Source organism: Schistocerca piceifrons, chromosome 5 (genome assembly GCF_021461385.2).
Source record: "Schistocerca piceifrons isolate TAMUIC-IGC-003096 chromosome 5, iqSchPice1.1, whole genome shotgun sequence".
Lineage (NCBI taxonomy): Eukaryota > Metazoa > Arthropoda > Insecta > Orthoptera > Acrididae > Schistocerca > Schistocerca piceifrons.
Window position 1 is genome coordinate 290,177,690 of NC_060142.1, and position 288,358 is coordinate 290,466,047.

The 288,358-nt window shown below is 43.7% G+C and overlaps 2 protein-coding genes and 1 pseudogene across 2 annotated transcripts; all 3 read right to left on the reverse strand.

The window, feature by feature from the left end:
* Nucleotides 1–1,047: 1,047 nt before the first annotated feature.
* Nucleotides 1,048–50,124, reverse strand: LOC124798948 (paired box pox-neuro protein-like). Its single transcript, XM_047262482.1, has 3 exons — nt 49,881–50,124; nt 1,492–1,604; nt 1,048–1,290 (listed from the first exon to the last, which is right to left on the reverse strand). Exons 1-3 carry the CDS (start codon nt 50,122–50,124, stop codon nt 1,048–1,050), a joined length of 600 nt encoding a protein of 199 aa, XP_047118438.1.
* Nucleotides 50,125–77,409: 27,285 nt separating this feature from the next.
* Nucleotides 77,410–219,467, reverse strand: LOC124798950 (paired box pox-neuro protein-like). The gene is made up of 3 exons (XM_047262483.1): nt 219,458–219,467; nt 216,456–216,676; nt 77,410–77,706 (listed from the first exon to the last, which is right to left on the reverse strand). Exons 1-3 carry the CDS (start codon nt 219,465–219,467, stop codon nt 77,410–77,412), a joined length of 528 nt encoding a protein of 175 aa, XP_047118439.1.
* Nucleotides 115,458–115,575, reverse strand: LOC124799442 (annotated as a pseudogene).
* Nucleotides 219,468–288,358: the final 68,891 nt, after the last annotated feature.

Here is a 288,358-nt window from a genome sequence, read left to right on the forward strand (position 1 = left end):
TTGTGCAGTAGTCTAAAGCTGTTGACAGTGCTGCCCATGCATTGAAAACTTGTTCCGCTCAGTCGTTTTGGTTTCCAACGCAGAGAGGGTTCTGTAGTTCTGCCTGTAAATAGCTTTCAATTTTTAGTTAACTACGCTTTTGTTCGCAGAGGCCGTTAGAACGGTTCGTCTTGCAAGTGACATTCTTCCAACTTTAGAGTCGATTGCACTACGATAACAGGTTTGTAGAGGGTGGTCTAAAGATTCATTCTTTGCACTCCTAGGATTCAAGACTTATCTGCTTAATCAGACTGGTAGCCGCTCAACGGCACTTCTTGCATTTCTGCTGCAAGGGGAGGGATTACCGTGGCCTAGAGAGAACGGTTCTTCACTGAGATGACCAGAACGAACAACATGATGCGAAGTCTACAGCTCCTGATAGTCATATTGCCATCCTGTGTACAGAAACTCTGTCGGAGAAAGGATCTTCGTATATATACACCGATCAGGATTTCTCTCAGGAGCCCATTCTTGAAGTCTTTGGAAGCAGCGTGCTGTAGAGTCCGTCCCACAGCCGAGGTGCTTGTGATGTAGCATTGTTGTCGAACTTCAGATGCGAAGCCAAATTCAGTAAGACAATGACAGCAGAGAAGGTACTTTCACGCACTACTCATTGAGAATGCTGTCTGTGCAGATTGGCAGTCACTTCACACTATAACTGCATTTCTGCTACAATATCACTTTGATGTAGAGGGAAACCACGATAGCAACTGAGATCATCAGAACGAACAAGATGATGCACTATTCTAAACTTTCCGACAGAATGGTCTATTGGCTGAAAAGCCACTGCATTGAGTCACATTGACATGTTCACAGTTCTGCCTGCGAAGGGTATCCGTAGAAAGGAAAAAGAGAGCATGTTTCTCATAGAATTCATTCTTGAAGTCTTAAGAAGGAACACGGTGAAGAGTCCGCCGTAGATGCAACGTCTGTGTGACGCGGCACTTTTGACGAACTTGGGAGTGAGTCAAATGGGGCAGGGGTCGGAAGCGATGCTGTCGTGACTGGCTACGAGTGGCAGCTGGGGGTGGCATTGACGAGGAGACGACAGCTGCACGGCCTGTCCAACAGAAGCCCGCACGGGGGCGGCAAGACGAGGGGAGGTGCCGGGGGCAGGCGGTCCGGCTTCTTGAGCAGCTCCTCGATGGAGTAGGGGTTGCGCTTCCTCTGCTGTGGTTGCTGCTGCTGCGGTGGGTGCTGTGGCTGTGGCTGCGGGGGTGGCGTCGCCTGCTGCTGCTGCTGCTGTTGCTGTTCCTGCTGCTGGTGCTGATGGTGGTGGTGGTGGTGGTGGTGGTGTTGGTGGAGCCGCAGGCGCGGCTGGCTGGACGAGTCGTCCTCGTCGCCGCTGCTGTTGCCGCCGCTGGCGCTGCTGCTGCTGCTTCCGGGACCGGCCCCGCCGCCGGCTGAGAATGCGTGGCCGAGGCTGCTGTGTGCGTGGGAGGAAGCGTGGGCGTGAGGCGCCGGCGCCACCGCCGCAGAAGCGTCCAGCCGGCTGCAAGCGCCGCCGTAGGTGAACGCGCTGCTGGGGGCGGCTGCGTGTGGCGGGAACACGCTCAGCACCGGCTCTGCAACACACACGTTCAGCGGTTAAGCGTTTCTCCCCGCTCAACGTCTAACTCTACACTGCTTGACAGTTGTTAAGGAGCAGAGTCATTGATGGACACCAATAATCACAGGTACTGATGGACGACATGAAACACGGTAAATATACAGGGTGGTATATTTTTAACGAAAAATTGTACAGGCTTCATCGCATGGGGCAGCAGGATACCAGAAACAAATTACCTGGTATATATAACTTTTCTTTAATACGTAAGCTGCGATGGATTATTATGAGGGTAATCCCAAAAGTAAGGTCTCTTATTTTTTATAAGAACCGGGTGATCAAAAAGTCAGTATAAATTTGCAAAACTTAATAAACCACGGAATAATGTAGATAGAGAGGTAAAAATTGACACACATGCTTGGAATGACATGGGGTTTTATTAACTTAAGATGTATGAGCACTTGCTCATCTTCGATGCTTTTAACAGAAATTTTCTACTGTCAAGTCTTTCCTTTCCGTAGCTTGGGAGGGGGAAGTTTTATGAAAACAAGAAAAAACGTCAAGTAAACATGGGTTCTAAAACGCACATTTTAAGGATTATGAGCACTTGTTTATCTTCGCTAGTGTGAAAGACGTGTCATCGACAGAATAAGTGCTCATAGCTCCTAAGGTATGCATTTTAGAGCCCATGTTTACTAAACCTTTTTTCTTGTTTTGGTCCATACTACCTACTTCCAAGAGCTTCTAGTAGAAGTGATTGTCTCATAGTATCGAAAATGAACAAGTGCTCACATCTCTTAAGATAGGGGTGGCACCGAGCGAGGTGGCGCAGTGGTTAGCACACTGGACTCGCATTCGGGAGGACGACGGTTCAATCACGCGTCCGGCCATCCTGATTTAGGTTTTCCGTGAGTTCCCTAAATCGCTCCAGGCAAATGCCGGGATGGTTCCATTGAAAGGGCACGGCCGACTTCCTTTCCCGTCCTTCCGTAATCCGATGAGAGCGATGACCTCGCTGTCTGGCCTCCTCCCCCCAAAAACAACCCAACAACAGGGGTGGCGAAGATAACGGCTCGCGCGCCATGCCCGGGCGCGAGTGCCAAAGCCCTCATCGTCGCCTCACATTTCCGCCCCCGCCACGCCACGCTGTCTGAGCGCGATGAGGGGGAAGAGGGGAAAACAGCGAATGCGCCGCATTTAAATGGCAGTACAGCCGTAATGCATACGACTTTGTCTTATATTTCACATTTCTCAACAACGTAGATCACAAACAAAATAAGTTTTCAGTATTAATTATTTTTGGCGCGCCGAAGACTGTTGGCATGAGGAAAAACGCTGCCGGCCGTTGTGACCGAGCGGTTCTAGGCCCTTCAGTCGGGAACCGCGTGACCGCTACGGTCGCAGGTTCGAATCCTGCCTCGGGGATGGACGTGTCTGATGTCCTTAGGTTAGCTAGGTTTAAGTAGTTCTAAGTTCTAAGGGACTGATGACCACAGATGTTAAGTCCCATAGTGCTCAGAGCCATTTGAACCATTTTGACAAACGGTGACAATTTCACACAGTTTCAAACCCAAGTTGCCACGTAATCGTGACTTATTTAGTATTACACTCGAAAAAAGGTCTTTCACACGAATATGTCGATCGAAATACTGTAGCATTTTTGTAATCTCGTTATGGAGACTTGGAAAATCTACCAGATAAAAGCAATATAGGCGTCCTGAACAGTTTTAAAGTGAAAAAATATTTTTAATTAAAAGTCGACTTACCTTACAGGTCAGTCAGTTACATCTGCACACGCACAGGAGCTCTAAAACGAAAAACGATCGCAGGTTCGAATCGTTAGTTAGGTTTAAGTAGTACTAAGTCTACAGGACTGATGACCTCGGATATTAAGTCCCATAGTGCTTAGAGCTATTTGAACCATTTGAAAAACGGCCTGGAAAAAAGCTTGAAAACAGATGTAAGATTGACAGTGTTCTCAAAACATTTATAAAACTATCGTTGTAATTCTTGCAAGGCCACAATGAATTCTTCAAACCTCACGCTTTCTTTGATACCAGTCAGCTTAGGTAACTGGATTGTCTTTCTCAGATTTTCTTTTTAAATGCGTCTCCATCGAATCAGAAAGAAGTTACCTCGCAGTGTCTTACTGTGGGCAGTGTGCAGTCAAGTCTACTCAAAATACGAAGTCTGCAGTCCATGCCGGATGTTCTAATTTTCGTTCCTGCACTCATTTTCTTTCATAAATTCAACAACAGCGAGATTTAAATCGAGAATTTTTTCGAGGCTTCCTCTTTGATGTAACCAACACACTCTTCATTCATTTACACTGTGAAATGTTGCAATTGAAAATTGAATACTAGGTGCGAATTCAGGAATATTGCTATTCGTACCAGCAGGCTCTTCACATACTCCACGCCTGAAATTTAGCACTAAGTGCGCTTTGACGTACAAAGAATGAATCTCATCGGTCGATCCTTATAACCTTTTGCTCTCTTATTGTCATCTAAAGGTTTGAATTCTTTGTGCATGGTACTATAATGTCGTTTTGTAGCAATTAATCAGTACCGACACTTCTGCGAATTGAGAATTCTCATCCCTCTCTTCCGTCATTCCCATTCATTTTAAAGGATTGTGATGACAGATCGCTAATCTGGTCCCGGCGGAGGTTCGAGTCCTCCCTTGGGAATGGGTGTGTGCGTTTGTCCTTAGGATAATGTAGGTTAAGTAGTGTGTAAGCTTAGGGACTGATGACCTTAGCAGTTCAGTCCCATAAGATTTCACACACATTTGAACAGATCGCTAGACTGCCTCTTTTTGTGCAAACGGTCACTGGACCTATGAACGTCCTTTACACCACCAATAAATAGCGAAAGGTAAACAGCACTGACACCACTATTCTGCCGAACTCTGAGAGCTGTGCCGACCGGAAAATGCCGCACCTCAATGTTAAATTTAATATCGTGATGTTCCAGGAACGTACTAGAAGAACCGACCAAAGCCGAGTGACAGGCCGGGCTTTGGCCGGCTGCGGTCCGCACACCCTACACCCGTGAAGTTTGGCTCGCCGTGGCTGGGCCTGTCTTAAGGTACGCGATTTTGAGTCCTTGTTTATTAGACTTTTTTTTCTTGTATTGGCGTAAGGAATTTTTCCCTAAAGTTTGTCTATGCTTTCCATAGGACATCCTTTATATTTTAATACACTGGGTAATTTTGCTAAATGGGCACAAACTGCAGAAAACATTTCCCGAGAGGATAAGGAGCAGGAAAAGGTCATATGAACATGTGGTCGATCTGAGGCAGATACAGCCACCCGAACGTGGAAATAAAAGGTATTTCACACTGTAGATTTCAGTAATCGAAAGTGTACATAACAACACTTCAAATAAGTGGGAATGTACTGTCTGCGCTAGTGTTTTAGGTCGACAGTCAAGTGGGTAGCGAGATGGAGTACCATCATTTAGTAGCCTTCTTACCATCAAAGGCACGTCCTCCAGTAGGAGACGCAGATCACCCGCAGGAAGTGAAGATATGCCTCGCTTGTGAGTTGTTGTGGAAACACAACTGGTCTCACAAGAGGACCAATAATCCCCGCCCACACTTTGGGGCCGAACTGGTGCTCCCACTTCACTGCTGGCACAACCACGGATGGTTCTCGTGACGGTTGACAATACAGCCCCTCGTCAAGGTAGCCTCATCTGTGAATGTCACGGATGACAGAAATCTCAGCACGGTGACGGGCTGTGCTACGAACCAGCTACAGAAACGTCGCCACGGAGGCAAGTCTGTAGCCGATAAGACCTTCACGCGTTGTAAGTGATACGGACAGCTCAGTTCTCGCTCGTATGGTTTAGCCCTAAGCTGGCACGCCACTTGCCTGGTGCTGTCAGTGCTAAAGATATTTCATCTCCACCTCTCTCGGAATGCATTTCTCGCCTTATAGCCGAAAGACCTTCTTATCCTTCCAGAGTTCCTGTAGTTTGTTCCCATTTACCAAAATTCCCTGTATAATAATTTTACATCAGTTCTTTGTAGATCGCTTTAGCATAACTAAAAAAAATCACTTCAGAGACAGTGTTTGAAAATGATTCATCCAAAAATTTGAGAGGTATATGTATTACGCAATTGATTTAAGAACTACAGTAAAGAGCCAAAGTTCTGGCGCTGCAGTCCGGAACCGCGGGGCTGCTACGGTCGCAGGTTCGAATCCTGCCTCGGGCATGGATGTGTGTGATGTCCTTAGGTTAGTTAGGTTTAAGTAGTTCTAAGTTCTAGGGGACTTGTGACCTAAGATGTTGAGTCCCATAGTGCTCAGAGCCATTTGAACCAAACCAAAGAGCCAAAGCCGGCCGCTGCGGACGAATAGTTCTAGGCGCTTCAGTACGGAACCGCACTGCTGCTACGGTCGCAGTTTAGAATCCTGCCTCTGGCATGGCGGGGTGTGATGATTTTAGGTTAGTTAGGTTTAAGTAGTTCTAAGTCTAGGGGACGTCAGATGTTAAGTCCCATACTGCTTAGAGCCATTTAAACATTTTTTGAAAGAGCCAAAGAAACCGGTACACCTGCCTAATATCGTGTAGGGCCCCGAGAGCACGCAGAAGTGCCGCAACACGACGTGGCATGGACTCGACTAACGTCTCAAGTAGTGCAGGAGGGGGCTGACTCCATGAATCCTGCAGGGCTGTCCATAATCCGTAAGAGTACGACGGTATGGACCTCTCTTCTGAACAGCACGTTGCAATGCATCCCAGATATGCTCATTGACTTTCATGTCTGGAGAGTAGGCCAAAGGAAGTGTTTAAACTAAGAAGAGTGTTCCTGGAGCCACTCTGTAGCAATTCTTGACGTGTGGGGTATCGCACTGCACTGGTGGAATTGCCCAAGTCCGTCGGAATGCAGGTGATCAGACAGGATGCATACGTACGTGTCACCTGGCAGAGTCGTGTCTAGACGTATCCCTGTCCCATATCACTCCAACTGCACGCGCCCGACACAATTACAGAGGATCCACCGGGTTGAACAGCCCCCTGGTGATATGCAGGGTCCACGGATTCATGCGGTTGTCTCCATATCCGTACACGTCCATCCGCTCGGAACAATTTGAAACGAGACTCATCCGACCAGGCAACATGTTTCCAGACATCATCATCCCAATGTCGGTGTTGACGGGCCGAGTCGAGGCGTGAAGCTTTATTTTGTTGAATCGTTCGCACGCTGACACTTGCTGATGGAGCAGCACTGAAATCTCTAGCAATTGGTGGAAGTATTGCACTTCTGTCTCGTGGGAGGATTCTCTTCAGTCGTCGTTGGCCCTGTTCTTGCAGAGTCTTTGTCCGGCCGCAGCGATGTCGGGGATTTGATGTTTTACCGGATTCCTGATTTCATGGTACACTCGTGAAATAGTCGTACGGGAAAATCCCCACTTCATCGCTACCTCGGAGATGCTATGGCCCATCGCTCGTACGCCGACTATAACACCACGTTCAAACACACTTAAATCTTGGTAACCGGCCATTGTAGCAGCAGTAACCGATCTAACAACTGCGCTGGACACTTGCTGTCTTATATAGGCGTTGCCGACCGCTGTGCCGTATTCTGCCAGTTTATATACCTCTGTGTTTGAGTACGCATGCGTATACCAGTTTCTTTGGCGCTTCAGAGTATAACAGCAACAAAATCTCACAACTTCGACATCATACAATTTTAGACGGTAAGAAATGCATTCACTATTGCTAGTATAAGGGCCAATCACTTTAAAAACGGACAACCACCACAAAGGATCTATGGAATGGTTCCATTCCAAAGTAATCACCTCACACATTAAGACATTTATCGTAGTCGGAGAGCAGACCATCAGTTCCTGTTTCGGCCAGCGTACGAAAATCCACAACTGCATCCATTCTTGCACGTCCTCGCTCGGCTGACGCAGTTGTCCATGCATGTCTTTCTTCAGGTCACCAAAGCTGTGAAAATCGCAAGGTGAAAGATCCGGGTTGTACGGACGACGCTACAGTGTTTCCCAACCAAATGCAAAAACGTAGTCATTGGCACTGTGGGGGCAGTGATAATCGTGCAACAAAGTGATTCCGCACGACAACATTCCTGGGTGTTCTGACTTTATGTTTTTTTTTTTTTCTTTTGCAAATTTGTGATAAGTTCCTATGGGACCAAACTGCCAAGGTCATCGGTCCCTAGGCTTACACACTACTTAACCTAACTTAAACTAACTTGCACCAACGGCAACACACACACACACCTATGCCCCAGGGAGGACTTGAACCCCCTTGACTGGGGTAGCCGCGCGAACCGTGGCAAGGCGCCTCAAACCGCACGGCTATCCCGTGCGGCACTTCATGGCGCGTAGCAGGCGTAGCAGTTCCTGCAAAGTGTTTTAGTTGCGCTGCACATCGATTGTGGTGCCATGCTTGATGAACTCGACGTTAAGAGGGCCCTGCAGTCGAAGGAGGAGGTCGGTATGACCTTACAGGAACTTGTGTGAACAGCTTTTGGTTACTTTCGTGGGGGAGATGTAGGATGTTTCCACTCATGGCTTTGACGTTTACCCTCCAGCTGTCGGAATGCTGTCGGAGGGAATCATCCTGTTGCACGTTAGCGCCCGCCCCACACTGCGTATCGGACGGAGGTTACGTATCAGCGATTTGATTGGGAAACACTGGAACATCCTCCCTACGTCTCGGGTCTTTCACCGTGTGATTTTCACATCTTTTGCGACTTGAAGAAAGACAAGTGTGGACTACGGTTTCAGTCGGACGAGAAAGTGCAGCCGCGCGGGATTAGCCGAGCGGTCTAGGGGCCCTCTACAATTAAAAAAAAACTGAATTAATCGATCAACAACGAACTTAAACGGGTGCCTTTCGACCTCCACCCTGATCAGATGCAACGAACGAAAGCGAACAAAATGAGAGTAAAAAAAAAACGCGCTGCAATCATGGACTGTGCGGCTGGTCCCGGCGGAGGTTCGAGACCACCCTCGGGCATGGGTGGGTGTGTTTGCCGTTAGGAGAATTTAGGTTAAGTAGTGTGTAAGCTTAGGGACTAATGACCTTAGAAGTTAAGTCCCATCAGATTTCACACACATTTGAACATTTTTTGAGAAATGTGCAAGAGTGGGTGCGGCTGTGGATCCGCCAGCGGCCGATAGCGTTCTACGAAACGGGAATTGATCGTCTCGCCTCCCGTTGGGGTAGACGCCTTAACGTGCGTGCGTGCGTGTGTGTGTGTGTGTGTGTGTGTGTGTGTGTGTGTGTGTGGCGCGTATTCGGCCTTCATCTGACTGCCCCTCATACTTCACCTAGCGCTACGAATGTCAACACAGGACTGCAGGCTACAGCTACACAGGCGTGTGAATCAGGGGAATACTATTTCTTTCGGTCTTTTCCACCTACTTTCGAGGAAGTCAGTTATTCTGTTATTTTTGTCTTAGCGGGGGCCTTTCCCTTTCTGTGTTGCTTTGTTTAAAGTTCTGTGACTGCCAGGTCCACCTGTAGACTCAAAGCGGTGTCGCGCTTGTTGTTTACCGGCAGTTATGGCCAGGCCGGGAATATGCACTTGTTCCTGGCCCCTCAGGCTAGCCTTTACAGAACCAACGCACAAGAAGTATCTTGTGCTGAACATAACCCATAATTTTCTACTGAACTGCTTGGCATTTTCGACTCTCTTTGTCTTTATGTTACTTAATCCGCCGAAACTTAGCTCAGAAATTTAGAAATTGATATATAAACGCTTCTGTTTTTAAAAAAAATTCTGGGGGGGGGGGGGGGGAGTTGCGGGAATACAACCCTGCGAATTACAAAGAAATGAAAAATAGCATTATGTCCCCTATGAAAAAAGTTGCTATTGCGACCCCCATACCTGCTCTGGCTTTGACGCTGATACAGCTCATCAAAATGGAAATGCTTCAAGATGCAAAGGCCGTCTGTGACCACTGAAATGACTTATTTTTCTTTGATGGAGAGAGGGAACAACAGAAGGCATAGTTCAGACGTGTAAAGCGTACGGGAAGAAAAGCATAACCGCGGAGCTCTTTGGAGTCCTTGTAATTAAGCCGTAATTACGAATAGAACGAAGAAGACTAAGCACGAGGAGTTAATGAGTGGGGCTTGCTCTCGCCTTTAGGGCGTAATATTCGTGCTGGGAAGGTCAGTGGAAGCTTTAACAAACGACTGCGAGACGTCGTAACTGGAAAGGCTACTGTTCAACGGGCGGATCTCTATCTGTCCGCCAGCGCTGATTACTTCTCCGCACCCAGGTGGGTGGAGAATCGTATCATTGCCACTCGTGTCCGTACGTTTCACTCTGTCCTCCACTAGCTGAAAATAACCTGGAAAATTCCACTCGTGATAATACAGTGCCTACGCAGGATGCTAATAGCAGCTTATCTGCTCTCTCCAATGTAACAACTCCCCTCTCCTTCTTGTTGGGTTTAATGACTCCAGTAATCATCGTGCCTAAGGTAACATCGTGATACTTATTCTTGTGTCTATACTGACACTGTAGACAATGTAAAACCTGGTTGTAGGTACGAGGTCTAAAATCGTTACGTGTAGGTTGCTGCAATAGTTGTTCAAGAAAATTTTCGGAGGAATCGCTCAGAACTTTTTCGCAAGCATGCCTGTCTGTCCCACATGCAATGAACCCAAAGATGTCTCAGTCTATATTCCATAGGTTAAATGCCCTCAAGTAATATTGGGCAATCACGGTATTTCTGCGCTTCTGAGAGCAGAGGAGACGAATAGTCGACTTGGGTTTATTATAATTCTAGGAAAGTGTAGCTCAAATATGAAGGACAGCGCAAACTGAAGATTTATACAATTCGTTCTTACATATTGCTTGAATATTTAAGGTCATTACCAGATGAGCTGAAAGAAAGGAATCGAAACAATTCATAGGCGAACTGTTTTATTTGTTACAGGTAGGTTCGATCAACACGTGACTATTACGGAAACGCTACGGAAAAAATTCTTACCTCTAAACACTGTTGAGAAGGAACATTTTTGCTTACGACTTCCAACAGCGTTAGTGTATCTTAAAAATGCATGACACAGAGCTGAACTAATAATTTTTTGTTATTATTACGGTTCAGGTAATATACCATCTTCTCGGTATCTTTATCAATCAAAACTAAGCGAAGCCAGGTACAGGAAAATATAAACTTGTTTTCCTTCTAGTAGCAGTTTATGTAGTTCGTTGGAGCAGCGAAAGGTACCTACCGAACGGAAAAAAGCTGAGGTCATTCCTATTTTCAACGGCCGCAGGACAGATACACACAATTGTAGACCTAGATCACTGACGTGTCTGTTGAGGAATTCAGAAAGCTGTTTTATGCTCAAGAATTATGGCGATTTTGGCGAACGAAAATCTCCTCTATAAAAATCAACAAGAATTCCGCAGAGATCTTGCGAATCTCAGCTCGTTGTGTTCCCCCACGACATCTATAGCTCAGACAATGGCGCTCAGCTTGATGCCGTGTTCCTTGACTTCAGGAAGGCATACGACGCCTTCCCCCATTGCCGTTTAGTCAAAAGATATGAGCTTATCGAATGTCAGACCAAATTTGCGACTGGCTTCAAGACTTCTTGCTGACAGAACTCAACACATCGCTCTTAGCGGAGCAAACTTGACAAATGCAAATGCCATTTCCGGAGTAACCCAAGGAAGTGCGATAGGATCGTTAGTGTTTACAGTATATATGAATGGCCTAATTGAAATCGTCGGACGCTCTTTAAGACAGTCCGCAGATGATGTGGTTGCCTGTAAGAAAATAGGTATGCCAGAAGAGAGTATCGATTTGCACAATGATCTACAGAGGATTGATGAACGGTGCAGAATCTAATAAATCTAATCTAATAAATCTAATATATATTGTGCATACGTGGGAAAAGAGATCCTCTGCTGTACAATTACACTATTGATGATATATCGCTGGGAACAGCATCTACCATAAAATTTGTGGGACCAAACTGCTGAGGTAATCGGTCCCTAGGCTTACACACTACTTAATCTACTAGGTCTAAAACTTTGCTTAGGCCGTTTTTTCTCGAAATTCGAGACTTCATGGCGAAAAACTTACAAAAAATTTACTATTAAAGTGTTGGCCGTCGCTGACTACTGCTTTCTCCTAGCTTTAGGGCAGGATGCGAATCCCGCAATGTATAAACTAGGCATCTTTTGAGAGGAGCAATGAATCGATCCAATTTTGAACTTGTTCATATGACTGCAAGTGCTAGTCAGCTAGGTCGTGTGCCAGAGAGCGAGAAAGGTGGCAGTCAGAGGGAGAAATATCCGGAGAATACGGCAAGTGGGGTAGAACTTCTCATTTCAATGTTTCCAAGTATGGTTTGACGCGATTTTCGACTTGGGGTCGTGCCCTGTCTTGCTGCAAAGTCATCTTTTAATGTCCACCACTGTACTGTGGCCGTTCGTCTTTCAGTGATCGGCTTGAACACATCAACTGCTTTCGATAACGATCTCATGTGATTGTTCCCGTCAGTTACAATAGCATCGAAAGCTTTCTCTCTTTCACAACCATGCCAGTCTTCAACGTCAAAATCACCGTTCTTGAAACATGGAAACCATTTTCTGTAAAGTTCTATCACTAGCAGGCATCTCATCATAGGCCTTACCCATCTTTTTATGAGCCTCAGCCGCAGATTTCTTCATATCATGGCAGGAAATTAAAACCTCCCGCACATGACGAGAATTGGGCTTCTAAGTTGACATATTCAGCCGAGAATAACTTTGAGATGCAATCAAAAATCGATTAATATTTTGATGGCGTTGTTTTTGTGGTCTTCAGTCCTGAGACTGGTTTGATGCAGCTCTCCATGAAAATCTATCCTGTGCAAGCTCCTTCAACTCCCAGTACCTACTGCAACCTACATCCTTCTGAATCTGCTTAGTATATTCATCTCTTGGTCTCCCTCTACGATTTTTACCCTCCACACTGCCCTCCAATGCCAAATTGGTGATCCCTTGATGCCTCAGGACATGTCCTACCAACCGATCCCTTCTTCTAGTCAACTTGTGCCACAAAATTCTCTTATCCCCAATCCTATTCAATACCTCCTCATTAGTTACGTGATCTATCCACCCAATCTTCAACATTCTTCTGTACCACCACATTTCAAAAGCTTCTATTCTCTTCTTGTCCAGACTATTTATTGTCCATGTTTCACTTCCATACATGGCTACACTCCATACAAATACTTTCAGAAACGACTTCCTGGCACTTAAATCTATACTCGATGTTAACAAATTTCTCTTCTTCAGAAACGCTTTCCTTACCATTGCCAGTCTACATTTTATATCTCCTCTACTTCGACCATCATCAGTTATTTTGCTCCCCAAATAGCAAAACTCCTTTATTACTTTAAGTGTATCATTTCCTAATCTAATTCCCTCAGCATCACCTGACTTAATTCGACTACATTCCATTATCCTTGTTTTGCTTTTGTTGATGTTCATCTTATATCCTCCTTTCAAGACACTGTCCATTTCGTTCAACTGCTCTTCCAAGTCCTTTGCTGTCTCTGACAGAATTACAGTGTCATCGGCGAACCTCAAAGTTTTTATTTCTTTTCCCTGGATTTTAATTCCTACTCCGAATTTTTCTTTTGTTTCCCTTACTGCTTGCTCGATATACAGATTGAATAACATCGGGGAGAGGCTACAACCTTGTCTCACTCCCTTCCCAACCACTGCTTCCCTTTCATGCCCCTCGACTATTATAACTGCCATTTGGTTTCTGTAAAAATTGTAAATAGCCTTTCGCTCCCTGCATTTTACCCTTGCCACCTTTAGAATTTGAAAGAGAGTATTCCAGTCAACATTGTCAAAAGCTTTCTCTAAGTCTACAAATGCTAGAAACGTAGGTTTGCCTTTCCTTAATCTTCCTTCGAAGATAAGTCGTAAGGTCAGTATTGCCTCATGTGTTCCAACATTTCTTCGGAATCCAAACTGATCTTCCCCTACGTCGGCTTCTACCAGTTTTTCCATTCGCCTGTAAAGAATTCGCGTTAGTGTTTTGTAGCTGTGGCTTATTAAACTGATAGTTCGGTAGTTTTCACATCTGTCAACACCTGCTTTCAAATGGTTCAAATGGCTCTGAGCACTATGGGACTCAACTGCTGAGGTCATTAGTCCCCTAGAACTTAGAACTAGTTAAACCTAACTAACCTAAGGACATCACAAACATCCATGCCCGAGGCAGGATTCGAGCCTGCGACCGTAGCGGTGACCATTGTTGATGATTTTTATTCAAAACTTAAGCATTCGCTGGGCTCGAACCCGGGACCCAGGTCGTTTTGAATACCACTCAAAGATACTACTCTCCTTTTTTTAAAAGAAGTTCTATTTAACATTTAACACTTTCACATCGACAATTACATAGCAGCAAACAAACCCAGTTATGTATCCTTCAACACATCATCCATATTTCAGTCTTCGATATGGAAACTCCTAGATCATGAGGTATATAAAAGCTATATACAAATTACTGAAATATTGTTCCAAATGTTCAACACTTAATCAGCATAATTACAGTGAACTTACTGCAAATAGGTCATATCGTAAAGGAAACAAATGCAAGCACAAAAAAGACTTACACAAAAAATATTGCTACCAAGTAAACGAATCAGTGGTCTCTATATCCAGCAATCAAATAACTCATACCTAAAAGTCACAAACCAAAAGGCAATGGCCGGCCGCTGTGACCGAGTGGTTCTAGACGCTACAGTCTGGAGCCGCGCGACCGCTACGGTCGCAGGTTCGAATGCTGCCTCGCGCATGGATGTGTGTGATGTCCTTAGGTTAGTTAGGTTTAAGTAAACACTACTTAATTTAACTTAGACTAACTTACGCTAAGGACAACACACACACACCCAAGCCCAAGGAAGGACTCGAACCTCCGACGGGGGGAGCAGCGCGAACCGTGGTAAGGCGCCTAAGACCAGGCGGCTGCATTATTTCCTTCCCCATTTCTTTGCTTTTCCTAGTTGACGACCTTCTAGGTACAGTGGGGACAACTCTTCAGACGTTGTTAAAATGTAATCTTTAATGAAGTTGACTTTGAAAAGTGGTTTTAAATTCACTGGTGCATAAGTTTCCTAACGAGAAAAGAGGGAGGATGTAATGTCTTATCCCTGTAACGAAATACGAGGTCGTACTGACAAGTACTTTAAGTCACATCTCTGTTTAGTTGACTGCTTCTTTCACTCATCTTTGGTACCTCAGTTATGCATGTGCTTACTACTTCACGATCAGTTACCACTTGCCGTTCTAATGGGTGATCCCTTTCCTACGTTAAATCATTTATTGTCTTCCTACATATGCCTGATTGTGAAGAGTGTATATGTAAAATGTGTTTTTCCATGTCAGAAATTGCCGTGTGGGGTAGCCGTGCAGTCTGAGGCGTCTTGTCACGGTTCGCGCGGCTCCCCTCGTCGGAGGTTCAGGTCCTCCCTCGGGCATGGGTGTGTGTGTTGTCCTTAGGATAAGTTAGTTTAACTTAGATTAATCAGTGCGTAAGCCTAGGGACCGATGACCTAAGCAGTTTGGTCCCATACTGCTTACCACAAATTTCCACTTCCCATGTCGGAAATTGTTTATTTATTTTATTTAGCGTGTGATACATAACAATCACAATAACACATAAAATACAGTACCGCAGACACATTAAAATACAGTTTAGATCTTTATATCCAGGCCACTGATCCAATCCACTACTTCGGAAGTAACCAGGTTCGAATCCACTAGATTTCCAGGGAAGGCACGGAGGGGGCAGTCCACTGCTATACTCGTATGTCACGATAAAAGGATGGCAGCCAAAAACAGTTGCAGGATAAAATTTTTTTTATTAAAATTCTTGACCAAGGTTTCGGTACATATAAATATACCTTCATCAGAAGTAAAACTTCTAAAATTACATCATTCAATGGAGAATAATAAAACAATTATGCCAAAGGCGTCGTCAGTAATTAAGATATCATCTCCATTTGTATAACATGTGTAATGGGCACAGGGTCAAAGCGAACAGTTTAGCACCATTACTTCGCGAAGTAATGGTCAAGAATTTTAATAAAAAAAATTTTATCCTGCAACTGTTTTTGGCTGCCATCCTTTTATCGTGAAGAATTTTAACAGTTGCTGCTACAGCCATGTTTAAAATCTTGAAATACTCGTATGTTTCATTGTTTGTGGAACGTCAGCACAGTCACAGTATGGGGTGTCCACCCAACCCCATTTATGAAGAATCGAAGCACTTCTTCCCACACATATGAAACGGTTAAGCCCGCTCCAAGTGTATCTTGGCAAGCTGAAACCATTGTGATGAGATGTAAGTAATATTGATCTTTTTTATAAGAATTAAATTGTGTACAGTCATTAACCTAACGATGTATGACCATCTACATCTACAATATACTCCGCAAGCTACCTAACGGTGTGTGACGGAGGGCGCTTCTAGTACCACTAACTGGTCACCCCTTCCCTGTTCCACTCGCGAATATCGCGTGGGAAGAATGACTGTCGGTAAGCCTCCATATTAGCTCTAATTTCCTAAATTTCCTCGTCGTGGTCTTTCCGCGAGATGTATGTGGGACGAAGTAGTATGTTGTCCGACTCTTCCCGGAAAGTGCTCACTCGAAATTTCAAAAGTAAATATCTTCGTGGTGCTCAGCGCCTCTCTTCTAATGTCTGCCGTTGAATTTTGTTGAGCACCTCGGTAACGCTCTCTCGCTGACTAAACGATCCCGTAATGAAAAGCGCCACTCTTGTTGGATCTTCTCTATGTTTTTATCAGTCCTATCTGGTAGGGAATGCTTAAGTTTTGAATAAAAATCATCAACAATGGTCACCGAAGAATTGCTTTATAAGGCGTCGCCCTAGTAATACCAAAAACCTTTTCAAAACAGGGGAAAATTAACCATGCAAAATCAGCTCATAACCACGCCGACGCTGCGCCGTTGCGAGACAAAGGCACAAAAAAAGAAGAATTGTTAAAATTTGTGTTGAATCCTTCAGCTGTCCCTTATTTTGCATAATTCGCTACTAGTTTCGGTCAATGACATTATCAAGCTTAGCTGACCGAACTTAGTAGGGAATTTGCAAAATAAAGGACAGCTGATCGTTTCATCATGAATTTTAACAGTTATCTGGAGGCGGAATATCCTCTCTGCAAACGTACATAAAGAAAAATTGGATCTGAAGATCGTCATTATGGATCGAAATCGATAGTCTGACGTCAGTTTTTTGTGATCATAGACCAGAATTAGAGAAACAAATCCCGCATGTTAACAACAGCATGCGACGGCATTCGACAGAATGTGATTTACGTTCCATGGGAAGATCCATGCTTACGTGGAACAGAGTACAGTAGGACCGAGTGCGCATGCGCCTCAGGCGGCGGGAGGCCGGCACGCGCCCGTGGCCGCGTGTGACGGGTCAATCTGGCCCCCGTGTGGGCAGCGCTCCTAGCTCTGCATAATGCATGAGCCGGCGGCCCACCTGCTGCCGCTGCCGGTGCTGCTATCTGATGGCCGCCGCTGCACTCAGCCCCCAGGGTCGCTGGGCATGCGGCCAATCACGAGCTGTCTTCTCGCTTCTGAAATTTGTTGCTCTCTGCGGGAACGCCGTAGCAGCGCTGTAGCTTGTGTGAGATAGCTACTGTTCCACAGTTCACCCGATAGCAGCTGAGTCAGAAGCTGTGCGCAAGTTCGAATGAGCGTTATGGAGGATGGGATTCAAACGTGCGCCCAGTTACCCTGATTTAAGTTTTCCGTGGTTTTCCAAAAATCACTGCACATAAACCGGGGTGGTCCTCCGAACAAATCACAGTCAGTGCGTTCCCCTAATCAAGTCCCCATTGTTAGTACACTCTTCATGTTTCTGAAGTCCGCCCACGGTAGCTGAGTGGTCAGTGCGACAGATTGTCAATTCAAATGGCCCGGGTTCAATTCCCGCCAGAGTCGGCGATTTTCTCCGCTCAGGGACTGGGTGTTGTGTTGTCCAGGTGTTGTGTTGTCCTAATCATCATTACATCCCCATCGACGCGCAAGTCGCCGAAGTGGCGTCAAATCGAAAGACTTGCACCCGGCGAACGGTCTACCTGACGGGAGGCCCTAGTCATATGACATTTACTTTTCTCAACAATGCTGGGGGTTCAAACTTTCTTTTCTTGTAATATTCCTGTCGTTTCGTGATTACACACCCGTCTTGGATGATCGTACCTGGAGTGTATAATAATAGTTTCGTGTGGCCCAGTGACCTGATGCAAGTATTCTATTGGACGCCACTTCGCCGACATGCGTGTCTCTAGTCTGCTCGAAAATGCTGCTGGGGCAAGGAAACCTGCAGTTCCGAAGCATATGTCGTTCTTGACGAATCTACATATCACCGGGACGAGAAGGCAGACTGAAAAATTTCTTCGGTGCGATCCCATGACTTTCTGTTTCCCAGGTATGCTTTTATACCACTAAAACACAGTCACGACACCTCGAGCGTGAATCTCCGTCCTACACGTCAACGCTCCCCTGACAATGATGATCGATTATAAGCCTTTACATACGTTGTTATGTACCTAATCTGCAATCGTATGGAGACGTTTGTAATGACTTAGTTTGGTAAAACCGTTTTTGTGCAGTTCCAACATTGTGGTGGCATAAACGACCAGTAACTCACTTCATTTATGTATGTTCCTATGTCCCAGTTACATATAATCTTCAACGGTGAAATTTTTGCAATACCCAACTGGAATTATTTTTCTGTCAAACATTACAGATCCAGACAATGGTTGAAAATGAACGCAATCATTTGAAACTAGTCACCATTAAAGATTAAAGCAACTATGAAAGAAAACTGAATAACTAATAAAATAATTATTGTTTCCTGATACAGTAATGTTTGCATAATTTTCTTCATCTCGTTGAAGATGCGGTGTAGCTGGGTGCGCAACTGTTGAGCCGTGGCGCCATTAAGTTAGGAGACTGTTTTGTCTGGCGCCACTAGCTCAAGCGTGGTATCGACTATCCCTCTTGCAGCCCTGTTGCGAGGAAGAGTTGATATCTGTGGGTTGTTTCCTCAGAAGGCCTTTGCTTGCCGATATACGACGGTTGTCCAGAAAGTAAGTTCCGATAGGTCGCGAAATGGAAACCACAATGAAAACCAGAAACGTATTATTTGCAACAGTCAGGTAAACCTTCCACCTACTTCTATACATAGTCACCGCTCCAACTTCGAGTGTTGTCGTAGTGTTGTATGAGCTTTCCAATATCCTCTTCATAGAAAGCAGCCGCTTGTGCTTTCGGCCAGTTATCTACACTGGTCTGCAGCTCGTTGTCTGTGGAAAAATTTTGTCTTCATAGCCAGCGGCAATTGTGAAGAGAGGTGATACTCAGGGGGAGCCACTTACGGACTATATTGAGGGTGATCAAACACTTCTCATCGGAAACGCTGCAGGAGCGTCTTCATTGCCCCTGCAGTGTGCGGCCGTGAATTGGCATGACACAGGCGAAATCTCTAACCAGACCCTCGTACTTGGCGGGAGACGCTACTCCCTACGCATCTTTACATGCTCACTGTTGACTCAAAACTGAAAAGAGCGACGCAACACGATCTGCGGGCATGCTAGAGACACTGCCCAACACTTCTATGAAAAGATTAACCGGATTTTTCCCACTGGTTTCCATTTCGCGACCGATCGGAACTTACTTTCTGGACAACCCTCGTATTTCATATTGATCAACTACATACACCAAAACAAAGCTTTTTCAGTATTATTGAATTATTTTTGGGGAGCTGAAGACATAATTTTTATCTGGTATCACGTGTAGGCATACGGACAGACGAGAACTATTTTATAGATTTTCGCAGTCAGGTTGCTACGTAATTGTGACTTATTTTATTCCATAAATGGAAAAGCTCCTTTCACGTATATTGGCCTAAGTATTGAAGCACTTTTGCAATCTAGTTATGGAGATGTGGAAATTACCTGAGGAAAGCAACGTAGACGTCCTGGACTGTTTTAAAGTTAGGGGGATTTGTCTTTAAAACGAGAATAGCCTTGCAGTCAATCAGTTACATCTGCTCGTGCATAGGGGAGCTTTCAACTGAAACGAAAAACGATCTCGGAAATAGCTCGAAAACAGATGTGATTGGTTCTGTCCTCAAAATGGTTAGGAAAATATTTTTGTAATTCTTCCAAGGCCGCAGTGAATGCTTAAAACATCCTGTTATCCTTAATATTAGTGAGCTCGGGGAAGTGGACTGTGTTTGTCTGACTGTCTCTCTTCTACAACTGGATTTTCTATTAAAATGCATCCCATCGAATCAGAAAGAAGTTGTTATCTTGCATTGTCTTCCTCTGGACAGTGTGCTGTAACGCCTGTAATCCATTCCAGATGTTCTAATATTCGTTTTTGCACTCCTTTTTCCTTCATAAATTCAGCAGTAATGACTTTCAAACTGAAAATTCGTTCCTAGCATGCCCCTTGACTTAACCAAAGTACTTTGTAGTAAATTATAAGGTTTCCATATTCGTCGTTCAGTTCCATCGAAAACTGTTGCAACTGACATCATGCGCGTGACTTCAGAAATTTTACTGTTCGTACCTCAAATTTCTTCATGTGTTCCATGCCTGCGAATGCAGAAACTGCTTTTTATGTACACAACAATGACTCTCGTCTGTCGATAGTTATAATTTTTTTCTCTTTCGTTGGCAACGAAATCTTTAAATCCCTTCTGTTTGGTACTGTAACGTCATTTCATAGCAAATCTGGAGTACCCATCGCTTATGCGACTGCATGATGTAAATCGAGATTTCTCATCCCTCTTTTCCAATGGTTTGTGACGATAGGTTGCTAGAATGCCTCTATCTTGTGCAGACACCATCTGGACGTGTGGACGTCCCTCATACCACGAAAAAACAGGAAGGGTAAACAGCACTGACGCCACTATTCTGTCCGTCGCGATAAATTCCTTAACTTCCCGGCACGGCAGCTCAGCGTGTTCGGTCAGATCAACTTGAACGGATGTCTTGTGACGTCCGCCCAGACTATACGGAACGAACTATATCGAACAAAATGAAAGAAAGAAAAGAAAAGAAAAGAAAAGTAGAGTCCAGTGACTCTACTTTTCTTTTCTTTCCTTTCTTTCATTTTGTTCGATATAGTTCGTTCCGTATAGTCTGGGCGGACGTCACAAGACATCCGTTCAAGTTGATCTGACCGAACACGCTGAGCTGCCGTGCCGGGAAGTGACTCTACTTTTCTTTTCTTTCCTTTCTTTCATTTTGTTCGATATAGTTCGTTCCGTACAGTCTGTGAAGAGTTCTATAAAAAAAATAAAAAAAAGAGATAGCTGAGTGGTCAGCGTGACGGATTGCCGTCCTACGGGCTCGGGTTCGATTCCCGGCTGGGTCGGAGATTTTCTCCGCTCAGGGTCTGGGTGTTGTTTTGTCTTCATCATCATTTCATCCCCATCCGGCGCGCAGGTTACCCAATGTGAGTCGAATGTAATAAGACCTGCAACAAGGCGGCCTGACCTAACCCGTAAGGGGCCTCCCGGCCAATGGCGCCAAACGCTCGTTCCCATTATCAGTATTCTGTCGAACTGAAAGAGCTGTCTACGGTCGCAGGTTCGAATCCTGCCTCGGGCATGGATGTGTGTGATGTCCTTAGGTTAGTTAGGTTTAAGTAGTTCTAAGTTCTAGGGGACTGATGACCACAGAAGTTAAGTCCCATAGTGCTCAGAGCCATTTGAACCATTTTTTGAAAGAGCTGCGCCAACCGAAAAATGTCACGCATCAATGCTAAATGAAACGTCGCTCTGTAGCGAGTACTTCCGGGCAGGAACAAACAAAGCCGAGATAATTAGAGCCCGCGGCCTGCACACCCAGCTCTAGTGAATTTTGGTACACCGTGGCCGGTCTTGGTTTAAATCAACATATTCGTTGAGACTAGTCAAATATTCTTGTAAAATATTTTGATGGATAAACGAGTTTCGAATTAATCAGTGATCTCCAGTAGCCTGTGAAAGATGCTTGACCTAAGGCTACGTGAAAATACGGGGAGTTCAAAAAACTTCTGACGACGCAGTCCGGAACACTGAGGTTATTGAAAGAGCCCACGTGCTTTCATTCGCCAGCTGAGTCGTAAGTTGAACATTCCATGATCTGCTCTCTGCTGTACGCTTCATTTTTCGCTGAAGACGGCGGCGTGTACTATCCAGGTAATGCATCACCTGGAGGAGGAAGATAATGCCGCCAATATGGAAATGTATGCTGGTCTTCTGGAGATGTGAAAAGTGAACACTTGTTAGATAAAAACGTGTGGTTTTGTGAATCGCCATAACTACCGGATATGGGCTGACAAGACGTCTCATGAGGTGCAAGAATGGGAGAGCGTATGGCTAGGGACGAAGAGCACTAAAGTTTATGAACCACTACCAGTTACCTTGACATGCTTGATGTTTTCCCAGAAACAGAATTAGAATCTGATGGATTTCTGAATTTCGTTGTGTGCCAGCAGGAAGGGGCTCCTACCCGTTTTGACCTCATTGGTCGGAATTACCTCAGCCACATGTTTGCTGGACGGTGGATCGGTAGAAGTTCACCGGGTATGTGGGCTCCGAGGTCATCCTATCTTACCACCCGCTCCCCCCCCCCCCCCCACCCCCCCAACGACTTGTTTGTGTGGAGTTACAAGAAGTTCCTTGTCTACAGAGTTAAAATCAGAACCCTGCGTTCCCTGCAAGGTCAGTTTGTGGAGGCGGTTAACAGTATCAAACGTGATCGACTACAGAACGTGTTTTCGGCTATGGGGGGATGATGGGCTCTTTGTGTCGACATGTGGGGTGGCCACACTGAACTTTCACGATTTCTAGTGCCCCTTACGTACTCTTGTTCTACATAAATATTTTTGTGTTAAACGTCGGTTTCATGAAAATGAAATTGTTCATTTTGGGATATACTGTATGTCGATGGTCACCAAGCTGCTACCAGGAGAATATTTGAAATGCTTCCACTTTCTTTACCTATGAATTTACAGTAGGTCACACTTCACTTTAATACACCGCTGTGGCTCACACTTACATTATTGTTTCGACAAACTTGTGTATACTTTTCTGTTTCGTGCCTTACACAGCCTAGTACTGTGTTAGCCCCAGATTTGGTGTAAAACGAGTGGTTATTCTACTTCCTGCTACTCTACATCTACATGGATACTCTGCAAATCACTGTTAAACGAGTGTTATTCTACTTCCTGCTACTCTACATCTACATCTACATGGATACTGTAGATCCTCTGCCTGGCAGAGAGTTCATCGATCCACCTTCACAATTCTCTATTATTCCAGTCTCGTATAGCGCGCGGAAACAACGAACACATATATCTTTCCGTACGAGCTCTGATTTACCTTATTTTATCATGGTGATCGTTTCTCTCTACGTAGATCGGCGTCAGTAAAATATTTTCGCATTCGGAGGAGAAAGTTGGTGATTGGAATTTCATGAGAAGATTCCGCCGCAACGAGAAACGACGACGGACAAGCGTAGTGTAGGCAGTCTCCTTAGTAGGTCTGTTACATTTTCTAAGTGTCCTGCAAATACAAAGGCAGTCTTTGGTTAGCCTTCCCCACAACATTTTCTATATGTTCCTTGCAATTTAAGTTGTTCGTAATTGTAATTCCTAGGTATTTAGTTGGATTTGCAGCCCTTAGATTTGACTGATTTATCGCGTAACCGAAGTTTGGCGGATTCTTCTTAGCATTCATATGGGTGATCTCACACTTTTCGTTATTTAGGGTCAATTACCAATGTTCGCACCATACAGGTATCTTTTCTAAATAGTTTGCATAAATAAGGAACAGCAAAGGTCCTATAACACTACCTAGGGGAACATCATCTTCGACTTTGCTTCGTTTATTCTTAAACCAGAACCTGTGCTAAGTATGATGTCCATTTCTTTCACCAATTCTAACAACTTCCTGGCATCCGATTAGGAGAGCTAAGTCGCTTCTGAACCTCTGAATTGGTATCTTTTCCCTTCTGAACTTCAATTTCTCTTCCAAAATTTTCTTTCACATCTTTCATGCCTTTTCCGTTGTACGAGTGGAGTACATTATCGTATATCATTCTTAACAGGATCTTGCTTTTCATGACCTTTCACTTTAATTACTGATATTTGGATTTATTATATGTTGTTGATTATTTGTGTGTCTGTAGTTTAAGGAGCGTCAAATATCATTACACTGTACGTTGCACGAATTGCTTGTTTGGAACTTTATCTTCCTGAAAGCTCACTAACTTTGTCCAGAGCGCCTTCAGTTTTATATCATTCTACATAATGTTCTGGTGAGCAGTTTACAATCATGAATTATCAGACTGATCGTGTGCATGCATGCACAATAATTCCAGTCCACTGTTGTGCATGGTAATAGTTGGCTACGAATCCCGTAGTGACACAACCGTCAAGCTCAGCAATTTTTCGTGATTTCGTCCTACCTTGCGCTGCCCCGTGATTAAAGACATGTTGTGTCCTACGGAGAGTTGTAAAATTACCGTATACCACTACAAGCAAGCGTAGACTACTGCAGTTTTTCTAGTAGCTTTGGTCAATTAAGGTCGTACCCTTGTTATCCGTACGTTAAGTGTGTTGCATACCTGTCGGGCGTTACCTCATACCAATCGATTTCTTTACGTATGCGATCAATGTCTTAACAGATTCCCCTTGAAACCTAAAGCGGAGAACCGTGCACAAACTGAGTGAAGATAAATGGGCCGTGTAACCTACAGAACATTTTTGTTCTACATAGTTACTCGCCTGTTCGTTACGTAAAAACACGGTATTTGTAGCAAAACTGACAATGTTTAATTTGGGTTTTATTCGAAAACCGTTGATTCGTAACTTGAAACGAAGGGATATTGTAATAAAAACAAAGAAAACGATACATACTGAACATATAGCGCAAGAAGATGCAATTTCATCAAAAACAGTGGTAAAAAAACGTAAAACCAAAATACATGAAATATTTCTCCAATACTTCGCCAAGAACACGTTTCTGTTATTCAAAAACAACTTTCGCATTTACAGGTAATAAAAGGAAACTCCTGCCTTTGAGCATGATGAAAAACGTTCTATTGAGTGCAAAATAACAAAAATAATTATATATATTCTTTATGCTTGTGCATATAAATTATGCTTGCGTCAAAAGTAATCGCTTTGGTTGCATAAGAGCACAGAAGTTACCTGATCAACTAATTTTTGTTACTTATAAAATGCAGTACACAGTGGACTAACACTGAATCACGTGAAAAAGAAGACAAGTGTTCGGCTCCCAGTTGCTCTCTGACTCATTCATTTATGCTTCTTTCCCTACCAATGCTACCAGATCTATCTGTAATCTTACCATTTACTACATCATTTATGTACTGTACCAAAATTTCGGAGCGTTAGTTTTGGTAGAGCTCTAGTCCTTGCTACTACCGTTGCCAGGTAGGCCTCCCCTCCATCGTATCTGCGCTCGGAGTAGCATAGACCACGGTGCGGCCATGAGCAGCGTGAGCTTCAGCGGTTGTTCACAGAGGCTGCCCGCAAAGGCCGGACTACTTTGCACGCTCATCATAGGCGCCATCCAGACGTAAAATGGTTCAAATGGCTCTGAGCACTATGGGACTTAACTGCTGAGGTCATCAGTCCCCTAGAACTTAGAACTACTTAAACCTAACTAACCTAAGAACGTCACACACATGAAAGCCCGACGCATGATTCGAACCTACGACCGTAGCGGTCGCGCGGTTCCAGACTGTAGCGCCTAGAACCGCTCGGCCACCCCGGCCGGCCATCCAGACGCAACAGTGACGTCATTGCGCTTGTTGAACCAACAGGGGACCAGAGTATATCTCCAGCACCAGCAGCCAATTGTGAGGATTCGGTGCAGCAATCCGAGTGTCAGTCTGCAGGACAGTCTGGAGTTAGCAACAGCCGTACCGGAATACTCCATACCGTAAACAGCCCACACGGATTCGAACCGCCACAGTCTATACTGCAGTAACGTGACTACGGATTTCGTGTCGGGGCATACGTTTACTGCTGTAACTGACAATTAGTTACGGAACTCAGGTCTCAGTCTGCACGTATTAAATGTGTAGCCAGAATTGGGTGTTAAGATATCAATGACTCACAATAAACAATTATTCTTGTACCTTGACTAAGTCATGTTGTTTTACAATTAAAGAGCTCTTATACTGGTGCAGTCGTTGGAATCAACGACATCCGTGGCACGATCTGTAGTATGACCTTCTCAACGAGACCAAAGAGATCAATAATCAGAGTCTAATGTTTGGAGCTACGAGATTACTTTATGGAGGTTACAGTGCGCAGACGAGTTGCGGAGCAAGGTATTTCTCGCAACGTTGACTCTGCATATGTGTACAGAGTCATCAAATGAAAGCAAATAGCAACACGCATCAAAAACGTCAAATACCTCAATGTCAGCTCGAGAAACTCAAGAAGTTTTTTTATCATTCGTATTCATAGGTGTTAATACGCCTCTCTTGAGATGCGTGGTATATGTCAGTGCGGTATTCTAATTGTTCACACACTGTAGCGAGCATGTCTTGAGTTACAGCTTCCACAGTTGCTGTTGAAACGACTCTGTGGAGTCGTTTCATAGACGCTTGTCTCACTGGATTCTGTGCATCCTATTCTGTCCACCACCTGATTGCGGTTTAATTTACGAGGGCAGTTCAATAAGTAATGCAACACATTTTTTTTCTGAAACAGGGGTTGTTTTATTCAGCATTGCAATACACCAGGTTATTCCCCAATCTTTTAGCTACACAACACTATTTTTCAACGTAATCTCCATTCAATGCTACGGCCTTACGCCACCTTGAAATGAGGGCCTGTATGCCTGCACGGTACCATTCCACTGGTCGATGTCGGAGCCAACGTCGTACTGCATCAATAACTTCTTCATCATCCGCGTAGTGCCTCCCACGGATTGCGCCCTTCATTGGGCCAAACATAGGGAAATCCGACAGTGCGAGATCGGGCCTGTAGGGTGCATGAGGAAGAAAAGTCCACTGAAGTTTTGTGAGCTCCTCTCGGGTGCGAAGACTTGTGTGAGGTCTTGCGTTGTCATGAAGAAGGAGAAGTTCGTTCAGATTTTTGTGCCTACGAACACGCTGAAGTCGTTTCTTCAATTTCTGAAAAGTAGCACAATACACTTCAGAGTTGATCGTTTGACCATGGGGAAGGACATCGAACAGAATAACCCCTTCACCGTCCCAGAAGACTGTAACCATGACTTTACCGGCTGAGGGTATGGCTTTAAACTTTTTCTTGGTAGGGGAGTGGGTGTGGCGCCACTCCATTGATTGCCGTTTTGTTTCAGGTTCGAAGTGATGAACCCATGTTTCATCGCCTGTAACAATCTTTGACAAGAAATTGTCACCCTCAGCCACATGACGAGCAAGCAATTCCTTTGCTCTTTATGGTGTTCGGTTAGACAACGAGGGACCCAGCGGGAACAAACCTTTGAATATCCCAACTGGTGAACAATTGTGACAGCACTACCAACAGAGATGTCAAGTTGAGCACTGAGTTGTTTGATGGTGATCCGTCGATCATCTCGAACGAGTGTGTTCGCACGCTCCGCCATTGCAGGAGTCACAGCTGTGCACGGCCGGCCCGCACGCGGGAGATCAGACAGTCTTGCTTGACCTTGCGGCGATGATGACACACGCTTTGCCCAACGACTCACCGTGCTTTTGTCCACTGCCAGATCACCGTAGACATTCTGCAAGCGCCTATGAATATCTGAGATGCCCTGGTTTTCCGCCAAAAGAAACTTGATCACTGCCCGTTGTTTGCAACGCACATCCGTTACAGACGCCATTTTAACAGCTCCGTACAGCGCTGCCACCTGTCGGAAGTCAATGAAACTATACGAGACGAAGCGGGAATGTTTGAAAATATTCCACAAGAAATTTCCGGTTTTTTCAACCAAAATTGGCTGAGAAAAAAAATGTGTTGCATTACTTATTGAACTGCCCTCGTATTAACTCACCCAGAAAGACTGAGCAATCAAACTAAGGCTTATTAAATGATATTATGTTTGATTTTTTGTGTTCCATAGGAAATATTGACCTGTATTTATTACGTTTTTCCCTTCAACCTACCCTATGCGGGCGTAAATGTGAGTGAGTGTTTTTACGAGTGGCTTCGGGTTTCTTTTGTGGGGGACGCTGACTTGGTTGTCGTTTGCTAGGAGCAGGTGATGTTTGCTTCTCGCTTGGAGGGTAGCACAGGATGACCAACTTAGGATCCCAGTACCTGGACAGAGAGGTTTACCCCTTTTAGTCTGAGGTTAGTTTGTCTGTCAGGTTGGTGGCGGAAGCCTACCCCTCTGGTAGCTTCCGTTGCATCGGTAGTTAGTCGAAGCTCGGTGGAGAAAGGACACTCTGCAGCTAGCGGTTGGTGAGTACAGTTAGTAGCTCTTAGAGAGGGTTTCTACTGATAGGAAGTAGGTCGATTAGAACTTCCATACGTTAAATTCATGGCATATTTAAGTACTTCAGCTTAACTGAAGCGTGTGTAGTTATGTATTTTCGGAATGAGGCTTAATTATTTTGTTAAAAATCGGCGATGATGGTGGCTGAAGTTAAAAGTGTGGACAGTCGTGGGTATGTAGATGGAATGATTGAATTATTGTGTTCCACTTCCCTTTTGTGTGTTTTTCCATTTTAATTGCGCGATTCTACAATTTTTTGGGAATTATTTAGTTACATTTTTTTATTCAGGTACCAGTCATGTGTATTCATAGGATGTGCATCAAATTCAGTAATGAAATAAATGTGCTGCGTAAAAGATAAACTCTGAGTCCTCTATCTTTCTCATTGATGCCAGTTTTCAAATTAATTTTCTATTCCCTGATTTTTTTAATGTTAATCTGCTTGCTTGTGATGAACAAAAATGGGAGGAAAAATCAAAGTGAACGGTGTACTGTCTCAAGATTAATTAAATGTGATAATTTTTTAAACAAGCTCATTGATAGACGACATACAATGCTGTTCATCTTGTTAGCTTCTTTAAAAGAAATTACATTATTATAATTAAATTCTTAACTTAATTAAACTGATAATTTCCAGTTCGGTCTTTTCTTAATTGTTAGGAAGGGCTTGGGCTGGTGGTGACCCTGTAATTTTTAAATTTATAATTGTTCTTGTGAGGTGGCTTAACCAGAAATTGCGCACAAGGGTTACATCTCCATTATTCCTTGGTACGTAACGTATGTCGATCTTTGGCTAGGATCCGTTTACAGTTCTACATACATGCTTTACACTGTTATGCGATATCCCAGTTCATTCATTGTTGATGGTAATGGAGGCACTTAAACAGAGTCTTTTACAAACCCCACAAGAAATAATAACATACAGTCAGTCCGGTGACCTTGGAGGCCAGTAAAGTAAGGCTGAATCATTTGGTCCAGTGCGACCACTCCGTCGTTCAGTAATCCCTTGGCTTAAAAATTCCCGCACTTCCAGATGCCAGTGTGGCGGTGCCCCATCCTGTTGGTAAATGAAGTCGTTCGAATCTGTCTCCAACTGTGGGAAAAGAAAGTTGTCAGGATATCGAGATATGTGCTTCCTATAACAGTGTTCTCGACAAAGAAAAATAGACCATACACCTATTCCCCGTGAAACTGCACTCTGCTGCTACCCAGGGGGAACCATGTAAAATTCGAGTGTTTGCTCTTTCCAACAGTACATGCACACGTCTCAAATAACATAATATTTATGATTTTTAAAAAATCTGATTATTCTTTTTGATACACCGTGTATTTCTTTTCGTAACATGTAGCTACTATATCTGCCTATCTCTATTTTTCTGCACTGTCACTACGAGTATTTTACTTTCCTTCGTAAAACAGTGTAATTTTGAAATACACTGATATGTTTAAAAAATGATTTAATGTGTAACATGTGGTCTGTTTTAGAATCTAAATGAACAACGTAGCAGTAAATAGTAAATAAATAGATAAATATGCCACTGTGTTGGCTTCCACTGCCCAGAAGCAACAGAGGCTTCGGACTGCAGTCAACACACGAAGGCGACATCTGGCGTCACGAGTTCCAACTGTAGGGTTTATGGAGGAGGTACGCTTTCATTTCTGGTACAGGTGCGTACCACAGCTGTAATTGTGATCCGGCAGTCTTTTTTTTAATTGGATTCGACATGCAGTCTCAACCCCTACGTATTAAAGGCCACTGAAGAGCACTCGCTGCGTCACGAAGATTTTAGAGCCTAAAGCCATTAATCAGTTCCACATGATGTTTTCCAGCAGTAAAATGTCCTTTCTAAAATAACGTCTTTGGTAATGCGGAAGAATTACAGCATCTAACGAACAGAATGAAACGTTTACTGAGTAAACCAAAGAAAGATGAAAGTATTGCGGAGTAACAGAAATGAGGTTAGCACCAAACGTAACATCAAAATTGTGAGCCATGTAGTAGACGAGATGAAGGAATTCTCCGACGTGTGACGCACGTGGAGAAAGGATCATCATAATAAAATAAGGGAAATCATAGCTCGCACGGAAAGATATAGGTGTTCGTGTTTTCCGCGCGCTGTTAGAGATTGTAATAACAGAGAATTATTGTGGAGATGGTTCGATGAACCCTCTGTCAGGCACTTTAGTGTGATTTGCAGAGTATCCATGTAGATGTAGTAAACCTCACTGATTCTCTTCCTGCACGTCCCGCAGGGTCTGCACTGCGAAAGGTGATTATTCAGGCTTTTGACAGGTGGTCACATTAATTTTACAGGGCAGAGTAGAGTAAAACATTGACGGTAAGTTGCGAAAGAGTTTTATGAGAATGTTGATTTGGAACACAGTATTGTATGGAAGTAAAATATGAACTGTATGGAATCTGGGTAAGAATAGAAGGGAAGTGTTTGAGATGTAGCACACTGAAAATTATGTGGACTGCATGAAGTTCTCCGCAGCATCGCCGAGGAAAGATTTGTGGAAAGCACTCTAAGTACTATGGGACTTCACATCTGAGGTCATCAGTCCCCTACACTTACAACTACTTAAACTTAACTAACCCAAGGACATCACACACATCCATGCCCGAGGCAGGATTCGAACCTGCGACCGTAGCAGCAGCGCGGTTCCAGACTGAAACGCCTAGAACCGCTCGGCCACAGCAGCGGGCAAGATGATAGAGCATTAGTTACATGTCAGGGAATAATTTCCACGGTAGTGGAGGGAGCTGTAGAGGGCATAACTTGCGGAGATAGAGATAGAGGTTGAAATGTATACAACAACTCGGGGACGCTTCCGAGACGTTCTACTCTGAGATGAAGGGACTGGCAAAGGGTAGGAAATAAAACAGTATAGCATCAAACCAGTCTGTGAACCCTGGCGAAATAAAAAAGAATGCATTTTCTCCAGTCGTTTAGTTCATCGAAATGATTCATCGAGATGCTACAGTAGTTACCCATAATGCTGTGTCGACTGGCACACAAGCCTATGGGGTTAGATTGTTAAGGAGAGCACTCAGGTTCTTTCGTTTCCCTGTCATTTCATTGGGAGATTGTGGATTCCTTTAAATGGAATCCTTTCAGTTAAAGCTTAACCGTGGCTTTTATCGATGTCAATTTAAATAAACAAATTAATGTTGCCGTTCGCTTTTACTGACCTTCCCACTGTGCATTTCGGAGGCTTATACATCCATCATGAGATGGGTTTATTTAAATTAACAAATCAAAGGTTATTTGTACTTACTATTATTCTGAAAATCTGAGAGGTGCAGAGGGAAGTGAGCATCGCAATAAAATAATAGGAATCTCGCAGGAGTAGGCAAACAACTATTTCAGTATATCAGGCCAAGCTACGTGGGGGCTTTGTATGCATAGGTAAGTCGTAATGTAAATGTATATACCTTTTTGTGGGGACATGATTTGTCGAATTATGTTTACAGTAGATACACCTTTTATAAATTGAAGAAAGCAAAAATAGTGTGTTAGATGCTATCGAGTTCACTGAAAAAAAAATGGAATCCGATGTTATGTTGCCAATTGTACCGAATTCTGCACACTCGTATTTTAACCACTTTCAATAGTAATTTTTTTAGTCCGTACGTTTATAATGCTTGCAAAAAGGGTGCCTGCACGTGTTATTGGATCTACACCTAAGTCGGCGTGGTTACTCTGCAGTTCACACTTAAATATATGGGAGACTGTTTATACAATCAGTTTCATACTATTTGTCTACCGAACAGTATGTGAGAAAGATTATTACCTAGCCCTAAATCTTTCCGTGCGAAGTCTGATTCTGTTATTTTATTACGATGCTCATTTCTCACTACGTAGATGGGAATCAAAACATTTTGGTGTTCTACTTTGTACGTAATTGTAACCCATAGCTATTTAATGGAATCGACGTTCTTTAAATTTATGTGATTATTCATGTGACCGAAATTGAACGAAATTTTTAGTGCACATGTGGAGCACCTTAACTTTTATTGTTTATTAACTGACCAACGCAAGATTGCCCGGGTCTTAATTTTGCCAATATTCTATTACAAATGAAAACAAGATATGTACTGTGTATGTATCGAATTATCGAAAAAATTAGTTTTCCATGTATTCCTGAAAACATTTTAAAGTTACGAAACGTCGTACAAAGAAATGTGCGTAATGTACACATGTATAAGTACAGTATCCAGATTGAGAAACATGATCGATATCAATTTAAATAAATTGATGTAGTCGTTCCCTTTTACTGACATTCCCACTATGCGTTTCGGAGGATTATGCATTCATCATGATACGGATTTATTTAAATTAACAAATCAGTTCCCATACGGCGAGTGCAGCTCGTTCGCGTGTCTACAAAAAAGCGATTTTGTAAACATCTCTATGACAAAACCGCTTCATAGCTGTGCAGACAGCTACTGTTTCCCCCACAGCCGTTTGTGCCTCACAGCTGAAAGCAGCCAAAAATGCCATGTGTCAGGGATTTCTTTGATTCGACTGTAGGAGCGTCTTTATCTTAAAGAATAAATGTAGTAACTCCATGTGTGATGTGGGATTTTTCATGTATTTCAGTATTTATGAACTCATATCTCTTGGACTATGTGTCGTACAATGATATATTTGTATAGGTATATTCAGCAGCATCTGTGGATACTGTCAGCGTAATATGTTGCGAATACAGCTAGTAGCAAAGAAGAAACGTACACGTCACGCACGATGCAGCAGTTTGTTGACGAATCTCAGTATTTATGACCTCATATCTCCTGAACTATGTGTGGTACAATGATATGCTTTTGTAGTTGTATTTAGCGGCGTATGTGGATACGATGTGCGAAATTTATTCCGAACACAGTTAGTAGTACAGCAGTATTATATTTAAACATCATGCATGATGCAGCACTTTTTGACGCATCTCATTATTTATGGCGTCATACCTCCTGAACAACGTTCGGTAGGGGTTCTTATACCCACAGCAGTTGTTGCCTGGCGGTAAGGAATGTGTTTACCAAGTTTGATTGAAATAGCTCCAGTGGTTTAGGAGGAGATGTGGAACACACACACACACACACACACACACACACACACACACACACACAATAAATAAATAAATAAATAAATAAATATATATATATATATATATATATATATATATAATCAGCCAATTCAATCATTAAATGATGTGGCCTCTTCGACTCGTGGATTATATACATAACATGATGCCATTTCTCGTGCCATGCAGATATCTTGTCTCAATCATTTTGCAGTTCGTTTTGACCCCATGATTACTAGTTGGTAAATGACAGCATCATCTGCAATCAATCAAGAGGGCTGCTATCATTTTCTCTTAGATGCTCTTCTTATAGACCACGTATAGTTTCGTGAATGGAAACGGTGATTAGAGTTCAACTTCCCGTCAACTACGAGGAAGAACGAGTTCTCAATAACGAAGGACAGAGATGTAAATCTTCCATACCTTTTCAAAGGAACCATCTAGACTTTCGCCTTAGGCGACGTATTATTATGCTGCCTGTGTGCTGTTGACGAAGGCTATCCAGTCACAGAAATTTTTGGACAATATGGTTGTGGACATGAAGCAGCGATTAGTATGATTAATCAATAGTTCAAAAACAGTGTTAATCGCATTTATTATTGTTATACCGCCAACCAGTTTCAACCTGACGTAGGGGTCATCTTCTGGGCGTTTACACCATTGGTCGGGTTGAAACCGGTTGGCGGTATAATAGTAATAAATGCGATTATGACTGTTTTTGAACTATTGACAGTCACAGAAATATTTAGGTGAACTTAACCGTTATTGTCAACTAAATTTCTATAAGACATCCCAATCAACGCTGTTGGATGTCAATTGCCATGCCGTATTGCTACCAAGTTAAACGTTAGAGATACTAGAATAAATGTTGCACCTTGCGTTTATAATCAAAGAATTTAACGACGCGTTAAAAATATAAATCATTTTATTTATACAGGACACTTGGTTATTAGTAGGAGCCATTTTTTCTTGATTTATTATCTTCTTCCGTTATACTGTATGTAAAAACCGACATCTTTTTTGTTGTGGAAGGTCGCATACTGAGTATTTCCTGGTACCGTAACCGTTTATTACCGCATTATTCAATTCGTATCTACCAGTACGACGACATTCCTCCCAAAATTACTCGTATAATCGTTCAAATTGCTCGCCTGCCCATCACGAGGCGTTTCTGTTGGCGGACGGCGTATCGCGGGGCACCGAGAAGGTAGGGGGGGGGGAGGGGGGGAGAGGGGCAGTAAGTCAAGCGATAATCTCACCGTGTATCTTAAGCTGGCGGCGGCAGATAAGGGCCGTTTTGACAACGGCGAGTTAATGAAGGGGCCCGATTATGAACTATAAATAAATTAAAAGGGGGGCTCCCGGCCTGCGGAAGTTTATTCAACGAAGATTGATCTGCGGCGCGGAATAATAAATTCCGGCGGGCCGAACGCGTTATGAATTTGAGAGGAGCACGGAATTCCGTGTTGGGCGGCGGCTGATGCCGCGATAATGGCGGCTGGTGGCGGTCGTTACGGCAGCAGCCGGCAGCCGGCGAGCGGCGCGCCGCATTAACGAGGAGAGCTGGCGCGCCCGGCGAGCACGGGCCGGCGGCGGGCGGCAAGCGAAAGCGGCCGCTGGAGGTGCAGGGAAGCTGAGGTAGGGGCATGTGGTGCGCGTACTGCAAGACCTTCGGTACACACACCATCAGATTATTTGACTTGTCGCTCTAACGAAGTAGGCGAGTGTCAGCAATATGTCTCGCGGTCTTATCGTAGCGAGTTTATCTTCTGCCGTTAGGTCAGACGATAGAAATGCCACTTGCACGCTTAGAGTAGCAGACTGACGGTGACCAACTTTAAACAGAACTTGATTAATTTTCACACACATTTATTAAAATAATAAAAATCATAGATATTACGTAACTTGATTCTGGATGCTGTTTACAATTGACAATCTGAAGTTCCTGTGGTCTTGGTACGTTAATCTTATTCTCACATATCTCTGATACTTGACAAAGTGTCTATACATTTCTCTTCATGGCTATGTACAGGAATATGATAATCTTATTAGGCACAGACTGAAACTTGACTGCAGTCTGATGCAGACTGACTAATCGGAGGTCTGTACACTCGTTATAATACCTCGAGCGTTCAGGTATCACTGCGCGAGTGTGATCCGCGAGGAGAAAAGGTTGTACGTTAGCAGCAATGTCATTGGCTGCGTGACATATTAATACGCGGATCGGTGCAAGCATAATTAGGTCCGTCTCTAAGACAGCGCCATCTCGTAGTGCGGAGAAGGATGAGCGCTGCGCCTGCGCTGTTGTGCTTAGCGGGGCGCGCCCTAGTGGGAAAGTTGTGTACGCGCTGACTACGCGGAACTATGTACACAACAGGGCACCAGGGAGGCAACTCCGACATCGCCGCTGATAGTGGAAGCAAGACTCGAGGGCAAATCAAGACATCTTGAACGGATCAGTCGACGCGGAACAGACGTTCGGGAACGTGAAACGTTGCGAGATGTTTGAAACTCTTCTGAACAGCACATTGCCAGCCATCCCAAATACGCACGATGTTCATGTCTAGGGAATTTGCTGGCCAGCGGATGTATCTACACTACTGGCCATTAAAATTGCTACACCAAGAAGAAATACAGATGATAAACGGCTATTCATTGGACAAATATATTATACTAGAACTCACATGTGATTACATTTTCACGCAATTTGGGTGCATAGATCCTGTGAAATCAGTACCCAGAACAACCACCTCTGGTCGTAATAACGGCCTTGATACGCCTGGGCATTGAGTCACACATAGCTTGGATGGCGTGTACAGGTAGAGCTTCAACACGATACCACAGTTCATCAAGAGTAGTGACTGGCGTATTGTGACGAGCCAGTTGCTCGGCCACCATTGACCAGACGTTTTCAATTGGTGATAGATCTGGAGAATGTGCTGTTGCTCCCTTGGCGATGGACTGTTGCTATCGCAATCAGTAAGCGTGAAAGGAAGCTACCGTACAAACAGAGGGATCTATATTTATACTTGGCGGAACTAATTACACACTGACGTAATCGTCGGGATTGCTTTCGTTTCCCAAAAGTTATAAATATTTCGACTTCGGTAAAGAAGCTCTGTATTTCGCCAAGATGACGAAGAAGAAGGTCCCTTACGTACTGGTTGTATCGAGTAAGATGTGGAGACGGCGGTTTGAAAGCGGACAGAAGAAGTACGAGGAAGGGTGTCCCTTACCTGAGGGATCGCTACTCAAGCTACACTACTGGCCATTAAAATTGCTACACCAAGAAGAAATGCAGATGATAAACGGGTATTCATTGGACAAATATATTATACTAGAACTGACATTTTCACGCAATTTGGGTGCAAAGATCCTGAGAAATCAGTACGCAGAACAACCACCTCTGGCCTTAGTAACGGCCTTGATACGCCAGGGCATTGAGTCAAACAGAGCTTGGATGATGTGTACAGGTACAGCTGCCCATGCAGCTTCAACATGATACCACAGTTCATCAAGAGTAGTGACTGGCGTATTGTGACGAGCCAGTTGCTCGTCCACCATTGACCAGACGTTTTCAATTGGTGATAGATCTGGAGAATGTGCTGGCCAGCGCAGCAGTCGAACATTTTCTGTATCCAGAAAGGCCCGTACAGGTCCTTCAACATGCAGGGATCGAATGAAGGGTAGAGCCGCGGGTCGTAGCACATCTGAAAAGTAACGTCCACTGTTCAAAGTGCCGTCAATGCGAACAAGAGGTGACCGAGACGTGTAACCAATGGCACCCCATACCATCACGCCGGGTGATACGCCAGTATGGCGATGACGAATACACGCTTCCAATGTGCGTTCACCGCGACGGCGCCACACATGGATGCGACCATCATGATACTGTAAACAGAAGCTGGGTTCATCCGAAAAAATGACGTTTTGCCACTCGTGCACCCAGGTTCGACGTTGAGTACACCATCGCAGGCGCTCCTATCTGTGATGCAGCGTCAAGGGTAACCGCAGCCATGGTCTCCGAGCTGATGGTCCATGCTGCTTCAAACGTTGTCGAACTGTTCGTGCAGATGGTTGTTGTCTTGGAAACGTCCCCATCTGTTGACTCAGGGATCGAGACGTGGCTGCACGATCCGTTACAGCCATGCGGATAAAATGCCTGTCATCTCGACTGCTAGTGATAAGAGGCCGTTGAGATCCAGCACGCCGTTCGATATTACCCTCCTGAACCCACTGCCGGCCGGTGTGGCCGAGCGGTTCTAGGCGCTACAGTCTGGACCCGCGCGACCGCTGCGGTCGCAGGTTCGAGTCCTGCCTCGGGCATGGATGTGTGTGATGTCCTTAGGTTAGTTAGGTTTAAGTAGTTCTACGTTCTACGGGACTGATGACCTTAGAAGTTAAGTCCCATAGTGCTTAGAGCCATTTTTGAACCCACTGATTCCATATTCTGCTAACAGTCATTGGATTTCGACCAACGAGAGCAGCAATGTCGCGATACGATAAACCGCAATCGCGATAGGCTAAAATCCGACTTTTATAAAAGTCCGAAACGTGATGGTACGCATTTCTCCTCCTTACACGAGGCTTCACAACACCGTTTCACCAGCATCGCCGGTCAACTGCTGTTCGTGTATGAGAAATCGGTTAGAAACTTTCCTCATGTCAGCACGTTGTAGGTGTCGTCACCGGCGCTAATCATTTGCATATCACAACATCTTCTTCCTGTCGGTTAAATTTCGCGTCTGCAGCACGTCATCTTCGTGGTGTAGCAATTTTAATGAGCAGTAGTGTAAATTCAGAGGTGTGTTCCTGGATCAACTCTCTAGTAATTCTGGACGTATGTGGTGTCGCATTGTCCTGCTGGAATTGCCCAAGTGCACAATGGACATCAATGGATGTAGGTGATCAGACAGGATGCTTACATACGTGTCAACTGTCAGAGTCGTATCTAGACGTATGAGGGGGCCCGTACCAATTGCAGACGCCCCACACAGTTACAGAGCTTCCACCACCTTGAACAGTCCGCTGCTGACATGCAGCGTCCGTGAATTCATGAGGTTGTCTCCATACCCGTACACGTCCATTTGAAACCAGACTCGTCAGACCAGGCAACATGTTTCCAGTTACCGACAGTCCAATGTCGGTGTTGACGGGCCCAGGCGTGGCGTAAAGCTTTGTGTGGTGCAGTCATCAAGGGTACACGAAAGGGCCTTCGCCTCCGAAAGACCATACCAATGATGTTTCGTTGAATGGTTCGCGCGCCGACACTTGCTGATGGCTGTAATGGGACACTCTCCTCTAACATTACCATTTTCGTTTATAGAAATATCTGATACCATTTATACTATCGATTCTTGTATAGGTGAACATTATCTCAGCTGTTTAACTAAATGAATTTCATATGATTCTGTATTCGATGCAATATATTTCGGGATAAAATGTGTAACAAGAAATTAATGTGTTACAATCGATATGTACTGACAGTGATAATTACTCTTCTTTTAGAAATATTTGAAATTACGAAATATCTAGCATACTTAAAATTCGTGTTATTAATTGCACAATTATTTCTGGATTCATTTATAAAATAATGTTATATCTTGGTGAAGCTTCTTCTTTTGTCAAGAAATTTTGTAAACTCTTTTGGTTTGTGAATTTGGAATATTGTGAGTATCGCAAAAAAGCACATAGTAGTGGGCATGCTCTCAGATGAGAAGGGACGTATTTTTGTGATTAACATTAACTATATAGTTTGTGGTGTTACAGAAATGGAAGTTGTAAAGTCGGTATGATACTGAAAAATGTGACAAAAAATAAAATTCAAACCAGGCACATCTTCAAACATTATTCAGGTCAACAGGAACCTAGAAAATCAAAATTTCAGCCTCAAGAATGTGCCCCTAGACGCGAGAACTGCAGCCAACAACAAGAGAAAATGAAGATAAGTAAAAAGTTTTCCTTTTGTATATCTTACGCCTCTCGATGCTTATGAAACTAATGAAGACATTAAGAAAAATTTAATAGTGAAGTGTTGGAGGGTAAGATTACGTGGCCCAGCATTGAAATCTGGAGCAGTCAGCGGAAGGGTTGCACTTCTGTCACGTTGAACGATTCTCTTCAGTCGTCGTTGGTCCGATTCTTGCAGGAAGTTTTTTCGGCCGCATTCCGGACTCCTGATATTCATAGTACACTCGTGAAATGGTCGTACGGGAAAATCCCCACTTCTTCGCTACCTCGGAGGCGCTGTGTTCCATCGCTCGTGCGCCGACAGTATCACCATGTTAAAAAGGCATTTAAATCTTGATAATCTGCGATTGTAGCAGCAGTAACCGATCTAACAACTACGCCAGATACTTGTCGTCTTATATAGGCGTTGCCGATTGCAGCGCCGTATTCTGGCCGTTTACATATTTCTGTATTTGAATACACTTGCCTATACGAGTTTCTTTGGCGCTTCAGTATATTGTCTAGCAAAAAAAGACCTCCCGTAACTGGAGAGGTCGCTGCGTGTATTGTGTGTGTGGGGGGGGGGGGGGGGGTTGGGGGGGAGGAGAGGAAGGAGATATTGACGTGAAGGGGCTATCGATCGATAGTGGTATACCTGTTATTTCATCAGGCGCAATGGCTGGGCTAGGTGAGCATCGTGGTTTTTTTGTGGAGGAGTGTATTCGTAATAGTAGTTCTACGATTAATACTCCGGGAACATTTCGTATTGGTTTCGAACTTGGTCAATATGAAGATAGAAAAACTACTCGAGCTTGCGTATACGACTTTAGAGCATCAGGTTCTGCAGTGAAAAGAAAATTCACTGCCCCACGTTGGACTGTAACAACTCGAGAAAATGTGGTGCATTTGACAGCGCCTGTTTAGTAGTCTCCAAAGCTTTCAAAACTTACACGCGCATTTGCCCCAGGACTGTCTGACAGGAGTGCAAGAAGAATTCTGCACGGAGATCTTCTCATGCACCCATACTAATTGCTGACTACTCAAGAGTTAAGCGAGAGACATTCTGAAACTCGCAGACCTGTGTGTGGGGATGTTCTTTAGAACATTCCCCGTGCCGCTGTTCGAACTCTTCAGATGAGGCCCACTTAGACTTGTCAGGTACTGTAGATAAACGACTGTCCAGCAGAAAACCCTCAGCAACTTCACCAGCGACCACTTTTCAACAATTGTGCTACAATTGCATGCGCCTTACTGAATTTTGTCTTGGAATCCGTATTTTTTCGAAGAAGGTGGTGCAACGATAAAGGTTAATTCAAGTCACTACTGTCACTTCATACAGACCTTCTTCCTTCGATCCAAGTTAAACCGGTTTGTTGGGGACCATAAAGGAGAAGTCTGGTTCTAACAAGACGGAGCTACAGCTCACACTGATCGGCGTTTTATAGAAATTTTGAGAGTTGCTTCTAGACGTTTCTCTTTTCGCTAGGACTTTTTTGCCCCTCCTAGGAGTCGTCAGGAGCATTTTGTCTGATGTTTCCGGAGATATTTGCAATTTCGCCTTTGCGATGTGTAGCTGGAGTCATCCCAAACAAATACTCCTCATTGGGACTGTTGATATTTTTTAAAAATATCGGGAAATAGATATATCAATATTCCAAAAGATGTGTCATACCGGCTCCCTATATATTGCAAAAGATTATCGATATATCGACGGAAAAGATATCGACGCACCGGCCTACAAAGATATCGGCTGCACATTGTAGATAAGGTGCCGGTTTTAAAGATGTATATTTAATTACATATTTACTATTAGATATTCTGTACATCAACAAACTAGCAGCCTCGCTGTTCCCCTATGGCGAGAATTGAAAGGGAAGCGACACACAGTGACGCTAGGCGATATCAAGTTTGGTATCTTTGGTAACTGCATGTAAGTGGCACAATAAAAGGTGTCCGATGGGTCCATCTTTCGGTTTCGTCACATACCGGATTCTTCCAGAACACTTCATGTCGATTTCCCCCCCCCCTTTTTTTTTTCTTCATGTTTGCCACCGCCAGCGACCTAGCAGCTGTAGTGTCAAAATTGCGTGGTGAAGCTAAACGTTGCAGTTTCTGTTGGTAGCGCCGATCGCCTATTACGTCAGCATTTCCCCTCACAAGTCTCCGTCCACTGCAAGACCAATCTTCTCATTTAGATTTTTGTTCATTATTTTCAGCAACTGCTTTTGAAGAATGCCGATGTGAAGGAATGGCACACTAGTTGCTTAAAAACTGGTTTTTAACGCAGTTGGTGTGCTACATCAAAAGTTACGTTATTCCATTCACACCACCATTCTTTTGTGCCACCTATACTTGCTTCACATAGTTAGACAGAAAGACTGGAAGTGACGAAAACTCAAAAAGTAGTAAGACTCCTTCACACAGTGAAGGTACAATTGTGTTCTATTACAATTTCGAAAGGAAAACTTCAAATACTTAGCGAAAATTGTGAAAAAATATAATATATAATAAAAATATTGGCACTCGATATTGACATTTCGATGTCGATATACAGTGTAGAAAATATCGATATCTTATCAACAGACCTGAACCTCATCAGGTGTTTCATGTGAAGCCCTGTGTCGACTGCAAGCGTCCTCTTGTTTCCCGTTAAGAGCAAACCGATTTTTAAAGCGGAATTTTACCCGTCCAATCGATAGTGCGGTCCCACATTAGTCTAGTGCGATATTCTTTTTATCGATATGCATTAACAGGGACAATTAAAGGCGACAGCACCGCCCTGGCATGCGCTAACTGCTACCGCCACACAGCAGCAGCGCTGCTCAACTACTGCTGGAGTACTGGTTATTCTTCGCCTTTAGCTGTCCCTGTTGACGCATATCGATAAAAATAATATCGCACTAGACTAATTTGGGACCGCTCTATTGAACTGGCACATAAAATTCCGCTTTGAAAATCAGCTTGCTCCTACTGGGAAACAAACGGACGCTTTCGGTCGGCACTAGGTGTCGCATGAAAGACTTGATGAGCAGCATTCGTTTGAGCTCACTCCTGCTGGATATTGCAAGAAAGAAACTGCAAGTGTCTGCCGAAACACCAGAGAACATGCGTCTAACTCTTTGAAGAGAGATCCTGTATATCCCACAAGACTCGAGAAGGAACAATAACAATGGACAAGGAAAAAGTGCTCGGATTAAAAAGGGCGTAAGACTGAGAAGATGCAATAACGGAAGCAAAAAAATGGTTTGGAGTAGGATTAAAATTCAGGGTCAAAGGAACCAGTGATAATTTTAGCTGTTGACATTGCTATCCTAAGTGAAAGTGAGGAAGAATTACAGGACCTGTGTAATGGAATGAACGATCAAATGAAAGCACGTTATAAATTGAGAGTAAAGAGAAGAAAGACAAAAATAATGAGAATTAACAGAAAAGAGATCAGCAATCAACGTAACATCAAAACTGGAGACCGCGAAGAAGACGAAGGAATGCTGCTATCTTGGAAGCAAAATAACCCACGACGCATGAGGTAAGGAAGACATAAATAGCAGCAGACTTGCTCAGGAAAAAAGGTCATTCCTGGTCAGGAAAAGTCTAATGGGCAAGAAATTTCTGAGAATGTACGTCTGGAACGCAGTGTTGTATCGTAGTGTATTACGGGCTATGGGAACACTGGGAAAGAAGAGAATCTAATCGTTTCAGATGTGGTGCTATAGAAGGATGTTGAATATTAGATAGACCGACAAGAAATGAGATTTTTTACATGACCGGTGAGGAGAGAAAAATATGGAAAACATGGACATGCTCTGACATGTGTAAAGACATCAAGGAATAACTTCCATGGTGTACTTTGGGAGATGCAGAAGATAAAAACAGTAGGGAAATACAGAGATTAGAATATATCGAACAAATAAGTGACGACTTTGGATGCAAGTGTTTACTGTGAGTTGAAGTACTTGATACAGGGGTGGAATTCCTGCAGGGTCGTATCAAACCAGTCAAAGCACCTTGGAAACGTTAAGGCACCAGAGTGGTGGTCCTCATATTGCACTTGATTATAGAAGCAAGACAATTTTTCTTAAGGCATCTCCAGTGGACTACGAGTTACGCAACATAAAATGGTGCAAGATGTTTGAAGATGTTTGAAGTTCTCAGAAAAATAGATATAACTTGTATGGAAAGTCTAGTAGGAACAAGAACCAGAAAGAGTGCTCAGAAAAAAAAAATTGATGAAAGACTGGGACGCAGTCTCTCTCTTCTACTGTTAAACCCGTATATCGGAAAACGATGGAAATAGAAGAAAGCTTCAGGTATGGGATTAAAATCAGATGAGATGCGTCCTGCATTGATACTGTATCTTTGGAAACACTGAATCTTTCTCCGTATCCCTCTCCTTTACAGCCATACGACTGTGGGGCCAATTACTCCCTAACCTGCGTTTTGTCCAAAACCACTACTTCTAGAGGAGATTATAATTTTATCTGTTATCATTGGCTTAGCTTTCCTCTCAGCACATCCCAGCTGTTTGTGCTCTGGCCAACAGTGAAACAGTATCTGTGCTGCTTCGTAAAGGAGTCATGCTTTTCTCGTTCCTTTATTGTCTGCAGCATTCCATCTCGTCTATTTATCTTATACCATTATTTTTCGCCCTATCACAGACTAGTTAACTTTTTTCCCACATTGGTTCCTTCTATACTGCTGCCATACATTCGACAAGAAACTAATGATAAATTTTCTCAATATAATGGTAATAAAGCTGACATTTCCTATCATCATTATACACTGAAGCAGCAAAGAAACTGGTATAGGCATGCGTATTCAAATGCAGAGACATATAAACTGGCAGAATACGGTGCTGCGGTCGGCAATTCCTGTATGTTTGGCGCAATTGTTAGATCGGGTACTGCTGCTACAATGGTAAGTTATCAAGATTTAAGTGATTCTGAACGTGGCGTTATAGTCAGCGCGGGAGCGATTGGACTCAGCATCTCCGAGGTAGCGGCGAAGTTGGGAATTTCCCGCACGGCCATTTCACAAGTGTACCGTGAAAACAAGGAATCCGGTTAAACGTCAAATCTCCGACATTGCTGCCGCCGCAAAAACATCGTGCAAGAACGGGATCAACAACGACTGAAGAGAATCGTTCAACGTGACAAAAACGCAACCCTTCCGCAAATTGCTGCAGATTTCAATGCTGGGCCATCAACAAGTGTCAGCGTGTGAACCATTCAAAAACATCGTCAGTATGGGCTTTCGGAGCCGAAGGGCCTCTCGCGTACCCTTGATGACTGCACGACACAAAGCTTTAAGCCTCGCCTGGGTCCGTCAACACCAACATTGGAATGTTGATGACTGGAAACATGATGCCTAGTCGAACGAGTCTCGTTTCAAATTGTATCCAGCGAAAGGACGTGTACGGGTATGGATACAACCTCATGAGTCCATGGACCCTGCATGTCAGCAGGGGACTGTTAAAGCTGGTGGAGGCTCTGTAATGGTGTGGGGTGTGTGCATTTCGAGTGATATGGGACCCCTGATACGTCTAGATACGACTCTAACATGTGACATGTACGTAAACATCCTGTCTGATCACTTGCATCCGTTCATGTCCTCTGTACATTCCGACGAAATTGGGAAATTAGAGCAGCACAGTGCGACACTTCGCACGTCCAGAATTGCTACAGAGTGGCTCCAGGAACACTTTTCTGCGTTTAAACACTTCCGCTGGTTACCAAACTCCCAAGACATGGACATTATTGGGCATATCTGGGATGCTTGCATCGTGCTGTTTAGAAGAGATTTCCACTCCTTTGTACTTACTCTAACGGATTCATGGAGTCAGTTCCCTCCAGCACTACTTCAGACATTAGTCGAGTCCCTGTCTCACTCCTTTCTCAACCACTGCTATCTTTTCATACCCACCGACTCTTACAACTGGCATCTGGGTTCTGTACAAATTGTAAATAGCCTTTCGCTTCCTGTATTTTTACCCCTGCCACCTTTAGAATTTGAAAGAGGATATTGTCAAAAGCTTTCACTGAGTCTACAAATTCTATAAGCGTAGGTTTGCCTTTCCTTAACCTATCTTCTGTGCCTCACGTGTTTTTATATTTCTCCGGAATCCAAATTGATCTTCCCTGAGGTTGGCTTCTACCAGTGTAAAGGATTGGTGTTAGCATTTTGCAGCCGTGACTTATTAAACTGATAGTTCTGAATTTTTCACGCCTGTCTGCACCTACATTCTTTGGAATTGGGATTATTAAATTCTTCTTGAAGTCTGAGGGTATTTCTCCTGTCTCATACTTCCTGCTCACCAGATGGAAGAGTTTTGTCATGGCTTGCCCTCTCAAGGATATCGGTAGCTCTAGCTGAGAGTTGTCTACTCCCTGGGCTTGTTTCGACTTGGCTTTCAATGCTTTCTCAAATTTTTCACGCAATATCATATCTCCTGATGTTCCTCTACGTCATTTTCCATTTCCATAAATTGCCCTCAAGTACGTCTCCCTTGTATATACCTTCTATATACTTCTTCCACCTTTCTGCTTCCCCTTCTTTGCTTGGAACTGGTTTTCCGTCTGACCTGTTGATCTTCATACAGGTGGTTCTCTTTTCTCCGAAGGTCTCTTTAATTTTCCTGTAGGCAGTATCTATCTCAGCCCTAGTGATATACGCTTCTACATTCTTACATTTGTCATGTAGCCATCCCTGCTTAGCCATTTTGTACTTCACGTCGATCTCATTTGTTACACGTTTCTATTCCTTTATAAAATTTTATAATACAATATTAATTTTTTAATTACCACAAAATATACAAAATATTTTAATTTAGCAATAACTACGAGGTGCGTCAATAAAGTAATGAGACTGATTTTCTTTGCAAGGTGTGGCGACACTGCACGCTTGCGTAGGCACAATACCTTTGACCTTGGTCTATAAGCTGCTTCTAGTCCAAGCGGTACATAAAAAAAAAAAAAATTGTTCAAATGGCTCTGAGCACTATGGGACTCAACTTCTGAGGACATTAGTCCCCTAGAACTTAGAACTAGTTAAACCTAACTAACCTAAGGACAGCACAAACATCCATGCCCGAGGCAGGATTCGAACCTGCGACCGTAGCAGTCTTGCGGTTCCAGACTGCAGCGCCTTTAACCGCACGGCCACTTCGGCCGGCAAGCGGTACATCGATGCAACTGCTCAGTCGTGAGTTGTGCTGTAATAAGTTAACACGTGTTTGTGTCATTCGTAACGGAAGTGGAACCGCATAACATTGCGCAACGTTATGCCATTTCTTTTTGCCTTAAATTAGGTGAAAACGCGACGACAACTTACGGTAAGCTTCAGAAGGCTTTTGGAGAGGACGTTATGTCAAGAGCTCAAGTTTTTCGTTGCCATAAAATGTTTAGTGAAGGCAGAATGAATGCTGAAGATGAAGACCACAGTGGACGGCCATCAACCTCACGGACGGACATCAACTTGGCCGAGGTGCGTGAACTCGTACGATCTGATCGAAGATTAACCGTGAAAATGATCGCAGAAAAACTGAACATCAATCGAGAAACGGTTCGTCTAATAATAACTGAAGATCTTGGTACGAGAAAGATTTGTGCAACAATGGTCTCAAAAACGCTCACATCACAACAGCGAGAAACACGGAAAAATGTGGCAGCCGATCTGTTAGAGTAAACGGAAATCAATCCAGAATTTTTGAGACGTGTTATCACCGGTGATGAAAGTTGGTTTCTTCAGTACGATCGAGAGACAAAACAACAAAGTTCGCAATGGTACTCAAAGGGATCACCCAGACCAAAAAAAAAGTGAAATGCATGCTTGGGCGCTTCTTTGATTCCAAGGGAATTGTTCATAAAGAGTGGGTCTCTTCTGGACAAACAGTTAACCAATACATTACGTCATGCTTACAGACTGCACTCAGAGTGGCTGAGCCTTGGTTGGAGAAATGGCGTGTTAGAGTAAACGCCGACAAGTGCGAAGCCGTTCTGTTCACTAGAAGACCGAAGCAACTGCGCAAACACCTATACTGCAGACCAATAACTCTACATGCACGCCCAATACGTTTCCGTGAGAAAGTCAAATGCCTCGGTGTCTGGCTGGACCGGAAATTACTCTGGGGGGGGGGGGGGGGGGAGACCACATACAACACATGACCAACCGAGCTAGCGCGAGGCTCAAACAGCTCTACCCTATGCTCAACAGATGTAGGACACTGAACAGAAGGGTGCCGAGGTCCATGTACATGACATTTATTCGACCCCTGATGACGTAGGCAGCTCCTGTCTGGGGATACACTGCGCCTACACTCCTGCGCCGTCTGCAGCTCATACAAAACAAGGTACTCAAAATCATAAGCAATGCTCCACGATACACACGCATCGTGGACCTTCACCGGGAATGCCGACTTGAGACTCTCACGGAGGTAATCCACAAACTCACCAGAAGACTAAACAGAAACTCCAGACATTCGCAAAACCCGCTTGTTCTGAATCTGGGGAACTAAGACCACAACCATAGATGGAAACATAAAAGACCAAAAGACATACTTGTAAGGACCTAACATCTATGGCCAAGCATACGCAAACACAACGGTACAGGTGAGCCCCTGTCAATCAGACGCCATTACTGGATATCCAGCTGGAACACACTGCCGAATAACTGGCACCACGCAGGGAAGCCGTACCGTACACTGCATGCAGACAAGCTCCACACACCCCCCACACAGTGAGATGATCTATGGCCGATCTCCCAATACTATATAACGACCTTGATTGTTCCAGGAATGTAGCGGCTGCAGCAACTGCAATACACCGCCATCGCTTGCCACGGTAATGATGCATGATACCCATACTAACAAATCCAACCTTGCATGAACTATCGCAGCTAGTAAGCCACTACTGCTCTTACTACCCATCCCACTGTCGCAGAGGTTTTTTTCCCGCGGCACGAGCCTTGGCACTTTTTTCCCTCTGCTCTTCAAATCGCTACCCTCACTCGCGTTTCGTCCACTATCGATCACCTGATGGACCGTGTTAATGCGTAGTCTTACCCAGACGTACGGACAACGTCACAGCCCAGCATCCTGCGATCCACCTATTAGATACCTAACATGTTGACGAAGGTGACAGTAGAACTTTTGGTCTGGTCACCACGTTGGCGCGGGCGTGGAGGGGCTTCATCTCTCTATAATCAATACTTCTACAAAGAAATTTTAGAAAGACTTCGTAAAAGAGTTCTTCGTGCCCGTGCCAGCATTGCTGATAATTGGATTCTGCATCACGATAATGCGCCATCCCATGCTGTTCTGTCATTACAGCAATTTTTAACCTCAAAACAAATTTCAGTTCTACCACAGCCACCTTATTCACCAGATATCGCTCCGTGCGACTTTTCTCTATTTCCAAGAGTCAAAACGGCTGTCAAGGGACACCATTTTCAAACAACACAAGATGTCCAAAAAGCTGTGACGAGGGTCTTGGAGGATATTACAGAAGATGAGTTCCAGAAATAATACCATCAAGCGCTGTAAAAAGTGTGTGCGGTCAGAAGGGAACTTCTTTGAAGGAGACAACACTAAACTTCTTAAGTAATAGAACCCAGCACGTTGAGCTCGATGGTGAGTGTTCATCGGAGGTGAGGGTATCATCTGGAGTGCCCCAGGGAAGTGTGATAGGTCCGCTGTTGTTTTCTATCTACATAAATGATCTTTTGGATAGGGCGGATAGCAATGTGCGGCTGTTTGCTGATGATACTGTGGTGTACGGGAAGGTGTCGTCGTTGAGTGACTGTAGGAGGACACAAGATGACTTGGACAGGATTTGTGATTGGTGTAAAGAATGGCAGCCAACTCTAAATACAGATAAATGTAAATTAATGCAGATGAATAGGAAAAAGAATCCCGTAATGTTTGAATACTCCATTAGTAGTGTAGTGCTTGACAGAGTCACGTCGATTAGATATTTGGGGGTAACATTGCAGAGCGATATGAAGTGGGACAAGCATGTAATGGCAGTTGTATGGAAGGCGGATAGTCGTCTCCGGTTCATTAGTAGAATTTTGGGAAGATGTGGTTCATCTGTATAGGAGACCGCTTATAAAACATTAATACGACCTATTCTTCAGTACTGCTCGAGCGTTTGGGATCCCTATCAGGTCGGATTGGGGGAGGACATAGAAGCAATTCAGAGGCGGGCTGCTACATTTGTTACTGGTAGGTTTGATCATCACGCGAGTGTTACGGAAATGCTTCAGGAACTCGGGTGGGAGTCTCTAGAGGAAAGGAGGCGTTCTTTTCGTGAATCGCTACTGAGGAAATTTAGAGAACCAGCATTTGAGGCTGCCTGCAGTACAGTTTTACTGCCGCCAACTTACATTTCGCGGAAGGACCACAAGGATAAGATAAGAGAGATTAGGGCTCGTGCAGAGGCATATAGGCAGTCATTTTTCCCTCGTTCTGTTTTGGAGTGGAACAGGGAGAGAAGATGCTAGTTGTGGTACGAGGTACCCTCCGCCACGCACCGTATGGTGGATTGCGGAGTAAACTTGACTAAAACGGTAAGCAACTTTTTTTTCACATCAGTCTCATTACTTTATTGTCGCACCTCGTGTTCGTTTACAACAGTGAATAGTAAACTGGTAAGACGACAGGGTCCGCTCGTCCAATTAATATGCATAAAATGAAATCGAACACTCTACAGCACGTCATTATAGAGAGACAAAGGGGGTGATTTACCTGCGTGGTGCGCGGGCTCTGCCCAGGCGCCGCTGTTGCGCAGGATGCGGTTGACAGAGCTGACGCTGGGGATGGCCTGCGGGTCGCAGACGCGCTGCGCCAGCAGCTGGTCGCGGATCTCCCACGCGAACATGCCCGGGTTCTCCTGCTTGAAGCGCAGGATCTTCTTCACCACCGTCGGGGTCGCCACCTGCTGTGGGCACAACAGTCTGCGCTGTACTACCACGCTCCTTGCCCCTCTCATACCGGGGGCACTTTCAAAAAGCCAAGTCATGCAATTAATTTTGTCATTCTGTTGCAGGCACGTGACACCAGCATCGTAACACATTGAAATTCCCGCGCTACAGCAATTCAGGACGCTGTCAGATGAGCCAAAACAAAACAGAGCAGCTCACTGAAAAAGTGGAAGTGGGCTGCATATTGTACGCGGAGATTCTTTTATCAGGATTGCAGACATATAAGTACAAAAAATTTAAAGAAATTATTACGGAACTTTGTGATTGCTGACAAGAATAATGTACCGAAGAATGGAAAAGAAAATTGGGGATGTATTAGACGGCTATCAGTTTAGCTTTAGGAAGAAGCAGACACGCTATCCTGACGTTGCGGTTGATAATGGAAGCAAGACTAAATAAAAATCAAGACACGTTCACAGAATTTGTCGATCTAGAAAAAGCGTTGAATAAAGTCAAATGGAGCAATATATTGGAAATTATGGGAAAAATAGATGTAATCTGTAGGGAAAGACGGATAATGAACAATATGCCAAGAGCCAAAGAGGAACACTAAGAGAGAAAGACCAAGAACGAAGTGCTCGGATTAATAGGGCCGTAAGGCAGGGATGTAGTCTCTCTCCTCTGCTATTCAATCCATACCTCAAAGAAGCATTGACGGAAACAAATGAAGGGTTCTAGAGTAGAATTAAGATTCAACGTGAAAGGATGTCAATGATACGATTCGCTGATGACCTTGCTATCCAGAGTGAAAGTCAAGAAGAATAGCATGATCTGCTGAACGGAATGAACAGTCCAGTACAAAGTATGGACTGAGAGCAAATCGAAGAAAGACGAAGGTAATGAAAAGTAGTAGAAATGAGAACAGCGAGAAACTTTACATCAGAACTGGTGATCACGAAGTAGATGAAGTTAAGGAATTATGCTACCTAGGCGGCAGAATAACCAATGACAGACGGAGCAATGAGGAGATAAACAAAAAAATGTCGTGTGACTAGGGCCACCCGTCGGGTAGACCGTTCGCCGGGTCTTTCGATTTGACGCCATTCGGCGACTTTTGCATCGATGGGGACGAAATGATGATTATTAGGACAACACAACACCCAGTACCTGAGAGGAGAAAAATATCCGACCCAACCGGGAATCAAACCCGGGCCCTTAAGATTGACATTCCGTCGCGATGACCACTCAGCTACGGGGGCGGACAATGAGGAGATCGAAAGCAGACTTTAGCCAAGGAACGTCTACTAGTATCAAACATAGACCTTAATTTGAGGAAGAAATTTGTAAGAATGAACGTTCGGGACACAGCATTGTATGGTAGCGGAAAATGGACTGTGAGAAAACAGGAAGAGAAGAGAATAGAAGCATTTGAGATGTGATGTTGCAGAAGAATGTTGAAAATTAGGCGGACTGATAAGGCAAGGAATGAGGAGGTCCCGCGCAGAATCGGAGAGGAAAGGAATATATGGAAAACACAGACAAAAAGAACGGACAGTATGATGGAACCTCTGTTAAGATATCATGCAATGACTTCCATGGTGCTTGAGGGAGCTGTAGAGGATAAAAACTGTAGAGGAAGACAGAGTGGTATACATCCAGCACATAACTGATAACGTAGGTTGCAAGTGCTACTCTGAGATGAATAGGTTGGCTCAAGAGAGGAATTCCCGGAAACCAATACCTTTTGAGATATGGGCAATTGGAGACCAACAGTTCTAACCCTGTTTTTATTTTCGGGTGAGACAGGATTCACAAGAGACGAATAATAAGTCACCACAGAACGCAAATCCTCGAGCAATCATGGAGGTGAGGTATCAGGACCACTACAGTATCGGTGTATGGGTAGGAATTTTCTGTGACAGACTCATGGAGCCATAAGGTTTACCAAACACATCGACGGATGCTACGTATCACTGATTTCTGCCAGATGAATTATCAGCGAAATTGCAGAACGTTATCCTTGCAGAAAGACAACGAATTGGGTTATCCACTACGGAGCAGTACTATTTTCCACACATCGTCCGACAGCACACAACGTTTCATGTGCGCTGTATTGGTCGCGGAGGTTCGTTAGCATGCATCCCTTGGATTTGTGATTGTGGAGACCTTTAAGGACATTGCTATATGTCTAACTCATCGAAAATGTACAGATGTTACAGAAGCGCGTGAACAGTGCATGGGACGCAATCCAAATGGAGCCAGGTGTATTGGAGAAAGTGCATGATTCACTGTGAATAATGGCTGAAGTTGTCTTAGGATACTGCCTAAAGCGTTTAGTTACGTGTAGCAGACAGGAAAGGAGAAGACAGACTGTCACACATTTCAAGAGGCATTGGTTTCCGGACATATTATAGGATCATTAGTTCTAGTTTTGACCAAAGCTGTGTAGTCGCAACCAGTTCTCCGTAGAGTCGGTAAAGAAAGGAATATATGGTTAAGTACTGACTATAAAAAGCGCAGGAGAATAAAAAACGTGTTAAGACATCAAGCAATAACTTCCACAGTATTATTAGGATCCAAAGAGAGAGAAAAATTACGGTATCGGGAGAATGATATATATATATATATATATATTATATATATATATATATATATATTGATCGTCAGCCTGCTGACTGGTTTGACGCGGCCCGCCACGAATTCCTTTCCTGTGCTAACCTCTTCATCTAAGAGTAGCACTTGCAACCTACGTCCTCAATTATTTGCTTGACGTATTCCAATCCCTTCCTCTACAGTTTTTGCCCTCTACAGCTCCCTCTAGTACCATGGAAGTCATTCCCTCATGTCTTAGCAGATGTCCTATCATCCTGTCCCTTCTCCTTATCAGTGTTTTCCACGTATTCCTTTCCTCTCCGATACTGCGTAGAACCTCCTCATTCCTTACCTTATCAGTCCACCTAATTTTCAACATTCATCTATAGCACCACATCTCAAATGCTTCGATTCTCTTCTGTTCCGGTTTTCCCACAGTCCATGTTTCACTACCATACAATGCTGTACTCCAGACGTACATCCTCAGAAATTTCTTCCTCAAATTAAGGCCGGTATTTGATATTAGTAGACTTCTCTTGGCCAGGAATGCCTTTTTTGCCATAGCGAGTCTGCTTTTGATGTCCTCCTTGCTCCGTCCGTCATTGGTTATTTTGCTGCCTAGGTAGCAGAATTCCTTAACTTCATTGACTTCGTGACCATCAATCCTGATGTTAAGTTTCTCGCTGTTCTCATTTCTACTACTTCTCATTACCTTCGTCTTTCTTCGATTTACTCTCAAACCATACTGTGTACTCATTAAACTGTTCATTCCGTTCATTCACTTTCACTCAGTATAGCAATGTCATCAGCGAATCGTATCATTGATATCCTATGACCTTGTATTTTAATTCCACTCCTGAACCTTTCTTTTATTTCCATCATTGCTTCCTCGATGTACAGATTGAAGAGTATGGGCGAAAGGCTACAGCCTTGTCTTACACCATTCTTAATACGAGCACTTCGTTCTTGATCGTCCACTCTTATTATTCCCTCTTGGTTGTTGTACATATTGTATATGACCCGTCTCTCCCTATAGCGTACCCCTACTTTTTTCAGAATCTCGAACAGCTTGCACCATTTTATATTGTCGAACGCTTTTTCCAGGTCGACAAATCCTATGAAAGTGTCTTGATTTTTCTTTAGCCTTGCTTCCATTATTAGCCGTAACGTCAGAATTGCCTCTCTCGTCCCTTTACTTTTCCTAAAGCCAAACTGATCGTCACCTAGCGCATTCTCAATTTTCTTTTCCATTCTTCTGTATATTATTCTTGCAAGCAGCTTCGATGCATGAGCTGTTCAGCTGATTGTGCGATAATTCTCGCACTTGTCAGCTCTTGCCGTCTTCGGAATTGTGTGGATGATGCTTTTCCGAAAGTCAGATGGTATATCGCCAGACTCATATATTCTACACACCAACGTGAGTAGTCGTTTTGTTGCCGCTTCCCCCAATGATTTTAGAAATTCTGATGGAATGTTACCTATCCCTTCTGCCTTATTTGACCGTAAGTCCTCCAAAGCTCTTTTAAATTCCGATTCTAATACCGGATCCCCTATCTCTTCTAAATCGACTCCTGTTTCTTCTTCTATCACATCAGACAAATCTTCACCCTCATAGAGGCTTTCAATGTATTCTTTCCACCTATCTGCTCTCTCCTCCGCATTTAACAGTGGAATTCCCGTTGATCTCTTAATGTTACCACCGTTGCTTTTCATGTCACCAAAGGTTGTTTTGACTTTCCTGTATGCTGAGTCTGTCCTTCCGACAATCATACATTTTTCGATGACTTCACATTTTTCCTGCAGCCATTCGTCTTAGCTTTCCTGCACTTCCTATTTATTTCATTCCTCAGCGACTTGTATTTCTGTATTCATGATTTTCCCGGAACATATTTGTACTTCCTCTTTTCATCAATCAACTGAAGTATTTCTTCTGTTACCCATGGTTTCTTCGCAGCTACCTTCTTTGTACCTATGTTTTCCTTCCCAACTTCTGTGATGGCCCTTTTTAGAGATGTCCATTCCTCTTCAACTGTACTGCCTACTGCGCTATTCCTTATTGCTGTATCTATAGCGTTAGAGAACTTCAAACGTATCTCGTCATTCCTTAGTACTTCCGTATCCCACTTCTTTGCGTATTGATTCTTCCTGACTAATGTCTTGAACTTCAGCCTACTCTTCATCACTACTATATTGTGATCTGAGTCTATATCTGCTCCTGGGTACGCCTTACAATCCAGTATCTGATTTCGGAATCTCTGTCTGACCATGATGTAATCTAATTGAAATCTTCCCGTATCTCCCGGCCTTTTCCAAGTATACCTCCTCCTCTTGTGATTCTTGAACAGGGTATTCGCTATTACTAGCTGAAACTTGTTACAGAACTCAATTAGTCCTTCTCCCCTTTCATTCCTTGTCCCAAGCCCATATTCTCCTGTAACCTTTTCTTCTACTCCTTCCCCTACAACTGCATTCCAGTCGCGCATGACTATTAGATTTGCGTCCCCCTTTACATACTGCATTACCCTTTCAATATCCTCATACACTTTCTCTATTTGTTCATCTTCAGCTTGCGACGTCGGCATGTATACCTGAACTATCGTTGTCGGTGTTGGTCTGCTGTCGATTCTGATTAGAAGAACCCGTTCACTGAACTGTTCACAGTAACACACCCTCTGCCCTACCTTCCTATTCATAACGAATCCTACACCTGTTATACCATTTTCTGCTGCTGTTGATATTACCCGATACTCATCTGACCAGAAATCCTTGTCTTCCTTCCACTTCACTTCACTGACCCCTACTATATCTAGATTGAGCCTTTGCATTTCCCTTTTCAGATTTTCTAGTTTCCCTACCACGTTCAAGCTTCTGACACTCCACGCCCCGACTCGTAGAACGTTATTCTTTCGTTGATTATTCAATCTTTTTCTCATGGTAACCTCCCCCTTGGCAGTCCCCTCCCGGAGATCCGAATGGGGGCTATTCCGGAATCTTTTGCCAATGGAGAGATCATCATGACACTTCTTCAATTACAGGCCACATGTCCTGTGGATACACGTTACGTGTCTTTAATGCAGTGGTTTCCATTGCCTTCTGCATCCTCATGTCGTTGATCATTGCTTATTCTTCCGCCTTTAGGGGCAATTTCCCACCCCTAGGACAAGAGAGTGCCCTGAACCTCTATCCGCTCCTCCGCCCTCTTTGACAAGGCCGTTGGCAGAATGAGGCTGACTTCTTACGCCGGAAGTCTTCGGCCGCCAATGCTGATTATTTATCAAAATTTAGGCAGTGGCGGGGATCTAAACCGGGACCGAAGACGTTTATGATTATGAATAGAAAACGCTACCCCTAGACCACGGGTGATATATATCCTAGAAATAATTGAGAATATTGGCGTGAGTGACGTGAAATGAAGAGGTTGCGGCTGGCTGCCGCGAGTAGCAAAAACGTATCTCAAATATAGTTGCCTGTTTCGACCAGTCAGCGATCATCAGAGAGTTTATACCAATAAAAGAGAATTCAACCGGAACGATTACAGAATCTAACAAATCTGCCAAGTAACTAAGTTTGTTAACTGTATCTCCCGTCGGTTCTTGGTAGAACAACATAATAAATAAAAAGCCTTAATTTGCTTTTGTTGTACAGTATTAATTTATTGTATTAACCGGTTTTCGGCTTAAAAGGCCACCATCAGACATTTACTGACTATTGTCGCCAAAGAAATTACAATGTTTGTAAACGACAATGGAAAAGAAGCTATACATCTAGACTGAAGCCACATTCACAGTAAATGATATTTTTCACAGAGTCGTTTCAATGTAAAACGTAAATAGTTGAACAATAAATAAACATAAAGGGAGTAAACAGGAAATAAGTTTAACACAAAACTGGAAAAGCACGCCCGCACAACACGTATATATTCGTAACAAAACCTATAAAATAAAATAAGTACTTTAGAAGTCTACTTTAAGAGGTATAAAAAACATGGTGAGTGGTACAAAAACCAATTAAAAGAAAGAATTATCAATTGTAACTACAGAATATATGAATAACTTAAGCAATAAGGTAAACAGAAATGAATAATTGCAAGGAAATGGAGCAGGGTGAGGGAATATACAGTAAATGCCATCTTTGTGAGTGTGGTGGTACTGCATTTTAAAAAGTAAAAGATTGAGCAATATACAAATATAAAGGGATCAAACAGGAAAACATTAACACTAAACTCAAAAAGTGTGCCTATATAACATTTTGCATTAAATAAAGAACCAATTAAAATAAGAAAATACTTCAACATATCTCTTCGAGAGATATTAAACATGAAAAGTCATACAAGTGCCAATTAAGACTTAACAATTGTAATTAGACTGTTTGCATTACATAGGCAATGTCAAGAAATAACTCAATGAGTATAGGATAATGGCAGAATATGAAGGAATAACAGTGCGGGAAGTAATGAAAAACTGGGGGGGGGGGGGGGGAGCATTATGTGAAGTTTAGAAGAGGGGAAGTGTTATGAGTGTTATGCTATGTCCAGTTATTTAAGACTAGATCTGACTGTGACGTTTGTTAATTTTCAGTTTTTGATCTTTGTTTGCTAAGGGAAGAACTTGGAACTCTGGCTGGTAGTTGTGGTCCTCACTGCAGCAAAATCTCAGTAAATGTGCAGTCAGGATTCTGCAACCTCCAGTTGTGTTCATGTTCAGGCAGCCTGTTGCTACGTCTCATGCCTTACTGACTAATGCAAAACTTGTCACAGTCAGAACAGGTAATTTTGTATACCCCACTATTGGCTAATAACTGAGTCTTATCTTTGCTATTGAAAAGTTTTGTATTGAAGTTTTTTCCTGTTTACTTCTTTTATATTTATTTACTATTCAGCTCTTTACTTCTTACATTGCATTATCATCACAGTCTCACAGATGTCATATTCTGTACGGTTTTGCTTCAATATAGATATGTAACTTCTTTTCGAATTTCGTTTACAAACATTGCAGCTTCTTTGGCGACAATAATTAGTAAATGTCTGATAATGGCCTTGTAAGCAGATAACTGGTTAACACAACAAATTAATACTGTGGAACAAAAGCAGACTAGCGCTTTTCATTTATTAACTATTTATATACTTATAAAACAAGAATAAAATTATATCTAAAGGCACACGCTGCAAGCTTCGACCTAAGTTTTTCGTTTTGAGCATAAATGTTATCGTTAACAGGTAGAGGTCAAGGTTTTGTAGCTGGGTTACGATCCTCTCTCTAACTGTTCATACTGGGTGGTTATAATTCAAGTGCAGCTACTCAGAGATGCAGTGTGGGCTGTGATCATCGTATGTAGACGTTCTAATGCGTTAATGTGGAACCAATCTATGCTGAAAAAAAGAGGTTCTAATGTCGGTCACCTGGTGCAAATCTGGCGCTTTGAACCCAAGAACAACATACAAAATATTTTTCCGTAAGTGCGAGGGTCGTTCAATAAGCCCCACATTTTTCTCTCAGAACATATTTATTGTTAAGAGTCAGAATTTGGTGATAATATACATCAACATGTCTTGCACATGTCCTATTTCTCTACGTAGTCTCCATCGCGTTCTATGGCCGTACGGCAACGTTGTTAAAGAGCACGTGTCCCCTGCTGCTGAAAGCTCTTGTCCTGTAGACGTAGCCTTGCTTTCACTGCATGACTGACACACTCATCATTTTCAAAGTGACAGAAAGGCCTCTCCGTCGGTCTCAAAACGCTCCAACAATTCAGATGAAATGGCCTTTCTTTGAATCTTGTGGATAGCTGTGAGCATTCGTGGAACCCATCATGAGTACCTCTTTGGATATTCGAGAGTCTCGATCATTGCAGACGCACTTCCAGTGCTGACCGACAACTTCAGAGCCAATTGTCTAGTTGTGATGCACCGGTAGAAACCAAAACGGCATCCGCACGATTCAGCATGTCTAGAGCAGTGGCTGTGACAGGAAGTCCCGAGCGTGGCTGATCATGGAGCTCTGTTTCTGCATTTCCAGCCGGCCGCGGTGGCCGAGCGGTTCTAGGCGCTTCAGTACGGAACCGTTAGACTGCTGCAGTCGCAGGTTCGAATTCTGCCTTGGGCATGGATGTGTGTGATGTCCTTAGGTTATTTAGGTTTAAGTAGTTCTAAGTTCTAGGGGACTGATGACCTCAGATGTTTAGTCCCATAGTGCTCAGAGCCATTTAACCATTTTTTTTCTGGATTTCCTGAGGCTGTAACTTTCTTAACCCGTCGCCCAACTGTACTCCTATCAACTGTTGCACCGACATACACTGCACGTAAACGTTTATGAATGTTCACCACGGTTTCTTTTTCTGCACATAAGAATTCAATAACAGCACGCTGCTTGTAAAGTGAGTCGCATGTAGACGGCATTATGACGCTGTACTAAGGCTCTGCTATCAGCCAGAACGGTTCGAAACTTCACCGGCGTACAGAACAAATATCAAATGGGAAGCATCAACAAGGTGTTTATCTATGTATATTAATGGCTTTTTTTTTTTTTAGAAAGAAGAGGGGCATTACTCATTGGTAATGGATTAGGAACGAGACATAGGTAGAAAAGGTAAAGCATCTGAGAAAGGCATAATGTCGATTTTATTATTAACTGCTGCTTACACAATCTTTTCAATATGAGCACGTCGACGAGATGCTGAATAGCGCCAGATTTGCACCTGGTAGCCAAAACTGGAACTATTCTTTTTTTTTTAGTGCAAATCGGTTGCGCATTATAGCATTCCCTGCAATACCATAATAACAGCCCACACAGGTCCACCCTGAGTAGCTGCTCTTTTATTATAACATCGAGGCACATAACAGCGGAGAAACCTACGGGAGATACAGTTAACAAACATAGTTACTTGGCAAATTTGATAGATTCTGTAATCGTTCCTGTTGAATTCTCTTTTTTTGGGTATAAATTCTCTGATGATCGCTGACTGGTCGAAAAAGGCAACTATATTTGAGATACGTTTTTGGTACTCGAAAGGACAAAAAAAAAAGATAGTTCCAATGTACATGATCGAGCCTGTATTATTACACTACTGACCATTAAAATTGCTACACCACGAAGATGTTACAAACGCGAAATGCTGGGATACGCAAATGATTAGCTTTTCAGAGCATTCACACAAGGTTGGCGCCGGTGGCGACACCTACAACGTGCTGACATGAGGAAAGTTTCCAACTGATTTCTCATACACAAACAGCAGTTGACTGGCGTTGCCTGGAGAAACGTTGTTGTGATGCCTCGTGCAAGGAGGAGAAATGTGTACCATCAGGTTTCCGACTTTGATATAGGTCGGATTGTGGCCTATCGCGATTGCGGTTTATCGTATCGCGACATTGCTGCTCTCGTTGGTCGAGATCCAATCACTGTTAGCCGAATATGGAATCGGTGGGTACAGGAGGGTAATACGGAACCCCGTGCTGGATCTCAATGGCCTCGTATCACTAGCAGCCGAGATGACAGGCATCTTATACGCATGGCTGTAACCGATCGTGCAGCCACGTCTCGATCCCTAGTCAACAGATTGGGACGTTTGCAAGACAACAACCATCTGCACGAACAGTTCGACGACGTTCGCAGCAACATGGACTATCAGCTCGGTGACCATGGCTGCGGTTACCCTTGACGCTGCATCACAGACAGGAGCGCCTGCGATGGTGCACTCGACGACGAACCTGTGTGCACGAATGGCAAAACCTAATTTTTTCGGATGGATCCAGGTTCTGTTTACAGCATCGTGATGGTCGCTTCCGTGTTTGGCGACATCGTGGTGAACGCACATTGGAAGCACGTATTCGTCATCGCCATACTGGCGTATCACCCGGCGTGATGCTATGGGGTGCCATTGTTTACACGTCTCGGTCACCTTTGTTCGCATTGACGGCACTTTGAACAGTGGACGTTACATTTCAGATGTGTTACGACCCGTGGCTCTACCCTTCATTCGATCCCTGCGAAACCCTACATTTCAGCAGGATAATGCACGACCACATGTTGCAGGTCCTGTACGGGCCTTTCTGGATACAGAAAATGTTCGACTGCTGCCCTGACTAGCACATTCTCCAGATCTCTCACCAACTGAAAACGTCCGGTCAATGGTGGCCGAGCAACTGGCTCGTCACAATACGCCAGTAACTACTCTTGATGTACTGTGGTATCGTGTTGAAGCTGCATGAGCAGCTGTACCTGTACACGCCATCCAAGCTCTGTTTGACTCAAAGCCCAGGCATATCAAGGCCGTTATTACGGCCAGAGGTGGTTATTCTGGGTAATGATTTCTCAGGATCTATGCACCCAAATTGCGTGAAAATGTAATCACATGTCAGTTCTAGTATAATATATTTGTCCAATGAATACCCTTTCGCCATCTGCATTTCTCCTTGGTGTAGCAATTTTAATGGCCAGTGTTGTATATTGTTCAGTTTCTTCCTGTCTTATTCATGGATGCTGTTCTGCATTAAATTGGAAACCTCTTGGCAGTGTCTCATTGTGCGGGAAATGTCACGCTGTTGTTACTGCTCCGTCTGATGGTGTCATCATGTCTCAGCGGTCCATTTGGTAGTATTCGAGCAGGCTATGTACCGGGGTCACGGTCCATCCTCCTCGCCGAGAGATGTAACGCAATGGTTAGCACACTGGATTCGCATTCGGGAGGACGACTGTTTAAACTCCCGCGCGGCCATCCTTATTTAGGTTTTCCGTGACTTCCTTCAGTCGCTTAAGGCAAATGCAGGGATGGTTCCTCTGAAAGGGCATGGCCGATTTCCTTTCTCACCCTTCCGTAATTCGAGCTTGTGCTTCGTCTCTAATGATGTTGTTGCTGACGAGATGTTAAAGAGTAACCTGCTCATCCTCTATCTATCTTTCATCGTGGTCAACGATACAAAGTCGACGTTAAAATTACACTTGCAGGTACCACACGCACCTACACTCAACATATAAACTTAAATAAAGCTCTCACATTTCGCAACGTAGGAACCGAGAAGATACGAAACCTGAACAGTGTTTCCACTGTCAATACCATCGCTGTTTAGGATGCTATTCTCTCATTCCACGAGACATTGCGAATGTGTGTGGCTTACGACAGAAAACATCTGTGTGCCTTATAATCAAACCGAGCGAGGTGGCGCAGTGGTTAGACACTGGACTCGCATTCGGAAGGACGATGGTTCAGTCACGCGTCCGGCCATCCTGATTTAGGTTTTCCGTGATTTCCCTAAATCGCTCCAGGCAAATGCCGGGATGGTTCCTTTGAAAGGGCACGGCCGACTTCCTTCCCTAATCCGATGAGACCGATGACCTCGCTGTCTAGTCTCCTTCCCCAAAGAACCCAACCCTTATAATCAAAATTGGTATAACAGTGCCGCCAGCAAAAATTTTGCGAAGAAAATTTCCGTCACCATTACGACTCAAGCTGCTTCCCTTAGGTTGAGCTCTTCCGAGCTATCTGTTTAGAAACGTCTTCCACAGTAGGGGCTAGAAATATTCTATTATTACAATAGCTGTGGGAAGCTCGGCAGTTACTTACAATACCAAGAAGTAGTCGATTAAATCGCATCTTCCTTCGTGGCGCTACACCCCGTATCTCGCCGCAGCATCTCCAACAGACCCAATCATTAATAATTTCTTCTCGACAACCAACAATTCCGCGTCCAATGCGACAGCCACCTCAGTGGGAACAAGCCAGCGCCGTCGTATTAATGAATAGCCACGTCTGTCGCGTCTCGCTTAACTCGGAGGCGCCCCAGAGTGCAACCGTGACCTCAATTTGTGAGACACGCGGCCGATTTCGAAATAATTGCCGCGGCGAAGCAATCACAGCGGAGCGGTCTGCGCGGGATCTCCCAGAATAATGGGTTAAAAATGTGTCGACCGTGGGGCACAGTGAAAGTTCTCGGGGAGGAACTTTTGAGCTTCACCTGCCTACCCGACGCTTCCTCCGGGATCGCTTTAATTCCCGGGGGTAAAAAGCTGGCAGGTGTGTGTGTGGGGGGGGGGGGGTGGGAGGGGGGGGGGCATGGGGTACGGGGCAGAGAGAGTTCTGTTGACTGAGACTTGTTAAACGTAGGCTGACGCGCGCTTTTTAACAAGTCGTCGGGCCCGGAGATTTGATGAATCGGATACGGCCTGGGGGCTCCGTCGGAGCCGTAATGACTGACTGCGGCTCTGCTGCGATAGCGGCGAGAGAACCGGTGACGGACGCGCCGAGCCGACGGCGGAATCCGCCTTCCCACCGCTTATCACCGACATCTGGCGGCCAACTGATTCCCCCGGCCGCTGCGGACGTGATCTGCTTTCGCCGAAGACCGCCGCATTTCGTTACCGACCGCGGCTGACGCTATTCCGTGCACGAGGGCACGGCCGATTTGAATTTTATACCTGGGATGTTTCGGAAGCGGGTAATTGAAATTAGTACGGGACATGGGACGAATAACGTCCGTCAAACCGGACGGCGGCGCCGTTGATAGATCGCGGCAGGCGCTACGAGGTCAATGAATCCCAGTGGTTGTCGGCTGTGCCTCCCTCTCCCCCCTCCCCCCCCCCCCCCTCTCCCGCTTCAACCGTCACTATTATCGAATTACTAAGGCGCTGGTGACAAGTGATTATTACCATACGTCATTGTTATATAAGTATATACTGGGTGATCCCTACTCCAACGGCGAATTTCCAGAATTTGTTCGGGAATACCTTGTAAGAGGTCAGTGACTAAGGAATTTGTTGCTAGCGCACTCGAGCAGATGTAATTTCGATGGATTGCTCACGCGCTGCCTGCGATATGTTGGCTATAAGAGAACCTCAGACCAGAGATCAGTGTTTTATACAGTAGGAACTGTGTGGCAGTAGGAGTAGGAAGTAGCGAGCGGTCTGGTGTATCGAGTTAGCTGGGCTGGTCGTGGGGAGCGATATGTACTATTGTTATATCAAGTCCCATGTAAATGTTTTTAAAAAAAATCTCTTACTAATAATCTTTCTTATAAAATTTAACTTTTGACAATTTTTCATCTCAATTTAAAGAATTTACAAATTTCTCCAATCCATGGTTATCCCGATTATTGTAAAGAAAATCAGTTGTTTCTTTTTATATATGACAAATCCATCGGCCAGTATTGCACTGGGCTGTGCCAGAAAAATTTCATATAGGAACAGATATATATATGCGTTATCCGGCGACCTTATTGAGGTAAGAATTTTCAATTTATTCAGTATGATCTTTCAGGGCCATGACGCAGCATTGCTGACGTCCAAATTTACCAATTTAGATTCACAGACAGTTAATTATTGAAAGGTTATAAGTAAGCCACAATTTTATTGAGAGATGAGTCACGTTATTATTCTGAGGTTACGGAATAATAAACTGTTACGGTAAATGTGAATGTTATACCTATTATTTCTGTTTGCTAGGTTACACTGAATGTGAATGCTATACATAATTAATTATATTTTATTACTGTTGGTAGGTTACAACCTTCCGAGTATTTTGGTATGAGGGACCCACGACCACTTGGAGCTCATTACAGAGTTTTTGCATGTAGTTTCACAACAACGCATTTATCGCTATAGTCCGGTTCCATTGGCATCTCGGTCACCAGGCATCAAACCAATGGACTTCTTCTTCTGGGAGCTTGTGAAGAGCATAGCTTACGAGACTCCTGTGAATGCCCGCATGGGCCTGGTTGCCCGGATTAATGCAGCAGTGGAGGTAGTGCACCAAACCCAAACTCCTGGGATTCTTTAGCGTGTAAGACAGTCGACGCTGTACACTCTACTGTGGTCATGATGGTCGACATAGCTGTGAAAGAACTGTTCTGCATTTTCTGCGTACTGTACGCTGACTGAACAACTGAACGCAATGTGATTAAAAATGTACGCATTTATTCTAAGGGATTCGCTGCCGTGAAGGTATTATCACAGAAACATGGGTGATTCTGGTAACAAAACGAATAAATCATAATTCCGTTACTACTCTGCAACGAGCTGTCCTTGACTAATCTCTGAAAGTTTGTCGGTGGTGTTCTGGTTCACCCCGTATATAGCACTGCCACGCGGGTTTCTCTCTCGGATCTGATTAGCTTTCCTCTACTTCTTATTGCTATTTACTAAATTCAGCTTGTTACAATTTGTTAAGTTCAACCAGCGGTATTTTTCCTGCCTGGTGGCCGCTAACGCCCCAGTTACCTGCCCTGGGGGTTGGTGTATGTAACGGCAGTGTACGTTTCCTCGCCTTGCCGCTGCTGTCCGGTAAGGCGTGTAGTTTTCACAGCTTTCTTGAGTGTAGGCCGGTTGTGATTCTTCTACTCTGGTGGTAGTGATTCCGTTCTCGTTCCGGGCCCTCTAAGAACATTACTCTAGGGGCATAGTGTAGTCCGCTGGTTTCGGCCTTGGCGTGTAGTTCCACTCTTGCATTTGGTTTATTGGACGTCAGGTAGCTTCAGAAAGATTATCAATATTCATTCGGTAGACTGCCACCAGTCTGAGTTACCATCCTGTGAAGTGAATGCAACTCTTGGCTGCCTACCTCATCGCTCGCGAAAGTGGTTGTTGCCGGCCCTTGTCAGAGCTCGATTCCTGGAGCACCGTCTGTAATTGGTACTTGTGTTCTATTATTGTATTATTTATTATCATACCTTGTAATGTGTACATTAAATGTTATGTATGTCTAGTTAATAGTTCCAGTCGCCTTCTGGAATGAATCTTGCAGTGTAAGGATTGTGTTACAAGGTTACCATCATCTTATTTCACCCTTTTGGTGGTCAGTTGCTTGTTTCTTTTAATTAACCTTTACTTGTATTTGCTGTTTTACGGCAGGTCTCTATATAATTGCCGTTCTTGACATGTAAGGCCTTCAGCCGTGATTTTGGTCATTTGCTTTGAAAAAATAATTCGATATTTGTATTGTAGCAGTAAGCCTTAAAACCTTATTTACTGCCATTTCTGGCGTCTGATACCTTCTGCTGTGTTTGTGGCCACTTAATTTTTAATATTTCAGTACCTGTAAGTTGTAATTACAGTGAATTCTTAAACATTCCTAATTATTGCCATTCTTGGCGTATAAGGCCTTCAGCCGTGATCACAGTGGCTTTTTTTTTTTTTTTTGAAAAAACATTATCTGTATTTTATGGTGATTTGCTAAATTGTAACGCACTGAAAACACTATTATTTACACAGTTGTTTATTCCTTCATTAATAACGTGAGGTATTTTTTTATTTATTGTTGAGTCTCGAATTACTGTTTTAAAAACAAATGTGTGTAACTGTAAAAGGCAACCAATAGTGACTGATTACGGCCCCGTCCACAATCGTAACCGAATCCTGCCTTCCCTTGACTATAAGGTTTCAACAGTGAATATACAAACATTTCTGGTTGGCTAATCAGTTTCGAAACGTGTCCACTTACTTCCACGTGTGGTGGCAGTCTAAAAGCTATCCGTTACCTCCCTCTCTCTTTGCCACTGTAATTTGCGCTGTGTTTAACGAACTGGCCGTGTATTATAGAGTGTGAAGTCTCCAGTCTCCATCCGACCATCTCGGTTATCGCTTTCCGCGGTTTTTGTAAATTTCTTCAGGCAAATGCCGTGATGATTCCTACTTCAACGTGACGGGCCACTAATTTTCGCATCCTTGTATATGTCTGTGTATATAAATTACGTTTTTTGTTCTTAAGCTGTAAGACCACGGCATGTTCATTATCCTTGCAAAAATGAGCCAAAGATGAATAAATCTAGTACTGCTACTGCTACTGCTACTACTACTACTACTACTACTACAGTAAATCTATGGTGATGATAGCTGCTGCCATTGCAGAGGTTCCTACCAGCTGCCGACAAACACATTATCACTAAGAAATCTCTCGAGCAAGGGCCTGCGTATTTTGCCAAATGACATAACGCTTAATATTTTCCATCAAAGGAAGTGATTTTTCCTAAGGTACGATGAGATAAATTGCTTAAGTGGTTATCTGAGCAAAGCACAGAACTCTCCCGTACTTTTCGAGCTCCATTATTGCCCCCACTGTAAAAACCTTGATTTCGTTAGCATTTTATCTTCGGTTTAGAATAGATTATTCGGTTGCGTGTTCTGTTAGAAATTACCGACATAAGTTCCGAAGCAGAACGAAAAGAAAAAAAAGTGTATTTACTTAAATAAATGTTCGACATTTACATTTGAAACCGACCGCTTATTTCTATTCTAGAATTTCATTACGACATAGATGGAGACGACAAGGAGAAACCACCATTTTAACCTGCATTTTGTAACACTATCGCTGCTTGAGTTCATTGCCAAATTGTACCTATTACTTACTCTCTGCGTGGAAGTTCAATTCTGTCGAAGCGTATTGAAACCATTTTCCCTTTCGTAGTTTATCTGTGAATATTTATATTACTTGCAAACTCAAATTGATTGTTGTCTTAGTTTCTCTCTACGTCAGTGGTTTCCAACATGGGGATAATTATCCCCTGAGGGGTAAGGTGTAATTTTCTGAGGGGTAAAAACAAAAGGGATCAGTTATGTTTCGACCATTTTTAAAAATTCATTAATATGATCACTATTTCGTAAATTCTGGTTACATAAGTCAGCAGTAATTACTAGGATTTACGTGTGACACAAAATGATATAGGTTCCAGCTTGTGAAACGAATGTATCAACAACATCCACATCACATAATCCACCGCTACACACATAATTTAGCCGGCCGCTGTGGAAGTGATTAATGGCTTTAGGCTCTAAAATTTTCGCTGGCCGCTGTGGTCGAGCGGTTCTAGGCGCTTCAGTCCGGAACCGCGCTTCTGCTACGGTCGCAGGTTCGAATCCTGCCTCTAGCAAGGATGTGTGTGATGTCCTTAGATTAGTTAGGTTTAAGTAGTTGTAAGTCTTTCGATTGTTTCATAATGTTGAGGTTGTTGTATCAATAAAGTTTTTTTTTTTTTATTTATTTAAATCTAGGGGACCGATGACCTCAGATATTAAGTCCCATAGTGCTAAGCGCCATTTGAAACATTTTACGCACATGCTTTGTGCGACATAGGTATGACAGTAAAATTGAGAAGTATACATCATATCACTTCACGCCTTGACGTTGTAGATAGTTCCCAGAATAGAAATTACTTCATTATTCGCTTCGCAGCAATAAACTAGCTAATTGACAGGGTAACGTAATAGTAACATTGGAGTTATGGAGTGTGCACTACACTGCAGTAGGGCCCACGCTATATTATTATTATTATTATTAGTGGCAGTGATCATACACAATGCACTGACAGCCTGAAGTCTTCAAGTCTCTGCCATTTCGAAAGTGAGGTGTCCAACAATAAACTGATTTATAAATAGCAGACCAAAGTATAATGCATATATTTTAATTTGGTTGATTTTAAATGAGGGTGCAGGGTGTGGATGATGCAGAGAAAGCATGTTTTGTATCGAGTATCTACGCACAATATGGATAGTTAGCTTTCGTTTCTGAGACGGAGTTGGACATAGGATTCACGATGCACTGAGAATTGGTATAGTATTTCATAAAAAAGTTAGAAATAAGCAGCACCAGTTGTTATTGACTCATTAGCTCATGGGCTAACAAAACACCTACGAAAACTAATTATAATGTACAATGCTTTTTATTTCAGTCTCTGATCACAATATGAATTCTTTAGATGATGACCGGTTTCAGTCTGTAATGACCATCCTCAGATCTTTTTTACACCATGTCCTAAAGTGATACGGCCATAATGGCATCGTCAAACATATAAATATATTCAGCACAGCATCGTCACATAGGTCTAAAATATGGTGTGGAATAGGCCACATCGTCTACATAGTGATTATTGCCAACTAGCTTGCTCAATTGCTAGTTGGCAATAATCAGGTAACAAAATGCAAAGTGTCATTTGGTAACAGTTGGTAGACACAATATAAGGAGCATTACTAGCAGGTTCAGTACATATCAGATATATCTGAAAGACGTGCCGTCGTCGAAATATTATGACAGCACAATATGTAAAAATGTGTCCGCTGTGCGTAATGTTAGCTCTTATTCCTATCTTTAATTCGCAGTCAGATCTTATGATGAGACTACTGGTATACATGTCCACATACGTTTGTAAAGTTTCGACAGCGACATGTCATTGAGACGTGTCTGATACTTTTCAAGCAATGTTCTTTAAACTATATTTATCGAATGTTACCACATGATGTCTTACACTTCGTTATCTATGTGTTTTATCGGTTTTAGTTTTCATCTTGTACTTAAAAACGACTCTACAGCCTAAATCGCGATGGTCGAATAAATAAATAGTAAAGGTTTACAATCAAATTGCAGCAATGGCTTAATCGAAAAACAAGAACTTATATTCGATATTAACAAAATTTCTCATTTCCAGAAATGCTTTTTTCAACTGTAATCTAAACTTTATATCAACTCTTTATCGAATATCATAATTTATTTTGCTGCTGAAGTAGCAAAATTCAACTATTGCTTTGGTGTCTAATTTCTTGATCTAATTCCCTTATACTCTCCACTTCGGCGATCATATTTTGCTGCCCAAATAACAAACTCATCTACTACTTTTTGTGTCTCATCTTGTAATCTAATTTCGTCATCGTTGCCTGATTTAATTCGACTACATTCCATTACTCTTGTTTTACAAAATATTCAAATGTGTGTGAAATCTTATAGGACTTAACTGCTAAGGTCATCAGTCCCTAAGCTTACACACTACTTAACCTAAATTATCCTAAGGACAAACACACACACCCATGCCCGAGGGAGGACTCGAACCTCCGCCGGGACCCTTGTTTTACTTCAGTTGGTATTCATCTTATATCTTTAAGACACTGTCTACACTCCTGGAAATGGAAAAAATAACACATTGACACCGGTGTGTCAGACCCACCATACTTGCTCCGGACACTGCGAGAGGGCTGTACAAGCAATGATCACACGCACGGCACAGAGGACACACCAGGAACCGCGGTGTTGGCCGTCGAATGGCGCTAGCTGCGCAGCATTTGTGCACCGCCGCCGTCAGTGTCAGCCAGTTTGCCGTGGCATACGGAGCTCCATCAGAGTCTTTAACACTGGTAGCATGCCGCAACAGCGTGGACGTGAACCGTATGTGCAGTTGACGGACTTTGAGCGAGGGCGTATAGTGGGCATGCGGAAGGCCGGGTGGACGTACCGCCGAATTGCTCAACACGTGGGGCGTGAGGTCTCCACAGTACATCGATGTTGTCGCCAGTGGTCGGCGGAAGGTGCACGTGCCCGTCGACCTGGGACCGGACCGCAGTGACGCACGGATGCACGCCAAGACCGTAGGATCCTACGCAGTGCCGTAGGGGACCGCACCGCCACTTCCCAGCAAATTAGGGACACTGTTGCTCCTGGGGTATCGGCGAGGACCATTCGCAACCGTCTCCATGAAGCGGGGCTACGGTCCCGCACACCGTTAGGCCGTCTTCCGCTCACGCCCCAACATCGTGCAGCCCGCCTCCAGTGGTGTCGCGACAGGCGTGAATGGAGGGACGAATGGAGACGAGTCGTCTTCAGCGACGAGAGTCGCTTCTGCCTTGGTGCCAATGATGGTCGTATGCGTGTTTGGCGTCATGCAGGTGAGCGCCACAATCAGGACTGCATACGACCGAGGCACACAGGGCCAACACCCGGCATCATGGTGTGGGAAGCGATCTCCTACACTGGCCGTACACCACTGGTGATCGTCGAGGGTACATCCAAACCGTCATCGAACCCATCGTTCTACCATTCCTAGACCGGCAAGGGAACTTGCTGTTCCAACAGGACAATGCACGTCCGCATGTATCCCGTGCCACCCAACGTGCTCTAGAAGGTGTAAGTCAACTACCCTGGCCAGCAAGATCTCCGGATCTGTCCCCCATTGAGCATGTTTGGGACTGGATGAAGCGTCGTCTCACGCGGTCTGCACGTCCAGCACGAACGCTGGTCCAACTGAGGCGCCAGGTGGAAATGGCATGGGAAGCCGTTCCACAGGACTACATCCAACATCTCTACGATCGTCTCCATGGGAGAATAGCAGCCTGCATTGCTGCGAAAGGTGGATATACACTGTACTAGTGCCGACATTGTGCATGCTCTGTTGCCTGTGTCTATGTGCCTGTGGTTCTTTCAGTGTGATCATGTGATGTATCTGACCCCAGGAATGTGTCAATAAAGTTTCCCCTTCCTGGGACAATGAATTCACGGTGTTCTTATTTCAATTTCCAGGAGTGTATTCCGTTCAACTGAATGACTAAGTCCTTTGCCGTCTCCGAAAGAATTACGGCGTCTTCTTCCTTAACTTTAATTCCCTTTCCAAATTTCTCCTTAGTTTTCTTTAGTGCATGTTCAGTGCACAAATTGAATAACGTCGAGGACGCGCTACAATCGTTACTCATTCCCTACTCAACTCTTCTTCGACTCGTATATTCAGTTTGGTTTCTGTGTAAGTTGCAGATAATATTACACTCCCCGTGTTTTATCCCTGCTACCGTCACCATTTCAGTTTGTCAGTGTACCACATGTCTTATACGCGGAACAAACTACATGCCCTTTTCTATTTGTTGTAAAACCAATAACAAGTTTCACGAAACCTTACTCCGTTGGACCTCATTGACTAGTGTATTTGCATCACTGCGGTCTTGCCACAGTGGTAACACCGGTTGCCGTCAAATTACCCATGCTAAGCGCTGTCGGGTTGGGATGGCACTAGGATGGGTGACCATTCGGTCTGCAGAGTGCTGTTGCAAGCTGGATGCACTCAGCTCTTATTAGGCAAACTGAGGCGCTACTTGATTGAGAAGCACCGGCTCCGGCCTCGTAAACTGAAAAATGGCCGGGAGAGCGGTGGGTGACCACATGCCCCACCGTACCCGCATCCAGTGACGCCTATGGCCTGTGGATGACACGGCGGCCGGTCGGTACCGTTGGGCCTTCATGGCCTATTCGGGCGGAGTTTAGTTTTTTAGTTTTACAGAAGAAATAATGCAGGGTCTGAATTGAAATCGGAGATCACTTACATCCAGTAAAAACACTGAGTTACTATGGGAATCTGCCATCGTAATCTGAACCATTTCTCTTCCCCCTCTTTTGTGACAACGGACCGTGTACCGAAAACGCAGCTGCAGTTTTGAATCTGAGGAAATATGAGGCATTGCCAAGAAATATCTCAATCCCAGATTTGAAAAAGAACCTCAGTAAGAACTCCGTCAGTTTTTGACATTCTGAACATGACTAACATCGTTCTCAGTCCCAATCCAATCTCCAGGGAAAACCTGCTCTCATATCTATCAATTTTTTACTATCGCACTAAGTGCCTACAAGCACTAGACACTCCGCTAACCGGACAGCTGAACTGTTTTTGTCGGCTCAAATGAAGACATGAGTCGATCATATGAAGACATCGTGCTATTGATGGAGCAGCTAAAGCGATTGTCTGAGCACAGTAACAAAAGGCGGCATAGACGTTCACGTCACGTATCGCCGTTATGACGATGACAGATTCACGCGAAGGTATCGAGCTGCAAAACATAACTTGGAAGCGTGCGGCGAGGCGAGTGTATGAAGAACGGCGAGCGGTCGGCGATTATTGAAATGTACCGCGACGTATCTCGTGGCGGGCGGCGGCCTGCCCGTAAAAGGTCTCCGTGGGAGGCATTGAGAGATGGAGCGCCAGCCTGCCGCGGCTGCGTGCGTACGTCACCGCTACTCATGCGGCGCAGTTTTTCCAGCATTTTTGCGGAAAGCGGTGCAGTATGCTGTCAGCCGCAGCACACGTCACGGCGCGGCGGTCGGGACGCCATTAGCGAACGAGACGTAATTTGAGGTAAACCGCGCAGCGCGCATGAATAATGAATGAGCGGCACGCGTGCATTATTTAAACGAAGCGCCCGCGCATGCTGGCGGAATAGTAAGCCTCCCTGCACCATGCGGCGCTCGTGAGAAAGGATGGCCCGCTCAGTTCCCGGTCGCTTCCACTTGTGCTGTCCCTCTCTCGTCTTGTGCTGGGAGAGTCCATCTCAGGGGAATCTGTGACTTGTCCTTCGGAAATGTTAAACACCGCACAGTAGAGACAACCTTTGATGACGCTAAGAAAGTACCACACAATTCTCTTGGAAGCCACAGTGTGCCTTCCAGCAAGCGCATGGGCGCACCGCCCGTGTCTACTGGTCACTGAAACGCAGTGACGCGAGGACAGAGGAACATACCGGGTGATCGAAAAGTCAGTATAAAATTGAAAACTGAATAAATCACGGAATAATGTAGATAGAGAGGCACAAATTGACACACATGCTTGGAATGACATGGGGTTTTATTAAAAAACAAAAAAATACAAAAGTTCTAAAAATGTCCGACAGATGGCGCTTCATCTGATCAGAATAGCAATAATAAGCATAACAAAGTAAGACAAAGCAAAGATGATGTTCTTTACAGGAAATGCTCAATTTGCCCACCATCATTCCTCAACAATAGCTGTAGTCGAGGAATAATGTTGTGAACTGTAAAGCATGTCCGGAGTTACGGTGAGGCATTGGCGTTGGATGTTGTCTTTCACCAACCCTAGAGATGTCGGTCGATCGCCGAATGCGGTGGTCTAGCGGTTCTAGGCGCTCAGTCCGGAACCGCGCGACTGCTACGGTCGCAGGTTCGAATCCTGCCTCGGGCATGGATGTGTGTGATGTCCTTAGGTTAGTTAGGTTTAAGTAATTCTAAGTTCTAGGGGACTGATGACCACAGATGTTAAGTCCCATAGTGCTCAGAGCCATTTGAACCATTTTATCGGTCGATCACGATACACTTGCGACTTCAGGTAACCCCAAAGCCAATAATCGCACGGACTGAGGTCTGGGCACCTGGAAAGCCAAGCATGACGAAAGTGGCGGCTGAGCACGCGATCATCACCAAACGACGCGCGCAAGAGATCTTTCACGCGTCTAGCAATATGGGGTGGAGCGCCATCCTGCATAAACATCGTACGTTCGAACAGGTATCAGCCAGGCTGGGGATGATGCGATTCTGTAACATATCGGCGTACCTCTCACCCGTCACGGTAGCAGTTACAAAACCAGAATTACGCATTTCGTCGAAGAAAAAAGGCCCGATAACGGTAGATGTGGTAAATCCAACCCATACCGTGACTTTCTCGTCGTGCAATGGAGTTCCCACGACAGTTCTAGGATTTTCGGTAGCCCAAATTCTGTAGTTGTGGGCGTTGACAGACCCCCGGAGCTTGAAATGAGCTTCGTTGGTCCACAACACGTTACTCAACCAGTCGTCATCTTCCGCCATCTTTTGAAACGCCCACACCGCAAATGACCTCCGCTTCACTAAATCGCCAGGTAACAACAGTTCATGATGCCGATGGATTTTGTACGGATAGCATCGGTGGGTACGCCTAAGTGCCAACCAAACGGTAGTGTATGGAATGCCGGTGCGACGTGCGACTGCACGAGCGCTGACTTCCCCGTGCATAGACGAACCTGCTACAGTCTCCATTTCTTCCTGAACCGTGTCAGCAGCATTACGCCTTGTGCTCGGTCGGCCACTACGGGATCTATCGTCTAAACAATCCGTGGCTTCGAACTTCGAAATCATTCTCGCTATAGCTGCATTTGTAAACGGACCTTTACCCGTTCGAATCCCGTTCCTAAGGTGATAGGATCGTAACGCTGAACTAGCACATTCCCCATTCTGATAATACTGGAAGGCAGCTCAAAAGTTGAGTCGATGTGGCAATGCAAACCTGAGCTCGGCTTTCTCGCACTCAGGTTGGCGACCCTGTGGTGGCGCCAGTTCTCCAAACATAGCAGGGGCGTGGGGAAGGGGGGGGGAGAAGGACCGTTCCTACGTGTCGGCATTGCTGTGGCTTGGATTTGAACAGCCCCGGAACGTCTGTCGGTTTTCGCTATTTTATGTATTGTCTGACTTAAATGATTCGTGATCAAGAACGTTGCTCTGCCTCCACCATTAGATTTTCCTCTATTCAGGCAAGTTATCGGTGGTTCCAGTTCTTGAGGGAAAATAGATTTTAGTGCGTAAATTAGCAAATTAATTTCATAGACTTTTAGTTTATCGATTTATAGGCCCTTCCCTATTACTGTTGACTCCTGATTACTTAACCAATACGAAACTGTGATTGGAAAAATGATTATAATGTGATTTAGTGGAAATTGTTTGAATTAAAATGAAGAGTCTACAGGATAGTGCTTTGAAAAGACGTTCTAAAATAAACATCAACAAAAGTAAAGTAATGGGAATGGTATGTAGACGATATACATCAGGCAATTCGATAATGAAACGAATCGCAAAAAAATATTGTGTCTGGTTTGCTGCTGGCCAGCGACATTTCGATGACTGAAGTAGAGAGGATAAAAAAATGCGCGCTAAGAAAATCAAGAAAAGTACTTCTCAAATGGAGATATTTGTTAACATTTAATATAAATTTAATATTAAGTAGTCTTTTCTGAAGATATTCGTCTGGAATGTAGCGTTGTATGCAAGTGAAACAAGGTCGACAGCGAATTCAGACAAGAAGAAGATAGAAGTTTTTGAAATACGGTGCTATAGAAGAATTTTGAAGAAATGAGGAGCTACTGAATCAAACTGGGGAAAAAAGAAAATTATGACTTAACTTGCCTGAAAGAAGGAGGTAGCTGACAGAACACATCCTGACGCAAGACCTGTCAGTTTGATAGAGGGAGTAACAGGAGGAGACCAAGGCTATAGTAAGCAAGTTCACACAGAAGTATGTTTCAGTAGTTATACAGAGATTAACAGAGATCAACAGGACAGATTACCATGGGCAGGACAGAGCAGCGTGGACAGACGACCACAGCAGCAACAACAACAACTACTATAATGACATATTGGTTGGAGAGTTTAGACGCGATCAATTGTCAGTAAACGTCTTTCATGCTTTCTTAATCTTACCCGCCCGTTATTAAACCGCATACATTTTTACATAAATTTGGTGGAATTTTTATTGCTCTGTAATTGAAATTTCAGGTAGGTAAACAATTTTATACATACCATTACACGAGTGATTCTGATTAAATCGAGCCACCTTCTAGTCTGCTTCTACCTGATGGATCTACGACCACGTCTGCTCTACCTGAATCAATTTCCGGCTGTGTAATGAAGTATAATCTCGGAAACTTATGAATAAATTACCTTCTATGCATGTAATTAGCACTCCGCTAAAAGAAGCACTTCTCAATATAAAAAAACAACAACATGGAATCATATGAAAAAAGAAATCTATATAGCGACAGTTTAAGAAGTTAACTGCAATCATCAAAATAAAATGCTTCAAACTACTTATTCCTGCTAACAAGAAGCAGCCGTCGAAGTTCCACTTGAACTTTGAAATGTCAGAATTTCAGATTCCATTGTTGTCCAATACGTTGATATAGATAACGATACAGTTCTTGAAAACTTTGGTAGTGCTGAAAAACTTGTAGGTGGGGCAACCACGGCTACGAGTAGTGCTCTTGGATAGTAGTAACCGCTTCAGCTGTATTTAGTCCTTTATTAATGGATCACTATCGGTTTCGTGGCACTAAAAGCCACATCTTCAGGAGAACATATAACTAAAACATTAGAGCGGAAAAGCTCGAAATCCATTTACCCAACATTCGTTGTGGCTTTTAGAGCGACGAAACGGGTAGTGATCCAATAATACATACTAAATACAGCTAAAGAGGTTATTGATATCCAATGTGACTTTGGTAATGTTAAAACTCCGGTACTTAGCCGAACAATGGAAAAAATTATGGTTACAGTGTTTTATGTGCAAGCAATGGGAGCTTGCTGCATCTACACGACTGGGATGAAATTCAAGACAAACGCTTTTCATGGAAGTGCGATTATTGTAACTGATTTGGTAAGTGAATGAAAATTTTTTTTTGAGTTGTCATGGTTTTATAAAACAATCGCTGGAGTTAAGAAACGGTACCTGGTGGTACAATGTTGTTTTTGAATAACCAAATGTTTATTTTTTCTACATTAACATGAAAAATTAATAATATTTGTTGCAGACGTAGGTCATCCTACTGGGTCCAGTTAGTCAGCTTACCGGTACGTTGGGTTGAGATGCCTTTCTTCTGACAAATTCAATATTTTTGTGCTGAACTTAGGATTTTTTAAAAGTATGACTTTAAACATTGTCAGTTCCTTGAGGATTCTTCTAAGTGTCAAGCCCCTAGTAATAAATAACAGGAGCTCATTTTAACCATCGTATCCCTCTTTCACGTACTAAAGTAAGATCGTAAACTTTTACTATGACTCACACTTGTGGAAAGTGGAAAAGGAACTCCTCAAGCAATAGTCTCATATGTTTGATTTGTTATTCTCGTATGTTTTCCTCCTTTTGATTTATTCACTAAGTTTTCAACTAGGCTGATGTTATCCTTATATTTTGCGATCTTAAGCTAACCGTTTCACCTCTACGTAACACTACTCTCCCAACACGCCTTGCATTTTCTATTTTTATCTGCTCCTTTTACTTTTTCCTCTGCTGCTCCCTCCAACTAATTATACAAACTTCACAACAGACTATCTGGTTTCACGGTGCATGGATGAGTGCAAGACGCTGGAGGCGCCACGATCTGACTCTGCATTTGCTATCGAAGGTGGGAAGTAATAAATTATTTCTGAGATTCTTCCCACTACTGTGGCCGCTCGAAGTCGGTGCCTTTTCTCATCAAACAGTCTCCGCCATTTTTAACTATACGTTACTGCTGCTGCTGCTGCATTGGCCACACAAACCGCAGTCGGTCTTTGGCCTCACCAATCAGCTTCCTCCAGCGTCCTCGGTCCATGTATTCTTCTTCAGACAGCCACAGCGCACTCATGTCCTCTCTGACCTGATCAGTACGTCGGAGTCGAGGTCTTCCCCGTGGGCTTTTGCCTCTAATATCTTCCTCCACTACCTGCCTGGTGATCTGGCGTTCTCGACGCATTACGTGTCCATACCACTTCAGTCTTCTTTCTTTTATCACTGCCAGGATGTCCATCGACTTGTATAGCCCCTGCAATTCACAGTTCTTTTTTTTTCCTCCACTAATCTCCATCTTACACTGGCCCATAAATCTGCCTGAGGATGGCATTCCCAAATGTCAGTAGTTTTCTTTCCATCTTTTGGGTGATGGTCTTCGTCCCTGCTCCATATAAGACTACAGGTTGTATTATTGTCTTGTAGATCTTGGTCTTTGAGGATTTCGATAGAAGCCGGGACTTTAACAGCTTTCCCACAGCAAATCTTGACCTGTTTCCTGCTTGTATTCATGTGGTAATTTCCTGGTCTGTCTCGTTACATCCATTGAGTATAGCCACGATATTTAAAGTCTTTTACCCTTTCAAAGACTTTACGTGCGATAAGTCCTTTTTATCTACTCCCGCATTAGCGATTTATTTTCTGATGTTATCCTACCATGTTCGTCTTGGTATTCCTCTCGGTTTTGTCACATACATGTTTCCTATTAAAACATACCCTCCGATTTCTCAGCTCTTATTTTTACACGTCCATACGAAGTTAACCGCATTTGTTTACCTAGACCTGTTATGTCTGATATTCACTTATTTCCTGCAGCTCTCTGTTTTTCCTTAGTTTCCACGTATTGCGGGTCACAGCCGGAATTACCTGTTTTTTTCCCCCATATCAAGAGAAATAATTGCTAAATGACAGTGTATAGAACGTTTAAGTGAAACAATATTTATTTTTAGTGATTAAAACATGTCTGAAACGCAGCAATATATGAAACCTGTAACAAGTACTGAGATTTCAGTGAGGATAACATTATTAGAATATTATAAAAGGATGTGTGAAAAGCCTTCTTATTCTTTAAGTCTCACTTGCGCTCTTATCCTGTTACGATTAGGTCTTGTTGGAAATTAGGCCTTTCTTGATTGCTGTCCTTGATCGGTGTTATTAAATGTGAGTTATATTCACGTGCGTGGATTGAACATTCTCTCAGGCGTAAAAAGTAAATTTCATATTACAACTATCTTATATGAAGATCCTCTCTGATTTTAGATAGAAAGAAAAAACAATAGATTTCTTTAATAAAAATTGAGGAAATTAAGTACGGAAGATTTTCGTTTGGTTCTCGATTATTTTAAAAAAGATTTTGTGTGTAATTACTATCAGCATATTTCATTCATTATAATCTGCAGTTATTTATTTTTTCTCGAAGTCCGATTCTCTATAAGTGCAGTTGTTACGAAAGTAAACTTCATTTCGTTTCACGTTCAGTAAAATACCAAACGCATTGTTGCCGTAGCTATTCTGCAGTTTTATAGTAAAGATAACAGAGTTATTGTGATTCTCGATTTTTACTAAGGAAGGTAGATTAAAGCAAAGGTAAAAGTGGGCCCCAGGTTTTTTTTTATGAAGTTACCTCCAAAGGTAGATTTCCAATAAATAATTTCGCGAAACATTTAACGTTCTTAATTATTAGTTTCAAAATATAAAGTAAATTTCACGTAATTACAGGCGGTAATGTTACAGTCTCTTCCTCTCTTAGTGCAAATATCTGTCTGAGGACAGAGTTGTCGAATATTGAGAGCTCCCTTCCATCTTTCGAGTTAATATTCACGTCTCAACTGGGTATAAAACCACAGACCGGATTATTATTTTATTCATTTGATCTTAGCTGCCCTGGAAAGAAGCTTACAGCTCATAATTTACACTGTTCTAAACCTTCCCTGTTACCTGGGCAGCAGGTCATTAAGCTCTTCTGATTCTGAACCAAGAGAAGCGAAAAAAAAAAAAAAATCCCTGCTACTGTTGCATCTCATCGCTAGCATTTCTGTCTCTTGTTCTTCTCACCCTTAAGGGGGCTACATAGATTACATTTTTGTAACTATTATTTTAACTGATACTTGACACAATTTAAAGTTAGTATTGGCACTAGTGCTCTTTATCCTTCCGATTCGTTTTGCTTTGTAAATATCGATCGCAGATCAATTAAGAAGTCAAATTTGGGCTCTTCCCGTTGTTATCATTGTAGTAATGTCCTTCGTATTTATCTAGATACCCTTGATTAGCTTCAGTTAATCACTGCTTGGTTTACACCTGGAAGTAGAATCGAGTCCAACGCTTCCCAGTCGCACAGTGTAGCATCAGCTTTAGTGGGTTTGATTCGTTAGCGGAAGGGAAGAGCAGGCGAGGTGTAACACCACAATAGCAAACTAATGTAAGCTTTCTATAAAATTTATCCGTAAATGAAAATAGTGACCGTTCTTCTTTTCAAAGACTTTCACTTCGTGTATAGCGTGCATAAGGTATCGTATTCAACTTCTGAGTAATACTACTGTTCAAAAATGGCTCTGAGCACTATGCGACTTAACTTCTGAGGTCATCAGTCGCCTACAACCTAGTAGGAAGGTCAGCCTTTGCTGTACGCCTACTCTACACAACAGTATTTAAAAGGACTAAACTACTGTGCTAAATGTACCCGTACATAAGTAAACAGTATTGCATTTACTGTTCTGCTAACTTACATTCCCCATAGATTAGCAAAAAATAGTTCAAATGGCTCTGGGCACTATGGGACTTAACATCCATGGTCATCAGTCCCCTAGAACTTAGAACTACTTAAACCTAACTAACCTAAGGACAGCACACAACACCCAGTCATCACGAGGCAGAGAAAATCCCTGACCCCGCCGGGAATCGAACCCGGGAACCGGGCGTGGGAAGCGAGAACGCTACCGCACGACCACGAGCTGCGGACATAGATTAGCATTTCTACCTTCTCTACGTTGGTGTACATTCTACTCACACAATTGTTCAATTGACAAGGTTGACGGAATGACGAGTGTGCATTCTAGTTATGTTTACATTTGTCCTCTGTCAACGTCAGTACGTGGGAGCGTTCCATTAAGTCGAGTACCTGTACTAAGCGCTGGAAGCGTCAACGTCAGTGTTGTGTTATGTAATTAATAACGTTGTGTTTCAGTGAATGGTACACCGTGATACATTTTTGAATAGGTCTTTTGGAGAGAAAATGAATTACCGAATAAAAATAACAAGGTACCATTTAAGAAAGTAATACCGCTGTTCATATCTTTGTAAAAAACAAAGCTACAACGAAGGCAATCATGCTGACTGACGTCCCCCTAACGGCTAAAGAAAATTTGCTTGAAACATTTTGTAATTTGCATGTGGACAAACAGTTATTTAGGGTGGTCAAGGTAAATGGGATATCCTGTTCATGTCTCTTAGGCAGTCCTAGTGTTTGACAGTACTTAATTGTTAACGCTAGCTACCGCTTTTACATCCTTGGCAGCAATATGCTTTCCCTCCCAGAAGTTATTACAGGTTCCGAAAGAACCGATCTCATTAGTAATTGGTCTTGGGCGGGCCAGAGACTGTAACATTACGCCGTAACACCTCTAAACGCTAGGCTAGGTAATACACATTCAGTTCAGTGTCGAAGATTACTTACAACGGAGGGCCGACTGTGGTTCTTGTGGCTAGCGACGAGACAAAAAGTCTTCCACCTCGCTGCGTACAAGGGCGCGATTACTGTTATAACAAACATAGGGTCACTCACTTCTCGTTGGCCTCTCGTCCTCTCTTAAATTACTGTTTTAGCGCATAGCGGCGCTTTTTTCCCGAATTTAAATGGAGCTGTTCTCGGCCGTAATGCAGGCCGTCTGAATGGGCTGTGAAATCCACCCTTAGCTCATTGTCTCCAGGCCCCGTCTTTGGGCGGCAACCCGGTGTTTTGGAATTATGCACGGCACGCAGCGTTTGCTTTGGGGCAGCCCCTTCCAGATTGCCACCTGCTGGAGATCTGTGGTAATTAAAATTCTCCCAGAGTTATTGCTCTCGCGTCCTGCACCTGGTTCCAAATTGCTGCTTCCTTAGTTACGGGCAGACTACGGAAGGCGTTTTACACAAACAGGCTGAGAACCGGATTCCGACCGACTGGTGGGGAGCCTGTCTCTATACGGCGGACGCGACAGGGGGCTGAAAAAAAGATACATAAAACGAGTTATGACGTGAATGTAGAGGCAGGGCAGGTGTTCGAAACATCGGATACGCGAAATGCAAAATCGCACGCGTGCGTGAATCTCTGCCGGAAATGTCATTATGCAAATTTTCGTTCACTACTTGATGACGCAGTGCTTGAGGCATAAGAACTGCATTCCGAAGGAGTGAAGCCAAATGCCACCTGGCTTCCATGTATAAAATTTTCGCGCTGTGTAAAATACGTCGTTTCCGCTAAGGGAAACATACACTGAACGACTCACCGATTTTGCTCGTATTTTTTACGGTTCTAGTATATACTTAGACGTAACAGATGCTGTTTCAATACAATGCCCTTTTCTGGCGCTTTTAAGCAGTCGAAGTTTCACAAGCCTTTAAGATACCATTCAAGAGTGCCCGCCGCATAGTGTCAGAAGTAGCGCAATCCGCCTGAGTCAGCCAAGTACAAGTTTTCCCTTATTGTGGTCGAGCCACGTCACTGTTCCTTCTCTTCTTCCTCCGAAACTTGTTCACTAAGGAACAAAAACAGTAATGATGTTCATTATGCTACATTCGAAGCGAGTTATAAACAAGACGCGCTTTCTGATCGAAAGTATCCGGACATCCCTGTGTAATGGTACTCGACAACCAGAGGTTACGAGAGGAGGTATATAGAAGAAGTTCTACATCTACTGCTACATTTATACTCCGCAAGCCACCCAATGGTGTGTGGCGGAGGGCACTTTACGTGCTACTGTCATTACCTCCCTTTCCTGTTCCAGTCGCGTATGGTTCGCGGGAAGAATGACTGCCGGAAAGCCTCCGTGCGCGCTCGAATCTCTCTAATTTTACATTCGTGATCCCCTCGGGAGGTATAAGTAGGGGGAAGCAATATACTCGATACCTCATCCAGAAACGCACCCTCCCGAAACCTGGACAGCAAGCTACATCGCGATGCAGAGCGCCTCTCTTGCGGAGTCTGCCACTTGAGTTTGCTAAACATCTCCGTAACGCTATCACGCTTACCAAATAACCCTGTGACGAAACGCGCCGCTTTTCTTTGGATCTTCTCTATCTCCTCTGTCAACCCGACCTGGTACGGATCCCACACTGATGAGCAATACTCAAGTATAGGTCGAACAAGTGTTTTGTAAGCCACCTCCTTTGTTGATGGACTACATTTTCTAAGGACTCTCCCAATGAATTTCAACCTGGCACCCGCCTTACCAACAATTAATTTTATATGATCATTCCACTTCAAATCGTTTCGTACGCATACTCCCAGATATTTTACAGAAGTAACTGCTACCAGTGTTTGTTCCGCTATCATATAATCATACAATAAAGGATCCTTCTGTCTATGTATTCGCAATACATTACATTTGTCTATGTTAAGGGTCAGTTGCCACTCCCTGTACCAAGTGCCTATCCGCTGCATTTCGCTGTAATTTTCTAATGCTGCAACTTCTCTCTATACTACAGCATCATCCACGAAAAGCCGCATGCAACTTCCGACACTATCTACTAGGTCATTTACATATATTGTGAAAAGCAATGGTCCCACAACACTCCCCTGTGGCACGACAGAGGTTACTTTAACGTCTGTAGACGTCTCTCCATTAAGAACAACATGCTGTGTTCTGTTTGCTAAAAACTCTTCAATCCAGCCACACGGCTGGTCTGATATTCCGTAGGCTCTTACTTTGTTTATCAGGTGACAGTGTGGAACAGTATCAAACGCCTTTCGGAAGCAAAGGAAAATGGCATCTACCTAGGAGCCTGTATCTAATATTTTCTGGGTCTCATGAACAAATAAAGCGAATTGGGTCTCACATGATCGCTGTTTCCGGAATCCATGTTGATTCCTACAGAGTAGATTCTGGGTTTCCAGAAATAACACGATACGCGAGCAAAAAACATGTTCTAAAATTCTACAACGGATCGATGTCTGAGATATATCTCTTTTCCAATCATTTGAAACCTTCCGTTCCTTTAGAGACTAGCGGTACATGGCTGTTAGAAGGGGGGCTAGTTCTTTCGCGTACTCTGTGTAGAATCGAATTGGTATCCCGTCAGGTCGAGTGGACTTTCCTCTGTTGAGTGATTTCAGTTGCTTTTCTATTCCTTGGACACTTATTTCGATGTCAGCAAGGGGTACTGTATTGTCAGTAGAGAAGCAGCAACAACAGAAAGGTCCGGTCAATAGGACTCAGTGATTTCAAACGTGCACTAGTCATTACATGTCATCTAGCCAATCCCGCAGGTCTCTTGCAGACGCTTGCCAATCACGGTTTAGTTAGGTCCCGTTAACTGCTCCTAAGGCGGGGATGTTAATGTACTAGCTAAGTCCGTATTTGGTATCAACATTGTTCAGCTGAAAGCTAAACGTAACTGCTTTGCCAAATAAGGCTTGCAACATTGTTGTTATACGCCATTTAGCCCCGCCCCTCGGGCTCCCCGGAATAGGCACTGCTAGGTCGACAGTTTTTTTGGCGTTTTAGTTCTCTTTCTGACCCTTGTGAGCCTACTGACTTTGCTGTTCTCAGGGCTGGTATAAAGCTGGCTTTATACGCTAGTACGTGCCTGTTGGTTACAAAGTTCTACGGTGGCAACCTACCACAGCGTCTAGACGACATATGAAATTACATGTTAATTCTTTGAAGAGTAACTAGCGCTCTGGGACCGCGTCTGGGGGCGTCTGCATTTTCTCAGGGCTCTACCCTTACGGTGTGCTTCATGTAACAATATCTCTCCTAGTTTCGTCTACCCTCGGCATCGTCTCTGCTCCCGAGCCTTGGAGCGCCTGTCCTCCTTTCTCGCAGCTTCAAGATAACACTACAGCAGCAGCAACGAATAATCAATATATTACAAATGTCTTGTGGAGAGTAACATTCCTGAAATAGACTGACATGGCCAGAAGCTCGCCCTGAACTCAATGGGACACCTTTGGGATGAGTTAGAACTTTCACTTCGCTCCAGACCACAGCCTTCAGTAACAGTACCTTCTCTGGTTTCTTTTGGGGACGAACTGACTTCCATTCCTCCATACACATTCAGACACCTCACTGGAAGTATCGCCCATAAAGGCGAAGTGTGAAACAATCCCAAATTAATATCCATTAATAGGTGTCGAGATACTTTTGACCAAATTGTACGTGCCTAGAATCTGTGAAGTCAGTTACAACTACACCTGTATAGTCTATTAATAGCGTTCGTGTCAGAGGGATCTTATCGTTTTCTGTACTCATTACTGTTTCTTCTCCATATTTTGATCAATAGTGACCTGACAGCTTCGTTCGTAGAATGCGTGCCGGGAATAAGAATAATCTTCAAAAAGACTGTAAGACTCATAATACGAGAGCATAAAATGAGTTTCAGCCGGCCGGTGTGGCTGAGCGGTTCTAGGCGCTTCAGTCTGGAACCGCGCGACCGCTATGGTCGCAGTTTCGAATCCTGCCTCGGGTATGGATGTGTGTGCTGTCCTTAGGTTAGTTAGGTTTAAGTAGTTCTACGTTCTAGGGGACTGATGACCTCAGATGTTAAGTCCCAAGTGCTCAGATCCATTTTTGAGTTTCAGAATTCAAAAATGGTTCAAATGGCTCTGAGCACTATGCGACTTAACTTCTGAGGTCATCAGTCGCCTAGAACTTAGAACTAATTAAACCTAACTAACCTAAGGATATCACACACATCCATGCCCGAGGCAGGATTCGAACCTGCGACCGTAGCGGACGCTCGGTTCCAGACTGTAGCGCCCAGAACCACACGGCCACTCTGGCCGGCTTTCAGAATTCTTCAGCCGGTTATCGACAACGAAATGTTATGCTTCTCTGTCCTACTTGTAAACAGAAATGATCCTCAATAGCATGGAACGCATCCGTCCTCTATTTGCACCTCTCATTAAATCTACTTGTCTCGCAAAACGATGTAATACAAATTAAGTGTAATATCGGTTTCGGTATTTCTCCTGCAGAGTGGTCGGAAGTGATAAACATATTCAATTCTCACATTTACTGCGTTGTAAACTAAGAGGGACGACCACCGAAGCGCCGAGTCACAAGTCGATTAAATTCTCCTTAGGTTGTTGAGTGACGCCGCTTCGCTCCTCTTTACTCCCATCCGATCTCATTATTGGAGATTTGTGTTACGCCTGCCACCTAACTGCCTGAAGCTGCACTTTTTGTCAGCCCCGAAGCCCGCGCTAGCTGAGTGGCAGGAACGACTGTGCACAATACCTGTCGCGGATAGCGCTCCAGCTGTCTTCTGGGGTGGTGGTACAATCGGTGCGTCTTTCTGGAGGGTCTACAATGGGTGGCGGAACTGGCGGGAGGTCGCTGTGCATTCATGGGGTGTCGATCCGAGACTGACAGCTACGGGCATCCAGCCGCCCAACTCACGGGCGGAACGAACGGGGGCCTTCCGGCTGTGCGGCGTGCATAATCACTGCAGCGCCTCTGGCGGCGGCAGCCGTAACCAGTGGTCCGCCAGCTCGCGTCACAGCCTCCTCCGGCACGTGAGCGTTTTTGCAGCGAGCGCACCGCGGGAGGTAAACACGGCTCTCCGGTCCGCTCAGAGTCGACTCCTGGGGTTTTCCGGACAGTGGAATTCAGTGTCAGCGCCGCGCCTCTACCCTTTTGTGCATCGTTGCCCCGATTTGTCACAGGGTGCTCTCTTTCTGCTTCTCTGTCCAGTCACTTCGTACTCTTACGACCTGACAACCGTAGCACCTACCGCGTCTTACTTATGTGACGTTCTGGTATAGGTCGACACACCTCCGTTTGTAATGTTAGTGACGTATTCTTCTTCGGTGGCAATCGACCTGAAGAGAACATGTTCGTTGGTGGATGAAACGCCCGTAACGGCGGAAAAATGGTTTCGTACACCTCCTGATCACCAGATTGTGCGCCGATATCCTGGTACTGCGCTGTTTATTTTAGTTTTTATTATTTATTTATGGCTGATATGCATACATATAGGCTTAGTCTTGCTGGGGATTAGAACAGACCGTAAATTTCAATAGTTTTATTGTGAATTAGCTGGCTGCGCCCGTATATCTTTTTTTTTTTTTTTTTTTTTTTTTTTTTATGAGTGATGGTGAGTATGTAAACTGTTGTACGCGCAATAATATCTGCTGCCCCCGCGAGTCTAACTGTTCCGGTAAGCGTAGCTAATGTTTTGGGCATACACGAAGTGTAGAACTTACCGAAGGTCGATCACCGAACCTTTAGAATAACAGTCTGAGACGGTAACCAGCGACAACTCTTCCCCCGGGTCCCACAGCCGCACTGTCTGTTTTTCGGAAGAACTCTAAATAATAATACTATTTAGAACTATGTGCGCATGCGTTTGCACCATGTTTTGAGGGTGTAAATAACAGATCATTAAGATGTGTGTAATTTTGAAAGTTTGGAGAGTACATTCGATGCAATTCTGTTTCCTTAATCACGTCGTACGTATTACCAATTGGTAGAACTGTTACCATGAAGAACGATTACAGACATCTACAACTCTACTGTCCGTTCCTAAAAGGCACAAAATAACCTACACTGCCCTTGGGTGGCGACTGTGAAAAGACGTTTGTACTCTTCATCAACACCAGTCATGTAAATAAACAATTGTCCACCTGAAGAGGATGGTGTGACCCATCGAAACGCCTAGTGGCAAAATAAACAAGTGACTGACGCAAGAACTGTTTTATTTGTATTGATTAACAATCGTAGCCCTCATAATGCCGTCCGTTATGGACAAAATATTGTTTTTCATTACACTCTTAACGAAGCTCACCATTTGTTGATATACTCCGCACCAAATAACACAGCCCGCTCAGTGAAACAGTCAAACAAGCAAAGTATTTCCAAAACGGGACAGCTGTTTGTTAGAATTAAAGTTAATGATAAGCTAACACTGTGTCGTTTCGACGACCCTTTTTATGTTCTTTCCAGTCACAGTATATCTTTACATTGTGGTTGTCTGTTGTGTCTTAACGTATTTCTATAAACTATGTATAAAGCTTAAATTCTTGCTCATTCTCACCCCAGCCCCCACCCCCTACCTCTCCCTTTTCCCGAATGTTGCAGCGTTAGGGTGCTACAACCCAGGTCAGGTCTTCCTAAGCGGTAAGTCGAGACATGTTACTGCGTGGGACAGAAATATGAAGCGTGTAGCGAACTTTTGTCCTGTGCAGAGATCTAAACTTAAAATTACGTTTGACTTGTTAACGTGGGGTGTAATCATCTTTAATCGAGTATCGGCAACTGTGATTGACGTTGATTCTTGCTTGCCGGTCATTTGAGAGATGGTAAATACTCCAGATGGTGATTACCTGACTCTTTCAACGTATGAAAGAACAATTACATGGGCACCTCGTCACGTGGTCAGTTCCATTGTATACATGGCCTATGCAGGTAGTGGTTCAAAACTTCTACTTCAGTTTCATAATGCAATGACTGTAATATCGAGTAACGTTGGTTATGTTGCTGAGATAACAATTCCTAAATCAAGGTGAGTAGATCTGCTAGTGCCTAAATAAAATTTTACTACAAGTTAGCTTCACATATACGAGTGTTATTCGGAAAGTAAGGTCCAATTTCTTTCAAATCTCAAACCATCACAGATTTTTTCAAAAAAATGTTTTCTTTAGTTCCTTATGTATTTCTCTACATTTTTCATTAAACATCTTTCATAAGTTCTACAAGGTTTTGTATAGCTAAGCGACAGACGTCAACCTCCTGTGAGGATAACCAGTCTTTACTTCCTTCTTTCTCCTGGTCATCTGCAGCGAAGCGTTTGCGTTTAGGTATATGAACAAGAGAGCCGGCCGGGGTGGCCGAGCGGTTCTAGGCGCTACAGTCTGGAACCGCGCGACCGCTACGGTCGCAGGTTCGAATCCTGCCTCGGGCCTGAATGTGTGTGATGTCCTTAGGTTAGTCAGGTTAAGTAGTTCTAAGTTCTAGGGGACTGCTGACCTCAGATTATGGGTGTGAAGGGCAGAATGGTTCCTGGCAGTGTCATGTAGCAAAAAAACACCTTCGTCAGAAGACGACGTCGCTTGTTCTGTATTGCACGTCGAAGTTTAGTCATGATATCGCAGTACGCGGCTGAGTTTGGTGTTCTACTTGCTGCATAAACTCTACTAACAAGACTCCAAGTCTGTCCCAGAACACGGTTGCCATAATCCTGCCTGTTGAGGTTGTCTGCTTGTTCTTGATTTTGGCTGACGATGTCGTGTGACGCCATTGCATTGACTGTTGTTTAGATTTTGGGGTCATCTGGGAAACTCATGTCTGGTCCCCTGTGACAATGTTCTCTAGTAAGTGTTCACCTTCGTGACGGCGTCGGTCCAAAAAATCAAGAGCACAAGTCATTCTTTCTGTTTTATATTTGCCAATAAGGAACCCAGGAACCCAAGGTGCGCACAACTTACGTCAGCGACAATGTTGTGCAAGTCGTTCTATCCACATTCGGATATTGCAGTGCTGAGTTTGAAATTGTTAATAGCTTGACTTCACAAATATTTTAGTCTATTGCTTTGGCCAAATCTTCTGAGGTCACTGATGTTCCGCCTGATCGCGGTTCATTACGGACATTTTTCTATCCATTCCTGATTTCTCTCATCCACTTCCGAACTCATCGCTTTGGGGCCTTACACCTCACTTATTTCTGATGAATTTCCGCCGCTGAAAGGATCCTTGCTGTCAAAAATCGAGTTGTTTCAGAGTAGTCGGGCTGATTGATTATTTTAAACTGACACTGTCAACTGCAAACTGCAACAATACCAAAGCAGATGTCGTCGTCTGATGGGCAAGGCATGCTGGGAGTCGCTGCGCATGCGAGTTTCAATGTTAGTGCGGCATTCGATTACATACGACGATTCGGACCTTACTTTCCGAATAACCCTCCTCAAACCTTTAGAGAAACATGGCCCTCCTTGGTACACAAAACGGGTTAGAACACTGTTGCGGAAACAACGAAACAAACATGCCAAATTTAAACAGACGTAAAAGCCCCAAGATTAGCGGTCTTTTACAGAAGCTCGAAATTTAGCGCGGACTTCAACGCGAGATGCTTATAACAGTTTCCACAACGAAACGTTGTCTCGAAACATGACAGAAAATTCAAAGCGATTCTGGTCGTATGTGAGGTATATTAGCGGCAAGAAACAATCAATGCCTTCTCTGCAGGAAAGCAATGGAGATACCATCGAAGACAGTGGTGCCAAAGCAGAGTTACTAAACACAGCCTACCGAAGTTCCTTCACAGAAGAAGACGAAGTAAACCTTCCAGAATTCTAATCGAGAATAGCTGCCAACATGAGTAACGTAGAAGTAAATATTCTCAGAGTATGCTGATGCATTAGCTCCATACTTAACAACCATATACTACCGTTCGCTCGACGAAAGATCCGTACCCAAAGACTTGAAAGTTGCGCAGGTCACACCAATATTCAAGAAAGGTAGTAGTAGTAATCCACTAAATTACAGGCCCATATCGTTAACGTCGATATGCAGCAGGATTTTAGAACATCTATTGTGTTCGAACATTATGAATTACCTCGAAGAAAACGTCTACTGACACACAGTCAAGATGGGTTTAGAATACATCGTTCCTGTGAAACACAACTACCTCTTTATTCACATGAACTGCTGAGTGCTAATGACAAGGGATTTCAGATCGATTCCGTATTTCTGGATTTCCAGAAGGCTTTTGACACTGTACCACACAAGCGGCTCGTAGTGAAATTGCATGCTTACGGAATATCGTCTCAGTTATGTGACTGGATCTGTAATTTCCTGTCAGAGTAGTAATTGACGGAAAGTCATCGAATAAAACAGAAGTGATTTCAGGCGTTCCCCAAGGTAGTATTATAGGCCCTTTGCTGTTCCTTATCTATATATACGATTCTGGAGACAATTTGAGCAACCGTCTTCGGTTGTTTTCAGATGACGCTGTCGTTTATCGACTAATAAAGTCATCAGAAGATCAAAACAAACTGCAAAACGATTTAAAAGAAATATCGGAATGGTGCTAAAAGTGGCAGTTGACCTTAAGAAACGAAAAGTGTGAGGTCATCCACATGAATGCTAAAAGGAACGCGTTAAACTTTGGTTACACGATAAATCAGTCTAATCCAAAGGCCGTAAATTCAACTAAATACCTAGGTATTACAATTACGAACAATTTAAATTGGAAGGAACACACAGAAAATGTTGTGGGGAAGGCTAACGAAAGATTGCATTTTATAGACAGGACACTTAGAAAATGTAACAGACCTACTAAGGAGACTGCCTACACTACGCTTGTCCGTCCACTTTTAGAATACTGTTGCGCGGTGTGGGATCCGTACCAGATAGGACTGACTAAGTTCAAAGAAAGGCAGCACGTTTTGTATTATCGCGAAGTATAGGACAGAGTGCACAGAAATGATACAGGATTCGGGGTGGACATCATTAAAACAAAGTCGTTTTTCGTTGCGACGGAATCTTCTCACGAAATTTCAATCACCAACTTTCTCCTCCGAATGTAAAAATATTTTGTTGACGCCGATCTACATAGGGAGGAACTATCACCACGATAAAATAAGGGAAATCAGAGCTCGTACAGAAAGATATAGGTGTTCATTCTTTCCGCGCGCTATACGAGATTGGAATAATAGAGAATTGTGAAGGTGGTTCGATGAACCCTCTGCCAGGCACTTAAATGTGATTTGCAGAGTATCCATGTAGATGTAGGCGTAGATACATATTGCTGAATAGGGTCTCCGCGGCTCGTCAGTGGTATGGGTTCCGAGTAACCTTAAACCGGCTCTGGATATAGGGCAGATGGGACAGAACGTACAAGACAGCGCGCCATGGACGCTCGACATACGGAAAGCGGAGTCGATCGAGCGACGCGCGCCGCAGCAACCCACGCGACGCTCTGCGGCGCCTCCTCCGCCCCCTCGACGCTGCCGCACAGATGACAAAATGGCGACCTTCAGAATGGCGTCGCCACGCTGACGCACGTAATCATTGCCGGATGTTCTAGGTCTTGCGAAGGGACCCCACGAACTGGCTATCTTCGATTTTGTTGTACTTTGTAGTATTTGAGGCCTAGGGCTCCAACATCAGTATTATATAACAGTACGATGCACTTCGCAAAAATGCTCGAAAAAATAGAGTTTGATGGTATTCGAATGCCGTTAATTACAAAAAATTTCGAGTATTCTGGCAGAATCGTCCGTAACTCCGTGTGTAGCGTACCAATCTTGACGAGACGACATCACAAAGTGACACTTTCTTTTGGCAGACTAAATAACTTTTATTGAACGGTGCACTAATAAATTACACGGATACATGACACTGTTTTTCAGCATACGCACAAAGTATCCAGTAAACAACGGTCGATATGTTCTACTAAGACTTCAATTCATCGACGATGGAAATCCGCTCCTTGGTCACGGAGCCATTCGAGGACTGCTGTGTGAACTTCTTATCATTGGAAAATCTATTTCGCATCCAGATGTTGTTCCTCGAGTGCCTGGACATTTGTAACTAGACTATTTAGGTTTTTATGTTGGTAATGCCAAGTAGCGCTTTGTATGAAAATCACTGACTGTGCTGTGTGCAGTCTGTGGCGGATTGGACGCATTGTTGGATTATTCGCTTGTGTAGTGTTGGTCATTTGGATGTGAACAGCGCGTACCGTTGCGCAGTTGGAAGTGAGCCGCCAGCAGTGGTGGATGTGGGAAGAGAGATGCCAGAGTTTTGAAAGCGGACGATCTGGACGTGTGTCCGTCAGAAAGAGGAAATTTGTAAGACTGGATCTCAGGAACTGATATATATATCATGACTTCTGAACACTATTAAGGTAAATACATTGCTTGTTTTCTATCAAAATCTTTTATTTGCTAACTTTACCTGTCAGTAGTTAGTGCCTTCAGTAGTTAGAATCTTTTATTTAGCTGGCTGTATTGGCGCTCGCTGTATTGCAATAGTTCGAGTGACGAAGATTTTTGTGAGGTGAGTGATTCATGAAAGGTATAGGTTATTGTTAGTCAGGGCCATTCTTTTGTAGGGATTATTGAAAGTCAGATTGCGTTGCGCTAAAAATATTGTGTGTCAGTTTGTTGATGATCAGAATAAGTAAAGAGAGAAATGTCTGAGTACGTTCAGCTTTACTCAGCTGTCTCTGTATCAAATAACGTAGAAGTTCACCAGCTACGGGTATTCATAATTTTTCTAAGGGAACGTTTCACATTGTTACCTGTGGTAGACGTAGATGGCTTTTTTTCTCGAAGAGTATCACCTACCTATGTAACACATTGTGTCTACTGTTGGTACCATTTAACTTTGGGTAGACGCTACACTGCATTTGTTGCGTTCTTCGCCATAATTTCACTGCGAACATCTATGAAATTTAGGCTTTTTTCCCACAAGATTCATCCTTCAATTTTGGAGCACGTTTCCATCTGCCGTACCATTTCAGTGGCACACTCTGACGCAACTGTTATCCGTACCACGACAGAAATGAGTCTGTAGGAAAGCCGGAACATGAGCTCTTTTGACAATGCACCACTTTTGTTGCACAATGGGACGACTTGTATAGCTTACGTACTAAAGTCTGTATGTAATTATGAGGTTGCTGGCTCGGTACTCGCCAGCTATAACATTTTTGTACTTTTATTCGAATTCAGTACTTATTATCATATACACTCCTGGAAATTGAAATAAGAACACCGTGAATTCATTGTCCCAGGAAGGGGAAACTTTATTGACACATTCCTGGGGTCAGATACATCACATGATCACACTGACAGAACCACAGGCACATAGACACAGGCAACAGAGCATGCACAATGTCGGCACTAGTACAGTGTGTATCCACCATTCGCAGCAATGCAGGCTGCTATTCTCCCATGGAGACGATCGTAGAGATGCTGGATGTAGTCCTGTGGAACGGCTTGCCATGCCATTTCCACCTGGCGCCTCAGTTGGACCAGCGTTCGTGCTGGACGTGCAGACCGCGTGAGACGACGCTTCATCCAGTCCCAAACATGCTCAATGGGGGACAGATCCGGAGATCTTGCTGGCCAGGGTAGTTGACTTACACCTTCTAGAGCACGTTGGGTGGCACGGGATACATGCGGACGTGCATTGTCCTGCTGGAACAGCAAGTTCCCTTGCCGCTCTAGGAATGGTAGAACGATGGGTTCGATGACGGTTTGGATGTACCGTGCACTATTCGGTGTCCCCTCGACGATCACCAGTGGTGTACGGCCAGTGTAGGAGATCGCTCCCCACACCATGATGCCGGGTGTTGGCCCTATGTGCCTCGGTCGTATGCAGTCCTGATTGTGGCGCTCACCTGCACGGCGCCAAACACGCATACGACCATCATTGGTACCAAGGCAGAAGCGACTCTCATCGCTGAAGACGACACGTCTCCATTCGTCCCTCCATTCACGCCTGTCGCGACACCACTGGAGGCGGGCTGCACGATGTTGGGGCGTGAGCGGAAGACGGCCTAACGGTGTGCGGGACCGTAGCCCAGCTTCATGGAGACGGTTGCGAATGGTCCTCGCCGATACCCCAGGAGCAACAGTGCCCCTAATTTGCTGGGAAGTGGCGGTGCGGTCCCCTGCGGCACTGCGTAGGATCCTACGGTCTTGGCGTGCATCCGTGCGTCGCTGCGGTCCGGTCCCAGGTCGACGGGCACGTGCACCTTCCGCCGACCACTGGCGACAACATCGATGTACTGTGGAGACCTCACGCCCCACGTGTTGAGCAATTCGGCGGTACGTCCACCCGGCCTCCCGCATGCCCACTATACGCCCTCGCTCAAAGTCCGTCAACTGCACATACGGTTCACGTCCACGCTGTCGCGGCATGCTACCAGTGTTAAAGACTGCGATGGAGCTCCGTATGCCACGGCAAACTGGCTGACACTGACGGCGGCGGTGCACAAATGCTGCGCAGCTAGCGCCATTCGACGGCCAACACCGCGGTTCCTGGTGTGTCCGCTGTGCCGTGCGTGTGATCATTGCTTGTACAGCCCTCTCGCAGTGTCCGGAGCAAGTATGGTGGGTCTGACACACCGGTGTCAATGTGTTCTTTTTTCCATTTCCAGGAGTGTATAAATGTTAATTAACAAATACTTCATCATAACTCTTAATAAAAAAATAGCCTTTTTATTTTTAATTAACAATCGCTTGAATATGTGAGTTTTCATGATAAATTACAATTTGGTAGAATAATCCAAAATATGAAAGTAAAATAGTTTTTCATTTTAAAAGGATACAAATAAATAAAAGCATAATATTAAAAATATTGCTACTGGTAAATATAAGTTTTTCATTTAACCATGTGATATATCAACTTTCCATATAATTACTATTCACGATCGAAATGTTATTTTTTCTTGAAAATTATATTTTGTTATTTATTAATTAACATATTCGGTAATAAATACTGATTCAAATACAAAAAAATGCATCTATCGAATATTGAACCAGTAACCTCTCAGTCACTATGCACGGAGGTACAGACGGCTCTTTCTAAACAATCCATACGCTTTTTATTCAAAGGCGCTCGGAATTCTACATTTCGAATTTCTTTTAGTATTTTTGAGTGCTCTGGGAACATTGGAGGCCGGACATCAACTTTCAATTTTATTTATGAGTGAATAAAACACAAAAGGATCACTGTTACCCTTGGGTTGCTCCTCTGATGCTGGATAACGAGTAATTCAGCTGTAAATTATTTTGGTGTGAAACGCACAGCATGCTTTCATGCTCATTTTTGCACTCATCTATCTTTCTTGTTTACTATATTTGCGGTCGATTTAGTTGCAGTCCGTTTTTTGTAGTTTTTTTACATTTCTGATAAGTGAAGTTCATAACTCATATATCAATCTTTTGAACTAGCTCGAAGCAATTCCCAAAAATTCTAGAGAAAATCTACTGTGAAGTTTTAGCAGCGTCGAGTTTTCGATCTGTGAAATGGCGCTGTGGTAAAATGTTTGACTGCCGTGTGAGGGTACTTAGTTTGATTCCTGGGTGACACAAATTTTTAAACGAAGCTTCTATGAATATTTATGTGAATCGAAATTATATAAACATGAAAAAATAGCTAATTTGTAATGCTTTTTTTAAAATTTAAACAGTCGTTATTAACAACTGTTCACAAAAGACGGTGATTGAGAATTCATATTTGAAATTAGATATAAGAGGACAAGCAGTTTTTAAAAAAATGGCAATTAGATACTTGTTAGTGAATTTTGTATTTAAATGACGTAGGTATTTTGACTGAACGAAAATACGTAAAAAAATTATGCGCAAAATGAGACTCAAACTATCGGTTACCAGTCCAGAACGTTACAGAGTTTTCCTATCTTTATGTATTTTACGCTTCATTGAAATGCTCGTAGAACATACATCTTTATTTAAAAATTTGCATCGAACCTTAAGCCTTCCACGTCGCAGACGAGCATCCTTCCGCGGGACCAGACTGCCTGTTTAAAAAAATTGTCGATCTAAATTTGTGGAAATAAAGCCGCTCGGAAAATTTCAAAATCGATTTTCTTGAGAATTTTTAAGAGTTGCATCGACCTACTTGGGGTGACTGAAATTTGAGATCTGAACTTCACATGCCATAAATACGAAAAATTACAAATACCTGACTGTCGCATGGTTTCCTTGATAGACAACATTTCTGTTTGGTGTAATGAATGGCATCTGCTTTAAATGTAAAGAAATGTATGTTAATGCAGAGGAGTAGGAAAAAACAATCATGTAATGTTCGAATATAATATTAGTGGTGCGTTGCTTTACTTAGTCACGTCAGTTAAACATCTTGACACGACACTGCAAAGCGATATGAAATAGAGCATGCACATAAGGTCGGTAGTGAAGGCGGATGGTCGTCTTTCGAAGAATTCTGCGAAAGTGAGGCTCATCTACAAAGAAGACTAGTGCAACCCATTCTTGAATACTGCTCGAGTGTTTGGGATCTCCTCCAGACCGAAATAAAGGAAGATATCAAAGAAACTCGGAGGCATTGCTGCTAGATTTGTTACCGGTAGGTACTGTCAATACGGGAGTATTATGGAAATGCTCCGTGAACTCAAATGCAAAGCCCTAGAGAGAAGAAGATGATATTCCCGCGGAATACTATTGAGAAAATTTACGAAATCACCATTTGCAGCATGTTGCTATACGATTCTACTGCCGCCGACGCACAGTGCACGAGAGGACCGCGAAGACGAGACAAATTTCAGCTCCTACGGAGGCATATAAACAGTTATTTTTCCCTTGCTATATTTGCGAGTGGAACAGGAAAAGAAATGACTAGTGAGGGTACCAGATACCCTCCGCCATGCACCATAAGGTGGCTTGCGGTGTATATGTTCATACGTAGATCTATGTCTACATGGATACTTTGCAAATTACACTTAAGTGCCTGGCAGAGGGTTCACCGAACCACCTTCACACTAATTCCAATCTTGAAGAGCGCGCGGAAAAAACGAACGCCTTTGTCTTTCTGTCGAGGTCTGATTTCACTTATTCTCTTACGATGATAATTTCTCCCTATGTAGGTCGGCGCCAACAAAATATTTTCGCATTCGATGGAGAAAATTGTTGATTGATTTTTCTTGAGAAGATTCTGCCGCAATGAAAAAGCGCCTTTCTTTTAATGATGTCCACCCCAAATCCTGTATCGTGTCAGCGGCACTTTCTCCCCTATTTCTCGATAATACAAAACGTGCTGCTCTTTTTTGAACTTTCTCGATTTCCTCCGTTAACCCCACATGGTAAGGATCCTAGACCGCGTACCAGTACTTCATTAGAGGAAGGGCAAGTGTAGTATAGGAATGTTCCATTTTCTAAAAGTGCTGTCAATAAAGTAGAGTCTTTGGTTTGCCTTTTTTCCAGTTTAAGTTTTTATTAATTGTAATTCCTAGGTAGTTAGTTGAATTTACGACCTTTAGATTTGACTGATTTATCGTGCAACCGAACTTTAGAGAATTCCTTTTAGATTTCATATGGTTGACCTCACACTATTCATTGTTTAGGGTCAACTGTTTTTTTAGCACCATTCAGATGTCTTTTCTAGATCGTTTCGGATTTGGTTTTGATCCTCTGATGACTTTACTAGACGATAAACGACAGCATCATTCACAAAGAACCTAAGACGGATGCTTAGATTGTCTCCTAAATCATTTAAGTAGGTAAGGAAGAGTAGAGGACCTGTAACACTGCTCTGGGGAACGCCAGATATCACTCGATGGCTTTCCGTCAATCACTACGAACTGTAACCTCTCTGACAGGAAATCACGAATCCAATAGCTTAATTGAGATCATATTCCATAATCAAGGAATTTCACTACAAGCCGCGTGTGTGGTACAGTGTCAAAAGCCTTCTGGAAACCTAGAGCCGGCCGGTGTGGCCGAGCGGTTCTAGGCGCTTCAGTCTGGAATCGCGCGACCGCTACGGTCACAGGTTCGAATCCTCCTTCGGGCATGAATGTGTGCGATGTCCTTAGGTTAGTTAGGTTTAAGTAGTATTAAGTTCTAGGGGACTGATGACCTCAGCTGTTAAGTACCATAGTGCTCAGAGCCATTTGAACCATTTTTTTGAAACCTAGAAATACGGAATCAATTAGAAATACCTTGTAAATATCACTCAACACTTCGTGTGAGTAAAGAACTAGTTTTGTTTCACAAGAACGATGTTCAGAGAATGCCTTTACCACAATTTCGGATAATAGTGTGGTATGCGTACTTCCAGATTTAAACATGTATTTTCGCCAACATATGGAGCATAAATTGAAGTCACGACCAACCATAGCTGTATGAGTCGGGTACGTGTTTGAAATTAAACTCATGTTTTCTTTGAACCTTTTAGCAGTTGTATCTTCTGAATTGGGAGGTCGGTAAAAGGATCCAATTATTATTTCATTGCGGTTGCCAAGAATGACCTCTGCCCATACTAACTGACAGGAATTATCTACTTCAATTTCGCTACAAGATAAACTGCTTCTAACACCAAAAAATACGCCACTGCCAACTGTGTTTCGCCTACCCTATCTGAACACCGTTAGGTCCTTCGCAAAACTTTTAGCTGAATTTATTTCCTGCTTTAGCCACCTTTCAGTGCTGTCTATTAGCTCCTGGATCTCTGGTACTTCCCCAACACAGCTATGACAATTTTCAGCTGTTATATCTATCGTTCCTGGATTTACGTTCTTCCTGTGTTCGACACAAATCATGTACGGTAGATGTATTGACGTAGAGATGAAAACAATAGCACAGGATAGAAAAAAGACGCGGAACAGCATCAACCAGTCAAAAGACTGATCCCTTAAAAAGATTGAAGTCTGCCACCTAACAGAAACTGTATTAACGCTGTAGCTGCGATGAACAGATAATGTGTTTGACAGCATAATGATGCTGGCGTAAGCTACAATGCCTGGGGCGTAGCACGGTGTCGTTAATTATCACTCACGAACGGTACTTCGTGTTACGCGGTCAGAGTTACATCAGTTCATCTGTCACCATAACTGTCAAGACGTGTGAGCATTTAGATAACGCAGCCCACGTGTTTTTTCCGATCCTAACGACGAGGAACACAAAAAACAGGGGAAGGACGAACTGTTGCAAGTACATGGATGGGTCACCCATCGATTGCTGGGTCGTAGTTACGAAGTCTGGCACGCAACCAAGTAAACGCAAGCCTACCATAAGAAAACCTAACGTCAGTTCACGTCGTCTGGCATACACTCTGCAGTAATCACACGTCAATGAACATGCCTAGTTTCTACTTTTTGTCACTTTTAATGTTAGTTGGAAGCCCAACCGCTGTCAGTTATATGATACAAATACTTCTTTGAAATCTCTTAATCAATAAAAAGTCACCAATCATCCGTTTTTGATGTTTATCAACATCTTCAGACATGAAACTGATAATGAAACTATAGCAGTGAAGTGTCAGTTCGTTCTGTACAACAAGGCAAAATCTACTCAGTATCAACGCTACTGTCACAGGTAATGGTAATTCAGTCTGAAAAAACACGTACAGAGAGTGGAAAACAGAAGTGGCCCGGAGAACAGCGCTCCAGTGTGCAAAGAAATACAGCACAGTATATGAAATACAGTGCTAACCTGACTATAGCAGATGTTGAAAGTGATTGCCATTCTTCTCTTGGCAATTATGGGCCCTGGTCAGCAAACTGCTGAAGGCGGATCGAAACTGGACTCCTGGAATTGTCGGAGGTTCATCCGAAATGTTCTACGGCAGTTCTTGAAGACTATGAGGATTGTTGCGATACACCTTAGACTTGGCTCCCCACTCAAAGTAATCGCACTCTGACAGATCAGGTGACCTGGGTGGCCAGATAGGGCAGCGACCAGACTGACTTCTGCCAACATCTCTGTCAGGCTTGAAGATAGCGTAAATGAAGGGATTATTTCAATAGTGGTACAAGTCAATTTTTGTTCATTCTGAGATACAGAGTCCTAAAGTTAATTGAGCGCTTAAAAATCTGCAGTTGAGATACCTGAAATATTCAAGCATATGGCTTCTTGCTAGAGATGAACCTTTCTTTCTGTTTGTTTGGATCATTAATTTCAGAAGCATCATAGGCAGAACCACTATCGAAGTAAGCCCTTCAAATGTACTCCAAGATTTGGCCGGATGTCTGGGCAGTTGCTCCATCCTGTTGGAAGTAACGGGGTGTGGTTATATGCATACACTGACGTCCAATAGTATCCACTCGTCCCGTCCACTTTGATTTGCCCCTCCCTGTATTTCTGCAAAATTGACTACAGTCTGCTCTTAAAATGATCCACTAACTGTTTCTCTCTTGTCAAAACTTTTTATTTTCTGAGCCTTTCCTGCCAACTTTTCCACCTCAGAGTAGTATCTGAACCCAACATCTTCAATTTTTTGTTGGATGTATTCCAGTCTCTGTCTTCCCCTATGCCTTTCACACTCTACAGCTCCCTCAAGTTCCATGGAGGTCATTCCTTCTGTCTTAACACATCCTTGTCATGTGCCCTTTCTCCTTGTCAATGTTCACGTTCCTCTCCCCATCGTTACTATGGAGAACCTCACCATTTCTTATCAGTCCACTTAGTTTTAAACATACTTCTACAGCAACCCTTCTCAAACGCTTCTGTCAGCTTCTCCAGTTTTCCTATAGCCCATGACCCAATTCCATACAATGTTATGCTGCAAAAGTACTTTTTCGGAAATGTCCTCGTCAAATTAAGGCTTTTGTTTGATACTAGTAGACTTATTTAGGAATTGCAATCTCGTTAGCAAATCGTATCATTTACATTCTATCATCCTGAATTTTATTCTCGTTCGTGAACCTTTTTTAATTCCGACTTCGTTTCTTCGATGTATAGATTGAGCAGCAGGGGCGAAAGGCTACACCCATGTCATGCGCTTTCTAGTCCCAGTTTTTCCTTCTAGCTTTTCCATTCCCAATTCCATCTACTGGTTCTTGTAGGTATTGTATATGGCCCTTCTTTCCTTACAGCGTACACCTATTTTTCTGAGAATTTCGAGCATCTTTCATTATTTTACATTTATGAACGCTATTTCTAGGTCGACAAATCCTACGAAGGTGTCTTGATTTTGCGTAAGTATTGCTTCCATTATCAGTCACAACCTCAGAACTCTCTCTCTTGTGCCTTTACCTTTCCTGAAGCCAAACTAATCCTCATCTAATAGATTATCAATTTTATTTTCCATTCTTCTTTATATTTTTCTTGTCAGCAACTTTGATGCACGATCTATTAATCTGATCGTGCGATAGTTCTCACACTTACCTGCCTTTGCTGTCTTAGATATTGTGCGTATGATATTTTTTTCCGAAAGTCTCACGGTATGTCTCCAGACTCAGATTCTACAAGCCAACTTGAATAATCCTTTGGCTGCCATTTGCCCCCGTGATTTTAGAACTTCTGAAGGAATGTTATTTATTCCGACCGTCTGATTTGATTGCAAGCCTTCCAAAGTTCTGTAAAACTGACTCTAATTTTCCATCTTTTATGTCTTCCATATCGACTCCAATTTCTTCCTCTATCAAGTAGTCTGACAGCTTTCTGACACGTAGAGGCCTTCAATGTTCTCTTTGCACCCACACTCTCTTCTCTGTGTTTAACACTGGAATTCCAGTTACATTTTTAATGTTAACGGCTTTGATTTTGAAAGATCCTGACAGATTAAAACTGTGTGCCAGAATGAGACTCGAAATGGGGGCCTTTGCTTTTCGCGGAAAAATGCTCTGTCAGCTGAACTACCCAAGCACGACTCACCACCTGTCCTCACAGCTTCACAGGAGAGCTCTTGTGAAGTTTGGAAGTTATGAGACGATGTATTGGAAGAAGTATAGCTGTGAGGAGAGGTCGTGAGTCGTGCTTACGTAGCTCAGTTGGTAGAGCACTTGCCAGCGAAAGGCAAAGCTCCCGCCTTCGAGTCTGTGTCTACAAGGAAGTTTCATATAAACACACAATCCGTTACAAAGAGAAAATTTCATTCTGGACTTTGCTTTTGATTTCACAGAAGGATACTTTGGCTTTCTATATGCTGAATCAGTCTTCCCGACGACCACTTATGTTTCGATTTCTTCGCATTTTTTATGCAGCCATTTCGGCTTGATTTCCCGAAACATACTCTTTATTTTATTTCTAAGTTATTTTCGGGCATTTCTCTCTTTTCCTAGACATTTTTGTACTTCCTTGTTTCGTCGATCAGTTGAATTTTTTCCTCTGTTACCTAAGGTTTCTTCGTAGTTACCTCCCATGCACCTATACTTTTCCGTGCAAGTTCCGTGATGGCCATTTTTAGAGACGTCCATTCGTGTTTAACTGAACTTCTTGTTGTAATATTCGTCATCTCAGTATCTATATTACAGTTTTAGAAAACTTCAAATGCATCTCATTATTCCCGAGTACTTCAGTACAAAATTTCTTTTCAGATGGTTTCTTCCGAATGATTCTCTTAAAATGTAGTCTACTATTCATTACTATCATCTGAGTCTATATCTGCTCCTGAGTACGCCTTACAGCCCGGTACCTGATATTATAATCTTTTTTACCATGATATAATTCAGCTGGAATCTTTCCGTATCTCCAGTCCTTTTACAAGTATACCTCCTCTTCTTGTGATCTTTGAACATTCTATTCGCAATTACTAGTTGAAATTTATTACACAACTAAATTAGTTTTTCTCCTTTCTCTTCCCTGTTACCGATCCCATATTATCCCGAAACTCTGTCTTTTATTTCTTATCCTAATGCATGTTCCAGTCAGCCATGGTTATTAGATTTTCATCTCCTTTTACACGCTTAATTACAAGTTCTATATCCTCGTACACTATCTCCATAGCTTTAGCTTCTGCTCGAGTGGGTGGAGATACAGCCTTAAAACGAAATTTTGTTTTTGGGGAGCGGATGTCTTAGAAAAAGGACTGCATTCAGAGTTAATGTTTATGAATGGGAATCGGAAGAGAGGACGCTTGGTGTAGATAAGTTCTATTACCTCGTGTAGAGGTGGGCAGAAACACCGATCGAACCGGTATTGTGGTGTGCGATTCGAGTCGGTCTCGTTGTGCAAAGGTACCGGGTTAGATTCCGACTCACTACCCACGTGTTTACTGATATACTTGGCCATTGTCGCGGTGTGCCATTGTCGAGAGGCCAAATGAGCCGTTTCGTGAAGAAATAAGCAATGAAACTTACGCCCATGGGTCGAAGTGACGTTAAGTCCAATGGCTGAGATTCACTATGTAATTATCTATTTCATGTAAATAAAGATTGTCGCATCCTGTCAATGCAATAAAATCTTCTCGCTCTTGCCGATATATTCGTCCAGAGAGATTCTGGGACAACGTTGCTATTGTGAACTTATCATTTCTTTTGCCGTCTCAGTTAAACATTTATTTTTATGATGCGTTTGGTTTTGATCAAATTGGTTCATCTTCAAACTTATGTAACTGTGTAAGCAACCCGCCTTATCTATGTGGATCTACAGTATGCTGGAATGCTGTTCCACGTGGATTCGACGCGTTGATTATGCAACAACGCAGATCTGAAATTGATCAAATTTGATCGGAACTAGTCGTAGCGTAAAAGTAAATGCGAAACCGAAACGACAACTGAAACGAAAATTGTAAAAATTATCTCCGGTTCATCTACATCTACATGGTTACTCTGCAATTAACACTTGAGTGCCTGGCAGAGAGTTCATCGAACCATTTTCATACAACTTCTCTGCTATTCCACTCTCGAATGGAGCGTGGGAAAAAGGAACACCTAAATCTTTCCGTTCGAGCTCTGATTTATCTTATTTTACTATGATGATTATTTCTTCCTGCGTACGTGGGTGTCAACAAAATATTTTCGCATTCGGAAGGGAAAGTTGGTGATTGAAATTTCGTAAATAGATCTCGCCGGAAAAAAAGCCACGTTTGTTTCAGTGACTGCCACCCCAACTCGTGTATCATATCAGTGACACTCTCACCCATATTGCGCGATAACACGAAACGAGCTGCCCTTCTTTGCGCTTTTTCGATGTCCTCCGTCGATCCTACCTGGCAAGGATCACACACCGCGCAGGAATATTCCAGCAGAGGAGGGCCAAGTGTAATGTAGGTTGTCTCTTTATTGGGTTTGTTGCATCTTCTAAGCATTCTTGCTGCTTCAGTCCACGGTGCGTCCGCGATGTTTCGGAAGGCACGTTGTCTCCTTAAACTTTCTGGCGAAGACACACTGCGCCTTGACGCAGCAAGAAATCCGAGAACATCTCATTGCATTTATTTACTTTTTAGCAGGATGGATTTGGCAGTGTGGCTACGGAAGGATGCGCAGGTGCAGAGTTTGGAGAGTGTCCTGTTTAAGGCATGACGGAATAACAGATTTGGAGAGTAAGGGAGGAACGAAAGAGAGGTCGGTATTAAATTTAGGGGGCATATGGACCTTGTTTGGATCTTAGATATGGTTGACAAGAAAGGAAATTTTAATAAACTGCTAAAGGATTCATTGTGGGTAGGGAGGTCTTCAAGCCGGGTGATATGTTCTTGTTGTAATGGACGACGCAGTGTAACTTCAAGAGCGGCGCTGATTATTTCCGCGGAAGAGGGCGGATGCTGTGGAAACGGCGGGGCGAGATAAGGCTGCGCCGTGATGGGGCGCTTTAGCCTTAATTCCGCTTTGCGGGGGCGTGACGCGTGTAATTAACGCCTCCAGGTTACCGTGACAGCGGCCGTCGCAACGGGGGTTAGCTGGCAGCGCCGGCGTGGGTCCGGCGCGATAGCCGAGCCCCTGCCTTCTGCAGGGCGGGCTGCGCCGCGGCCAGCCAGCAGCTCTGCGCCCCTGCTACCGAAGGCGTGGACTGGCGTATCTCCCGCTGCCCGATTTCTTACGCAGTTGCCGTAACAATCAGCTTCCGATATGAAGACAGTGAGGTTAGCGACGCCGCCTTTCCATGATGCTTACCATATTCTCCCAAACGCTCTCATACAAGTCTCCTGATGAAACTTAAATCAACTCCTACTGTTGCAGAAGATATTTACTCTTCGGATGTCGCAGACAGTTCCCTTTCCCACACAAATAGCCTAGGTTCATGGGTATCCGGTCAGTACCACACTGAATAAACCAGACCACGAAGACCATACAACACTGGTATATCGAGCAAATATATATACTGACGAGCCAAAACATTATGACTCGCTACCATCGCAAGATCGAATGTCGCCTGGTGGTACTGCGGCATGTGACGCTGAAAGGACACTACTCTCATGCTCATAAATTAAGGATAATTGCAGAATGTGGTGCCACACAACGTGGCTCTACATAAAACTGGCGCTAATAGCATTGGCACGTAGGGAACACACTCGACACAGATCTGTAAGTCCATGGTGATAAGTTGAGAAAACCCTCCCGTAACATACGTGTTACAAAATGCCACTGTTTCCTACGAGTGTCCCGCGACATCAATATGGGATATGATCACCATGCACACGTACACAAGCCGGCCAACGGGTTGGCATGCTCTGGATCAGCTGCTGGGGTAGAGCCTCCCATTCTTGCACCAGTGCATGTCGGAGCTCCTGAAGTGTCCTTGGGGGTTTGAAGACGTGCGTCGACCGAGAGCATCCCAGACGTGCTCGATGGGGTTTAGGTCTGGAAAAAGGCAGGCCACTCCATTCGCCTGATATGTTTCAATGTACTCCTCCACGATGGCAGCTCGGTGGGGTCGTGCGTTATCATCCATCAGGAGGAAGGTGGGACCCACTGCATCCCTGAAAAGGCGGACATACTGGTGCAAAATGATGTCCCGATACACCTGACCAGTTACAGTTCCTCTGTCAAAGACATGCAGGGCTGTACGTGCACCAATCATAATCTCACCCCACACCGTCACACCACGACCTCCATACAGGTCCCTATCAAGGACATTAAGGGGTTAGTATCTGGTTCCTGGCTCACGCCAGATGAAAACCCGGCGAGATGCCTGTTCAGACTATACCTGGACTCGTCCGTAAACGTAACATGGGACCACTGTTCCAATGACCATGTACTGTGTTCTTGACACCAAGCTTTACGGGCTCTCCTGTGATCAGGGACAGTGGAATGCACTTTGCAGGTCTCCGGGCGAATAAACCATGTCTGTTCAGTCGTCTGTAGACTGTGTGTCTGGCGACAGCTGTTCCATTGACTGCGGCAAGGTCCCGATAAAGGCTACCTGCAGTACTCCGTGGCCGTCTGCGGGCACTGATGGTGAGATATCGGTCTTCTTGTTATGTTGTACACTGTGGACGTCTCGTATTGTAGCGCCTGGACACGTTTCCTGTCTGCTGTTATCATTGCCATAATCGTGAGATCACACTTTCTGGCACACGGAGGGCCCGTGCTACGACCTGCTGTGTTTGAACAGCCTCCAGTCGCTCTAGTATTCTACCTCTCATAACGTCATCAATATGTGTTCTTTGAGCCATTTTCAACACAGTCACCATTAGCCGGCCTGAAAACGTCTGCACACTTACTCGCTGCACCGTACTCTGACATGCACCAACACACCTCTGCGTATGTGGACTGCTGCCAGCGCCACCGTGCGACGACCGCAGGTCAATTGCACCGCATGGTCATACCCCGAGGTGATTTAAACCCTGAAACCGCCCACCAGAGCGTTGTTTCACCATGTATCAGCATTATCCTTAATTTATGAGCATGAGTGTAAATAAGCGGAGCAGAGCGAGTGTGGAGTCATGTTATAGGGGCCACAAATAGGGAAATCCACTGACCTAAGCGACTTTGACACAGGGCATATCGTTGTGGCCCGGTGCCTGATAACGAGGATCTAGGAAATGACGAAGCTGGTCGACTGTTAGCGTACTACAGGCGATAACATATGTGGAAAGTGGTTGTAGGATAGCGAAATCACGAGTAGACTAGAAATCGTTGGACGTCCTTGCCTCATGACAGCGCGTCGATCTCGGAAGCTTCGCTACTCTGTAAAGCAGGATGGGGTGCGATCTGCTTCGGATCTGACTATAGAGACAAAGGCGGTGCAGGCACCAGTGTTTCAGAGCACACCGTCCAGCGCGCCTTGTTGATCATGTGATTCCTCAGAAGACGACCTCTACATGTTTCCATGCTGACTCGACGACGTCATCAATTGCATTTGAGTGATCACAAGATCGTTGAACCTGGACCACAGATCAATTGAAACGCGTCGCCTCGTTGGAAATCAAATTTGTTGTTACAACCCATCGACTGTTATTCCAGAGTGCACCGTCATCTAAACGAACGAGTGCTTGAAACATGCACCATGCCACAGACGCAGGCCGGTGCAAGAGCTGATGGCACCTTCCAATAAGATACCTGTCCATGTCACGAAACCATTATCGTGCTACAGTGATTTGAGGGGCACTCATGTTTATGTTTTGGTCACCAAATTCGCCTGACCCGAACACGATAGATTACGTCTGGGACACTATCTGGCGCCAGTTCCGTGCCAACAAGGTACTGCCACATGAATTATTGGTCACTGATGACCGTGCAGCTGAGCGCTCCACAAAGCAAACATCATCATCATAAATTATGGGAAATGCGGGACCTGCAAGTAGGCATTTTGAGCGATCTATTTCCGGATATATAATAAGGACGATCGAAAGCATGCCACGCAGAATCACTGCAATATTGCCTCCAAGTGTGTTTGTCTTTTTTTTGTGGGTGGCAGTCGTACTTCTCTGGAACTTCCGCAGTAATTTTTAAACAAATTCAACCAGGCTTGACACAGATAAGACTCAGTATCGGGAGACAATTACAGTGCGGTATGATATTCCCGCGAAAAAGTTTGTTTTTGTGAATTTGGAAAATGGAATCTAGTGACACGAAAGCATAATTGTGGAATGACTGGAGCAATTTCAACTAATATTGCTACATGTATAAGGTGAACCATTTGCAACTTGCAACCGTTTTATTTTATGAACAGTTCAAGATATCGAAACAGAGTTTTTGGCGAATCATAATAAGTAGACAGGAAGGAAATTTTGACGTGTGGCTAAAACGGTTAAGTCTGCCACCGTAGCTGAGTAGTCAGCGCGGTTGACTGCCTTGCGGAGGACCCGGGTTCAGTTCCCAGTAGTGCGAAGGACTTTTCCCTTGGTGAGAGGACTGGAACAGTGGGCACTCAGTCTCAGGAGACCATCTGAGGAGCTACTTGATTGAATGTTAGTGGTTCCAAGGTCAAGAAACTTGACAACGACCGCGAGAGCGATGTGCTGTCCCCACGCCCTTCCATAACAAACCCAACGATTAAAAAAAAAAAAAACTTTATTTAGTATCTTGGATGGCACAAGAGTTGGGAATATCACCCATGCAACAAGATTTCGTGTCCTCTAGCTATTGTCATTTGCTAAAAACCTTGTAATCTCTACGAATGCATATCGGTACTGTTAATACATCTACCTGTTTGTATACAGCTATTACATTCATTTGTGCAATCTGAATTCTTAATTTACGCAAATGTGAACCCCATCACCATACGCAATGTGATAACTTCGAATTATTTGTGCAATCTGTATGTATATTCATCTATACTATGCCAACAGGTAACGCAATCTAAATTCAGTGAACAGTTATTTGAAACGTGTCAATTGTTGCTAACCATGAAACTCAGAATAGAGTAGCATGGAGAGTTGCATCAAACCAGTCTCAGGACTGAGGACCACAACAACAACAACAACAACATGAAACTCGTGTAACTATTGCAGTAGATTTAATCAGGTCCTCGTTTCAAGATCTGTATAACCATCTTCCTAAATTACTAGGGCACCAATATATTCCCATTCTCACAAACGAAACAGGGTAATATTTATATGAGTCATACAGAAGCTCAATCCACTGATTGAAGTTGTAAATTTATTTATTTGAAATACTTTAATAAGATGTTCATCGCTCATTAAAAGTAATGTTCCTCGTTCCTAGGTCCTCTCTGTATTGCCAAACTTTTTCAATCAGGTTAACAGTGCTACAAGTTAGGAATATGAGTTAATAAATCCTCGAGCAGACAAAACGTAACATGAACACGCGGTATCTGAAATGGCCTATTCCAGCTACTACAAAGTCATTTAACTGAAGGACCAATTCATAAAAGCATCACGATAACGCGAAAAAAATAAGTGAGAAACAGCTATAAATAACGTGGGTAACTACAAAGCGAGGACTGGTGTTCTCTGTTCATAGGACATGCGGTACCTCAATTCTTCAAACCCACAACACAACGCCAAATCAAATTCAGTAAACCGAACTCCCGTAGCCACGACATTCCATAGAAGTTGAACGCAACATTTCTGCAAACGAAGCCACCAGTTTTCGGAGTCATGCAGCCCTGTGACACATTTAAGCAGCGATCACCGATGTTCAAGTCTTGTCACCTCTGCGGCAGCAGGAAGAGTGAGTTTGCAGGTTATACTTCGAAAATTGGACCGATCTCCCCATTCTTTCTAACTGCACCGTGTACTCGTCATAAGGACGGAGCAGTGCATAAAAACCCACGAAAATTTTGACACAAACCCTGGCACGCTGGGAGCGGTAATTAAGGAAATGGTTATATTGCTGGACAAAAATCACCAGACGTGGAAGGGAATGGTTATATCACTGACCACAGCCCCCTGGAGATGCGACAGTTCCAACTTCGCGAAGTTTTGCAAGCTGGAATGTGTGATTGTAATATTGAACAGTTAGGGCAAACAAATCTCAAGGTGTTCCAACATATGATGACACGTCCCCGGTGGACATACCTCCACATCCTTGCGATATATTGCACCGTTTACGAAATAAAAGGAATGCAGTTTTTATGTGTCTCGCCTTCAAAATCTTGTCTGAAAAATTATGCTGTTCAGGTAAGATGCCCCTAGCATCCCTAGGGAGTGTAGTGGTGTGAAGTGGGAGAGATCTAGAAATAATCGAAAGCCAAATGTATTAGCGCCGATGCAATTGTTTCCACGATTGCTACAGAGATTGTTAATAGTACGAATGGCACTTAACCGTTTTGGTTGACTGGCTGTAGGAAGAGGTGACATCTAAAACATAACATTTGAAGCAATTTCATCCAAACTTGGTACTCTTATGTCTGAAGATTTGGAAAGAAAATACTATTGCATTGGGACACACCCAGCACCAGCAGGGAAACCATAACTCTGGAACGTGTGGTGAAATATAGACCTAAAAGTAGACCTATGGCTAATTACGTAGGAAAATTATTGTGGTGGTAAGTAATTCTAAACATTTCTAGCTTTGGGATTCATGGTGATACGAGACGATAGGCAGGGATTAACTCTGCAACCATAACTCTGGAACGCGTTGTGAAATATAAACCTAACTTATTAGACCTATGGCTAATTACGTAGGAAAAATTTTTGTGGTGGTAAGTTATTCTAAACATTTCTAGCTTTGGGTTTCGTGGTGATACGAGGCGATATGCAGGGATTAACTCTGCAACACTTGGACCAGTTTCAGTCAGACTTGGTGCTTGTATGACTTACTAATGTGAATAAAAAATTACTGTGGAACTAGGACACAGTAGCAGTCCTACGGATGGGGATGCGAGTGGGGGTATGGGAGGGAACGCTTGGTCAAGTTTCAATCAAATCACGTAGTCTATTAAGTCATGCGAGATGGATTGGCGGTAGCGTATGTTGCTGTTGGACAACTTTACGAAACTTGCACAAGAATTTATTTATTCTTGGGCTTGGAGCGAAAACTAAAAATGTTGTAGATAGTCAAGTTTGGTGTTAATATTCAATTGACTTATAAACTATTTCACTTCAAAATTTTCGTAATGTGTTTATAGACTTAATAATGTGTCAGTAAACTACGTATGGTTTTACACTACGAAGAGATTTAATTGCTTTTCCTATCTGATATAAGAGCGGGGTAAATGAGTATAACGTGGGTTTGAACCGTCATCCTCCCGAATGTGAGTCCAGTGTGCTAACCATTGCGCCACCTCGTCGGTAAGACGTTAGCAATAAACAAGAGAGGAAGTTGCAAAATCTGGAATTGTGATGAGCAGAACTCGTAGAATAACGCAATTGAAACATTTGCCAAATACAGTTATAAAAGAAATAATGCTGACTGGAGATATTACGGAAGGGATAGAATGAAATACGCTGGCGTGGTGGTAATACCTGAGAAAGATTGGGGCCCATAAATTTAAACCGGATGCCTTCTGACAGACGAAGAAGAAGATATCCGAGGACAATATGGGGTAAGGGCTGGAGGGAACCATGGTCACAGGCAGCTGAGGGACGTCAATGTAGTATTATATACATACTTTCAGGTTATTGGATGCAGCAAACGGCGAATACCGTAAACCACTTGCAGATGATAATATTAACACCCTCCATCCGGTATCTGTACTTCACTATCCTAACCCATCGTTCACGTATGACAGCAACAGCGGAAAAAATGCGTCTTCAGGAGCACAAAAAATGCAAATATGTTCCTGTGCATTTGAAAGACTCTGACTAAAAAGTGGGGTAACAGCAACCTCATTCTATCTTCCTCAGCACCTTTAAAAATTTTCCCAAAACCTCTGACATGCCAACATATTCGCACTGTTTAAACATGAAACTCACCACAGACTGACACACGATCCACTAATTTTATCTCACTCACACCTCATAGTCCATCGCTGTAAGTCGCTCATACCCACATGCCCTTTCTCACTCACTCATTCAGCTCAACTCATTTTCATTATCTCTTTTGTGTCTCTCTGTCCTCGTGTCCTGCGTTACAGCCACAGTCCCCTTCATTGTGTCCTACTACTACAGACTCTTCTCACTGTCACTGTCTCTCTCTTGCTTTCTCTTACTACTAATTATCTCATTCCATCCTTCCCAATGTTGCTATCACTATCTCTCTCTTCCTCGTTGTCATTATCACTGGCTCCCACCAACTTCCTCTCTCTCTTTTTTATTCCTTCCCGCCAGCTGGTGTAGCCGTGCGGTTCTAGGCGCTTCAGTCTGGAACCGCGTGACCGCTACGATCGCAGGTTCGAATCCTGCCTCGGGCATGGATGTGTGTGATGTCCTTAGGGTAGTTAGGTTTAAGTAGTTCTAAGTTCTAGGGGACTGATGACCACAGATGTTAAGTCCCATAGTGCTCAGAGCTATTTGAACCATTTTTATTCCTTCCCGCCCTGTCACTGCTCCTTTACTCTTTGCCTAGCACTGTAGTCACTGTCAACTATGTTCCATTGCCATTGTGTCCCTCTCTTTCTCTCACATGCCTTTGTCTCCTTGGTACACCCACTGTCTACTATCTTCTAGTATTTATTACTTTTCCGCTCTGTGCCACTGCTATTCTCTTATTCTCTCTCAGTACAAAAAAGCGCAACTTTTTTCGCATTCCAAAATTTTTGGGAAAATTATTGAAGATGTTGAGGATGGTAGAATGAGGCAGCTGGTACTCCACTTTTCAGTCAGAGTCCTTTAAATAAACAGGAACGCATTCCAATCTTTTGTGCTCCGAAAGGAGTATTTTCCGCTGGTTCCTTTCTTTTCCCTGATGCAATAGGGCACATAACTCAGATTAAAATAAATGTATTGGTAAGTAAAATTTAGATAGTTTACTTACGTGAGACTGAAATAATGGAAAACCAATTTTACGCTCCGGCCGGATTTTACGCGATGAAAATAAAGGCATGTGCTTCAACACTACAACAAGGAGGAAAAAGGGGCATGTGCTTCAAAACTAAAACATGGAGTTCGCAGATGATAAGTGAGATACTCTACGGCATATTTCTCCGTGATACTTCACTTCATGAACTACGTTTCCGCCTCACACCGGAGTTTACGTGTACAAGTAGCATGACTTCGTATCTTTATCCGTTTGCGAGATACAGAGATTCAAAGAGAACTGTCAAGCTTGTTCCAGATCGGGCTCTTCGGAATATATCGTAAAAATTGCAATCATTTGCCGTGCATAGACGCCCTGGAACCTGCGGCTGGAATTGGCACGAAAAAAAAAAACAAAAAAAAAATTTTGCGTGTTTCTCGACATCCGATAAAGATTTCTGAAAACTGGGAGATGGCCCTTCTAGATAAATGCCTAGAGAATACACAGAATCTGAGCATTTTTCTGCTGTTATTTATTATTTAGATTTCGCCTCATACCGGATTTTACGTGTTGAAGTAAGTTAACTTTGACACTCTGTATCTTGGAAACAGATAAAGACACCAAGAAATTTTTCAAGGCTGTTCGAGATATGAATCTTAGGAATATATCGTACAAACTTCAGCTCATTGCTGCGTATAGCTGTCTTGGAATCCTCGGCTGGATTTAGGTCCGCTGGTGACGGCGAAAATATAGTAAAAACCCCTTTTTTGTGGTGTTTCGCGAGAAACCGCCCAAGAAGTGATTGTACCTCCGTAAGTCCCATCAAGCCCACCGTAAACCACATCAAATGCAAGAAGATCAATCTGTTTGCCCCATTTGCCTAAGCAGTAGGAAGTGTGTGATATTCCTAATTTGACCCTGTACTATAGGATAATGAAGCTAAGACGATCCTTACGCTGGGTGTAAAAATGGTCCCCAGCCGAAGGGCTATCGAAAACACCTACCTTTTTGTCACCAACAAAACAGAAGATATGAGCATGAGAAAATTCCGTTCTTATACGCGGCGTTTTCGAACATGCTGTCGCATGTATACCGATGAATGTCAATAGGGATCACTCACTTTTCGATTTTGGAGATTCCATTAACCATTCTTTTGAGGTATGTTTCTGTAATATGATTGTGATGTACGGTGTATTTAAGCACGAATCGGGTGTACTGTAGTGATTCTTGAAGGAAGTATCGTTCATAATATTAACGACTGAAGCGTGTACTGGAGGTCTGATTTGCATTTACTGTTGCATTTATGATTATAATTCTTTTAAGTCACTTTACAGGCACAGATAGCATTATTCATATAGAGGCCTTAGTAATATTTTTTTATATTTTCGTAGATAACATAATCACGTTAAAAAACAATATTGAATTTCGGCAGCTGTAACATATGCTTGCCACCTCCATCGTGAGTATAAATTATGTTTGTAAAGTTTTTAACAAAATGTCAAAGTATTAATTCAGCGATTGACCTCGCCCCGAGAGAGTGATAAGGTACAAACATAGCACGTACAGCTCTGCCTCTTCCTTTTTACGTTTCTCCTTTCTGCAGTGGAAGACGAAAAGTATCAATTAGCAGTCTTAATCGGAAGTCTGTAGAGAGCTACTGTGTAACGAGAGTACTGTTCCGCCTTTAAGTAAAAGAATACGCAAATAATCGAAGGTCGGCAATGTAGTAATTTATTGAAGAAGTAATCCTAATTGACCTAAATGTCAATGAATTTGTGTTATGAAAGCGTTACACGCCATGTATTCTAATATTTTGTGCAAGGCTACAAAAGGAAAATGAAACTCAAGGTATATTTAATATTTTGTTATTATTGCATAAATCCCACTAATCGTATTTGAAGTTGTATGCACAGGTCCTGTGGCAACTCCGTCGTCTAAATAATTTTTATAAGATCTGCACCATATATATTCACCTTTGCAATGTGGCGCGCGGTTAACAATTTAATATTATTGGGGTGGATCCTTTACAATGTAACACATTCAGTACTTCTGTGAGTGAAGCGACGTAATACAGTTGGAGGCTAACTGGAAAAGAGCAAGTACGCGAGGAAAAAAACTCGCTATGCCTACACTTAGACCTACGTATTTCGGTAGATTCTCTCATAGTATGAATAAATACATTACATACTCACTGAGACATACATAGTTATAAAAGGGTGTTATATAAAAAGCTACTTCTACATGATCTTTGAAGGTAATGTCTAGCCTGTGTTTTATATCCGTCCAGATCTGCAGCTGCATGGTACCGTAAGCTTCCACAGTCTGGGCGCATTGCTCCTGAAGACATCTGCAGTCCCCGGGAAGCCTGAAAAGAGGACGGTGTTAGATTTCCCCAGCAGTGCTTAGCTGACATATTGTGCTCATTCAACGGAGACACATTTCCCACCTCCACCATACTTTTTGAAGATAATAAAACTAAAACTAAACTCGTCCCGAACAGGCCATGAAGGCCCAACGGTACCGACCGGACGCCGTGTCATCCTCAGCCCATAGGCGTCACTGGATGCGGATATGGAGGGACGTGTGGTCAGCACACCGTTCTCCCGGCCGTATGTCAGTTTACAGGACCGGAGCCGCTACTTCTCAGTCAAGGAGCTCCTCAGTTTGCCTCACAAGGGCTGAGTGCACCCCGCTGGCCAACAGCGCTCGACAGACCGGATGGTCACCCATCCAAGTGCTAGCCAAGCCCGACAGCGCTTAACTTCGGTGATCTGACGGGAACCGGTGTTACCACTGCGGCAAGGCCGTTGCCTTTTTTTGAAGTTAATGGTATTGACAATAGTTGAGTTTGGCAGATTTTACGCTTTCGCGTTAATTTGTGCCTTCTAATACAGATAATAAAAACCGGTATATTGAGAATACTTGGAAACCTAAACAATCGCTGAACGGAAATTTGTGTTGTTCAGTTACCTGAACTGAACAGTAGGAAAACGACTATTAAATCTTCAAGTTGATCATGCCGCCCCCCATCAAAAACTCATATTGAGAAGGCCACGTAAAAGCATGCGCATTCCCCTAATGTAATATCGTTCTATTATAAACTGGTAGCAGCGCTCTTGTGGTAGCAGAGAAGGTTATGGAAAACCCTTGTGGAAATTTGATGTTCCTTATAACCACAGAGTAAAATTTACATATCAGAGTATTCGCTGCAGGTTTCACTGTTTTCTGATGTTGTAGTTAGCTTGTCAGTTAGATTGTTTCTTATCATGAGGAACCTGGCAATGAATTTTATTACCCCATCATCCGTCAGTTCACTTAACCGTGTGTCCCTCCTATCTTATTTTCAGTTCAAGACATTCTCAACTCTTGTCTTTGTCTTCCAGTTTATTCACCTTCTTGTCAATTCGTGTTATTCCAAGAAGCTTTTTTCCATTTTCCATTAATCAGATGTCATTATATGAATCGTTTGCGTTTTTCGTTATACTGTCGTAGGTCAGAAATGACTGGGCTCACTGATCGTCACTCCAACTTGCCAAGTACAGCAAAGTAATTGATGGAATAAAGCTGTTGTTAATGGTCATGGCCTTCCTTTCATCATATTAACCCTTTACCATTTGAGTCTTACAGTATCAGTTATCTGTTCCTAATTTCATACTTGCTCTGTACTGTACTGAGTCCATCAATTCTTTGTTGAAATTCCTCTTTATTTAACTACATTGACAATATCAAGGATAAGTCAGAAGATGATGATACAAAAGGAAATTGATGCATACACTTCATTAATGTTCAGTGTCACAAATGTTCGTCAGAGGTTCAAACGTCAGTTTTCCTATCTCCTTTATCTATTCTGAATTCTTTTGCACTGATGTATCGTAATGCAGTAGGAGTTGTAGTCTTATCTCGACTAAGTTTGCTCATGTAAATTCGATTCCAATTTTGTCACGATGTATCATCGCAAAGTTAGCCAAACCGGTCAATTTTTTTCTCGAACTGCCATTAAAGACATTAATTTACGCTCGTTGCTTCTTTCCACAACTTCGTTTCCAGCTTGTAGGAGGTTCATTTTGCTACGCTAAGTTCTGCTTGTTCCCTGTTATATTTGTTCTAGTTCAATTGAGATAGAGCAATTAATCAGAAAAGTTATCATGGCCACTCTGGACATTCGTTTGCTACACAAAATAATAGTGCGCGAATCAGATTAAAAATTATAAGTTAGACTATAATGAACTGTAAAATTTAAATAATCTTTTCACACAAATATATTCAAAGTTAATAAGCAGATCACGCTCGTTACCAGGGCGGAGGTCAACTCATAATCGTCGAACAAGATATTGTTTGATGTTTAGTATCGACATGATAAAAGCTTACGGTGTAGCGACGGTACAGGAGAAACACCAATGGCAACAACGTTTAAAAGTACTACATGTAGTAAATTTAAAATGAAAAGTACTTGCAAAAAGATGAAAAAGTGGTATTACTAGCTTGTCCTGTTACTTTACAGTATTATCGTAATGAGCATACCGTCTGTTGCGCAATAATGTTGTGCTTTATGTTTCTTGGAGACCTAAATAAAACTGAAAATATGGTCACTTTCAATTGGATTATATGAACCAAGAACATATGATACTGAATGCCTCAAATCTTTACGATAGTCCATATACTGTACAAATATATTTTCCTGGCTGAAGAAGCCTTGTTTGTGTAGGCCATATACTCGTAGGGGTACGCTACTGTCGGCTTGTCATGTTTTTGACATTATACATAGTTATTTCCTATGATAATGTCCACTTGGATAGTGATGCTTATTAATTATTTGACATGCCCAGAAAATGGCTGTTGGAAGGGGCTTTGAAAACGATTTTTTTCAGTTCTTAGGCGCTGAGCTGATTGAGCATTGGAACTGCGTTGATTTGAATAATGAAGTAACCACCTAACCACGACAACGTCGTTAACAACTTCGACTGTCATTATTGCAGCTGACGATGTTTACTTTTAGAAACTGTGTGGTAAACAATTGCAAGTGAAGCATTAATGAATTAATTTACTCTGTTGAAGCAACAAATAGTGTGATTATAACTGATGAGAAGTATTCATTGAACCTACTAGATGCTGTTGTGCAATTGCTGTTATTATTATTATTATTATTATTATTATCACTTGCCACCCTTGCGATGCTATTAAGAAACATCTTGTAGTAACGAGGTTGGAGTTAACGTTGAAGATTATGATTGTGATCCGCACTTTACTTCCGTCGATGGGTGTGCATATTGTAACGTTACAGTGCTCCCATTCCGCTATAAAAATTCAATTAAAGACGTGTATTCTGAGCATTTTGTTTTATGTATGCTGAGCAGGGCGCGTTCCATGAGGGAGCGGTACCGCCTGCAGACGAAAACACCGCACGTTTTTGAAAGTAGCCCCGCCTGCCCCCCCCCCCCCCCTCCCCCCCTAAGAGTACAAAACGTTGGCGCTGATTTGCTTCTGCTAGCAGCAAGGACACGGAATGCTCCCTGGGGTACCTAGTTGAGACTGCGTGCAAAATTAGAAATTGGAGGATAGTCACACACCAACAGTTAAAAAAGCTTCTAAGAAATTTAACAGAAGCAAACACTGAAAAATAATGTAAAAAATAGGCAGCGGGAGGGAATGAGCTCCCTGTAATTGGCTGGAGATTTTTTGTGAAGTGTGCCATCTGCCAGTGATTTGCGGTCACTCCTAGTGGGTGCTTGGTACTACTCACTTCTGGCGGCGGTCACTTCTTTAGAGACAGGTGGCTTTCACTCCGACTGGAAATTTGGTGGACTGTACATTGTTTAAATAGGCGGAATGCTGGGCCATACTGGCAACTGGTAGTGGTGATGGAACTCATTTCTACACACAAAGCGTAAACCCCACTTTTATTTGAGCTACAGTTGTGAGATGTTTGTGCTTCAAGTTACTATGAAAAATCTGTGTTGTTGCCATCAATATGTTAAGCTTGCTTAAGATTGTAATGTGATAATTTTCTGCTAAAAGCGCAAGTAAAGTTTGTTTGATTGGAGTGTTAACACTTCTGACGGCCCAGTCATAAAATATGAATGTTAATGTAGTTGTGTTTCAGACACCTTCCTCTCGTTGCGTGTTGGCTGTTGTATATTGGCGGGGGGGGGGGGGGGGGGGGGCAACCCACATATAAATAAACTTTTATACTCAGGACGCAACAGACTGTTACCAACACAGCCACGAACCTGTTTGTAACGTAGACCTGAACTTAAATAGGGTATCACATATTACCGGTCGTTGAATCTACTCTCACACTCGTACTGCCCGAGAATCTTGTGGAACGAGCAATCCCACATATGATAGGCATACGCTGAATACGAATGTTACATTACAAATCGCAGCGTGGCATTTAGACCGAATATGACCAATGTCTGACCGAAACTGGTTATGGCATTGTGCAATGTACGTGTGGTTGTGACATAAGAAAAATAAAAGGGCTGTTATATCACTTGTTTAAGAAATAGATTATGTTTGTGTTATTTGAGGTGAGACTTTACTGTAAAATTATCAAATAATTATATAATTCATAAACGTACCAGGAGAAACAAAACTTCTCTGCTACAGGTCAGCTGTGGAATGTAAGATTCCTCAGTTTGGTAAGTGGGTTACAGATTTTAAAAAGGGAATGTGACAGGTTTAAATTGTACTAGTAATTAGTAAAGCGCAGTGGCAGGAAGAACAGGACTTCTGATAAGGTTGGTACAAGGTTACCGACATAAAATTAAATAGCAATAGCGCAGAACTAGAACTAGTAATGAATGAGTAAACAGGAATGCATGTAAGTTACTATGAACACCATAGCAAACACATTATAGCAGCCAAGACACGTACAAAGCCAACATGAACCACAGTAATATAATTTTATATGCTTACTAGCTCCGCAATTGATGAAGAGATTGAAAGAACTTATGATGAGGTGAAAAACATTGTTTAAACAAGCAGTTCAGACATGAAGCGAGTATAAACTATTGAAAGGTGGTGCTACAGAAGGATGCTGAGAATTGTATAAATAGATCGAATAACTGATGAGGAAGTACTGAATCAAACTACTGAAAAAAAAAATTGCAGCACGAGTTTACTAATAGAACGTATTGCTTGATAGGACATATTTTTAGGCATCAGGGAACTGTCAGTTTAATACTGTAGGGAGGTTGGGAACTGAAAGTAGTGGGAGGAGACAAAGCCTTGATTGCAGTACAGGCTGTAATAGTTACGCAGAGATGAAAAGATGTCCACTGGACAAGCTGGTGTGTAGGACTGCATTATGCCAGTTTTCGGAGTAAATACCACAGCACCAATAATAAAATTAAATGAATACGTGCACGGTTATTCATAAGAACAGTACCACTGGAGCTTCAGAAGACGACTGCATGAAAACTACAACACAGAGAGACATGACACAACTCACTGTATAGAACATCTATAAAAGCGTTTAGCTCACATTACTGGTGCTCAGTGTGGGCACCGTTTGAACGTGGAAAATGTCAATAAGTGCATGCAGTTCACTGATGTCTCTGCTGCTGGGGCAACAGCAACAGCCCGCTTTGGGAGTCTGTTAACTGTGTCATCTATGTGTGGACGCGAACTAATTCGATGCGACAGTACGCAGTGGATAATTTGTTTACATACAGCATATCCGGGCTAGAGATATATAAAACATCTATTTATATTTCATTACGTATCAAGGTTTATATTTGTTTTCAGTAGTTCAAACATTTTTGGCATGTTGGTATGTTCAATGTGATCACCGTTTATACGAGTAGCTCAACAGATACAGAAAAGGTACTCCACCTCTCGCCACATGTTCATAAGCTTGGTAGTTGTTATGGCCTCTACTGCTGTGTAGACCTATTGTCTCAAATCCTCAAATCTACGAGATCTCGAACCTTTGTTCTGTAAACAATGTCCTTCATAAAGCCCCAATCCCCAGTCAGTCGTATCGGGAAACTCAGGGCGCGGGGTAATGGGTCACTTCTTCCAGTCCAACGCAAACGAAACGGCTGTTGGAGAGATGTGGTAACATACGCATAATATCACTGTGGAGAATGTATATATATAAGAGAGAGAGAGAGAGAGAGATTAATTTTAGGTGTCTGTTTAAGACTCAGCCACTTCTTCTTGTCTCACTTCCCATATTCATCGCCCGACACTTACGTCGGCTAACTTTTCACAGACACCGACAGATTCATCACTGCACTGAGGTAGTCGTTGTTTACGTCTGTACAACGCAATATTTCAACAGCAAAATCACATCATCTGCTGTGATCCTCATGCTTAATGTGATGCAAAAGTTGGAGTTTGCAAGCACGCAACTGGAGACGTTTGTGCTCAATGTAATGCACCTTTGGACGGGTGCCTACCAGCTTGTCTAATGTATTTACGTGGGCTCTAGCGAATGGTTTCCCCGCTCACCCACAGACTGTTCATTCACATGCGCTTTAAGACGTTTCCCAGCATTTGAACTCAAACTTCTCGTTTCTCGGATACTGCAGTCCCAACGATAAATCGATTTACGTGTGTAAGGACTCCATTATTTTCTTGCAGGCTGCTGAACACGTGTTGCAGATTTTAAATTCGCTAAACATAGCACACGCTGCACCTTTCATTATGGCGCCCTCATGTTGACTGTGGGAATACGTATACCTACTGCACAGTAAACATTTGTAAGCATACGCCATACAACTCAGCGCTGCTCGTGAAATGGTGAGGATCACATCTTTGACAGAGTCTCTACCTATTGCGTATTTATGCAACAACATAAAATGTCGCGTTCTTTCGTTATGATCATTTGTTTGTGTATACTTCTCTCTAGGACACCTGGCCCGATCGCTCTCTACTGTGCACTACATCTACATCTACATCATACCCCACAAGCCACCTAATGGTGTGTGGCGGAGGGTACTTCCGGTACCACTATCTGATCCCTCCAACCCTGTTCCACTCGCGAAGTGCGTGGGAAGAATGATTGTTGGTAAGCCTCTATATTGGCTCTAATTTCTCGAATTTTCTCCTCGTGGTCAATACGCGAGATGTATGTGTGTGTGTGGGGGGGGGGGGGGGGGGGAAGTAATATGTTGTCCGACTGTCCCGAAATTTTAATAGTAAATCTCCCCATGATGCACAACGTCTTTTGTAATGTCTGCCAGTGGAATTTTTTTTAGCATCTTCGTACCGCCTCCTCGCCAGCTAAACGACCCCGCGACGTAACGTGCCGCTCTTCGTTGCATCTTCTCTATTAGTCCTACCTGATAGGGATCCCAGACAGATGAACAATACTCAAGAATCGGGCGAACAAGCACCTTATAAGCCACTTCTTTCGTGGATGTGTTACATTTCCTTAAGATTCTTCCGACGAATCTGAGTCTGGAGTCTGCTTTTCCCACTATCTGTTTTTTATGGTCATTCCACTTAAGGTCGCTCTGGATAGGTACGTCTGGATATTTTGCAGCAGACGCTGTCTCCAGCTGTTTGTCATCAATAGTGTAGCTGTACAGTAGTGGATTTATTTTCCCATATATGCGCAATATGTTACCTTTATTTACGTTCAGGGTCAACTGCCAGAGTCTGCACCATTCATCAGTTCTTTGCAGGTCGTTCGGCAAATTTTTAATATCTTCTGGCGTTGCTGCTTTGGTATAAACAACTGTATCATTTGCGAATAGCCTCAAAGAGCATCCGACGCTTTCTACTAGATAATTTATATATCTGTTGTAAACAGCAACGGTCCTACCACACTTCGCTGTGGTACTCCGGATATTAGCTTTACATCTGTCGATTTAGTTCCGTTAAGAGCGAGGTGTTGAGTTCAATCTGCAAGAAAGTCTTGAATACAATCGCAGGTCTGCTCCGACACTCCGTAAGCTCCTATTTTTTTCATTAAACGGTAATGCGGAATGGTGTCAAATGCCTTAATGAAATCAAGGAACACGGCATCAATCTGAGCGCCGGTGACCACTGCACTGTGGATCTCATGGAGGAACAGAGCGAGCTGAGTTCCGCAGGATCTCTGTTTGCGGAATCCATGTTGATTCTTATAGAGGAGCTCTTCAATTATTTCACGGTGTGTGTTACGAATGGAAAGTTGGAGAGACGCTGTGTTCACTGATGTGTGTCTTTTCTGTATGTGTTGTAGATTTCGCGCAGTCGTGTTCTGAAACCCCAGAGGGACTTACGAATAACCGTGTATTTGACTAAATAGCAGTGAATCCATCTACAACTACATCTACATGGATACTCTGCAAATGACATTCAAGTGCCTGGCAGAGGGTTCATCGAACCACCTTCACAATTCTCTATTATTCCAATCTCGTATAGCGCGCGGAAAGAATGAACACCTATATCTTTCCTTACGTGCTCTGATTTCCCTTATTTTATCGTGGGATCGTTCCTCCCTTTGTAGGTCGGTGTCAACAAAATATTTTCGCATTCGGAGGACAAAGTTGGTGATTGGAATTTCGTGAGAAGATTCCGTCGCAACGAAAAACGCCTTGCTTTTAATGATTTCCAGCCCAAGTCCTGTATCTTTTCTGTGACACACTCTCCCATATTTCGCGATAATACAAAACATGCGCCTTTCTTTGAACTTTTCGATGTACTCCGTCAGTCCTACCTGGTAAGGATCCCACTGCGCGCAGCAGTATTCTAAAAGAAGACGGACAAGCGTAGTGTATGCAGTCTCCTTAGTAGGTCTGTTACATATTTTAAGTCGCAGCCTTTGGTTAGCCTTCCCCACAACATTTTCTATGTGTTCTTTCCAATTTAAGTTGTTCGTAATTGTAATACCTAGGTATTTAGTTGAATTTGCGGCTTTTAGATTAGACTGATTTATCGTGTAACCGAAGTTTAACGAGTTCCTTTTAGCACTCATGTGGATGAGGTCACATTTTTCGTTATTTAGGGTCAACTACCACTTTTCGCACCATTCAAGTAATTTTTTCTAAATTGTTTTGCAGTTTGTTTTGATCTTTTGATGACTTTATTAGTCAATAAACGAGAGCGTCATCTGCAAACAACCGAAGACGGCTGCTCAGATTGTCTCCCAAATCGTTTATATAGATAAGGAACAGCAAAGGGCCTATAACACTACCAGATGCCAAATAAGTAGAATTAACGTGAAAAGAAAGCTGAGCCCCGCCATCATAGCCTGCCCCGCCACGTCGTGAGAAGCGTCGCGCTGTCGCCTCGCCCTGCTCCCCCCCCCCCCCCCCCCACTCTCGCCACCCTTCACACACTCCCTCCAGCCGCTTATCCAGCAGGCGTGGACACGGGGAGGAAGCGCGCGCTATCTGCGCGACCATCTCGCATCTGTCGGCGTGCTTGGCGCTGCGCGCTCAGACCAGTTCGCATGACGCCTCACCGGAAACCGCGATAACGCATCGGGCCGCCCCGGGCGCGCTCTGGGGACGGACAAGTGGCCGTAATTACAACCACTGTCGCCGTAATGGCGGGCCGCCGCCGTCCTGCGGGCTAACTGATGGCCGCACTGCGGCGACAGCCGACAGCGGCGGAAGGACGGGCAAACCGACCGCTGGCCAGCACTCCCCACACGGCTACACTTGACACCTGCGTGCGCAGGACGTCATCCGCACAATCACGCAGAATATGTAAACTGATGGTGGAGGGGGGGGGGAGGGGGGGGAGAACAGAAAGGGCAGGAACTACTGATGTCAATTGCATCGGGATTTTACGTGGAATCAGCAGCGATGAGTGAAAATGTGTGCCGGACAGGGTTTCGAACCCGGAGATCTCCTGCTTACTAAGCAGATGCGTTGACCACTGCGCCATCCAGACCACGCTGTTTATGGCAACTGAGCGGACTATCTCGGCACACCACCCGGCCGACCCACATTCCCTCCTAGCGCCAGCTGTCCGTAATCCCCGCCCATGTCCTCCACGCTCGCTACTTTGAGATTCCCGCAGAAGGTGAAAGGTGGCTACACTGAGTCACAGCGCCAGAGATTGCGCCAAAGATTATTATTCCGCCGCCTCCACTGGGCGCAGTAATAGTTCAGGGGATGTCGGGAGCAGTCGTTGTTCTGTTGGACGAGAGTAGACGATCTGAGTGTTGACTGAAATGTTGTACTGTTCGGTTCGTGTAATGTGTAGATGGTAGAAGATGCAATTGTCAGAATATATTTGAGAAAGGAGATGGGCTTTTGATTTATGATGCTGGTGTAATGGAATGTTTTCGTCAATATATAATGAGGTGAAAAGGTATTACAGTTTTCTTTAATAACAGTCCCTCTTGCTCACAGGTACAGTCAACAAAGCATCTGGCTCGTGTTCATTTATTTGACTTGTAATTCTGGTTTATATGTGCAATTATAGTATTTCTGGTTTTTCAGCTAGTTCACTGTAAATGGTGTTTAAATATTTTGGCGTATTGAGAAAGAACCGAGCCAGATACATGTACGTTGAGTCACACTACCACACACAGAACAGTTACACCTTGCTCTGTTGATTCGTAGCTTTTATAGCTACACGGGACTTAATTAATCAATTTTGTTAATGGAAATTCCTTGTCATTCTTTGTTTTTATTTTATGCAGTCAGACTGCGTGCTAATAATAGTCAGGGCCAACCGGTTACGAGACTTCGTAACCGGTCAAACAGCTAGTAAAATTATTGCATTTATTCATTAATATTAGTCATTTCTTTTAAATTAAGCCCCCTTGCAAAGGTCGAGCGTAGGTGTGCATCCACACCGAAGGAGGTGGATTCATTGTGTCTGTTCTTTCGAACACCACACATTCATATAATCACGTAGATGGCAAAGGCAGTAAACAGCGAGAACTACCGCACAGTCAGCTTACATCTGCGTCTGTTCTCTGCTAGTTACTTTGTAGTCTGTGGCCCAACTACTTACTGTACTACTGTTAACTAGTTACATGTTCCATAGATCATTTGAACCATTATTTTACCGAAATGATGTGGAACAAGTCAGTTTACACGATATGTAGACGTGATTAGTGTCAACATTAATGAACGCATTATTTTATCGTCCCACTAATATATTCTTGTGGCTACCAGTTTTTAAATAAAAATTCGTCTATGGAATAGGAGTTGTTCAGGACAATTGATTTTAGGTTAGATTTAAAGTTCATATTTTCCATAGTCTTGTAGGTACGGACATGACTGTTCTTCACAAATTGTCATGGATTATTTTTGACGAACTTCATTAGCGAATAAATGTATTGTGATAGTGCAGTTAAAATGTTTCACTCCTTGAGAGGTATCTACATGAAGACCGACGGTGAACACCACATATTACTCTTACTGCTCCTTTTTGTGCAGTCAATCCTTGTCTTTAGAAGTGGAAATATATAAAATATATTAAGAGGTTGTTTCGTTTGTTTCCAAGATTGGCAATTATATGAAGAGCAAAAGCAGCTGTACTTGATTGCTTGAGAAGCTCAGTAGTATGCTATTTCCTGTTCAAGTTTTCTTTGATGTGGACACCTAAAAATTTGGAGCAGTTTGTCCTATTTACTGACTGCTGTTCACGTGCTACATCAACTGTTGGTATGACTTTTTTTTGTACAGAATTGAATACAATGTGTTTTCTCAAAATTTAGAGAGAGTCCACTTCAATCACTTCATAATTCTTTGAAAAAGTCTCTAACAATTTCTTACTTGCTCTCTCTCTCTCTCTCTCTCTCTCTCTCTCTCTCTCGTGGGATTTATTACTATCGCGTTCCAGTTGCAGATGTTAGGCTCCGTGGAAAGCACGATTGTTGGTAACTCCCTGTGTGATCTCGAACCTCTTACCTTCATAGTCTTTCCTCGAGATAAAAATCCGCAGCTTGCGGTCTCGAGGTCGCATTTTCGCTTTCCGAGTACGGGATCCCGGATTCGATTCCCGGCGAGGTCAGGGATTTTCACCTGCCTCGAGATGACTGGGTGTTTGTGTCGTCCTCATCGTTTCATCATCATTTATAAAAGTAGCGTGACTGGACTGAGTAAAAGTTGGGAATTTGTGCGGGCGCTGATAACCGCGCAGTTGAGCACCCCACAATCCGAAACATCATCAGCATCGAGATACAATGATGAACCAAAACGGTTGTGATCCCTGTACACTGCCTGACTGAATGCTGCTTACTGGCGTTGCGGACACGTGACGCGGTAGGAATGTGTACGAGCGGACCACAGAGGAATGGGGAAACATTCTAGCGATGATGCGGGCTGCATATAGAGACACGCACTGACGTAAGCGACTTTGACGTGGGGCAGGTTCTCATGGCTTAGCAGCTGGAGTCCAGCATCTTGGAAACTTCAAACTTTCTCGCCTGTTCTTGTGTTACAGTCGTGAACTATGGAAAGTGCCTGAAGAACGGTGGAACAACGAGTAGGCGAAAAGCGGTCGGAAGTCCACGCCTCCTCACAGAAAGTGGATTTCGGAGACACGCCCTCTCTGTACAAAGGATAAGCGATTATCTGCCACGTATCTGTAGGAATAATACAGTGTTAGTGCAGACACAAGCTTTTCATAGTATTCTATTGAACAGGCGTTGTGGATTCTTAAATGTAAATGCATTTGCTGGCCAAGACCATAGGTTGCGTTTGGCCACTACGGCACCTGTGCAATGCCCTGAGTACATGTCAGTCGTGGTCAGAGCAGTGTTATTTGTAGTTCAAAAATGGTTCAAATGGCTCTGAGTACTATGGGACTTAACATCTGAGGTCATCAGTCCCCTAGAACTTAGAACTAGCCTAAGGAGATCACACACATCCATCACATCCATGCCCGAGGCAAGAATCGAACCTGCGACCGTAGAAGCAGCGCGGTTCCGGACTGAAGCGCCTAGAACCGCTCGGTCACAACGGCTGGCGACTAATGAAAAATCTGATTTCTTTTTTTGTAAATAACTCTTCTTAACAACTTTCTAAATAAATTTTATAAATAACTTAAGCTCGTAGTTTCGATGTGCCGAACAGAACTTTAGAGTATAGTGGTACCAGTGTACGAATTTCTTTCATAATATGAAAAAATATTTACCTGATGTTTTGTGAACAAAATCGTCTGCGAGATAGCTGAATGCACTTCTTTATTCGTTACACCTTTTCGGCTGCTGCCATCATCACATCAAAACTTAGAAACTAGCAAAAGAGGCGTTGAGTGTCAGTATCAAAAACTACGCTTAATCGGATCGTCAACTCAACCTTGTTTAGCAAGTCCTAAGTTTTCATCTGATGATGGCAGGAGCCGAAATGGCTCAACATATAAAGAAACATATTAAGAGATCCAGTCGATTTTATTCGCAAAATATTCATAACGATCGCAGGCTTATGCTGGAACTTTATTTCCTTAATTAGTAACTTATCTGATAATTGAAAATTTAGTCCTTTTTGTGTAACAATTTTTAGAGCCTTCTACCAGCGATTTCTGGGGCTATGCACCTAAATCGGTATGCACGGAACACTTATAGGATTACTTTGTTGTCTGTCTGTCTCTCAAGACCCATTTTTCTCAGGAATGGGTTGATGTATCAAGTCTAAATTTATTTCACGTACAAAGGTCTACAGTCTCTTGGCGGCGTAAAAAAATTAAGCTTGTAAGTCAAGGCTGTGAAAAGATACTGCCATTTATCTCACAAATTTTGATGATCGCAAACTCACTCATCAAAGTCAATAAAATTTTTCCGGGTTTGTGACCACCTTGTCAACGTGTAAAACTAACGACGTTTGTCACTGTTGCAAGCAACCTTCTTCAGGGTGTTTTTTGTATACTGCTGAATGAGAAAACTTTGTTTCTTATATACCTGCAGGCGTGGCTGTTATCTGATTCTGGTAGGCTGTTTAAGAATGAAGGGGAAGGATGTCAGAAGTTCTTTATTGGTGAAACTTCCTGGCAGATTAAAACTGTGTGTCGGACCGAGACTCGAACTCGGGACCTTTGCCTTTCGCGAGCAAGTGCTCTACCAACTTTTTTTATTTTTTTTAATCTAATTTTGTTCATTTTTGTTAGTTGTATCTGCTCGGGGCGGACGTCGCAAGACACCCGTTTCAGTTCGTTGTTGATTCATTAACTAAGTTTTTTTTTATTACAGAGGGCAACTAAACTGAATATTCTGAGTTACCGTGCCGGCTACCAACTGAGCTACCCAAGCACGACTCATGTCCCGTCCTCACAGCTTTACTTCTGCCAGTATCTCGTCTCCTACCTTCCAAACTGTACAGAAGCTCTCCTGCGAACCTTGCAGAACTGGCACTCCTGAAAGAAAGGATATTGCGGAGACATGGCTTAGCCACAGCCTGGGGGATGTTTACAGAATGAGATTTTCACTCTGCAGCGCAGTGTGCGCTGATATGGTGGAAACCCGACTTTTTGATTAGTGTTTGCATGACTGCTTATGATTGGTGGAAATCGGCGAAAGGAAAACCAAGCGGCAGTTGTGACGTGGCGTTGTTTTCCTGCTTTCTAGCGCTGGCTGAGGCGCGCCATTACTCTACGAGTATGTTCCTGCGGCCGCTGCGGTCTCCCGCGCGCTTGTGCGTGTGTTGCTTCACGTGAGCTATCGTCCCGTAGCGCTGTTATTGCTGGCAGCCAAGACGTCGGAAGTCGGTACCCGTCTTCTCTGTTCATGTCGGTGGGTTGCTTGACTATTTCTACTGCCTCTCTAATCTTCTTTCTGAATGTAAGAGGCTGTTAAGCCAGTACAGGAGCTTTATCAAAATCAATGTGTTTGTCGCACTCATTCTGGTGTTTTGCCACCACTAACTTAGTCTGATACAGCTTTCGCGTTCAGATATCCGTGTGCTGATGGGTCGCTCCGTCTCGCCTACATACACTAATCCACATTCGCACCTGATTTCGTAAACTCCAGCAGCATGTGGTTTGGCAACTGCATCTTTCGTTGTGCGAAGATCATCTTTTATTCTGTTGCTGCTTCGGAAAATCGTCTTGATGCCTGCTCGGCGGAGAACTTCTAACGTCCCTCTCCTCCATCCTTAACAGCACGTCAGAATGAGATAAAGTCACGTCTGCAGGTATATCAGAAACAACATTCACTCATTCGGCAGTAAACAAAAGCACCCTGATGGAGGTCACTTGCAACAGAGACCGAAACGTCGGTAGTTTTACATATTGACAATGTCGTCACAAACCCAGAAAGAATTTTATAGACTGTGAAAATGGCTGCAGAAGGCTTCGCTTATTTTCACTCATCAAAATCTACAGAGTACTTCCCGTTGACAGAGAATCAAAAAATTTGGCAAGAAGGAAGATTTCGCAGTAAAGTAAAGGGGAAAAAATCCGAAAATTGTTAAAATATAATTATACTACATAAAAATATATTTTTTCCATTAGAACTTACATTGAACCGACCATCCGTCAAACGTATGACAAAAAGATATTACTGCATGCAAACACAAAATGTAGGATGTAGTCATATTTTAGTAAGTAAATAAGAACTATTTATTAAAGCTTCCCGCGCGGGATAGCTGCGTGGTCTAGGGCGCCTTGCCACGGTTTGCGCGGCTACGCCCGTCGGAGGTTCGAGTCCTCCCTCGGGCATTAGTGTTCAAATGGCACTAAGCACTATGGGACTTAACATCTTAGGTCATCAGTCCCCTAGAACTTAGAACTACTTAAACCTAACTAACCTAAGGACATCACACACATCCATGCCCGAGGCAGGATTCGAACCTGCGACCGTAGCAGTCCCGCGGTTCCGGACTGCAGCGCCTAGAACCGCACGGCCACCGCGGCCGGTAGGTCCCATAAGAACTTACCACAAAGTTTCAAATTTATTAAAGCTTCTCTGTCTACTTGTCTAGACTGAAATCCCTTGTTCGAAATGAAGTCCCCTGGTCACTCATATTTTCAAAGGGAAATGAAGTGCCTGGTCTAAGTTTCGAAATTCCTTGCAGTTTTAAGTATCAAATGTCGTGAACTGTTACTCAATTTCTGTCATAATATCGTTGAGATTCTCGATACGCGGGGTGCCTGAACCATCTATGCAGGGTGTTACAAAAAGGTACGGCCATACTTTCAGCAAACATTCCTCACACACAAATAAAGAAAAGATGTTATGCGGACATGTGTCCGGAAACGCTTAATTTCCATGTTAGAGCTCATTTTACTTTCGTCAGTATGTACTGTACTTCCTCGATTCACCGCCAGGTGGCCCAATTCAAGGAAGGTAATGTTGACTTCGGTGCTTGTGTTGACATGCGACTCATTGCTCTATAGTTCCAGCATCAAGCATATCAGTACGTAGCATCAACAGGTTAGTGTTCATCACGAACGTGGTTTTGCAGTCAGTGCAATGTTTGCAAATGCAGAATTGGCAGAAGCCCATTTGATGTATGGATTAGCACGGGGCAATAGCCGTGGCGCGGTACGTTTGTATCGAGACAGATTTCCAGAACGAAGGTGTCCCGACAGGAAGACGTTGGAAGCAATTGATCGGCGTTTTAGGGAGCACGGAACATTCCAGCCTATGACTCGCGACTGGGGAAGACTTAGAACGACGAGGACACCTGCAATGGACGAGGCAATTCTTCGTGCAGTTGACGACAACCCTAATGTCAGTGTCAGAGAAGTTGCTGCTATACAAGGTAACGTTGACCACGTCACTTTATGGAGACTGCTACGGGAGAACCAGTTGTTTCCGTACCATGTACAGCGTGTGCAGGCACTGTCAGCAGCTTACCTACCTCCACGGGTACACTTCTGGGAATGGTTCATCCAACAATGTATCAATCCTCATTTCAGTGCAAATGTTCTCTTTACGGATGAGGCTTCATTCCAACGTGATCAAATTGTAAATTGTCACAATCAACACGTGTGGGCTGACGAGAATCCGCACGCAATTGTGCAACCACGTCATCAACACAGATTTTCTGTGAACGTTTGGGCAGGCATTGTTGGTGATGTCTTGACTGGGCTCCATGTTCTTCCACCTATGCTTAATGGAGCACGTTATCGTGATTTCATACGGGATACTCTACCTGTGCTGCTAGAACATGTGTCTTTACAAGTACGACATAACATGTGGTTCATGCACGATGGAGCTCCTGCACATTTCAGTCGAAGTGTTCGTACGCTTCTCAACAACAGATTCGGTGACCGATGGATTAGTAGAGGCGGACCAATTCCGTGGCCTCCACGCTCTCCTGACCTCAACCCTCTTGACTTTCATTTATGGGGGCATTTGAAAGCTCTTGTCTACGCAACCCCGGTACCAAATGTAGAGACTCTTCGTGCTCGTATTGTGGACGGCTATGATACAATACGCCATTCTCCAGGGCTGCATCAGCGCATCAGGGATTCCATGCGACGGAGGGTGGATGCATGTATCCTCGCTAACGGAGGACATTTTGAACATTTGCTGTAACAAAGTGTTTGAAGTCATGATGGTACTTTCGGTTGCTGTGTGTTTCCATTCCATGATTAATGTGATTTGAAAAGAAGTATTAAAAAGAGCTCTAACATGGAAATTAAGCGTTTCCGGACACATGCCCACATAACGTATTTTCTTTCTTTGTGTGTGAGGAATGTTTCCTGAAAGTTTGACCATACCTTTTTGTAACACCCTGTATAAGTAATTAAGCTCGTGCGGAACCCTCAGAGGGCGAATCCTACCCGCACTTGGTCAATTTTTTAAAACACCAGTTCTTAAATCCCGATTTTCTACAAGTCGGATCTTGCAACACTACCTTGTAACCACTTGCGCTACAGTGGTACAAGAAGGGTTGCTGGCAGACTATCGCGGATATTTCAGTGTACTCTTAACGTTTTGTTTCGAAAACTCATACTTCGGGAACTTTTGGATGTTGTTGTTGCTGTGGTCTTCAGTCGTGAGAATGGTTTGATGCAGCTCTTCATGCTGCTCTATCCTGTGTAAGCTTCTTTATCTCCCAGTACCTACAGCAACCTACATCCTTCTGAATCTGTTTAGTGTATTCATCTCTTGGTCTCCCTCTGCGATTTTTATCCTACACGCTGCCCTCCAATACTAAGTTGGTGATCCCTTGATGCCTCAGAATAAGCCCTTCCAACCGATCCCTTCTTCTAGTCAAGTTGTGCCACAAATTTCTCTTCTTTCCAATTCTATTCTATACCTCCCCATTAGTTATGTGATCTACCCATCTAATCCTCAGCATTCTTCTGTAGCGCCACATCTCGAAAGCTACTATTCTCTTCTTGTGCAAACCATCTATCGTACACGTTTCACTTCCATATATGGCTACACTCCATTCAAATACTTTCAGAAACGACTTCCTGACACTTAAATCTATACTCGATGTTAACAAATTTCTCTTCTTCAGAAACGCTTTCCTTGTCATTGCCAGTCTACATTTTATAACCTCTCTACTTCGACCATCATCTGCTTTCTTGCTCCCCAAATGGCAAAACTCATTTACTACTTCAAGTGTCTCATTTCCTAATCTAATTCCCGCAGCATCACCCGATTTAAGCCAGCCGGGGTGGCCGAACGGTTCTAGGCGCTACAGTCTGGAACCGCGCGACCGCTACGATCGCAGGTTCGAATCCTGCCTTGGGCATGGATGTGTATGATGTCCTTAGGTTAGTTAGGTTTAACTAGTTCTAAGTTCTAGGAGACTGATGACCTCAGAAGTTAAGTCCCATAGTGCTCAGAGCCATTTCAATCATTTTTGAACCCGATTTAATTCGTCTACATTCCATTATCGTCGTTTTTCTTTTGTTGATGTTCATCTAATATCCTCCTTTCAAGACACTGTCCATTCCGTTCAGGTGCTCTTCCAGGTCCTTTGTTATCTCTGACCGAATTACAATGTCATCGACGAACCTCAAAGTATTTATTTCTTCTCCATTGATTTTAATTCCTACTCCTAGTTTTTCTTTTGTTTCCTTTACTGCTTGCTCAATATGCATATTGAATAACATCGGGGATAAGCTACACCCCTGTCTCACTCCCTTCCTAACCACTGCTTCCCTTTCATGTCCCTCGACTCTTATAACTGCCATCTGGTTTCTGTACAAATTGTAAATAGCCTTTTGCTTCATGTATTTTAGCCCTGCCACCTTCAGGATTTGAAAGAGAGTATTCCAGTCAACATTGTGAAATGCTTTTGGATAGCACGACGCAAATGGCGAGAGTGTTTCAGCGTCTTGCTGGCGGTAGCGCCAGTATGGAGGCGCGGTGAGCGGCATTTGTCTTGGGGACGACGACGACAGGTGTGTGTATGTGTGGCGCCATGTTGTTGGATACGCCGGGCCACGGCGCCGAGCTGCGCTACGCGACGACACGGCACGCACGTCGCACGCGGCGATGGCCTCGCCGATAGCGCCGCCCCCGCCACTCCCGCCACGCCACGCCACGCCGCTCTCAATCAATCACCCGCCGGGGTCGATCCTCGGCCAGCACTTGCCGCCGCTTGACCGGCGCCTTTGTCCTCCTCACGCTTTCCCTCTCAACACTCGCATTTGTCACGTACGCTACCCTTCTCTCCAGCAAGTGAGGGAATTGGTCACTCGCGAACTTTTCTGCGTCTTCGCGGATGGATAACTTAGGACCACGCGTAATCAACATTTGTTGACCTTCCTTTGCGCCCAGTGTTCCTTCATAAACAACGAATGGGCTAGCTTTCGTTGCGTAGACCACGTATGTCGGTTAGTTTTTCTCTCTTCTTCCTCAAAACCCCGTGTGTTTGTGACTTTTCTGATTTCATTTCTATCCCGTAGATTTGGAGACCCTAATTCTCTCAGGTCTTATTTTTGTGGACAGGGACGGGGGCGGGAGGAAACTGCGTCGTACTATTTTAGGAAACTGACGTTTGAACTAGCGATGTGTATCACGTGAATGAGCTAGTTCAAAATATGAAATAGTCCCGGAAAGGAACTGTTTGTACCAGTACGGTCTTCTAGTTTTGTTCTTTAAAAATGTATGGATTTTGTGCGTTAACCTGTTAGAGTCCATTCTTTCTACGTAAATGCCCCATGAATTGGATTCTTCTCATGCGCATTGTGTCTGTTATTTTGGAGATATTTTTATATATTTCTGCACTGGGTTTAGGATAATGCACACCATCTTTAGTTCTTGGTCCTAGGATTTTCCTCATTATTTTACATTCTTTCACTTCTAATTCCTCTTTTAGTGTTCTGTGTTGAAGGTTTAGTGTCTCAAATGCGTAGAGAGTTTCGGATTTAATTACTGTTGTGTAGTGTCGTATTTTGCAGTTCCACGACAGACTATTTTTGTTGTAAATGTTTTTTGCTAATTGAAACGCCGTCTCCATTTTCTGGACTCTTGATCTGACAGATTTCTTTTCATTACAATTTTCTGCAATCCATTCACCTAAATATTTAAATTCTTATACTCGAGAGATGCAGTTATTACCAATTTTGAGATCAGAAGGTGCATCTTTGATGTCAGTCATAAATTTTGTTTTTTCAAATGAAATTTGTAATCCTATTCTTGCTGCCTGCTCTTGTAATAATTCTAGCTGTTTCTGTGCATCGGTAATGTCTTGTGCGATCAGTGCCATGTCATCAGCAAATGCTAAACAGTCTAATTCTACGCCCTTACGTCTTGGTCCCATTCTGTGTGCTGGTGCACCTGCTTTTGTCCTTTCTCTAACAACTTTTTCAAGAGCACAATTGGAGAGCACTGGGAACAGTACATCCCCTTGTCGTACTCCTGTGTCTATTTCAAATTCTGTGCTCAATTCTCCCATAAATTTTACTTTGGATTTGGTCTCCGTGAGTGTTTCTTTTATGATGTTTGTTGTCTTTTGATGTAGTCCAAATTCTGCTAATACTTCAAAAATGAATTCTCGGTCTATACTGTCATATGCTTTTTCAAAGTCGACAAACGTGATGACATAATTTTTATTTGAAGTACTATGCAAATATTTCATTGAGTTTTTCAAGTTAAGGATTTGGTCTACGCATGATCGACCTTTTATGAATCCACCTTGGTATTCGCCTAGTTTTGAATCCAGTTGAGGTTTTATTTTATAGTATACAACACGATACGTACATTAAATTCCTACAGGTACTACAGCAGGCGTCACGAAAATAGGCACCTCAAGGTCATCTACTGTCCTACAGTTTTCCAAAGTTACTTATAATCCGCCTTGATTGCAAAATGTTTATTCATATGACCGGTTTCGGTTCCTCTAAAACCATCTTCAGATCTGATATTTCGCTTACAGGAGTAACCCGTCCACACACAGCAACCTTCACATGCTGCGTCACTATGTGACGCACATCAACAGGCATAAACAGATGGAAGTTTCGGAGTGCTTTTCTCTCTCTCTCTCTCTCTCTCTCTCTCTCTCTCTCTCTGTGTGTGTGTGTGTGTGCGCGCTTGCTTGCTTCCGCGTAGATAGAAGGGTGAAAAAGGAAGAACGTGCGAAGTTATAACTGGTCATGTGCTAAAGTGTTTTTATACGTTAATAGTAAATACCAATTTAGAAATCAGCTGACTGTCAATACAATATACCTACAAAAATTCTTCTGCTTTCGGGGAAACAGCGGGTTGTTCAATTATTCACTGAGTCATTAGCTGGTGGACGTAACATTTACCATGGGCAGTGATGAAAAATGTTTTATCTAAATAAAAAAAATAACGCCCAGTTTGTTTCAACAGGTATACACTGACCAGTCTCATGAAAGTGACCGCCTGTCGAATGCCTGAAGAACCATCTTTTTCGGCGTGGAGCGCTGTGGGACGTGCGGGAAGAGAGACAATGCGGTTCCGGAAGGTACCGGCAGCCTCTATCGAGGTGGTCGCAGATTCTCTATTGGCTTTAAATCCAGCGCGTATCGTGGTCAGAAATGCACCGCAAACTCATCATGGTGAACTTCGAAATCCGCACTTACAGTACGAGCTGTGTGTCACGTTGTATTGTCCTGCTGGTAGATGCCACTGTGCCAAGGAACAATAACTGCATGTAGGTGTGGATATGCTTCCCAAGGATAGGTGCAAATTTGCGTTGATCCAGTGTGCCTTATAGAATGACGAGATTTCTCAGGGAATGCTACGGAAACATTCCTCAGACCGACTATTGGTGCAACGTGTTTGCTTTCAGACGTTTCACGCCGTACAAGCCAACGGCTATCTCGTCGATGGAACATAAAAGGTGATTCATATCAAAAGACCACCCGTCAGCATTCATTGGACGTCGAGTTTCGGTGAAGGCAAACGATGGCAACACTGGCACAGGAGCATGGGGGGACGAGGAAAACATTGTAGCAGTTGTAGTGTGGAGACAGAGCATTTATCTGACGTCCAAACGGTCTTCATCATTGTATTCCGGCCGAAGGATTGAACTATTTTCGAAACGGCTGTTAGTCAAGTGTTTGCGAGACGCCATGGTCAAAGTATAACCTGCATCGCAAAATGGCCCTATCCAAAACCGGCACCGAGGCAACTGTCGTGCATCCCAAGCCATAGATAATAGGTATGAACGACCGCTGTGGAGATTTGTACGAGCAAACAGACTTGCAATTGTTGTGCAACTGACCATCCAGATAAGCAAAACTGCCACAAACTATGTCTCTTCAACGAGCGTTCAGCGAACGTTGCTGCTTATGGGCCCACACAGCAGGCGCCTGTTTGTGTACCTATGCTGACTGCTTTTCATCGGCGACGAGGGCTGGATCTTGCACGCCAGAACCGCAACTGGGCATCCGCTGAGAGGCCTTTTCAGAATAATCACGTTTTATGCTCCATCGGACAGATGACCGTTGCCGTGTACGCTGTGAAACGTCTGAAAGCAAACGTACTGCATGCGTTGTGGTCTGGAAGGCACACTGGATGAATTCAAGTATACGTCTATCCGTAGCGACGATATCCACCCCTACATGACCGAGCCAGGTGCCGCAGTGGTTAGCACACTGGACTCACATTCGGGAGGACGACGGTTCAATTCCGCGTCCGGCCTTCCTGATTTAGGTTTTTCGTGATTTCCCTAAATCGCTTCAGGCAAATTCTGCGATGGTTCCTTTGAAAGGGCACGGCCGACTTCCTTCTTCATCCCTGCCTAACCCGATGGGACTGATGATCTCGATGTTTGGTCCCCATACCCAAACCAACCAACCAACCAGTCCACCCCTACATGCTGTTGTTTCTCCTCGGCATGATGGCATCTGCCAGCAGGACAATGCAGCGCCTCACGCAGCTCGCGGTATATGTACGTGGTCCGAAGAGCAACAGGATGAATTTATCGTACTCCCCAGGCCAGCTGACTCCCTGATGGTGATGGTATATTCCAGGAGTATAATTGTCCTGATCTGAACCCGATGGACTACATCTGGGACATTACAGGGCGCCAGCTCTGGGCTCACGAAGTCCGTAATTGACGGGATTTATATGACCTGTCCATATGCATCTGGTGCCAGATACCTCTTATAACCTACCAAGAAACTGCCGAATCCATACTACGTTGTATCGCGTTCCAAAGGATTGACCAACATGTTATTTAGCGGGGGGTGTAAATGTTATGTCTCATCATAGTATTTCAAGCAGGACTCTGACAGAATGAGATTTTCACTCTGCAGCGGAGTGTGCGCTGATATGAAACTTCCTGACAGATTAAAACAGTATGCAGGACCGAGATTCGAACTCGGGACCTTTGCCTTCCGCGGGCAAGTGCTTTACCATCTGAGCTACCCATGCACGACTCACGGCCCGTCCTCACAGCTTTACCTCCGCCAGTACATCGTCTCTTACTTTCCAAACTTCGTCGTGCTTGGGTAGCTCAGATGGTAAAGCACTTGCCCGCGAAATCAAAGGCCGCGAGATCGAGTCTCGGTCCGGCACACAGTTTTAATCTGCCAGGAAGTTTCAGGACTATGACAGACATACCCAGTCACGTTTGATAATGTACAGCACGACAACGTGTCTCATTTGAGTCTTGTATACATTTATCTTTCGTTTTATAATTGTGATATTATTATCCACCCGATAAAATTCGAAATTATTCCGCTCTATAACCCGTTTCGGTTATCGCAGCAAAGTATCTACTCATCACATTATTGCGATGAAAACAGTTTTGTCAGACCAAAAAACATTTCTAAAAACCTTCGCAAATCAGAATAGAGACTAAGACAACAGCTGAACAGTAAGCATCTGTTGTCAGAAAGATTACATTTTTCGAGTCATCAGTCTCCTCACTGATGTGATGCTGCCGGTCACAAATCTTGTCTTGTGACAACCCCTTCATCTGCACCCTATGTCCTCAGTTATGTGTTGGCTATATGCCAGGCTCTGTCTTCCCCCACAGCGTATAACCTGTACAGCTTGCTCTAGTACAATGGAAGTTATGCTCTGATATCTTAACACAAGACCTATCATTCTGTTCCTGTTTATTGCGTTTGCCACATGTTGCTCTCGTCGTCGATTTTGCAAAGAACCTCCTCATTCATTATTTCATCATTCCACCTTGTTTTTAGATTCCTCCTATAGTGCCACATCTTAAATACTCATAGCAAGTCCTCTCATAAATGTAGGCCACCAATTTCTCCTGTCAAAAAACCCGTGATCAAAGGTTTGCAGTTTCATAATAGGGCAAATTTATTTTACTCAGGGTGTTCCTAAAGATCCGATGTCATTTAAAAAATTATAACTTAGGAGCAGAGAGAGAGAGAATCGCCGTTTGTTGTAAAACGTTTAGCAGCTATTACAGTTTTTTTTCCTTTGTCCGTTGTTGCAGATTTGACGTGAACTGCATCAAAATGGCGACAGACAGCAAAAGGCGGAATCTTTCATTTGGTATGCAGAATCCAAATCTGTGATAATGGTACTGCAGTCTTATCGACGGCAATATGGAGAGATAGGTGAATAGAATCCGTTTTGTTGACTACCAGTTAATAGGGGGGAACGATCTTCGTGATAAAATAAGAGAAATCAGAGCTCACACAGAATGATTTAAGTGTTCGTTTTACCAGTGGGCTATTCGGGAGTGGAACGCTGGAGAAACTGTCTGAAGCAGAGGCGGCCGGTGATCACACGCCAATGTACCACAGCACACTGTGAATATCGCACTAAAATTACGTCATTTCTCTTCGAATGTGTGCCGGAAATTGCACAAAATTGCCGGCTGGAGTGGCCGAGCGGTTGTAGGCACTACAGTCTGGAACCGCGAGACCGCTACGGTCGCAGATTCGAATCCTGCCTCGGCCATGGATGTGTGTGATGTTCTTAGATTAGTTAGGTTTAAGTAGTTCTAAGTTCTCGGGGACTGATGACCTCTGAGGTTGAGTCCCATAGTGCTCAGAGCCATTTGAACCTTTTTTGGCACTAAACTGCGCCATTTCTCTTTTAAAGCAGGCAGGTATGCAAATAAAATGGACGCAAACATGTTTTGTTGCACTCTCTGTGCCATAGCTAGGAACCATTGTAGAGTACTTAAATGATAATCAGCCGCGCTATTATTAACTCAGAGAAGGGACGCAGCTGTCTATTTTCGATTGCACGTGCTTTTGTGTGATGTCATCCCTGCTGGCACTATGGGTGCTGTTTTGCTCACAGCAATTAGTTTTTTCTTTGAAAGCACATGCGAAATACTCTGCAAGCAACGTGGCGAATTCTGTAAATGATCTGCTAAAAGACCCTTTTCCAGTAGATCTTTAGATCTAGAGTTGGGTGGATATCTTGCAAATTTAAGTATAGCAATGCGAGGGCGTGGGATACGGCTAATCGATTTGGCTCGAACTATGTGAGTAGACGCATGCAGATGTCCCTTTAAAATTCCTGGAATACTTCGACTGAATGGGCCGTAGCAAAAGGTAAAATACTCCCTAAAAATTTATGAGCAGAGCATGAGGGATCTTTATTTCATGTACCGGTGCCATGAGATAGTCGTCAAGGACACTGAGTAACAGCCCGTTGGCCTGGATTCTATTCTCGCTGTTACAATTTTCATTTTTTTTAAATTTTATTGTTCTCAATGTAAAACTATTAGCAGAAAATTTAAATGTATTTAAACAGTTCTATTTGCATGTGTAAAATTAACGCAGTCTTAATTTTAAATGAAAACATTGAAATATCTCGAAAACTACACATCGGAATAAAACAAGTTATAATCCCAATTTCTTTGTCTCAAAGGGGGACATCCAATGATAACACACTCGACCAGCAACCCCACTCCGAGCAAGTATGGTGGGGAGGGGACCGGGGGGGGGGGGCGGCAACTATGAAATCTTAAATAGGAATTTCCGTTTTTTATTGCAAATTACGATTCTACGTCACCATCTACATACGTTTTGTCTGGAGAATTTTCTTCATTTCGCAATAGATGCCGCTGTACTCGGAGGAATGGAAATGGTTACACAATCATAATTTGCGACATGCTACTCACAGGCCTTGACTATCCAGTGACACGTGGGGCCCCAACTCCATGCTACTAGGATAGGCTGGGTCAGTATTTCTTAACTTCTAATTGGAAACCTTATTCGCAACGTTGTATTCCTCCGACGTATCGAATAGGGGACTACTTGACGCGCCACTGTGGTCATGGTTCGAGACGAACGCTGCTCTACTTTACCAATTTGAGCAAGTGTTTAAACGTAGCACCGCCAGCTTCAATACACTTAGTGATCCGCTTTTCAAATAACAGTATATAGGGCGGGAACGTATCTGTGGGAATGTCAGCACAGGCATTTCTGATGCGGTCGTCCATATCTTCTCGGTCTGCTGGCACTTGCTGGTACACCTTATCTTTTCAATATCCCAACAGCAAGAAATCCGGTGACCTAGCGAGCAAATTAATAGGGTCACCTTTGACGATCCATCGTCCAGTGTAAACAAGGTGTAGTACCTCCCGTTATTCAGTACGTAATGTCTAACGTCCAGGCAACATCCTGCAGTAGTACCGTTAGTTCCTGTTCCAAAAACGTTCGAAATGTGTGTCCGTTCAACGTTTCGTCAATAAAATATGGACAATGAGCTTGTTCCTCGTAATGCCAAACCATACGTTAACCGACCAAGGACGTTGATGGTCAACTTTCCGTCACCTGTGGGGACAGTCTACGCTCCAGTAATGCATTTTATGCCGTTTAACGCTATAATGGTTTGTGAATGTAGACTCATCGGAAGGTAGTACCTGGGCAAAGAAAGTGGGGATCGGTTGCAGTTGTTGACGTGCCCATTCGCAAATCACTACCGGTTATGGAAATCGGTGCCATGAAGTTCTTGAGGCGGTTACACGTGGTACGCGTGATAATTATGACCATGCAGTATTGTGGAAATGCTATCTACGATGGTACCGAAATAGCGGTGTAATTGCCGGGTTCTTATCCGTGGGTTACATTAGTAACTCTTGTAACACGTTTCCTTTGCCGGTCTGTACGCTGCCATCAGATTTAAAGGCGTTTACAACCTCGTAAAATAACGTACGAGTGCTAGCCTTCTCTGGAAAACGCTCGGCAAACAAGGCAACAGCAACCTCAATATTTCTCCTACATTCGATGTAAATCAGGGTCATTTCAGTTTTTTCTTCTGTTGTTGCAACATTCATCGTACACTTGCATGTCTGTTCTCAAATGATAGGTAGGTGTACAGGCAATTGTAATGTTTAAAGCCGCTATCTGTTCCACGTCTGCGCGATACGTGAGATCCGGTCGCAATGTACTGCCTGCTATGATGCTTCGTAGTTCACTACACGGCCACGGTGGGGCGGCGAGCAGTCCCCTGTTCGATATGTCGGAGGAATAGAAAATTACGAATGAGTTTTTCAATTAGAACCCATTTCTGTTCCTCCGATTACAGCGCCATTTATGGCGAAACGAAGAAAATACTTAAGAAAAAATACGTATGTAGATTTTGGCGTAGAATAGTAAACTGCAATAAAAAAAGACAGGGGTTCTCATTGAAGATTTCAAAATTACTCCTCCACCGCACGTGCAGGTGGGGGGGGGGGGGGGGAGGGGTGGCGGATCGAGTGTGGATCGTCGGATGTCCTCCTCCGACACAAAAAAATTGAAATTACACTACTGGCCATTAAAATTGCTACACCGAGAAGAAATACAGATGATAAACGGGTACTCATTGGACAAATATACTATACTAGAACTGACATGTGATTACATATTCACGCAATTTGGGTGCATAGATCCTGAGAAATCAGTACCCAGAACAACCACCTCTGGCCGTAATAACGGCCTCGATACGCCTGGCCATTGAGTCAAACAGAGATTGGATGGCGTGTACAGGTACAGCTGCTCATGCAGCTTCAACGCGATACCACAGTTCATCAAGAGTAGTGACTGGCGTAATGTGACGAACCAGTTGCTCGGCCACCATTGACCAGACGTTTTCAGTTGGTGAGAGATCTGGAGAATGTGCTGGCCAGGGCAGCAGTCGAACATTTTCTGTATCCAGAAAGGCCCGTACAGGACCTGCAACATGCGGTCGTGCATTATCCTGCTGAAATGTAGGGTTTCGCAGGGATCGAATAAAGGGTAGAGCCACTGGGCGTAACACATCTGAAATGTAACGTCCACTGTTCAAAGAGCCGTCAGTGCCAACAAGAGGTGACCGAGACGTGTAACCAATGGCACCCCATACCATCACACCGGGTGATACGCCAGTACGGCGACGACGAATACACGCATCCAGTGTGCGTTCAGTGTGATGACGCCAAACACGGATGCGTCCATCATGATGCTGTAAACAGAACCTGGATTCATCCGAAAAAATAACGTTCGCCATTCGTGCACCCAGGTTCGTCGATGAGTACGCCATCGCAGGCGCTCCTGTCTGTGATGCAGCGTCAAGGGTAACCGCAGCCATGGTCTCCGAGCTGATAGTCCATGCTGCTGCAAACGCCGTCGAACTGTTGGTGCAGATGGTTGTTGTCTTGCAAACGTCCCCATCTGTTGACTCAGGGTTCGGGACGTGGCTGCACGATCCGCTACAGCCAGGCGGATAAGATGCCTGTCATCTCGATTGCTAGTGATACGAGGCCGTTGGGACCCAGTACGGCGTTCCATATTACCCTCCAGAACCCACCGATTCCATATTCTGCTAACAGTTATTGGATCTCGACCAACGCGAGCAACAATGTCGCGATACGATAAACTGCAATCGCTATAGGCTACAATCCGACCTTTATCAAAGTCGGATGGTACGCATTTCTCCTTCTTACACGAGGCATCACAACAACGTTTCACCAGGCAGCGCCGGTCAACTGCTGTTTGTGTATGAGAAATCGGTTGGAAACTTTCCTCATGTCAGCACGTTGTAGGTGTCGCCACCGGCGCCAACCTTGTGTGAATGTTCTGAAAAGCTGAACATTTGCATATCACAGCATTTTATTTCTGTCGCTTAAATTTCGCGTCTGTAGCACGTCATCTTCGTGGTGTAGCAATTTTAATGGCTAGTAGTGTATAATTTTTCTAGATACGGGGTGTAGTTTTCGAGAAATTTCAGTGTCTTCAGTAATAATGAACGCCGTGGCTATTCAACTTAGTTATACTTACTATACGTGTGCCGGTCGTTGTGGCCAAGCGGTTCTAGGCGCTTCAGCCCGGAACCGCGGGACTGCTATGGTCGCAGGTTCGAATCCTGCCTCGGGCATGGACGTGTGTGATGTCCTTAGGTTGGTTTGGTTTAACTAGTTCTAAGTTCTAGGGGACTAATGACCTCAGATGTTAAGTCCTATAGTGCTCAGAGCAATTTGAACCATTTACTACACATGTAAGTCGAAAGGATGGAGGAGATACTAAAAAGAAGCCAGTTTATTTGGGAATTTAGTATGAAAGTGAATGAAAAGAGAGATCTACGGCTGTTTGTATCGCAAGTATTTGCTTTCCATGTTCGTTACTCGGGAACAATGATCCGTGGGGGCAGTGAAAGATCGATGACATATTAATGCATTAATAAAAACAATTGGCCAGGTGAAAGTAAGTCAGTTCATCCATTCCAGGAATCGACAGTCTTGACAATTTTTGCCTGTTATCAACATCTGATTCTGGCAAGACATCAGTCCCGTGACTTACGATGTTTTAATTCTAATTTTGAAATAGGACAAGAAATTTTTTACGGGTGACGTAATTACACCTTAACAGTTTTCTGGTTCTTTCTTTTACTTGCACTGTGAAACCTGGCTTCTTGCCAAGTTTCAAGAGTCTAGGTTCACGGAAAGTACCCTATAGGTTTTGATGAGTGAGTTTACCAGTATCAAAATATGTGTCACCGGTGGCCGTATCTGTTGACTGCTTTGACCTGGAATGCTTCAATTTTTTACGCCGTCAAGGACAGTCGATCTTAGTATGTGATAAATTTCAACTTGATACATCCTCCCATTCTTGAGAAAATTGTTTTTTTACAGTTGGACCGAAAGACAAAGCGATCCTATACAGATTCCGTTTCTTTCATATTGAGGTACGACCCACAAAAAAAAAAAAAAAAAAAACATTGCGGAAAATGCAAATATGTAAACAACATAGTATTTCTTTGTGGTTAGGTAATGGCAGAATAGGAACAGTGTTAAGTCGTGACGACATAGCGAAAGGCAATCTTTTTATTCTTGTAACAATGAAGAAAATTGGTATAATTTTTGCACGAGCTGCCACTGGTTTGAAAGTGGTTCGATTAAACCTCCGCCAAGCAATTCGACGTGAATTGCAGGGTAACCGTGCAAATGTTGGTGAATGTGATAGTTATCTACTTAACTATCAGTATAAATTTTTAGGCATTTGTCTCACGTGTGGCTATATTCGGCGTGGTCCATTGATAGTGACCAGGCCAAATATCTCACGAAATAAGCATCAAACGAAAAAACTATAAAGAACGAAACTCGTCAAGCTTGAAGGGGGAAACCAAATGTCGCTATGGTTGGCTCGCTAGATGGCGCTGCCATAGGTCAAACGGATATCAACTGCGTTTTTTAAAAATAGGAATCCTCATGTTTATTGCATATTCGTGTAGTACGTAAACAAAAATGAATGTTTTAGTTGGACCACTTTTTTCGCTTTGCGATAGATAGCGCTGTAATTGTCACAAACGTATAAGTACGTGGTATCAAGTAACATTTCGCCAGTGCGGACGGTATGTGCTTCGTGATACATTACCCGTGTTGAAATGGACCGTTTACCAATTGCGGAAAAGGTCGATATCGTATTGATGTATGGCTATTGTGATCAAAACGCCCAACGGGCGTGTGCTATGTATGCTGCTCGGTATCCAAATGTCCGGACCGATCGCCGGATAGTTACGTTATTTAAGGAAACAGGAAGTGTTCAGCCACGTGTGAAATGTCAACCACTACCTGCAACAAATGATGATGCCCAAGTAGGTGTTTTAGTTCCTGTCGCGGCTAATCCGCACGTCAGTAACAGACAAAGTGTGCGAGAATCGGGAATCTCAAAAACGTCGGTGTTGAGAATGCTTCATCAACATCGATTGCATCCGTAACATATTTCTGTGCACCAGGAATTGCATGGCGACGACTTTGAACGTCGTGTACAGTTCTGACACTGGGCACAAGAGAAATTATGGGAGATGGCAGATTTTTTGCACGCGTTCTATTCAGCGACGAAGCGGTAACGTAAACCGGCATAATATGCACTGTCGGGCAACGGAAAATCCACGATGGCTGCGACAAGTGGAACATCAGCAACCTTGGCGGGTTAATGTATGGTGCGGCATTATTGGAGGTAGGATAATTGACCCCCATTTTATCAATGCCAGTCTAAATGGTGCAATGTATGCTGATTTCCTACGTAATATTCTACCGACGTTACTACAAGATGTTTCACTGCATGACAGAATGGCGATGTACTTCCAACATGATGAATGTCCGGCACATAGCTCGCGTGCAGTCAATGAGGTATTGTATAGCATATTTCATGACAGGTGTATTGGTCGTCGAAGCACCGTACCATAGCCCGCACGTTCACCGGATCTGACGTCTCCGAATTTCTTTCTGTGGGGAGAGTTGAAGGATATTTGCTATCGTGATCCACCGACAATGCTTGACAACATGCGTCAGCGCATTGATAATGGATGTGCGAACATTACGGAATGCGAACCACCCGCTGTAGAGAGGAATGTCGTTACACGTATTGCCAAATGCATTGAGGTTGCGGACATCATTTTGAGCATTTATTGCATTAATGTGGTATTTACAGGTAATCACGCGGTAACAGCATGCGTTCTCAGAAATGATAAGTTCACAAAGGTACCTGTATCTCATTGGAACAACCGAAATAAAATATTCAAAGGTACCTACCTTCTGTATTTTAATTTAAAAAACCTACCTGTTACTAACTGTCTAAAATTGTGAGCCTTATGTTTGTGACTATTACAGCGCCATCCATCACAAAGCGAAAAAAGTGATCCAACTAAAACATTCATATTTCTTTCCATACTACACTAATATGTAATATAAAATGGGGGTTCCCATTTAAAAAAACGCAGCTGATATCCGTTTGACATATGGCAGCGCCATCTAGCGGGCCAACCATAACGCCATCTGGTTTCCCCCTTCAAGCTTGATGAGTTTCGTTCTTTGTAGTTTATTCGTTTGATGCTTATTTCGTGAGATATTTGGCCCGGTCACGATCACTCTGTATATAAACTAACAAACACTACTGAAATAATATCTATAAACTTACTAAAATCACAGTGATGAGCCATTCGATAAGCTTGCTGGGAAGTTTGAGCCTTCACAGTCTTGGAAGGAATTACAGGACAGAACGGAGATTAATACCGTCGCTAGTCTCTCTAATACCGGATCCAATAGCTTTCCGAGAAAAAATCAACTATGGAGCGCAAACGGGGAGAAAAAGCTACTCAATAGCAGGAAACCGAACCTTTCTCTTTTATGGCTTGATAAATGTGTAGCTAAGTTGACGGCAACACCGGCGTTATTGGAGTTCGGTCTGACTTAATCCAGCTCCTTGGGAAAGAGAATTAGTGGTCGGGATAAAATAAAAGACTGTGGAGTTCACCGTGAAATAGCCACGCGGGAAGGTATACAGTGGCCATTAAGGCGGCAAACGCTGGCTGTTTGTTACAGGGGGAGACGGCTAACTGCCGCGGTGGACAAGCGGGGAGCTAGAGTTAGCTCCAGATTCCACCGCGGGGGGAGCTAGCACGCATTCGCAGCGTTGAGAGCCATTTACATCACAAACGGCAATGAAACAGATGCCCGGCTTTACAGCTCTCGTTCCGTTGCCGAAACGGCGAGGCTTTTCGCTCGTATCTTCCGACAAGTAGCCACTACTGTGACATTTTAATTTTGCGCAGAGAACGTTTCGTCTCACGATTATTTCGTTTCACCTGCTGCCTTTAAAGCGGTTAGAAGTCTTTTTCCAGAGCAAGCATTTATTTTATTCCGAAAGGCTGCAGAATGTCCAGCATTGCTCGTATATTCCGCTAATAGTCTTTCCTCCTTTCCCTCAATTAAGATTCCATGTAACAAGGTTAATTCATTTTTTTCCCTTACGAGAATATCAGAGCCACTTCGGAGGAGTTTATTAATTTTAAAATTTTCGCTAAATGCGTTTTAGATAGGGCTTCAATACAGGATCTTTCCAGCTGTTGTTTACTTTATTCTTGAGTTACACAGTTTATTTTTGCGTTCATTTCATATACGAAGCATTTAGATACTACATACTCTCATCACGAGAGTTGTTGTTATCTTCAATCAAACTACTGGTTTGATGGAGCTCCGCATGTTAGTCTATCCATTGCAAGCCTTATCGTTTCTACGTAACTACCGAAACCTGCTGCTTCATTGCGCAGTATCCTTTATCACTGACGTCAATCTGCTGTAGAATTTTGGAGCCTATTATATGGTGCAAATGGCTCTGAGCACTATGGGACTTAACTGCTGTGGTCATCAGTCCCCTAGGACTTAGAACTTGTAAGGAGTATGCTTCGCCGGCGATGGGCGAGGCATGACAGAATCTCTGACCAGAGAGTAGTTTATCGTTAGTTGTTGCTTGTCGCGAGTCTGCGCTAGTCTGCGCTAGTCTGCGCGAGTCTGCAGTAGTAGTCAGTGGGATACGGTAGTAGGGAGTCGGCATGCGTCGGCTGTGTGCTCTGGTCGCGACTCTGGTCAGGACTCTGGAGGATGAGTATTGTTGTAGAAGGTAAAGAAGCAGCATTGCGCATATTTAATAATGTATGTTAATTGTAATTTAATTTGTTCAGAAAAATGCCCCAATAATAATTTTTTTATAAAGTAACTCTTTTAAAGAAAAGTAATCATTTCAATTTAAAGAATTTTTCCACTCTTTTGAAGAAAAAGCATTCATTTCAATTTAAAGAATTTTTCCTATGCATTCCTTCCAAGAATCAAAAAATATATACGCCAGCATTGCACGAAGCTGTGTCGATAAATAAGAGCAGATATAGTTGCAGGTAAGAATTTTGCTTTTGTTATTCAGAATACAGGGCCGAAGGTCAGCGCTGCTGTCCTTATAAAATTTACCAGATATTATTATTTCTGCTGAGAGGTTCCATTTGGTTCATGGTTCATTATTTAATCAATATTATTGTGTGGTTTTTGGTCAATTTTCATTTATCAATTTTGTGGGGAGTTTACGCTTGACTCCATTTTGCATTATTATTAAACATTATTTTTGTTGGGAGGTTACACTTGGCTCCATTTCAGATTAACATTTATTAAAAATATTGCGGGGAAGTTACAAAATACTTAAACCTACTTAACCTAAGGACATCACACACATCCATGCCCGAGGCAGGATTCGAACCTGCGACCGCAGCGGCCGCGCTGTTCCAGACTGTAACGCCTAGAACCACTCGGCCACACCGGCCGGCGGAGCCTATTTTATACTCGGTAATTATGACACTGATGGGAAACGAAAATCTCCTTTGAAGAAAGCAACATAGATTCAATAAGGAACTATTGTGTGAAATTGAGCTCGCTGTGTTCCTCCACGAGACTCAATGGTAATGGGTTTCTTGACTTACAGCTCTTTTGGGTGTTACATTTCCGCACTGCTGCTTAATGAACGAAATACGAGTGCTCGGAATATCAGACCAGCTGTGTGATTGGGCTGAAGAGTTCCTAGCAAACACAACATAGCATGTCATTCTTAAAGTCCGCCTCGATAGCTGAGTGGTCGGCCTTAGGCTGTGGAGCGGTGCGGTACGTCCCGGCCGCTCCTTGTCTCGTTTCCGGGTGTGTAGTTGTTTATCGCGCCACCGCGCTAGTACTAAGTGTTACAGTAACGTTCCTGACATCCGATGGCTCTTTCGTATCGGAAATCCATGATCAAGCTGCAGTTCGACACTATGTGCTCTAGACCCAAGGCCCACGAAGTAGAGAGACTTTTACGCTACGCGATACATGTTGACCCGAACGAGCTGCTAGGTATCCACTTATCCAGCGTTGTATATCTTCAGTTCACTGACGATGAGGCCTGTGACAAACTTCTCAGACGCTCGACGGAAGGTTATTGGTTCTGCCACTCTCGCGGACACGTGGGTGTGGTAACGCTTGAACGTGCTGGATAGAAAATACAGAATATGTGCGTGTTTGAGCTACCATTTGAAGTTCCAGCGAATTTGGTCACTCTTGCTCTTCGACCCTATGGCACAGTCCTCGACCATACGGCCAAAAACTGGAAGATCTTCGATACTTACCCTGTCCTCAGCGGGGTGCGACAGGTCCGTATTGAATTGCACCGCCATACATCTCCGTATCAAACGATCGCTGGTTGCAAGGCGATAATTATTTACGACGGTCAGCCGAGGAGTATGGTACGGCTCTGAGCACTTACAACTACTTAAACCTAACTAACCAAAGGACATCACAAACATCCATGCTCGGGGCAGGATTCGAAACTGCGACCGTAGCGGTCGCGCGGTTCCAGACTGTAGCTCCTAGAACCGCCCGGCCACCCCGGCCGGCGTCAGCCGAGGACCTGCTCTGGATGTGGACAGGTAGAACACATGCGTACCGAATGCCTGCAACGCCATCTCGTGCAGACGCCCACAGCCGATCAGATTAAACTGTCGATAGCGACCTCTATGCCGATTACGTATGTTGCGGCGGCGTGACGGGAGATTCGAGCTGTCTATGACGACCCTTCTGTATTGGTGAAAGCCTTGGAGGCCCCTGCAATAGTTCCTCAGGAGCCCCAGCGTCTTCCAGCGCTGATGCCTCTGTTGCCCTCTCTTCGAGCCCAGGCGCACCGCTACGACGACAAGCCGATGGTGCGGTGGAAGTTCAAGAACAGAATGCCGCGTCCTCCCCCTGCCCTACGCCGGAAACAGAGGTGAGACAGCGTAAACAGAAATCGCCAAAGAGCCATAAGAAACGGCGCATAACAACCGACGCGGTAGAACAGCCAGAGACGGCAACGGTGGATGATGAGATGCGTCAGCCGATAAACCTATCCGACACGGGCGATACTAACGTACCACACGGTTCGACGTCTTCTTCCGCTACCGCTGGGTCTGCGCACTGTGTGGATGCGGGAGATTACCGAAGCCTCACCCCCGGGGATGCACCCACGACTACATCTGCCTCTCGAGATCCAGTGGTATCGCCGTCCCTGGGAGACTGGGCGCAGGAGATGGAGGAGATGCAAGATGCGTTTCAGGGTTCTAACGATACACCTTTGGTGTTGGCAGCGTCTATGTTGCCGGCGACAAACGCCTGGTCCGGCATGATCCGTCGCTTTCTATCTCTACGCCCTAACGGCGCTTCACACCACGACCACTGCCTACATGTAAAACCAAGGACACCCACCGCGACTTGATAGAATAGCCATACCGCCTCCCCACGATCAATTTCAACAGCGGTATCCCTGCTGTCAAAACTCCTATGCCCCAAGATACGTTACGCGCTGCAGATCTGTTTTCCATCAAGAAATCCGATCAGGACTCTGTATCGATGCCTACGGATATGTCGCCTACACTATGTCTTCAGATGTGGGCGGCGGAGGTACGGAAATTCTGCTGAGGGAAGGGATTATGGTAACTGATGTATCCCAATTACCGTATACCCGGGGGCTCGCACTCACGGTTCGTACTGTTCGTCTGGTGAACCTGTCTGCTCTTTCTGACATAGACAGAAGAACGCCGCAACTTTTTTGCCGAAGACATAGCTCTGCTCTTCCAGGGCAATGCCGACCACATGGGCGTAGGCGGAGATTCAGTTGTGTGCTCCGACCATCCGACCAGGGGCGGCACTATACCACCTGCCCAGCACTTCAGGCACTTGTAGAGGACTTGGCTTTGTTGTACACTTGGGTCATACAACACGGCGACCGAAAGGCATACATCTACTTTACTACTCACTCCGCGAGCCGTTTGGATCGAGTCTACGTCACACGCGTCCTGCAGTCGGCAGTTGTCGACACTGAGATGTGGCCGGCAGCATTAACGGATCACCTAGCAAATGTGTGTACTCTCACCATCCCCCGCCGTCGCGTTCAACGAAGTAGAGGTCCGTGGCGCCTCAGTGTGGCTCTTCTTGATGAGGTAAATTGCAGATGCGATGCTGAGTCCACATGGAGCAAATGATACCGGAAATTACCCGCCTGCGGTTCCGTACTTCAGTGGTGGTTACGGTGTGTGAAGCCAGCCTTGTGCCGAACATTAGCCAGCTATGGACGAGATAGAGCGCGCTGGTATACTGTGACCACTGATTTCTACTACACTGCGCTCCGCGAACTGGCTGTGCAACCGTCGTTGCGGGGCCGACAATCGGCAGAACACTACGTCAAGGCACAGTTGCTACGTATTAGCGCCGTACGTCCTGCGGGTGTGCGGGTGCGAGCTAGGACAACTGATGGTATTAGTGGAGAACGCCCTTTCCTCCATCATATCATTCAAGACAGGAGAAGACGCAAGAGGCAGCACATTACGGAGGTCGAGGCGGAGGATGGATGAAGAGGTGAAACGCAAATGGACATCGTCCGAGAGTTCACTTCTCTACGAACGAGAGTCCAACATGGATGTAGGAGTCAGGGAAGTCCTATCTGACCTACACGTCTCTCAGAACTCACAAGATGATGCTACGCTCCTGTCGGAGGTGACTTTAGAAGAACTAAGAGAGACGATGCTGCGTGGTGCTCCCAACAAAACGCCAGGCCCTGACGGAGCCCTGCCTTCGCGTGACCGTACATTCTCGTGACACTCATGTACAGTGGCTACATTCCTGCTAAGTCATTTTGCAGTACCGCAGAAGGAATACCCAGCTTCTCGCAGCCCTATTACGCGACACTGAGGTGTTGATAATGGCGTCGTTGCATTTTTTAATAACATCCACTTGCAGCGTGCAATCGCAAAGGTAACTATCGCTCATGACCGCTGCGAACGTTTATTTAAAGCAAACCTAATTTGTATCTTCATATTGGCGCCGCTAGGGCCGGTCTTATGCGACGGGCGGGAAATTTTAATGGATTGCATCTTTCAGATGTAGTTTACCGAGCGTCGTAGGTAGTGGTTAGCACACTGGACTTGCATTCAAGAGGACGACGGTTCAAACCCCCGTTCGACCATCTTGATTTATACTTATATGGATATGGAGTCTGTTGATTCTGACATGCCTGAAAGAACATACACCACTGATGACCTGCAGCCGTCTAGAACGAAATTAGAATTATAATACCTTCAGCTGCTGACGGGAGTTGATATATATCAACGGGGACAGGTGAAAATGTGTGCCCTGATCGGGACTCCAACCAGGGATCTCCGGCCATGACCCTCTTCTTCTGTGCGGATGAACACATATTACCCGAACTCTTACTGGACTTGGTAAGAATATCTTCCACGAGTAATGAGTGTGTTGGGTAGTGACACTACGAATGTAGTGTGTGGACATATAACGTGAGATGCGCGTCTCGTGTGAGGCGTGCGCGAGATAGTCGCTGCAGTCACACTGTCCTCTGTGCCCTCGGTGGCTCAGATGGATAGTGCGTCTTCCATGTAAGCAGAAGATCCCAGGTTCGAGGCCCGGTCGGGGCACACATTTTCAACTGTTCCCGTTGATATATATCAACGGCCGTCAGCAGCTGAAGGTATTAATATTTAATTCTAATTTCGTCCTGATTTATGTTTTCCGTGATTTCCCCAAATCGGTTCAGGGGAGTGTCGGAATGGTTCCTTTCAAAGGGCACGGCAGACTTCCTTTCCCATCCTTCCCTACCCGAAGGGACCGATAAGCTCGCTGTTTACTCCCTTACCACATATCAACCAACCAATCTGTTGTTGTTGTGGTCTTCAGTCCTGAGACTGATTTGATGCAGCTCTCCATGCTACTCTATCCTGTGCAAGCTTCTTCATCTCCCAGTACCTACTGCAGCCTACATCCTTCTGTATCTGCTTAGTGTATTCATCTCTTGGTCTCCCTCTACGATTTTTACCCTCCACGCTGCCCTCCAGTACTAAATTGATGCCTCAGAACATGTCCTACCAACCGCTCCTTTCTTCTAGTCAAGTTGTGCCACAAACTCCTCTTCTCCCCAATTCTATTCAATACCTCCTCATTAGTTATGTGATCTACCCATCTAATCAATCTATCAGATGTAAAAACACGCCCACCAGTTTCCGTTTATGTCGCACAGTTCCTGCTTGGTTTTGTGATTTTTTTCCCGTCAGTGTATATCCATAGAAGTTAAGCATTTGAGAATATAGTTTATTAGTGAGACTTGTGTTAAATCCACTTTAAATAAACTATAGGAAGATCTCAGGACTACAAGGAGGGTCGGTTGATAGGACACTTACTGAGACAACAAGGAGTAGTGAATTTATTAATGGAAGATATTTTAGGGGGGAGGGGGGACGGATTAAAGACTGTGCAGGAAGTCCAAGTTGATGTAGGTCGCAGTAGTTATTTAGGCTTGAAGAGGCTAGCAAAGGACAGACTAGCGTGCGTAACTGCATCTAACCAGCCTTCGGACTGAAGACCACAACAACGACATAAAATTCCCCCGGAACTTGAGCAGCTGTGAAGAAGGGTCATTGTTCTCGAAGAGATTTTAATACGACTGGCGATGAAGGGGTTGGAGTCGGCGAGCGCGTCTTTGAGAGAGGCCGCCGGGCCGGCAGCTGTGTGCCCCCTGTTAGCAATTAGTAGGGACAGCGCGGCATCCATCACGGGCTCGCGGCGTGAATGGGGAGAGTGTCGCCGTGGCAGGTGGCCGCGGAGATCGATGCTCGCGCCGGCTCGTTAGGTGCGCTGAGAAATTGCCCCTGCGCCACCCAAATTATTGTCCGGCCGGCCGGGCGGGGCGTAAAAAGCGCGGACCTGGTCGCCGGGAGATTTATGCGGACCGCGCACCGCTTCTGATCCGCGTTCCGCCTGGCGGAGCAGCGATTCTGGCATCGCCGCTGCCGCATAATAGGCGGCGGAGTCTCAAGAGCCGGGATTAACATGTACTGTAAAACTGGCGGAACGCCGGCCCCGCTGCTGAAAAACCGCCGCCGCTTTTGCTAAGCTGCAATATAACGATGATGGAGCACGCCGCGGAGCAGCAGATGCGCGGCTAAGCGCGTCTCTTCCAGAAAATTGTAGCGGAAATTTCGTTCCTCGCAGTCCGCTGTTGACATTGGTGGCTACTTAGGTCTCGCAATTTGTAATAAGTAATCCCCCGGTTTGTGCATTAATGAATATCTGAGACCGGTTGTGTGGGGTATTTTATCATATTCTCAGTATGCTGACGACATTTTGATCTTATGCAGTGGTTCCCGGGAAGGAAATGAGAATTTGTTTGCAATTTTTAATAGCCTTCATGAAAAATCAGTTTCACTTGTGAATTAGAAAATAACGATTGTCAGCTTTATTACTTGGACCTTAGTATAGCTATTGGCAACGATAGACTTTCCTTCGGTATTTTTCGAAAAGCCACGACATACATCTGTCGCGAGATGTATGTCGGCGGAAGCAATATATTGGTGGAGAGAAATTGAAATAAACATGAAATTTACCACCTCTAATCGCATCAAAATGTTAGATATTGATTGAAAAACTTCATAAACGTAAGACTAAAAAGCAGAAAATAATTATTTAAATAAGAATGATGTTCTAATACACTACATTTTTAAATGAGAGTAAGAAGTATAAAATAATTTTTCCTAATCCTATACAAATTCATAACCCCATAGATACATTGCTGAAAATTAGTGACTGTGAATTTTTAATAGCTATGAAAATACTTATAAGATTTAAAAAAGTAAACATGGTGTGCATGCAGTACGTAAGTCATGCACGAATAGTTCACCTCCTTACTCTTACACTACATACTACCTGATGTACGAATAGCTCACCTCCTTATATTATCTACGGCATGCGTCCTACGTTGGTCATTAAGTCTTACTAGTATTATCATACCTACTAAAAAGCCACACAAACTTTTAGAACTATCTGTAAGCTGTTAGGAATCGGTAAGGGGCTTGGCGGTGACACATCATGCCAAAGATTTGTGCATCAGCGTATACAGCAGCCTATGTTTGGAGGAATCTGAGTGGAATGATCACTTCAAGGCAGTTTTAGAAGGCTAATTGGAAGGCGATGGAAAAAATTATTCTATTCTTTTCAGTCAGAGTTAAAAATATAATACGTTGAAAATTCATTTTTATTTAAGTGATTATTAAGAGCTAATCATTACTATAATACGATGTACAGAGGCCTTTGTACTCAGAAGCATCAAAAGTACTTTACCAGAAAAGGAGAAGGATAGTTTTGGGCCTTAGTGCAAAATAAAACAAACAGCGCCCTCCTCAATATAAACCTTATAACAAACGTCAGCGAGTCTCCACGATCTTGGGCAGCGGTCTGATAACGTCACGAACGGGCTGTTGCGTCGATACGAATAAACAGTTCGGCTTTCTGAGCTTGTTTGAGATTGTGACTGTTTTCAGAGCGTTAGACCGAGAAATATGTGTTCTACCACGTCCTTGTTCCCATAAGGAGGAAAAAAAAAAAAGAATGCAAGCAGTACAAACGTGCCGCAAGTTCAGGAAAGATAATGTTCTGTTCCTGTGTATGTACAACTCTGTACAGGGACATATCAAAAGCATCGTGTACGTCAAGACAGTTCCCGACGAGGAAACACTTCTCGACAGGATGTTTCCAGCGTCTGATGAGATTTGTCTGACGTGTGGTGTACTTGGTAGAATGTACCAGAATATTCTGTAAAGATGTTATGCCTGTATTAAATGTGACGGACGCCACTTTGAGCAATGTTCAATATTGTTGGTTAGACAGCACATTATCTTTGCTCAACTTAAGACGCGTCCATTCATTGTCCCTGTTGTTCTGGGCTTCCCAAAGCTTCCACCGGGTCAGAGATACTTCCAATACCACAATTTCCCGTTTGAAACTTGTAGTATTTCGGCTCCTCTGTTAGCTTCTTCAGTCTGCGAGTAACGCTTTGAATCACTGTGTAGGGAAATGTATCTGGTAGGGACCTGTTTCTTGTACTCTGCTGATGGGACTATATGGAAAATGGAAGGTGTCAATCCGAGTCGCTGTGGACCATCGATAACCTGTACAGCTTTGCGGAGGTGGCAGATCATCCATTCGTGAAACACTTGCTGTCGTCCTGAGTGGTGATTTACGCGTGTGGGAACCTTGTACAAGCTGTACTGAAGATGCATGTACATAGTGTTATCCACACAGACATGAATTCTATGGAAATTTACGAAGTGTCTTGACCCATGACCCACGACCGATTATCATTCGACAGCCGGAGTGGCCGAGCGGTTCTAGGCGCTACAGTCTTGAACCGCGCGACCGCTACGGTCGCAGGTTCGAATCCTGCCTCGGCCATGGATATGTGTGACGTCCTTAGGTAGGTTTAAGTAGTTCTAAGTTCTAGGGGACTGATGACCTCAAATGTTAAGTCCTATAGGGCTCAGAGGCATTTGAACCATTTGATTATCATTCTGAGTTTTAACTCGGTTAGCTCGCGACGTTCTGTCATGTTCAGTACACCCCTGTCTGTAACTGGGTTGCTTGGAAACCGTGTCTACACTCACGCCATGCGCTGCACCTAAAAGCAACGTTCGGGCATCATACACGCCAAGTTTTTAAGTGGGACAATGCTTCCCGTGAGTTTTAGCCATTTTGTTTGTACGTCATAACTGAATGTCGTTCCTGTTTTGCAATAATACCTTATATGGATGATCTGGGAATGAAAGGAAGTATAGGAAGATATCCTAAGCAGCACAGTCGAAAAAAGGATCGTGGCCAACGAAGTTAACTTACTGTCACAACAGATCGAACACTCAACACTTCTGCCATTATCTTATTAGAAGAGGTGAGTAACGTATTCCATAAATTTCGATGTCGATTTGATGTTCAGGAATAACACACAGTCATCGTTTCTCCTTCGGGCAAAATTCTGACAAAAATCTGCTTCACACGGAAGATTCAAATCGCATATCTGTGGATTCCGTCCCACAGAGCTACCGATCAGTGTAACATCAGGGTCGGATCTCATTTCTGTACAGATACAACGATAATAAGCTATTGCATCAAGGATGAAATCAGTTTTTGAAACTACCACGACGAGCCTTATTCTATTGCTCTTGCAATTGACACAGCAAAACATTTTGCAGCGGAAGAGTTAGTAAGCATAGCGGAAACCGTCTTAGTGAGGTTATTTCATTTATAGTTTGAAGTGTCAGTTCTCTCTAGGCAACGGGTAATAGTAATAACGTCGTGTCGAACACAGACCTGGTGCAAGTTTTTCAGTTGGAAGCCATTTCGGCGACTTGCTCGCCCGTCAGTCAAAGCCACCCGTCGTTCCCCGGAGGTCACCCATTCCAGGACTAACCGAGGCAACGTTGCTTAACTTCGGTGATCTGGTGGAACCGGTGTTACTAAAGCGGTAAGGCTTTGGCCTCGGCGAAGGGTAATCAAGAGCGACAGCAGTGCCAAAGGTTTAGCTTGTCTTTTTTTTTTTTTTTTTTTTTTTTTTTTTGTGGTCCCACACACTGAGAAGCATTAACGACTCTTTTTCCTGAACAGAGACAGTAAAATGTAGCGACACTGGGAGGAGAGATTGAAGTTGATAGTTGCGTGTTAAAAGAGCAGTTAAAATTTCTCAGTAATTTGCTTTCAGTAAATCGCGAACTGATCTTAACTGTTGCGTTACAAAGATGCTCTGCAACCAGAATCAGTACATACAATGTAGATTATATGAGATTTCTCTCTGTCATATTTTTCTGGAGAAGCATGGTCACCTTTGAAATTTCTGGGCGCTTTCAATCAGTCATTACACTGGCCGTTGAACGAGCATGCTTGTGGATGGCTTTGAAACGCACTTGTTGCGGCACACTTGTTATGGACGGTCATAGGTCAGATGCGGCACTGCATGTTTGCAGCTATCGGTGTGAATGTTTCATTTATTCCAAGTGGTTGCTCATAGGAAAGGTTTTCCAGTCAATTCATTCGTGTGATGTATGTATCCAACGGCTAGTTCCCAATAATTTTGCGTATTAAACTTGCTATGAATTGTGAAGGTGAGCTGATTCTCTGGCAAATAATTTTTCAAAATTTCCGAGTCTTTGTGCTTGCAGCAAGCTTGAAGCTGATGACGGGATCGTGTTCTGCTCACTCAGTTCGAAGCATTATATATTCAGTTTTGTCATTCTTCCTTTCAATCAATTTTGTCGTTCTATGCATTTCCTGAAGTCGTGAAAACACATTTGTGTGTTTGTGGTTATTGGGATACGTTGCAGGTGTATCTAGAATGCCAAGTGGATCGTGTCCTATGTTTTGATGCGTGCTTTGTCTGCCGCCGGCATTCTGTATTCGCATGTTGTTACGTAACATCTTTGCGTACCTAACTGTGGCCCATGCTAAATATGGTGTCTGCCCCCATAGATGAGTGGTCAGCGTGACGGATTACTGTCCCATGGGCCCCGGTTCGATTCCCGGCTGGGTCGGAGATTTTCTCCGCTCAGGGACTGGGTGTTGTGTTGTTTTCATCATCATTTCATCCACATCCGATGCGCAGGTCGCCCAATGTAGCGTCGAATGTAATAACGCCTGCACCAAGGCGGCTGGACCTGTCCCGCAAAGGGCCTCCCGGCCAATGACGCCAAACGCTCATTTCCATTTCCATGGTAAATATGGTGAGGTGACTCAGTTCTCAGATTGTTTTCACTGTTTATAATAATAAATACCCTGTCTTCTGCAAGGAAGTTTTTCATTTGAGAAGGTAAGTCTTAAGGTCAGTGGCTGAGTTAATTATTGCTAGAGCAGATTCTATACAGTTCATGTTCCACAAAAGTAAGGTGAAGGCAGTATTCCGTCCATGTGATCATCTTTACCTAATAGTCCACGCCTACTGAACTGATGCAAATAACTTGGAGAAGTATTGCCAGTGGCTGGTCATTTTCCTGTTTAAGCGTTGTGATTACAGAAAGCTGGCCCCCTAAACGTTACACACTGGTCGGCTAAAAGTTGATCACAATTATGTGTGTTAGGTAGGATCATACGAGTGATTTTCAGATTCGTTAATGTTTAATTAGACCTACTATGCTTGCCATTCATTAGTTGCGCAACTTCATGTATGTGTGGAGTATACTTTCAAATTTATTTTTCCTTATCAAAGTCAGCGTTACACTGACTGCTGGTTCACGAATTTTTGTAACAAGGTATAGTTTCACTACATCAGGGCTTGGAAGTTCCAATTTCTAAAAGAGTAGGCACCTTACCAGCTATTCTGGCACTCCCTCACAGCTTCAATGAAGCTGGAGCTTGTATTCGGAACATTTCCCTTTGCAAACAGAGCTCTTATCGAGTGAGCAAACCAGGCAACTTGGTCAAAGGTACGGGAGCGAGTCCGGAATCATGCCATAACTTAGCTGGTAACAGCAATGTGCGGATAACGCAAGGTTCCGTGTTCGAATCCCATAGATTCACTTTAGACTGAAGAAATGGCTTCTGATTTTCCTGTCATCGTACGCATCAGGTGTAAAATAATAATAAAATAATAATGCGAGGTGCCGGGGCTATCAGTGTATTTAACACTAAATTCTTCTAGAATCTTCATATGGAAATGATGCTCTAAGCCCCCCCCCCCCCCTTTTCTAACTCCGGCTTTTGCGGTTGCACATGGATTAAGAAGAAACGCGAACTGACTGTAATCGACTCTGCAAGTGGAGTAGAAAAGAGTTTGGCACCTTCAATAATTTAATTTGATAGAAATTAATTAGATAAAGGAAAGTTTCATTAACGTAGTGAGAAATGAAAGGGTTGCTCTACCGATTAACAGAATGAAAGTTCTGTCCAAAATAACAATTTGATTTATTATGACTGAACTCAAAATAATAAACGAAACACATGAAACATTTACAATACGTCAAATTGGATACTCAAATAAATGCTGTGAAGGTGAAGTTGTCCATAAACTAGCTTGTGACATTTATGACCAAGTGGTACGTGGAGCCAATCCCTTGTAACTCAAATCTTAATTGCTGCTACAGTAGTGAGAACTCAGACAATGAACACCCGAGACAAAAAAATGGTTCAAATGGCTCTGAGCACTATGGGACTTAACATCTTAGGTCATCAGTCCCCTAGAACTCAGAACCACTTAAACCTAACCTAACACGTCCATGCCCGAGGCAGGATTCGACCCTGCGACCATAGCAGTCCCGCGGTTCCGGACTGCAGCGCCTAGAACCGCACGGCCAACAGCGGCCGGCAGAACACCCAAGACAGAATCACGTTGGAAAAGAGGAACAGGCGCGCTCTGCTGAGCTCTGATTATCACGTAGCATAATTCCATAATCTGCCGGTGTTGTGGACATACATTACCAAGCTGTCTTTTAACTGCAAGGACACGATCTGGTATACCGGAGGCGATGGCTGCTTGCTTCGACGTCCCGTCGTGGTGATGATGATGTCGCGAGCATAGCCGAAAACAAATTATCCTGGTCTGGTTGTTCCAGACTAAAGACATCCTAACAACACAAATGCACCTCTGAGGGAGACGAACAAGGCTCGCCACACAATCACTGACGGTACAGTGATTTATTTTAACAAACGAAGTCACACAGTAACTCCGATACAGTCAACTTTAGCCAAAACTACTCAAGGCAAACAACTTAGGCCGCTTGTACGCAGAACGCTCAATTGCCAACTTTACACGGAAAGTTACGTTGAAGTCGAAACTTCAAACAGTTAAAATTAAATGAAAGTATATCAGACAGCCAACGGAAGGCAGGCTGTCCAGAGCAGCGAGAGCTCAGTCTTGTAACCTACTCCGACCGAAAGGCGAGACTCGACTCACCCAAAAGCACCCGTACAAGCCGAACACAGAACATTCCCACCCCAACGACAGTGGCCATGGTTAAAACGTGCCAATCACCAACTCGAAAACCGGCGGAAAATTCCACTCTATTTCCGAAGCACTACTATTCCACCAATGGAGATACTTGGCGCCAATTTCTACGCCGATTTTGCTACGTCACGGAGTTGTCCCCTGAGAAAGCCAATCACAGTTATGATTTTGCAGAAAACGCGGGAATTTGCCCGCCAAGACTGCCTGGGGAACACAAGTAATTACCATGCCTCGCTGGTAGCCCGTCAGAAAGTGTTTCTGCTGAGTAACGGAATCTCTAGCCCGAGCCGCTCCTTCAGGCCTCTGTGGGCGTGTTGCCCCCGCTCTTATGACAATGTCGGCGTCTGGAAAGCATCCACTCGACTCCCTCACACCCGTCGGCATAACCCTTTCAAGATCAGAAGAACTTACCTGTCACCTGACCACCCGGGTGAAGAGAGACGCTGCGTGGGAAGTGCGCGTGTGAAGCAATAGCAACTTTTCACCACATGCAATTAGAGAGGAAAATATTCATATCTTCGGAGTTCTCAATACTAGCCTTGTAATGACCGTACTCGGCTGTACTTCCCCAAATCGAATTACTCAGCGTAAGATAGAAATATGAGAGGGGGCTCATGCCACCTCTCAATAATAATAATAATAATAAAAATAACCCTTTTTAATTAAGTGGAACATAGAAAAGTAAGGTACAGTGCATTCGTAGGAACTCAGTTTTTTCATTCTTCCGACCTCGTTTAGTAAAGAGTGTGGCAAGTACACAGTGCATACGCCCACAGCGCCAGCACAGCAACCATCGTGATATGTTTCTCACGTGCGGAGAATTAGGAACGGAGATGTTAACAGAGGTGCCCCGCGGGGAAGACAAAAGTGGTAATGCCAGATAGGCTAAAACCGGAAGGGGTCGTAAAGTTGAGTGCTGCGTGTTGGGCGCGGGCGGACACGTGCGCCCCGCCATGTGTCGTGTGTGGACACAGTGCCGTCACCTGGGGCCGTACAAGCGATGCTCCGATAGCGGCACATGTGTTTCACTCCACACGCTCGATACGCATCTCCGACAGCGCTTCCGACTGTAGCGTCGTCGGACAGTACAAAAAAATTAAGGGGACGGAGGAAGGTAGGAAGATACACAGGAGAGGACGTCACAGCTCTGGAAAAAGCTGAAAAATGAGTGGTGTCGACAGAAGTTCACATAATTGTATGGGAAAGAAAAAATTTGACGTATTTAGGTGTATTTCCTTCAATAAAATGATTTTACAGTTGGTGTCACGTAGGTTGTTAACAGAGTCGGACCAGGAACTTTTTATGGCCACTCAGACGTCATCTCCAAAATACTAAAAACACTCCATATGAACGTGTCTTACCCCCCCCCCCCCCCCCAACTCCCTTCCAACCATGCAAACTGTCGTATGGGCATTGTTCTTGTAAACAAAACGACTATTCACGCTGGTGTGTAGAATGTACGAGTCTGGCGACACACCATCTGAATTTTGGAAAAACATCACTCACACAATGCTGAAGATGGCAAGAGCTGACAAGTGCGAGAAGTATCGCACAATCAGCTTAATAGCTCATGCATCCAAGTTCCTGACACGAATAATATATAGAAGAATGGAAAAGAAAATTGAGGATCAGCTAGATGACGGGCGAGTACAAAATTAATGCAGCCTGTCGCGACGGCTTGCTGTTAACGTCATTAAATTTGTTGACGATGAGAAGGAGATATGAGTGAAAGAGCTGAAGAAGGTGGCGGGATGTGCAAGCAAAATCTTAAAGATGGATAAGCAGATAGCATGGTGCGAAAATTACAGCAGTGCACACAATGTTGAGCGGAGTGGAATTCAGATAGCTAACCCAAAGACACGTTCGTAGCACTTGTCGATCTGGAAAAAGCGTTCGACAATGTAAAATGGTGCAAGATGTTCGAAATTCTGAGAAAAATAGGGGTAAGTTGCAAGATAAGACGGGTAGTGTACAATACGTACAAGAACAAAGAACTAAGTGCAAGGATTAAAAAGGTGGCAGACAGAGATGCAGTCTTTCGACACTACTGTTTGTTATATCCTAGCCAGTAATGCCACCCGAGCCCGCTGCCAAAAGGTTGGCAGCATCAAAGTCCGGACGCCGTCCGCGTAAGCAGCGCCAGCGAGACAGGAAATCGCCGCAAGTCTGCGCGCGCCACCGCTGGCTTCTGGCTTCTTAAGCGCTGGAGTCGCGAGCGCTAGGACAGTTCCGTATTCGCCGCTCAGTTGTATACTCGCCACCGAATTGTGTACTTGCTAGTCAGTTGTGTGTTCATCGCAGCAGAGTTGTTGTTTGTCGTCAGCCGACGCTGACCTAGCCGCTCCGACTCGAACTAGACAGATCTTTGTAGACACGGAGTTCACTATTGTGTTTCTGTATCTTCATCAATAAAGTTAATTACCGACTTTTATTTAATCAGAGTGTTTGGGTTTTCATCTTTCTGTTCACTGTTCCAGCGGACCGGTCGGCCCGCTATTAAAAGTGTGGCGGTGACTTCGTAAGCCGTTTCTACAGCGAATTGTTTGTCGCTACGAACACCGCCACAAAACTGTTCAATCTATACATCGAAGAAGCAACGATGGAAATAAAAGAAAGATCCAAGAGTGGAATTAAAATTCAAGGTACAACAATATCAGTGGTAAGAACTGCTGATGACATTGCTATCCTGAGTGAAAGAGAAGAACTACAGGGTCTGCTGAATGGAATGAACACTTTAATCAGTACGGCATATGGAATGAGAGTAAATCGAAGAAAAATGAAAGTAATGAGAAGCAGTAAAAACGAGAACAGCGAGAGATCAGGTTTCGTGATCATGAAGTAGATGAAGTTAAGGAATTCTGCTCTCTACCCAGCCTCGCATTCGGAACGACGACGGTCCAATCCCGCGTCCGGCCATCCTGATTTAGGTTTTCCGTGATTTCCCTAAATCAGTCCAGGCAAATGCCGGGATGGTTCCTCTGAAAGGGCACCGCCGACTTCCTTCCCCACCCTTCCCTAATCCGATGAGACCGATGACCACGCTGTCTGGTCTCCTTCCCCAAAAACCAACCAACCAATCTCTACACAGCAAAATAACTCATGACGGACGGACCAAGGAGGACATAAAAAGCAGTCTAGTACTGCCTAAAAGGGTGTTCCTGATCAAGAGAAGTGTTCCCGGAGCCGCTCTGAAGCTATTCTGGACGCGTGGGGTGTCGCATGTCCTGCTGTAACTGCCCAAGTCAGTCGGAATGTACAATAGACGTGTATGGACGCGGGTGATCAGACAGGATGCTTACGTACGTGTCACATGTCATAGTCGTATCTAGAAGTATCAGGGGTTCCCTATCACTCCAACTGCACACCCCTGACACCATTACAGAGCCTCCACCTTCTTGACATGAAGGGTCCATGGATTCTTGAGGTTGTCTCCATACCCGTACACGTCCATCCGCTCGATACAATTTGAAGCGAGACTCGTCCGACCAGGCAACATGTTTCCAGCCATCAACAGTCCACTGTCGGTGTTGACAGGCCCCGGCGAGGCATAAAGCTTTGTGTCGTGCAGTTACCGGTACACGAGTGGGCCTTCGACTCCGAACACGCATATCGATGATGTTTCGTTGAATGGTTCTCACGCTGACACTTGTTGATAGCCTCCCATTGAAATCTGCAGCAATTTGCGGAAGGTTTGCCCTTCTGTCACGTTGAACGATTCCCTTCAGTCGTCGTTGGTCCCGTTCTTGCAGGATCTTTTTCCATCCGCAGCAATAGTGTAGGGTTGTTGTTTTACCGGATGCCTGATATTCACGGTACACCTGTGATGGTCGTACGGGAAGTCCCCACTTCATCGCTACATCGAACATACTGTGTCGCAGACTAAAGCACCACGTTCAAACGTACATAAATCTTGATAACCTGCCATTGTAGCAGCAGTAACCGATCTATCAACTGCGCCAGGCACTTGTTGTCTTACAAGGGCGTTTCCGATCGCAGCGCCGTATTCTGCCTGTTTACATCTCTCTCTGTATTTGAATACACTTGCCTATACCAGTTTTTTTGGCGCTTCAGTATATTTGATAAATAATTCAACGTATTGGCAGAAATACTTAGCACCTTAGCCCACAAAGTTACCTCAACACCTTATTGACCAATATTAACTTAAAGCACCTCTCTTCTTTGAACAGATTAAATTTAATACAGAAGAGATTTGAACGAATATATTTCCGAAATTGAGCTTTCCTCTTAAAGACAGATTGGTATGAGCAAGGCGACACATTCACATGCACACTTACAAATAACGAATACAAATACATACATACATACATAAATATAGGTAGGTCTATTGTAATTATGATTATCGACACGTTAACTGTCTGTTAGCCGGTTCTAGGCGCTTCAGTCTGGATCCGCGCGATCGCTACGGTCGCAGGTTCGAATCCTGCCTCGGGCATGGATGTGTGTGATGTCCTTCGGTTAGTTAGGTTTCAGTAGTTAAAAGTTCTAGGGGACTGATGACCTCAGATGTTAGGTCCCATAGTGCTCAGAGCCATTTTAATCATTTTTGAACTGTCTGTTACTGGAGACGGCTACGTGGTTGAGAATATCAGTGTGTCATCATCATGGTAATACCCTGCATAATGCTTCCGTTGTCAATTTCCGAGGAGGCTGCTTCAAATTTCACGATAGTTCTCATTACTCAAAGTAATACGTTAACAAAGACGGAGTTCAAGAAATCTGCTTTCCCCGAGTTCAGAAAATTAGTACGTCTGGCGTGTCTCCCAAACACTGACCTCCTCGTGAGTCGTGAGGTGCAGAACAGCACGAAAATAGGTAAAGGTTTTTTTTTGTTTTTTAATTAGCGCCACCAGTCACAAACTTTGACAGCTATTGTATTACTTATTTATTTAGCGACATGTTTCGAGGTAACACCTCATCTCCAGGCTAAATGGCACCTCGAAACATGTCGCTAAATAAATAAGTAATACAATAGTTGACAAAGCTTGTGACAAGCACAAAAAGTAGCACCGCGCGGGATTAGCCGAGCGGTCGCAGGCGCTGCCGACATGGACTGTGCGGCTGGTCCCGGCGGAGGTTCGAGTCCTCCCTCAGGCATGGGTGTGTGTGTTTGTCCTTAGGATTAGGTTAAATAGTGTGTAAGGTTAGGGACTGATGACCTTAGCAGTTAAGTCCCATAAGATTTCACACACATTTGAACATTTTTGAATGAAAAATAGCCTTCGCTGTTGAGTATAGTGGGCTGTCCTGTGTGTAAGCCGTCGGTGCCTGCATGACGGCGGCAGAGAGCTGGTGTACCACGTACCGGCGTTGCGTGCCACGCGCAAGTTTGACGGGACGCTGGGCTCGGCACGGCCCTGCCTACGTGTCGGCTATCAGATGTCGGCCGACGCTTCCCAGCAAACACCTGTCCGCCGCTCCAACGGCCTTATCGCGCTACGAGAGGCCGCGGTCACTACGTGTTACCTGAATTACAGCGAGAGCCCGTCTCAGCGAAAGTGACACGAATGCTGTCGCCTCAACATTGCTTCACTAAATGTCAAAGTGTGTTTTAAACAGTTAAACCGATCACGTTAAAGGAACAAAGTAGAAGATGGATGCAAAGAGGCCAAGCAGAAGTCGCTTTCTCGACATTTTCAAATGGCTCTGAGCACTATGGGACTTAACATCTGAGGTCGTCAGTCCCATAGACTTAGAACTACCTAATCCTAACTAACCTAAGGACAGCACAACATCCATGCCCGAGGCAGGATTCGAAACTGCAACCGTAGCAGCAGCGCGGTTCCGAACTGAAGCGCCTAGAACCGCTCGCCCACAGCGGCCGGCTCTCGACATTTTCTAACAACTTTAATCTCGAGGTTATGCAACAGGCGCAGATCCAGCGGGGGCTGGAACACTTGGACGAAGTGACACCCTCACAAAGACATGTACATATGTGCAGACTATACGGATCTTGCTGGGATAAGCGCATTTTCGCACATAGTCTTCTACATATAGATGTACAACAACATACATTCTCCGCAAGCCATCGTACGGTGCATGGTGGAGGATACCTTGTACCACTACTAGTCATGTCCCTTCTAGTTCCACTCGCAAACAGAGCGAGGGAAAAACTACTATCTATATGCCTTCGTACGAGCTCTAATATCTAGTATCTTATCTTCATGGTCCTTACGCGACATGTGCGTTGGCGGCAGTAGAATCGTTCTGCAGTCAGATCCTGCAGAAAGTGTCATCACTTCTGTCTCTATGCCGTTCATTTTTGGAACACAACCTACGACCAGTTTAGAGACAGAAGTGGTCACACTTTCTGCAGGACCTGACTATAATTTGCAGTACAATGCACGTATAGTGCAATCTGTTACTGATGTGTTTGACTGATGGGTCTGCTAAGTGCTATACCACCTACTGCACTCCCCTGTCTTAAGTCCTCGTGAGTTCAACTCGATTTTTACACTGAAGGAAATACTTCACTGCATTCGCTTCAGAACTGCTACAAATTCGTCGGGCAATAGACCGCGCCGCTCGAACTAAAAACACAACTGACACTGCTAAGAGTATCCTACGACTTCCAAATACGATTAAACCACACTTTCCTGAAATTCTACCAATAAACCGAAGTCGACCATTTACCGTCCATACTACCGTCCTTAACGATTGTTCCACTTCATACGGCTTTGCAACGTTAGGCCTGCATACTTCAGCGACGTGACTGTGTCAAGCAGTAAGCTACTAATGCTGTATTCTAGCATTATAGGATTGCTTTTCCTACTAGTCTGCATCAGCTTACATTTTTCCCCCATTTACAGCAACTAGACATTCATCATACTAACTAAAAAAATTGTCTGAGTCATCTTATACTCTCTTTCAGCCACTCAACGACTAAACGCTTCCTTACACCAGAGCATCAAAAACAAACTGCAGTAGAATGCTGCTCACCCTGCCCGTCAGATAAAATATACTACTGGCCATTAAAATTGCTACACCAAGAAGAAATGTAGATGATAAACGGGTATTCATTGAACAAATATATTATACTAGAACGGACATGTGATTACATTAGGACGCAATTTGGGTGCATAGACCCTGAGAAATCAGTACCCATAACAACCACCTCTGGCAGTAACAACGGCCGTGATACGCCAGAGTATTGAGTCAAACAGAGCTTGGATGGCGTGTACAGGTACAGCTGCCCATGCAGCTACAACGCGATACCACAGTTCATCAAGAGTAGTGACTGGCGTATTGTGACGAGCCACTTGCTCGGCCACCATTGACCTGACGTTTTCAATTGGTGAGAGATCTGAAGAATGTACTGGCCAGGGCAGCAGTCGAACACTTTCTGTATCCAGAAAGCCCGTACAGGACCTGCAACATGCGGTCGTGCATTATCCTGCTAAAAGGTAGGGTTTCGCAGGGGTCGAATGTAGGGTAGAGCCACAGGTCGTAACATATCTGAAATGTAACGTCCACTGTTCAATGTGCCGCCAATGCGAACAAGAGGTGACTGAGACGTGTAACCAATGGCACCCCATACCATCACACCGGGTGATACGCCAGTACGGCGACGACGAATACACGCATCCAATGTGCGTTCACCGCGATGTCGCCAAACACGGATGCGACCGTCATGATGCTGTAAACAGAACCTGGATTCATCCGAAAAATGACGTTTTGCCATTCGTGCACCAGGTTCCTCATTGAGTACACCATCGCAAGCGCTCCTTTCTGTGATGTAGCGTCAAGGCTAACCGCGGCCATAGTCTCCGAGCTGATAGTCCATGCTGCTGCAAACGTCGTCGGACTGTTCGTGCAGATGGTTGTTGTCTTGCAAACGTCCCCATCTGTTGTCTCAGGGATCGAGACGTGGCTGCACGATCCGTTACAGCCATACGGATAAGATGCCTGTCATCTCGACAGCTAGTGATACGAGGCCGTTGGGATCCGTCACGGCGGTCCGTATTACCCTGCTGAACGCAGCGATTCCATATTCTAGTAACAGTCATTGGAACTCGACCAACGCGAGCAGCAATGTCGCGATACGATAAACCGCAATCGCGATAGGCTACAATCCGACCTTTATCAATGTCGGAAACGTGATGGTACGCATTTCTCCTCCTTACACGAGACATCATAATGTTTCACCAGGCAACGCCGGTCAACTGCTGTTTGTGTATGAGAAATCGGTTGGAAACTTTCGTCGTGTCAGCACGTTGTAGGTGTCGCCACCGGCACCATCCTTGTGTGAATGCTCTGAAAAGCTAATATTTTGCATATCACAGCATTTTCTTCCTGTCGGTTAAACTTCGCGTCTGTAGCAAGTCATCTTCGTGGTGTAGCAATTTTAATGGCCAGTAGTGTAGTTGTTTTACGAGGTCGTCCTGGTTGTGGTAGGTCTTTATTGCTGTCTGTTGTCTTCTGGCTGTGAAAGGTGTCTTGCACTCCCCGTATAGACACTCCACAGTATTTTGCAATTTGGGGCACAGATATACCAGTCTGCTTGAGTGCTACAAATGCAGTACATTTGTTTATAGGTATATCCACTCTCGGAGCCGTAATATTGCTGTCAACTGTCAGTAAGTAACAGAAGTGCAGTAAGCATATCACTGTTTGAAGTACTCGGCAGACATCAGAAGACTACGGGGAACAACTGGGCAGTATGGAGTGGGCATTCAAGCGTCACTCACGTAAAAGTACCAGTTCATTATAATCGTAGGTTTCCGCGGCCGTTGTCACTGTCAATAAATTTTTTCTGGGCTATTGACCGTATCGACAATATATAAAATTGTCCGACGTTTCGATCACTTGCAATATTTGTCGAAATGTCGGACAGTTTTATGTATTGATAATGCAGTCAACAGCCGAGAAGCATTTTATTGACAATACCATTTCAAGTAAGAAATTTTTATATACACAATAGTTTGCTGGATAATATTGCATGTACATGAAAACAAACACATAGTCCTTACATGTGTAACAATGTTATACTATTTCTTTGGTTACTCAATCGTAGCCATTATATAGTATCTACAGGGAATTAGTTGTCAGTTATTAAGTTTACTGAAAATAATGAGCAGTAGTGTAATTACGTTCCTTTTTGTTGCTGAAGTAATAATTAATATTTTATGACTACCTCTCGTGTAGTCTACACTATGGAAATCGCGATGTCTGCTTCCGTGCGTAGTATCCATTACGATTTTCAGCCGCAAGCCGGAACCACAGTAATGGGCGAGAATGCCACATTGTGTTCTAGAATGAACGTGCTGTCGTGTCCGGCAGCAGTTACAATCAACTGGAACACGCGTACATTTTTAATATACAATTTGCGCTGGTGCGAGTCCGATTATCCACGCCTGCACGTGTTTCGCTGCCCTCTGGGGATGAGCACTCTCCATCGGCAATAAAGAGCGGATATAAAAAAATGTGCCGAGCCTCTGAATTGTTTCCGCGTGACGCCCGCCTTCGCTTTCAGGGAAACATCAGGGGCGACCTATCGCACAATCATCTTATCGACACCAACAAATTCGCCGTAGCGCACGCGCACTGCTCTGGAGATTGGGCACCTGTTTCCAGAGATGGGTTTCAATTATTGCCGTGTTGTCCGGCCGACGCGACAGTTCGCTTTCCAAGTAGGAGCCGACCTTTCGCTTATCTGCTGTCCGAATCTAGCAACATGGTGCCATTTTTACGCCGGCCGCGCACGTGTAGAGGGGAAGTTTCGTGACTGCTCCGCCGTGCGCGTGCATTATCGGACAAGACGAAACCGATCAAAACACAACATTGGCAGACTTAACGGAAAGTCGAGAGTGTTACGGCGAATAGATAAATGCGCGTGTATGCATTAAATGCTGTAAGTACTGAAGGTTTTGTACTATAAAAAATAAGTTCTTTCTTGTCGTTTGTCGTGGCAGTGCTTAATTCTAACTTCCCGATGTAATCTAGAAGCTGTTAGAGTTTAATCAGACTACAGTGTTCCTGCAACTGTTCTGACGCCGTTTTCAACCTCTCATACGGGCATGACACGAAAAGCAAGCAGACAAAACATGACGGTTATGAGCGATTAATTGCCTGACAACGAAGTCGCAGAAAATTAACCCTATTTGCACGGGACACAGTCATTTTATGAAGCAGAGTTCGTGAACGTTTTGGACTTCACAAATACTGAAATGGGGGTGCGTTTCAGGAATTCCTCTCTCATCGGATAACAGATCATTGTCCTCCTTATGTAGGACAGAGTGACGTCTTGTCATCAACTCGTCTGTATCGTAAACAAATGCTTTCGCTCCTATGCACTTAACAAAATCGTCTTCGAGGTATGCTCCTCAGCTACGATAAGACGTCTTTGACTATACCATCAACAGCTGCTAAAAGGTTATTATGGTGCAACTAGTTTGAATATTTAAAGTTTAAAAATTTTGTACACCACATGCTCAGCAGTAAAATGTTAGGTATTACAGCTTTAACATTGTACGTAACGCATGTTACAAAAATGAACATGTGTTATAAACTACTGACTGACAGATAATAATGTAAATTTCCAAACTGGTTGCCTTCCAGTTTTTGGTGGTCTATTTAAACACCAGTAACCGACCACCCACGACTGTTCAAAGAATCGAACTCTCATGCATAAAACCGCTTCAGACGTCTGATTACTTTACAGATAAGTTGTTATTGTTGTTGTGGTCTTCAGTCCTGAGACTGGTTTGATGCAGCCCTCCATGCTACTGTATCCTGTGCAAGCTTCATCTCCCAGTACCTACTGAAACCTACATCCTTCTGAATCTGTTTAGTGTATTCATATCTTGGTCTTCCTCTACAATTTTGATCCTCCACGATGCCCTCCAATACTAAATTTGTGATCCCTTGATGCCTCAGAATATGCCCTACCAAGCGATTCCTTCTTCTAGTCAAGTTGTCACAAATTTCTCTTCTCTCCAATTCTATTCAATACCTACTCATTAGTTATGTGATCTACCCATCTAATCTTCAGCATTCTTCTGTAGCACCACATTTCGAAAGCTTCTATTCTCTTCTTGTCTAAACTATTTATCGTCCGCGTTTCACTTACATACATGGCTACACTCCATACAAATACTTTCAGAAACTACTTCCTGACAGTTAAATCTATACTCGATGTTAACAAATTTCTCTTCTTCAGAAACGCTTTCCTTGCCATTGCCAGTCTACATTTTATATCCTCTCTACTTCGACCATCATCAGTTATTTTGCTCCCCAAATAGCAATACTCCTTTACTACTTTAAGTGTCTCATTTCCTAATCTAATTCCCTCAGCATCACCAGACTTAATTCGAGTACATTCCATTATCCTCGTTTTGCTTTTGTTGATGTTCATCTTATACCCTCCTTTCAAGACACTGTCCATTCCGTTCAACTGCTCTTCCATGTCCTTTGATGTCTTAAGGAGAGGCAAACCTACGTTTATAGCATTTGTAGACTTAGAGAAAGCTTTTCACAATGTTGACTGGAATACTCTCTTTCAAATTCTGAAGGTGGCAGATAAGTTAATGTGTTAAATATATCGCTAAACGCTCTCATTATCAAACACTGGATGAGTAACAGTCAGGGTAATTTGCGCTCAGTTTCAAGAAAAGCTAGTTTTTCGCGCATCTTAATGTTTATGAAGCCAGATCATGTGAACTATGTCTTCTAGAATGATGTAATTCTGAAAGTACATTCACTAGTATATGTGGAAACTGTCTGCGAAACATTTTGTGAATACAGTCAGTAGTAAAGAAATACTAAACTAAGACGTTATGCCTGTGCTGAAGTTTTACTGCAGGAACAGTGAAAATGTAGTAAGTGATAAATGTTTTCCTTCCATTAATCGAAGAGAAAAGTTTAGAAAAATGATTGGAATTACGTGTAAAAATTGTTGGAAGTCGATAAGTGACCTCATTCTCAAATACTGGATGTAACTTTCGATGCATCTGGAAACCATCAGATAGGCAACCTCCTGCTGCTATGGGTGACTATTTTAGCCGTTTAGTAATACAGTAAGGTAACAAGAGTCATGAGATAGCGATATGTCCATATGCAGATGGAGGTGGTATCGCGTTCACAGGGTATAAAACGGCAGTGAAATGGCGGAGCTGCCATTTTCACTGAAGTGATTCGTGTGAAAAGGTTTCTGACGTGATTATGGCCGCACGACAGGAATCAACAAACTTTGAATGCTGTATGGCAGATGGAAGTAGATGCATGGGACATTACATTTCGGAAATGGTATTCGGAGATCCAGTGTTAAAAGTGTGCCGAGAATATCAAATTTCAGGTATTACTTCACACCTTGGACAGCGCAGGGGCCGACGGCCTTCACTTAACGACTGAGAGCAGTGGCCTTTGCGTAGAGCTGTCAGTGCTAACAGACAAAAAAACTCTGCGTGAAATAACCTCAGAAATCAATGTGGTACGTACGACGGACGTATCCGTTAGGACAGTGCAACGAAATTCGGCGTTAATGACCTATGACAGCAGACGAACGAGGCAAGTGCCTTTGCTAACAGCACGACATTTTCTGCAGCACCTCTCCTCTGCTCGTGACCAGTCGGCTGGACCGCAGACGACTGGAAAACCGTGACCTTGTCAGATGAGTCTAGATCTCAGTTAGTAAGAGCTTTTGGTAGGATTCGAGTGTGGCGCAGACTCCACGAAGGCATGGTCCCAAGTTGTCAACAACACACTGTACACGCTGGTGGTGGCTTCGAAACGGTGTGGACTGTGAAATGGATTGGGTCATCCGGATGTTCGGCTACTTGGAGACTATCAGCAGCCATTCGTGGACTTCATGTTCTCCCACGACGATGGAATTTCTATGGACGAGAATGAATCATGTCACCGGGCCACAATTGTGTGCGGATAGTTTGAAGAACATTCTGGACAATTTGACCACCCTGACTGCCCGACATGAATTTCATCGAAAATTTGTGGGACATAGTGGAGAGGTCAGTTCGTGTACAAAATCTTGCACCGGCAACAGTTTCGCAATTTTGGACGGCTGTAGAGACAGTATGATTAATTTCTGTAAATTTAAAAATTTGTGGTAAGGTCTTATGGGACCAAACTGCTTAGGTCATCTGTCCTTAAGCTAACGCACTACTTAATCTAACTTACGCTATGGACAACACACACACACACACACACACACACACACACACACACCCATGCCCGAGGGAGGACTCGAATCACCGACGGGGGGAGGCGCGCGGACCGTGACAATACTCCCTAGACCGCGCGGTTACCCCGCGCGGCTCATTCCTGCAGGGGGCTTCCAAAGATTCGTTAAGTCCGTGCCGCGACGAGTACCTGCGCTACACCGAGCAAAAGGAGGTCCGACACGATATTAGGAGGCATCCCGTGAGCTTTGTCATCTGAGTGCATCCTCTGAGAAAAGACAATATACTTTTAGTGAAACAGTCAAAAAACACATTTCTAAGAGACGAGGGGTTTCTAAGCAAATGACATTGTCGGTGCATAGTTTGGATCGCTAAGACGAAAAGAATAAAATGGCACGATACTTACACAGTCCAAAAAAGCTTCCAAAAATATTAAAACGGAGGCCTACCGATGACATATTGTACTCTGGCCTTAAACCTGGATTGGTAACATTTCTTTTGATTAGTTTTACCTACAGTGGAAATGTGTGACTCTTCCTACATGATTTTTTGTACCCCCTTCCACCGTTTTGAGTTAATGATTCTGATGTAGCTGTTTCGCGACTTCTAAGTTTATTAAATTGGATAAATAACGTATGACTTGTCAAATTATAGTTTCAAAAATGGCTCTAAGCACTATGGGACTGAACATCTGAGGTCATCAGTCTCCTAGACTTAGAACTACGTAAACCTAACTAACCTAAGGACATCACACACATCCATGCCCGAGGCAGCATTCGAACCTGCGACAGTAGCAGTAGCGTCGTTTCGGACTGAACTGTCTAGAACCGCTCGGCCACAGCGGCCGGCGAAATTATAGATTCACTGTGTCTTTTGTTACACACGTTTGCAGTTAATAGTGGGATCCTAACATCTCGAATGTCGTCATGCTGTGAACATAAGGCGTATTGCACAGGCTCCTACTGACAGTCGCGAAGATTTTTCATAATTTTTAAGGGAATACTACCATACTTACATGTTCAACGTCGACTGTGTGAAGCAATCAGAAAGAGCGCATGGATTTGTGGCGACGAAACAGTTCATAGTTTTCTCATCTCGGTAGTGCACCTGCTCACACTTCATTGCTTGATTGTGAATTTTTTTTCCCATTAATAATAGTGTAATGATGCCACACCCTCCATATTCGCCACGCATGTCTCTGCGAGACCATTTTTTATTTTCTAAAATAAAGCAAAACTTACAGGGCAGTTGTTTTACGAGCATAAGTGAGATTTTAACGGGATCTCCGAGATTTCAAAATGGTATCTCAAAGGTAAAGCTTCATAAGTGTTCCGTGAATCAAAAAAAGTGATGTGATGAGTGTATGATATCTAGTGGGGGCTTTTTTGATGAACGCAACATTGTTGTAGATGAACAAATACAAAATACAAATAAATTTAAAGATTTCCAATATAGTATTAACATAAATTCCTGTGAAATATAGTAGTGCGGACGTTAGATATTCATAAACCATGGAAAAAAGAACTTGGTTCTGTAGTTATACTGCAGACTACGCTGGAACAAAAGCTGTTCAGTAGGTTTGATTACTGAACGTTCGAGTATTCATAACTTACGGTGACGACTGTCTCGCGGGAGAAACTGTGAACTTGAGAGTGATAATAATACGTAGTTTCCGAACGCTTAAAATTGCCTGCAGAGTAAACAAAAGACGCACGCAGCCGGCGCCATCACGGAATCCCGCCATTACGCACCGCGCGCCGTGTGACGTTTTTATCGCCAGGGGTTACGCAAACAGCGCGAGCCAGACGCCCTGCCCGCGCTGACACTTCAGATGCCATCTCCACATGTTCGCAGTTCGTAGCAGCACATCGCACTCCCATCTACAACCTACCAGTGTGTGCTTTACGATGTATCTTAATTTCTTGTTCTACAAACAATGGAGATTTTTTTGTCGCCATCTTCTCTCTTAATTACACGATTTTAAAAGAAAAAGAACAGTATAGCGCACAGTGTATTTCAAAACGGTTCGTCCGCCTATCTGAGGTTATTACCCCTGAGAGCAAGCAGATATTACTTACAAGGGAACATCCCCATCGCAGCCCCCTCAGATTTAGTTATAAGTTGGCACAGTGGATAAGCCTTGAAAAACTGAACACAGATCGATCGAGAAAACAGGAAGAAGTTGTGTGGAACTATGAAAAAATAAGCAAAATATACAAACTGGGTTGTCCATGTGTAATATAGGCACTATAAAGGGCAGTATGACACTAGAAGCGCCGTGGTCCCGTGGTTAGTGTGAACAGCTGCAGCACGAGAGGTCTTCAGTTCAAATCTTCCCTCGACCGAAAACTTTAACTTTTTATTTTCAGTTTATGTGAAAAACTCTTATGTTTTCATCACTTTTTTTGGAGTGATTATTACATCCACAAGAAAACCTTCCCTCGACCGAAAATTTTAACTTTTTATTTTCAGTTTATGTGAAAAACTCTTATGTTTTCATCACTTTTTTTGGAGTGATTATTACATCCACAAGAAAACCTAGATCGGGCAAGGTAGAAGAATCTTTTCACCCATTCGCCAAGTGTACTAGTTAGGTGGGTCGACAACATATTCCTGTCATGTGACGCACATGCTGTCACCAGTGTCTTATACAAAATATCAGACGTGTTTTCCTGTGGAGGAATCGGTTGACCTATGACCTTGCGATCAAATGTTTTCGGTTCCCATTGGAGAGGCACGTCCTTTCGTCAACTAATCACACGGTTTTGCGGTGCGGTCGCAAAACACAGACACTAAACTTATTACAGTGAACAGAGACGTCAATGAACGAACGGACAGATCATAACTTTGCGAAAATAAAGAAAGCAAAACTTTCAGTCGAGGACAGATTTGAACCAAGGACCTCTCGTTCCGCAGCTGTCCACGCTAACCACGGGATCACGGCGCTCCTCGCCTCACATTGCCCTTAATATTGCCCATGTTACGCATGGACGACCCAGTTTGTATATTTTGCTTATTTTTTCATAGTTCCACACAACTTCTTCCTGTTTTCTGGATTGATCTGTGTTCAGTTTTTCAAGGCCTAACCACTGTGCCAACTTATAACTAAATCTGAGGGGGGTGTGATGGGGATGTTCCCTTGTTAGTACCCCCTCCCCCAGTCACTTACGTCATCATCAGCGCCTTACTAAGTTTTAGATTGAAAAAAATATATGTTTGAAAACTTTCATTTTTAGAATGACGAAAGATAGTTTTTGTAGGTGTTTTATTACACCATCAACTAATGATTCTGCTTATTTGTAACGACCTTTTTTTGTAGACTGAACAGGAGTTACACCTTGAGGATAGAGACACTTGTTTCAAATATGCTTCCTCTGCACCACTTCTCCCACTAGCGACTCTTGCTGTACCAACCCTCTACACCCCCATTTAAAAGCAACTGAATTAAAATACGTGCGCTACACTTACTGTTTGTAAATTACTTCATCGCTGTCTCCTTACTTCTGAAGTGGTAGAAACTGGAAATCTTAGGCTGCCAAAGCCTTATGTCAGACAACATCAACAACAACAACAACTACTACCACTACTACTAATAATAATAATAATAATAGCAGTAATAGTAGCAATAATAGTAGTGGCGTGAGCCCCCTCTCATATTTCTATCTTCCTCTGAGTAATTCGATTTTCCTCTCTAATTGCATGCGGTGAAAAGTTGCTATTCCTTCACACGCGGACTTCCCACGCAATGTCTCTCGTCACCTGGGTGGTCCAGTGAAAGGCCGGTCCTGCTGATCTTGAAAGGGTTATGCCGACGGGTGTGAGGGAGTCGAGTGGATGCTTTCCAGACGCCGACATTGTCATAAGAGCGGGGGCGACACGCCCACAGGGACCTGACGGAGCGGCTGGGCTAGAGATTCCGTTACTTCGCGGAAACGCAGTGAAAACACTTTCTGGCGGGCTACCAGAGAGGCGTGGGAATGACTTGGCGCGCAAATTCCCGCGTTTTCTGCAAAATTGGCTTGCTCAGGGGATAGCTCCGTGGCGTAGCAAAATCGGCGCAGAAATTGGGGCCAAGTATCTCCACTGGTGGAATAGTAGTGCGTCGGCAATAGAGTGGAATTTTCCGCCGGTTTTCGAGTTGCTGATTGGAACGTTTAACCACGGCCACTGTCGTGGGGGCGGGAATGTTCTGTGTTCGGCTTGTATGGGTGCTCTTGAGAAAACGGCTCTCGCCTTTCGGTCGGAGTAGGTTACATGACAGCTCTCGCTCCTCTGGACAGCCTGCCTTTAATTTAATTGCAACTGTTTGACGAAGTTGCTGAAGTTTCGACTTTGAAGTAACTTTCCGAGTACAGTTGGCAATTGAGCGTTCTGCGTACAAGCGGCCTATGTTGTCTGTCTTGAGCAGTTTTGGCTAAAGTTGACTGTATCGGAGCTACTGTGTGACTTCGCTTGTCAAAATCAATCACTTTACCGTCAGTGATTGTGTCGCGAGCCTTGTTCGTCTCCCTCAGAGGCGCATTTGTATTTCTAGGAAGTCTTTCGTCTGGAATAACCAGACCAGGATAATTTGTTTCGGGCTATACTCGCGACATTATCATCACCACGACGGGACGTCGAAACAACCAGCCATCGCCTCCGGTACGCCAGATCGTGTCCTTGCAGTTAAGAAGACTGCTTGGTAATGTATGTCCGCAGCACTGGCAGATTCGGGAATTTTGCTCAGAGTTCTCACTACTGTAGCAGCAATTAATGTTGAGTTGGCTGCGTGTTTCTCTTAAGATTTGAGTTGCAAGGAATCGGCTCCACATATCACTTGGTCATAAATGTCACAATCTAGTTTATGGACAACTTCACCTTCGCAGCATTTATTTGAGCATTCAATTTGACGTATAGTAAATGTTTCATGTGTTTCGATTATTATTTTGAGTTTAGTCATAATAAATCAAATTGTTATTTTGGACAGAACTTTCATTCTGTTAATCGGTAGAGCAACCCTTTCATTTCTCACTACGTTAATGAAACTTTCCTTTATCTAATTAATTTCTATCAAATTAAATTATTGCAGGTGCCAAACTCTTTTCTACTCCACTTGCAGGGTCTATTACAGTCAGTTCGCGTTTCTTCTTAATCCATGTGCAACAGCAAAAGCTGGAGTTAGAAAAGGGGGGGGGGGGGACTTAGAGCATCATTTCCATATGAAGATTCTAGAAGAATTTAGTGTTAAATACACTGCTAGCCCCAGCACCTCGCAATCTGTGCAGGTTCGAATCCTGCCTCGGGCATGGATGTGTGCGATGTACTTAGGTTAGTGAGGTTTAAGTAGTTCTAAGTTATAGGGGATTGATGACCTCTGAAGTTAAGTCCCATAGTGCTCAGAGCCATTTGAACCAATAAAACTGTGAAGGTCCTGCAGCAATTTAGTAACCATTACGTAGTTACTGTTGTGTCGTGCTATCAATTATATGAGTGTCCACCACGATAGCTGACTGGTGCCGGAATGCCATGTGAAGGAAACTGGATTTGATTCCCGGCTGGGTCAGAGATTTTCTCCGCTCTTGGACAGTGTAGTGTCATCATCATCATCATCATCGACACGCACGTAGCAGAAGTGGTGTCAACTAAAAAATCTTTCTCTTCCGAATGCGAAAATATTTTGTTGACACCCACCTACGTAGAGAGAAATGATCATAATAATAAAATAAGAGAAATTGGAGCTCGAACGGAAAGATTTAAGTGTTCCTTTTTCCCACGCGCCATTCGAGAGAGGGATGGTAGCGAAGTAGTATGAAAATGGTTCCATGAACCCTCTGCCAAGCACTTAAGTGTGAATTGCAGAGTAACGATGTAGATGTTGATGAAAGTGAACCAACTGAGCAACAACTAGCAGTATTTTTGGAGAATAGACAGAGTTTACTGCGAGAAAAATTGCCAGCGACCCACCTCCTAAATTAAACTTTAACAGCTCTTTACCAAACGGATCCATCCCCGAAAACATTTCTATATGTCGATGTTCCTAGATGTTATACGTGAAAAAGAACTAGAAAAACCTTTGAACGACGAAAACAAAGAAGTCCAGTTCAAGATCAACCATGAAAACTGCCGCACTAGGCCAAGTATACACCGTACATCCAAACAAAGCCGAATGTTTCTATATGCGGATGTTGCTACGCAAAATACGGTGATCTGAAGATTGTTGACTGTTACCTATGCCAGAGGTACAATGAAGCGTGCCAACGCTTAGGACTACTGGAGAATGACGACCACTGGGAATGATTACCACAAGAAGCCTCGCTCGGTCTTCTGTTGTCAACGTCGCTCCCAGTGAAAGTTGTATCAGGAGGCCTGTTAGTCTCCGCTCGTGCGAATTTAAAACCCAGCACTGTTCTAGGCTTAGGAACGTTGACTATTCAACTATTTCCACTCAGGCGAAGGACAAGTAATAACATTCCATCCCGCCTCCACCAAGCGCCATATAGGCGATTATTGTTAATATCATTCATACAAAGAAAGGCGTACAAAGACTCCCTCGTGGCGACACACAAAGGGAGGCGGGCACACATATAGTTTCCAGACACTCTCGGAAATCTGTCACTTAGGGTTGGCCGCCTGCGGCCCTCTCAGGGAAACGTGAAGGAGACAGAGATTATAAAACCCGTTCTCTATGCGTCAGTCATAGGCGTGCTGAACCTGTGACTATTTCCGATTTGTTGTGTTTTAACCTTGCATTGTCTCACCTCTTCCTGCGTCTGGCACTGTCGCACAACATACGCCTCTCGTTGAATTTCTTGTGCAGTCCTCCGTATCTGTTACATACTTCATGTGCAGCAGCATATGCTCAAAAGGCACAAATAACTTAACTGCTGAACTTCAGTGTTGGGTCCTTGGGGTTCTATTTTTTCGAAGATTTCCTCAATTAGCGGAGTCCAATATAGTTGTTCCTACCATAGGGCACGTAGTCACCTCAGTTTTCGGAATGAAGGTTGTGGTGTCACCGTCAGACACCACACCTGCTAGGTGGTAGCCTTTAAATCGGCCGCGGTCCATCAGTATACGCCGGACCCGCGTGTCGCCACTGTCAGTAATTGCAGACCGAGCGCCACCACACGGCAGGTCTAGAGATACGTACTAGCACTCGCCCCAGTTGTACGGACGACTTAGCTAGCGATGCAACACTGACGAAGCCTCGTTTATTTGCAGAGAAGATAGTTAGAATAGCCTTCAGCTAAGTCAATGGCTACGACCTAGCAAGGCGCCACAGCAATTGTTAGTTATCGTATGAAGCATGTCTCATCAAGAACGATGTATACAAATGATGGATTAAAGTTAAGTATTCCAGCAGCTACGTACTTTTCTTTATAGCATTCATTCCGTATCCTGTTTCAGACCTCACGCCATCCTGCGTGAGCTTATAGCGTGCATTTCGGCTTCCTAAAACAACACGGTGTTGGTACTTCTGCCGACACTTCAAAGGTTACTGCAGGTAGGTTTTAACTGTTCACAGCAGCTGATGGTAACTCACAGACCTTCCGGTCACAAAAGGCCTAAATTTTTTTTTATTTAAAAACACCCAATTTTACATGGATATATCTTCTAAATGCGTTTGCATATAACGTTTGCGTCTTTTTTAGGCTTAGGATTAAATTTTTCATTTATCTCTCATGAATGTTCAGCGTGCCCTCCACCGGACAGATGATAAACATCCAGACATCAAACACGCCCCATACTTTTGCGAATTTGTGTGCAGTTACTGCATTTATTGCGGCTCCTAGGCTTCTTGTTAGTGATTGGTAAACTACATAAATTATTGTATTATGAGCCCCAAATAGACTAGCTGTAGTAAAGGCGCGGTAAGCTGGCCACCGACCCCTTAGTACTGATCGTTTAAAGTTGGCGCCATTCGTAACACTTCGAATCGACAGCTCTCTGTTTAATACTGTTGCCAGCCTCAGCGGCCTCATAGTTGTGACAATGACGAAGTGTTTCTGTGTTGTCGGTGTGGGCGGACTATTAAAAGATTAATACCAGTAACTGTACTGTATTTAAATGTCTTGTGCAGATCGCAGATGTTTGCTAAATGTTTTGAATGTTATTTTTCTTCTAGTGATTGTATTTTACCATCCTTGTTGTTGTTGTTGTGGTCTTCAGTCCGAGACTGGTTTGATGCAGCTCTCCATGCTACTCTATCCTGTGCAAGCCTCTTCATCTCCCAGTACCTACTGCAACCTACATCCTTCTGAATCTGCTTAGTGTATTCATCTCTTGGTCTCCCTCTACGATTTTTACCCTCCTTGCTGCCCTCCAATGCTAAATTTGTGATCCCTTGATGCCACAAAACATGTCCTACCAACCGATCTCTTCTTCTAGTCAAGTTGTGCCACAAACTTCTCTTCTCCCCAATCCTATTCAATACTTCCTCATTAGTTACGTGATCTTCCCACCTCATCTTCAGCATTCTTCTGTAGCACCACATTTCGAAAGCTTCTATTCTCTTCTTGTCCAAACTAGTTATCGTCCATGTTTCACTTCCATACATGGCTACACTCCATACAAATACTTTCAGAAACAACTTCCTGACACTTAAATCAATACTCGATGTTAACAAATTTCTCTTCTTCAGAAACGCTTTCCTTGCCATTGCCAGTCTGCATTTTATATCCTATCTACTTCGACCATCATCAGTTATTTTACTCCATAAATAGCAAAACTCCTTTACTACTTTAAGTGTCTCATTTCCTAATCTAATTCCCTCAGCATCACCCGATTTAATTTGACTACATTCCATTATCCTCGTTTTGCTTTTGTTGATGTTCATCTTATATCCTCCTGTCAAGACACTGACCATTCCGTTCAACTGTCTTCCAAGTCCTTTGCTGTCTCTGACAGAATTAAAATGTCATCGGCGAACCTCAAAGTTTTTACTTCTTCTCCATGAATTTTAATACCTACTCCGAAATTTTCTTTTGTTTCCTTTACTGCTTCCTCAATATACAGATTGAATAACATCGGGGAGAGGCTACAACCCTGTCTCACTCCCTACCCAACCACTGCTTCCCTTTCATGCCCCTCGACTCTTATAACTGCCATCTGATTTCTGTACAAATTGTAAATAGCCATTCGCTCCCTGTATTTTATACCTGCCACCTTCAGAATTTGAAAGAGAGTATTCCAGTTAACATTGTCAAAAGCTTTCTCTAAGTCTACAAATGCTAGAAACGTAGGTTTGCCTTTTCTTAATCTTTCTTCTAAGATAAGTCGTAAGGTTAGTATTGCCTCACGTGTTCCAACATTTCTACGGAATCCAAACTGATCTTCCCCGAGGTCCGCTTCTACCAGTTTCTCCATTCGTCTGTAAAGAATTCGCGTTAGTATTTTGCAGCTGTGACTTATTAAACTGATAGTTCGGTAATTTTCACATCTGTCAACACCTGCTTTCTTTGGGATTGGAATTATTATATTCTTCTTGAAGTCTGAGGATATTTCGCCTGTCTCATACATCTTGCTCACCAGATGGTAGAGTTTTGTCATGACTGGCTCTCACAAGGCCATCAGTAGTTCTAATGGAATGTTGTCTATTCCCGGGGCCTTGTTTCGACTCAGGTCTTTCAGTGCTCTGTCAAACTCTTCACGCAGTATCTTATCTCCCATTTCGTCTTCATCTACATCCTCTTCCATTTCCATAATATTGTCCTCAAGTACATCGCCTTTGTATAAACCCTCTATATACTCCTTCCACCTTTCTGCCTTCCCTTCTTTGCTTAGAACTGGTTTGCCATCTGAGCTCTTGATATTCATACAAGTGGTTCTCTTCTCTCCAAAGGTCTCTTTAATTTTCCTGTAGGCAGTATCTATCTAACCCCTAGTGAGACAAGCCTCTACATCCTTACATTTGTCCTCTAGCCATCCCTGCTTAGCCATTTTGCACTTCCTGTCGATCTCATTTTTGAGACGTTTGTATTCCTTCTTGCCTGCTTCATTTACTGCATTTTTATATTTTCTCCTTTCATCAATTAAATTCAATATTTCTTCTGTTACCCAAGGATTTCTATTAGCCCTCGCCTTTTTACGTACTTGATCGTCTGCTGCCTTTACTACTTCATCTCTCAGAGCTACCCATTCTTCTTCTACTGTATTTCTTTCCCCCATTCCTGTCAATTGTTCCCTTATGCTCTCCCTGAAACTCTCTACAACCTGTAGTTCTTTCAGTATATCCAGGTCCCATCTCCTTAGATTCCCACCTTTTTGCAGTTTCTTCAGATTCAATCTGCGGTTCATAACCAATAGATTGTGGTCAGAATCCACATCTGCTCCTGGAAATGTCTTACAATTTAAAACCTGGTTCCTAAATCTCTGTCTTACCATTATATAATCTATCTGATACCTTTTAGTATCTCCAGGATTCTTCCAGGTATACAACCTTCTTTTATGATTCTTGAACCAAGTGTTAGCTATGATTAAGTTATGCTCTGTGCAAAATTCTACAAGGCGGCTTCCTCTTTCATTTCTTCCCCCCAATCTATATTCACCTACTATGTTTCTTTCTCTCCCTTTTCCTACTGACGAATTCCAGTCACCCATGACTATTAAATTTTCGTCTCCCTTCACTACCTGAATAATTTATTTTATCTCGTCATACATTTCATCTATTTCTTCATCATCTGCGGAGCTAGTTGCCATATAAACTTTTACTACTGTAGTAGGCATGGGCTTTGTGTCTATCTTGGCCACAATAATGCGTTCACTATGCTTTACCTTCCTTACAACCGCCTTAATTTAATTTCATATTCCTTGCTAAACATATGAACAGCATTTGAAGATGATCGCCTTTGTAATGCGCATTCACAAATCCATATTACTGCCATGTCAACATTTACACCGTAGCAGCTGCTTGGTACGTTGGCGAACGCCCGTGATTTGTCAGTACTGGAAGGGAAACAATACAGCATTCCCTCTTTCACACCCTGTAACCCAGCAGGAGCTGTGCTACTTACACTTTACGCCAAGTGAAAGGGAGAGATATAGTGCGAAAGGGAGTTACGTGCATGTGATAAATCCGTTCTCTCGAAAATTTCCTTCCCTCATAGTACCTCCTCTGTGTTACTACAGGCGACGTGTCACTGATCACATTTGTACTAAGGCTGCAGTACACGCGATGTACCTAGTTGCCTCTACCGCCCTGAGGGGAATGCGTGTTTTGAATTATGTTCACCAACCTGCAGTCTTCTATAGCTGTTGTCCTCTGTACAGAAAACAGCACGTAGGTCGTGTGTCCGTTATCTAACGGCTGTAATAAACTGGTAGCCAGGAAGTGGTAACTTATAAATAATTAAATCCTAAATTCGTACATTTAGCATGGTGCAGCAGAGTCAGCAACTGTAAAACGTAATTATATTAAATTTCAGCGTCCAGTTGAATAAATAAAGAAACTTTAGGTAGGTTTCGGCTATCTTCAGAAATGTCACAATATAAAATTAAATTAAAACATGCCAAATATTGACCTTGCGAAACTTAAAATGTTAGTACTACAGTACACAGTAATAAGACTGCGTCACTTTTACTAATGATTTGCCGATATGTCACACCAACAGGCCAGACAGGTAGCCCGCGTGCGCTGAGTCGTAACATATTTTAATTTAATTTTATATTGTGACATTTCTGAAGAAGGCTACATTATTATAGCAGAAACCTAGGTAAAGTTTCTTTGCTTATGCAACTGGAGGCTGAAATTTAATATAAATCCTGAATTGATATGTTTAAACTGGATTCCACTCGCTTTTTATTAGCAGAATACGAGAAACTGCACAAGTATAGACCACTTTATTAATCACAAATAATTTCCCTTCTTCACCGGAGATCGGCAATTAAGTTCTTAACCAATGCCGACCGCGGCAGACATGTCTATCCTGCCTACAGAGCTCTTGCACCTTAGAGCCGAACGACCTCGCCCGCCACCCAGGTGGGGCGTAAGCCGAAGATCTCCGAAGTGCTTCGTCTGCTTTTTCGTTTAGAAATTGCTTATTATTCCTCTGGTAATTGATTCTTTTGAAATTATGGAATTATAGCTTGCTAATGAGAGACGCTTTTATATGAAACGCAAGTCAATTCGCTTTTTATTTTTTCTAATAGTAATAACAGAAGTTTATTATTTTGGCATGCTGCTTCCGAACACAGCAGCCAACCGCGAACGGCCACAATTTGGGCGGTCTTTCTCTCGATTAATGAATCAAATAAACCATCTGTCACCGGTACCTCACACCACATTGCGTTATTTTCCTACTGCTGCCTTCTCAACTGCAGCTTCTCGAAGCTGATTGAGATTGCAGTGAAGCCAGAAGTATTACACCCTATACCCTCAGGTAAGCGGCCAATTTCACTCAGCTGACATCAATTAAAATTAAGCACGTCTCTACTACTATGTCTGTACGTATATGTGTTTGTTACTGAGGAAGCAAACGACACTCTTCAAAAGTTTTTCACGGTAGTTGACGTTTCTGGATTCGGCTGTTAGTTACTAGATGCATACTATCATAAAATATGGCTGACAATCGCGCTCGGCACCAATACGTGATTCGGGTCGCATGCGGCCCGCGGGCAGCAGTTGACGACCGTTGCTCTAACGGAAGTCCCGCTGCACAGTAGTAACTCAGTTGCACCTGTTGAAACAGAGGACGCAAAACGCCTTTTGTTGCCGTGCTATCAATGTCACCCTCTCGACACAACGTACATTGGGGGATGAACGAGCGAGTCAGCCACTTGCCTTAGGGAGAACCCTACCAGAAACCGACGTCAGCCAGTAACTTACAAATGGCACCTACGGAAGTTTCGATGCGTGAAATAAAAATCCCGCAATTTTCCATTTTTATACTCGTAGAAGCAGTAGTTTTGTGAAATAAAATGAATCTTTTGGAGATAATGTATTTTGTGCTTTGCTTCCTCTATCTGCTACCTTTATATTTGCGTATTCAGACCACCTTTCATCGTTTCCGTGTGAGTTGTCTAGGGTAGTAATAATCAGGTTTCAACTTCACCATGCGCAGTTCAAAGCAAGAGCAGCTGAATATCGCACGAGGTACATAGCACTGCTAAATTCCAAGTTCCAGTTCAGAAGAATGTAAGCAGACATTTTTAAAAATATTGTTGTACTTCAGTATTATATGTGGAAGTGTCATCTTATAAGCTCTTCAAGCTTGCGTCGGATTCTGCACATCTAGATGTAAGTGTGCTGAGGCTTGAAGATCAGAACATACACGGATTTCGGTTTTATTCTTATTTTTTTGTTATATCTTAATATCTCGTTCTTGCCTTCTGTGGCGTTTTGGAGAGTATTTTCAGATTCAGCTAAAGCTGTTGTATCATCTGTAAATATAAGTATTTTTATGTCTTCACCATATATAGTTATCACTTCACCATAAGTGTCTTTACAGTTGTTTATTGCATCCTCAGCGTATACGTTGAAGAGTAACGGGGAATGTCTGCATCCTTGCAGAACACCTTCAGTTACTTTTAGAAGTTTTGAGTCAATGTCTCTCGTTTTAACAACTACTGTCCGATTTCTGTAAAGCTGTTGGATTATTTTCTTGTATCGGTGATCCAACTTACTGGTTGTTAAAATTTACATAACTTTAGACAAGTCTACATTGATATATCAACGAATCCTATAAGCAGCCCTCACAAAAGGAAACCCCGAATAACCGATTTTATTGGTATCAATATCTTTACACAGTTTCTCTGGTAAGTATGAACACCATTTTCATGTATATAAGTCGTTTGAGTTCTCAGGGTAACGGTGTGAATATTTACCGATGGCCTTCGAAGAATTCGTCTTCTGAGCTAGTTTTGTGTTCTGCTAGATTTGCCACCTGTGGAGTTACGTTTCTGTTATCTTCTCATATAAACATTTGTAAGTTCACTCTAGTAGCATTTCCTACATTACGAAGTATGAAACCAACACGCGAGTCTTTTGTAAGCATATGTACAGCTAATTTTCTTCCACACCGTACATGCTAGCAAACAGAAAAAAATTCCGTCCCAGTCATATCTAGATTCACTGATTTTATGCTGTGGATTGCTTCTTCTAATGAAAACTGAACATTTCAGATGATATTATTTCACAAATTATCTCAAAATTCTTAGCCACTGAGATAATAAAAAACACATAAAAAAGTTTTACATCACCTCAGTTCCGAGAGTTCCGGAACCTGTACACAAAATTGGAATAGAGATCAACAAAAACATCATTTCCGCCCTTTTTATTGCTTATGAAAACCACACATTGCATGTTGTACCGTCATACAGTGAGACCTTCAGAACTGGTTGTCCAGATTGCTGTATACACCGGTACCTCTAATACCCAGAAGCACGTCCTCTTGCATTGATGCATGCCTATATTTGTCGTGGCATACTATCCACAAGTTCATCAAGGCACTGTTGGTCCAGACTATCCCACTCCCCAACGGCGATTCGGCGTAGATCCCTCAAAGTGTTTGGTGGGTCACGTCGTGGATAAACAGTCCTTTTCCATCTATCACAGACATGTTCGACAGGGTTCATGTCTGGAGAACATGTTGGCCACTCTTGTCGAGCGATGTCGTTATACTGAAGGGAGTCATTCACAAGATGTCCACGATGGGGGCGCGAATTGTCGTCCATGAAGACGAATGCCTCGCCAGTATGCTGCTAATGTGGTTGCACTATCAGTCGGAGGATAACATTCACGTATCGTACAGCCGTTACGGCGCCTTCCGTGACCACCAGCGGCGTACGCTGGCCCCACATTATGCCATCCCAAAACAGCAGCGAACTTCCACCTTGCCGCACTCGCTGGACAGTGTGTCTAAGGCGTTCAGTCTGACTGGGTTGCCTCCAAACACATCTCCCACGATTGTCTGGTTGAAAGCACATGTGACATTCATCGGTGAAGAGAATATGTTGCCAATCCTGAGCGGTCCATTAGGCATGTTGTTGGGTCCATCTGTACCGCGATGCATGGTGTCGTGGTTGTAAAGATGGACTTCGCCATGAACGTGGGGAGTGAAGTTGCGTATCATGCAGCCTGTTGCGCAAAGTTTGATTCGTAACACGACGTCATGTGGCTGCACGAAAAGCATTATTCAACAAGGTGGCGTTGCTGTCAGGGTTCCTCCGAGCTATAATCCATAGGTAGCGGTCATCCACTGCATTAGTAGCCCTTGGCCGGCCTGAGCGAGTCATGTCATAGACAGTTCCTGTCTCTCTGTATCTCCTCCACGTCCGAGCAACATCGCTTTGGTTCACTCTGAGACGCCTCGACACTTCCCTTGTTGAGAGCCCTTCCTGGCACAAAGTACAATGCGGACGCGATCAAACCGCGGTATTGACCATATAGGCATGGTTGAACTACAGACAACACGAGCCGTGTACCTCCTTCCTGGTGGAATGACTGGAAATGATCGGCTGTTGGACCCCCCCCCCCCTTCACCTAATAGGCGCTCCTCATGCATGGTTGTTTACATCTTTGGGCGAGTTTAGTGACATCTCTGGTCAAAGGGACTGTGTCTGTGATACAATAGCCACAGTGTACGTCTATCTTCAGGAGTTCTGGGAACGTGGGTGATGCAAAACTTTTTTTGATGTGTGCATGTAACATGACGAAAACAGTTTATTCGTACACTTGGTTGTAGTAGGCCTATTATTTACTCATTTCTGGTTGTTTTTTTGTAGTTAGAGGTTTCATACCAACATTTGTAAGTATTTCTTTTATATATACGGGAATGACTTCATGGAGATGGCATAGTTCGATGGATTATGTAGTTCTGGCTGATCATATAATGAACTGCTGGGAAGAAGTTAGAGAAGAACACGCAGAAGATTCAGAAACTGGAGGAGACTCTTATGCAGCTGATTTATCTACAACTCTGCAGTTTCAAATACTACTACAGTAAGTGATGGTTGTCTGTGTAGCCCAGTGTCAAGTGGTCCAGGCGGTGAAAGGTAGAGTAAACTGTTTGCCTGTTCTTAAAGAACCATTTTATGAAAGTTGCGAGACTGACTGAGAGTGAAATGCCTGCAAATGTAAGCTGAATTGCATGGTTATAACTTAGTTGTGAACCACAGTCATTTGGGAAATGTTTTCCTCCCGAGGGCATATGTTTACTAACAGAAGTTGACATTTATGTTGAAAATAAAACAGTCATGTTTGCGAAGTTATTTTCCTGTCACCCATCCCGTATAATCATGCTTTTTTCAAGATTATGTTCCACCGCATTATTGAAATCCCATTAAGTCCAGCATCCACAGAAAAAGAGTTTTCTAATCATAAGTACATTGCTGTTCGTAATGGCTATAAACCAGTGATAGTTGACAATCTATACAGAAAAAAAAGACTTCGCAAAATGAATACATCATACCACTCGTTTCACTGGCTGCAAATCCTAATTTTGTGAGAATCTCCTTCGTAAGGAAATCTTTCTTACTAGCTAGTCAAGCTTTCTAAGGAACAAGGTGTAGGCATTTTTTCTTCGAGCAACATTCTACAGAACTGTCATATCCCCAATGAGCAACCGTACAGAATTAAGTTTGCTGGCTCAAGCGTGTATTACCTCAACTGCAATGAAAGTGATGCTTCAGATAAAGTGCAAACAGGTTGGACGTTTAAGACAAAACTTCCTGAGCATTTACTGAATAGAAAAGGACAGCTTAAACACCACTCAGCGTTTGAGGACTACTTAAAAGTTAGTGCCTTCAGACGTCGACTCTAAGCAACTTAAAAATACTCTATTCGGGAATAAAGCTGAAATTATTAGAAGAGATGAAAATTGCTATCCTCTCTTGTGAACATCCAGGTATTCTTCTTAATGTTTAGTTGGTTTTTACCAGGTATCAGACATTTTATGATTTAGTGATACACGTCATAAGGTCCCTCATACGACCGAGCGAGGTGGGGCAGTGGTTAGCACATTGGACTCGCATTCGGGAGGACGACGGTTCAAACCCGCGTCCTGCCATTCAAATTTGGGTTTTCCGTGATTTTCCTAAACTGCTCTAGGCAAATGCCGGGATGGTTTCTTTCAAAGGGCACGGCCGATTTCCTTCCCCATCCTTGATACAATCCGAGCTTGTACTCCGTCTACAAAGACCTCAACGTCGACGGGACGTTAAACCCAATTTTTCTTCCTTCCTTGTTCCAATAATTTGCTTTATAGTTGTTCTTGTTTTCTAACCTGATATGTATTTAGTGTGTGTCATTGGTTCTGAACTTCCTATTTTTCGTCTGTTTGTATGTTTTAATCCCACGACCACCATGTAGTTTCTTAAATGTTTAGGTTTTTACTGCCCTGTATGAATATTCGCTACAACTGCGTGGTTTTTGAGCGTGCATTTAATAGTGCAGGCTCATAGCATTCTGCCCCTCACACAGACGTATAATTTTTTAACCTTTTTGAGAAATTTCATTGCAGTTTTACAGTTGGTTTATTTATTTAATTGTTCATGGGCGCTGCTTTTGTATGTTTTACTCATGTCGTAATCGCTGGTTAAATTTTAATATTACTCTCATTTGCCACAATATTATTTACCTTGTATGTACAATACGCAACACAGTCCTGGACGTGATTTGAATGTCTCATATTACCTGTTCAATAATTTTAGTTTTCATTACATTTTAACTTTAATTTTAATGTAATTTAAATCTTCTTTTCCTCAACTTAAGATAATAGCGCCATATGTCGTGCTTTCGCCATGATAGCTCTGCTAGACGCGGCCAGCAGCCGTTTAGTAATTCTAGTGCCCCTGCCGATTAGACCGTCCGGCTGTTCGGTATCAAGGCCAGGAAGATGTACGCGAAGTTCTGCTCTGTACTCTACCTGCTGCTATAACAGTTCAAAGGTATTTGTAATTCTTCGTTGGTATCCTTTTCTAGTTTGTCAGACCTCGTTTCCGTTGTGGGCTGACTTCCGCAATTTTCTGTCTGGGTTCCCACGTTTCCTTCGAATTATTCTATCGGATTTCCATCCAGACGGTTTTTTGAGTATGTGGGTGTCGCAGAGCTTCGATAGCCGGCGGAATGATCTTCATGTGACGGTTTTTTGTGAATGTTGTTTACGATTTTAATTAAATTTTTGCCGCAGCTTAGAACAATGCCTTGTATTGTTTACAGGACAGTTTCTTAACTATCTACTTTTTCCTTTTAGATAACCTGATGGTGCCTAACCACGGCGAAACATATGATTTTCAAATAGAAAATAACTTTGCAACCGTAGCTGTTTTATTTTCAATATAAACATAAAAACTCGCACTGCCTTGCTAAACGCCGCAATTTGGAGCACTGTTCCGGCAGAAGGATGCAAATATGTAGAATGAAGAATCAAGATGGGGAATATTGATAACTTTTGTTAATAATGTTCGTTTTATTTTAAAAGGTTTAAGAGTTTTTATATAAAAAATTCGGAGGTATTATTGTGCTTTCAGCATTCCGTCGAACGTAATGAATTGAACAGTTTTGTTGATTGCTATTCCAAAAGAGTACCTGCTGACACATATTTCATTGTTATGTAACGTTTAGTCAGTGAAAAGGTTAAAATGTAACCAGTAATTTATAGAATTCCCTGCCATTTTCGTGACTCTCGCTTTTTCTGTTACTTTATCCTCCGGAAATTAGTTGTGGAGTTTGGAAACTGATACACGTAAAAGGGGGAGAGGTGAACGTTGTCATGACCGTAAGACCTCCTGCCCCCCTTTTATCTTACTTATGACAGACACAATACTCAAGCCTGTTTTTGTAGGGGCTGGCATTAGAGATGGGGAGAGAGGTGTCAGAAGTCTCTTCAACTGATTTCTAATCCCACTTCTGAACCTATGTTATGTGTCTTGATATCGTGATAACGTAGAAACATTTTAAAACGAAATGTCAGTTTCCATTCGTCGTAGCCATCATTAGTGAAATCTGTGTTTACTTAGATTGCGGTGACATTTAGCTTTCTGCTGACGCTGGGTGGCTCATGTCGCCTGCGGGGGTACATTAAGGGAACGTCAGTGGAGCGTTGGGCCAATCGGCTTGTTAACTGCCAGCGCGTGAAATGATAATGTCCGGCCAGCAGTTCCAGACCACCGTTGCGCTCCCTGCATTAGAATTTCAAATTTTATCGCTGCAGATTCCTGCGTAAGCACGAGCCAGAACGTTTATCCGTACAAAGTAACAGCGCCGTGCAGCTCAACTGTCATTCCGAACCGAAAACGTTGACGTGCAATCAAAAAAATTCGGGACGCGTAAAAACTGTTTGCTGCTACGTTTTCTTTTTTAGCCGTTACGTGTTGGTGGCATGAAAGTTTATAGACGCTACGTGATCACTCAGCTATTAAAATGAGACGCTCCATCATTCACGTTCTACCGGCGGTAATATCGACTGCGTAACATCAGGCCGTATCAGAGTCGATTATTCCGGTCATTTCGCGCTAGATGAATCTCTGCATAGCCTGAAGAGCAGCGCCTGTTTATTACTGCCGGTTAATGGACGAGTGCATGTCAAGTGCGGCATCTTGGCTCGCTGCCAGCCTGTTTGTTGGTACTGGAATAAAGAGCTTTCTTTAGCTGTTAGATAGCATTAGTCCAGTAAGAACCGCGCATCCTTCCTCATGCTGTTGGTTTCCTTATTGCTGTGGGCACACAACGTAAACCACATGCCTAAGGCGTATTGCAACGGATTTAATATTACTTGTTTGATATAAATTAATCAATGTTTCGTTAAGGTGTGTTCTCATCTATGTAATGGAGTGAGAGAAAGTTTGGGGATAATACAACAGTGGGGGCTACAGAGTGTCGTCATAGGATAGCTGAAATGATTAGCGAACAAGTTAACACAGCAAACAGAAGATGTACTTACGAGGGTGAGTCAAATGAAAACCTTAAATATTTTTTAAATGTTATTTATTGTGCAGAAGTGGTACAAAGCTGTCTCACTTTTCAACGTAATCGCCCCCACGCTCAATGCAAGTCCTCCAGCGCTTACAAGTGCATAAATTCCTTTAGAAAAAAAAATCTTGTGGTAGTCCGCGCAACCACTCATGCACCGGGTGGCGTACCTCTTCATTAGAACGGAGCTTCTTTCCTCCCATTGCGTCTTTGAGTGGTCCAAACATATGGAAATCACTTGGGGCAAGGTCTGGTGAGTATAGTGGATGAGGAAGACACTCAAAGTGCAGATCTGTGATTGTAGCAACTGTTGTACGGGCCGTGTGGGGCCTTGCATTGTCATGTTGCTAAAGGACACGTGCTGACGGCAATCCACATTGCTTTGATTTGATTGCAGGCCGCAGATGATTTTTTTAGGATATCTGTGTATGATGCACTGGTGACAGTGGTCCCTCTAGGCATGTAATACTCCAAAATGACGCCTTTTTCGTCCCAAATGAGAGTCAGCATAGCTTTCCCTGCTGATGGTTTTGTTCGATACTTCTTTGGTTTTGGTGACGAGGAATGGCGCCATTCTTTGCTCGCTCTCTTCGTTTCCGGTTGGTGGAAGTGAACCCAGGTTTCGTCCCCAGTAATGATTCTTACAAGTAAGCCATCAACTTCTCGTTCAAAGCGCCGAAGAAGTTCTTCACAAGCATCAACAAGTCGTTCTCTCTGCAATCAAATCAAAGCAATGTGGATTGCCGTCAGCACGTGTCCTTTAGCAACATGACAATGCAAGGCCCCACACGGCCCGTACAACAGTTGCTACAATCACAGATCTGCACTTTGAGTGTCTTCCTCATCCACTATACTCACCAGACCTTGCCCCAAGTGATTTCCATATGTTTGGACCACTCAAAGACGCAATGGGAGGAAAGAAGCTCCGTTCTAATGAAGAGGTACGCCACCCGGTGCATGAGTGGTTGCGCGGACTACCACAAGATTTTTTTTTCTAAAGGAATTTATGCACTTGTAAGCGCTGGAGGACTTGCATTGAGCGTGGGGGCGATTACGTTGAAAAGTGAGTCAGCTGCCGTGGCACCCATCTTGCAGACACTACGTGAAACTGGAGCACATCACGCACAATGTGGTGTGCTGACCCATGACTAATCTGTAAACATGGTGCAATGTCATTCAGTCTCACTCGGCGGTTTTCCTTCACTATGGCTTCAACTACTGCAATGTTCTGTGGAGTCACAACTCCTTGTGCCTGACCTGGACAAGGAGTATCTTCCACTGTAGTCACACCATTTGCAAACTTCCTACTCCATTCATAGACTCGCTGCTGAGACAAACATGCATCGCCGTACTGAACCTTCATTCGTCGATGAATTTCAATAGGTTTCACACCTTCACTACGCAAAAAAGGAATAACAGAACGCTGATCTTCTCAGGTGCAAGTCGCAAGTGGGGCGGCCACCTTTATACTGATAATGAGACGGTATGTGTGCATCTGTAATATGCTGCCAACTACAGGCCATTCTGCACGCTGTTTGTAGCACGCTTACCAACTTACAGGATAACGGTGCGAAATTTCGATTTGTTATCACAAATTTAAGGTTTTCATTTGACTCACCCTCGTAACTTGCATTTCTTCAAACGTACGAAGACTCATTACAAATGATGCAACAAGAAATAGAGTCCTGCTCATGCAGAGACCATCTAATGCAACAGCAACTACGGTCAGACTCGGTTTCCTAAGCATGAACTATGGTGTCCACTAGGTGGTGGTTAAATAGTAGAACGTAGTGAAGTGGCTCCGAGCCCGAGTGGTATGAGTCGCTGCCGCCAACCATCCTACGTTGCGGAGGCAGAGGGCGCTCATAATCTTGAGCTCATGGAGGCATGGCTCAGTGGGTATGCTCCATTGGTTCTATGGAAGCCACATGCCTGCCAACGACGTTGGACCGAAACATGTGATACCAAGGTAAGAAATCGTATGGAAAGTGATGGAGAGTAAGAATGCAGGCCACCATTATTTTCTTCACTTCATAGTCTAGTAGCTGTGCTACTGCTAAAAAATGACTACCAGGATGTCCACAGTTAAGCCTTAAATGTCTGTAAGTTTATCGTCTTATTATGTGGAATCGAGTATACTTCGACACATTGAGAATGAGATACCTTTGTACTATCACCACTACCGTGATCACCACCACCACCACCACCACCACCACCACCACCACACAAAGTATTATACCCTGCCTCACGCATTCAATGCAAGTACAGCGTCTTCCGTCCTTTTCTCTACTCCCCCATATTTTTCACTTTGCAGTAGGAAGAATCTAACTTTGTGATCTATTAGCTGGTGTCTTTCCTATCCTTCGAAGTATTGTCCATTCACAATTCCTTCTAAAGCATCCTTTATTGCAGTAGAGTAATTACGGCCGGGGGTAATTACCCCTGAGGGGTAAAATGGATTTTCTGAGATCTTGTAGCCGGCCGCTGTGACCGAGCGGTTCTAGGCTCTTCATTCGGGATCCATGCTGCTGCTACGATCGCAGGTTCGAATCCTGTCTCGGGCATGGATGTGTGTGATGTTTTAGGTTAGTTAGGTTTAAGTAGTTCTAAGTCTAGGAGACTAATGACCTCAGATCTTAAGTTCAAATGGTTCAAATGGCTCCAAGCACTATGGGACTTAACGTCTGAGGTCATCTGTCCCCTAGACTTGGAACTACTTAAACCTAACCTAACCTAAGGACATCACAAACATCCATGGCCGAGGAAGGATTCGAACCTGCGACCGTAGCAGCAGCGCGGTTCCGGACTGAAGTGCCTAGCACCGCACGGCCACAACGGCCGGTAGATGTTAAGTCCCATAGTGCTTAGAGCCATTTGAACCATTTGAGTCCTTGTAAACAAATGGGTTCCACTGTGTTTAGATCACTAAACTAAATTATTTTTGGAAGAGATTTAGTGATTTCACTATTTCTAACAATGTAATACCAATAATTTTTCCAGATACTAGTATTAGGTGTTAGAGCTTAAGCATTTCTTCTTACTTTTAAGCTTACTTTAGTGAATTTGGTTTTAGGGTGTCTTGTTAACATCTGGCTGTTTAGTCAAATTAAATCCTTATTTGGTCATTGCTGTTAAACGATTAACCGGTTAATGTTTGTTTTAATTACGCAGTCACTGTAACAAACATATATCGGTCGGTGTCTAGGGCGGGGTTTGTTCCGGGCCTTGGGAAATTACTTATTTGATGCTCAGTCTTGCCTGAATTAAATTTGTCTGCCCTCGGCTTCCCGAGTTGGTCGTGACGTCAGACGTCCGGCGTGTTATCCACTACCCGACGATTCACCGGGCGTGGCTGGTCCACGTCGGCTGTGTGCGTGTGTGTGCGGTGTCGGTGTGGTGTACCGCCTCCTATGTTGCTGCAGCCAATGAGGTGGCACGGCCTCCTCGCTTATCACGGCGTCTCTCTGTAAGTTGTTCTTAATCTCACGGCATTCGGACTTAAGTTTAAATAAAGGTATCCGCTACTCTAAGTCATCTTAGCCAAGCATTGCCCCCGCCTTGTCTTGTACTGCTGTTTGATTTGAAGATCTTCAATTCTTAATTATGGATTGCTGCAAATTTAAAAACCTTTGTTACCTTCTGTTCCAAAACTGTTAGTGCCCAAAGAACATTCCATTGTTGTAAACCTGGACCTGTAAATTTTAAAATATTGTCAAATGCTATACTTGCAAAATTTTTAATATTGTAACCTTTCTGTTTCAGAAGTTGCTAAATTGCTAGGGCCAAAAGCGCCCTCAAGTTATCTTAATGGTAATCCTGAACTTGTTAAATTTTTCTAAATAGCGGCCACCTTCCTTGTTTGAAGTTTACTATTTAATGAGTGCTTTTCAAATTATTATGGTAATTCTCTTTCTGTAATTTTAGTGAAGTCATATTTGCCTGGTTGAAATCTTACGGATGTCTAAAGGGCTCGCGAGCTGTATTTTTATGAATGTTAAACTTGTTATTTTTAACTAACGAGAAAATACCTCAAAAAGAAAAAAGTGTAAGTTGGGTCCTTTCGGTTCGCCGTCCTGAAATCAATCTGACAGTTACTATTCATCAATACGTTTCTGATATTTTCGAGTATATCTTGTTAAAAAAAGGATCACCAACTATTGTGAAGCAACAAATGGCCTTCCGTAAACTCAGCCTGCACCTTCCTCGCTCCCGTTAAGTTGTTGCCGTACCCTGGGGCGCCCACTGAGATTTCAATAATGAACTTACGACATTTGCATGCAATGAGGAAGTTTAAAAAATCGGATGTTCTGGTTCATCGTGCTCTGAGCCAAAGTCACAAAAGTCAGCAAGTAGCCATATGTGCATCTCTGTTGGTTCGTCATCAATTGGGTCGTGAACAACACCGACCGCTCCAATACTTTATCGTTACTGGTGACAGGAAAGGCTGTCCTTATACTAATATAAGGAACATCATCATAGCTAACACTTGCTTCAAGAATCATGAAAGAAGGTTGTATACATGGGAGAACCCTGGAGATACTAAAAGGTTTCAGATAGGTTATGTAACGGTAAGACAGAGATTTAGGAACCAGAAATTGTAAGACATTTCCAGGGGCAGATGTGGACTCTGACCACAATCTATTGGTTATCAACTGTAGATTAAAACTGAAGAAACTGCAAAAAGGTGACAATTTAAGGAGATGGGACCTGGACAAACTGAAAGAACCAGAGGTTGTACAGAGTTTCAGGGAGAGCATAAGGGAACAAGTGACAAGAATTGGGGAAAGAAATACAGTAGAAGAAGAATGGGTAGCTTTGAGAGATGAAATAGTGAAGGTAGCAGAGGATCAAGTAGGTAAAAAGGCGAGGGCTAGTAGAATTCCTTGGGTAACAGAAGAGACACTGAATTTAATTGATGAAAGGAGGAAATACAAAAATGCAGTAAGTGAAGCAGGCAAAAAGGAATACAAACGTCTCAAAAATGAGATCGACAGGAAGTGCAAAATGACTAAGCAGGGATGGCTAGAAGACAAATGTAAGGATGTAGAGGCTTATCTCACGAGGGGTAATATAGATACTGCCTACGGGAAAATTAAAGAGACCTTTGGAGAAAACAGAACCACTTGCATGAATATCAAGAGCTCAGATGGAAACCCAGTTCTAAGCAAAGAAGGGAAAGCAGAAAGGCGGAAGGAGTATATAGAGGGTCTATACAGGGGCGATGTTCTTGAGGACAATATTATGGAAATGGAAGAGGATGTAGATAGAGGGGAAATGGGAAATACGATACTGCGTGAAGTGTTTGACAGAGCACTGAAAGACCTGAGTCGAAGCAAATCCCCGGGAGTAGACAACATTCCATTAGAATTACTGACAGCCTTGGGAGAGCCAGGCCTCACAAAACTCTACCATCTGGTGAGCAAGATGTATGAGACAGGCGAAATTCCCTCAGACTTCAAGAAGAACATAATAATTCCAATCCCAAAGAAAGCAGATGTTGACAGATGTGAAAATTACCGAACTATCAGTTTAATAAGTCACAGCTGCAAAATACTACCGCGAATTCATTACAGACGAATGGAAAAACTGGTAGAAGCCGACGTCGGGGAAGATCAGTTTGGATTCCGTAGAAATGTTGGAACACGTGAGGCAACACAGACCCTACGTCTTATCTTAGAAGAAAGATTAAGGAAAGGCAAACCTACGTTTCTAGCATTTGTAGACTTAGAGAAAGCTTTTGACAATGTTGACTGGAATACTCTCTTTCAAATTCTGTAAGTGGCAGGGGTAAAATACAGGGAGCGAAAGGCTATTTACAATTTGTACAGAAACCAGAGGGCAGTTATAAGAGTCGAGGGACATGAAAGGGAAGCAGCGGTTGGGTAGGGAGTGAGACAGGGTTGTAGCCTCTCCCCGGTGCTACTCAATCTGTATATTGAGCAAGCAGTAAAGGAAACAAAAGAAAAGTTCGGAGTAGGTATTAAAATCCATGGAGAAGAAATAAAAACTTTGAGGTTCGCCGATGACATTGTAATTCTGTCAGAAACAGCAAAGGACTTGGAAGAGCAGTTAAACGGAATGGACAGTGTCTTGAAAGGAGGGTATAAGATGAACATCAACAAAAATAAAACAAGGATAATGGAATGTAGTCGAATTAAGATGGGTGATGCTGAGGGAATTAGATTAGGAAATGAGACACTTAACGTAGTAAAGGAGTTTTGCTATTTGGGGAACAAAATAACTGATCATGGTCGAAGTAGAGAGGATATAAAATTTAGACTGGTAATGGCAAGGAAAGCGTTTCTGAAGAAGAGAAATTTGTTAACATGGAGTATTGATTTAAGTGTCAGGAAGTCGTTTCTGCAAGTATTTGTATGGAGTGTAGCCATGTATGGAAGTGAAACATGGACGATAAATAGTTTAGACAAGAAGAGAATAGAAGCTTTCGAAATGTGGTGCTACAAAAGAATGCTGAAGATTAGATAGGAAGATCACATAACTAATGAGGAGGTATTGAATAGAAATGGGGAGAAGAGTTTGTGGCACAACTTGACTAGAAGATGGATCGGTTGGTAGGACATATTCTGAGGCATCAAGGGATCACCAATTTAGTACTGGAGGGCAGCGTGGAGGGTAAAAATCGTAGAGGGAGACCAAAAGATGAATACAGTAAGCAGATTCAGAAGGATGTAGGGTGCAGTAGGTACTGGGAGATGAAGAATCTTGCACAGGGTAGAGTAGCTTGGAGAGCTGCATCAAACCAGTCTCAGGTCTGAAGACCACAACAACAACAAGGAAAAGAAAGGAAAGATTGAGTCCAAACAAAGGAGAAACTCCCGATAAGAAGACCTGCCCGCATCCACGAAAGATAATGTTATGCATCTGATGGAACAGCGACGGTGTAGTGTACGCCAATTGCTTCTCCGAGCCGTAAACTTCAATGATGACACTTATTGTCAACAGCTGAGACGTCTTGCAGAGGCAGTCGAAGAACAACGACCAGGAAGAATGAGTGAATAACTGTTAGTATATGACAACGCCCGACCGTATTATGCTCCACTGATAGAAAACACTATACAGGGGTTGGGTCGTGAAGTAATTCCGCAGCTACTTCAATAATCTGCCGTCAAATTTTTACTTTTTCCTCTCTCTCTCTCTCTCTCTCTCGAACAGCTTTCAACGAACTTCCTTTTTGGTTTAAAATGCGCTTCGAGCATGGCTCGACGTGTTCTTCGTCTCAACACCACGTGATTTCTACATCGAAAAGTTACTCCAGACTGTCGTAAACAGTGAAGGAGAATATGTTGTTGATGAGTAAAGCTACGTGTATCCGTGGTATTTATTAAACTTATAGAAAAACGCTGAGGACTTATGCACCAACCCAAAACATCATTTTTATTATCATATTTGGTAATGCTGTACACAAATATCAATGTTATCTCACCAAGGGTGTCTGGTTACACGTAATAGAGGATCAGGTAAAATAAATGCATAAATAAAAAATAATTGTATATATATGAAGATGGTATCTGTTCTTTCGGACATGTCCCAAAGAACAGTTACCATCTTCATATGTATACAGGGTGGTCCATTGCTCGTGACCGGACCAAATATCTCACGAAATAAGCGTCAAACGAAATAACTACAAAGAAAGAAACTTGGCTAGCTTGGGGGGGGGGGGGGGGGACACCAGATGGCGCTATGGTTGGCCCGCTAGATGGCGCTGCCACAGGTCAAACGGATATGAACTGCTTTTTTAAAAATAGGAACCCCCATTTTTTATTTCATATTCGTGTAGTACGTAAAGAAATATGAATGTTTTAGTTGGACCACATTTTTCGCTTTATGATAGATGGCGCTGTAATAGTCACAAACATATGGATCACAACTTTACCGAGCGAGGTGGCGCAGTGGTTAGCACACTGGACTCGCATTCGGGAGAACGACGGTTCAATCCCGTCTCCAGCCATCCTGATTTAGGTTTTCCGTGATTTCCCTACATCGTTTCAGGCAAATGCCGGGATGGTTCCTTTGAAAGGGCACGGCCGATTTCCTTCCCAATCCTTCCCTAACCCGAGCTTGCGCTCCGTCTCTAATGACCTCGTTGTCGACGGGACGTTAAACACTAACCACCACCACCACCACAATTTTAGACGAACAATTGGTAACAGGTTGGTTTTTTAAATTAAAATACAGAACATAGGTACGTTTGAACATTTTATTTCGGTTGTTCCAATATGATGCATGTGCCTTTGTGAACTTATCATTTCTGAGAACGTATGCTGTTACAGCGTGATTACCTGTAAATACCACATTACTGCAATATATGCTCAAAATGATGTCCGTCAACCTCAATGCATTTGGCAATACGTGTAACGACATTTCTCTCAACAGCGAGTAGTTCGCCTTCCGTAATGTTCGCACATGCATTGACAATGCGCTGACGCATGTTGTCAGACGTTGTCGGTGGATCACGATAGCAAATATCCTTCATCTTTCCCCACAGAAAGAAATCCGGGGACGTCAGATCCGGCGAACGTGCGGGCCATGGTATGGTGCTTCGACGACCAATCCACCTGTCTTGAAATACGCTATTCAATACCGCTTCAACAGCACGCGAGCTATGTGCCGGACATCCATCATGTTGGAAGTACATCCCCATTCCGTCATGCAGTGAAACATCTTGTAGTAACATCGGTAGAACATTACGTAGGAAATCAGCATACATTGCAACCATTTAGACTGGCATCGATAAAATGGGGGGGGGGGGGGCAATTATCCTTCCTCCCATAACGCCGCACCATACATTAACCCGCCAAGGTCGCAGATGTTCCACTCGTGGATTTTCCGTTGCCCAATAGCGCAAAAGTCTGTCATCGTCCCCTAATTTTTATATTTATTTACGTACTACACGAATATGTAATAAAAAATGGGGGTTCCTATTTTAAAAAAAGCAGTTCATATCCGTTTGACCTATGGCAGCGCCATCTAGCGGGCCAACCATAGCGCCATCTGGTTTCCTCCTTCAAGCTAGACGAGTTACGTTCTTTTCGTTTGATGCTTATTTCATGAGATATTTAGCCCGGTCACTATCAATGGACGACCATGTATAGTTAAGGCTCAACGACCACTTGACCAACTTCTTCTGTGTTCCCGAACTCTTACTGGAATCGGCAAAACGCCGCGAGTAAGGAGTATAACGGGCACGGTCACTATGAATATAGTGGGGGGACAATAATTTGGGCCGGCACGCGTAGCTCAGCGTGTTCGGTTAGAGAGCTGGTTGGCCGCTGTAATAAAAAACTGAGTGGAAGGATCAACAAAACGAACTTTAGCGGATGTCATGTTACGTCCGCAACGACCAAACCCAACAAAAAAAAAAAAAAAAAAAAAAAAGAAAAATGATAGCTAGAGCGTCTGCCACGTAAACATGAGATCCTGGGTTCCAGTCCCGGTCGGGGCACGCATTTTCAACTGTCCCCGTTGACTTATATCAACGCCTGTCTGCAGCTAGTCATTTCATTGTAAAAAAATAATTGGTCATGAGACAACGGAACTAGAGGCACAAACAAAATTGAAATAGGTTCTTAATTGAAATGATGTTTAAGATAATGGTAAACTTCTCTACGTTGGATAGGTCGATCAAAGCAGATAAATGATTTTTGTTTTCGTTGATTAGTACTGTGTTCCTTGTACGGCTGTATGAAACTGTTTGCAATTACTGCAGTTCCCGTGCTTCCGATGCGGCGAGTCGGTTTGGCCAGCCGCGGTGGTCTGAGATCTCGATCTCACGTCCGTCCGGCAGGTCCAGCTGTACTCGGGCGCAGTCGGCGGCAGAATACAGATGAGGCCTGTCACACGGCCGCTCGTTACGGCGGCTAACTTATACCAGACGTTTATGGATGGGACCTCCGTGCTCGTACCACTGCCATGTCTGCGCATTAAAAAAAAGGTCGCCAAATTACGTATGATCCCATACTTAATACCTCGGATAATTCGATAATGCGTCTGCTGTAACATTTGCGTCTCAGTTTTATTTATTCTCTTTGATATGACAGCGTTAATGTCCCTTGTTGGTGAAAAGTTGTTATCGATGGAGGATTCGGCCAGATAGCCAACGACGTGTTCCTGCAAAAGCGCTCTTACGCAAAGTCTAGGTCAGTGCCAAAACGATAAAGATCGTGAATGAAGACCAGAATAAAGATCACTGACTCTTCATTATTCGTATATAATACAGGTACTAACATTATAACGATATTTTAAAATCTTGAGTACAAATTAATGTTACAGGATAGTACACTACTGACCATTAAAATTGCTACACCAAGAAGAAATGCAGATGATAAACGGGTATTCATTGGACAAATATATTACACTAGAACTGACATGTGATTACATTTTCACGCAATTTGGGTGCATAGAGCCTGAGGAATCAGTACCCGGGTTAACCACCTCTGGCCGTAATAACGGCCTTGATTCGCCTGGGCATTGAGTCAAAGAGAGCTTGGATGACGTGTACAGTTACAGCTGCCCATGCAACTTCAACACGATATCACGGTTCATCAAGAGTAGTGACTGGCGTATTGTGACGAGCCAGTTGCTCGGCCACCATTGACCAGACGTTTTCAGTTGGTGAGAGATCTGGAGAACGTGCTGATCAGGGCAGCAGTCGAACATTTTCTGTATGCAGGAACGCCCTTACAGGACCTGCAACATGCGGTCGTGCATTATCCTGCTGAAATGTAGGGTTTCGCAGGGATCGAATGAAGGATAGAGCCATGGGTAGTAACACATCTGAAATATAACGTCCACTGTTCAAAGTGCCGTCAATGCGAACAAGAGGTGACCGAGACGTGTAGCCAATGGCACCACATACCATCACGCCGGGTGATACGCCAGTATGGCGATGACGAATACACGCTTGCAATGTGCGTTCACCGCGATGTCGCCAAACACGGATGCGGCCATCATGATGCTGTAAACAGAACCTAGATTCATCCGAAAAAATGACGTTTTGCCATTAGTGCACCTAGGTTCGTCGTTTAGTACACCATCGCAGGCGCTCCTGTCTGTGATGCAGCGTCGAGGGTAACCGCGGCCATGGTCTCCGAGTTGATAGTCCATGCTGCTGCAAATGTCGTCGAACTGTTCGTGCAGATGGTTGTTGTCTTGCAAACGTCCCCATCTGTTGACTCAGGGATCGAGACGTGGCTGCACGATCCATTACAGCCATGCGGATAGCATGCCTGTCATCTCGACTGCTAGTGATACGAGGCCGTTGGGATCGAGCAGGGCGTTCCGTATTACCGTCCTGATCCCACCGATTCCATATTCTGTTAACAGTCATTAGATCTCGACCAACGTGAGCATCAATGTCGCGATACGATAAACCGCAATTGCGATAGGCTACAATCCGACCTTTATCAAAGTCGGAAACGTGATGGTACGCATTTCTCCTCCTTACACGAGGTATCACAACAACGTTTCACCAGGCAGCGCCCGTCAACTGCTGTTTGTGTATGAGAAATCGGTTGGAAACTTTCCTCATGTCAGCACGTTGTAGGTGTCACCACCGGCGCCAACCTTGTGTGAATGCTCTGGAAAGCTAATCATTTGCTTATCACAGCATCTTCTTCCTGTCGGTTAAATTTCGCGTCTGTAGCACGTCATCTTCGTTTACAATATACATAAATGACTTAGTTGACAACATCGGTAGCTCCGTGAGGCTATTTGCAGATGACACGGTTGTCTACAAGAAAGTAGCAACATCAGAAGACTCGTACGTACTCCAGGAGGACCTGCAGAGGATTAATGCATGGTGCGACAGCTGGCAGCTTTCCCTAAACGTAGATAAATGTAATATAATGCGCATACATAGGGGCAGAAATCCATTCCAGTACGATTATGCCATAGGTGGTAAATCATTGGAAGCGGTAACGACCGTAAAATACTTAGGAGTTACTATCCGGAGCGATCTGAAGTGGAATGATCACATAAAACAAATAGTGGGAAAAGCAGGCGCCAGGTTGAGATTCATAGGAAGAATTCTAAGAAAATGTGACTCATCGACGAAAGAAGTAGCTTACAAAACGCTTGTTCGTCCGATTCTTGAGTATTGCTCATCAGTATGGGACCCTTACCAGGTTGGATTAATAGAAGAGATAGACATGATCCAGCGAAAAGCAGCGCGATTCGTCATGGGGACATTTAGTCAGCGCGAGAGCGTTACGGAGATGCTGAACAAGCTCCAGTGGCGGACACTTCAAGAAAGTCGTTACGCAATACGGAGAGGTTTATTATCGAAATTACGAGAGAGCACATTCCGGGAAGAGATGGGCAACATATTACTACCGCCCACATATATCTCGCGTAATGATCACAACGAAAAGATCCGAGAAATTAGAGCAAATACGGAGACTTACAAGCAGTCGTTCTTCCCACGCACAATTCGTGAATGGAACAGGGAAGGGGGGATCAGATAGTGGTACAATAAGTACCCTCCGCCACACACCGTAAGGTGGCTCGCGGAGTATAGATGTAGATGTAGCAATTTTAATGGGCAGTAGTGTATTTTGTATTCAAGTTATTAACATGTCTATGTTCCTCCAAGAATCGACGGAGTATTCCATAAATAAAACAAAATTTCCGGATAGGTCGTATCTACTTATATAAGTATTCCTACAATAAGGCGTCTCAAGGTGTCACTACAGTAATTACAAAGTTGTTAAGGCTAGAGTGGCCACTTGTTGACAAACTACCTGTTGGCTTCCGTCTCGGGTTCTTCTACCGCCGTTTTTTTTATGATTTTTTTGACGTTTCGCCAGCATGAACGGCTGGCGTTGTCAAAGCCTTACCATTCATTTATGGTTGTGGACTGGTCGCAGATTATGTGTACATGGCGTGCCAACGTCCAAGGGCGGTCGTCCTCCTGCTACTTGCAACGGTCGTTCGCTGCAGCACTGGGTTTCAGCTTTCTTTTTTCTTGTTTAAGGTATTCTCATGTTTGTGTATTTCTATAGCTTCTCTGAACAAGAGGATGTGACAGCTCTTCTCTACAGCCACAACTAACGTGTCTGCGAATTTTACCATGTGGTCGGTTCATACAGCGCGTGCTTTGCCACGGCCGATTCCTCCACCTGTCCCATCCTGAAATATCGCTTATGTTCTGTGATCCTGGTGTTGACTGATCGTCCAATCTTTCCAACATAAACTTTACCCCATTTGCATCCCCTCTCGCCCTTTTGTCGCGGTGCCGGACTGAAACAGTTACACCGAAGTTCTTGAAACGTAAGCGCCTATTAACCACCGCCCAAGCCCATCGTATATACTACAGAATGGATCGAGCTTTTCTTCGTGAGCGAATTCATGCAACGCGAGGATACTTGGCACGTACTGATGAACTTTGGGATATCTTCTATAAACTAAGTAGCCGAATGCATCGAGACGACTGGGACAAGAACAACAGCATCACTCACAGTAGCGTGCTGATCGAACTCGAGCGCTGCACTGAGTGACAGAAGAAAAAGTTTGCAAGATGCCGGAAAAAAACTGACGTGTCACGCACAGTGGTGTACCACACTGAAGTATAACTGACGAAAGAGGAACAGGAGGGAGTTTCGCCGTCATCCCGAAAACTGTACCTATGGAGAACATCATTGCTAATTCCGAAGCGGCCATTTGGACCATTTCCCTGTGAAAGAGCTGAAGAAATACAGCCTGAAACAACCAGGATACAGCGCCGAGCAACAGCACCAGTTTGCAACCTGAAGAAGGAAGAGGTACAAGCTATCAAGAGCCTTAACGCCGACCAGAGTATATCATACCGCCTGTAAATAAGGGAAACGCGACTGTCGTAATGAAGACCGAAGATTATGAGCAGAAGATCAGGGATCTGTTAGGTGCGACGACGTACCAAAAACTAAGCGCAGATCCAACGCAGCGGGTCACACGGAATGCGAATCGGTTAATCGAGGCGTCTTCTCTCTCGGCGGACATACAGAGGAACCTGAGCAACACAGAAACTCTACCACCTGAGCTGTATGGATTACCAAAGATCCATAAGAGTATTGCTCCATTATGATCCACTGTTGGCGCCCCTGACACACCGACTTATAAACTGGCAAAACACTTGGCTACTCTACTCCAGCCGCATGTGGGAATACTGACACAACATAAAGGACTCAGGTTATTTCATTGAGAAGCTGAAGAAACTAAAACTTGGACAAGACGACACCCTGGTCAGCATTGATGTCGTTTCTTTGTTTACCAAAGTGCTACTCATTAACTCTCTGAACCATATCGTTTCCATTTTCTCGCAAGACATCACCAAGCTCTTTCATGCACGTATCACTACAAGCTATTTCACGTGGAATGGCAACTTCTACGAGCAGCAGGAAGACGTCACCATGGATAGTCCTCTTAGTCCAGTGGTGACAAACTTCTTCATGGAACATTTAGAAACACAGGCGATGGACTTGGCACCTTGTAAGCCTAAGGCGTGGTACAGATGTGTTGTGTGGAGACATGGTAGAGAACAGCTCGGTGACTTCCTAATACATCTGAACAGCCAATGTAAAATTTGCCATGGAAGCTACCATATCTAGATGTGATCGTCAGGGGGGATAGTGAAAACCTGGGACGTAGCGTGTATCGAAAACGAACACACTCGGACCGACACCAGCACAGACTGTCAAATCAACAGCCGAGTCAGAAAAGAGCCATGATTAATGCGCTCGTAACGCTAGTAAGAGGAATATGTTAGCCGCAGCCACTCAGATACAAGATGCAACACCAGGAAAGGATTCTGAGGAGCAATGTTATATAAGAAGTATAGCAGGGTCAAAAACTCTGCGTAGGGTCACTTCCGAGAAAGAAAAGTCGGGTACGGCCTTGTGCCATACACTCCCAGAGTCGGACAGAATCGGCCGTATATTGCGCAAACACGGCGTAAACAGTCTTTATAATCCGACAAAGTTCAAAGTGTGCCTCAGATCGGCGAAGGAGAAAAGGGACCGACATGCAATGTCGGGAATATACCGCATACCATGCACATGCGGAAAAGTTTATGTTGAAATGACTGGACAATCGGTCAACACCAGGATCACAGAACATAAGCAGCATTTCAGGTTGGGACAGGTGGAGAAATCGTGCGACAAGTCCTGGGTGTAGAGAAGAGCGATCACACCCGCTTGTTCAGAGGAGCAAGGGAAAGACACAAACATGAGAATAGCTCCAACAAGAGAGAAGAAAACCTCCAGGTGAACGGATCCTGGATTCCCGTGCTGCAGCGAACGACTGTTCCTGGTAGCAGGAGGAGAATGGCCCGCCAGGTACATACAATCTGCAGCAGCGAATTCCACTCCGGTGCGCCACCAGCAGTGGAGGGTGAAGCTTTGACACTGCCAATGCTGGCGAAATGTCAGAAAAATCATGAAGCAAACGTCGGCCGAAGAATCCGAGACAGAAGACAACAGGCAGTTCGTCACTGCAGTAATTGATTTGCAAACAAATTGTAGTTGTCAGATAATGTCCCTCGCCTGCCTCATACGACCAACCAACCAATCCCCTCTTTTAGTCAAACTTGGCATACATTTTCTTTTTTTCTCCAACTAAATTCAGTACCACCTCATTAGTAATTGACCTATCCATGAATTTTCAACGTTCTTCTTTAGCGTCAAATTTCAAAGCCTTCTGTTCTCTTCTTTTCTGAAGTGTCAATCACCAACGTTTCACTTGGGTACAAAGCTACGCTCGAGACAAATACTTCCAGAACAGACTACCTAACACTTTAATTTATATTCGGTTTTAGCAAATTCTCCGTTTCAGAAACTGTTGTGTTGCTGTTGCTAGTCTTCATTTTATATCCTGCCTACTTGTGCCATCGTCAATTCTCTTGGTGTTCAAATAGCAATAGTCATCCACTACTTTTAGTGTTTCATTTCCGACCTAATTTCGTCATCACCACCTGATTTATTTCGACTACATTCCATTAACCTAGTTTTTCTGTGGTTGAAGCTCATCTTATAACGTCTTTCCAGCTGAAGTGCTCTTCCACGTCCTTTGCCATTTTTGACAGACTGACATCAGCAAGGCTCAGTTTTATTTTCTTCTCCTGAACTTGAATTTTCTTTCCAAATGTCTCCTTGGTTTATTTCGCAATTTGCTCAAAGTAGAGACTAAAATATTTAAAACGAGTAATTGTGGATTTTGGGGGTATGTGTTCCTCTGAGATGAAGAAATTAGCACAGGAGAGGAAATCGTGGCGGACCTTTCCATCGTTACTAATTTTTTTTAGTGGTAGATTAAGTTGAATTCACTGAATATTTTGGCACATTAGTTGATCAAGAAATAGCACAAAAATTCTTTCGCTAGTATTGTAATGGGAAAAGCATTAGCTCGATCGTGCTGGTAAGGTTTTATTTCAGCTTAATTGTCCTCTGACGTACTGCAATATACTTGACGTTATGAGGAACAGTTATTAATAAAAGCTTATTCTTAGTTTATTTTCATTTGACAGAAATGCTAGCAAAACGTTACACAGTTAGTGGATCATATTTCATTGCACAGAAGTGTAATAATCACAATAACTTTACAGCCTATGTGATACAGAGTCATGGTGCAGACTGTTTCCCTTTTTGTGAACTAGTTGGGAACAATTCTTTCTCTTCGGAAAACGGAAGTACTGGTTGCATTTTATACACTTTGTATTAGGTCTAATACTGCGGTACTCATGTTAACATATTCGTTGTCACTGTGTGTCAGTGATCATATCGTATCGTATGTCTAAACATGGCTTCGAATGAGATTTGTATACTTTTAACCTTTTTAAGTTTCCTCGCTTATCCTATAAGATAACCTCACAGTCTTCTGCTCTCCTCTTTCTCCCTCGTCAAGCTAAAAGAGGCTGTGGCATAGAAATCCTAAATTTAAGAAGATTCATAATGCTCTTTTTGACACTGACAAATCGCACTCAGGTAAGAGTCCGCTGACAGAACGAATCTCATCTTCTGTTAGACTCGCATATGAAAAAGCTACTGTGCATCAAAGCATTCCCGTAAAAAATTGGTACAAACAGCAGTAACAAAGCGAACGCACGATCGTGTCCATTCAAGGATACAGACATACAGGAAACATCTAACTCGCACAATTGTGTTAATACCAATTTATCACAAAATTACTGTGCATGGATACGAGATTGCTTATGACTGTCTGTAATACAATATTACATACTCCTTTCCAAATAACCATACTCAGTATATTGTTGAAACAAGCCAATTTAATGTACTTAAGAGCTGCTGACCTGACGACGGCATAGTGATTTCGTCTTGAAGAAATTCAATTACATCTGGCACGGATCTGCTGGCGCTGGGTGGAAGTATAACCAAGAGGAATACGTACCGTAGGCCACGCAGAATCATTGCAGGCCGGTTGGAAACAAGGCAAGAGAGTCAGTTCGACAGATAAAAAAAAAAAAAAAGAAAATGAGAACCCAGACTATCGCTGGATCCGGGTAAAAGGCGTATCACCAGTAACCCTCCGTCCCCCTCCAAACCCGATTCTTTAAAGAATTTAACTCCCATGTGTAAAGCGTCATATCTCTCGAATTTTGTGTCGTGCCATGATGTAATTTTGCGGTTACGTTCAATGTCTGCAAAACGTGTTGCGAATAGAGTTAGTGGTAAATAAGTAATAAATTAGAACGCCACGCTTGATGCCTTGGTTTGACTACATGAAAATCGAAAACATGGTAAGCTATAAACTTTCTAGCTATAATCACTTTATAGGAGGTTTTGTAAAGATCTGAAATTATCTGTAAGGATTGTTGAAAGTGCTCTCATTTCCAAATACTGGATGAATATTGTCTGGGTAATTAGCACGCCCTGATATACACTGCCTCAATAGATACACATAATGTTTTGACTGTAGTTTTTGTGTCAAACCCTTAACATAAGTTTATGTCTCATAAAGAGAAGATTATAAGAGAATTTTGTATTTTTAAATGAGGAAGATAATTATTCACTGAGGTGACGAAAGTCATGGGACAGTGTAGCAGTATCTCGTACACAAGGTATGAAAGGGCAGTACGCTGGTAGATTTGTCATTTGTACTCAGGTGATTCGTGAAAAAAGATTTCTGACTTGATTATGGCCACACGATGGGAATTAACAGACTTTGAACACGAAATGGTAGCTGGAGCTAGACGCAAGGTTCATTCCACATCGGAAATCGTTAGAGATTTCAATATTCCGAGATCCACAGTGTCAAGGGTGTGCCGAGAGTACCAAATATCAGGCATTACCTCTCACCACGGTCAATGCAATGGTGACGACCTTAACTTAACAACCGAGAGCAGCGGTGTTTACTTAGAGTTGTCAGTGGTAACAGCCAAGCAACAATGCGACAATATGGAAAGTACGACAAACGTATCCACCAGGGCAGTGTGGCAAAGTTTGGATCGTAGACGACCGACGAGATTACCTTTTCTACCAGAACGACATCGCCTGCAGAGCGTCTCCTTCCCTTTGGCTCGAAGCCATATCAGTTGGATCCTAGACGACTGGAAAGCCAGGCCATGGTTTTGGTCCTTATTTCAGTCGGTGAGAGCTGATCGTACGGTTAGTGTGGCGTAGATCCATAGTCTCAGGTTATAAGAAGGCTCTGTGCAAGCTGGTGATGACTACATAATGATGACAGCTGTGTTCACATGGAATGGACTGGGTTCTCTGGTCCGACTGTACCGACCAGTGAGTGGAAATGGTTATGTTCGGCTGCTTGGAGACTATTTGCAGCCATTCATGGGCTTCACGTCCCTAAACAAAGATGTCATGTCCTTGGGACACAATTGTTCGCTATTGATTTGAAGAAAATTCTTGATAATTCGAGCAAATTATTTAGGCACTCATATAGCCTGACGTTAATACTATCGAACATTTATGGGACATAATCGAGAGGTCAGCTGGTGCACAAAAATCCTGCACCAGCGATACATTCGCAAATCTGGACGGCTGTAGATGCAGCATGACTCAATATTTCTGCTGGGGATTTCCATCACGCCACGTCGATTTGCTGCACTATGTCGGGCAAAAGGAAGTTCGACACGATCTTAGGAGGTGTCCCACGTACTTTGTCATCCCAGTGTAGCTGTTATCGAGTTGATTACGACAGCATTTTAATTTTTTGAATGAGGTCGATAATAATACGAAATACAGCAAATTAAATTTTTCATCAAAGCGGTAGCACCCAGCGACTGTTACATTGACTTGTAAATTATAGACTGCAGTAATCAGTCGTCCTTGCAGGTCTATGCTAGAAGCTGATGTCATAAAAAGTTACATGTAATGGCTTAATTCTTATGGCTTGTGTATTACATACCAGTATTATTTTCGCTCAAAGCATGTAGGTCGCTGCTGATCGGGCTTCACCCACAGTTCATTGAATACTACTGTTTGCGGATGGCAGGCTGTTTGGAGAACACATCGGTTGGTTACATGGCGCCATCTACTGTAAGGCGTGTTATGTTGGCGAAACAGGAAGAGACTGGAAATCAGGTTTGCGGAACACGTCGCTCTGGGAAGAAAAGAAAGCATGGAAAAATCGAATATGACTGCACATTTATTTACAACAATACATAGTGTGCCAAATTTGACATCCAGTGTAATGTTGCTACAAAAGTGTGAGAAAGGCAGGCTCCTCGACCACCTAGAAGAACTCGAGATCTTCTACCATTACAAAAATACCAACAGCAACCTCACCAATCATCAGATTGTTATGAACAATGGACAGTTCTGGAAACTGTTTAGAGATTTCTTGCTGGCAAACAGTGGAGGTTTCGACCAAGAGGGAACGAGGTAATAGCTTTTTTTTTCTTTTTTTTCCTTTATTGTATTTCAATTCCCCATCGGGGCGGGCTGGCAGCAGCGTATGCGCTGCTCTTCAGCCGAAAGACATAGAACAAACAATAGAAGACAGTTAAAAATATACAAAGGAGAGAATATGGTGAACATAGATATAAAAAAGGGGAACATCATGGAAGGCAATAGACAAAAAAAAGGGTCGACTGAAAATGGAGATAAAAACCGTAATAAAGAGCGCACACAAAAAACCACACACTGGGACAATTAAAAGAACACAAGGCACAGTATGACCGGAGCATAAAAGTATCGATCGATGACGTAGCACATAACAACACACTGACAGCGAACCTCAAGGCAGCACACAATTAAAATCACACCTCTTGACGCACAGGAGAAACAGCACTAAACAAAACACTGACATGGCACACTGACGATGATCAAAACGGAGGATCTGCCAGGCAAAGAGGTAACAGCCGCCGTCTTGCCAATATGTAGCAGCCATTTGCGTAATACTGTATGAGTACGATGATTATAATTCTGAACCAACAGAACTTCTTCCATGATACTTTAGCTCAGATGCATATACAGTATTATTATTAATAGCAATTCAGTATATTGGTTGTTTTGCATTTACAAGGAAAATCGGTTTTAAGAGATAATGAGGTTAGTACTCTCTGTATCTATAGCAGAATAGCCAGATTGCACCAACCAAGCATTTGACTGACATTTGGCGCCATCTATGAACTGTTTAGTAAATATGATGAGCAATATACTTACTATGTTTTAATAAAGGGAGATATAATATAAAGACAAAAATATTTAAGCCATATCAACTAATAGGTGTATACAGCAAGTGTCTTCTTGTGTCTTATAAATTTTAAAAAAATTTTGAAACTTAACTATCTGACGTAATTTAGATGTTTTAATAATAATAACGGACTCGCAAGGAGTGAACATGGACATTTTACTACTTGCTGGCAAATATAAAATTAGTCGGACTACAACGTAAAGAGTTTTACTTTTCATTTTACGTAATTCTCATGCAAACTTGAGGTGGTTTACTTCCCTTGAATTTTATATACGTAGCTCATGTAGATGGCGCCATGTAACCAACCGACGTGTTCTCCATACAGCCTGCCCGCCGCAAACAGTAAAATTCAATGAACTGTGGGTGAAGCCCGATCAACAGGGAATTACACGCATTGAGCGAAAATAATAGTGGTATGTAATATACAAACAATGTGAGTTAAGCCATTACTTGTAACTTTTCATGACATCATCTGACCATGTACTTCTTGTATTATTAGCACTGAGAATGGCTAGCTTCTACTAGCTGAAATCTAGATCTGCATAATAAAATTTAAGCAAGGACGACTGATTGCTGCAATCTTATAATTTCCAAATGAAATTTTTGTTGCTCCTGGAAGCTGGTAGATAGGCAACGTGCAAGTGCAGCTGTGGCACGGATTAGCCGGTCAGTAGTACGGGCAGGAGAAGGCTCTGAGGGCGGTCGAGAGAGTGGCGCGAGTAGTGTCGGGTGTACCTTGGTCTTGCTGCCGCCGATGGAGCCGGGCCGAATGGAGCCGGTCTCGTAGAAGCGCGTCAGGATCTTGGACACGCAGCCGTGCGACACGAGCAGCTGGCGGGAGATGTCGCAGGGCCGCACGCCGAGCAGCGCCAGCTGGACGATGCGGCGGCGCACCACGTCGGGCAGCGGCCGCCCGTTCACGAACACGCCGCCCAGCTGGTTCACGCCCGCCTGGCCTGCAACACAACGTCCATCGTCACCGCTCACTCACCAGGGAATACACACAATACGCTACACTGCGAGCGCGCCGATACGTGATGTCTTAGTGCTAGTTTTCTCTCGGGTTCAGCATGTGTCCATCGCTTTGGCAGACTAACTAAATTCGCTATTCCCCACCTTTTCAACTCTAGACTGATGGACATTAACGTAGGGTGTGTCTACCCTTCGCCTTTATAACGACTTTAACTTGTAACCTTCGCCGGCCGCTGTGGCCGAGCGGTTCTAGGCGCTTCAGTTTGGAACCGCGTGACCGCTACGGTCGTAGGTTCGAATTCTGCCTCGGGCAAGGATGTGTGTGATGTCCTTAGCTTAGTTAGGTTTAAATAGTTCTAAGTCCAGGGGACTGATGGCCTCAGATATTAAGTTCCACAGTGCTCAGAGACATTTGAATCATATGTAACCTTCCACTTACTAATCGGCCTATTCTGCTTGCGATTTAAGATATGACCGTGGATCGCGTGTATGTCTTTTTTCTAATTGGATAAAACTATCTTTCCCGAAGAAGTGATACTGATAAGTAGGAGCAAAGTGTACAACCGGCCCTTCTGATGGAAAGTCTACTAAATATAAAAAGTAACTAAACCGAACAGGGCTATAATTTGGAAAATGAAAGTCATTTTGTGCGTTGTAAAATTAGGGTCACGTATCACTGTGTAATATTGTTTCATTCACTGCCACTATTTCATGGTTATAATTTTGTTAGTACTGCACATGTGTGCTGGAAGAAAAGCTTTGAATTTTTCGCACTGGGACAGAGTACTACCGTTGCGATGTTAGGATCGTGTTGTCGACAGAAGGCAGTCAGTGAATCTCAATACGATAGGTGCGTCTCCCCTGGCAGGTTTTCAAGGAAGTGTGTCTCCTGCCTGCTTTGTGCTATTGTGGAGTGAGCCAACGCCCAGGCCTAACAGTGGATGGAGGATGCCATGCACCCACAGCTGACCGCAGAGAACACTTGAGTTTGACATTTTTGCCTTTCCTGAAAGAACATCAAAGGCCGAGACACCACTACACCACCAGGCCAGCGTGAGAATAATGCTTGCTTTTGCTCCAAAATTTTTGCCATCCAATCTAGTTGAGTCATCCCGCTATTGAGGTGGCGTAAAAGGGCTGACAAGTCGAGGAAACACTGCTCCAGTTTGGTATCAAACTTGTGTTTCTTTGTGTGCCTTTTGTGCAAAGAGTGGGAAGTTCTTGCTGTGCTACCCTACCTTTTCATGATGCAAGTGATTTTTTCGTCTGTCGCATTGGCAACAGCATTGAGTCGTCCTATCCACTCGGAATTTTTTGAAAGTGCAGAATGGAGGGCTGTCAACTTAGATTTGGGCATTGGAAAAGAGCGTTTGGCGCCATTGGCCGGGAGGCCCCTCACGGGGCAGGTCCGACCGCCTTGGTTCAGGTCTTATTACATTCAGTACCACATTGGGCGACCTGCGCGCCGGATGGGGATGAAATAAAGATGAAGACAACACAACACCCAGTCCTTGAGCGGAGAAAATCCATGACCCAGCCGGAAATCGAACCCGGGCCCCGTAGGACGGCAGTCCGTCACGCTGGTCGTTCAGCTATCGGGGCGGACATTTGGGCATTCATCTCTGGACTGACACGGAGAGGGATTCTTCTATAGCTGCTGTCTGCTGCCGATTAGCTGACGCTAGCTAATTTGGAGAAATGTTAGTGTCGCAATTCTGCCAGCACGATCTGCATTCTGAACAGCTCGTTCCTTGCTTACTTTGTCACGCAGCTAGTATTATTTCATTTTACTATAATGTATGGCATTTTCCATCGTTAACTTTGATTTCGTGAGCTGGCAAGATGAGCAGATCTTGTTGCGCTTCCTCCATACAGTCTTCTACATTTCTTTTTTTGTAGCTCCCCACAGTTTTAGAGTCATTTTGTATTTCGGTTTGCGTTTTAGAGAAATTTTCTCTCTGCTAATTATACTGTGGCTTATGGCAACCATTACACGAAAAAGGTAACTTAATCTCAGTCTTGGCTTTTCCATAATCAAGCGACCCACAAATAATAAATATAACCTGTTGTATTCCCAATTTGCTATTTTTGTTATTCTTACTGTTGCGACGTTTTCGTTGTATATAGTGGCAAAAACTCAACGATCAGTTGTATCAAGAATTCAGAGGAAAAAATAGCATTTCATTCACTCATCTTGTGTGATCAAAGATTTGTTTTAATTGCTCTTATGCTCAGGTATGGGATTAACCAGACACGACTCTCAGTATGTCCTTCTTGTCTACGGCGTGTTGAGTTCTGTCTGCTACGAAGCCTTGAATCCAATAAAAAATTGATCCGACACGCGGAAGATTGCATTTTTTTTTCTAATTGGAAGTGCATGTCTGTATCGAATGCCTCCAGGAAGTCAAAAGAATGTGGCATCAACTTGGACGCCGCTGTCACGGCACCTGGTTCAAATGGTTCAAATACGGGTGCAGGAGCCTAGTTTGTTTCGCAATAATGAATATCAAGAATATCTCATTGCTCTTAAGGAATGCGTTTTAGAACCCACGTTTACTTGACATTTGAGCTTCCATTATAGTGTACTTTCAGCCGTGTAAGATTGCGCCATTCTTTTTGTACCCCCTGTATGTGCATATCGCTATCCCATGGTTTTTGTCACCTCAGTGTATTACGATTACCAGTCTGGCATAGAGTCTTAATGTGTCAGGAGGTCTCGTTACAGCGCCTCAAAAGCTTTAATGTCGATTCAACAGCTTACTTACGTTGCCCCATTCTGGCCCCTCCTGCGAGGGGCGATGGCTCTCCTTGCCTGCGTATAGCGACAGAAATCGCCAGCTTTGTATGCAAACTGCATATCGCTTTAACCTGCGGCAGCTTGTTGTTAAATGTATTAAAGAGACCTACCGCAAAGAGTGATGCGGCGTAACCCAAATTGCAGAATGCGTGTGGTCGTTTTGGCGAGTACTGGAAGCACAAGCCACGGGGCGTCTCGCCAGTAAAAGCGGAGATTTCATTATAAAATTGTTAAGGCGGCAGGTAGGGCGCTCGGCAGACGCAGTCATTACGTGTCATTAGAGGTGCTGTCGGCCGAGACGCATAATTGGCGGGTGACGCGAGGGCAGCCGACCGCCCACCGCTTTCCGCTGCCACGGCCCACGCTCCGAAGACAGATTTACCTCTACACGCTGGATACCTGACACATCGTGTGAAGAAACTGCGAAATTCAGCTCGCTCGCTCTGTTCGTCGATGAGATCCAGGTGCCGTGGCCGGCCGCGGTGGCCGAACGGTTCTAGGCGCTTCAGTGCGGAACCGCGCAACTGCTACGGTCGCAGGTTCGAATCCTGCCTCGGGCATGGATGTGTGTGGTGTCCTTAGGTTAGTTAGGTTTAAGTAGTTCTAAGTCTATGGGACTGATGACCTCAGGTGTTAAGTCCCATAGTTCTCAGAACCATTTCAACCATTTATACTACATGAGAATTTGGTATAAAAGTGCTATTCGAAAAATTCAGTGTAAAACCATTTTTTTGTTTTGTTTTAAACGAGTAGTACGAAGACATTCAAGAATGTAAATATTGCTATTTTAGGCATGTTTTAAGGCCGAAACATGTTTTGTGCTCATTTAGAGATTGGAAAACAGGGACATTTCTTTGAACAATTTATCTTTTTCACGTTAAACACGACTATGTTCTGTCATTGTTTTCGAGGCAAAGTAAACACAGGGATTTGTATTTCCAGCAGCCTCACGTCCACATAGCTCTTGAGGGACGGCGTAGGCGGCAATGTACCTGCTGAGAGGCGGCGGACAAATTACCCGTCCCTTCCGAACTTGGGGAAACCTTTCCGTGAAGCGGTTGTGTCCGCAAATTTCCGATATCTGCAAGTCTCCGTGTCCGCTTATCTCCGGACACCTCCGGACTTTGCCAAATCCATATTAACATGCCGAGTCTGTGAAAATAGGTGATATAGCACAGGAAGAAGAAGAAACGTACAGAAAGGGTAAGACTTATTCAGGGACACAGCGATTCTTATCATGCCTTCATGCGTCTTTCCAAAAAGGGTGTTCTCTGAGGTGTCCAGCATTAGTTCGGCTGGTTTCACTTGATCAGGGTGTAGTAGAATCGTCCGATTTCATGGGAGAAGTCAGTGTGGACTACTTGAATTCTCGATGACAGCAGAGCTTCTTTGTGTTCTGGTACTTGTCAGAGATCAGTGTTTACCACCTGATGAATGAGCTTGTTCGACTTTTCGGTTAATACAGACAATCAATTCAATTCAGGTTGGAGTGATTTACGTAATTTATGACAGTGGTTATATTCATGTGTCGTTTACATATTCTTTTGCGTCCCCACGTTAGGAGGCAAGGGGTTCTACAGTGCCTCCTATGATAATGAGCTAGGTTTTTCCTCATTAATAATGACATATTCGGTTTTGGCTTACTTATGGAGTTAGCTTACTCAAAATGTTTGTAACGCCGTCATTTCTGATAACTGTAAACAAGGGGGACCTAATCTCGTAAGGGATTCTTGTACAACTACATGGCTACTTTGCAACTCACATTGAAGTGCCTGCACAGTGTTTATCAAACCAATTTCACATTATTTATCTACCGTTCCACTCTCGAACAACAGGTGGAAAAGACAAACAAATCTTTCCGTGTGAGCTGTGGTTTCTCTTATTTTACTACAATGATAATTTCTCCCTTTGCGAGTAGGCGTCAACAGAATGTTTTCACATTTGGAGGAGAAATTTGGTGATTGAAGTTTCATAAAAAGATTTCGCCGCAACGAAAAAGCCTTTATTTTAAAGGTTGTCACTCCAACTAGTGTATCATATCTGTGGCTTTCACTCTCTCCTATTTCGTCTTAGAACAAAACGATCAGCCCGTTCTTGAACTTTTTCGATGTCGTCCATCAAACCGGTTTGGTAAGGATCCCATACCGCACAGCAATATTCTAGCAGAGGACGGACATGCATAGTGTAGTCAGACTCTTTCTGGGTTCTTCTGTAGCAATTCGTGAGGTAATATTTTGCATGCAGAACAATCAAACGCTTCTCGGATGCTTTTCGTGCTAGTCCAGTTTCTGGCGCCAATCCGAGCTGTAGTTTTCTGATTTTTAGCAGCTTTTCAATTCTGCTGTTGCACATTGGTTTCCCACACTCACAGAATATATATTTATCTAATGCAAAACAGATGAACTTGAAGGCAATATTACAGAAAGGAAAGTAGAAGCAGATGAATACGAACTGAGAGATATGACAATGCGAGAAGAATTTGACCGAACTCCGAAAGATCGAAGTCGAAACACGGCCTCGGGAGTTGACAATATTCCGTTAGAACTACACGTAGGCCTGGGAGAGCCAGCCATAACAGAACTTTTCCATCTCGTATGCAAGGTGTATGAGATAGGCGAGATAACATCAGACACCTGGAGGAATGCAATAATTACATTTCCAAAGAAAGTAGACGCTGACAGGTGTGAAAATTACCAACTATCGATTTAATAAGCCATAGTTACAAAATACTAACACGAATTCCTTACAGAAGAATGAGAAAAGTGTTATAACTTGACCTCGTGGAAGATCAGTTTGGATTCCGGAGAAATGTAGGAACACGCAAGGCAATACTGACTCTACGACTTATCTTAGAAGGTATGTTAAAGAAAGGTAACCCTTCGTTTATAGCACTTGTAGACTTAGAGAAAGCTTTTGACAGTGTTGACTGGAACACTCTCTTTGAAATTCCGAAGATAGCAGCGGTAAAATACAACGAACGAAAGACTATTTACCATTTGTACAGAAATTAAAGAGCAATTATGAGTGCCGAAGGACATAAAAGGGAAGCGGAGGTTGAGACGTAATTGAGACAGTGCTATAGCCTATCCCTGATGTTATTCACTCTGTGCATTGAACAAGTAGTAAAGCAAAAGAAAGAAAAATTTGGAGTAGGAATTAAAGTTCAGCGAGAAGAAATAAAGTCTGGAGTTTCCCGATGACACTGTGATTCTGTCAGAGACAGAAAAGGACTTCGAAGAGAAGCTGAGCCGAATGGACAGTGTCTTGAAGGAGGCTATGAGATGAACTTCAACAAAAGCAAAACAAGGATAATGGAATGTAGTCAAATTAAATCACATTAGGGAATAAGACACTTCACGTAGCAGATGGGTTTTGCTATTTGGTAGCAAAATAATGGATTATGGTTGAAGTAGAGGCAATATAAAATGTAAGCTGGCAAGAAAGCATTTCTGAAGAAGTCTGTTTACATCTAATACAGAAAAAAATGCTTCAAATGGCTCTGAGCACTGTGCGACTTAACTTCTGAGGTCACAAGTCCCCTAGAACGTAGAACTACTTAAACCTAATTAACCATAAGGACATCACACACATCCATACCCGAGGCAGGATTCGAACCTGCGACAGTAGCGGTCGCGCGGTTCAAGACTGTAGCGCCTAGAACCGCTCGGCCACACTGGCCGGTCTAATATAGATTTAAGTGTTGGGACGTCTCTTCTGAAATTTGTGTGGAGTATAGGCAGGTATGGATGTGAAACATGGACGATAAACAGCTTAGATAAAAAGAGAATAGAAGCGTTCGAAATGAGGAGCGACAGAAGAATGTTGAATATTAGATGGGTTAGGAGAACACATTGTGAGACATCAAGGAATCACCAATCTAGTATTTGAGGGAAGTGAGTTGAGAGAGAGATTGGGGGGGGGAGGGCGGGTGTAAAAATAATAGAGGAAGACCAAGAGATAAATACAGTAAGCAGATTATTCAGAGGTGAAGAGGGTCGCACAGGATAGAGTAGCATGGAGAGCTGCGTCAAAACAGTCTTCGGACTGAAGGCCATAGCAACAGCAACAACAACAACAACAACAACAACAACGCGTGCCCTAAAATGTAATCTTTACGCAGACTACAAGAATACAACTTTCTGTTGGTAATTCAGAAGGAAACTACTTTTTACTTCAGCGCTGATAGTCATCAGTGTGGTCTGACTTAATAGTTGCTCACCTTGAGACGGCACTCAGAAATATTGCTCATTTACATATCCGTCGTCGCCGCCGAATCGTAAGCACTAAGTGTGTTGTTTAAACTCTGTGTTTCGGGGTATTCACGAGGTTAGTGACCCGACCACAACAACAAGTGGTCTCAGCAGAAGCACTGTAATCGCGCCCACCGCCGCGTAATAGTTGCGTCAGCCGCCAGCTCCGCGCCGGTAATAACACGGACTAGCCGCAATTACGACGATGTCTCTAAGTGATACGGCGCGCTAATGCCGTGCTTAGCGATCCCCCCAGCACACAGTAGCCGCCGGGATGCGAGCAAAGGCGACGCGCCACCTTTCACTGCGAGTAGTGCACGTAGTGCACCTAGTCTATGCTCAAACTTTTGCGATTTCGAGAGCGAGGACGTGCAATCAAACTTCTTGGCAGATTATAACTGTGTCGGGGCGAGACTCGATCTCGGGAGCTTTGCCTTTTGCGGGCAAGTGGTTTACCAACTAACAACTAAGCTAAACAAGCAACACTCATGGCCGATCCCGGGTCTGAGGCGCCTTATCGCGGTCCGTCGGTCCGTGCGGCCCCCCCCCCCCCCCCCGCCGCCGCCGTCGGAGATTCGAGTCCTCCCTCGGAGTCCTCCCTCGGGCATGGGTGTGGTGTGTATTGCCCATAGCGTAAGTTACTTTAAGTTAGATTAAGTAGTGTGTAGGCTTGGGGACCGATGACCCCTGCAGTTTGGTCCCATAAGACCTTACCACCACGACCCATACTGACAGCTCGACTTCCGCCAATACCTCATCTCCACCTTCCAAACTTCACAGTAGTTGTCCTAGGAATCTTGTGGGACTAGCACTCCTGGAAGAAAGTATGTTTCAGAGCTATGGCTTGGCCACAGCCAGATTCTTCCGGCTCCTTTACGGCCTTGCATATAATTGTTAAATTTCAACAATCAGTTCACATATCTATACGTTCTGATAATTAAAGGTGCTACAGAGTGCTCTGTCTGCTTCACAGACAAGTATATTATTTTTATTTTACATTTCAGCTATCTGTTGCTGTGTATTACAGAACCTGTTGCTTAAAAAGTCTAAAGAAAAGTTTTGGGGTCTTTTCCAGAACATAATATGTTCAATCTGGCCTCTGGAGCGAATAAAAACTGCTTGTCTTCGTAATTCAAAGTTTGGCCTATGTGTTAAATAAATAATTGTCTTCAAAGATTATTTGCTCTCAGCAGATTGCTGCTGTCAGATCCTAGCTCCCTATCAATTCAGCCACAATAATAACATTGGCATGTGCTACATTACTTGGTTAGCATTAAAAAAAAGTTCTCCGGTCCCTCGAAAAACAGTATAGAAGGTTCTTCTGTATCTTGATGGATTGCTTGTGGTACAACAAATTACCCAACTGTTGGCGTAATACCACCAACCAAAAATTTCGTTTCGCTATGTTAAAAGAAATCGTTAGTACTCTCTCTGGTGACTAGTCGTCAGTTGCGTACACTACAGTAGTTAACAAATTTTGACGGGGCGTTCTTTAATTCAATATAAAATGTTAAAAATAGCCTAGGGACGTTTCTGACGTACTCCGTTCTTGCTTTTACTATGCAAAAGGTAAGGTGAGCACTTATGCTACGTAATCCATTTAATGGATGGTATGCTATCGCTTTACGCAGTACATATCATTTTCCCATTTGCGCACTATAATAAGAATAATTTCGATTTTCAGGGTTTTAACCCTTATGACCTTGCAGACAGAAACCTCTTTATAACAGAAAAAATTCCAACAGAATAAACGCTGTTCAAGTATTTTTCGGCCTTAATGATGCAATTGTTGTATGAGGAAGGTTCTGTTCTCATATTTATCACGCTCGTTAGAACGTCAAGTACAAGTTATACAGAAGCATCTACTGTTTAAGCTCAAAAACCATTAACCAGACAAAGATTTCACTTTTCCCGCGAAAATTATGACGGCGAATGTGAAGCACTGTTGCTGGCCAGCGATTCACTTACTTTTTGTATCTGCATCCCATACTATTAACTCGTAGGTCCACTGGAAGGATCGCGAAGATAACTTCCTTCATAAACATTACTCAACCACACCTTTTCGTTGTCGAGCAAACACAGGACTAGTTCTGGTAGATGCTTGAAGAGGTTCAGACTTTACGGGATGCGTCTGTATGCTGCGTGACAAGTGCCCTTATAGGCGGCAGGCGGCCGTTCAGGCATCAGATTCTTATCCGCGACAGAACACTGCGCGCACGACCTGTAACGTTATTACACGCTGGCATGCTGCTGCTGCTGCTGCTGCTGCTGCTGCTGCCGGTGACTTCAATGCTGCGACAGGAACGTAACTTCGTGAAAACGCCTCTTAACACTGCTCCTGCAATAGCGTTTCCATTTTCATGACGTGCTTATTTGTTCCTTTATTAACCTTATGATCTTCACAATTACTGTATGTCCGCCATTTTTAATTCTAGTCGTGCCTGATATTACTGCGCACTAGGCCACCCACTACATGCGTTTTTTTCTTCAGACAAAACAACCAAAGGCTGTTTTATATTCTGTACAACATCTATGTACATCTACATAATACTCCGCAAGTCACCTAATAGTGTGTGGCGGAGGATACTTTCGGTACCACTAGCTGATGCCTCCAAACCTAATCCAATCGCGAATAGTGCGTGGGAAGAATGATTGTCGGTAAGCCTCTGTATTGGCTCTAATATCTCGAGATGTATGTGGGGGTGGGGGAGTGATATGTTGTCCGACTCCTCCTGAAATGTGCTGTTCCGAAACTTCAGTAGTAAATCTCTCCGTGATGCACAACGCCTCTCTTGTAACGTCTGCCAGTCTCTGTAACGCTCTCTCGCCAGGTTACATTTCTTTAAGATTCCTCCGATGAATCTGAGTCTGGTATCTGCTTTTACCACTATCTATTTGATGTGGTCATTCCACTTACGGTCGCTCTGAATAGTTACGCCTAGATATTTTACGGCAAACGCTGTCTCCAGCTGTTTGTCATCAATAGCGTAGCTATACAGTAGTGGATTTCTACAAGTACAAGCTGGAGCCCTGGCGTTGCACGGGCCTTCATTTCACCAGTTTCCTATTAGAAACGAAAATATAAATGAGCTGTGTTTGTAGTGAAATGGAAAAAATTACATTTCTGTGTATTCGTGAAAACATCTTTGAAATTAGTAATCAATCACACAAACAAAATGCATAATGTGCAAATGTGTACGTACAGTATCCAAATTAAGAGGCAAGATCCTGCACAGTTTCTATACGCTGGGAGCATCTGTATGGCAAAGTCTCTTCTTAGCTTTATAGACAGATACTTGTTTCGCCTACAGTCTTTTGCGCTTCGCAGTGGAAAGCTGTCAAAAGCGCTGCCAATTTCCTTAATTTGACTCGACTGCACGAGTTTCTTAATACAGTGCTTATGACGTCATATCTCTTAAATTGTGTGTCGTACAATGATACATTTGTGAAGATACATACGACGGTATGTATAGATACTTTCTGCCAAATATTTTGCGAATACAGCTAGTAGCAAGGGAGTAATAAATTTAAACGTCATTCATGATGCTGCTGTTTCTCATGCATCTCTATAGTTATGACGTCGTATCTCTCCTGATCTTTGTGTCATACGATGATACCAGTTTGTAGGTACAGGGTGGTGATTATTGAACTATATGAAAAGAAACTCAATTAGTTGCAAAATACGGCGTGCACACACTTTATTCAAAATGTAAGCGTCATTAAAGATATTAGGGTTTAGGCTATGACACATTAGATATGCCTGCTATTATTGACGACAATGTCATGTGCATCGATGCTGTCGGTATTTTCAAATGAGTCTAAAACAAGTACCAGGTGTAACAGTTCCATACTTGTTATGGATGTGTGTGTGTGTGTGTGTGTGTGTGTTTTCCACATCCCGTCCTAAACCGATGGAGCGATTTCAACCAAACTTGGTACACATATCCTTTACTCAGGCAACAATTACTGTGCGGGTAAAAATCACCTACATGACGTCATAAAGAATCGGGTGCTTGAAAATCTGCCGAATCATGCGTGACTTTTAATTGTATTACTTCCGTGCCACTAAGTTATTGAACTGCATGAAATAAAATCATCATAATATCTTAATGGTTTGCGTTAGGACGTTAAAACTGCATGGTTGGACACAGGGCATGATGGGAATTAGTATGTGAATATGGTTTGGTTTATCGACGAAGCCCACTTTTATTTTGATGGGTTCATCAATAAGTAAAACTGGCATATTAAGATATTATGATGACTTTATTTCTTGTAGTTCAATAACTTAGTGGCACGGAAGTAATACAATTAAAAGTCACGCATAATTCGGCAGTTTTTCAAGCACCCGATTCTTTATGACATCCATAACAAGTATGGAACTGTTACACGTGGTACGTGTTTTAGACTCATTTGAAAATTACGCCTGCCAGAAACTGCACAGTGCTAAAGGAATAATTTAATCCAACCAACGACACTAAGACCTAGAATAAGCTAAAGAGGCCAAATCTAGTGATTTCCTTTCCTTAGAAGTTTTCACTAATCTGCAATTGTTTTACACGTGCTTTAAATTCTGATGGTTCTACTTTGTGCCGTCATCGGCGCCGTACGTCCTCTGACACGAAAACCACCTTCACGACAGCAGGAAGAACACACGCTCTAACGCAGTATGCATCCATTCTTGTTCTTGGGTTCCTGGTCGCTGTAATGCAGTGTGTCGAGGAGGACAGGCAGGGGTTCCACAGAAATTGTATACTGACGAACCAAAACATTGTGACTGCTTGCTTTATAGCTTGTTTGTCCGTCTTTGGAACGAAATACATGAAGGATTCTGTGTATCAGGGATCAGACTCTTCGCTCGAGGTTCGTGGAGGTATGTGGCATTAGATGTCTACGCGAAAGTCATGTAATTTGCGTTAATAATAGACCGCTGATTGGCATACGCGGTAATGAGTTCGATAGTGGCCCGGGTAAGTGTCATAGGATTTACATCAGGCGGCTTTGGTCACCGAGACATCAACGTGAATTCAATATAATGCTCCTCAAACCACTGCAGAACGGTTTTGGCTCCGAGACACGGAAAATTATACTGCTGAAAGATGACATCGCCTTTGGTGAAGACATCAAGCATGAAGGAATGCAGGCTGTTCGCAGCTGTCAGCGTGTCTTCGATTACTACCACAGGCCCCAAGCAAGAGCAGAAGTTGTAACAGTTGCTTCAACCTGCCTGCGTCCGTAGCGCGCTGCAGGTCTCGAGCTGCCGTTCACCTCGATGACGGAGTTTGTGGAGACGACCATCGACCTAGTGTAGCAAAAATGTGATGCACCTGATGAGCTTATATGTTTCCATTGATCGACGGTCGAATGCCGATGGTCCCGTGCCCACTACAATCGTAATTGACAATGTCATTGGGACAGTTCAAATGTATGTGAAATCCTATGGGACTCATCTGCTAAGGTCATCAGTCCCTAAGCTTACACACTACTTAAGCTAAATTATCCAAAGGACAAACACACACACCCATGTCCGAAGGAGGACGCGAACCTCCGCCGAGACCAGCCGCATTGGGTCAGTCACCATGTGAACAGGTAGGGGTAGCCTGCTGCGGAACTCCATGCTCAACAATGTTCGTTGAACCGTGTGCTCCGAAACATCTGCGCGTCCAGAAGCATTGTGCTCTTTCGGCAGTGATGCAACAGATCACCACGTATCCTACTTTACAGAGCAGACAAGCCTCCGAACCCCACGTTCTGTGAACAATTGTGGGCGACCAACTATTTAGAGCTTCATGGTAGTTTCACTGTCCTCCTACCTCTTTCCGTATAAGGTCAGGACAGTTGCTTATGAACGTTCTACCAATTTCACCGTTTTCGAGATACTCGTTCATAGGCCCTGCGTAATAATAATCTGTCCTTTGTGAAAGTCGCTTATCGCAATTGATTTTCCCATTTGCAGCCCATATCCTCGCTACGGAGATCTCTCGCCCGCGTCTACTCCGCTTGCATACTTTTGTTACCGCGTCACATACCCGCATCGCTACCAGGTGGCATCAAACGTCATTGCGGACATTGGTCATAATGTTTTGGCTTATCAGTGTAATTGGTACCGCCGTACCACGTGTCGCTCATCACACGTCTTCGCTTATTTGTGTAATTAGTTCTATATGGCGACTCAGATATCCTCATCTCTCCGCATAATTGCTGAAAAATCCATCAAAAGTGAAGAAACGCCATCTCTAGATACTTATAGAGGTGCAAGGACCCGTCGCTGCTGAGAAACAGGAATTAAGCGTCCAGTTGAGATTGCATTGTATGGTGCACTAGAGCAGAATAGTACGAGCCGTTCTAAAAACATTTTCATGAATGCAATTGCACCAGCATTGTAACTGATGAAGTTGATGATATCTGGACGATGTGAAATATATTAGCATCTCATCTCTTCAATAAAGAGGTTTTTCCGCAATAATATCGTTCGAATCCCAATTTATGTGTGCATAATATCACTAAAAATAAATAACAAATAAAAATGAACACTGAATTTCGGAATTACGCACAGAGAGCCACTCAACGCCGACGGAAACAATGTCATTCTTTGCCGTATGACGTCATGGAGGGACGTGACGTCACCATACCACTCGCCCAGCTATTGCCAATTTTTCCACACCTTGGAGCTGCTACTTCTCATGCTGGTAGCTCCTCAACTGGCATCAACGGGCTGAGTAGACCTCGTTCTAGTCCTTCCATCGAAGAAAAATACTTACCATTGCCGGGACTTGAACCCGAGTCCTCGACATGGCAGTTACAAACTCCAATCACGATTTAATTAAATCTTTTGTTGTGCTAAATACAGTGAATTATAAAGCGAAGGATTAATAAAAGAGGCATTATCAGTTTACATTTGTACCCAAAAGGTTACATTTTCTAAATAATGTTAATTGATTTTATCTTCTCCTTTTACAGCAATTTCTCTGTTTAGGAGAAGGAGAATTTAGATGAGATCGCTATAAACTGGTTTCGGTATAACTAATTTGCCATCTACAGATCTTGATAAAGGTTATTACAAACATCTTGTGCCAGCTACACACATAATCATTCCATTGAATGTCCAGGTACATAAAACATGAAACGAGCGATATGTTGGCACGCCAAATTAAAATTATTATGAACATCACACTTCTCCAAAATACGTTCCTATAACATAAGACGTCATTCCTACCAGAGCGTCACAAAACTACTTAGGAGTTAATCACTACAGATCGCCCCTTCGAGCTCAACGTGAGTAAACTAATACATCCTCTCTGTGTTAGGTTGTAGATTTTAGATCAGAGAAATTAAACAACGGAATTGTAAAAGGGGCCACAGAACATACACTCCTGGAAATTGAAATAAGAACACCGTGAATTCATTGTCCCAGGAAGGGGAAACTTTATTGACACATTCCTGGGGTCAGATACATCACATGATCACACTGACAGAACCACAGGTACATAGACACAGGCAACAGAGCATGCACAATGTCGGCACTAGTACAGTGTATATCCACCTTTCGCAGCAATGCAGGCTGCTATTCTCCCATGGAGACGATCGTAGAGATGGCTGGATGTAGTCCTGTGGAACGGCTTGCCATGCCATTTCCACCTGGCGCCTCAGTTGGACCAGCGTTCGTGCTGGACGTGCAGACCGCGTGAGACGACGCTTCATCCAGTCCCAAACATGCTCAATGGGGGACAGATCCGGAGATCTTGCTGGCCAGGGTAGTTGACTTACACCTTCTAGAGCACGTTGGGTGGCACGGGATACATGCGGACGTGCATTGTCCTGTTGGAACAGCAAGTTCCCTTGCCGGTCTAGGATGGTAGAACGATGGGTTCGATGACGGTTTGGATGTACCGTGCACTATTCAGTGTCCCCTCGACGATCACCAGTGGTGTACGGCCAGTGTAGGAGATCGCTCCCCACACCATGATGCCTGGGTGTTGGCCCTGTGTGCCTCGGTCGTATGCAGTCCTGATTGTGGCGCCTCACCTGCACGGCGCCAAACACGCATACGACCATCATTGGCACCAAGGCAGAAGCGACTCTCATCGCTGAAGACGACACGTCTCCATTCGTCCCTCCATTCACGCCTGTCGCGACACCACTGGAGGCGGGCTGCACGATGTTGGGGGCGTGAGCGGAAGACGGGCCTAACGGTGTGCGGGACCGTAGCCCAGCTTCATGGAGACGGTTGCGAATGGTCCTCACCGATACCCCAGGAGCAACAGTGTCCCTAATTTGCTGGGAAGTGGCGGTGCGGGTCCCCTACGGCACTGCGTAGGATCCTACGGTCTTGGCGTGCATCCGTGCGTCGCTGCGGTCCGGTCCCAGGTCGACGGGCACGTGCACCTTCCGCCGACCACTGGCGACAACATCGATGTACTGTGGAGACCTCACGCCCCACGTGTTGAGCAATTCGGCGGTACGTCCACCCGGCCTCCCGCATGCCCACTATACGCCCTCGCTCAAAGTCCGTCAACTGCACATACGGTTCACGTCCACGCTGTCGCGGCGTGCTACCAGTGTTAAAGACTGCGATGGAGCTCCGTATGCCACGGCAAACTGGCTGACACTGACGGCGGCGGTGCACAAATGCTGCGTAGCTAGCGCCATTCGACGGCCAACACCGCGGTTCCTGGTGTGTCCGCTGTGCCGTGCGTGTGATCATTGCTTGTACAGCCCTCTCGCAGTGTCCGGAGCAAGTATGGTGGGTCTGACACACCGGTGTCAATGTGTTCTTTTTTCCATTTCCAGGAGTGTATGTTTTATCATAAAATAAAATTTTCACGTTATCACAAGAAAGTGAACGTGTGATATTTGTGGTAATGATATAAATAATTTGATCAAATTAAGTGTATACGTCGAAATGAATATTATTTGTACAAATGTTTGTTAATGACACTGCACACTTAGACAAGAAGACTGGAATTAAAACCAAATTTTCTTCGCTTGTACCGGAAAAACAGCCCATAGCTATATCAAACAATAATATCTACAAAATTCTGCATTTTAATCTATTTTATTTGTAATTCTTCATGATTTTCCCAGCTGTTTTGTCCGACTAGGTGAGTGTGTTGTCAACTCTTCCGGGTCATTTTCAGTTCTTAATCTATACTGAGAATCGGACACACATGCATAATCCTGTACTGACGGTCCATATCTAACTCCTATATGAGATGCGTGACCCCAGTGTTGCGATCACAAAAAGTCTATAAATTCCTATATGTGAGAGCACTTGATTTTGGTGAAAAGAAGTAGAAATTACCGCAAAGGCAAAGATATTGTCTTTAGCGTCAGATAAAAAACTCCCCATCCAGCCGAAAAAATTGTCGATGTTTATCATGTTAATGACGCTTCCTGTGATAATAGAGTGTTTGTCACGCAGTCCCAAAGGTGATGACTTTCTTGCATAGATATATGCGTTCCATGTCCGCGTCGACACTACGCACTTCGTATAAGATTGAGAGGACCAGTTAGATTTTATATTTTTATGCAAGAGATGTGTAGGTTCCGGTAATGCCTTTCTTGCAAAGTAGTTATAATATATGTGGGCAAAATATTCGGCTGGGACATTTCACCATACTTGTGACCAATTTATATGAGGATATTTGATTGCCATAGAATAGTTAGGAGCGTTGTGAAGTAATTGTTGGTATGCTTTTGGTAAGCATTATCTCATTGTGTATCTATGTGGCTTACATTGATTTAGTTTGCATTCTCGATCAGTATAAATCAGTGGCCTTAAATCTGAGCGTCGAAATATTATGAAGATCTTTTCTGTAATACTTATTGTGCATTAGCTATCTTGCTTGTTTGTTTGAAGAATACTGCAATGCAATTTTGGTACGGATATCTCATCCCTTATCTGCTTATCCGCCCTGTGGTGAGAATAGTCAATTTGAACAAATTGAACCTCCAGACTTGAAACGCCACTACGGACAGTATTTGTCTCCATATTTTTCAGGTACAAATTTTGGAAATTTGTGGTGTTTGAGACCGAACCACTCAGGTCATCGGTACCTAAGCCTACACACTACTTAATCTAACTTAAACTAACTTAAGCTACGGACAACACACATACATACACACACACAAACACGCCCGAGGAGGACTCGAACCTCAACCGGGCAGCCGCACGGACCGTGACAAGACACCTTAGACCGCGCGGCTACCCCGCGCGGCTTTCAGGTACAGGTTTGACTGCAGCTAGACGAGTGAGATACGAAGGTAGACCAAATAGTATCAGTAGCTACCGTGTAAACAATTTATTAATACCGATATTATGTAAACAAGCAATGAAATGGGTTTTTTTCTTGAAGATATACCTTCGTTTTATTTATTTAAAATATCGTCAACAGAATGGTTTTCTCGTCAGTTTGTTGCTTACGATCATGATGTGATGCCTTCACTAGAATTTTTCTGACTGCTTCGGAAAAAAAGAAAAGAAAATAACGAGAGAGAGAGAGAGAGAGAGGGGAGGGGGGGGGGGGGGGAAGAAAAATCTACTGGTAAGAAATGTTTTTCCAACTTCAGTAGCACAGAGCATAGGCAGCTCAAGAACGGCGAAAATATGCGGAGGCGGTCACCGACAGTAAGGATATGCGCAGGAACGTCGTATTTTCTGCAGTGTTAAACGCAGGTGCTATTCAGCACGTGTAGCGGGCTGCCTACGACGGGTAACAGCAAGGCGACTTCTGTACCTCGAGGAGGTGTCACGCATGCGGCATTCGATGAACACACAGCAAGTGTCGCCGAATGCCGAAAAGGCGAGGTTCTGGCTGAGGTGTAAAGGATATTTGCTAGACGGCAAGCACCTTGAATCACATAAGCGCTCACTGTCAGCATCTCGTCACTCTGCGAACTTCTAATATTCGCCGTTCAGTAGCTCTGTTTCATTCTTTTACCTGGCGTTTATCCCATCTTGTACGGAGTCCACTTTGTCAGGATGCGGCACATTTTATTTTATAATTTAGCTTTGTGACCATATGTCCTTCCTGATGCCAAAGTTGTCAAATTAACCTAAGGGAGCAACGTTATGTGTGCCACCAGTCTGTGTATCATGTAAACTTTATTCTGTGTGTTATTGTGTAGTAACGGTTTGCCTATCATATTTCTGAGTTAGAAGTTGGGGGACAGCCCAGCATTCACCTAAACGAGCGTGGTAAACTGTCCAAAAGAAACACTGGCCAGTGTACCAGCCCACGCTCGTTAATCCTCCATACGGATTAGATTTCGTGTTACTAACCTACCTTCTCATAAGCTAATACGCTGCGCATTGGGGTATACAAACAGATCTCTTTAGTAGCTCTACGGAACGGAAAGTGACTTGGAAGTCGTGATTAGTGCACCTGCTTTTGTACTGCTGAAGTGTAGCACAATGTTAACGAAGAAGAAGTAGACAAAAAGAAGAAGAAGAACTTATTTTTATGTGTATTTGAGAAAGAAATCGAAAACCGTGGTCTCTAGTAGAAACATGTGAAATGTGTGTGTGAATTCCTACGGCACCATACTGGTGAGGCCATCGGTCCCTGGACTTAAACAATACTTTAACTTATGCTAAGTACAACACACACAATCATGCTCGAGGGGAGATTCGAACCTCCGACGGGAGGAGCCGTGCAATCCACGACATGGCGCCGTAAACTGCGCGGCCACTCCGCGCGGCTTAACATGTCTCAATACAAAATTGAACTACACTGACGGAAAAAAATCGCAGCACCAAAAAATAATTAACGTAATGTATTTTCGGGAATACAATCGTCTATGTAACATATTTAAGTGATCGACACTGCACGATCATAGGTTAATGGAACCGCGGGATAAACGGCTGCAAATGTGAAATGCTGCTACATTAATATCCGGTGTAACCAGCAGAATGTTGAATGCAAGCCTGCAAACGTGTGTTCAGTGTGTTATAAACGAGCCGAATGTCAGCTTGTGGGATGGAGTACCATGCCTGTTGCACATGGTGAATGATGGAGCAGTTATTGTCCGGTTATGTCCCATTTGTGCTCGATTGGGGACAGATTGGTGATGTAGCTGGCTAAGATAACTTGCCCACACTCTATGGAGAAAGTTGGGTTGCAACAGCGGTATGCGGACGAGCGTTATCCTGTTGGAACCCGGAATACTGTTCATGAATGGCAGAAAAACAGGTAGAATCACCATTCTGACGTACAAATTTCCAGTCACGGTGCGTGGGATAGGCACAGGAGTGCTCCTGCTGTCATAAGAAACAGTAAACCATAACTCGAGGTCTTGGTTCAAAAATGGTTCAAATGGCTCTAAGCACTATGGGACTGAACATCTGAGGTCATCAGGCCCCTAGACTTAGAACTACTTAAACCGAACTAACCTAATGACATCACAAACATCCAAGCCCGAGGCAGGATTCGAACCTGCGACCGTAGCAGCAGCGCGGTTCCGGACTGAAGCGCCTAGAACCGATCGGTCACAGTAGCCGGTGACGAAGGTCTCATGATTGTAGGTACAGTAACGAATAATTACATCTTACGGATGGCGAACCGCATGCTACTGTATATAAAATCCTTTATTTGGGACGACAACCGGTTTCGTAGCTTAAAGCCACATCTTCAGGTGGGTATATAAATTACGTTATATGAGACCCACAAGTGAGAGGGAGTTAGAGGCCCAACATTCACTGTCTAAGCAATTCCAATCGCCAAGAGAGCGTACGGTACTGTGAAATTCTAAATAGGATGATGGGTGCTATTAACATCTCCAGAAAATTGAGCAAAATTCAGGAACAGCCTCTCGTCGTACCATATGGGCTCCAGCAACACCATACTGATGGCACCATCCAGCCTACTTACATTCTGACTGTATGCTCACTAGCCGTTTTACAATTTTAGTACAATGAATGTTGGGTCTTCTGTCCATCTGTTTGGGTCTCAAGTCTTTTTACACTCACGTGAAGGGGTAGCTTTAAGCTACGAAACCGGTTGTTGTCCCATATAAAGGGCCTTAGGGAAAGATGTGTGCGATTCCCATTCCAGAAGATATACTTCCACAGCTGTGGGTGCCCTGAACATCCAAGTTGCTTGCAACGGACAATTATGAGGAGTGTTCAACAAGTAATAAAACACATTTTTTTCTCAGCCAATTTAGGTTAAAAAGATGAGGAATTTGTTGTGGGTCATAGTGAGATATGCTGGTTTCGGCGCCATAGTGAAACACGCCAGCTTCAGGACCCACAGTTTCATGAGGTTCTGATATGATATTCTGATATATGGCGGCGCTATACGGAGCCTTCAAAATGGCGTCTGTGACAGATGTACGCACCAAGCAGAGAGCTGTCACTGAGTTTATTTTGGCAAAAACCCAAGGGATTTCAAATATCCATAATCAGTTGCAAAATGTCTACGGAGACCTGGCAGTGAACAAAGGCATGGTGAGTCGTTGGGCGAAGCTTCTTTCATCATCGCAACAAGGTCAAGGAAATCTGTTCCATCTCCCGTGTGCTGACCGGTCGCACACAGCTGTACTAGTCTTAGTAAATTGAAGAAGCGACTTCAACATGTTCGTTGCACAAAAAGGCAAACGAGTCTCCCCTTCTGCAAGACAATGCAAGGCACTCATAAGTCTGCGCAAACTTCATTGGGCTGTTCTTTCTCATCCGCTCCCCAATTTCCATATGAGATGACTCGGAGGTTACTGATGCAGCAAGACCTTGGCTCCGACATGCGGGCATACAGGCCCTCGCTGTAAGGCGGTTTAAGGCCTTCGCACTGAACAGAGGCTATGTTGAAAAATAGGGTTTTATAGCTAAAAGAGCGGGCAATCATAAGGTATATTGGAATCCTGAATAAAAGCAATATGCTTTCAAAAAACAAAATGTATTGCATTACTTGAACGTCCCTCTAGTTTGACCCAACAACGCGCAGGTCATGTGTTGACAGTGCATAACGTAAACATAAATACCAGTCGCTAATTCGCGTTTCCCTGTTCCGATTGACCGACTGGTGGCAACAAGGCAGTACGGCGAGCGGTCTATCGTCGTAGAACATGTGATCATCATTTCGCCAATATCTCCAGCAGTTATTGCCAGTAGTCCGCCCCGATAGCTGAGTGGTCAGCGTAACGGATTGTCGTCCTACGGGCCCGGGTTCCATTCCCGGCTGGGTCGTGGGTTTTCTCCGCTCAGAGACTGAGTGTTCTGTTGTCTTTATCATCATTTCATCTCCATACGGCGCGCAAGTCGCCCCATGGGGCGTCGAATGTAATAAGACCTGCACCAAGGCGGCCGGATCTGCCCCGTAAGGGGCCTCCCGTCCAATGACGCCAAACGCTCATTTCCATTTTCCATTGCCAGTAGATAAAACTCTATGGTGTCTCGTCCTCTTTATTCAAGCAGCTCCTCATTTAGCCACATGAGAGTAAATGGGGCCTGTTTCAGGCTTGCCTATGCCAGAAGGCAGCGATGCTAACATTCAGCTATGGAGGCGAATCGTCAAAATCGCATCTAGACGAATATTCAACCACTGTGATACGGCGTGGAAGACACACGCCTATGGAAAAAAACTGAACACCGAACATTGGCGTACGGCAAGCAGATGTTAGCCTGTCCCCAATATTCATTCGGCGGGAATTCTTTCGCTGCTTTCCGAATGTCTCACGTCTGCCGCACGAGCCACTTCGACACTACGCAGGCCACTGGCCTCCGTAACAGCTGCCGAAGTACGGACATTACGATGCGAGGTGTGGAGCTGCGCTGCCATCTCTTCGTTATGTCCCCCAGTTTACGGTGAATGTCAAGCGGCGAAGCAGGACCTTGACGCTTGGCAGGAGTCCACAGGGAGCTGTCATTTACTTTCGGGGCTCCTCATTAGGAGCGAGTGGGCCCTTACGGCGGTACGTGCGTGAAATGCAGTGCGCCCGAGGCGGCGGCAGGCTACCCGGCCCGGGGCGGGAGTACTTCATTAGGCGCTCCGCCAACAGGTGACACCAACAGGTTGCCGGAGCGACTGCGTCGGCGCCTCTCGCTCAATTAACATGCCTGCGGCGCGGCGCTGCCTGATTGTAATTTATGTGTCTGCTCGCTGCTCGCTGATAAGGCGACACGAGTAATTGAGCGCCGGCGCGCTGTCGAGGCGGCCGACCGTGAATGAGAGCTGACGGCTGGCCGCTGATACGCCCCAACATCTCCTCCGTACAGATGTTCCTGTAGCCACTAGTCGTGAGATGTGGCTGCAACTATTCACTTGCAGCCTGGGGTTCACGGGTTCGCGCACTTAGAAATGTACAGTGAAGTGACAAATATTATGCAATACCTCCTAATATCGTGTCGCACCTCCTTTTTGCACGAAGTTGCTGCAACTAGACGCTGGATGAACGATCGTTGGAGGTCCCCTGCATAAATACTGAGATATTCTGCCTCAGTCGCTGTCCATAACTGCGAATGTTTTGGCGGTGCAGGAACTCACCTGTCAGTTATGTCGCCGGCCGTTGTGGGCGAGTGGTTCTAGGCGCTTCAGTCCGGAACCACGCTGCTGCTATGGTCGCAGGTTCGAATCCTGCCTCGGGCATTGACGTGTGTGATGTCCTTAGGTTAGTTGGGTTTAAGTAGTTCTAAGTCTAGGGTACTGATGACCTCTGATGTTAAGTCCCATAGTGCTTAGAGCCATTTCAACCATTTTGTCAGTTATATCCCTTAGATATTCCTTGGGATTCATGTCGGCCAATCTGGGTGGCCAAATCATTCGCTAGAATAGTCCAGAATGTTCTTCAAACGAATCGCGTACAATTATGGCAAGATGACATGGGCCGTTGTCATCCATATGAATTCTATTGTTGTTAGTAGACATGAAGTCCAAGTAGCCGAACATAACCATTCCCAGTCAATGATCGCTTCAGAGGACGCAGTCCATTCCATGTAAGCACAACCCACACCATTATGGAGTCACCATCAGCTTACACAGTGCCTTGTTGACAACTTGGGTACATGGCTACACCACACTCGAACCCTACCATCAGCTCTTACCGACTGATATCGAGAATCATCTGACCATCCCACGGTTTTCCAGTTGCCTGGAGTCCAACCGAAACGGTCACAAGGCCAGGAGAGGCGCTGCAGGCGAAGTCGCTCTGTTAGAAAAGGCAGTCGCATCGGTCGTCTGCTGCCGTAGCCCAGTAACGCCAAATTTCGCCGCTCTGTCCTAACGTATAAGTTCATCGTACGTCCCACATTTATTCCTGCGCATATTTCACGATGTGGTACTTGTCTGTTAGAGCTCAGATCTCTACGCAAAGGCTGTCTGTCACTCCATGGTGAGCGGCAATGCCTGAAATTTGGTATTGTCGACACATTATTTACACTGTAGGCTCGGGATATTGAATTCCCTAACAATTTCCGACGTGGAATGTCCCTTGCGTCTAGCTCCACCTACCATTCCGCGTTAAAAGTCTGTTAATCCCCGTCCTGCGGTCGTTATCATGTCGGAAACCTTTCCACATGTACCACCTGAGTGCAAATGGCAGCTTCGCCAACGTACTGCGTCTTTTTCGATCCTGTGTATGCGATAGTACCGCCATCTGTATTGTCGCTATCCTGTGACTTTTGTCACATCAGTGAATAGAGCGAGAGGACACATCCTTCTTCTGTATCCACTCAAATACACTACTGGCCATTAAAATTGCTACACCACGAAAATGACGTGCTACAGACGCGAAATATAACCGACAGGAAGAAGATGCTGTGATATGCAAATGATTAGCTTTTCAGAGCATTCACACAAGGTTGGCGCCGGTGGCGACACCTACAACGTGCTGAAATGAGGAAAGTTTCCAACCGATTTCTCGTACACAAACAGCAGTTGACCGGTGTTGCCTGGTGAAAAGTTGTTGTGAAGCCTCGTGTAAGGAGGAGAAACGTTTCCGACTTTGATAAAGGTCGGATTGTAGCCTATCGCGATTGCGGTTTATCGTATTGCGACATTCCTACTCGCGTTGGTCGAGGTCCAATGACTGTTAGCAGAATATGGAATCGGTGGGTTCAGGAGGGTAATACGGCACGCCGTGCTGAATCCCAACGACCTCGTATCACTAGCAGTCGAGATGACAGGCATCTTATCCGCATGGCTGTAACGGATCGTGCAGCCACGTCTCGATCCCTGAGTCAACAGATGGGGACGTTTCCAAGACAGCAAACATCTCCACGAACAGTCGACGACGTTTGCAGCAGCATGAACTATCAGCTCGGAGACCATGGCTGCGGTCACCCTTGACGCTGCATTACACTCAGGAGCGCCTGCGATGGTGGACTCAACGACGAACCTGGGTGCACGAATGGCAAAAGTCATTTTTTCGGATGAATCCAGGTTCTGTTTACAGCATCATGATGGTCTCATCCGTGTTTGGCGACATCGCTGCGAACGCACATTGGAAGCGTGTATTCGTCATCGCCGCACTGGCGTATCACCCGGCGTGATGGTATGGGGTGCCATTAGTTACACGTCTCAGTCACCCCTTGTTCGCAGTGACGGCACTTTGAACAGTGGACGTTACATTTCAGATGTGTTACGACCCTTGGCTCTACCCTTCATTCGATCCTTGCGAAACCTACATTTCAGCTGGATAATGCACGACCGCATGTTGCAGGTCCTGTACGGGCCTTTCTGGATACAGAAAATGCTCGACATCTGCCGTGGCCAGCACATTCTCCAGATCTCTCACCAACTGAAAACGTCTGGTCAATGGTGGCCGAGCAACTTGTTCATCACAATACGCCAGTCACTACTCTTGATGAACTGTGGTATCGTGTTGAAGCTGCATGGGCAGCTGTACCTGTATACGCCATCCAAGCTCTGTTTGACTGAATGCCCAGGCGTATCAAGGCCGTTATTACGGCCAGAGGTGGTTGTTCTGGGTCTGATTTCTCAGGATCTATGCACCCAAATTGCGTGAAAATGTAATCACATGTCAGTTCTAGTATAATATATTTGTCCAATGAATACCCGTTTATCATCTGCATTTCTTCTTGGTGTAGCAATTTTAATGGCCAGTAGTGTAAATACAGAGACTGAATTTTGCTCGAGAAATGGAGGTCATACAAAATAACATTATTTTGTTTATGAGTGCGCCGACTATAACATATCATTGCAGCTCACTTGAATCTTGATAACTTGCCGTTTTAGCAGCAGTAACCGATCTAACAAATACTCCAGACACTTGTTGTCTTATATAGGGGTTGCCACTGTAGCTTACAACTGGTCCGATACATTTTAAAATTATTTAATGTTTTTGATAAGCTCCACCTAGAATAACATTTTGAGAACATGATAAGGAAATTAGACGATGCTAATTCTAAGCGGTCTGGAGAGGCATCTTACAACCTCTAGTTATTTTAACACAAAGATGCGTTGAATACTGTGCCAAACTTTTTAAGTGTAAGTTTTTGTGACCTATTGTCAACACGTATGTTTAATTTGTGTGTTGAAGAGATAGTAAGGGAAGTAAGGCAGTATCTTCAAGTGACAGTTTTTAAACAAGGACAAAGAATCGGCCTGGTACGGCTAGCACATGACGTAGTACTGGTCTCTGAAAGTAAACTGCATTTGTTTTGGATAATTTTAGTTTAAAGTTTTTTGGTCGACAGCTATAATACGCGCATAAAGAAAAAGAAAGTGAGTAATGGTGTGCGCAGCATGTGAAATCACTGTTTTGCAAGAGAGATCGTTGAAGAGGTGAACGATTCGCTATTCCGGAACAAGGAAGTAGTAGCTAAGATCCCACCGGATGAAAACACTTTCTATAATAATTGAATACAGCCATCATCCAGCAATACAAGCCTTAAAACCAGAGAAAGATTAATGGCAAGCTATGTTTTTCTGTGGAACGGGAGCAATGGAGAGGACACTAAAACGGCTAAAACATTTGAAATGTTATGTTACAAAAAAGTATAGAAATTTACATGGATTGATCGAGATAATAAAGACATCCAGCAACAAGCCAACGAGGAAAAAAAGTTTAATGAAGTACCGAATGAGTCATAGAAAAAGTTTCATTCTTTGATCACCGTCAGGCAACGTAAACGTTGTTGTTGCACTCGTGTGGCGTAATGCCTGTAGCAGAGTAGATAATAAAAATGAAATGGTTATGAGCCGCTATCATCAACAGGGTAAAATGCATTTGTACACTCTTGTAATCTTACTATAAGGTACTATTAACTATGTAGTCGGCTATCAACGTTTGCTCAAGGCGCTTATCACGTGCAAATCGCTCTGCATTTCGTAACAAGTTTCTAGCAGAGTCATCTCTTTATACACAACAGCGTTGTCGCCGAACAGCGTCGTAAAGCTTTAGGCAATCTACGCCAGGTCGTTTGTTGTTGTTATGGTCTTCAGTCGGGAGACTGGTTTGATGCAATATCTATGTTTTGAATAACTAATTAAACATTCAGCAATTTGAAACTGATAACTTTAGTCAAGCCTTGGACTTTTTCTACAATTTTTAACCCCATGCTTAACTTCATTACAAATCAATGGTTTATTGATACATCAGGATACGTCCTGTCAACCGACCCCTTCTTCCCGTCAAATTATACCATAAATTCTTTTCTCTCGAACTCGATTCAGTTCTTCTCTCTTAATTATTCGTTCTACCCATCTAATCTTCTTCTGTAGTACCACATTTCAAAAGCTCCTATCCTCTTCTTGTCTAAACCGCTCATCGTCCAGACAAATACCTTCAGAAAGACTTTGTAAACTTAAATTTATATTTGACAACAATAAATTTCTCTTTTTCAGAAACGCTTTTCTGGTTTGTCACTAAGCATTTTGCATACTCTTCTTCGGCCGTCATCAGTTATTTTAATGCCCAAATAGTAAAACTCGTCTACTAATTTTAGTGACGTATTTTCTAATCTAATCCCCTCAGCTTCCCTTATTTATTTGGACTGCATTCCATTTTTTAAATGGTTTCGATATTCATCTTACAATCTCTTTCCAAGGCACTATCCATTCCATCAACTGCTCTTCCAATTCCTCTACCGTCTCTGACACAATTACAATGTCATCTACAGACCTGAAAGTTTTTGTTTCTTCTCCATGAACTTTAATTTTTTCCAAATTTCTCCTTAGACACCATTACTGTTTATTCAGTGTACATACTGAAAACAGCGGGAATGGGCTACAACTTGCCTAGTCAACGAAGTACAGAAAAGGGCCGAATAGGAGAAAAAAACGTGTAGTGATAAATTATCGTACAGAGGTAGGAGGAGATGTCATCATGAACAACATACGAAAAATCTCCACCAGCCGTGTGAGTGCGTTTAGGGTGGGGGAGGGGGGGGGGAGGGGGAAGAGGGCAGCGACGTTTAGAGGACACTTCTTTATATTTTTATTCAATAATTCGAAAACCGCAGCTTCCAGCGAAAATGTTTCCCAGTATGAAATTAAACTACGTTAGTATCTTTCTTTTTTGTTGTAAAAAACTTATTCTTTTTTCTCTGGGAATAAACATTTTCATTTTGCAGAAGCAGTGGATGGCAAAATCGCACATTATTAAAAAACGTGAAACGTAGCGTTCATTACCCGCGCAGTCTAAATGGTTCAAATGGCTCTGAGCACTATGGGACTGAACATCTACGGTCATCAGTCCCCTAGAACTTAGAACTACTTAAACCTAACTAACCTAAGGACATCACACAACACCCAATCATCACGAGGCAGAGCCCGCAGTCTGGTAGCTATCTAATCATCACTGAGTGACTGTAGCAGGGTATGGAATGAATATTTCATCCATACAGGGCGGCATTATGGGGGCTGCGATTGTTGGTAAATATAAATAAAACAGTTTTCTGCGTTAGCCACTTACGTATTTTGCCACTACGCGTTTCGATGGTTCACATTGAGAATTGGTTAATTTCGTAGCTCGTGTTAGTGAAGAGCACAGGCGTCTTTTCACAGCAATAGACAAGCCCGAGACAGATTATGTTGCGTCCTTTGATGGCGATGGAAATTATTTTTTTTTTTTTTTATGAAAGAGCAATGTTAAAATTAAAATCCTGAATTCCTCAGAGTGAAATGTACTTACAACGGTTGTACAGTCGAAAAAAGCTGCGTACTACTCGTTGCATGTGCTCCTCGCTATACATTATGTTCATACTGTCACTTCAAACATGTTATAAGTGTCAGAAATATTCTTGTTTACATTGAATAGAAATATAATTGAAAGGTGCAGGAAATTGGCTGTTTGTTACTGTAGACCACAACTCAGTTATTGCATAAAATGGTTATTTACATAAATATTTTTCATTTGTTTAAAAAAATATGAATGAGCTGCAACAACATATTGACAAGTGCGCAGTTCAGTTATTATATTTAAGTACTTTTATGTACAACAGATTACAACAGATAATACATATACACTATGTGATCAAAAGTATCAGGACACCAGGCTGAAAATGACTTACAAGTTCGTGGAGCCCTCCATCGGTAATGCTGCAATTCAATATGGTGTTGGACCACCCTTATCCTTGATGACAGCTTCCACTCTCGCAGGCATACGTTCAATCACGTGCTGGAAGGTTTCTTGGGGAATGGCAGCCCATTCTTCACGGAGTGCTGTACTGAGGAGAGGTATCGACGTCGGTCGGTGAGGCCTGGCACGAAGTTGGCGTTCCAAAATATGCCAAACGTGTTCTAAAGGATTTAGGTCAGGACTCTATGCAGGCCAGTCCATTACAGGGGTGTTATTGTCGTGTAATCACTCCACCACAGGTCGTGCATTATGAGCAGGTGCTCGATCGTGTTGAAAGATGCAGTCGCCATCCCGGGATTGCTCTTCAACAATGGGAAGCAAGAAGGTAGGACTGTGCTGTGATAGTGCCACGCAAAACAACAAGGGGTGCAAGCCCCCTCCATGAAAAACACGACCACACCGTAACACCACCGCTTCCGAATTTCACTGTTGGCAGTACACACGCTGGCGAAAGACGTTCACCGGGAATTCGTCACACCCACACCCAACCATCGGATTGCCACATTGTATACCGTGATTCGTCACTCCACAGGACGCTTTTCTACAGTTCAATCGTTCAATGTTTACGCTCCTTACACCAAGCGAGGCGTGGTTTGGCATTTACAGGCGTCATGTGTGGCATATGAGCAGCCGCTTGACCATGAAACCTCCCACCTAACTGCCATAGTACTTGCAGTGGATCCCGAAGCAGTTTGTAATTCCTGTGTAATGTTCTGGATTGGTGTCTACCTATTACACATTACGACGCTCTTCAACTGTCGGCGGTCTCTGTCAGCCAGCAACGGGGTCGGCTGTACGCTTTTGTGCTTTTCGTGTCCCTTCACGTTTCCAGTTCACTATCACACCGGAAACAGTGGATCTAGGGATGTTTAGGAGTTCAGAAATGTCGCGTACAGACGTGTGACACAAGTGACACCCAATCACCTGACCACGTTCGAAGTCCGTGAGTTCCACGGTGGGGCCCTTTCTGCTCTCTCACGATGTTTAATGACTACTGAGGTCGCTGATATGGAGTACCTTTCAGTAGGCGGCAGCACAATGCACCTAATTTGAAAAAAATGTATGTGTTTGGGGATGTCCGGATACTTTTGATCACATAATGTATGTTGTAGTCTGATCTTACCGAAAATGAGTGGAAGGATATAAATACACTGCTGCACGTTGAAACTGTAAAATACGAACAGAATATTTTAAAATACGAGAAAAACATTTATGTAGACAGAAACTGTAGGAAAAACTTGTAAGTATTGCAGGGAAGTTTGAGCTCACAAATAGCTATTAAGAAAAAAATCGATAAGTTGCACCGTTTCCGAGTTAATTAGCATTGAAGTTTCCCAATCATGCAGTTGCGCGCGAATATTGAAGCGGCCCGACAGATATAATTAGTGTCAGTTGTCCTAATAGCATAGCGACAGCGCACGAGAGTGGTCAGGCTTTGGCCCGGGTTCAAACCTTACTTCCGTCCCATGTCCAATACTTATATGTGGTCTGTTGTTCGATTTTAGGAAACTAAACGAAGAACACGTTGGGAGTCTGTGGCAGGCCGCTCGAATTTCCACGCGCAATTGCCTGATTGGGAAACTTCAACGCTAATTAATTCGGAAAAGGTGCAAAGCATCGAAATGTTTCTTAGCAATTATTTCTCAACACAACAGACTGTTTCTGACCACCCTCTATATAACCATCTAACATATTAATTGAATTGCGCACTTATCCATATCCTGCAACAGTCTGTTCATACGACTATTTCTAAAAGAAAAGAAAAACATATCTATGCATATAATCATTTAATATAATAATTGAATTGTGATATGCAGGAAGGAATTGCACGCTTCAATCATCTTTGTACTCACTGTGAGCAAGAATATCGTTGACATTTACAAGTGACAGTGTGGTTCAAATGACTCTGAACACTATGGGACTTAACTTCAGAGGTCATCAGTCACCTAGAACTCAGAACTACTGAAACCTAACCAACCTAAGGACATCACACACATCCATGCCCGATGCAGGATTCGAACCTGCGACCGTAGTGGTCGCGCGGTTCCAGACTGTAGCGCCTAGAACCGCTCGGCCATCCCGGCCGGCAGTGACAGTGTGAACTTGATGTACATGGAGAGCACATGTAACAAGAAGCAGTGTGCAGTCATTTTGAGAGTCTACTTTCCTCTTAAGTACATTCACTCTCACGAACTCATGTTTTTAGCTTTAACAGTGATTTTTCTAAAAACACTATTTTATCACCACCAGAAGAGCACAGTGACCTGCTTTGCACATAGTCTGTCGCTGTGGAAAGGCGCCTGTGCTCTTCACCAACACGAGCTATGTGACAAAACAATTCTCCACATGCAGATGATGGTGTGAGCCATCGAAATGCATAGTTGCAAAATAATTAAGTGACTGACGTAAAAAAAACTGTTTTATTTATATGGATACGGAATACTTGAAGAAAGGCCGGCCGCTGTGACCGAGCGGCTCTAGGCCCTTCATCCGGAACCGCGCTGCTGCTACGGTCGCAGGTTCGAATCCTGTCTCGGGCATGGCTGCGTGTGATGTCTTTAGATTAGTTAGGTTTAAGTCGTTCTAAGTCTAGGGGACTGATGACCTCAGATGGTAAGTCCCATAGTGCTCAGAGTCATTTGAAGAAAGTTGTGGAGTCTCGTTGTCGCCGAATTGAGGCGACTATCAACGCTAGAAGCGCTGTTGCACGGTATTAGCTTGATGTCTCCTGGGGGTGTGTATTGTCCTTTGTCCGGCGTGCGCACGACGCGAGCTGTGCTTTCGTTGCCTAGACGACCGGGAACCAGTCGGACAGTCTCCCAGTTCCGTGCCGGCTAAACGTTTAATTGCGGGCGCTGCGGCGGTCGCGTGGCCGATTATATTACGAGCCGAGTGTTAATGGCGGCGGGTCATCAACCCTGGCAGCTGCGCGGGAACCAGTTCGGCGGTATTATTTATGGCCGGGGTGGGCCGCGTGTCGTGGGCCCCTCGCTGCGGGGCACGGCGTGTTGTCACCTCCGCTACGCCCGCTGCCGCATCAACGTCCCGCTTCCGTGCACCGCCTATGCATATAAAACGCTGCCCCGCTTCACATTTAGTAATTTTTATGACGTAAATACGAGTCGCCGCAATTAGCCTGTCAAATAGTCCTAGTTCCGAGGCGACGGAAATGCCGTTTATTTCCACGACGATGTACACGCTGCAGGTGGCATTTATCAGCGTGTAAGAGGTAAGTTCAAATAATGAGAACGGCACGCCGAAGCGTCTGTAACGGTATAACGGCCATAAGCGCAATTATCTGGCACACTTCGAATTACTTTTGGACTTGCTGGTTCAGGCTTATAACAGTTCGAAGGATTGTTAAGTCTGATGCCGGAGTACATCTCCATTGGCCCCTTCCGCACCGGCTTGCACACAACGAAAGAAATTGGCTCAATATACGACTTCATTAAAACTCACATGCCTCTCTGATAGAACAGGTGCTATTTGGCTATCCACAGTTGTATGAAACACTGCGAAATTAATTCGCTTGTTGCGAATTCCTTGACATCAGCTCTTTTAGGCACAAGTCTAAACTACTCTACAATGATCCATGGAAATTTACGCCAGACCGGGACTCGAATCCTCATTTCCAGCTTGTAGTGGGCTGTCACCTATAGCACATCGGCTATCAGTGCACGCTTCCTGGACAAGCCCAATCGTCCATATGTCACACTGTCTATATCACTATTGGCTCTAAGCACCATGGGACTTAACATCTGAGGTCATCAGTCCCCTAGATTTAGAACTTCTTAAATCTAAAGACATCACACACATCCATGCCGGAGGCAGGATTCGAACCTGCGACCAGAGTAGCGGCGCGGTTCCGGACTGAAGCCCCCATAACCGCTCGGTCACAGCGGCCGGCTACCTCATTATTTCTAGTACACTATACTCGTCGCTACAGAAATATCCACATCTTATGACAGGGTGACTACTAGAGTGAACACCCCAACACAACGTAATTGTATTCGATTTAGCGTATTAGACATACGTTAACTCCTCTAGATTAGAATGGTTAATGTTGTTGTTGTTGTGGTCTTCAGTCCTGAGACTATTTTGATGCAGCTAGCTCTCCATGCTGCTCTATCCTGTGCAAACTGCTTCATCTCCCAGTACGTATTGCTGCCTACATCCTTCTGAATCTGCCTCGTGTATTCATCTTTTGGTCTTCCTCTGCGTTTTTTACCTTCCACACTGCCCGCCATTACTACATTGGTGATCCCTTGATACCTCAGAACATGTCCTACCAACCAATTTGGACTCTTAGTCAAGTTAATATAAATCTTAAGAACTGTAATGTTCCTACATCATGTAATATTATTGTAATATTCCGACTGCGAGTACCAGCGGTGATGCGCTACCGTAATTGAGACGACAACGCTCTTTGCTGTGACGACAATGCTCTTTGCTATGAAAAAAGAGGCATCTAGCCTTTTATGCAATCCTTGGAGATAAGGATTTTTTGTATCAGATAAGTTTGCGTATAGACGTAAATTGAAGTGCAGAGAAGATACAACTTGTAATCGCAATTATCAAGAATAACACATTTTTCTTATGAAAAAGAAGGTAAATATCTCCTACGAACTTTTATTCGATGTTTGATCCCCGGATCTTCATAAAAACTATTAGCGTGTTTAGCAATACAGTGCATAGTGATTTCTTCGCAAATTAACAATACTCGGCGAATCAGCTACTATCACGGTCCGAACGACGCGCAAGATTTCGCCGTCAGCTTATGTGTTCAAGACGTTCCATAGGCGACCAATTTGTTAGAAGATACCATACTGCCACAGTTATTCAACCTTCTTATTCTGAAAGTGTTTCCCGAAAGTCTTACGGTGACCGAGTACTTTAGCTGCCAAGACAGACGGAGTCTTCATCACAAGTTGTAGCAATTTTCTCCGACTTTGGCTGGCGTTCTCTGAGAACCGGATAAACAGAAACTTCTAACCGCCAACTCATCCTGTACGTAACCGTTCTCTCCTTGCAGCAGCCACGAAGAAAACGTAATCATTATAGTCAAATTTTTTTCAGAGGTTAGACGGGTAAATTTTTTTAGAATGTATACATCTAGACAAAAAAAAAAGCAAAAGAGTTTAAATGCAGCACCTGTCATATCTGTGTCAAAATAAAAAATTTTTACTACGTAGCAGCTCATTTTACAACAAATTTACACTGAAAAGTCAAAAAATTATTCTCCGCTGAATCGGGGATGAAAGCAACGTAAAGAAAACGCTGACAAGAGAACGGAAGGATGATAGGGTACGTGTTATCAGAGGGAATAGCTTCCATACTACTAGAGGGAGCTGCACGTATTAAAAACTGCAGGACAAGACACATATTGTACATACATCCAGCAAATAATTGATGCCGTAGGGTGTAAAATGCTACCCCGAGACGAGAAGGTTAGCATAACAGAGAAATTCGTGGCGGGTCGCACGAAATCAGTCAGATTAGTACGACTCGATCTTTCATGGTCCCATGAAAACTTAAATCCGTATGGAGATATCCACCTACAAGTTTTGATGAATGAGTTGTCTTTTATCAAATTTTGTGAAATAAATGGCCGCATTTTTTTGATTAGGCTGACTTGGAAGCATAACCGCTTTACACCACCAAGGGAACGCAGACCTTAGTATTTGAGATAAATTTCAGCTTGATATCGCTTCCTGTTACTCAGGAAAATGGGTTTTAATAGGCGGACAGAAAGACAGGAGGACAACAAAGTAATCCTTTAAGGGTTTTATTTTTACAGTTTGAGGTACGGAACCCTAAGAATAAAATGAAAGATGTAGCGGGTAACGTTTACAGTTGTTCTATTACAGGGTAACAACGCTAGAAGACAGTAGCCCACTGCAGGAAGACCTATAGAGGTCGATATGTGGTACATGGACTAGCGGTTGACCTTCAAAGCAAATAGATGTATCGTACTGCCCATAAGTGAGTGAATACATCCATAACTGTTCGATTACGTTACTGTAGACGAATCAATGGAAACAATAACTGCACTAAAATGCTTAGGAGTCACCATCTGGAGCGATCTAAAGTAGAAGGACCACAGAAAACAAATTGTAGGAGCAGCAGATGCCATGCTGAGATACATTGGAAGAATCTTACGGAAATGTAATCCAGCGACGAGAGAAGTGGCTTGGGAAATACTTGTTCGACCGATTCTACAGACTTGTTCATCAGTCTCGGACCCTTGCCAAGTTGGATTAACTGAAGAGATAGAGGAAAGACAAATAAGAGCGGCGCGTTTCGTCACGGGATCGCTTAGTCGATGTGAGATCATAACGGAGATGCCCTGCAAACTCCGGTGGCATACGCTACAAGAGATGCGTTGTTCATCACGGACAGGTTTCCAAGAGAGTAGGTTCCGGCAGGAATCGTGCGCCGTATTACTTCCTGGCACGTATGTCTCGCGAAATGACCAGAGGGAAAATCTGAGAAATTAGAGCTAATACAAAGGTTTACTGACACTAATTCTTCTCATGCAACATTCGCAAATGAAATAGGGAAAGGGGGGACAGATGTAGTACAGTAAGTATACTTCGCCACACACCGTAATGTGAATGCGGAGTGTAGATGCAGATGTAGATGAAGTGCAGCACACGTGCTTCTTCTGCACTAACGCCATACATCATCTTTTTGGCTTAATAACCATTGGTGTGAGGGACTAATAACTAACAGTAAGAAGTTGAGGAGGTCCTGTGTTTTATCATATATAAACAATTACCTCATTAGAATTTGGTCTGATGATGCATTACAGTCTCAAAATAATATTTCAGGGAGTACAGCGATACATCATTGTCAAACAGCAATATAATGTAATTATTTACATATAATGAAAAGTTTTAGTTATATTTTTCCCAATTTTCGAAGCGCCAGTATTTCTCCATACAAAATTAGCACACCATTACGTTTGACAGTCCTGTCATTTTTCGTCAGCACACCGTCACTAATCATGTAATCAAACATATATATATGTAACACCTCGTAAAAAAACCTTGGTTCACCTGGCCCGGGTGATAGTACCTTGTGAGGGTCCCTTGCCAGGGATACGGCGAAGACCTCAACGGTAGTGAAGACGGAGATGAAGATCATCGGTACGGCGGAACTGGCGGAAGAGGCAAGCATTATCAACAAGATAAAGCATATTGAAAAGCCCAGACACGTCTGTGTGGCAACCACCGGTCCTCTGGCCAGCGTCTGTTCACCATGTGAGGTGCGGCTGAACACCAAGCTCCAGGAACTAACAATCCCTGGTTCTAACTACCCAGCATTAGCTGGAACTTAATTACAAGCAGTATGATTCGTACAAGTAAAATTAATATTACCCCAGGTGGCCAATCCACTCGCCCTGTGGCGACAACCAAGCTATCGGATTCTGGGGAGCTTGGGCTCGTACGACAGAGAAAGTCGGAGTTCTCTAGTAAACGTCCACGAAAGTCCCATACATTTATTGGCACTTTTAACATTCAGACACTAATTCAGACAGGCAAACTTCATAATCTTACAACAGAACTCAACAAACAGAAAATTCAAATCCTTGCTCTCCAAGAGACCAGATTCACTGATTCAGAAACAATGGACTACAACAATTACCGTATCTTTAAAAGTAAAACAGACAAGAAAATTGGCAAAGGAGCTGCAATATTTGGCATGGCTTTTATTGTAAATAAGGACACCCTTGACTCTGTTATAGACATGAATCAAATCAGTAACAGACTAATGACCATGCGAATCAAGCACACCAACAAAATATATACATTTATTAATGTTCATGCACCTACCAACATTGCCAACAAAAAAGAACCGGAGAAGACAGAAAAATTTTGGGAAAAACTCGAAACTGAAATGTCCAAAATTCCAGAGGAGGATGTAAAAATTCTTCTAGGGGATTTCAACGCGCAAATTGGCAAAGAGAGGAAATATAAAAAAACAGTCGGTAATTACCCTGCACACAAATTCACAAACAAGAACGGCATGAGACTCATCGAGTTATGTCAGCAAAACAACCTAAAAATCGTGACAACATCACTTCGAAAAGATCCCAAGAAACAAAAAACATGGAGATCACCAAACCTTCAGCTTGGTGAATTTCAAATAGACCATGTTGCGATCTCCTATGACTTCCAGAAAGAAATACACGACGTTCAAGTCCGCAGAGGGGCAAATATTGATTCTGACCACTACCTTACCAGAGTTAAAATTAAATTCACTCCAAAAAGGAAACGCCAAAGGAAATCACCACTAATTCCCAAATTTGACTTGAAAAATATCAAGGAATCAGAAATTACAGAAGCATGGGATAAACAACCAACAAACAACTGGAAAGATTTCCGAACGAAAATTATACAGAAAGCAAGAGATTTGATTCCGTTAAAGAAAATATCCAAGCATCCATGGTGGAATTCGAATTGTGATAACGCATTAGAAGAGAGACAACAAGCCTTTTTAAATTACAATTGTGACAAATCAGAAACCACACAACAAACATTTTTCAAAGTGAGAAAACAAACAGCTAAAATACTTAGACAAACTAAAAGAAAATACCTTAATGAACAGCTAAACACAATTGAAGAAAACTTTAAGAACCATAACACTCAAGATTTTTATAAAATATTCGCAAATCAAATCAAAGGATACACTCCACAAAATCTCTGCTTCCGGAAACAGAATGGAAAATTGGCACTAACTAACAAAGAAAATTGCCAAGAACTAGCTAAATATTTCTCACAACTCCTAAATTGCCCACAACCAAGTACAAGATTCCCCAGATTACAACCAGAACACACGAATGAGACTTCACTACCACCATCTCAAGAAGAAATTTATAGTCACATTAGAAAACTCAAAAATAATAAATCATCGGGAGAAGATGGAATTGTAGCTGAACTACTGAAAAACCTTGGTCCAAATTCGTTAAAAGAGATCACTAGCATCATCCAAGAAATTTGGCAGACAGAAAATATCCCAGAGGAGTGGAAGTGTGCACTAATTCACCCATTGCACAAAAAGGGAGAGAGATCAGACGTAAACAACTACAGAGGCATTTCACTTTTACCAGTTACCTACAAAATTCTATCTGCATGTCTCCTAAAGAGGGCACAAGAACAACTAGAACATACAATTTCAGACTACCAAGCAGGCTTTCGTCCTAATAGATCATGCCCGGAACAGATATTCAACCTTAAAACTATTTTAAAGATTAAAGCAATCAGGTCAAAACCAATAATCTGCACATTCGTTGATTTCAAAAAGGCATACGATTCCATAGACAGACAATCTCTATGTCACATTCTCGAAGAACGAGGCCTAGACACTAAAACCCGAAAACTAATTGAACAAACACTAACAGAAACCAAATCAAAAATTAAATTCAGAGGGGAAATTTCGGAACCATTCTCAATTAAAACAGGAGTAAGACAAGGAGATGGGATCTCACCACTATTATTCAATATAGTTTTGGACAAAGTTATGAAAGAGTGGGAAGTAACACTAAGGAAACAAAGCTTTTGGAAGCCAATTGAACTAGGAAGAGGTAAAGGAAAATTGAACATCCCTTATTTAGCGTTTGCAGATGACTTGGCAATTATAACTGACAGTGAAGAAACAGCAGTAAAACAAATTGAGACACTTAAAGAATGTGCTGAGAAGGTTGGCCTGCAAATCTCCTTTGAGAAGACAGAATTCATCTGCTCAAAATTAGATATTTCGAAACTAAAAACAAAGTATGGTGAAATAACTAGAGTCAAGCACTTTAAGTATCTCGGTGAAGTTATTGAACCAACAGGACTTGAGAAAATAGCACAAAAAAACCGATTACAGAAAATCAAGAAAGCATTCGGACTTATTCAAAATATATATAACAAGAAATGTCTATCAAAAGGCACTAAAATCAGACACTACAACACAGTCATCAAACCAACAGTCACATATGCAAGTGAAACACTCTCCCTGAATAGAAAATTAGATTTACACGAAATTAAGAAAGTAGAGAGAAAAATTATTAGAAAAATCCTAGGACCACGATACACACAAGATGGATACAGGCTGCAGACTACCGAGACAACCGAAAAAATATCAAACATCGAGGCAGATATCAGGAAGAGGCGGATGAAGTTTTATGGACATATAGACAGATTACCTGGAAACAGGTTAACTAAACGTCTATTGGACTATATGACATCACTTAAGGCAACAATACCCTGGGTAACTGAAGTTAAGAAGGATTTGAAAAAGGCAAAAATTGACATAACAAACACACCAGACCGGGATACATTCAGAAGAAAAATCGACAAGTGGAAGTTTACTCCAGAGACGGAATCTAAACCTTTCCGACCAAAGTGGACCGAAGAAAGGAAGAAGGCCTTTGGGGAGGCAATGAAGAAATACTGGGAAAATAAGAAGAACATTAAGAAATGTTAATCACCTGCTTATCGTTCTCCCATGGGGACATTCGCTAATAATAATAATAATATGCTCCTGCTCTATAAAGACACCCTGGTTTGATGACTGTGTTGTCAACACAAACATCAAATCAGAGTGTCTTTATAGGGCAGAAGCACTCATTTCAAACGGAAATTGCGACATGAATATTCAATTCCTGCATTATGTTGCATAAAGTAATAAGTAAGAAAGAAAGAGACACATTTAGGAACTCGAAAAGAGATAACGGAAATTTATCAGGAAAAGTTTAGGTCCAATTGGTACTGAAGATGAAATATACAAACTGACAGCAAATAGCAAATAAAAAACATTTATTCGGATATGAAAAAACAGCAGACTAAAATTAGATGGGTGTATTAAATGAATGGATACATCCAGATTAAGTAGACAGGTTGAGGAAGTCTGAAACGTCCTTAGAAAACTTATACATGACTGTGCTTAAACTGACACACAATATTTTTTAGCGCAACGCAATCTGACTTTCAATAATCCCTACAAAAGAATGGCCTTGACTAACATTAACCTATACGTTTCACAAATCACTTACCTCACAAAAATCTTCGTTACTCGAACTACTGCAATACAGCGAGCGCCACTACTGCCAGCTAAATAAAAGGTTCGAACTACTGAAGGCATAGTTAGCAAATGAATGATTTTGCTAGAGAACAAACAATGTATTTACCTTAATAGAGTTCAAAAGTGATAATATATATAGCAGTTCATGACATCCATTCTTACAAATGTACTGTTTCTGATGGACACACGTCCAGATCATCCGCTCTCAAAAATCCGCCATCTCACTTCCCCACATCCACCACTGCTGGCGGCTCACCTCCAACTGCGCAACGCTACGCGCTGTTCACATCCAGCTGCCGCTGCCCAACACTACAATGGCAGACAACAATGCAAACTAGCCACAGACTGCACACAGCACAGCCAGTGGTTTTCATACAGAGCGCTACGTAACGTTGCCAATAAGAAAACATAAACAGCCTACTTACATAGCCCCCATGCTCCCCACAAAAAATTTTACAAATTGTTTTGGGCAGTGGCCAATAATGATTTGATAAAATTTTTCATAATTACAATAACAAAGATAGCAAATGCACACACTTATTGATACAATGTTGGTCAAAAGCTAAAATTTTCTCAGTCCATAAAGACAGTCCTGATTATTCATCAAAGTAAAATTGCAGTGTTTTTCTCAAAGTCTGAGCAGTAAAAGAAAATGCACACGGAAGTAGTGGATTTCCGTGCAGTCTTGAAGAAGTAGTGTTGTCCTTCCAAGAGAAAGACAGTGCTGACTCTCGACATGCAGACAGGTAATGGGCCACAACAGAGGAAACCCACAGCAGAGTCATTCGACGTTTTGAGGAATATTGGTAGGTAGGTCATCACAGAGTAGACACACTGTAGTCCTGGTAGAGATTACGGTATTGGTGGGCCACCAGAGGTGCAGACCCACTGTAGTCCTGGTAGAGATTGTGGTATTGGTGGGCCACCAGAGGTGCCGACCCACTGCAGTCCTTGTAGAAATAATGGTACTGGTGAGTCAGCAAAGGTGTAGACCCACTGTAGTCCTTGTAGAAATAATGGTATTGGTGGGTCATCAAAGATGCAGACCCACTGTAGTCCTTGTAGAGATGGCCAGCAGCCATCTGTTGGGACTGTGCAGGTGCACAATCACCATTGAAGAGTCTTGCGGATAATATAGCAAGTCCATAACCACCACTTGTGCACTCACAAAGTTTTTGGAATTGTCCTTAGAACCAGCAATGCTGTTATCCAGTCCCTTGCTTAATGATTAACACACGTGCAAACACTAACAGTCCCTACTTTTCACATATTGTCACTATGACCAACAGAAACGTACGCAGTGAAATGGAACTTACAAGTTAATAATATGATGAACTGGTGTCAATTACAATTTTATAACATAAGAATACAATTACAAAGGTACAAAATACATCATTAAAGAACATAACAATACAGATAACATTTGTAGTACAGGCTTTACAAAAGAATCGAAATAACATATACATCAGTGTTACAGGAATTATGACATGAGTACATACATAAAAGATCAGAATAACTTTCGAAACATCAACTTCACACATGAGCGTTAAAACAGAACGGAATAAATAATGTCTAAACATCTTTACAAAGAAAATAACATATTATCAGAAAAATTCTACGACATAACTCTTAACAGCTAAACACATTAAGACAGGATAGACACAAATTCACATAGTGTAATAACACAAAAATACAGGACAGGGTTTGTTTTCAGTGTGACATTTGGTACTGCAATATTTTGCAAACAAAACTTTTTTTTTAGAGAAAAAACGATGTATTTACCTTAATATAGTTCAAAAGTCATATTATATATATCAGTTCATGACATCCATTCTTACAAATGTACTGTTTCTGATGGACACACGTCCAGATCATCCGCTCTCAAAAATCCGCCATCTTACTTCCCCACATCCACCACTGCTGGTGGCTCACCTCCAACTGCGCAACGCTACGCGCTGTTCACATCCAGCTGCCGCTGCCCAACACTACAATGGCAGACAACAGTGCAAACTAGCCACAGACTGCACACAGCACAGCCAGTGATTTTCATACAGAGCGCTACGTAACGTTGCCAATAAGAAAACATAAACAGCCTACTTACAAGTCTACAAATTCAAGTAAAACCAAAAGTAGAAAATATAATGTATCAGTGCAGTATGGGAAACCCTGAAGGAAGACCAATAACACAACCTGATGAACCAGACAGTAAAGTTCTTAGGCACAAAATACACGAAAATAGTTCAGTCTGAAAGAATAAAAGTAATGTCGTCACAAAGAAAGATTAAAAAAAGTCTGCAAAGGCCCTTTGTTGTATTGCTTGGTTCAGGCAGGGCCAAAAGCGATTAATAATAAAAGCTTTGGTATGTGCAAAATACACCACTATGATGTCAACAGGAAAACGCATGGCCATTAATTTGAACTCATTTGTTCAGTCCAGGAACACTTTATGCAGCTTATGAACAAACAATGATGAGCCGTCGCGAGAGGTCGTAAGTCCGCCGAGACTTCTGTCATTTGTACTCGGGTGGCTCATGTGAAAAGGTTTGTGACGTGATTATGGCCGCGCGACGGGAATTAAGGAACTTTGAGCTGGAGCTAGACGCATTTCGGATCGTTAGGGATTTCAATATTCCAAGATCCACCGTGTGAAGATGTGCCGGTAACACCAAATTTCAGGCATTACCTTTTACCACGGACAGCGCACTGGCCGACGGTCTTCACTTTAGCGACCGGAGCAGCGGCGTCCGCTTGGAGTTGCTAGTGCTGACAGACAGGAAGCACTGCGTGAAATAACAACAGAAATCGAAGTGGAACGTACGACGAACGTATCCGTTAGGATAGTGCGGGGAAATTTGGCGTTAAAAGGCTGTAGCAGCAGACAACCGACGCGAGTGGCTTTGCTAACCGCACGACAAAGCATGAAGCAGCCAAGGCACGTGACCACATAGGGTTCGGGTGTAGCACAAACTTCACGAAGCCATGGACGCAAGTTGTTAACAACGCACTGTGCAAGCTGCTAGTGGCTCCATAACTGTGTGGGCTGTGTTTACATGGAATGGATTGGGTCCTCTGGTCAAATTGAACAGAACATCGACTGGAAGTTTGGTACATGGAATGAATTCGCAGTTGCGAATACGGAAAACCATCAACTGTATAAAGGAATGACGACAATGAAAATTTGTGCCGGACCGGGACTCAAATCTGGACTTGCCGCTTGTCGAGAGCGGTCGCCTTACCGTTAGGCCAGTCCCAAACTACCATATGCTGTCAACCATGTTTTCACGACCTGCATTCGAACATCCATTGTTTATATTCCTGTGTCGGGGAGATATTTCAATAGAAAGTCGTTTGCTCGTTGTGAGGTGGATAAATACGATATTGCAGTGCAATATCGCATAGGAGATGATTATACTTGGAGACCATTTGTAGCAAACAACGATGGAATTTTTATGGTTGACAATGTGCCATGTCACCAGGCCACCACTGTTCGCGATGCGACTGGTTTGAAGAACATTCTGCACAATTCGAGGGAATATTTGGCCACCCAGATTGCCCGATAGGAATCGTATCGAACATTTAACGGACATAATCGAGAGGTCAGTTCCTGCACAGAATCCTCCACTACTAACACTGTGTCAGTTACGGACGGTTACAGAGGCAGCATGGCTTAACGTTTCTGCAGCGGACTTCCAATGATTTGCCACGTCGAGAGGTTGCACTACGCCGAACAAAAGGAGGTCCGACACGATATTAGGAGGTATGCCATTACTTTTGTCACCTTAGTGTGCAATATGTACAACAACGAAGAGGGCACAATAAATCTGAAAGGCTAAGAATGAAGTGCTCGGATTGAAAAGGTCTGTAAGGCAGGAATGAACCCTTTCGCCCCTACTGTTCAATGTATAAATCGATGAAGCAATGACGAAAATAAGAGAAAAGTTAAACAATGGGATTAAACTTCGAGGCGAAAGGAGGTCAGTGATAAGATTTGAGCCGTGCTCTCCTTCCTCTGGCGCATCGCTGGCAGCTTTGAGAGAGAGAGGTCGTACTAGCCTACGGGCAGTTGATGGTTTGTGGCCCACGTAGATGGCCGCGTTTGGCGAGCGTGATTGTACACTACTGGCCATTAAAATTGCTACAACACGAAGATGACGTGCTACAGACGTGAAAGTTAACCGACAGGGAGAAGATGCTGTGATATCCAAATGATTAGCTTTTCAGAGCATTCACACAAGGTTGGCGACACCTACAACGTGCTGACAGGAGGAGAGATTCTAACAGATATCTCATACACAAACAGCAGTTTACTGGCGTTTCCTGGTGAATAGTTGTTGTGATGCCTCGTGTAAGGAGGAAAAATTCGTACCATCACGTTTCCGACTTTGATAAAGCTCGGATTGTAACCTATCGCGATTGCGGTTTATCGCGTCGCGACATTGCTGCTCGCCTTGGTCGAGATCCAATGACTGTTAGCAGAATAGGAAATCGGTGGGTACAGGAGGGTAATACGGAACGCCGTGTTGGATCCCAACGGCCTCGTATCACTAGCAGTCAAGATGACAGGCATCTTATCCGCATAGCTGTAACGGATCGTGCAGCCACTTCTCGACCCCTGAGTCAACAGATGGGGACGTTTGCAAGATAACAACCATCTGCACGAACGGTTCGACGACGTTTGCAGCAGCATGGACTATCAGCTCGGAGACCATGGCTGCGGTTACCCTTGACGCTGCATCACAGACAGGAGCGTCTGCGATGGTGTACTCAACGACGAACCTGGGTGCACGAACGGCAAAACGTCATTTTTTCGGATGAATCCAGGTTCTGTTTACAGCATCACGATGGTCGCATCCGTGTTTGGCGACATCGCGGTGAACGCACATTGGAAGCGTGTATTCGTCATCGCCATACTGGCGTATCACCCGGCGTGATGGTATGGGGTGCCATTGGTTACACGTCTCGGGCGTGATGGTATGGGGTGCCATTGGTTACACCCTCGGTCACCTCTTGTTCGCATTGACGGCACTTTGAACAGTGGACGTTACATTTCAGATGTGTTACAACCCGTGCCTCTACCCTTCATTCGATCCCTGCGAAACCCTACATTTCAGCAGGATGATGCACGACCGCATGTTGCAGGTCCTGTACGGGCCTTTCTGGATACAGAAAATGTTCGACTGCTGCCAAATCAAATTGGTTCAAATGGCTCTGAGCACTATGGGACATAACATCTGACGTCATCAGTCCCCTAGAACTTAGAACTACGCAAACCTAACTAACCTAAGGACAACACACACATCCATGCCCGAGGCAGGATTAGAACCTGCGACCGTTGTGGTCGCGACTGCTGCCGTGGCCGTCACATTCTCCAGATCTGTCACCAATTGAAGACGTGTGGTCAATGGTGGCCGAGCAACTGGCTCCTCACAATACGCCAGTCACTGCTCTTGATGAACTCTGGTATCGTGTTGGAGCTGCATGGGCAGCTGTACCTGTACACGCCATCCAAGCTCTGTTTGACTCAATGCCAAGGCGTATCAAGGCCGTTATTACGGCCAGAGGTGGTTGTTCTGTGTACTGATTTCTCAAGATCTATGCACCCAAATCGGATGAAAATGTATCAAATGGCTCTGAGCACTATGGGACTTAGCGTCTAAGGTCATCAGTCCCCTAGAACTTAGAACTACTTAAACCTAACTAACCTAAGGACATGACACACATCCATGCCCGAGGCAGGATTCGAACGTGCGACCGTAGCGGTCACGCGGTGAAAATGTATCACATGTCAGTTCTAGTATAATATATTTGTCCAATGAATACCCGTTTAACATCTGCATTTCTTCTTGGTGTAGCAATTTTAATGGCCAGTAGTGTAGTTTGAGGTGGGAAGCCACGCCTCGTCGCCGGTTTCGATTGTGACTCATTCAGAATGGCGGTGAGGCGATGTGCTTGTAGGCATGATGTTTTCCCGTTTGTCTTTTAAAGACATCGTGGTTTAAACTGTGGCCGTTGGTCTGTGAGACTGTGCCCGTTACTATTCGAAGCTGCCTCACGCAGACTAGACTCTTGGTGGTAGTATGTGCCGGTTGTTTGCTATTATTTTGCTGCCGCAAGGTTGCACCGGCGAGATTGCCTCCTGGTAGAGCGACACTCACCGTTTGACAGTTTGAATCCGCCTCTGGTGACGTGTGTGTGTTCACCGTTGAATGGTATATTGACAACTTGATCTGCAAGTTCGCACCTTTCGGATTAATGTCGTGGCTTTCTTGTAGTGTTCCCCGAATTTTCGTGTTGTTGTTAATGTGTCCCGTTGAATGACAGTTTATTTAACGGCAAGCAACAAGAAGAGCCTTTCGACAGAACGCCGTTGAGTGTTCAAGGAGTGCACAGTTGAAATTAGTATTATAAACAAATACGTCGTTGCTCTGTGATTATTAATAACTTGGCAAGATTACTACCCTTCGACAGAGCGCCGTTGATATTTCCTGTTGTTATTAACGTGCACCGTTGAATGACAATATGTTTAACGGCAAGCCACAAGAACAGCCTTTCGACAGAGCTCCGTTGAGTGTTCAATCAGCGTACTGTTATTACCAAATGTTTTACAGTCACTAGCAGTTGTACTCGGTGCTTGTGACTTGGTTGACTACATAGTTTTAGTTTTTTTTAAATAAATAAATAAATATATATATATATATTTTGCGGTCTAAGCCCCTTTTATGTACGTATATATTGGGTCGCAGCAAGTCTGGCGACTGATTATAAGCGTTGTCAGCGAGATAACATAGTTATAGTTATATATATATATATAGCTGTTTAAACTCCCTTATTTTTAAAGTGTGTATATGCTATGTCACAGCAGGTCTGGCGACTAAGTATTACTGTTGTTAGTAACACCTGCCACATGTTGCTTCAACGATTATCTTGTTGTAGTCCTTTATCTATGTCTGTTGATATTTAAAAGGTAAAATAATCCTGAGTATTTAATAGTGTTATCCGCAACAGATTTACCTGGTAGCTTACGGCCATCAGCTGTAGTATTCTGGACTTGTTGCTTGGTTGAATACATTTTTCTAGTTTTATGTACATACATACTATTTAAATCTTATCATTATTGAGAATTGTGCCCCGGTTGTTGGTTTGATTGCATAGTGACCATAATTTTGGTATATCCTTTTATATACATTCTTCCGACTTAAGGTTTGGGAAGATAAAAGACGTCGGTGTTTATGATCATTGAAGGGCCGACATTGGTTTCCGATGTTCCGCACCCAACCGTGATCTTGCACCCCGTACCTTGGACGCGCATTTGGGTTGAGAGAGTTGCCTATTCTGAGGCGCGCTACTCGCTATCTCTGTCGGAGCTTGATTTGCTCGATCCCCCGGAGCTTGGCCTAGCCCTCCCACTCCCATCCCCACTTAACAATAAATACAGACTTGAGTAAGACCATATCAAGGTTCGCCGTTGACATTGCTATCCTCAGTGAAGGCGAAGAAGAACTGCAGGATCCGTTGAACGGAATGAACATTTTGATCAGTAAGGAATATGGATTGAGAGTAAACCGGAAATAGAAATAGTGATCAGAAGGAGCATCGATGAGAATAGCAAGAACTGTAACATCAGAATTGCTGGTCACGAAGTAGACGAAGTTAAGGAATTCTGTCACATTGAAAGCAAAATAACAAATTACGGACGAAGTAAGAAGGACATAAAAAGCAGACTAGAACTGGAAAAGAGAGCGTTCCTGGGTAAAGGAAGTCTGCTAGTGTCAAACATAGGCCTTAATTCGAGGAATAAATTTCTGGTAATGTACATACGTTTTCGAGCACAGCATTGTATGGTAGTGACTTAAGGACAGTGGGAAAATGGGTAAGGAAGAGAACTCAAGTGTTTGAGACACCGGTCTTCTGTTTTATTCATTAATGTTGAGCTAATCACTATGAAGGTTAGGAGTGTTTCGCTTAATTTGTATGGATCGGTACAGGAAGTGCACCTTAAATCAATTAATGTTAAATGATTTTTGATATAGTAATGTGGTCATATCAATTTTTAGCAGTAAGTCATGAACTTCCATGCTTGATCCACGGATAATTCTGGTTATTGAACTAAGTTTTCTTATTACTGGTGTTCCTGTGTTTGCTCCATTTTGCGAAATAAAGTACATTTAAACGAAGTGTTCACTCGCTTCTTAACCCACCTCTACCACCTCCCTCTCCAGTTAAAAAGAGGAAGTTACGTAGAGTGAACTTTACTTCCATCACGCGTATGTTGAATTTTGTCTTTGAGAAAATAACTGCTTTTTGAATATACCTAATAAATACATTCTGCATGTCTATGAGAGGGCAAAAAAGACGAACTCATACGAAGTGCCTGGTTTATCTGCGAGTGATATGGGATAACAACCAGAGCTACGAAAAAAAAACCAGCTGCTGATACAAATAATTATTTAAGGTGATGGAAGACAGTACAGTAAGATTTAAGGGGCGGGTGAGTTTATTAGTAACATCCACTTTTATGCATGAGTTACAATCACATTTATGGCACAGGTATTACGTAACGTTTTAATGTGATTAGTGTACATGACTGAGGCTTGCTTGTTATCAGTCTCTGTTTCTGATTTAAAAGTCTCTTTCAAACAATTTGAACGATAAAGATATTTCTCCTACAAAGATGATGATAAGGTCCCATACTTCGAGGAGCGTTGGGGAACGATGCGGGAGACCAGCACCGCCGTACTACGTTAGGTCCTAGCGGAGGTGGTTTGCCATTGCCTTCATCCGACCGTAACGGGGATGAATGATTATAATGAAGACGACACAACAACACCCAGTCATCTCGAGGCAGGAAACATCCCTGACCCCGCCGGGAATCGTTCCCGGGACCCCGTGTGCGGGAAGCGAGAACGCTACCGCAAGACCGCGGACCCTACAAAGCTATAAAGAGTAATCCAAATCCAGACTAGGTATTTTGTGCTGCATTAAGGCATGTAAGAACTTATAGCGCAATAAATTTATAACTTGATGAAAGGTAGTTCCGGCCTAATAAACAGTTATGACCCGTAGTTACTGTTCCGTTTGCATCAACTTCTAGACTATAAAAGTGCATTAAGTAGTAAATAAATTCAATAATAACAAATCAAGAATCATAAAGGATATTTATGAAGGTAGTAAGGATTTTGATGCTACGTCACCTTACTTGCGTGTCTTCTTTAAGTGGTGGATAATTGTTTGGAATAAGCGGCATAACAAATGCATAGATAGTGTTGATAACCCTCGCTATTATTTTTATATGAAGTCGACGATCTCATAATCAGCAGTAGCTGTAATAGTATTAGCATACTTCCTGGCAGATTAAAACTGTGTGCTAGACCGAGACTCTAACTCGGGACCAGTTTTAATCTGCCAGAAAGTTTCTTTACACTACCACGCCTCCCGTCACACCCATATTCTTAACTGATACCACAAACCACTGAAAACTACTGATGTAGTGTCTCTGCTCATTAGCCTTATTAATAGCGGCATCTTGCCTATTCCCATAAGAGCTAGAGCTTTGTGAGCAATTGGGCTGAAAGAACAAGCTTTTGACACTATACCACACAAGCGGCTTGTAGTGATATTGCATGCTTATGGAATATCGCCTCAGTTATGTGACTGGATTCCTGATTTCCTGTCAGCGGGGTCACAATTCGTAGTTCAAATCAAATGGTTCAAATGGCTCTGAGCACTATGGGACTTAACATCTATGGTCATCAGTCCCCTAGAACTTAGAACTACTTAAACCTAACTAACCTAAGGACATCACACAACACCCAGCCATCACGAGGCAGAGAAAATCTCTGACCCCGCCGGGAATCGAACCCGGGAACCCGGGCGTGGGAAGCGAGAACGCTACCGCACGACCACGAGATGCGGGCAATTCGTAGTAATTGATGGAAAGTCATCGAGTAAAACAGGAGTGATGACTGATGTTCCCCATGGTAGTGTTATAGACACTTTGCTGTTCTTTATCTATGTAAACGGTTTAGGAGACAATCTGAGCAGCGTCTTAGGTTGCTTGCAATTGACGCTGTCGTTTACCGACTAGTCAAGTCATCAGAAGATCAAAACAAATTGAAAAATGATTTAGAATAGATATCTGTATGGTGCGAAAATTTGCAATTGACCCTAAACAAGGGAAAGTGTGCGGTGATCCACAAGACTGATAAAATTAATCCGTTAAACTTCGGTTACACGATAAATCAGTCAAATATAAAGGCCGTAGGTTCAACTAAATGCCTAGGACTTACAATTGCAAACAACTTAAACTGGAAGGAACACATAGAAAATGTTGTGGGGAAGGCTAACCAAAGATTGCGTTTTATTAGCAGGAAACTCATAAAATGTAATAGATCTACTAAGGAGACTGTCTACACTACGTTTGTCCGTCCTCTTTTAGAATACTGCTGCTCGGTATGGGATCCTTACCAGATAGGACTGACGGAGTACATAAAAAAAGTTCAAAGAAGGGTAGCACGTTTTGTATTATCGCGAAATAGAGGAGAGAGTGTCACTGAAATAATACAGGACTTAGGTTGGTCATAATTAAAACAAAGGCGTTTTTCGTTGCGACTGAATATTCTCACGATATTACAATCACGAACTTTCTCCTCCGAATGCAAAAATATTTTGTACACGCCAACCTACACATGGAGAAACGATCTCCATAATGAGGGAAATCAGATCTCGCACGGAGAGATACAGGTGTTCGTTCTTCCCACGCGCTATACCAGATTGGAATAATAGAGAATTGTGAAGATGGTTCGATGAACCCTCTGCCAGGCACTTATATGTGATTTGCAGAGTATTCATGTAGATGTAAATGTATATGCAGATGTAGACTGTCCGTCATCACCTTAATAGTAAATGTGTTATCTATTCTTTCGAACATGTCCGAAAGAGCAGACACCACGTATATTGTATACTAACGACTGCTACATAAGAGTGTCTACAAGGTTGCTCCACACACTGTGACAATCTGTTTTACACACTCATATGAACCTTTCCCGTTTCGATGTATTGCATACGTATGTTCATTTCGTCATTGCGTTAGGTCGTTTCCCGCCACGAGGACAGCAAGCCACTTCCGTCTGACATTAGTTATTCTGACTACATACACCCCCTCCCCCCGCATCATTTGCTCATTCAGATCATCTTTAAAGTTATGAGATAAGTCACGTGGATTGATCTGTTTACGGTACGCTTTGTTACACGCCGAAGGCGTAAATCATACAAGGCAATGCATTTCACTCGCCAGCAGTATTTTGCAGATAAACCCCTCATCAGCTTGGATGTCGGCAGACATTTGCAATAATAAATTTAAAAGACTGTGTCGGTAGCAACCATTTCGTCCATTTGGATTACAAACGATCGATAGTAACAATTTTTAAAGCTATTATTACAATCAATTCGGGACACATTGGCGCTATGTTTCTAGAATGCACAGTGCCCAGGATACCTGGTTGATACATGCAAGGGCAGAAAATGACGATGTGCCAAAATTACTACTTTTTCGCGTTGTTTACTGTGTATCCTGTACTGGTGGAACAAAAAATTTTGACGACTGCCCACTGAGAGAATGAATGCCACTTAATGACGTTGTGGGCTCGTGGCTCGGTAAGGAAAGTTATGCTATGTATAGGCTGTAATTAAATTATTTGGCAGAAAATTAACTAAACTGGGGTGTGCCTGATTGTAGCGTACAGTGTATACAATGTGCCTTCAGGACGTCACATGTTTTCTTTTCTGCAAACTCCTAACAAGTGCCCTAAAGAAAGCTGTTTATTGTATTGTCAGTATTTCTTTGAGAAATAATGGTAATTTCTTAACTTCTCATAACTGGGATTCACAATCATGTCTACTTTATGCAATCTCACACGTTTATATGTGTCAGCTTGTATAAAGTAGACATAGTTTAAAGCCAAAACATCTGCTTTTGATAATGGCCTAAGGCCGAAATTGCAATAGTGGAAATAGTCGCTGGCGTAAGCATGATGTCTTTCAAAGGTAATTTCTGTTTGCTTTTCAGTAATTTTGAACAAGAATGTGTTAATAATATGCTATAATATGGTAATATAACGTACAGAATCAAATAATTTTTTTTTCGGATGTAGCATTGGATGTAAGTTCGGCAACAACTTACACTTCCACATTTACAAGGGAAAATGCAAGAATGGTTCAAATGGCTCTGAGCACTATGGGACTTGACTTCGGAGGTCATCAGTCCCCTAGAACTTAGAACTACTTAAACCTAACTAACCTAAGGACATCACACACATCCATGCCCGAGGCAGCATTCTAACCTGCGACCGTAGCGGTCGCGCGGTTCCAGACTTTAGCGCCTACAACCGCTCGGCCACCCCGGCCGGCGAGAATGCAAGGGGAACAGGAAAGAGGAGAGGGGAGAGAGGAGAGAGGAAGAGGAAGAGGAGGAGGAGGAGGAGGAGGAGAAGAAGAAGAAGGAGAAGAGGAAGAGGAGGAGGAGTAGACATGAGATGACGAAGATTGTGAATTTCCAATGCACAGGCGCCGATTAACGCCAAAGCCTTTGCCATCACCAACAGCAAAGACGTCCCACGCTTTGCATCTTCCTGGATGATGAAAAAACCCAGAAAAGTCGTTGCAGAAGAAGATTGCCCGTGAGTAGGTAATTCTTAAAAATTTCTGCTTGTCTTCACAATAAACTAACATTTTGAGGTACTTACAGGAACATATTTTATGTGTTTCAGTTAACAGTTTATAAACAAATTCCATCAAAGCAACTGAATGCATTTTAATGCCGAGATAAAAACCTTATTTGGGTCATGATGTAGCATAAGTGCTACATGCCATTATATTTTGGTCCATCACATTTATTTTTTAATTTAGTATTTTACCTTTTTTTGTCCCACAACAATGCACTGACCATCAATATTGTTGTATCCAGATCCCATTCCAGCTACTGCCAGGTCCAGGTTGTTACTATGGATTGCTTGGCCCTCCTGTCGCCACCCCAGACCCCCTGGGATGGAAGTAGTGTACCCCAGCTGTCTGCGTCTAGTGTAAACTGGGAAACAGTGCGTACGTTTTTCAAATGTCAGCGAGTTGTGTAAATGAGGCGAGACTTGGGGACCAGCCCAGTATTCACCTAGTGGGATGTGGAAAACCGCGTAAAAACCACATCCAGGTTGGATGTGGAAAGAGGTTGAAGACGGTAAACCATGAGTAGGATATAAGGAGATGGACGTACACGACTCGTCACAGACGGGTGGGGGGAGGGTAGGGGAGACGGCTCGCTGTGTAAAGGAGGATAGATCATGATTTGTGGCAGATCTGACAACGGAGTACAGTGCTGCTGCAGGCACAAGAGTCCCAGAACACTCCCTAGGACCCTCTACGTGCCCCAACTTAACATCGGCAATTTCGATTGCAGTGGGTACGGGATCGAGGGATTGGACCGTGGATCAACACAAATGTCTCCTTGTCGAATGAATCACTTTCATTCGTCCATTACGTCGATGGTCGTTCACAGATTCTCCGTCAACCACGCTAATATCTGACCGATACATGCATTGCGATGGGGACGCGGACCAGTGGGTACAGTGCTATGCTAGGGGGGACAATGACCTATGGTTCACTGGGATCTGTAGAAGTAATCAATGGCACCATTGTAGTTGGGCACTACATGAACACAATTGTCGTATACCTGTATCTCTTCATGCTTGACGTCTTCTCCGGCGGCCATGGCATCTTCTAACGGGATAAATGTTCATATCACGAGACCAGGATCGTGGTATAGCGGTTTGAGGAGCATGGTAGCGATCTTATCTTGATGTCTTGGCTACCGACTTCCCCTCCCCTGAACCGGATGGAATACGTACGCAAAGCTATGCGATCGCATGTTACCGACTTGTTATTTGCGGAGTTTAAATGGTCTGTACGTAGAGATCTGGTGCCACATACTTCCAGATAACTATCAAGGACTGTGTCGAATACATGCGACGTACATAGCTGCTGTGTTGCTTTCCAAAGGTAGACCGACACTCTATTAAGCAGGTGGTGATAATGTTATTTATTTACTTATTTACAAGTCATATTCCGTAGGACCAAATCTTTCCGTCGTATCAACAGCTCACTTCCGTCCGCTACATACTGGTTGCGTTTGCATTAACATTTGTCCTTTATGCCAGTACCGAAAGTTACTATAGAACACTCTTTCTTTCGACACATTCGACATAAATCACGTTCGCTATGTTGTTGCTGTTGTGGTCTTCAGTCCTGTGACCGGTTTGATGCAGCTCTCCATGCTACTCTATCCTGTGCAAGCTTCTTCATCTCCCAGTACTTACTGCAACCTACATGCTTCTGAATCTGCTTAGTGTATTCATCTCTTGGTCTCCCTCTACGATTTTTACCCTCCACGCTGCCCTCCAATGCTAAATTTGTGATCCCTTTTTGCCTCAGAACGTGCCGTACCAACCGGTCCCTTCTTCTTGTCAAGTTGTGCCACAAACTCCTCTTCTCCCCTATTCTATTCAATACCTCCTCATTAGTTACGTGATCTACCCATCTAACCTTCAGCATTCTTCTGTAACACCACATTTCGAAAGCTTCTATTCTCTTCTTTTCCAAACTATTTATCGTCCATGTTTAACATCCATACATGGCTACACTCCATACAAATACTTTCAGAAACGACTTCCTGACACTTAAATCTATACCCGATGTTAACACATTCCTCTTCTTCAGAAACGCTTTCCTTACCATTGCCAGTCTACATTTTATATCCTCTCTACTTCGACCATCATCAGTTATTTTGCTCCCCTAATAGCAAAACACTTTTACTACTTTAAGTGTCTCATTTCCCAATCTAATTCCCTAATTCGACTACATTCCATTATTCTCGTTTTGCTTTTGTTGATGTTCATCTTATATCCTCCTTTCGAGACACTGTCCATTCCGTTCAACTGCTCTTCCAAGTCCTTTGCTGTCTCTGACAGAATTACAATGTCATCGGCGAACCTCAAAGTTTTTATTACTTCTCCATGGATTTTAATACCTACTCCGAATTTTTCTTTTGTTTCCTTTACTGCTTGCTCAATATACAGATTGAACAACATCGGGGAGAGGCTACAACCCTGTCTTACTCCCTTCCCAACCACTGCTTCCCTTTCATATCCCTCGACTCTTATAACTGCCATCTGGTTTCTGTACAAATTGTAAATAGCCTTTCGCTCCCTGTATTTTACCCCTGCCACCTTCAGAATTTGAAAGAGAGTATTCCATTCAACATTGTCAAAAGCTTTCTCTAAGTCTACAAATGCTAAAAATGTTGGTTTGCCTTTCCTTAATCTTTCTGCTAAGATAAGGCGTAAGGTCAGTATTGCCTCACGTGTCCCAACTTTTCTACGGAATCCAAACTGATCTTCCCCGATATCGGCTTCTACCAGTTTTTCCAGTTCGCAATAGCCCCTTGATAAAGTGGAGTACCATGCAGTAATTCGCTTCGAGCGGCAGCGGAAATGTTGTAGCTTTGTGAGGCCGGTCCACTGCTAAAGAAATAATCATGATTGGTCTTACACAGCTGGAACTTCCCTGCTGCAGCCGTAAACGAATTACTGCACGGTACTCACGGGCTGCGCTATTGAGAGCCGCGCGTGGTAGACGCGAATTTGTCACGGTCCACGCGGCTTATACTGACCAGCCATTGTCCCACTCTACGTCCGAAATATAAGATAGATATACGAAAGCAGTCCTCTAGCATTTCATTGTCCAATCCATCGATATGTCCAGAATCTTTCTCGAGATTTCCTCTACTCAGTTTTGGCGATCGCTGACACAGTTGTAACGACAGGATCCTGGGCACACTAGCTCGATGATTTCAAGCGGACCACTTTACAGCAACATATGCTATTGCACCACAGCACTCACGAGGGGGCCGCGGCTTGTGAGGTGTGACTCGGTCGGAGGCAGTGATGGAGGGCCGGCCGATGTGGCCGAGCGGTTCCAGGCGCTTCAGTCTGGAACCGCGCGACCGCTACGTTCGCAGGTTCGAATCCTGCCTCGGGCATGGATGTGTGATGTCCTTAGGTTAGGTGGGTTTATGTAGTTCTAAGTTCTAGGGGACTGATGACCTCAGATGTTGAGTCCCATAGTGCTCAGAACCATTTGAACCACTGACGGAGACTCGGTAGCGGCAGTGACACAGGGAAGACAGCGCGCGCAGCATCGCGAGTAGTCAGTCGATGCTTGATATACAGCAAGGACGCACAGTGTTGACTTTCCGACGCCTGGGTCTGGCGGCGAGCGGAACTGGAGTGCGTAAGCAGTCACCGGTCAACATAGGCCCTGTTTAAGAGTCATGTGTATCTGGAATCCTGATGAGGGCGCGGGAGTTTCCCCTGGCGTGCATGTTAACAGCGAGATCCTGGACTAACTTTAAATGGTGAGCCGTTTTGTGGTGGAACTTTTGGATGTGATTGCTCCGTGTAGCCACTTTGATTTTCGCTAGTCGTTCCTTAAACCACTTGGACGTGGGTCCGGGATGCTTGGTTTTGCAGGTCCATGTAACTGCGCTGTGCCCTGGTTCCGTTGCAGTTATCTTTAAATACAATGTAAGACGTGTATATTTCATTTGTCTATTGTCAAACCACAATTTATGAAAGAAGTTTATATTTTATTAATAGGATTATGTAGGAATAATTAATATTTGTCATGGTGGAAATAATTGTGGTAGCAGTAAGTATCTTACGAAACATGGATGAAGGGTATCAGACGGATGCCATATTCCTTGACTTCCGGAAAGCGTTTGACTCGGTGCCCCACTGCAGACTCCTAATTAAGGTACGAGCATATGGGATTGGTTCCCAAGTATGTGCAAGACTTCTTAAGTAATAGAACCCCGTACGTTGTCCTCGATGGTGACTGTTCATCGGAGGTGAGGGTACCATCTGGAGTGCCCCAGGGAAGTGTGGTAGGTCCGCTGTTGTTTTCTATCTACATAAATGATCTTTTGGATAGGGTGGATAGCAATGTGCGGCTGTTTGCTGATGATGCTGTGGTGTACGGGAAGGTGTCGTCTTTGAGTGACTGTAGGAGGATACAAGATGACTTGGACAGGATTTGTGATTGGTGTAAAGAATGGCAGCTAAATCTAAATATAGATAAATGTAAATTAACGCAGATGAATAGGAAAAAGAATCCTGTAATGTTTGAATATTCCATTAGTAGTGTAGCGCTTGACACAGTCACGTCGATGAAATATTTGGGCGTAACATTGCAGGGCGATATGAAGTGGGACAAGCATGTAATGGCAGTTGTGGGGAAGGCGGATAGTCTTCTCCGGTTCATTGGTAGAATTTTGGGAAGATGTGGTTCATCTGTAAAGGAGACTGCTTATAAAACACTAATATGACCTATTCTTGAGTACTGCTCGAGCGTTTGGGATCCCTATCAGGTCGGATTGAGGGAGGACATAGAAGCAATTCAGAGGCGGACTGCTAGATTTGTTACTGATAGGTATGATCATCACGCGAGTGTTACGGAAATGCTTCAGGAACTCTAGAGGATATGAGGCGTTCTTTTCGTGAATCGCTACTGAGGAAATTTAGAGAACCAGCATTTGAGACTGACTGCAGTACAATTTTACTGCCGCCAGCTTACATTTCGCGGAAAGACCACAAAGATAAGAGAGATCAGGGCTCGTACAGAGGCACATAGGCAGTCATTTTTCCCTCGTTCTGTTTGGGAGTGGAACAGGGAGAGAAGATGCTAGTTGTGGTACGAGGTACCCTCCACCACGCACCGTATGGTGGATTGCGGAGTATGTATGTAGATGTAGATGTATATGTATTGTTGGTAGGAGAGACCGCACATTAATATTATTGTAAAAAGGGCGGGAGAGACCGCGTATGGATACATTTTAAGAAAAGAGCGGGAAAGACCGCGCATTGATACATTTTGCAATGGTAGCAGGGATTATCTGCACCAGAAAGCATTGTTGGCGGGGGAGACCGCACTTTAGCGTTCGTAGGAAGTTTGTACTAAGCGAAAAGTGAAGCGAGTCGGTAGCAGGTCTGAAGCGAGAGGTGAGAGGAGCGGTGTGCCTGCCAGCCACCTGCTATGATTTACAAGAGATTATAAACGAATGTACAGAGACATCAGCTAACTATTATCATAAGAGGAACTAATATCATTGAATTATTTTTTTGAGAAACTTATTGTAAAACGTAAGTCCCATTTGAACGTTTGTAAAATCATTTCATTCAGAATATAATTAATTTTTGCCAGCAACATTGCATTACTGATTATAATCCATCCCAAAAACAATGTATGTAAAACTTTGCAACATTTTGTTATTGTCAAGAAAAAGTTTAACTATGAATTACGTAACTTCAGTCAAATTAATTAAAGAATAACGTCTGCTTTGCTATTAAAGAGTAACGTCAGCTTTGGTAATAAATACAGCCACTTATTATGACAGCCCACCAGCAGCTAATAAAGTATAGTAAAACAGAGTAAGTAGATTCATGTCACAGTTCGATGTAGCAGTCAGATGGCGATCGAGTAACAGTAAAAAAGGTAAGGAACAGTTTTGGGTTATTGCAGGTAACGACTGAGGGCCACGACGACGACACATTCTATGTTTCGTCGAAATAATCAGAAAATCACTTTTAATAAGCAGCATTTAAATTTGTATGCGAAGATCGAGAAACAGAATTAGTTTCAAAGGGAAGATTTCATTTGTTATTATTAAGTAAGAGATAAAAATCCTAATGGAAGGTTTCATAGGTTATTGTAGAAGGGAAGGTTGCGTAACAAAAGACATATACAGGAGACGGGAAGGTTTCAATAACTGTGGCCGATATTTGGCGATTCCATTTTTTTTATTATTATTGTCAGTATGTTAAGTGGACAATTTTATGAATCAAAGTTTGTTCTTTGTAAAAGACTTCAGCCGCTAATTTAAACTGGAATTGCAAACTTCTTCCTTGTTGTCTACTATAACAGTAACAAAAGGTGCTTTGGTATTTAAGATTGTGTGCGGATTGTCTGGTCAATACCACCTTGAGCTAGTTGTGGTTTATAAATTTATGAAGTGAAATTTCACGTCACTGGAGATTGATTAAGGAACTATTGCTTTAATAGCAACTGCGGTTGCCACATTATAACGTTTAACATAACTTCCTGCATTTGGCGCTACCCAGTGGTTGGCTGCTGGTTTTAGTATTTTAGTGAACTTCGTATTAATACTGGGTTTGTGTGTTCTACAAGCAGTTATTGGTGTTCGCAGGCCCTCCTGCGTGTTGTTCTCTATTTAGCTCTCGAGCACGGAATTCAGACGCACCGCCAATGTGAACGCCAAGCGTCGAGAATGTGCTGGTTGCTGTGTAGATCTTTCAGACTATCATAGCATCATATTGCCGAATGTTTTCCATAATAGTTAATCACGTATTTATGAGATCTTGCTATCTGAGTAATTTTGAAGCCTAATAGCTTTTACAAATTGTTTTTTTTTTTCATATTCACAAGGCCTGATAATTGACTTAACTGCAGATTTGAGCTCCCTAGTTGTGAAATGATGTTAAGGTTATAGTTGTGTAAAGTAATTTTTTATCAGTTTTAAGTTGGGGCCATCAGACTGCTTTCTTTTAAAACTTTTTGAATTATTCTCATTGCTTTTATACAATTGAATAATCGGTGTAGATCGCCGCAATTTGGAAATGCTAATTAATCATTGTGTTGTTACCAATGGTCTGTTTTCATTAACGTAGTGAAAATAAATTTTTGTATCCTCAAATGGTGTCAGCATTCCACTCTAGCAGCCCATGTAGCCTGCTTACCAGTGGTGGTCACATTAATGGGACTGGACCATGTGATTCTCCAACACTGCTATTACATTAAAGCCGTAGATGGTTTTGAAACAATAAACTTGAAAAAAAAAATCATTTGTAGGCCTTGGAACAGCAACTTACCAATTCGCAGGCTGCGTCTTTATGCACTACATTATATATATGATTGTGTTTCATTCTGCTGAAATATAACGGCTATCTAATGAAAACGAGACAGACTGGGGGGAAAAAGTTAGTAAAGTGTTCGTTATTTCGAAAGTCATACATGTATCCCACGATGAGAGAAAACTGTCAGAGTCTTCGTGGACAAATATTTGTGGGTGTCTATGGAACTATAATTGCACGTACTATTGCCAGCATGTTGCCAAGATTGTTTCGATTACTCTGCAGACATTTGGCTGGAAAACCCTTACACTTCCTCCATGCAGTTTCGCTCTCACCCCACGCCATTTCCATATTTCTGGTGTCCTGAAGAAAGACATTCGTCACCACTGATTTGCCTCGGACGTAGAGGTGCACGGCTTTGCACAGTCATGGCTCTGTAGGCAACCGCAAACATATTTCCTGAAGGCATCATCCGTTTTGCCTCACATTGGGATAAACGTATTGACAGTTATGGTGATTATCTTTGAAATAACAGTTTTTTTTGCTTTTTTCCATCTGTCTCGTTTTCATTTAACTGCCTGTTACACAATGAATTACAACGTTGCGTAAATTTTGATGAAAACCTTGGCCATTGTCAACACATTACCATTATCAGTACATTCTTCAAGTTATTTACACTACTGGCCATTAAAATTGCTACACCAAGAAGAAATGCAGATGAAAAACGGATATTTATTGGACAAATATATTATACTATAACTGACATGTGATTACATTTTCACGTAATTTGGGTGCATAGATGCTGAGAAATCAGTGTCCAGAACAACCACCTCTGGCCGTAATAACGGCCTTGATACGCCTGGGCATTGAGTCAAACAGAGCTTGGATGGCGTGTACAGGTACAGCTGCCCCTGTAGCTTCAACACGATACCACAGTTCATCAAGAGTAGTGACTGGCGTACTGTGACGAGCCAGTTGCTCGGCCACCATTGACCAGACGTTTTCAATTGGTGAGAGATCTGGAGAATGCGCTGGACAGGGCAGCAGTCGAACATTTTCTGTATCCAAAAAGGCCCGTGCAGGACCTGCTCCATGCGGTCGTGCATTATCCTGCTGAAATTTAGGGTTTCGTGGGGATCGAATGAAGGATAGAGCCACGGGTCGTAACACATCTGAATGTAACGTCCGCTGTTCAAAGTGCCGTCAATGCGAACAAGAGGTGACCGAGACGTGTAACCAGTGGCACCCCATACCATCACGCCAGGTGATACGCCAGTATGGCGGTGACGAATACACGCTTCCAATGTGCGTTCACCACGATGTCGCCAAACACGGATGCGACCATCATGATGCTGTAAACAGAACCCGGATTCATCCTAAAAAAAGACGTTTGGCGATTCCTGCAACCAGGTTCGTCGTTGAGTACACCATCGCAGGCGCTCCTATCTGTGATGCAAAGGGTAACCGCAGCCGTGGTCTCTGAGCTGATGTCCATGCTGCTGCAAACGTTGTCGAACTGTTCGTGCAGATGGTTGTTGTCTTGCAAACGTCCCCATCTATTGACTCAGGGGTTGAGACGTAGCTGCACGATCCGTTACAACCGTGCGGATAAGATGCCTGTCATCTCGACTGCTAGTGATACAAGGCCGTTGGGATCCAGCACGGCGTTCCGGATTACCCTCCTGAACCCACCGATTCCATATTCTGCCAACAGTCATTGGTTCTCTACCAATGCGAGCAGCAACGTCGCGATACGATAAACCGCAATCGCGATAGGCTACAATCCGACCTTTATCAAAGTCGGAAACGTGATGGAACGCATTTCTCCTCCTCACACGAGGCATCACAACAACGTTTCACCAGGCTACGCCGGTCAACTGCTGTTTGTGTAGCTAATCATTTGCATATCACAGCATCTTCTTCCTGTCGGGTAAATTTCGCGTCTATAGCACGTCATCTTCGTGGTGTTGCAATTGTAATGGCCAGTAGTGTACATTACTTTAGGAGTCTGAGAAAATAAAACATGAGACATTTGGTATCGACAAGTAACAGATAACTAAATATCAGGAAACGTCTAATTATAACAGATTACACCTAAAGCGACGCGGTTTTGATAAATGTTGATTGCGTTGATGCCTTGAAACGGCATACTTAAATAAAAACGAGGTTTTTGTACAATACGAAACACACCAGTTACAAAACACTTTAACAGCCGTTAAGTTGTTTCCTGTCACAAATCGGAGAAACATGACTCGTTGTCGAGAGATGCTCAGTGTGACGATGGTAGTTTGACAGTAATTCACAGCACGTAACTTATGTAAAAACCTTCAGGTATTGGTTTCAACTACAAACGCACTAGTCCAATGGAGGGCAATCTTGCAACTCACTGGTAAATTTATTCTCCACAAAGCAAAAATATGGCATGTATGATTCTGATTTTCACGCTAATAGATTCAACGCAAAGTGAAATTCTACGCCGTGACGTCACAAAATTCGACCAGCTCCAAATTCTCGTTCGCTTTCTCGTTCCGTGACTTTAGCAACCACCTTCGGTAACGGATACTTGTGTACGTTGTCAACTAATTATTATTACTTCCTTAAGATCTTGAAGCAGGCCCACTAAATTATCGCGCCAGTGTTGTTACACACTGCATGCGAGGCACGCTGCCCGGGCACGAAGTCATTTCTCGCTATTACTGCCAGCCCTGCCACACTTAGCGAATACAAGTCGCGGCAGGGGCGCCAACTTTCGCCGTCACGTGACCGGAAACAATTACCGGGGCGAGCTTGAGGCTTTCGCCCTATCGTGCCGGACGCTTCGTAATAATGACGCTATCAAGTACCGGCCGGCCGGCCGCGACAGGCACAACATAAAGTGGGTTGGTAAATTGTGAACTTTGGTCAAAAAAGTAATGCATGGGACGACTGCTCTGTGGCGATGTTATCGGGCGAGGCAGGCGGCACTGCGCAGGCGCGCACCGTCGTAAAACATTTCCGCGGCGCAGGGTGCCGTGGTAGAGGGGGTAAAAAAAATAAAAGACGGGCGAGTCGCGGAGATTGCCAGGAAGAACTCGTCACGAGAAATTGTCCGCGCCAAGATGGATGCCCCCGCCCGCGGGCTCCCTCTTTTTTACCGCGCTGCTCGCGGTTATTCATTTGTTTAAGAAGGGGCAGGAAGGCTTTAGGGGCAATCATTTCCTCATTATACAGCCGCGCGTAATTCCACCGCACGCCCCTGTCGCCGGTCCGCGGAACTCGAATTTCATCGCCGCGTCCGTGATGGCTTTAATGGGTGGAAATTAGTATTTAGTGAACAATTAAACGGACGGATCCGTTGCTGATGAAAAATGTTTTTAATTTAGGAAGTTCTCCGACTTGGCTCGTATTAATCATACCTGTGGCTCGAAATGGCCCACATTATTTGTAGATCCGTCAGATTACTGAGTTGAGAGAAAGCGGATTTGGCGGACTGTAGCATCTGTCAGCGGGCGTTGCAGTTTTTGCTACTGTGTTCGCTGGAGTGTTTCAAGCAAGGGTTATTCTGAAACTAATGCCTCCCATTTATTTACGTGGAAACTACAACAGATAAAGAAGAAAGCAGAATAACACAATTAAATACAGGAATATTTCAGCTACATATTTTAATTTTTCCTCGTAGTCACTACTATTTGTTGCGCACTTTTGCCACTGATGAATAAGAGCCTGTATGCTATGCTTTCTGAAACCTGAAGCAGCTAAGGCTAGCCACCGGCTTATAGCTTTCAGTTTACGGTACGATACTGCAGTGAACCTGCTTTTCAGAAGTACGATGCAGTATTCTTTCGGAGATGCGTGCATGCTCGAAGGATCAGCTACTGCGGCGACTACAGCCACTATGTACGCCAGACAAGGATTCGAACCCTGATTTACCGCTTATCGCGAATGGTCGCGTTACCATTAGGCTATCCGAGTACACTTCTCAACCAGACCTAAACTTCCATGTGCCGTCAACCATTTCCGAAGAACATCGCATCGTACTTCTGAACAACACACGTACTGCTGTATCACATCTATCTGCCGACACGGAGCAAGCGACTTTCGTTTAAAATGATTCCTCCGCACGGAAATATAGATAATGGAGTGCAGGCTGACATGGCTGACGAGATTTAGAAATTTGGGTCTGGCCGTGAAGCGTGCTAGGGTAGCCTAATGGTAAGACGACCGCTTCCGATGAACGGGAAGAAATCCGTGTTCGAGTTTCGGTCCAGCACAAATTTTCATTTCGTCATTCGATTTTATCGCTGATGGTTGTCCATATTTGCAAATACGAATACATGTTTCGCATCTGAGTTTGGGAAATAACTGCCATGTAATCCATCTTTTTCCATATGTCCAAAGAAATGAAAGTCTGAAGATGGACGTAGTGGGACAATTCAATAAAATTTGGCAATGCGTTCCATTGTTGAAGAACTGTTACTGAGCCTGGAGCTATGGTGTTGGAAGTTTTTCTTCTCTGGCTTGACTCAGGAAATTCGGACTTTAAGTCTCATCGTTGTCGTCGTATAACGTTCTGAAACGGCTCCTTGACACTCAAAACAGTCACACCACGTCTTTCCCAAAACGTCGTGTTCATCAATTTCTATGCAGATGACTGTGTCTTTAACTTCTTCTTTGTTGAAGGGCTCTCATGCCACGACTCCACGAACTGCCTTTTGGATTTTTGCTGGTACTGAGGACACAATGTCTCATCTTCATTGCAGGTGGTGTTCAGAAAATTACCACAGCTTCCTGCTGGTTCAGCAGTTCCCGACGAATTTCCATTGGGTGATTCGTTGGGTCTTGTGCAAGATTCCGTAAGAGGAACCTCGCACAAACTTGCGGAACACCTTCTCTAAGTCACTACAACCGACATTCAGATGCGCGCATTACTGCTTACTCGTAATCCGTCAGCCCTCACTATTGAGTTGATCGAGTCGCTATTTACTACAAAGGATGCGGTGTGGTATCCCATGCACATCCTGTCCACCATTACTGAAACACAACACCCACCGCCTCGCATTAATCGCTTTTACCGTATTGTTTCCATTAACTTGTAGCAACTGTCGATGGATTTATATTGATGCATTTAGTACAGCAGTGAGCAATTCAGTGGAACGTCTCTGTTTTACTTCCACCTCGGTGTCATAAAACATTCTGGAACGGTCCACTACTGCCACAATTTGTTACAAGACAAAAAAATCAACCTAACAGAAGCGTGAAGATTCAAAAATTATTCTTCCCCCAACAAAATCTGTCTCTGACATTCAACGCAGACAGGCAAAAATAGCAGGAATTACTTTAGGAACAACCTGCGTACTTTTCATGTCACAGACGGAAAGAGAAAGGACACTTGGCATCGTCAGAGTTCTCACTCAGTTGCAGTGGAAACACCGAAGGAGCTTACTGTACAAATTACATACACTCTGCTAGTTAATTAAGAGTTCCACACGCTATATTCACGACAACCATTATGACGCGGAACGTGCCATCTGAACAACCACAGAACACAATAGAAAGTGAAAAAATACACTGATGAGCCAAAACACTATGACCGTCTGCTTAATAGATTGTTCGTCCATCTATGGAACGAATTACATCATGAAGTCTGTGTATCAGGGATCCGACAGTTTGTGGGTAAGCTTGTGAAGATACAATATGTGGCATTAGATGCCTACGTACTGATCATGTAATTTACGTAAATAACGGGCTCTTGATTTGTGTACGCCGTAATTGCACCCGATAGTGACCGGATGGGTATCATAGGATTTACGTCAGGCGAATTTGGTAGCCGAGACAACGTAGGTTCACTGTAATACTCTTCAAACCACTGTATCACGGTTCTGAATCCGAGACTCGGACAATTACACAGCTGAAAGACGACACCGCTGTCGGAGAAGACATCAGACATGACATGATGTAGGTCGTTCGCAGCTGTCAGCGTATGTTTGATTACCACCACAGGTCCCATGCAAGCGCAGGAGAATGTTTCCTATAGTATAATACAGCCAGCGTCCGTGGCGAGTTGCACGTTTCGAGTTGCCGTTTGCGTCGATGACGGCGTTTTTGGAGACAACCATCGACCTAGTGCAGTAAAAACGTGATTCACCAGAAGAGCCGACACGTTTTTACTGATCGACGGTGTAATCCCGTGTCCATTGCAACAGTATCTGACGATGTCGTTGGGTCAACATGTGAACGCGTAGGGGTGGTATGCCGCGGATCTCTATATTCAAAAATATACGACGAACAGTGTGCTCCGAAACGTTTGTGCATGCACCAGCATTCTGCTCTTTCGGCAAAGATGCCACAGATGAAGATCTATCCTACTTTACACTGTCCTTCTACCTCTTTCCATAGATGCTTACGACAGCAGGACGTGAAGATTCAACCAGCTTCCCCATTCTCGAGGTACTCGTTTACAGGTTCCGCGTGATAATAATCTGCCCTTTGTCAAAGTCTCTTATCTCAATGTATTTTCCTGTTTGCAGCCGATATCTTCTTAGGGTGATCTCCTGTCCGTGTTTGCTCCACATACATACTTTTATTACCGCGTCGCTCGCCCGCTATGACACCAGGCGGCATCTAGTACTGCAGTGGGCAGTTGTCATAATGTTTCGGCTTATCAGAGCATTTGTACGGCTATGGCTGACCATTTCGGGTTTTTTTCAGTATAAAAAATTACCTCTGTTCAAAAATTCCCCTACGGTATACAGGAAGTTGTCAAGGAGAATCATCTTTAATCTACACTTGAAGACACTACTTCTAGCAGGCACTTTATTCCCTTGGGTACCTTCCCAACGAGTTTTATGGTTGCATATGTTACCACTGTCTGTATCAAAGTTATATTCTCTAAAGAGTAATGTAGCTCATTTTTCCTTCTGGTCTTGTGAATCTCTCTGTGACTCCCAAACTCCACTGGGTTGTTGATAAAAAGTGAAAAAAATGTGCTCCGAGGCTGTGGTTAATATTCTCTGCTGCTTAAAGAGATGCCTGGAAGACATTAATTGCCTTTTAGCACGGAATATTTTTTTATCTAAGTGAAGTTTAATCCCAGAAAATTATCCAATAAATCTTTGAATGAAAATATGAAAAATAAACTGAAGAAAAAAATATAATACCAAGGAGGAGTTGTGCGACACAAACTAAAGCTGGTAATGATGTTTCTTCATCAGGCAGATGGTGTCCATTCAAATTTTGCGCCAGTCGCATAGGAGTGACGCTAATAGCGCTACTATGAGGATGCAACTCAGGTTCGCTTTAAATACGCACTGTAACGGTCGTGAGCTTTGAGATTGGACGTAGTGATCTCATGTTAATCAGGAACGTTTTTAAGGCGACGAAGACCATGTCATCAAGAACTTACTGAGTTTGAACGAGGACGTGTAATAGAGCTTGGGCCCAGCTCCTAGTGTGACGTGGACGCCAGATAGACTTTTTCATTAGCTATGTTGAATAGGTATGTACCTATTGCGTCTAAAAACAGGATTAGAGATACAGCATTAAAGGTGATAGTTTCATCGTGAACGGAAATGCTTAAGGGAACCTACGAAGTGTGATTGTGAAACCAAATCCAAAAGGCGGTTGGAGGGAAGTAGATGAGCTGTTAGAAAGTTTTACGCCCGATGGATTTCTTATGGATATCTTTTCAGTGCAGGCAGCTCTCCTAAAAGATGTGTCATCTTTGGAAATTTTAGGGCCTACACAATTTAATAATAATTCGAAATCTTTAGCTATCATTCACAAAAACTTATAAAGTAGCCCATATTACAGTTCGGCTTCAAGGTCAGACATTAATTTTCTCGCATCACACTTCTTCCTACTTTTCTTTTTCTTGCATTAACGTAAGTACTGCACATTCGAGGAATGCTAAATCGTCTTCTCCCTTCATAATATCAACCGGCGAAACTGTTACTAAAACGCTACTAAAGATAACAAAATGGGGACTACCTCGATAAGTTATCAGAGCCAACTGCGGTTCCATATGGCCGAATCCTTTAGTCCCAACCCCTTGGTTTGGTGAGGATGCTGGGCCGAACGCTAATACGTTAGCGACCAATGCTTGGCCAAATCCATTGGCTGTCGTTCATTTGGATTCGTTGAGCTAGTATGCACAAGTCTTAAGCGGAACACCGCGCAGGCCCGGTCAGTCACTGAATTTTTTATGCTGTTGATGATGACGGAAGAGTAAGCTGTCAGAAGCCCGAATGTTTTATTCAAAATGACGTCCAGCCAAGCGAGTTAGAAAAAAGAAATACAATGGTAAACATAAACAAAATTGGGATTTTTCCTATGTTAGATTAAAAATCAAAGACGGATGGTTACAAAACTGAAATATATCCATTTTGAAAACACATTGCAGAAAGGTGAAATTCTTCTGACAAAAACACCGAAGCATTGCTCACATAAAAAGTAAAGGACCTTCACAAGGATGAGAGGTATTGCCGGAGGAGAAAGTATATTTCTCAGGGTTGATGGGTGTGAGTTGAAAGATAGGCGTCTATTAGATAGGAAAAACTATGGAGATGAGAGATAGGAGATGAGGTGGAAATACAGTCGCTGTGAAAGAGGGAGGGTAAGAAATAGTGTCTCGCGTGGATAAGCCAGTGGTTACAAGAGGAAAGGGATGGGGATGGATGGAGAGAGAAAGCAGAGAGGAGCGCTGATTTGGAGTCGGAGAGCTGGGGGAGAATTAAAGTTGCTAGGAGGGATAAATGGCAGGGCGGATCTCATTGTCTGTGAGAGGGAGTTGATTGAAGTTGCGTTGGGATGGGATATCGAGTGTGTGTAAGTGCAGGGACGGAGGGATGTGTTTGTGAAGGAACGACAGTATACCAGGGTTGGGGATCGGAGGGGAGACAATGAAGTGATTCGAATCTAGTTTCTGGACAGTATAGGAGATGAGGATGAGAAGAGGTGGAAATTTGATGAGGTGGTAGAAGACCGAAATGTGGGAAGGCAAACGGATGGGAAAGTGAGACGGAGTGCATGGAGTTCAAGGATTTTGAGGAATTTTTAAAACTTTGGTATGTGCATAGAGAGTGTGGATCGGATTAGGATTTTGTATGTGTGGAGAATAGTGGAGGGGTGTAATCCCCAATTTCGGCGTGTTAGTAATTTTAGTAGTTTTGGTTTACTGTGGGATTTATGTTGGATGGCTAGTAGGTGACGCTTCTACGTTAGCTGCCGGTCGAGGGTTAGTCCAAAATATTTTATGTGTTAGTTAGCTGGATAAGACAGCTGAAAATGGTAAGTTAGAAATCATGGAGGCGGAAGGTGCGACTGGCTCGTTCTACAACTATTGCCTGGGTTTTTAGGGGATCGATCTTGATTAGTCATTGGTTACACCAGGAGTAAACTGACTGATGTGAATTTGTAAGGCCGCACGGGATTAGCCGAGTGGTCTGGGGCGCTGCAGTCATGGACTGTGCGGCTGGTCCCGGCGGAGGTTCGATTCCTCCCTCGGGCATGAATGTGTGTGTTTGTCCTTAGGATAATTTAGGTTAATTAGTGTGTAAGCTTAGGGACTGATGACCTTAGCAGGTAAGTCCCATAAGATTTCACACACATTTGAACATTTTTTTTTTTTTTTTTGATTTGTAGGGATCATTGCGATTCCTGGAGTGTAGGGTAGAGGGCAAGGAAAGCAGTGAAGGAGGTGAACTGGTGGGGGTGGCTTTGACATATCAGCTGTGTAGAGGAGATAAAGGAGAGGAGAAAGGACGGAGCCTTGGGGAACTCCTGCAGAGGGATGGAAGGTACGGGAATTGGTATTGTTAATACTGACAAAGGAGGGGCGATTAGATAGGAAAGATGCAGTAAGGCAGACACAGTCAATAGGAAGTGCGTATGAGACTCCGGCATACACTCCGTCCTTTTCAACTCGCGCACCGTGCCGCTGCGCATGCGGCCACAGACACACAAGCGACAGACATTGATGAGCGGCAGAGACGTACCATATTAATGAATTAGATCTGTGGCTGCGCGGTCTGTCCACGCTGGGTTGTCGCTGTATCGCTGTGAGCTGCACTATCGCGACGTCTTTGTTATTTTATCACAGAAAGCGCCGGATTCCACGACTTACCCAAGCTGCAGCCGCTGTTTATGAAATTCGTCGACAAACGAATTCGAATTGATTCGTTCGCCACCGAGACCTCCTCCTCCCCCTCTCCCCACCAACAAAAAAAAAAGAAGCTAAAATTTCGACTGTGATGCCGTGTGGCGAGGGTCTCTCGTCGGGTAGACCGTTCGCCTGGTGCAAGTCTTTCGAGTTGACGCCACTTCGGCGACTTGCGTGTCGATGGGTATGAAATGATGGTGAGAAGGACAACACAACAGCCAGTCCCTGAGCGGAGAAAATCTCCGACCCAGCCGGGGATCGAACCAGGGTCAACTGTGATGCAAGGTTAGCGAACATTAGTTGGGACCATACACTTACGTACCTACTTCATTTACTGCTGTTTTCGACGGACATTTTACTTGGCAAACATCGTTTGGTTTGAGAATGGGAGTAGCCCGAAGCCGGTCACCGACTAAGTAAACATCCATTTTAGTTGTAACTCTGGAACTGGCATCTCAATTTAAGGGGGTAGGACGTCAAACGGGCCGTCTTGGAGCAGGAGAGGCACCACACGACATTTTAATTTCCACTGTCTATACTTTTACAAATAACAATTCATAAAACTTTGTCAACATGAACAGGAGGGATTCAGAATTCACACTCTTAGGAATGTAAGTTCAAAAATATAACAAAATAAATTTTTTTACGTGTGAAATTTCATCATTTTTTCACTTACTATTGGCTGCGTTTGTTACTGTAGGTACACAGTGGAAATTAAAATGTCGTGTGGTGCCTCTCCTGCTCCAAGTCGGCCCGTTTGACGTCCTACCCCCCCTTAAAAAGGAACTGCTGTCCCACTAATTTCAGCACGCTGAAGTTGCGTAAAAATTTCGACGTTTTCGAGCACCAAAGAGTGACCAGTATCGGCCGGCCGAAGTGGCCATGCGGTTAAAGGCGCTGCAGTCTGGAACCGCAAGACAGCTACGGTCGCAGGTTCGAATCCTGCCTCGGGCATGGATGTTTGTGATGTCCTTAGGTTAGTTAGGTTTAACTAGTTCTAAGTTCTAGGGGACTAATGACCTCAGCAGTTGAGTCCCATAGTGCTCTGAGCCATTTGAACCATTTTTGAACCAGTATCGACGCAGTGCTCTGCCGCAGCCGATTTATTGGGCTATAACAGCCGGGTGTACCTGCAGCTATTCGTACATCTTTCACGGATTGTACGAGTCGGCCGGCCGGTGTGGCCGTGCGGTTCTAGGCGCTTCAGTCTGGAACCGCGCTGCTACTACGGTCGCAGGTTCGAATCCTGCCCCGGGCATGGATGTGTGTGATGTCCTTAGGTTAGTTAGGGTTAAGTAGTTCTAAGTTCTAGGGGACTGATGACCACAGATGTTAAGTCCCATAGTGCTCAGAGCCATTTGAACCATTTGTATGAGTCGACTGTCTGATGTGTGACCTGCTGGCTGCCAGATAGTTGTGGAAGTTGTACCATTACAACAACAGCGTAACGTGGCTGGTATTATCGCCATCGCTTTGCCGGCCGGAGAAATGTCCTGCGCCGGGCCTACTACGTCCAGCGGAGCTCCCAAATGGTAGCGGTACGGGAGGAGGAGACCCGGCGCGACTAATGGGGCGACGTGACAGGCTGGCCGGCGGGACGTGGCGCCCCGGGCAGGTAGCGCCGGCGGCGAGCGGCAGCGCCTTTTTGCTGGTTGTCGGCCGGACAGCGGGGAATGCGGGCGACAGTAATCTGAGTATAACGACGGCCCTAATGATGATGACGGCGACGGTAGCCGCGCGCCGCGGACACGCCAATTACAGCGCGCCGGCGCAAAAACGTCTCGCCGCGCTGACCACTGGCGCTGCGTCTGCACCGCGGGGGCTGCCGGGAAACGCCGAAACGTCGCGCTGTCCATATTTACACTCTGGTCGTACCTCAGCGATCGGGGACTGTCTCTGTATAGAAAGTATTG

What these genes read in the sequence shown, in the direction of transcription:
- LOC124798948 (XM_047262482.1), bottom strand. Translation starts at nt 50,124, where the DNA reads ATGAGAGGGGCAAGGAGCGTGGTAGTACAGCGCAGACTGTTGTGCCCA. An exon ending in AGAGCCCGCGCACCACGCAG is followed by an intron (nt 1,605 to 49,880) that starts GTAAATCACCCC and finishes TGTGTGTTGCAG; the next exon opens with AGCCGGTGCTGAGCGTGTTC. An exon ending in CGGTGGCGCCGGCGCCTCAC is followed by an intron (nt 1,291 to 1,491) that starts GCCCACGCTTCC and finishes CAGCAGCAGGAA; the next exon opens with CAGCAACAGCAGCAGCAGCA.
- LOC124798950 (XM_047262483.1), bottom strand. An exon ending in TCGGCGGCAGCAAGACCAAG is followed by an intron (nt 77,707 to 216,455) that starts GTACACCCGACA and finishes TGTGAATTGCAG; the next exon opens with GGGCTATACAAGTCGATGGA.